The following is a 243,685-nucleotide window of genomic DNA, read 5'->3' as shown; positions in this document are numbered from 1 at the left end:
GTGTTGTTTGTTGTGGGAGGTTGCAGACAGTAGGTGTTTGTACAAACATATAGTTGTTTTTGTCTAGATACACTAGGTTTATTGGTCGGTGCCTCCTCTATTTGTTTTTGTGAAAAAATGTTTAGAGAAGCAGTAAAAGACATTTATAGTATGCCAAAATTGTCAAAGTACAGTATGTCGAAATAAGACAAAAAAGTCATAGTATAATAGTAAAGAGTAATTATATAGTGTATCGAAAATAGTCTTAGTATAGCATGCTGGAAAAAGTAAAAAAAAAAAAGTCATAGTATAATATGCTGACAAAATTTATAGAAATAGTATGTCGAAAAAGATAGTAAAAAAGTCGAAAATAGTCATTAAAAAGTCATAGTATAGCATGTCGAAAAAAGTAATTGTATAGCGAGTCCAAAAAAGTCATAGTATAGCATGTCGAAAAAAGTCACAGTATAGCATGTCGAAAAAAGTCACGGTATAGCATGTTGAAAAAAGTCATAGTATAGCATGTCGAAAAAAGTCACAGTATAACATGTCGAAAAAAGTCACAGTATAGCATGTCGAAAAAAGTCACAGTATAGCATGTTGAAAAAAGTCATTATATAGCATGTCAAAAAAAGTCGTAGAATATCCTTTAGAAAATGTTTTTAAAAAGTCATTAAAGAAGTCAGAGGAAAGCATGTCGAAAAAAGTCACAGTATAGCATGTCGAAAAAAGCCACAGCATAGCATGTCGAAAAAAGTCACAGTATAGCATGTCGAAAAAAGTCACAGCATAGCATGTCGAAAAAAGCCATAGTATAGCATGTCGAAAAAAGCCACAGTATAGCATGTCAAAAAAAGTCACAGTATAGCATGTCGAAAAGTCACAGTATAGCATGTCGAAAAGTCACAGTATAGCATGTCGAAAAGTCACAGTATAGCATGTCGAAAAAAGTCATAGTATAGCATGTCGAAAAAAGTAATTGTATAGCGAGTCCAAAAAAGTCATAGTATAGCATGTCGAAAAAAGTCACAGTATAGCATGTCGAAAAAAGTCACGGTATAGCATGTCGAAAAAAGTCACGGTATAGCATGTCGAAAAAAGTCACAGTATAGCATGTCGAAAAAAGTCACAGCATAGCATGTCGAAAAAAGTCACAGTATAGCATGTCGAAAAAAGTCACAGCATAGCATGTCGAAAAAAGTCATAGTATAGCATGTCGAAAAAAGTCATAGTATAGCATGTCGAAAAAAGTCACAGTATAGCATGTCGAAAAAAGTCATGGTATTGCATGTTGCAAATCCTAAGTAAGTGCATTGCTCAAGGACACATCACCATGCAACTAGCTGAGCCGGGGCTCGAACCACCAATTCTCTGATTGAAGGACGGCCCTGCTCTCCACTTATCCAAAGTCGACTTTGAAAAAAAGTCATTAAAGAAGTAATAGTTCAGCATATCGAAAAAAAGTAATAGAATATCTTGTAGAAAAAAATGAAAAAAGTCATTAAAGAAGTCATAGGAAAGCATGTCGAAAAAAGTCATAGTATAGCATGTTGAAAAAAGACATAGTATAGCATGTTGAAAAAAGTCATTACATAGCATGTCAAAAAGTCGTAGAATATCCTTTAGAAAATGTTTTTAAAAAGTCATTAAAGAAGTCAGAGGAAAGCATGTCGAAAAAGCCATAGTATAGCATGTCAAAAAAAGTCACAGCATAGCATGTCGAAAAAAGTCACAGCATAGCATGTCGAAAAAAGCCACAGCATAGCATGTCGAAAAAAGCCACAGCATAGCATGTCGAAAAAAGTCACAGTATAGCATGTCGAAAAAAGTCACAGCATAGCATGTCGAAAAAAGCCATAGTATAGCATGTCGAAAAAAGCCACAGTATAGCATGTCGAAAAAAGTCACAGTATAGCATGTCGAAAAAAGTCATAGTATAGCATGTCGAAAAAAGTAATTGTATAGCGAGTCCAAAAAAGTCATAGTATAGCATGTCGAAAAAAGTCACAGTATAGCATGTCGAAAAAAGTCACGGTATAGCATGTCGAAAAAAGTCACAGTATAGCATGTTGAAAAAAGTCACAGTATAGCATGTCGAAAAAAGTCACAGTATAGCATGTCGAAAAAAGTCACAGTATAGCATGTCAAAAAAAGTCACAGTATAGCATGTTGAAAAAAGTCATAGTATAGCATGTCGAAAAAAGTCATAGTATATAGCATGTCGAAAAAAGTCATAGTATAGCATGTCGAAAAAAGTCATAGTATAGCATGTCGAAAAAAGTCACAGCATAGCATGTCGAAAAAAGCCACAGCATAGCATGTCGAAAAAAGCCACAGCATAGCATGTCGAAAAAAGTCACAGTATAGCATGTCGAAAAAAGTCACAGCATAGCATGTCGAAAAAAGCCATAGTATAGCATGTCGAAAAAAGCCACAGTATAGCATGTCGAAAAAAGTCACAGTATAGCATGTCGAAAAAAGTCATAGTATAGCATGTCGAAAAAAGTAATTGTATAGCGAGTCCAAAAAAGTCATAGTATAGCATGTCGAAAAAAGTCACAGTAGAGCATGTCGAAAAAAGTCACGGTATAGCATGTCGAAAAAAGTCACAGTATAGCATGTTGAAAAAAGTCATAGTATAGCATGTCGAAAAAAGTCACAGTATAGCATGTCGAAAAAAGTCACGGTATAGCATGTCGAAAAAAGTCACAGTATAGCATGTTGAAAAAAGTCATAGTATAGCATGTCGAAAAAAGTCATATATATAGCATGTCGAAAAAAGTCACAGTATAGCATGTCGAAAAAAGTCATAGTATAGCATGTCGAAAAAAGTCATAGTATAGCATGTCGAAAAAAGTCACAGTATAGCATGTCGAAAAAAGTCATGGTATTGCATGTTGCAAATCCTAAGTAAGTGCATTGCTCAAGGACACATCACCATGCAACTAGCTGAGCCGGGGCTCGAACCACCAATTCTCTGATTGAAGGACGGCCCTGCTCTCCACTTATCCAAAGTCGACTTTGAAAAAAAGTCATTAAAGAAGTAATAGTTCAGCATATCGAAAAAAAGTAATAGAATATCTTGTAGAAAAAAATGAAAAAAGTCATTAAAGAAGTCATAGGAAAGCATGTCGAAAAAAGTCATAGTATAGCATGTTGAAAAAAGACATAGTATAGCATGTTGAAAAAAGTCATTACATAGCATGTCAAAAAGTCGTAGAATATCCTTTAGAAAATGTTTTTAAAAAGTCATTAAAGAAGTCAGAGGAAAGCATGTCGAAAAAGCCATAGTATAGCATGTCGAAAAAAGCCACAGCATAGCATGTCGAAAAAAGCCACAGCATAGCATGTCGAAAAAAGTCACAGTATAGCGTGTCGAAAAAAGTCACAGCATAGCATGTCGAAAAAAGCCATAGTATAGCATGTCGAAAAAAGCCACAGTATAGCATGTCAAAAAAAGTCACAGCATAGCATGTCGAAAAAAGTCACAGTATAGCATGTCGAAAAAAGTCACAGTATAGCATGTTGAAAAAAGTCATAGTATAGCATGTCGAAAAAAGTCATAGTATATAGCATGTCGAAAAAAGTCATTAAAGAAGTCATAGTATAGCTTGTCAAAAAAAGTCATAGTATAGCACGTCAAAAAAAGACATAGTATAGCATGTTGAAAAAAGTCATTATATAGCATGTCAAAAAAAGTCGTAGAATATCCTTTAGAAAATGTTTTTAAAAAGTCATTAAAGAAGTCAGAGGAAAGCATGTCGAAAAAAGTCATAGTATAGCATGTCGAAAAAAGTCACAGTATAGCATGTCGAAAAAAGTCACAGCATAGCATGTCGAAAAAAGTCATAGTATAGCATGTCGAAAAAAGTCACAGTATAGCATGTCGAAAAAAGTCACAGTATAGCATGTCGAAAAAAGTCACAGTATAGCATGTCGAAAAAAGTCATGGTATTGCATGTTGCAAATCCTAAGTAAGTGCATTGCTCAAGGACACATCACCATGCAACTAGCTGAGCCGGGGCTCGAACCACCAATTCTCTGATTGAAGGACGGCCCTGCTCTCCACTTATCCAAAGTCGACTTTGAAAAAAAGTCATTAAAGAAGTAATAGTTCAGCATATCGAAAAAAAGTAATAGAATATCTTGTAGAAAAAAATGAAAAAAGTCATTAAAGAAGTCATAGGAAAGCATGTTGAAAAAAGTCATAGTATAGCATGTTGAAAAAAGACATAGTATAGCATGTTGAAAAAAGACATAGTATAGCATGTTGAAAAAAGTCATTACATAGCATGTCAAAAAGTCGTAGAATATCCTTTAGAAAATGTTTTTAAAAAGTCATTAAAGAAGTCAGAGGAAAGCATGTCGAAAAAGCCATAGTATAGCATGTCAAAAAAAGTCACAGCATAGCATGTCGAAAAAAGTCACAGCATAGCATGTCGAAAAAAGTCACAGCATAGCATGTCGAAAAAAGCCACAGCATAGCATGTCGAAAAAAACCACAGCATAGCATGTCGAAAAAAGTCACAGTATAGCATGTCGAAAAAAGCCACAGCATAGCATGTCGAAAAAAGCCACAGCATAGCATGTCGAAAAAAGCCACAGCATAGCATGTCGAAAAAAGTCACAGCATAGCATGTCGAAAAAAGTCACAGCATAGCATGTCGAAAAAAGCCATAGTATAGCATGTCGAAAAAAGTAATTGTATAGCGAGTCCAAAAAAGTCATAGTATAGCATGTCGAAAAAAGTCACAGTATAGCATGTCGAAAAAAGTCACGGTATAGCATGTCGAAAAAAGTCACAGTATAGCATGTTGAAAAAAGTCATAGTATAGCATGTCGAAAAAAGTCACAGTATAGCATGTCGAAAAAAGTCACGGTATAGCATGTCGAAAAAAGTCACAGTATAGCATGTTGAAAAAAGTCATAGTATAGCATGTCGAAAAAAGTCATATATATAGCATGTCGAAAAAAGTCACAGTATAGCATGTCGAAAAAAGTCATAGTATAGCATGTCGAAAAAAGTCATAGTATAGCATGTCGAAAAAAGTCACAGTATAGCATGTCGAAAAAAGTCATGGTATTGCATGTTGCAAATCCTAAGTAAGTGCATTGCTCAAGGACACATCACCATGCAACTAGCTGAGCCGGGGCTCGAACCACCAATTCTCTGATTGAAGGACGGCCCTGCTCTCCACTTATCCAAAGTCGACTTTGAAAAAAAGTCATTAAAGAAGTAATAGTTCAGCATATCGAAAAAAAGTAATAGAATATCTTGTAGAAAAAAATGAAAAAAGTCATTAAAGAAGTCATAGGAAAGCATGTCGAAAAAAGTCATAGTATAGCATGTTGAAAAAAGACATAGTATAGCATGTTGAAAAAAGTCATTACATAGCATGTCAAAAAGTCGTAGAATATCCTTTAGAAAATGTTTTTAAAAAGTCATTAAAGAAGTCAGAGGAAAGCATGTCGAAAAAGCCATAGTATAGCATGTCGAAAAAAGCCACAGCATAGCATGTCGAAAAAAGCCACAGCATAGCATGTCGAAAAAAGTCACAGTATAGCGTGTCGAAAAAAGTCACAGCATAGCATGTCGAAAAAAGCCATAGTATAGCATGTCGAAAAAAGCCACAGTATAGCATGTCAAAAAAAGTCACAGCATAGCATGTCGAAAAAAGTCACAGTATAGCATGTCGAAAAAAGTCACAGTATAGCATGTTGAAAAAAGTCATAGTATAGCATGTCGAAAAAAGTCATAGTATATAGCATGTCGAAAAAAGTCATTAAAGAAGTCATAGTATAGCTTGTCAAAAAAAGTCATAGTATAGCACGTCAAAAAAAGACATAGTATAGCATGTTGAAAAAAGTCATTATATAGCATGTCAAAAAAAGTCGTAGAATATCCTTTAGAAAATGTTTTTAAAAAGTCATTAAAGAAGTCAGAGGAAAGCATGTCGAAAAAAGTCATAGTATAGCATGTCGAAAAAAGTCACAGTATAGCATGTCGAAAAAAGTCACAGCATAGCATGTCGAAAAAAGTCATAGTATAGCATGTCGAAAAAAGTCACAGTATAGCATGTCGAAAAAAGTCACAGTATAGCATGTCGAAAAAAGTCACAGTATAGCATGTCGAAAAAAGTCATGGTATTGCATGTTGCAAATCCTAAGTAAGTGCATTGCTCAAGGACACATCACCATGCAACTAGCTGAGCCGGGGCTCGAACCACCAATTCTCTGATTGAAGGACGGCCCTGCTCTCCACTTATCCAAAGTCGACTTTGAAAAAAAGTCATTAAAGAAGTAATAGTTCAGCATATCGAAAAAAAGTAATAGAATATCTTGTAGAAAAAAATGAAAAAAGTCATTAAAGAAGTCATAGGAAAGCATGTTGAAAAAAGTCATAGTATAGCATGTTGAAAAAAGACATAGTATAGCATGTTGAAAAAAGACATAGTATAGCATGTTGAAAAAAGTCATTACATAGCATGTCAAAAAGTCGTAGAATATCCTTTAGAAAATGTTTTTAAAAAGTCATTAAAGAAGTCAGAGGAAAGCATGTCGAAAAAGCCATAGTATAGCATGTCAAAAAAAGTCACAGCATAGCATGTCGAAAAAAGTCACAGCATAGCATGTCGAAAAAAGTCACAGCATAGCATGTCGAAAAAAGCCACAGCATAGCATGTCGAAAAAAACCACAGCATAGCATGTCGAAAAAAGTCACAGTATAGCATGTCGAAAAAAGCCACAGCATAGCATGTCGAAAAAAGCCACAGCATAGCATGTCGAAAAAAGCCACAGCATAGCATGTCGAAAAAAGTCACAGCATAGCATGTCGAAAAAAGTCACAGCATAGCATGTCGAAAAAAGCCATAGTATAGCATGTCGAAAAAAGCCACAGTATAGCATGTCAAAAAAAGTCACAGCATAGCATGTCGAAAAAAGTCACAGTATAGCATGTCGAAAAGTCACAGTATAGCATGTCGAAAAAAGTCATAGTATAGCATGTCGAAAAGTCACAGTATAGCATGTCGAAAAGTCACAGTATAGCATGTCGAAAAGTCACAGTATAGCATGTCGAAAAGTCACAGTATAGCATGTCGAAAAAAGTCATAGTATAGCATGTCGAAAAAAGTAATTGTATAGCGAGTCCAAAAAAGTCATAGTATAGCATGTCGAAAAAAGTCACAGTATAGCATGTCGAAAAAAGTCACGGTATAGCATGTCGAAAAAAGTCACAGTATAGCATGTTGAAAAAAGTCACAGTATAGCATGTCGAAAAAAGTCACAGTATAGCATGTCGAAAAAAGTCACAGCATAGCATGTCGAAAAAAGTCACAGTATAGCATGTCGAAAAAAGTCACAGCATAGCATGTCGAAAAAAGTCATAGTATAGCATGTCGAAAAAAGTCATAGTATAGCATGTCGAAAAAAGTCACAGTATAGCATGTCGAAGAAAGTCATGGTATTGCATGTTGCAAATCCTAAGTAAGTGCATTGCTCAAGGACACATCACCATGCAACTAGCTGAGCCGGGGCTCGAACCACCAATTCTCTGATTGAAGGACGGCCCTGCTCTCCACTTATCCAAAGTCGACTTTGAAAAAAAGTCATTAAAGAAGTAATAGTTCAGCATATCGAAAAAAGTAATAGAATATCTTGTAGAAAAAAATGAAAAAAGTCATTAAAGAAGTCATAGGAAAGCATGTCGAAAAAAGTCATAGTATAGCATGTTGAAAAAAGACATAGTATAGCATGTTGAAAAAAGTCATTACATAGCATGTCAAAAAGTCGTAGAATATCCTTTAGAAAATGTTTTTAAAAAGTCATTAAAGAAGTCAGAGGAAAGCATGTCGAAAAAGCCATAGTATAGCATGTCAAAAAAAGTCACAGCATAGCATGTCGAAAAAAGTCACAGCATAGCATGTCGAAAAAAGCCACAGCATAGCATGTCGAAAAAAGCCACAGCATAGCATGTCGAAAAAAGTCACAGTATAGCATGTCGAAAAAAGTCACAGCATAGCATGTCGAAAAAAGCCATAGTATAGCATGTCGAAAAAAGCCACAGTATAGCATGTCAAAAAAAGTCACAGCATAGCATGTCGAAAAAAGTCACAGTATAGCATGTCGAAAAAAGTCATAGTATAGCATGTCGAAAAAAGTAATTGTATAGCGAGTCCAAAAAAGTCACAGTATAGCATGTCGAAAAAAGTCACAGTATAGCATGTCGAAAAAAGTCACGGTATAGCATGTCGAAAAAAGTCACAGTATAGCATGTTGAAAAAAGTCACAGTATAGCATGTCGAAAAAAGTCACAGTATAGCATGTCGAAAAAAGTCACAGTATAGCATGTCGAAAAAAGTCACAGTATAGCATGTTGAAAAAAGTCATAGTATAGCATGTCGAAAAAAGTCATAGTATATAGCATGTCGAAAAAAGTCACAGTATAGCATGTCGAAAAAAGTCATAGTATAGCATGTCGAAAAAAGTCATAGTATAGCATGTCGAAAAAAGTCACAGTATAGCATGTCGAAAAAAGTCATGGTATTGCATGTTGCAAATCCTAAGTAAGTGCATTGCTCAAGGACACATCACCATGCAACTAGCTGAGCCGGGGCTCGAACCACCAATTCTCTGATTGAAGGACGGCCCTGCTCTCCACTTATCCAAAGTCGACTTTGAAAAAAAGTCATTAAAGAAGTAATAGTTCAGCATATCGAAAAAAAGTAATAGAATATCTTGTAGAAAAAAATGAAAAAAGTCATTAAAGAAGTCATAGGAAAGCATGTCGAAAAAAGTCATAGTATAGCATGTTGAAAAAAGACATAGTATAGCATGTTGAAAAAAGTCATTACATAGCATGTCAAAAAGTCGTAGAATATCCTTTAGAAAATGTTTTTAAAAAGTCATTAAAGAAGTCAGAGGAAAGCATGTCGAAAAAGCCATAGTATAGCATGTCAAAAAAAGTCACAGCATAGCATGTCGAAAAAAGTCACAGCATAGCATGTCGAAAAAAGCCACAGCATAGCATGTCGAAAAAAGCCACAGCATAGCATGTCGAAAAAAGTCACAGTATAGCATGTCGAAAAAAGTCACAGCATAGCATGTCGAAAAAAGCCATAGTATAGCATGTCGAAAAAAGCCACAGTATAGCATGTCAAAAAAAGTCACAGCATAGCATGTCGAAAAAAGTCACAGTATAGCATGTCGAAAAAAGTCATAGTATAGCATGTCGAAAAAAGTAATTGTATAGCGAGTCCAAAAAAGTCATAGTATAGCATGTCGAAAAAAGTCACAGTATAGCATGTCGAAAAAAGTCACGGTATAGCATGTCGAAAAAAGTCACAGTATAGCATGTTGAAAAAAGTCATAGTATAGCATGTCGAAAAAAGTCACAGTATAGCATGTCGAAAAAAGTCACAGTATAGCATGTCGAAAAAAGTCACAGTATAGCATGTTGAAAAAAGTCACAGTATAGCATGTCGAAAAAAGTCATAGTATAGCATGTCAAAAAAAGTCACAGTATAGCATGTCGAAAAAAGTCACAGTATAGCATGTTGAAAAAAGTCATAGTATAGCATGTCGAAAAAAGTCACAGTATAGCATGTCGAAAAAAGTCATAGTATAGCATGTCGAAAAAAGTCACAGCATAGCATGTCGAAAAAAGTCATAGTATAGCGTGTCGAAAAAAGTCTTAGTATTGCTTGTTGCAAATCCTAAGTCAGTGTATTGCTCAAGGACACATCAACATGCAACTAACTGAGCCGGGGCTCGAACCGCCAATCCTCTGATTGAAGGACGGCCCTGCTCTCCACTTATCCAAAGTCGACTTTGAAAAAAAGTCATTAAAGAAGTAATAGTTCAGCATATCGAAAAAAAGTAATAGAATATCTTGTAGAAAAAAATGAAAAAAGTCATTAAAGAAGTCATAGGAAAGCATGTCGAAAAAAGTCATAGTATAGCTTGTCAAAAAAAGTCATAGTATAGCACGTCGAAAAAAGACATAGTATAGCATGTTGAAAAAAGTAATTATATAGCATGTCAAAAAAAGTCGTAGAATATCCTTTAGAAAATGTTTTTAAAAAGTCATTAAAGAAGTCAGAGGAAAGCATGTCGAAAAAAGTCACAGTATAGCATGTCGAAAAAAGTCACAGTATAGCATGTCGAAAAAAGTCACAGCATAGCATGTCGAAAAAAGTCATAGTATAGCATGTCGAAAAAAGTCATAGTATAGCATGTCGAAAAAAGTCACAGCATAGCATGTCGAAAAAAGTCATGGTATTGCATGTTGCAAATCCTAAGTAAGTGCATTGCTCAAGGACACATCACCATGCAACTAGCTGAGCCGGGGCTCGAACCACCAACTCTCTGATTGAAGGACGGCCCTGCTCTCCACTTATCCAATGTCGACTTTGAAAAAAAGTCATTAAAGAAGTAATAGTTCAGCATATCGAAAAAAAGTAATAGAATATCTTGTAGAAAAAAATGAAAAAAGTCATTAAAGAAGTCATAGGAAAGCATGTCGAAAAAAGTCATAGTATAGCATGTTGAAAAAAGACATAGTATAGCATGTTGAAAAAAGTCATTACATAGCATGTCAAAAAGTCGTAGAATATCCTTTAGAAAATGTTTTTAAAAAGTCATTAAAGAAGTCAGAGGAAAGCATGTCGAAAAAGCCATAGTATAGCATGTCAAAAAAAGTCACAGCATAGCATGTCGAAAAAAGTCACAGTATAGCATGTCGAAAAAAGTCACAGCATAGCATGTCGAAAAAAGCCATAGTATAGCATGTCGAAAAAAGCCACAGTATAGCATGTCAAAAAAAGTCACAGCATTACATGTCGAAAAAAGTCACAGTATAGCATGTCGAAAAAAGTCACAGTATAGCATGTCGAAAAAAGTCATAGTATAGCATGTCGAAAAAAGTAATTGTATAGCGAGTCCAAAAAAGTCATAGTATAGCATGTCGAAAAAAGTCACAGTATAGCATGTCGAAAAAAGTCACGGTATAGCATGTCGAAAAAAGTCACAGTATAGCATGTTGAAAAAAGTCATAGTATAGCATGTCGAAAAAAGTCATAGTATATAGCATGTCGAAAAAAGTCATAGTATAGCATGTCGAAAAAAGTCATAGTATAGCATGTCGAAAAAAGTCACAGTATAGCATGTCGAAAAAAGTCATGGTATTGCATGTTGCAAATCCTAAGTAAGTGCATTGCTCAAGGACACATCACCATGCAACTAGCTGAGCCGGGGCTCGAACCACCAATTCTCTGATTGAAGGACGGCCCTGCTCTCCACTTATCCAAAGTCGACTTTGAAAAAAAGTCATTAAAGAAGTAATAGTTCAGCATATCGAAAAAAAGTAATAGAATATCTTGTAGAAAAAAATGAAAAAAGTCATTAAAGAAGTCATAGGAAAGCATGTCGAAAAAAGTCATAGTATAGCATGTTGAAAAAAGACATAGTATAGCATGTTGAAAAAAGTCATTACATAGCATGTCAAAAAGTCGTAGAATATCCTTTAGAAAATGTTTTTAAAAAGTCATTAAAGAAGTCAGAGGAAAGCATGTCGAAAAAGCCATAGTATAGCATGTCAAAAAAAGTCACAGCATAGCATGTCGAAAAAAGTCACAGCATAGCATGTCGAAAAAAGCCACAGCATAGCATGTCGAAAAAAGCCACAGCATAGCATGTCGAAAAAAGTCACAGTATAGCATGTCGAAAAAAGTCACAGCATAGCATGTCGAAAAAAGCCATAGTATAGCATGTCGAAAAAAGCCACAGTATAGCATGTCAAAAAAAGTCACAGCATAGCATGTCGAAAAAAGTCACAGTATAGCATGTCGAAAAAAGTCATAGTATAGCATGTCGAAAAAAGTAATTGTATAGCGAGTCCAAAAAAGTCATAGTATAGCATGTCGAAAAAAGTCACAGTATAGCATGTCGAAAAAAGTCACGGTATAGCATGTCGAAAAAAGTCACAGTATAGCATGTTGAAAAAAGTCACAGTATAGCATGTTGAAAAAAGTCACAGTATAGCATGTCGAAAAAAGTCATAGTATAGCATGTCGAAAAAAGTCACAGTATAGCATGTCGAAAAAAGTCACAGTATAGCATGTTGAAAAAAGTCATAGTATAGCATGTCGAAAAAAGTCACAGTATAGCATGTCGAAAAAAGTCATAGTATAGCATGTCTAAAAAAGGCACAGCATAGCATGTCGAAAAAAGTCATAGTACAGCGTGTCGAAAAAAGTCTTAGTATAGCATGTCGAAAAAAGTCATAGTATTGCTTGTTGCAAATCCTAAGTCAGTGTATTGCTCAAGGACACATCAACATGCAACTAACTGAGCCGGGGCTCAAACCACCAATCCTCTGATTGAAGGACGGCCCTGCTCTCCACTTATCCAAAGTCGACTTTGAAAAAAAGTCATTAAAGAAGTAATAGTTCAGCATATCGAAAAAAAGTAATAGAATATCTTGTAGAAAAAAATGAAAAAGGTCATTAAAGAAGTCATAGGAAAGCATGTCGAAAAAAGTCATAGTATAGCTTGTCAAAAAAAGTCATAGTATAGCACGTCGAAAAAAGACATAGTATAGCATGTTGAAAAAAGTCATTATATAGCATGTTGAAAAAAGTCATTATATAGCATGTCAAAAAAAGTCGTAGAATATCCTTTAGAAAATGTTTTTAAAAAGTCATTAAAGAAGTCAGAGGAAAGCATGTCGAAAAAAGTCACAGTATAGCATGTCGAAAAAAGTCACAGTATAGCATGTCGAAAAAAGTCACAGCATAGCATGTCGAAAAAAGTCATAGTATAGCATGTCGAAAAAAGTCATAGTATAGCATGTCGAAAAAAGTCACAGTATAGCATGTCGAAAAAAGTCATGGTATTGCATGTTGCAAATCCTAAGTAAGTGCATTGCTCAAGGACACATCACCATGCAACTAGCTGAGCCGGGGCTCGAACCACCAATTCTCTGATTGAAGGACGGCCCTGCTCTCCACTTATCCAATGTCGACTTTGAAAAAAAGTCATTAAAGAAGTAATAGTTCAGCATATTGAAAAAAAGTAATAGAATATCTTGTAGAAAAAAATGAAAAAAGTCATTAAAGAAGTCATAGGAAAGCATGTCGAAAAAAGTCATAGTATAGCATGTTGAAAAAAGACATAGTATAGCATGTTGAAAAAAGTCATTACATAGCATGTCAAAAAGTCGTAGAATATCCTTTAGAAAATGTTTTTAAAAAGTCATTAAAGAAGTCAGAGGAAAGCATGTCGAAAAAGCCATAGTATAGCATGTCAAAAAAAGTCACAGCATAGCATGTCGAAAAAAGTCACAGCATAGCATGTCGAAAAAAGCCACAGCATAGCATGTCGAAAAAAGCCACAGCATAGCATGTCGAAAAAAGTCACAGTATAGCATGTCGAAAAAAGTCACAGCATAGCATGTCGAAAAAAGCCATAGTATAGCATGTCGAAAAAAGCCACAGTATAGCATGTCAAAAAAAGTCACAGCATAGCATGTCGAAAAAAGTCACAGTATAGCATGTCGAAAAAAGTCATAGTATAGCATGTCGAAAAAAGTAATTGTATAGCGAGTCCAAAAAAGTCATAGTATAGCATGTCGAAAAAAGTCACAGTATAGCATGTCGAAAAAAGTCACGGTATAGCATGTCGAAAAAAGTCACAGTATAGCATGTTGAAAAAAGTCATAGTATAGCATGTCGAAAAAAGTCACAGTATAGCATGTCGAAAAAAGTCACAGTATAGCATGTCGAAAAAAGTCACAGTATAGCATGTTGAAAAAAGTCACAGTATAGCATGTTGAAAAAAGTCACAGTATAGCATGTCGAAAAAAGTCATAGTATAGCATGTCGAAAAAAGTCACAGTATAGCATGTCGAAAAAAGTCACAGTATAGCATGTTGAAAAAAGTCATAGTATAGCATGTCGAAAAAAGTCACAGTATAGCATGTCGAAAAAAGTCATAGTATAGCATGTCGAAAAAAGTCACAGCATAGCATGTCGAAAAAAGTCATAGTACAGCGTGTCGAAAAAAGTCTTAGTATAGCATGTCGAAAAAAGTCATAGTATTGCTTGTTGCAAATCCTAAGTCAGTGTATTGCTCAAGGACACATCAACATGCAACTAACTGAGCCGGGGCTCGAACCACCAATCCTCTGATTGAAGGACGGCCCTGCTCTCCACTTATCCAAAGTCGACTTTGAAAAAAAGTCATTAAAGAAGTAATAGTTCAGCATATCGAAAAAAAGTAATAGAATATCTTGTAGAAAAAAATGAAAAAAGTCATTAAAGAAGTCATAGGAAAGCATGTCGAAAAAAGTCATAGTATAGCACGTCGAAAAAAGACATAGTATAGCATGTTGAAAAAAGTCATTATATAGCATGTTGAAAAAAGTCATTATATAGCATGTCAAAAAAAGTCGTAGAATATCCTTTAGAAAATGTTTTTAAAAAGTCATTAAAGAAGTCAGAGGAAAGCATGTCGAAAAAAGTCACAGTATAGCATGTCGAAAAAAGTCACAGTATAGCATGTCGAAAAAAGTCACAGCATAGCATGTCGAAAAAAGTCATAGTATAGCATGTCGAAAAAAGTCATAGTATAGCATGTCGAAAAAAGTCACAGTATAGCATTCTCGAAAAAAGTCATGGTATTGCATGTTGCAAATCCTAAGTAAGTGCATTGCTCAAGGACACATCACCATGCAACTAGCTGAGCCGGGGCTCGAACCACCAATTCTCTGATTGAAGGACGGCCCTGCTCTCCACTTATCCAATGTCGACTTTGAAAAAAAGTCATTAAAGAAGTAATAGTTCAGCATATCGAAAAAAAGTAATAGAATATCTTGTAGAAAAAAATGAAAAAAGTCATTAAAGAAGTCATAGGAAAGCATGTCGAAAAAAGTCATAGTATAGCATGTTGAAAAAAGTCATTACATAGCATGTCAAAAAGTCGTAGAATATCCTTTAGAAAATGTTTTTAAAAAGTCATTAAAGAAGTCATAGGAAAGCATGTCGAAAAAAGTCACAGCATAGCATGTCGAAAAAAGCCACAGCATAGCATGTTGAAAAAAGCCACAGCATAGCATGTCGAAAAAAGTCACAGTATAGCATGTCGAAAAAAGTCACAGCATAGCATGTCGAAAAAAGCCATAGTATAGCATGTCGAAAAAAGCCACAGTATAGCATGTCAAAAAAAGTCACAGCATAGCATGTCGAAAAAAGTCACAGTATAGCATGTCGAAAAAAGTCATAGTATAGCATGTCGAAAAAAGTCACAGTATAGCATGTCGAAAAAAGTCACAGTATAGCATGTTGAAAAAAGTCACAGCATAGCATGTCGAAAAAAGTCACAGCATAGCATGTCGAAAAAAGTCACGGTATAGCATGTTGAAAAAAGTCATAGTATAGCATGTCGAAAAAAGTCACAGTATAGCATGTCGAAAAAAGTCACAGTATAGCATGTCGAAAAAAGTCACAGTATAGCATGTTGAAAAAAGTCATAGTATAGCATGTCGAAAAAAGTCATAGTATATAGCATGTCGAAAAAAGTCATTAAAGAAGTCATAGGAAAGCATGTCGAAAAAAGTCATAGTATAGCATGTCAAAAAAAGTCATAGTATAGCACGTCGAAAAAAGACATAGTATAGCATGTTGAAAAAAGTCATAGTATAGCATGTCGAAAAAAGTCACAGTATAGCATGTCGAAAAAAGTCACAGTATAGCATGTCGAAAAAAGTCACAGCATAGCATGTCGAAAAAAGTCACAGCATAGCATGTCGAAAAAAGTCACGGTATAGCATGTTGAAAAAAGTCATAGTATAGCATGTCGAAAAAAGTCACAGTATAGCATGTCGAAAAAAGTCACAGTATAGCATGTCGAAAAAAGTCACAGTATAGCATGTTGAAAAAAGTCATAGTATAGCATGTCGAAAAAAGTCATAGTATATAGCATGTCGAAAAAAGTCATTAAAGAAGTCATAGGAAAGCATGTCGAAAAAAGTCATAGTATAGCTTGTCAAAAAAAGTCATAGTATAGCACGTCGAAAAAAGACATAGTATAGCATGTTGAAAAAAGTCATTATATAGCATGTCAAAAAAAGTCGTAGAATATCCTTTAGAAAATGTTTTTAAAAAGTCATTAAAGAAGTCAGAGGAAAGCATGTCGAAAAAAGTCACAGTATAGCATGTCGAAAAAAGTCACAGTATAGCATGTCGAAAAAAGTCACAGCATAGCATGTCGAAAAAAGTCATAGTATAGCATGTCGAAAAAAGTCATAGTATAGCATGTCGAAAAAAGTCACAGTATAGCATGTCGAAAAAAGTCATGTTATTGCATGTTGCAAATCCTAAGTAAGTGCATTGCTCAAGGACACATCACCATGCAACTAGCTGAGCCGGGGCTTGAACCACCAATTCCCTGATTGAAGGACGGCCCTGCTCTCCACTTATCCAATGTCGACTTTGAAAAAAAGTCATTAAAGAAGTAATAGTTCAGCATATCGAAAAAAAGTAATAGAATATCTTGTAGAAAAAAATGAAAAAAGTCATTAAAGAAGTCATAGGAAAGCATGTCAAAAAAAGTCATAGTATAGCATGTTGAAAAAAGACATAGTATAGCATGTTGAAAAAAGACATAGTATAGCATGTTGAAAAAAGTCATTACATAGCATGTCAAAAAGTCGTAGAATATCCTTTAGAAAATGTTTTTAAAAAGTCATTAAAGAAGTCAGAGGAAAGCATGTCGAAAAAGCCATAGTATAGCATGTCAAAAAAAGTCACAGCATAGCATGTCGAAAAAAGTCACAGTATAGCATGTCGAAAAAAGTCACAGTATAGCATGTCGAAAAAAGCCATAGTATAGCATGTCGAAAAAAGTCATGGTATAGCATGTCGAAAAAAGCCACAGTATAGCATGTCGAAAAGTCACAGTATAGCATGTCGAAAAGTCACAGTATAGCATGTCGAAAAAAGCCACAGTATAGCATGTCGAAAAAAGTCACAGCATAGCATGTCGAAAAAAGTCACAGCATAGCATGTCGAAAAAAGTCACAGCATAGCATGTCGAAAAAAGTCACAGTATAGCATGTCGAAAAAAGTCATGTTATTGCATGTTGCAAATCCTAAGTAAGTGCATTGCTCAAGGACACATCACCATGCAACTAGCTGAGCCGGGGCTTGAACCACCAATTCCCTGATTGAAGGACGGCCCTGCTCTCCACTTATCCAATGTCGACTTTGAAAAAAAGTCATTAAAGAAGTAATAGTTCAGCATATCGAAAAAAAGTAATAGAATATCTTGTAGAAAAAAATGAAAAAAGTCATTAAAGAAGTCATAGGAAAGCATGTCAAAAAAAGTCATAGTATAGCATGTTGAAAAAAGACATAGTATAGCATGTTGAAAAAAGACATAGTATAGCATGTTGAAAAAAGTCATTACATAGCATGTCAAAAAGTCGTAGAATATCCTTTAGAAAATGTTTTTAAAAAGTCATTAAAGAAGTCAGAGGAAAGCATGTCGAAAAAGCCATAGTATAGCATGTCAAAAAAAGTCACAGCATAGCATGTCGAAAAAAGTCACAGTATAGCATGTCGAAAAAAGTCACAGTATAGCATGTCGAAAAAAGCCATAGTATAGCATGTCGAAAAAAGTCATGGTATAGCATGTCGAAAAAAGCCACAGTATAGCATGTCGAAAAGTCACAGTATAGCATGTCGAAAAGTCACAGTATAGCATGTCGAAAAAAGCCACAGTATAGCATGTCGAAAAAAGTCACAGCATAGCATGTCGAAAAAAGTCACAGCATAGCATGTCGAAAAAAGTCACAGCATAGCATGTCGAAAAAAGCCATAGTATAGCGTGTCGAAAAAAGTCACAGTATTGCATGTTGCAAATCCTAAGTAAGTGCATTGCTCAAGGACACATCAACATGCAACTAGCTGAGCCGGGGCTCAAACCACCAATTCTCTGATTGAAGGACAGCCCTGCTCTCCACTTATCCAAAGTCGACTTTGAAAAAAAGTCATTAAAGAAGTAATAGTTCAGCATATCGAAAAAAAGTAATAGAATATCCTGTAGAAAAAAATGAAAAAAGTCATTAAAGAAGTGATAGGAAAGCATGTCGAAAAAAACAATAGTATAGCATGTCCAAAAAAGTCATAGTATAGCATGTCCAAAAAAGTAATAGTATAGCATGTCCAAAAAAGTCTTAGTATATTCGTCGAAAAAAGTCATAGTATAGCATGTCCTAAATAGTCATTAGGCTATTAAAAAAAGGCAAATAGATGTATATGGAAGATTCTTCATCCATTCATCCACACGCTGACGAGGTTTACACTGAAGAGCTTTGGGGAGTCTGAAGCTCATCTAGACAAATGCAATTACTTCACTGCAATTCATTTATCAAAGCAAGTCATAATTCATGGCAAAGGGGGATACGTCTGGCTTTTGAATGGCTGTGATTGGTTATAGACACACACACACACACACACACACACACACACAGGAGACAATGAAAACTTTAATATTGTTGTTATTTTTTGACGTCTGTTGCAGGCTGTGAATTTCATCTTCCCAACACAGGTCTCCCTGACCTCAGCAGTATTCCTTTAAGAAGCTGAAAACACGAGACAAAAGCAAGATATTGTCCGATAAGAACCCTGGCACTCACTCGCTGTACAACTACACTACAAGTGCACTTCTGTCTCTTCTCAGAAACAAACTGAGCAGCACTTTGGTCAGTCATCTTATTTGGAATGTGATAACAGTTTATTTTTTTTTAAATGCAGTAACATAATCTGACCTCATCCAAGGAAGTGCCAACTCTGTGCAGATTCTTCACACTTACTGAAATGTCTCCATAATTACTATTCAAACTGGATGGGACAAGGTAATGCTGATTACAACATGTACTCGTGACTGTTCTCATCTCCATCCTCCTCAACTCAGCATTTAAACTTTGTCTCGCACAACTACATTCCCAGCAAAAAAAAAAAAAAAAAAAAAGATCAGCTTGTGTTAAGACCTTTAGCAAAACAGCAGTTCAAAAAAGGCAATCATTCTGTAAGGCAGAACTATATTTGGACAGTAACGCATTCATATTTAAGCACTTTTGAGCGTCACCAGTTTGCAGAATCGACTCGGCTCGACTCTTTTTATACACATGCGCCATGGTCTTCGTAAGAGATGATAAAAGCTGCCTGAAGGAGGAAAATGACAAAAGGTCTGAGGCATTTGAGAGAACGCAGTAAACCTCCCGACAACTCTCCGAGAATGCAAAAACATTTTAAGACTTTCCAAATGGTCTCAGTTAGTCAGACATAAGCCACGCTCCCTGCGTTGTGACGCATGACTCGGCACTTTACAGGTTAGAACAACGAGCGCATGTGAAATGTGAGCCAGACTGAGGAGTGTTAACAGTGAGGCCTGACCACATTATGTATGCAACAAGGTTGGTGTTCAATAGAATTTCATCTTATCCAAATCTTTTTAAATCTCTTAGTGAATCCATTTAACCTTCAACATTTGCAAGGAAAAAGTGAAACTCTGTTATCGGCTTTTGATCCTGGATTTTCGTTAGAGTGGTTCATCTTCTTTCGCTAACAAACAATCTTTGGCTGAGCACAGAAACCAGCTTACAGAGAGCACGATAATCAAAACAAGTCACATCGTTTTGGCAAGTAACTTATGGCGTTTACCATTTTCACCGGCGAAAGTGAAGGCAGCTCTTTCCTAACAAGCTGTGAGATAAAAGATTCAATAAGAGATTTGTTAGGCTCGGAGTGAATCCAGGTATTGTGTCAATGCGGAACCGGATCTGAAATGTAACTGGCTGTTGTCACCAAAACCCTAAATTAAAAAACTCAGACGTGGCACAAAAATGGCACTCGGAACATAATAGCCCTTTTTTCTGTAAACGGTTTACATGAACCTTGACCGACAGATGTAACAGATGTAAAACACAGACAAGGTCCTACGACGTGACTTTACCCCTAGAATAAATTAGCAGTCTGACATGGATTGGCTCTCTGCGCAGCAAAGTGAGGCGCTTTAAAGCTGAGTCCAAGCGAGGCATTAACAACGACCGAAACAAATGCCAGAAAAGAGATAAATATGAGACACGGAGGGAAGTCCTTTAAAGCTGCAGTCATTGTTATCACACAGTCTGCAGGCCTCTTTCGTGGCCGTCTAGCTGTATCTTAATCTTGTGCAGTTCCTCGATCTCCTGGTGGTGGCGCTCCGTCTTGTGGCGCACCAGAGAGCGATAGAAGTGAATGGTGAACACCACAAAAATCACCCCCACTGGGACCATGATGATGGTGGAGGCCAGGGCAGCCTGCCAACCGCTGTCCTGCCGCACAGTTGGGGGTGTTGCGGGCTTCGCCGCGGTGGTGGCCGTTGTGGCGCAGCAGGGGGTCAACTTTTGGCCCCCGCTGGAGTCTACAGGCAGGAATTTGATCCAGCAAAGGAGCACCACCTCTGCTAAAAACAGCAGGATGCCCAGGGCTGTGGAGAAGCCCCAGGCCAGCTCGATGTAGTAGTGCATGCGCTCGTGGGGCGACTCGCTGACGGAGTTGAGGTTGTGGATGTTGCTCACGGCCTCCACGTTGGGAAGGATGCAGGTGCTGATCAGCAGGGCGAAGAGGTGCACCGCCACCAGCACGGTGGTGCACACGCTGAAGGCAATGAGGAGCGCAGGAGGGTAATTGTACTGCATCTCCAGCTGCACCTCCACCATGGCCACCTATGTTTGAAAAGGGACATGGATAACCAGGTTACTATCTGTCCATGTGTACGCCACTATGGGATAAGGCTCACATCAAAACACTGTGCATGTAAGGAAACCTTTTCTAACCGAGTGCCCCGAAAGGAAACGTGGAAAGTAAAGATTACACTTTGTAGAAACCTGATTCAACATTCAGTAGTTCAAGAAGTTTCAATCTCACATTCTGGGTCAATGTTAGATGAAGTGTTCTGGATTTGCAACAGCTATCCCGCCTCTGTTCTCCATAGCAAAAGTGGCTGAGGCTCATGGGTATCGTAGTATTTAGAGCAATCTACCACACTAAAACGGACACAGAACATACAACAGCCACGAGCTGCGGGTGCTCAAATTTGAGTCAAAGTTGGTGCAATTTGGAAAAGTTCAATTAACTTTTAATAAACAAGCAAATGGCGCTCTGTGCAGCGGCGGCGGGGGGGGGGGCTTCACAGAGTCCAGCGTGTCGTCCGCAGCAGGTACCTTTACAGGCCACGGCTCAACGGATGCTGGATATGCTAACGATACAAACAAACTCTTCTTCACTTCCCTACAGTCAACAAGTGATGGGCACTACTAGGAGCCAAGAAATCGTTCCGAACAGGCACACGCTTTGAATGGCCACGCCCCAAACAGGCACCGGTCAATGTAATGATGATTTAACAGAAAATGAAATCCAGAACTAAATATATAAGCGTAACGGTTGCTGTTCAGCAGCACAAACAGGAAGTTCAAAACCAGTTCCTGCCCACAGCTGTGGTTGATTATCTATGTTTGTTTTTTAATATTTCTTGGTATTGAAAGGAATTGAAACCATGTGCTGCCAGGAAAGCAGCAAAGACACTTTTCATTGGATGAAGCATACAAAACAAGCAGTCCTTTAAGAGGCTGCGTTGCTCTGAGTGTGACTGACCATTGCGAAGCCGGAAAGCAGCGCAGAAGTCCTGCTGGAGGCCTTCAGCTTGGCCCGGCTCAGGTAGAGCTTCCTCCAGGACAGGGCCTGCACCGAGTGGTGGTTGGAGCTCACCAGCTCCAGGTAACTGCGCCGCACCCAGTCCCTGTAGTCCATTCCGCCGCCGCCGCCGCCCGGGCATCGCTCCGAGAGCCCCGGGGCCGGGGAACCCATCGGCACGTTCAGCTCACTGCTCATAGCACCTGGTGGGTAGAAACGGGAGACGGTCAACATAAGGAACAGCTGCAAATATAAAGCAGAACTGTCAACATTATGGGTTTCCTCTGAGCCATCAATCGCTCTCTGTTCACGTTCAACAACAAACTCCCACGTATTCAGGGAAACCAAAAATATTCAAATCGCTTACAGTAAACTTCTTTTGGAGGGGGGAGGGGGCATAACATCCGTCTGTCACAATAACGTGTGCTCAAACATGCTGTTGGTAAAGTCAGAAGAGTTGCCGAGAGCAGCGACTCTCACTGCATGTGTGTGAGTGGGAGCAGTAGGAGGAGAGAACTATTATGGGGAACGATAAAGTATGAGTACAAATGAAGGGAGTTTTAAAAATAGCAGGAACTGTACCGCCAGTTTATTTTCCCCTCACAATAATTTAGGACCAAGGAGAATAGAAAATATCGTTCAACATCAAATATTTTCGATAAAACGCCTTAAAGTTAGAAATCATACGTAAACCCCAATAACCGACCAAAAGAAAAGGTTTATATGTTGATCTATTATGAACTTGTTATCCTGTAGTTTATGCGTTGCGCTCTCTGCATTATTTTTGTAACATTACTGTGTATATGTTTAACTAATTGGCCCTCCTTTAATAAAGCATTAATTAACAGTCCCATGGTTTGATAAAAAGAATAAAACTGGGATCATAGAGGCTAACGGCAAAGAAAATGCAGACGTTTGTATTACTTTGCATCATTTTTTTTAACATCAATCCCACAAATCGGTCAGAATATCGGTCAAAATATTGTGATATTTGATTTTCTCCATATCGCCCAGCCCTAGATGAACACAAGGTTGTGACACATGGTGCATTGATTTAGTTGTTCTCATTGTCCATGCAAATGTGAGATTCTGTGACTCAAAATTGAGTCAAAGCTATTTTGATAATACTGAAGAAAAAAATAGATATTTGGCTCCAGCTTTCATCAGCCTTTCATATAAACTGCATGACCAAATGGACCAGACCTGCCCACTTGTATGTACCGCTGGTCTGTTTTTCATGGTTTACATCCCGTAGCTCCAATGAAGGGACATATTATTGAACAATAGACAATAGCGAGCTTTCAACTTTGAGGTAACAGTTTGAAGAGGGTCATTTCCTGTGCACAAAACAAGGTCCATAAATACAACCTGCCAGCCAGGAAGAACCTGGCTGGCCGGCAAAGAGCCCTGAAGTCAAGCCCAAAAAACACCTTTGAGGATAAACTGGAACACTGAAGATCTTATCACCCAACGTAAAATGTTGGACCTCACTGATGCTTCTTGGATCACAAAGGCAGCAAACAGTAACTACAGAGGCTGCTATATTAATACTCTATTAATGCCCACATCTTGGGAAAGATGAAATAAGCACAAGAATGGAATAAAGGTTCTACTGTCCACATACTTTTTGGCCACGAGCTACTGTATGTGTCTATACATGTCAGCTCATCTCTACTAACCACAGCACATGTATGCAAACACGACCCACTGGTCTTCCGAGTTTCTAGTAACAACTTGGCTATGAAGGTGACAGAGACAGCAAGCCAAACAGGGCAGATTTAATATACACGTCTGGTAGCTTGTTATTATTAGGGCAGCTTCCATAATAAACTCGAAGTATAAATGTAGCAGTTGGTCAAAATGCAGAGCTGTGAATCTAAATGCAAAAGTTTAAAGTGATGCACTGCGCCCCAAAAGATATAAGACGTAAGTTACACCACTGATCCAACTCGGGAGTGCTGGGGCACCGAGTCCTCCTGTGATCCCCTGGTGGTTTTTTTTTTTTTTTTTTTTGCAGGGGTAACACTTCAGCCCTCCGTGTATATTTAGAATCGCTGGTAACGTTAAGTTAGCAGGATCCGTTTACCGAGTTCAGCCTTTACAGAAAGCTAGTTTGTGGTTAATTTACTCCTCGTCTCGAGCAAGCCCGGCCGGAAGAGAAAACTTACATCAAAACATTAAAGTAAAAATATTCTGGTGCATGAAACCAACTCCACTTATCGTGGTTATAAGTAGTAACATTACTAAAAAGTGTAACACTATTGTTAACGGCAGACAGCGACTCCTGTAGCTTAGCAAATTTAGTGAGCTAACTAATCAACGGGATTGCTCATCAATTCTGTTGCGCAATTACGACTACTTTTTTTTTTTTCATCTTACCTGTCTGTCTACGTGCCTTTTGATTTATTCTAACTCCTAAACTCCAAGTCGGTCTTCTCTCCACACTGCACAAGACAATAAATTGACACCGTCTTCACCGCACCGTCTGTTTTGCTTGAACAACTTCCGCTTATCAACAACGTCTTCGTTCAGCCTCAAGCAGTCGAGCCACAGTCTAAACGTTCCTCAAACGCCGCCATATTTAACGTACCTGGGAGCTGGCTTTCCTCTCGCTGCTAGGTAAATTCGCCAGGCATCGGGTTTCTCTTTTTTTCTTCTTCCCCGGGATGTTTGCAGTGGAGACCCGAAGCAGGTGAGGATAACTACAGTCGTTAAAAGAACGTTTCCGGTTGGGCGTGTTGCATTTCAAAATAAAAGCACAAACGATTCACATTGAGAAAAAGTATCAAATATTGCAATGTAAAGACACTATTCACGCAGTGGTGGAATGCAACTACTCAAGAACTTTATTTAAGTACAATAAAGGCTTTTTTTTTAGGCTGCATTATTTAGTGTTGCAGCCACTCACATTGGACACTGCTTACAGCCCATTTCACTGTTAATGCAAAACACATGCAATTAAACCTCTTTGATCTGCAGCACACATACAAAAAAAAAACTTCTTACAAGCATACAAACCTCACATCACCACCAAAAACATAATGACCCGTATCATTACACACATATTACTTTGATAACAACTGTATTATGCCACAGTCGCTGCAGTTTTATCAAGCCGAGTGCCTCTCACTCTACATGTGTGCATGTTCGTCATGCACTGTACAACATTATTTCAGACATCTCCATTTCTGAAATTTGGATATATCCTATTTGTATAAAGGCTCCAGAGTCCATATTGATGCCAGACACTCTCCAAATGTCTATGGCTTGTGGTGCAACCTCTAGCCCTGCCTGAAGCTCTGAATAACCACTTCAACTTCACGCTGCAACATACTGTATCTATTGTTTTTTTTCTGTTATCAGCCATTATCTGACTACAATTGATTTAACGATACCACATACTCCACAAAGACATTTTATTTGCTGATCGTGGGCCTGTCTTTAACTCAGCTGAAAAATACTATTTCAAATGCAACTCTTAAAAAGAAGCTCTGTTCAATATGGTGTCGAAAACATCCTCAGGATAATACTGGCCATGCTCCCATACTCGTGATGATGACAATGGCAGGACTATTTCGTTTTGTATGAAAAGAATAGTGAGCTACCAATGTTTTAAGTGGAAATGAGCTGTAAGACCATATTACTACTATTCATGCAAAATGCAATAAAGGAAATGTTGGGCTTGTACATGTATGCCACTACATTCCTCAAATGATGGACTTCAGATGGAACAATAACAATGCATGTCGTGTCATTTTAGGGCAGCTATAGACACGAATCCTGCAAAAGAGCATTTAGAAAGAACAAAGACTAGTGACAATCAGAGCTTAATCTACCCCAGCACTGACCCTGACTCACTGGTATCATCTTGATCTTAGTATAATTGCATCTTTGATTTGTTGTAGTAAAGTATTACACAACAGATAGAAGGGGCTTAATGCGAATTTGGAAAGATTATGTGTACAATTGCCAACCGCACCCATGAAAATAACACTGAATTCCAGCACTTAAGATAAGACATGGGGGCGGGCAGATTGAGAGGTAAAACAAGCAATGTCACTGCTGCTGGCCATGCAAGGACCAAATCGGTGCATGAGGGAGAAAAAAATAAGCCAGTGGCAATAAAATCACTCATGACCTAATAATTATTACAAATTAAATGGCTTGGGGTCAGAAAACAGTTCTATATGTTAACAGATAAGCCTGAAAGTATTTGATATTTCTCTTAATGTCACTGAATCACATTAAAAGACCAAAACCAACAGCCCATTAGTTTGTCTCTCAATACTACTTAGCTCCCATGACCTGTCCATTAGTTGTGTACATCTTTAAAAATGGCTAACAAATACATTTCTATTTTTTAATTTCCATTTCTCACAACAGCTGGACAGTTTTATCAAATCTTATTCAAGCGAAAGCAGTCAATGATAATGGAGTACACAGAGTATTTAAAACATTTATTGAGTATCATCACAGAGTACAAGTGACAAAGCAGCGTGAAATCAGCAGTCAGAATTGGCTCCATGTTGCTGGCCTGAACATCCTCATTCAGAGGATTCATTTGTGATACTGCATTGCATCTGGGACACCAGAAAAAAAAAAAAAAAAAAAAGGATTTCCTCTCTTGTCCCTTGTCTTTCCTTTCAGAGGGCTTACATAGTTTACACAAAAATCTGTGGAGCAAAGTGCTGTCCAACAGGACACTGTCAAACCTAAACAAAGACGAGTTTCCACAGACTGATGGTTAGAGTGCACAGATCTACTGCGATCAGCACATCTGAGCGTGGAGCAGAACGCCCTGCCCTTACTATATTTATGCTTCATAGTTACTGTGGATATATTTCTTTCTAGCTTCACCTACAAGTAAAATTTCCGCAGCTTGGGTTTTGGAAAAATACAAAGTAATATAAAACACATATTTTAAAAAAAGCATTTGTTACTGTGGAGTACAAATCTAGTGTTTTTCTTTTAAAGCCCTGTTTAAAGGCCTAATTGTGCGTTCACACTGCTTAGCAACACAATAAATCCTACCAATCAAGTGACAATATTGAGTGACAACTGTTCAGTTGTCGCCAGCATTTAAATTGAACAAGTTTGCCAGCCACTAAAACATATCCAGAGTGCCAATCAGAGTTTCAAGCTTCTCTGTTTTGTTTATTGATGACATCTTATTTTTTCAGCAGCTTGGGCTCACAAATAACTTTACGAGGAGAAGCTGATTACAGCGATATTAACCTTTACAGTTCTCTCTGCAGTTGTTCGTAAAAAGAGTCACTGCGTACTATCAGAAGTGGCCATGACAGAAGGTGGGTGGAGTGGGTTGCTAAGAGGATGTATTCATAGTCGAAGACATGTTGGACACAGAAGGTCTAAAAACATGATTTCAGAAGTTAAATGATGTCTGACGGGGCGGTGGAGAAAAACAATTACAGTGAGTTGCTACCATATGGGCCTTTTCTGCAAAACCTGCTGCTACTTCAAGGCCATTATGATTTTTTTTAAGTATACTTAAAAAGTACACTAACAGTGTATTGTATTTTTTAGCACACTGGGGGTTTCTGATGGTGCTGAGCAGGCAGAAGGCACACACTGAAGCTGCTGAGAAGAATACAGAGGATTCATGATCATGTCGAGACCTTTGAAGCCTGTGGAGGGTTTCTCCAGCAAGCAACAACCCCGCCTCATCCTCCATCTACCCCTAAAAAGTGCTTACAGTTTGCTATGTTAAACCATCAATGATATGCATGTGCAATGCTAAACCGGCGGATAAAATGAAATACATGATTTGGCTCGTTGAAAACTACACGCTGTCTCGACCCCAAAGTCTGTCAGCACAGAATGAATCATCGGCCAAGTCGCTTGCAGGGTCGGACGCACGGTTCAGGGAGGTTGTTGGGGGGGGGATTCATTCGGGACTTTATTTAACGCTGACTATCGAGGTGCTGTGGATGGACTCGATGACAGCGGCCAGGCGACTGCACAGGTCGTGGGCCTGGTTGACATGGACTTTGGGTGGGTCTTTAAGAACTACTGTCTCAGCTGAACCGTCCAGAACCCGGGGCAGAAACTCACCCAGCTTCACCTGCAATGAGTCTGAAAACAAAAGGAAGAGCAGTAACAATGTTTGTTTTTCTGCCATTTTGGTTTAACGTTTGTTAGTGTTAGTATCGGTGTATAAAAGGCATGGACTCTTCTGGTGCTTATCACTTTAATACGCATCCTCTGTAGGCACAGCAGACGACGGATGTACCTCGCTAACGTTTTTTTTAGTGTATAGATCAAAGCAATGAGACATAACGTGTTGATTGGTGGGCTTTACCGGCGCTGATGAGCAGATTCTGTGTGTGAACAGAGTGAGTGCTCCAGTTCAGCGTGCGCCGCACTGTACTTTGGAGTCACTTGTCTGTCTTCCTGTGTGGTCCAGTTTGTGATTCTGATACTAGAAAGTAAGAGACGATTGCTTGTTTGTCGTGTTTGTATCTCGTACGTTTAACGGCCATATGTGCCCAGTGGGATGAGGGATATTTACAGTATTGTCACAATGCTCAGGCTGTAATTGACTGGAGGAAGTATTAAGTAATATAAGCAGTACTGTTTATATCTTCGTAAAGAGTTAAGTTCATTGAGGAGGAAATGTCCGTTGTATGTGGTCGCCATAATGTAGTACTGTTGTTTAACCACAGGGTGTCGCCATCGCACTTGTGACCTTGGTCTATGTGAAGCTCCTGACTTTTTCTTAGGAGTAATGGGCTCATTGATATGTAACCCTAGCTTACTGTTTCTGTTAGACTAATTATTGCAAGGTTTATTGATATATATTTATGTTTGAATGTGACGATTTAGTACTATATATATATATATATATATATATATATATATATATATATATATATATATATATATACAGTGCTGTGAAAAAGTATTTGCCCCCTTCCTGGTTTCTTATTGTTTTGCATATTTGTCACACTTAAATGTTTCAGATCATCAAACAAATTTTAATATTAGACAAAGATAACCTGAGTAAATACAAAATGCAGTTTTTAAATGATGATTTCATTTATTAAGGGAGAAAAGCTATCCAAACCTACTTGGCCCTATGTGAAAAAGTAATGGCCTCCCCTTGATAAATCATGAATCAACTGTGATTTTTTGGAAAGCTGAGTTCAATTTCACTAGCCACACCCAGGCCTGATTACTGCCAGACCTGTTGAATCAAGAAGTCACTTAAATAGAACCTGTCTGACAAAGTGAAGTCGGCTAAAAGATCTCAAAAAGCAACACATCATGCCTCCATCTAAAGAAATTCAAGAACAGATGAGAAACAAAGTAATTGACATGCATCAGTCTGGAAAGACCCCAGAACAACATCTCAAGAACTGCAGGCCTCACTCGCCTCAGTTAAGATCAGTGTTCATGACTCAACAATAAGAAAGTGACTGGGCACAAATAGCACCCATGGGAGAGTTCCAAGGCGAAAGCCACTGCTGACCAAAAAGAACACAAAGGCTCGTCTCACATTTGCCAAAAAACATCTTGATGATCCCCGAGACTTTTGGGCAAATATTCTGTGGACTGACGAGACAAAAGTTGAACTTTTTGGAAGGTGTGCGTCCCGTTACATCTGACGTAAAACTGACACAGCATTTCATAAAAACAACATCATACCAACAGTCACACATGGTGGTGGTGGTGTGATGGTCTGGGGCTGCTTTGCAGCTTCAGGACCTGGACAACTTTCCATAATTGATGGAACCATGAATTCTGCTCTCTACCAGATAATCCTGAAGGAGAATGTCCGGCCATCAGTTCGTGACCTCAAGCTCAAGCACACTTGGGTTATGCAGCAGGACAATGATCCGAAACACACCAGCAAGTCCACCTCTGAATGGCTCAAAAAAAGCAAAATGAAGGTTTTGGAGTGGCCTAGTCAAAGTCTGGACTTAAATCTGATTGAGATGCTGTGGCGTGAGCTTAAACAAGCTGTTTATGCTCAAAAACCATCAAATGTGGCTGAATTAAAACAATTCTGCAAATAACAGTGGGCCAAAATTCTTCCACAGCGACATGAAAGACTCATTGTCAGTTATCGCAAACGCTGGATTGCAATTGTTGCTGCCAAGGGTAACAAAACCAGTTATTAGGATTAGGGGGCAATTACTTTTTCACACAGGGCCAAGTAGGTTTGGATAGCTTTTCTCCCTTAATAAATTAAATCATCATTTAAAAACTGCATTTTGTATTTACTCGGGTTATTTTTGTCTAATATCAAAATTAGTTTGATGATCTGACACATTTAAGTGTGACAAATATGCAAAACAATATCAAACCAGGAAGGGGGCAAATACTTTTTCACAGCACTGTATATATCACATTTCTTAGACTGATGACAATACTGACTGCTAAACTACGCAAATAAATACTGCTGGTACACAGTACAGTTCAGAGAAGAAATGACATCATTCCTGTGTCCCGATCATGTTGTAATAAGAGCTACCAATGTGTCGATTCAACTGATCTTACCATCCATGTCCTGGCCCAGGCAGCAGCACCAGTGGCTGCGGATGCTCTCCATGGCGACCCGGTCTTCCTGGGATAAAGCCGAGTCTCGGCTCATGAGGTGAAGGCAGGGGATGACGGCCTCGTCCATGATGGCGACGCCCTCCTCCACGTTGGTCTCCTCACCGCTGCAAAACAGCTGGGATGCGCTTTCATTCAATGCCTGCATGGAGGAGGAGGAGGAGGAGGAGGAGGAGGAGGAGGAGGAGGAGGAGGAGGAAGAGGAAGAGGAAGAGGAGGAGGAGGAGGAGGAGGAGGAGGAGAGAGTGAAAGTTATTGTCACAAGGTTTTCCTCTGTATTTACCGTACTATGTTGTGTGTTTGATCAGTTTGCATAAGAACATTGCATAATCAGATGAGTTGCCTGATATTGAGTAGATATTATGGTCACGTGTTGGTGCCTCTTGATACAGTACATTTGCAAGTTAATGATCAAAACCTGATATTCTCAATCACCTTAATTCTTCTATGAATAAAGAGTTTGCATTAATACTACATAGGTGGATAGATACTGCATGATTACATAACATGAGATATGGAGAGCGAAAACAATCTCACCACAAGGTTCAGTAAGTAGCTGTTCTGAAATTATCACGAAATATGTTCGTCAACAACCTTTCTGCCCATGACTAAGACGAGAGGATGACGAGGAGACACCGACCTCAGTAAACACTGTGACCACATCAACATGTGGTATTTTTTACCTTCATTCTTCTCTTTCCCTCTGTCACTCTCTTTCTCTCTCTCTCAAACACACTCACACTGCACTCCTTGGCAGTGGCGCTCAGTCTATGCTCAGTCTTCAGTTCTGACAATTGGGCTACTATAATGTTTGGGTCGGGTTTAGTGGTTCATTAATGCTTTTTTTAGCATATCGGGCAGTGCAGATTGGCTGTGATAATGAGCACAGTAAGGAGGACTCGGAGCAGCAAAGTTACATCCCTAATCAAGCATGAGATAATGAGAAACTAAAATTACAATTTTGATTAAAATTACAAAATTATTGGTTTTAGCTAAACTAGATTGACTGAAATGCTCAATATAATGTTATGACTAAAAAAGGTCATTTGACACAGAAAAGTTGCTTAAAAATGAAGAGAGAAAACATTTTGACTAAAAGTAATTACAAAAAAAAAGTTGATTGAAATGTAATTTGTTTGTAGACTAAAACTGGACAAAACGTTTTGAGTTGTTGTGGACTAAAACTATGAGGAATAAAAATGACTAAAATGTGACTCAAACTGATAAGCATTCTCGTCTTAACAGTAAGAACAGGACTAAACGCTGGCATGACAGCTGGAGTTCACGCCATCTGATCCAGAACAGATACTAAATAGGATTTGAGGTGAGGTTTTTATCTCAACTTCTGGTTCCAGGGTCAATGATGAACTTTGAACTTCATCGTCATTTTTTCAAATGTAACAAAACAAAAATGCCCGCATTGCTGACAGCATTGTATGAACTACTGAGACTGTAAGTAGGACACTAAGCCAAGCGCTTCTTATCTAAAACTTTTGTCCTGTTAGTGATACAGTCTAAATATAGCAATGTTGGTCTGTTTGTCCTCCAGTCTGTTTGTTCCAGAACAAGATATGTCAGTAACTTTTGGCCAGATTTCATGAAATGTCACATGGACACCGATAGTTTCCAGAGGACGACTGCTATGATTCTGATCACTCCTGAAATTTCCCATAATGCAGCAGGCCAAAATTTCGAACTGTATACAAGAAATGTCAAATTACAGGAGCAGACTGACATCAAAGTTACATTTTCATATTGCAACTTTTATTCAAACAACCTCTTTATTGTTATTCTAACCTTTATGAAAAAGGATTGAGCTCAGTGATGTCATGCTTCACAATAATGTACTGCAGTCACACACGCGCACACACACACACACACACACACACACACACACACATGCACGCCTTACTCACAGTCAGGCATTTCCTCCTGTAAACCGCAATAAGAGACTTGTCCACGCCACGTTTCTCTCCATTCTTCAGCAGGGTGGCGTTGGTCTCGTACGCATGAGCCAGGAAGATCAGCGCCTCCCGCATCCTGCAGCACACACACACACCCACACACACACACACACACACACACACACACACACACACACACACACACACACACAAGGCAATGGTCATCATGTCATTGTCTGCAACATATTGATCTGACCCGACACATGCTGTCCAGGCCGTGTAGCGGTGGTTTACATTCGACACCCACCTCCCATGCTGGTAGTGCTCCAGTCCAGTCAGCTGGTAGACAAACACCGTTCTGAACAGCCTGTAGTCATCATGCCACTGCTGTGAAAGAGCACACAGGACAAAAGAACAATTACTCCATCTGTTATTTGCGCTGTTTTCTAAATTTTCTGATCACGTTTCTGTCACTCAGCGAGGCAGTCATTTATTCCATTTCACTCCTCTCTTAAAGGACAAGGCTGGCGATATTCTACATTTTTATTACTGTCAATAAATATAAGGACAATAAAGCAACAGATGTATGCTTTTAATAAGTGATATATCGGATGTTAAGTTTGTAATATATTCAAGTGAGTCAACCTTTGGCCCAATAGTTATGACGTTGTACTGAACAGATGCCTGTCCCTCATTTTCTGTCTCTAACGTATATACCATAATATCCCTGCTGTTTCAGTTCATTGCCATATGTAGCAAGGTTGATCTGACGATATTTTTTTTAACAAATGTCTGTCTCAAATTCACATTTACTGTCTATGTCTACATATCGATGATTGGTATACTTTCCCTGAACTTAAAGCAATCAAAGACGGCAGCAGAGACAGAATAATTTCCAGCGAAATTATTACAAAAATGGGACAGAGAAATCCCCAAAAAACAGTGTATCTGTCAATGTCCAAAAAGGCAGCGGTCAGCCCACCAAGTACTCATCCATGTCCATGTCCTCTGGCTTGATGAGGCGCAGCTTGGTTCGAGCTTCCCTCTTGATGCTGATGGCCCTGCATGAACAGAAAGGACATCATGGATGCTTTTAATTTACAAAAGGATTGGTACAGGAATGTTCACACTGAGATGCAGTTCTCTGCTCTGGACATTAGATGGCGCTATAAGCATGCTGAATGCTCTCTATTGTATTTCTAAGTCTTATGACGTGCTGCTGCTCTGAGTGAAGCCATATTTCACCTCATTTACTCACCTACTTCTGCTATGTGTAAACATTGTAAACAACCAGATAGAAAACTCTCGAACATTATATGTTTTCAAATCAATTCATCACGGCTCCCAATGCTTTCAGCCTCATAACTTGTTTATATATAATATAACAGAAAAGAAGGTCTGTACCGAATGTCTTTTTTTAACATTCGAAGCCTCTATTGCGGTTTCTGAATAAAGATTTGGATGTCTGTAGTAGTGTTTTATGTCATCATCACCCGCTGTTAGACCTCCCAGTTAATGGGAGTGCGTGCCTTCCTTTATGTGCGGCGAGTGGGAGAGCAAAGAGTTCTTTGACAGCAGTGAATATGTTGTTTTTGAAAGGCTTAACACCAACAAATACGGATTGAAGTCGACTATTTTGTCACATAAAAACATGTTGTGAATTTTAGAAATTATTACGTCTATCTTTTTAAAAGAAGAAATGTTTGACTCTTGGAGTTAACGTCTCTCTGGAGTTATCAGAAATGTTTGTATCACACGAGTCAGAAACAATCCTACTAATTCAACAAATACTTTAATACTAATAATATTTGTGTTGCCTGATTTTATCTGCAACTAGGCCGAAATATTGGACTTAAACAGAATGAGTAGACATGCAAAAAAAGAAGAAGCTGTGCACCATGAAAAGTTTGAATGTCCAACAGATGTTTCTCCTTGATTTTGGGGTTTGTCATCCTCTTTCTTTTATAATGTCAGCTCATCCCAGATTGTGACAGTAGCTTATCTGTATTCTCATGTTTTGAAAAGTTGACCCAATGTAATAGACTAATGTCTGAGACTCATCAATGAGCCATTTGTCTGCGTCTGTGTGCACCTTTCATCGAAGTTCAGGTTGCGGTCGGTAAACTGCTCCAACAGCGTTCTCTCAATGATGCGATTGGGTGCCTTGTTCTGAAAGAAGTAGACCAGAGCGTGCTGCAGACGAGCATCCTCCTGGGGTGTGGTCTCCTCCTGGGAGAGCTCAAACAAGCGGGAATACTCCTCGTGGAAGGCCTGAGGGAACAGATGGATCAATTTGCCAATATGCTCACGGTGAGCAAACTATAAAAAGGTAGATGGATGGATTTAAATTGATGCAACGTAACAGTGACTGATCGACCTCTGAATGAATCATACAGCAAGAGAACAGAGTTAAAACATTCTTCATTTATAATGGGTTACTAAAGTAGGAAATCTCATCAGCAATACTTATAAACAAGTAAATTGTTTTGACTTTGGCCTTCAAGTAACAACCCAAGTATCTCCTCATGAGAGGAGAGCAAATATATTTTGTATTCACTAAGACCCTGGTACACTATTTGCAATGTTTTCTGTGTTTCTGAGTATTTTCTGTGCCGTCATTAATTTGTGAGGGATTTTGGATTTTAAGAGTCCAAAATGCTCAAAGACGAGGTTAAAAGGCTCATCTTGTTATTGGCGTTGACCTTCTTCCATCTGGAATAGTTTGTATAATATCTGCTCTTCTTTAGGGGCCTTTTGATCCTCTTATTAGCACTGCTTATTGTTATTCAATACAGTATATGTTCTGTTGTGTGCTGATGAATGAATTAACTTGAAGACAACAGGTCCCTCATTACATCTGAATGTTTTTGTGTTCTTAATTCTAATAAATATGTGGGAAAGAAATAACTATTCAAAACTATATAGAGAGAAAAGATTCCTCCTAAATGTGAAGGAAGCAGTTCAATGTAGCAATGTGGCAAAACTATTTCAGAAAACATGATTATTGAATTATTTTGTGAAATTGAAATTTGATGTGAGACGCAACAATCTCCAATACACCTACGTACCTTGATGAGGCCAGCCTCAGGGCCTTCCTTATCGAACGTTTGCCTGGCCTTGGCTATGGCTAGAATGACGCCCTGCATAGCTGGAGTCAGCATCATCTAGGAGATGAGGAGGAAGATGAGAATATAACACCAGCTGGGCGGCAAACCGTTTGAGAATGAAAGCTGCTCACGATGTCAGTGTAAAGACCCTGAACTGTTTAGGGCTGAACCACATGTCCACATTCTGGGATGTTATATTTTTGCTCAAATCAGACTCTGGTGGTGGTCGTGTTAGAGATGGGAAACAGCCTTAAAAGTAAGAAATTAAAACTGGAAAAACAGCAACATTTAGACAAAAAGCTGTGGTATTTTTTAAAGTTTTTAATTGATGAACTACCTATAAGGAGGTGTCATAAATGTAACATCAGATCTGAAACAGTAAACCTCGTGGCAAGTTGACATCTTAAGTCTGAGGTAATATATAATAATGTATTAAAGGAGTAAAAAAAAAACCATAGCTGCATCCCAGAAGACTCGGAATAGACAAATCCTTTCTTCTATTGCATTTATTTATCCATTATAACACATTCTTACCTCTTCATTGTATCCATCAGCATCAGCTCTGACCATGATCTTGCCCACGTTGGGGATCTCCACTTCGGAGACCTCGTTCTCAGTCGGTCGCTGTCTGGCCGGGACCTCCTGCTCCTCCCCCCCCTCCTCCTCCTCCTCCTCCTCCTCCTCCTCCTCCTCCTCCTCCTCCTCCTCCTCCTGCTTTGCTTCATGTTCAGGTGCCTCTCTGGAAGCCTCTGGCTCGCTTTCAGCTTGAGTGCCAAGGCCTGCTGCCTGTGTGTCCTCCTTCTTCACATGGAGGTCAGATGGTGTCGGGTTACTAAGCTCTGCTTCAGGGCCAGAAGTCTGACAGAGAAAGATTCAACACAACGCACATTACTATGGCTTCCATCCATACATTATCCGCTAATCCTCTTCAGGGCTTTGCATAGTGTGCCTCCGTGTAGAAATGCACCCACCCTCATCTACACATCTGTATGCATTATAAACACCTGTGACGCAAAGTCTGGAAAAGGTCATGTGTTTCTATTTTAATGGTGAACAGGTGAACAAATTGGCTGAGGGAGTGTGTGAAATTGAAAATAGCTCCTTGTATCCAGTGAAAGGTTGATCTTATTATATAACGTCAGGTGGGTCAGCAGACAGTCTGCAGCTGAATACATTTAGAAATACACTTAGGGAGGAATATTCATTTGCATGTGATAAATCAACGTGTCAAATGGAGCTCCCGATATGTCGACAGGACACAAGTGGTAATGAAGCGGTTTGAAGATACCAGTTTATTGCATGCCATCTAATGGAACACCTCACAATACATCTTACATTTATGAGGCTTATAATACTTTTTTTGTTGACAGAAGTGCTGATTCATTCAATGGTGTAAATAGGGCCATTGTAAGTAAAAAAATAATAATAATAATTATGGATGGACTATGCAAGGTTGGATCAACCTCATCAAACCACAGACACGCTGCTTACTATGCATAATGCTTGCAGTGGATTATGTAATCAAACTGTACTTTGTAATCAGATTCAGCAACAATTGTGATTTAAGCCCAGAATCACCATATTATCAGCATACACAGATTTGATTTGATCCGATTTTTTGTTGTATATTGTGAGTTTGTTCTTGTAATTTAACAACTTTAATCTAGAAATTCAGAGTTTTTCTCAGATTATTACCCCCCTCCTCTGGTTTCGTAATTGAGCTTTTTCTTTTTTTCTTCTCTTTATCCTAAAATAGCCCCAATACACTGTTTTCAATTCAACTCTATGCTCACTTTTCAATCTGCGTGGCCTGGTTGTATTGAACTACACTGGTGTTTCTAAATATTTTCCGGAAACTAAAAGTGATAAAGTGTAAATTATATGATATGCCTCTGAACAAGCTACCGACTGTCAAACAAACCCGCCGATAGCAGTAATCACTCCTAACCTTTAGTTTATCTGTGCATTACTCTACACCCTGCCTGGCATTAAGCCTGGACTTCCATTGCTATGCTAAGTGGTAAAATGATATCCTTGACCCAGATGTACACACTTTATTTTTGTGGCCTAGAATTACTGACCCATATTCTACAGGGGCCAGAGCGGAACTTGCCCAGGGGAGTCACAGATTTGCCCACCTGACACTGAAGCTCTCTCTCGGCTGAGGTGCAGCCCAGGCTGGGCCCCGTGGTGTCAGTGACTGCCGCACTGCTGGTGTCGTCTGGCTGGCAGCCGGGGCTCTGGGGTAATGGTGGTGGCGTTAACTCAGATTCTTTTGGGGGTCAAAAAAAGAGACAGGAGAGAGACTGTGAGAGCACACACGTGGCTGATTAAATGTACTGTTCAGCAGTCAGTTTTACTCGTACAGTGGCTATAAAAGCCTTGCCCCATTCCCTTTTCTCTAGCCACCACTACAGACCTTCAGGCTTCTCTCTGGGATCCGGCTCTGGGTCTTTCGCTGCTTCTGTGTCTGGCTCTGGCTCTGAAGAAGCTCCCTGCTCCAGCTCCTCAGTGGTCGGTCCTGACTGGGGTGCTGGCTCAACTGGTGTTTGGTGTACATTGACTGGACTGGGGTTTGGGGGCTCTGCAGAGGCTGTAGACTCTCCCTGTGGGGTGGCGGTCTGGCAGAACTGCTCCTCCCATTCACTGAGCTCCTGCTGGAACCAGCGGTTGTCTTCATGGACGTAGCGTCTGAGGACGGATGGCAGGGAGTCCATGCCATGCAGCACCTGGCCTGTCTCATCATCTGTGTCTTCTAGGTGGACGTGGAGAAGTGTCATTAATAGACTTACACAACAAAATCCACGTACTCACAGTCAGTACTTAAGAAAAGTACAGTAGAATTAGTTAATTGCTATTATACAAGATGGCATTTTTCCATAAGCTACTGTTAATAATACATAATTAGTTAATTTGTGTTACAGACAGGGACTGAGATTTTACTGTTATAGTTTCTAACATAATGGAATAGCCTGCCTTTAAACATGAGGTTAGCTGAGTCAGAGCTACATTAAAAATATGTAAATATTCTTTTAACTGGTGATATCTATGCAGTGTATCCAAATCATATAACTGAAAACCACACAGAGACGTACCTGTGATAAGGCTGGGTAACCTGTCATCGATGTACATCAGGCAGTAGGCACTGGCGTTGGTCATTCCACCAAATGAGTCTCGCTCCAGCTCCTCCCACGATGACTCGGTGATGCTTACATCATTGTACTTCATCCAGCGCTTGTTGGCATGGTCATAAATGTAGGCCCAGTAATGGCCTGCTGATGCCTGGCCTTCATGGACGAGCACTGCATGGAGTCTGTAGGGTGCCTAAATATTAGGACAGTGGGAGACAGCATTGAATCACCACTGTATGAAACACCTACAGCATCGGGATCAAATAGTAGACTACTGAGATGTGACTGTGCAGCTCTGTGTTCACTGCAGTATAACATTCATCAGATCCGTTTGTATCTTATTTGTATTCTGTTGACTTGTTTACGTGACATTATTTTCTGTTCCTCCACAGAGATCAATACAGTTTCATCTAATCTCAGTCAATGCACTTTCTGCAGCTCCAGTTGTAAAACATGTGATTGAATTGCTGTTTGCCAGAGTGAATTAGGTGAGTGTAAGTCTTACCTGGCAGAGACAGTTGTCTGTGTACATGCCCTCCAGCATCTGAGTGAGCCTGTCAATACTGGCCTTTAGCTCTGACACACGTACACACAAAAACAAAAAAAACAGGAAGAAACCACAGAAATTAAGTACACATATAGCAAAGAGGAAATTCACTTATTTTAGGTTTTTTATTTCTATAACCCAATATTTGCCTCATAAAAGGACAAGTTTGGGAGAGCAGGGATTGACAATTGACATATAATCTATTTCCTGGGAAAAGCAGCTCTGTGCCAGTGAAGTGGTATTTTCTCAATGCGCACTAATTCCTCGCTTGCTATTTATATTTAAATACCAGGTATTTTGGTACGACCAAGTGGAAGAGGGAATGCAGTGGAGGTTGCGTCTTTGGCAAGTCAACGGCTCACTGTAACTTCAGTGTCGACCACTTTCTGCACCATCTGTTACCAGTCAGTCATGTTGTCCACCTGGAGTCCCCCTGAGCTCTCTGCAGCATTTGCGCATCTTTCAGCTCATTGTTTTGGTTTGACAGCACAACTTTCCTATTTTAATTAACACTCACTGCTCTTATCAACCACCGTTTCCAATAACGGCGGGCACTTCACTACCGACAGACAACGTTAACAACCAACTAGTGACCATAGCGGAGCATTTCGCAGCTAAAGAGCCAAAAACAGAGCCCATACTGCTAAGATAGCTAAAGAACATCAAGACTATATTCTCTTTATTAAAAGCAATGTTAGCGTGTACACTGTAGCAGAAGCATACCATTTATGTCATTCTCTACTTCTGTCCTCCAACGCTGCAGGCAGGTCTTAACAAAGTGCAGCTCTTCTTCGGTGACGCTGTGCGGGGCTGGGTGTGGTGGGCAGTCAACCGGGAGTCTGCACTGGGTGAAGGGCTTGTATATGGGGGTCCGCTGACAACTGGAAACACTGGAACCCTCCAATGAATCTGTGTCTTCTGGTTCACTGGGAAATGAGAATGAGAACGTTTCGGTGTAATGTAAGTTTCGTAAAGAAGGAACTTTGTCTGTTTATGCCGTGCTAGTAAAAGTCTGTCAACGTCATTATATTCAGGGGTTATTGCCTTTGGCTCGTACAGTTCTCTGGTCCTCTGTGTACTCAACCTGTTGTCTTTGGAGATGACTTCACTAAGGGGGTGGCTTGCAGGAGTCGGAGAAGCTGGTCTCAGATCTTCAGCCGGGGAAACACTTGTGGGCTTGGTGGTAGCGAACTCCAGCACAAACTGCAGCATGTCAGCCAGAGGATACTTGGTAGGTCCAGAGCCATAGTTTTTGTAGCTGTTAATAAAGACAGCACACGATTTGTACAAGATTTGTTCCCAAAAAATGGAGAGGTTTAAAAGTCATATCTCAGCTTTAAAAGATAAATTACCACTCGAGTTTCTGTTGAAGGGCTGCTAGTTGTTCCTTGAGTTTTTTCACTTCTCCTCTCCTCTCATGGGTCTGTTCTATGTTTTTGTGAAGATATCTGTACACAGAAAAATCAGGCAATCCCCAAAATTGATCAGTACCCGTGTGAAAGATGTGTTGTAACATCTGAACAGACAAGCAACAACCTTTGTAATACATTTGTAATACACCGAGCTCTCTGATGGCTTAAGTTTGTGAGATAATCCTAGTGAAAAGTGGTGCAGGCATGTGTCCTTTAAAGTTATCCCCCCCCGCCTCCTGTGGAAGCTCCTTTTCCCCCCGTAGAAACAAGGGAAACTGTAGGAATGTGCATGTCTACTGAGTTATCTGTACAAAACTCACCTGTCCATATGAATGATTTGTGGGAACTCCAGTTTCTTGTGTATCTTTTCAGGACGACCCAGCTGGGTGTTGAATTCAAATCTAGACAGTTCAAATGTCAAGACCGGTGGTAACTTTTTGAACCATCTCTGCAACCAAGAGAAAATATGATCAGATAAGCATTAGAAAAAAAAACCACATACGTAGAAATTCTCCTGTTAGTCGGGTGTTGAAATTGTTTACCTCACGGCCAGATGTGACGGTGTGATCTGAATGTAGAGACTCGATCTCTCTCTCAACCATAGCACCTTCCAGGCATTCATCCAGGTTATTGAAGCCGTTGACTTGCAGGGGGTACTGGCCAAACTGCTCGATATTACACAACGTCTTACCTAAGCAGAGTCACAGAGATGTGAGTGAGTGAGAACAGAAGTCATATTGATGTCACTGTGACAAAAACTAATATAAAACTCATACCCTCATGTCTTCTTTCTGTCACAAAGGTACCATAGAAAAGCTGGACCATGGGGTTTTTCTGTTTGTCTTCTACCTTACTGAAAGCAAAACATGATATTATATTAATGGTATGCAGCACACAAAGAGAGAATAATGTGGATGACATCAACGTATAACTTACTCATTGGCAGCCAGCTGAAATGCATCCTCTAGCCAGTCAAGCAGTTTGTGGGAAAACTCACTGACATCCTGAAATGAAGACAAAAGATAAGATAAGCTGTGAAGTTGTGATAGTAAAGGATTAAGTCAGGGTCGAAGAATTAATAAAGTCACATGAGTTGATCCTTGATCTTGGAAACAGTATCTTGACCAAAAAAAAAATGTCCTAAGGGCTTCAACCTCATCTCAACATCTGGCTAAGAAAATTGCCCACTTCTCACCTGCGCACTCTGGAAAGGCAGTTAAGACACAGGGCCTCCCATCACCAGACGCAGCCTGTCTACACTTTAAGCTGTCCTGAAGTTAAGTGCTGTACCTGTTGGGCCTCGGTGGTCCTGAAGGCGTCTCGCAGTAACTCCACCGCAGCAGAAGGATCCACAAACCTGCGGGTGGAGCCCACCATGAGAGCAAATAGACAGCGCAGCTCCTGCATGAAAGCTATGTTCCTCTTGTCCTGTTAACACAAGTTCAGAGTCAAACTTCACCCCTGTTACACTAACACATGGTGGCTATGTTCATATTAACAGAAAAATCTCCACAGTTTGATCACCTCTCATTTTATGTGCATGAATTAGACATTTTTGACATTAAATTATGCAAACAAAGGTGTCTCCTGTGAAAATGTAACCAACTGCTGTGCGTGGCGTTTACTCACAGAATGGCTCTTACACTTCTCCAGTATTCGCTCAGACAGATGGTAGCTGAGAACCAGCCTCCTGAACACGGGCAGATGGAACAGTGACTGCAACAAGACAACAAAACAAGCACCGGTTGAGGTCAGATGTCGGAGATTACCAGCTGGCAAATCATGATAACAGTGATCATGCATTGCAGTGGTGGTATAACTTAGAAAGATGATGGAAGAAACTTGTTCCTTGAACAACACAGACTACTGTACCCCATGTCAATGATAATTAGCTAGTTAGCATTTGCGCCTTACATTGATACGTTTCACCATATGGCAGTTTTAATAGATTTAAATGACAGTAAAATGAGAAATTACCAATAAGTAAAAAAAGTGGTTTTCTGACTTTAATGAAGCTTCTTAAGATGCTCCAAACCTTCTACAAATGGGAAGGACACACTCATTATTCTGCAATCTCTTCAATGATGTTACGATGCCTTCGGGAGAAACCTGTTAAGCTTCACCAGGATTTACTATAATTTCAGTTTTCAGATGGTTTTGGGAAACAAGACGCACGGGAATTTTGCTCTCACGTTGAGGTAAAAAGCATGACAGTAGGTAGTGGGGTTAGATTGTAAGCATAAACTCAGCCTTGATGTTGGGCTAACAACAGCATTTCACTGGTTGTTTATAGCACAACTTCTTATCAAAAAAGTCTTTTAGTTAATCAGATTGATTCTTCAATGAGGAGCAAATTTAATAAAATCATAGTTTATATTATTATAAAATAAAACATGTCCTTAACCTAGTGTATTACTCTTATACTAGTAACTGTTGGAGAACATATTTTGAAAAAATCAATCCTGAATTTTATGGTATTTTTATTTAATTTCACACATAATGCTCAGGCACACAAACCATGTCAATTTGTTATGAGCTGCTTCTGTTACTCGTGATAAACTAAATACATTAATAGCAGTCAGATACTCTTATGCGTCACGTGTGGTGGTGAGTGAAGCTACTGAGCACTTATGAATATCTTGATATATAAATTTCCATTTAAGTAGGAAATTCAATTATGGCTTATCTCCATTTTACTGTAATGTATAGCACAAAGGATAACAGAGGGAATATGAGCTGACAACTGAATGATGTGGTCACTCAGCCTCAATCTGATAGCATAATTACTTTTTAAAGGGAGACTGCTTTATCAAGAGTCGGGGCTTTGTTGAATCTACAACAACCAGTTCAATTGTAACAAACGGTATCGACACCAGAAAAAAAACAAAAACAAAAGGCTATCATTTCAACACCATTTGTATTCAAACAACACTGCCTCATTTCCCAATTTCTATTCCCAGATAATAAACCCTGTCCTTTGGTGGTTTGACTTCTAAATCGATGTAGAGGCATATCTGAGTTCAACAAAGACAAACAATCAGTGTCTCCTCTCTGTCCATTCCAGGCTTATACTAGGATGTCCATTGCTCGCTCCATCATCACATCACTCGCTATTAAATTATCCACACAGCCTGTGCATCTCAATGGGGGCTCCAGTTTCTGCCGAACGACCTGATTCAGTTTGGAATGGAGTTGTAATAGAATTAGCAGCACAGAGAAATCTTCTCATTTTGCAGAAATATCCCCACACCTTTTTCCTTTCTTCCTGATGTTTATAATAACTCTATTAGCATTAGTCGGTGAAAAGACGGGACTGAAAAGTGAGGCTTATAGTTATGCAATAAAAATGCAGGAGGCTGTGCTTTATGGTGAATAATGCACACTTGATTGCATTTCAGTGGAATTGTACCTTGTATGATTTTATATGACAAATAAAATTGACTGGTTGAACGAGTCTGTGCTCCAGTTTGTTCAGAGAATGAAATTCTAGTATTATTCAATCAGCAGGTATCAGTACTGTCTACGCCAGACATGTCAAACTCAAGGCCCGCGGGCCGAATCCGGCGCGCCACGTCGTTTTATGTGACCCACGGATCCGCCAGCGAAAAAATTAATAAAAAGAAAATGTAAAAAAATATTAAAAGCTAGACTTGAAAATATAAATATCACCATGGACGAAATTATGAGATAGAAAGTCGAAAATATGAGATAAAAAGTCATAATTATGAGATAGCATGTTGTCTGTGTGCCGACATTAAAACTATCACAACAGGGGGACAGGAGAGGCAACGGGCCGTAAAGCAGTTTTCCAACAAGTGATTGAGTTGAAAAAGATCGACAAATAATCCCAAAATGTCCACGAAGAGAAAAATGTATGCAGAGGGAAGAACATTTAATGAAAGATGGGAAAGCGAATACATGTTTGTGCTTCAAGGAGGAAACCCGGTCTGTCTTCTGTGCTATGAGGCGGCGTCGTGATGAAGAAATATAATTAACGTCGGCATTTTGACACCAAACACGGAGCTAAATTTAGCCTCCAAGAAAAACATAAAACTGTCCAAGATTTAAAAGGCAGACTGCGATCGCAGCAGAATATATTTACAAAAGTTACAGCCCAGTGCATGATTAAAGGTCTGTGAGCAGGTGAGCTCCGACCAGATACAGACTTTTACAAATGTCACTTTGTGAAGAAACACCATCGCAGACCGAGCTCAGGAACTAGCAGGACATCTAACAACACAGCTAGCCGAAGAGACAAGCTGGTACTTGTCTTTTTCATTAGCTGTTGATGAAAGCACAGACAACACGGATAATAATGTTTGATGATATTTGTCTTTGTTATTTTCTTTAAAAGTTTGATCTTTGATAGAGTAATGTGGGATTCTTAAATTAAAAGGATTTATGTTATAATAACAGGAATGTGCTTAAATATAATTTTACATTTATATAACTGCATGTACAGTCTTTTTACACTTGAATAAACAATAATCAAATGCAGAGACAGTTATTTAACAATATGTTAGGGAGTAGTTGCAGTGAAAATGAGTTTGACACCCCTGGTCTACGCTCACCACCTGGCTTGTTAGCTGAACTGGTTGTACTACAAGACACTTTAAGGAGTCAGCTGTTTGTTTGTTTTTCCGGTAGGTACAAACAAAACAGTTTTACACAGTTGTTCACGGTGCACCTGGCTAACCAAGCTAGCTAAATGGTGCTAACGTAGCGTTTGTTTTGCTAACGAGACCTGCCCTCATCGAGCCTCGATCTTCCCCAGGTCCACCCTCTCGCCCAAATATGGTCACTTCTGGTTCGGAAAAAAACAAGACAGCGACGGACGGAGCCGCTCACTTTGAGCTTCACTTTGGCTCTTCACAAACCTTTGGGTGACGTCACGGAGACTTCGTCCACATTTTACACAGTCTATGGATGCGACACCTCTGACAGACTAAAAATAGATATCTTGGAAGGGAAACTAAATAAGGGCAAAATAAATGTTTGTTCAGCCAAGTGCAAGAGCTATTTTAGGTTTTAGCAGCAAAAGGATAGGAGACACTGTTAGAACAGGACACTAGTGCGCTTTACAGACTATATGCTATGTGTTTGCTGTATTATAAATATGTATCCCATAGTACAGGGCACTACTACTGTTATGTACAGAGGTTGGAGAAAACAAAAAGAAACCATGTGCTACTGTATCGATGTGTTTTAAAACAAAGTACATCCACATCACTTTGATGTTATTCTCACCTGGATGACGGCGCTGAACCAGCAGGTGTTGCCAACATTGCGAATGCCCACGGGCCAGTCGTCCTGACGGATCCAGTCTGCCGGGCTGCACATCTCACTCTGGGCTTCACATCTCTTCCTCTTCATTCTCGCTGCATTCTCCTCTACACTGGCCTCCAGAGCCCTGCAGTACATCAAATTACCCATTTCAAAGCACTGAACTGACAACTGTATTAAACACAGGTTGACTTAGTTAAGACTCCCTGTCCTGTGCAGAGGTTGAATAAAAAGACGAAATCTCTCAGGAAAAAAAAAGTGTCGCGAGACGGAGACAAATGCCTGCAAAATGATTAGCATGCTGATGTTTAGCAGGTGAGGATTATCATGAATACCATTTCTATTTTAGCACAAAACACGAAGTACAGCTGATAAGAATGTCATGAGTTATGCAGGTATTTGGTCATTAACCAAAGTATGATGGTTGCACTAGACAAAAAATCTGGGGTTCACATAAGTCATTATTATTCATTGTGTGTACATTATTAATGACTGCGTCAAATCATTTGTGCCAATGGATGATCAAAAACTTAGATCTGCATGTGTGACTTGATGAAAAGTCAGCTGATCATCAATAACAAGCTTATGAATGTCTGTACAAAATGTTATTACGGTATTGAGATATTTCTGTCTTTGCCAAAAGTGGTGGAGCGTCACTGCAAACCCCAGAACCACTCCGCTAGTGTGGCTAAAAAGTAAATGCATCTATTTTAAGCTTTAGAGCCCATTTGTTTCAACCTCTGATCGACAAGGCTTCAGGTTGATTTATACACATCCAGACAATATGAAACAGCTGAGTCTTTCATATTCCCTTTAGTTCAACTCTGTTGTTTCCAGTGGAAAATCTACTGTCTCCATTTTCATACTTCAAGTCAGTGGTAAAAAAAAAAGAAGAAAAGAAATCACAGTCCTCAGTAACAAAGAAGCATTGCATGAAAAGCCGGCTCTCTTGTACCTATTAAATTCTCTCTCCTCTTCCTGGGCATTGTGGGACTCCTGCAGGCTGAGTTCTATGGCCGTCTGCAGTTCATCTTTAGGGAGTCCTGACAAAACAGACAGCAGCGTGTCAGCAAGATGCCACAATTCTAGTAAAAACAGTTTCAATAGGGCAGAACAGGTTACAGAGCTCTCCATCAAATACGTCCTCTTCTGTGCTGTTGATTAACTCTGCCCTGCCTTGTTTACATTCTGGAGAACATCTGTAAAGGAAGGTTTGACCCTCAGATATCAGAATCAGAAAGACAGCGTTCTGAAAGACAATTGGAAAATCACAGCCAGTTTATATGTCGCCTGGTGTTTGAGGGTATTAAAATATGAAGGATTTGGAACTACTTTACAACTGTATGAGGGTGTTTATATACAACTCATCCGTTAAAAATGATATAAGGATTTAAGTAAGTCAAAATGGTAGGTGTGGTCGCTTTGAGAGACGGGTGGGTTTGCTGCTAGCTGTCTGCTATTACCCGGACCCGCCTCAGCTCCACCGACGAGCGACCTCTTGGCCCACTTTTAGAGTTAGGCTATCTTTTTCAGCCTCTTTAACACACAAATGAACACGTGAATGTTTCAGATTCCATATCTCAAAAAGGCCCATAAATCATCCTAACAAGTAAATGTAGTCAGAACGCTGATTAAAACCCTTTGTCCCACTGTACCTTTCTGGCCCTCCCAGGCCTCCGCAGAGGTCCCCAACTCCTGTGGTTCTCCAGGATCCTGAACCTCTGCAGACTGGGTTGTCAGCAGTCCAACAGCATTTCCAATGTCCCCCTGACTGGCCTTAAAGAGAGAGGAAAAAGAAAAGATAAGGCCCGACATTCTAGATATTATTAATCTGCAGAAGATGTAGCAACACAATACATCACAAGAGCAAAATAAGCAAATATGAAATGCATGCAAATACAAATATAGCAACCACTGAGTAATTAAAACAATACAAGCACGTACTTAGATACAGTTAACTAGCTTAATTAAGGGAACACAGCACCCTTTTTGTGTTGGAAACCAGCAGTAGACAAACATTTCTAATTTTGTATAGAACTGTGAGAGCATGTGCCCCTCCCAAACCTGTGAGCTCCTGCTGTTTCTCTGTCTGCCCCTGGTGCAACAGGTTGGATGATGCCTGCACAACAGTCAGCCAGACTGTTTATTGTACTGCTTGTCAATTATCACTTTTATGAGGCTCCTATTAACTCAAGCTCCTAGGGATTTTTTCATTTGCAGTTGTGTTTCAAAACATAAGCGGTGTGCTGGGGTGGAAACTAGGCGCCCAGGGGGTGCTTTTAATGTAATCAAAGAGTGTTCCTTTAACATTAATTACACAATAACAGCAAGGGCTATGTTTTTTTTTAGCCAACTAGCAGTACGGCTCTAGGGATGGATTCCCATGACATTTTGAATAGACTTTCATGCTCCCCACAGGATGGTTTGTAATAACACATCTCTTAACACGCTTACTCTCGTAACATAATAAACACTGATGGTCACCAAAGACCCTGTTCTCTCACACCGTCCTCGGGCTAATGTTTACATTTAATACACCGCAACTGCTAAGGCTCAAACAGTAACTTGAACTTGGGAATTTGGCTGTAACATCATTTCTGAAATGTCCCCCATGTCATAGGGGGGGTTGAGGATAAGTGTGATTACTGTCAACTAAATTAAACTAAAGAGGAGTTGGATAGTAATCAGTTAGTTATCTTAGTCATAAGTAAGCTTATTTAGCTCAACAGATCTAACAAAAATGCCTTTTGGTCAACTGGAATCTGTGTAATGAAACAGTTGCCTATGTCTCATTATGTGCTTTGATTAAGTTACACAGAAAGGCCATTCACTTGCTTGCATTGTAGCAAAATAACCTCATAGTACACACAAGGGAGCCTCCATCCATTGTCTCCTAAAAGCTGACGATGAGTTCTTAGGGCTTACATTCAAAGCTCTGTAGAGGATCTGAGGGTCCTGGATGCCGGTAATCTCCCTCAGCTGGTTGATCAGGATTTTGCTCTGCTGAGTGAAAGGATTGGACAAAAAGGAAACAATCGTCAAGCTTGAGATACTTGAAGCGTTCCAGCCAACAAGTCCTCTGCGGTACTCACATAGTTTGGGTTACTGATGGACTAGCATTTGACTCCCATTTGAGGCTGACCAAATGGACAAAACAGGGCCACAAGTGGGCTATCCCCTTGCGGTAACAAGCAGATGTCCAACTTTTTGCCCAAGAAAGTCCCACTTGCAGTCCACCTTGTCCCACATGCTATTCTTGGGAACACCTGAGGATATGCGTGGGCCTCTTTAATAGCCTATGACCCAGTGTGCAGACACACATGGGGTCTATATGGAGCTGAAGGACAAACGTCCAAATGCCAACATCGTCATGCCTATATGAGGTCCACACGTCGGCTGGGTCATGACAATGGCTTAATGAAACAGAGCCAAAACTCAGAGGCTTCAGTGAGCAGCATTGAACGATTAGCGTGACATTGGAAAATATGCTTAGTCGCTTTCTTACCAAGAGCTAGATGAGAGGATTGATGATGGACCGATTCCTCTAGGAAGACACTAGTTTCAGCCAAGAAATGGTCAAGCACATAACCCTCTCATAAAATGGTAAATTGTCATTTTTACACTTCAGAGATGCTGGTAGGCGGACCGAGCTGTTTCCCCCAGTTTCCAACCAGGCTTAGCTAACTGGCTACTCGTGGTAGCTTAATATTTACTGCACTGACAAATACATGTTTTTTTCCAATTTGTTGAACTATTCCTTTTAGTGAAACTTATTTAAAACTTGAAAAGGCTCTTTTTTTAAACTCTGAATGGTCTTTTTGTGTTTTACAAGGGTGAGGGTGACACGTTGAATAATCTATATCAGCCAACCGTTTCCTTTAAACTAAACTCAAACACTATAATAAACGCTACCTAACATGGCAACATCCCATCATCCGCCATTGTACAGGTCATCGACATTTGTAAACACAAAAGCCGTCATATAGACATGAAGTATTGAAAAGTAATAACATAAGCCTGCTGAGTGAGCGGCGCTATATAAAGCCCGCAAACCCAACAGCAGGTGGACATGTCAGGGTATCTCTCTCACACACACACACACGCACGCACGCACGCACGCACACACACACACACACACACACACACACACACACACACACACACACACACACACACTCACACTCACAGAGGATGCCAAGAGCAGGCTGACCAGACTTATATGGAGCCCCGGGGCTATCTGAGACCCTCTTAGTTAGCCTCTATTTTAGGTTACTGACATGGATAGCACAGGCTTCTGTTTATCATTCCACTCACCATGCCACCAGATCAGAGTGACTAAGGCACTGGGTCTCTCCTTCTCTCTCACACACACACCTCCTATGTCAATACCAAATAGAAAAATGAGGCAAACAAAGAGTATAACGACACCACAGGAGTTCTACTGTACGTAAACCCTAACTTTTAGTACCTAACATCATTAGAAGCTTGGCTCAGTGACTGTCTGCTGGAATGGGTTAATTAGAAAGGCAGAGGGATAGAGCTGAAGGCTGCTTGAATGGGTACAGAGCCAAATACTGATGAAAGTGTTACACTCCAGAATAATGTGGTTATTTAATGGAATATGACACTGATAAATCATGTGTCCTATGAGACTAGAAACTGAGAACATCAAACATAAAATGTCATTTGTTTGTCATATTGGTGTGTCATATTTAAACCAAATGCCAGTAATTTAGCAAGCAAATACGCAGCTTAAAAAAACAAAAAACGTTATAAATATATAAAATGAAGAACATAAACGCTATCTTGCTGATCAGCCACATTGTAATTAATTTCCAAAGTTTAAATTTGACTAAAATACGAGCTTCTGGGTGTGTTTTCTTTCTTTTCTAAATATTATGTTAATATTTTTAATTTTGTTTTCTACCTAGTGTTTAAATAAAGACGATGTTAAAAGTAACTTTTAAAATCCAGATTTTTAGTACAGGTTTGGCCTTCGCACATCATTGGGGTTAGTGTTAACGTTAGTTCCTCGTGCATTCCGATGCAAATGTCACTTTGTTATGCTGGTCCCGTCATCCTTTGCGCTCACCGAGTTCGCTGAGTTCTCTCCATCTTCAGTCTGTTCACCTCTCATTGCAAATGGAAAAAAAAAGACGTGGATTTCTTCCTGTTTTCACCAAACGCGTTCAAGCCCCGACTCCGAGTCAAACCACCTCCATCTGTCACAATCGCTGAGAGCGACCAGCTGCGCGCGCGCGCTCACCTGATAGGGCATGCGCGTGGGCGAGAGCGATCGCTAAAGCACGCGCCCTCTCTTACACAATTAACGTGACGGGACAGTTCTTAATCTAATGCAGTACTTCCAGTGTCTGTGACAGACGTCCTTAATACCCGGATGATTTGTAATGGGATATAACTATTTAACTCAATAACTGCCCACTTGTACTTTGAGTATTTTCATTTCATCCTACTTACTACACTCCAATTCACTCCATTTTACTCCACTACATTTATTTATCAAATCTAGTAAGGCCTACCTATCAATATTAATTGTAACTCAAGGCAGCAGTATTAAAAGTAATAACTCAAATGAACCCCACCTTTACCAGCTGCAACATTAAGGTGATGAACACATAAATGCATCATTAGTTATACTCCAATAATAATGAGTACTTTTGGTACTTTTAGTATATTTTGCTGCTAATACTTCTTTACTTTTACTGAAGTAAGATGTTGAATGCAGTTCATATGTCTTCTGCATTATTACCCTCACTTTTGGAAGCTCTGTGATCTTGATTTTGAATAAAAGTGTCGTAAAGGAAGTTAAGGGAGAACTGTAAATACGAGAAACTTCACAAGAAGGAAAGGAGATGGAACAACTAGTTAATTGGAAGTTCGCATCAATGACATCCTCCATTTGGTGTGTTCAGCTGGGTTAAAACACCTTTAAAATAACAGATACCTAAGTGTTTATGCTCCTCTGTAATGAAGCAATACACAGGCACTAAACAACCCTTCAGGGAGTCATTATTACATGTATCACCTTACCCGGGCAGTGGAAAATCAATACCAGCGCCACCAAAATGTCTGCACTACCCTGTTCATTGTTCTTCCCCTACACCGAGTACCGCTACTCTTGAAACTGTGGATATTTGTTGTGAACAGAGGAGATGTTTGGATGTGACATCTGGAAGGCTGATTTCTGTTAACTTGATGTCTCTCATTTGGCTGACTCTGTTGCTCTCAGGTAAGCTGCTCTTTTTTGGCAAAAGATTCAAAATTAATGAGGTATTCACTTGTAAGTTAAGAAATAACCTGCATGGTTTTGTTGCAACCATTTCTGCTTTGTAAAATGTCCCATCAAAATAAAGCTGGCTATAAAGTTTTTAGATATTTTGAACAAATTAGTTTTTTTAGTGTGGCAGCTCTATGACTCATTGCTTATTTTACTTATATTTGGTCCGTTCTCTCACTGATTCATATGCAGTAATTTCTCAATTTTCAAACCTTACTGTCAAATTTCATGTGAAACATTGTAAACGAATACATATTATTTTATAAAAAGTTTTAGAACTGTAAAGCTATACTGACTTAAAAAAGCATAAACGTAATTTCCATTACGTCTGTCAAATGTAAAAATATGATAAACTTTCAATCAATACACCCCACATTTACCACCAGTATGCACTGTAACGTATTAAATGGAGCAACTGATGGACTAATTGGCTAAGAGACACCGAGACCCAGTTTTGTGCTTTATCACTAAACAAATTAGCAATTAATCAAATTACCACAGCCACATTGCCGCACAGTGAACCTGGAGCTGGTCTGGGAGCCCTTGGCCACGCTTTGCCCAGGTGGTTATCTAGCTTTGTCTTCCAGCTCATCTGGCTGAATGTGTGCCGGAGAAGCCAAAGAGATCAGCTCTGAACCAGCTGACCAGGACCCTCCTCAGGAAATATGACTGCGGAGTTCGACCTGTTCACAACTGGACCAGTCCTACCACTATCTACATAGACCTCATCCTGCAGTCCGTCCTTGATGTGGTATGCATACTGTGAAAGCTCTCTGCTATGATCACAGTGCTGCTAAAATTCTGTTTGTTTTTACTCCACCGGTTAGAGATCCGATATAAATCAAACTCCAGTAGCCTCAATTTAAACTTATCTATTATGTATCATTAAGGTTTTCTCCTTTCTGCAGGATGGAAAGACCCAGAGCTTAACTACCAGTATTTGGCAAAGACAGGTGGGTGGCGTCTCAGTTTCCGTTTGACTTATTGTAAAGCTTTAAGAAACAAGTCTTTTCCTTAAAAAACACATTTTAAAAATGAAAACAGCTGTAATTATTTACCTCCTCAGTGACCGACTTCTACCTTAATCTTTAAACACCTTATGCAACACAGTGGGTTTTTATTTAAACATTTCTTGACTATATGCTGCAAATCTTGTGAATTTACAATAATAAAAAGGCAGTAAAGTTTAATTTTTGCTTAAAATTATTTAGCAAATACTTGATTTTTTGTTGAAATACCTAAATTATATAAGTTTAACATCCAAAAATCATCTACTTTCAGATCTGGACAGATGAGTTCCTGGTTTGGGACCCAGAGGAGTTTGATGGCATCAACGAGATCTCACTGTCATCTGATGCCATTTGGATTCCCGATGTTATCGTTAGTGAATTGTAAGAAATTACTGAAAGGATTCCTTCAAACATATTTTAGTCTCAGTCTACAGTGTCCTTCAGTATAACCAAGGTCTAAAGGAATGTGTTTCACAACCTTTCAAGTAGTTATTTACCTCCATTGATTCCAGTTAACTAAAACATTCCACTTGCAGAGACCCTGGTTCTAATGCCCAACCCTAAGCTTTGAACCCTTAAAATGAAAGCAAATATGAGTAGAATTTAAAAATGCCATACTTGCTTCCCATAGAGATTTAAAAAATGATATCTACAAGTTGATAAATAACAGACACTCATAACATATATAAACTAAAATTGCCGTCTTGCAGCTATATGCCTCTTTCAACCAGTGTAGTTGCAGTTTAAATTCATGACCATCTCTGTCCAAAATGTCATCACTTCATAATTTCCTCCTATAAGGTATTTGTGTGAAATTTACATTCACTGCAAATGAATTATTGAGTTATGGCCAAAAGTGTGTTTTATGAGGTCACAGTGACATTTTCCCACCAAATTCTAATCAGTCTAATCAGTTGAGTTTGTGTCAGATTTAAAGACATTCTCTCCAGGCATTGCTGACATATTGAGTTCACGAGGATGAAATGGACGGGCGGACAGCCTGAAAACATAATGCCTTCAACCACGGGAAAAAAAAAAAAAAAAAAAACACACTACAGAATGCATTGAAAAATATTCAGCAATAATGTTATGTTATGTTGTCGGCATGATTTATGTAAATGGTGTAAAACATGCAAAAAACACATTCTGGTCTCAGGACATGGCTAACTATTGGACTTTGTATAATCGTTCCTCTTATTGATATTGTCCTCTCCGCTTCTGTCCAACGTATTTGTGATAATTATAATTCACTTCTCATTAAATCTGATAGGAAGTAAACTTGAATTCCACAGAGGCCACACACATGTGATCATCCATAGCACTTGGCCCTCCAAATGGCCACTACAGCCTGACCGGTCTATGTCCTGTTGTCCCCCCCTCTCCTCCATGTGTGTTCCCAGTGTGGACGAGGGGAAGTCCCTGCCGATCCCCTACGTATACGTCAACTCCTCTGGTTCGGTGAAGTACTACCGACCCATGCAGGTGGTGCTGGCCTGCAGCCTGGAGATGTACGCCTTTCCGTTCGACAAGCAAAACTGCAGCCTCACCTTCCGCAGCTGGCTTCACTCAGGTGTGTCTCCTGCCTGAGATCAGGTGGTGCTCTGTAAGCCAATTCAGTTGAATTTGTATTTGCAGAGTAGAGATTTACACCTGCGCTACCCATGAGGAATATGGTGCAACTACCTGATCTTAGAACCTCCCAAACCTTAGGGGAGATAGAAAAAACACTTCTCAGTGTCAACTTAATAGCTTTTTCCAGAGCTTTCAACAGAGTCTTCATCAGGGAATGGAGCTCTCTCAGTTGTATAATCAAGGGCCCACTAGTAGCCTTCCAGTAAGACTACCCTATATGCCTGGTTGTTCAGCACCTTCAACACTCTTAAAGGGTAGGTTTTTATATCATTCTGTAGCTTCCCACTGGTGTTCCGTATTGAAATCTGAATATAATTTTGGCCAAAGTACATAATTTCCCAAGCCCTTCACAAATGGCTGTCTGACAGCAAGTTAAAGTGATGAAAATATTCTAAATATAGCATGCACTTTAACTGATACTGACATTTTTTAGGTGGCAAAAAAAAGCCACTTTACCTCGCCCCTCAGAAAGCCCTTTCCAACTTAATGAAATAGATGCAATTTCCAATTCACCTTGTTTGCATGTTATTGGCCAGGGTAGGGAAAACCGAAGTACCAGGAAGAAATCCATACAAACACACAACCTGTGTGCTGATGGGATAAAAGATATTTACCGCTTTCCTTCTTATCCTTCATTATCCTCTTGTAGTGAAGGAAATAGACCTGGCGCTGTGGAGGAGTGCAGAGGCCATTGCTAATGACAAGAGGGAGTTTATGAATGACGGAGAATGGGAACTGTTGTCCATTCCTTCAAGATACTGGCAAATCCACCAAGACGACACCGACTACGCCCACATCCAGTTCAACGTATGTGCCTCAGTGTCTCAATCATGCACATTCAGCACATTAACGCAGAGGGAATGGATTTGAATAAGGGGGTTAAAGTAATGTCAGAGAGTGTGTCTGCACCGTGATTGCTTATCGATGGTGAGCTTTAAACTGTAGCCGCTCTGTGGGTTGTCCCCCCCCCCCCCCCCCCTCCTCCTCCACGCTGTGCGGCGGAATTGTAAAGTGTAAAGCAATTGGCCGCGACCTTCATGGATCGGGCTCGTGGGCTAATGCCAAATGATGGGACGGAGGCTGTTTGTGGCAAGTAAAGAGACAGATAGAGAGGGAGGCTGATAGACAGGGGAGGGTGAGCAACCATAATGAGACTGTCTCAGTGGCTGCCTGATCAATGGACTTCTTGTTAGTGGTGAGGGAAATGGCCCCATTGCCCATTGCAGGTGGAGAGCAGGGATGGCTGCTATTTATTCAGCTGAAAGAGCAAAAGGCTGTCTGATAATGGAGCAGTTCATGGCTCACTGGGATATTGTTACATTGTGGCAGTTCCCCTGCTAAAGGTAGACATGTCATATGAAAGGGGTTTCTGATGGAAAATGCTTTTGTTCCATTCCAGATCTTACATTTTTTTTTTTTTGAACTGAACTCAAGAAAGAGCTGTTTGAAGAAAGATCAAAACTAAGACAAATGAAAGCAATACGATCTGCATGGCTAGACACAACTAGAGGGAACACTAGATTTGAATAAATAATATTATTTCTGCTAGTGTCTTATCAGATTACTGCCTCTTTGTCCTCATCTTTCATTCAGGTGTTGATCCGCCGGCGCCCCCTGCTGTATGTGGTGGGTCTGCTCATCCCAAGCATCTTCCTCATGCTGGTGGATGTGATCAGCTTCTACCTGCCTCTAAGCAGCGGCACCCGCATAGCCTTTAAGATCAGCATACTCCTGGGCTACACCCTCTTCCGAGTCAACCTGACAGATGAACTGCCTGCCACAGCGGTCAATACTCCACTCATAGGTGTTGTTTGCTGCTTAGATCATTTCAGTTTAACCCTTATATTCATTTCGCTTTGTTTTAGACCCAATTGTGTCTGCTTGGTATACATTGTACAACATTAAATGGACAGTACATTTTTTCCTGCTTCTGTAAATTGTTCAAATTCCAAAATGCCGTGATCTAGCTATTGTGCAACAAACTTTTCTGTTTTCCCTCCCATCTCCACCCAGGCGTGTTCTTCGCCGTGTGCATGGCCATGCTGATGCTCAGCCTGATCAAGTCTATTCTGGTGGTGAAGCTGCTCCACCACAGTGAGAAGGAGGTCAGGCAAATGTCAGTGTCTGCCTGCCTGCTGGACAAGTACGGCTCAGCTGCTCATGGCTTCACAGAGAGCGCTTTAACCTCCATTAGGACGCTCGATCACATCAACTCCTCCGGAGGTAAGCTACGAGCTCAAAGACGTTTGATGTTGCAGAAGTCCCGCTGACACAGTGATAGCACAGTGTGATTTTGCTTAATGCTTCACCAAATCAAAAGGTCTGTTTGCAAAAAAAAAAAAAAAACACAGTTTGAAGCGTGAAAGAACACAGCCGAGGCATTTTAGAAAGTTTAAACTCTAAAAATTCAAAATGCATGGGAAACAGGAATGTGTTGACTTCCATTTTTCCTACTTGGAATAATTTTAAACTTCAATATGAAGGCAAAATAAATAATACCGCAGTCTTGGAACTGTTTGGTCACGGGAAGCGGTGCAACCACAGTTCTGTTCTTCATATTATGAAATCATCTTAAACTCGTATACTTTAACTTGGGGAGACTTTACGAAAGTATTTGTAAGACTCTTAAAAAGAGTTGCAAATTCAGAGTGGTTGTGCAATTATTTATCTGTCTCTGGTATTTAAATTCCATCTGAAAGCCTTCCATTAATGATAAAGAGGGGGGAGAGCTGTTCTTCGCCCAGTCTGGTGAAACAGTCTGTACCAAACTAAGCCTTTTGGAAAGGATCACAATACTGATGTCAGGAATATTAATATTGTCCCATAATGATTGCTTTCAATTGTACAAATGTAATTAGAGAACCTGCCTGCATCTGTATTCATTGTTGACATTTCAAACCAGATTATGAGTTTGAACCCTCACTGGAGGAAGATCTGCTGTCCCTGAATGAGATCCAGGATGCTCCATCTGGGCTGGAGTGGCTTCTCCAGGAGCTGGTTTCCCTCCACCTGGCTTTATCCCAGGAGGACAGTGAGTCTTCGGTTCAGGCTGAATGGCTGGCCCTTTGCTCGAAGCTCGACTGCTTCCTGTTCCGCTTCTACCTCTTGGTTCTGGCCTCGTATGCCGGTACGCTGCTGATGCTCTGGGCCAGTTGGAGCTTTGCCTGACTGCATTATCAGAGACTTAGTGATTATTTGAATACTGTGAAAGAACTTCTTGCTTATGATGCCAACTTTACTTTAGTCTGTTGGAGAAGCATAGGTATGTTTTTAATGCAAAGAAAGGGATGCAGAATTATTATTGCAGACAAGTGTATTTTGGTCATAATTAACTTCCCTTCCACAAAAGTTATTCATTAGATAGAACAGTATACACTTTATATTGTGTGCCAATATTTAACCAATGCCTTTAAAATATACTGTATCATTACAATTAAGCTCTTATTTGTGTGTGTTTAGTAGCAGTGGTAATTTTGCGCTAATCAAAAGAGAAGGTGTAAGAAACACAAGCAATCCGAATATCGATCAGGTTGTAAACAAACGGTTTATCCAGAATATAAATGAAGTTCAGGCAGAGCACCTAGGATGCACATGCATTTTGTAACTACCATCGCATCATATTAATACAAGTATTAGGAGGCCTTTATGAACCATGTCTATTACTCTTCTGATTCTCTAATGCAAACGTTGATTGTTGTGCAACTCCCTCCAACACCCCAACTTCCTTCTCATGTCATTGAACATTCAAGATTGATGATTACAGTAGGTCAAAGTTGAAGCATGAAATCCACCTGTAAACTATGATGAATGTGTACAACGGATAATTTGGGTAATCAATTTACTGTTTGCCTTTAATTTATCTTTTAAATATACGTTTGGCATGTCTTATCTGATCATGTTTCGTGTCTTCTCACCTTTTTTTTGCAGTGTCATCATGTTCCCAAATCTCAGCTATTGACTGTAACCAATACTGATTGCCAAAACTACAACAATAAAATGCAAGTTGTCTGAAAATAGACCTATCCTTTATATATACATACTGTTCGCTTAACCTCCAGATATTGCATTGCCGCTGTAGCGCAACATTATAGTTTGAGACATGATTGTTTCGCATCAGTTATCATGAATTCCCGACAGTGAAGATTGACTCAAAGATACCGTATAATAAAGCAGCTCTCTGGAGAAAATCCTCAGTGCCGGTGTGATGTTATGATACTGTATTCACACTTTAATCTCCATCCCACTGCCACAAAATAGATCAATAAAACCCATTCAGAGCTCAGCTGCTGTGTCTCCATTCCCTGTTGGTTTCCTAATAGTCATGACTAGAATATCAAAAGTGCGTCATAGCAAACTTGCCGGCGGAAAGATCCATATTAATGCAATTGTCACAGTATCTGCGAACCTCTTCTTCAGGTGGATCTGGTTACATGATGTTGTGCAACTAAGCTGAAGATAAATGTTTAGTCAGTACTTACTTGTTACTGTCTGTATTAGGTAACAAATGGCTGTATATTAAGTTCAAAGCTTGGTGTATCTACATTGTTGTGAATATGACTTTCATCTCAATATGACTGCATCTGTTCTTTTGAAATAAAATAACATCCCTTAAGTGTATCGTTTTGTGAAGATAATGCATAACAGAAGTGACAATAAAAGCCTCAAAGTCAAACCAACCAGAAACCTGCCTATTCATATTTCTGATTTACACCATGTCATGAGATATCGGTCTATATAAACATCTTTGGAAGACAGCTATGAGCCCTCAGAGGCTGCAGTGTTCATGTTCATGTTAATTGCACTGTGGGAAGCTGAAAAAAGTAGGCCACCAAATACATCTGTATGAAAATTTTGGCATCGGAGCTTTACAGACGGAATGGACGGTATACGGAGGATGATTCTCAGATCTTCTGGGATGTTTCTGTACATTCAGCCAGGCACAAGCAAATCCAAAGAAAGCATGGTCAGGTGTAAAACAACCCTCTAGATAAACAAGAGCACATTCCCTCATACTGGTATCCTCTGATAGTGAGTAAAACACTGTAAAAAAACTGCTGCCATTACTCGAATGAACATGCAAACTTTCCATTTTCATTTGATATGAATGGAAATGGAAGCTGACCACAAACCAGGTCTTAACCTCACTGATGCTGATGTTGTTCAGGCATCTACATACTTTTTGCCGTGTTGTGTTTTTGTCAGTGGAGTTTTTTTATTCAAATGTTGTTGGCGAGCACACAACTGGCAAACTAAATCTCATTTGCTTAAATCATTTCCTTTCAATAATGGCAACCTTGAAAGCCTTCAATATTTGGGATCTCAGCATTAAGTAAAGTAAAGCAGTCAACTACGGCCACGGTAGGTTTCATGAGATAGAGGACATTAAACGCTGGAACTTTGCTGTCAGTAAGTTAGTTGATACTCTTGCCTAACAGTCTCTTAATTGTGCTAAATCACTATAACATACTGGCCTGATGTTGGCATACTACTTAATTAGATGATCACTCAGACGTGACATACGATCCGGTCACTAGCTCTCATTTCTGCAGTCTTTCAGCTCCATTTATCTCTGAGAGCGGGTGCTTTATTGAACACGGAGGAGTGGCGTCAGCTCAGATGGCTACACCCTTATGAGCTGAGTGACACTAACAAGGTTTTGAAAGTGGATGTGAGCGAAGCGATGGATAAAGTGGATGGATATGGAGGATATGGGTGTGAAGCATCCCGTGGCCTTCCATCAGAGCGGCAGTCAGACTTCCACAGCGGGGGAAGAAAACACAGGTGAACTGGCACCATGCGACCGTCATCAGCCTGGACAGCACTCATTTTCCTTCTTATTCACGGAGCATCAAGAGCCTGCACAGGTACAGCAGCTTCTGTTTTACTACAATATATGACTTCAAATACTTGACTGTTGGCCTGTCATGACAAAGTCCCTTAACTCTTACTTGCCAGGACAATTGGAGTCATTACGCCCTTTTAATGTCTGAGGAAAGGTGTATATTAATATATATATATATTATTTTGACTGTGTGGTCTGACTGCAATATTAGAGGTAATTGCTCAAATATTACTCACATATTTTGGAAAAATTGTTTGAATCATGGTTTACAAGACGGAATCATTTTAGTTAATTTTGGGAAAATGATCTTGGTATTAGATATGGCATTGTTATATTAAAACCAAGATGTTGTGAATGTCCAATTTTCCTTAGTGTCCTCCAATTAATGCAACGGTGTGAAAAAAACACAATTCAGAAAGGCATCACAGTTTATCAAAACTAAAAAAAATGATCTTTCACCACATTTAAGAAAATAAATTTGATTTAAAAACAGCAACAGAATGCATAATAGTAATAACAATAATATGCTATCTATGTTTTTCTATTTTTGTTTTGTCATTGTGATGTATTTTTTTTAAACCAGCTAGAAACTGTTACTAAATATGCAGGAATAGGAAGTTGTGTCTGTTTTTCCTGTTCATCTTTCATCTACGAACTGCTTGATTTCATATGAATGCAGCATTAATACGAATTTAGCGATTCCTCTTATGAAATTATTTTATGGTTCTTAACTTTTGATTAACTTTTTTTTTCATGCACCTCTCTCGCTGACAATATGAGATAAACACTATGTTTGACTTCTTCATGTCAGTGCACATAACATGATTCATATTTTATACGTTTTCAGTGAAGAAACTGGGCAGCAGCCCAGGAAGATTTGCCAACGCCACATTAGTGCGGCTATCTGAGTTTTTGAGTGCGGGTTATAAGAAGGGAGTGAGACCAGTGAAAGACTGGAGGACGTCCACCATAGTGGCCATAGACCTCATGGTTTACTCCATCCTCAATGTGGTGAGTTACACACTTCCTGAATGTTACACTAACCTGTGAACTACTGTGCAGTTTTATGTATATCATCTACTGTGCATATCGTGACTCCTTTAATTATGGTTCTATATCGAATCCAGCATTTTAGTCCGTATATCGGCACAATATCCAACAATTAAGTGTTTGTAATCAGAGCATATTCTTGAACTATTCATTTGAAGCTTTATTAAAAAACAATCCGACTGACAAGTAGGTGTTACATTTAAATGTTACTTAAATATGCAATCAGCACAATATAAAATAAATTTGTGTAGTAAAATACAATTTTTAAATTATTTTTCTAAAACTCGGATGTCTTCTATTCCACTACAGGATGAGAAGAACCAGGTGTTAACAACGTATGTATGGTACAGACAGGTAAGACAAAGACAAAAGACATATTATTTACTGCATTATTACACTATCAAATATTTGATCCATTAAACCACTTTCTTATAATTATAATAGCAAACTCAACGTAATTTCTGATTACATTTGTAAATTTGTATGGTTTTAACTGTGCGATATTTCTGTATCTTATTCCTCTTTGAAACCAGTTTTACCTTTGGCCCGATGTCTTTACAGTCTACATATAACATCTGTTAGTGAGACATTATTGTTTTGTGTGTTTACACTCTATCCTGCAAAAATCCACATCTAATATTCACTAATTTAGCTTCTTCCTGTCGACAAATCTTTAGTCATGGACGGATGAATTCCTGGTGTGGAACCCAGAAGACTTTGATGAAGTCAAACAGGTTTCTATACCTACTGCTAATGTGTGGGTGCCTGACATCCTCATCAATGAGTTGTAAGAACTGCTTCTGTTGACACCATCACTTCTGCTCCTTCTGTTATTCTATCGGCATAGAATGTTGACATGTTTGTCTCTGACTTGCAGCGTAGATGTGGGGAAGTCTCCAGACATACCTTATGTCTACGTGACACATGACGGACTGGTGCGCAACTACAAGCCCATCCAGGTGGTCACAGCCTGCACTCTCAACATCTACAACTTTCCATTTGATGTCCAGAAATGCAGCCTCACCTTCCAGAGCTGGCTACATACCAGTAAGACACTCATCGCTCTCTTCAGCCTCATTTACAATGTGGTTGAACATTGATTTTGGTTTAAAGCATCAACACTACAAGCTTTCAGGGAATGCCAAACATTATCAGTTGGTTTTAACAGAGTCTTTGGTTAAATTCTGCATACAGAAATAAAAATCATATTCAGGATCTGCATTTGCTTGTTTAATGTAAGATATATTTGGTTTCTTAAAGCCACAAAACGTGCTTTTTAAGGAGGTTTGAGGTTTTGGTTTCTTAGAAAAAGGTCTCCAACTGGATAATAATGATTGAAGATGGATTTCAGTTGCCGGTGTACAATGCAATAACTCCAATTAGGTATTGTCAGCTTCGTTTTAACTTCAAAATGAGCACAGAATGTAACTGACTTCCTTTAGAAACATATATACATGAATGACTTAAACCTGCATTACAGGACGATCACAGCTCATTACAACTTGGGTAACGTTTTCATAGCTTTGTTCATCAGTTCCCTCATTTGTATCAGTACTGATAACATTGTATTCACCAACTTAATTGCGGAAATCTGGGAACTCAATCACTAAAAAGACGAGGCAAGAAACAAAAGCAGTCAGAAGATCACACAGGTTGTACGCAAACCTCCAGGTTAGCCAAACTTATTAAGAAGAGAAAACACAGGAGAACGTGAAATTATTCCCCAAACTTTCTATTGTAAACATCCACCACAGTTTACAGACTAACTTCCTGGTTCAGCTTTGATCTACTGTACTTGACTAAAACAGAAACTACAACAATAAAAGCCATGTTGTAATAAATCAAAACACACTTCAAGCAGCCTGCAACAAAAATATCTATGCCAACTCCACATGAATTTTATCCATGGAGGAATTACTTTGAAAAAATGATTTCAGACTTATTCAAACAATATAATAGCAGTCTCTTCTTGAATATAGATACTAAAACCCTTTACCAAACTAAAACTATGATATATTAGCCATATACTATTAACTCATAGTTAAGATTTCAAACATCTTTGGAGTATTTACAGGTAACTTCACATTAGCCACATCCATCTGCAGCCCTCTCAGTGACACAAATAATCCGCCATTATGCTACTTTTGATTTAATTCTGGCAAAATGGTGAAAAATAGAGATGCACCGATATCATGACGATACTGACTCAAATAGCTCGATTGGATATGGGTGATAATGGGGCCGATCTATTCAATTCAATTATATTCTGTTTACATCCGTTTGTAGTTTATAAGCTACATACTTTATATACTGGAATTTAATTCCTGTGTAACTTTTGACCAATTTGTTTCCACATTAAACAGGTTTACACAAGCAACTGTTTTTTAATCAAATTGCTGATTAATCATTTTAATTAAAAATAACAATTCACACTTTTACAAAGTTAGGATAGCAATGTTTAAATCAAGCCTGCTGTTGCCTTACACATGTAAGAACGATCCCTGTCCCTTCCACACAGTGAGGCATACATTCCTAGTGAAAAATATTCACTGGCATCAGAAAACAACAGCCGACTCCGTCTTCAACTCTTCTCATTAAGACTTGAGTGAAACAACCGCTCTGTTCTGTGCATCTGTGAACTCTCCCCCGCTGTGACATGCGCTGGGAGAACAGAGTGGAGGGCGAAAGGTAACTTGTTGCCATGGCCGTTTCACGCTGCTCCCGACATTGTGTTCGATCTGTAGTTGATGACATCAACATCACCCTGATGCGAAGCCCCGAGGAGCTCAGGGAGGACAAGAGCGTCTTCATGAACCAAGGAGAGTGGGAGCTGCTCCACATACTGTCCAACTACAAGATCTTCAGTGTCGACAATGACGACTATTATGCTGAGATGAAGTTCCATGTAAGTACTTGAAATAATGATCTTAAGATGTGTGTGTGTGAGTGTGTGTGTGTGTGTGTGTGTGTGTGTGTGTGTGTGTGTGTGTGTTATATGTGAAGCATAAATGTGGGGTGTTGCATCGTGTGTCAAAGGTTTTGTATTTAGGTTTTAACCTCAGGACATGCCAGTCTGCTGTTATTAGACATTCATTATGATCTTTTTCTTTCTCTTTCTTAACTGAAACAATTTTCCAAATTATAAATGCAACAAATCAAGTCCAGTCTTAAAAATAATAACATGTTCAATTGTTTCCCTTTAATTAAATGGAGGAGCACACACACATTTTTGTGCGCTCGCAAAGCCCGCCCTGCTGGAAGGTTTCTATGTGTATGCCAGCACCAGGGCTCTTGAGGCCTAAATACATAGCTACAGTTAATTCGTGCACAATAATGAGCAGGTGACATGTCTGTCTAGCTTGCATATGTGGCGTCTCAAGATTTAGGAAATATACTTTTATTGAATATAAAGTAACTTGCAACACCACAATGTCAAACAGTATTAATGTATTTAAATGTAACGGCATTTTGAAATATAAAATAACATTTCTTTATGGGAACCCTATCCAAATAATATGTAATGTTAATATCTCTGCGATGGAATCTGTCAATTGTCTTAGAGATCGACAGCTTTCATGCGTGACGGTGACCTGGTTTACGTGCTTTACTCACAGGGGTGTGACTTGACCTTGGTATAAAGCCAAAATAATATAACCTTAGTTTCTGAAAAGATAAGTAGGAGCCCTCTCCTCTCCTCTCCTCTCCTCTGCTCTGTTCGCTCCCCTCTTGTAAAAAAAAAAAAAAAAGGAATATCAAGGAAACACTGTTATCCCAATACACTCAAAGTCACTGACTTAAAATAAACCTATACTGAGCAGTTAGCATCGTTACCCTGCTAGCTTAGCGGCTAACTGCTATGTGATTTCACTCAGCTAGCGTTGATCACATAATTCAGGTGCGTGCAAACAAACACACGAACACTAACATTCAGACTAACTAACTGAAATTGTTGAGAGCAAAGTGGGTGTTTGTGACTTAACCTACATTTACTTACACATTTACTTGACCGGGAACCTCGTTTTGCTTCGCTCGTTTGCGTTCTGGCGCGCCCGCTCTGTTTCGCTTCCTCATCTTCTGCCAATCACAACAGGGATTACTGAACGACCACTAATAATCACCAATAAAAGTCCAAACTATATATTCCGTTTTTTTATTTTATTTTATTTAACCTCAAATATTCACCTGTGGTATTATCCACTATTTTATTTAAATTTGTTTTTTTACGGTTTAGTTTGTATGGATTAAACCAACACGATACGACATGTTAATTATCAACATACGTAGGACAGAGTTAGCTTTTTTCCCGTTTTTTTTTTAATGCTATGCTAAGCTAACCATGTCCTGCCTTCTTTTACAACAGACATTTTGACTTGACACAAACCTACATTTCCCAGGTTGTGATCCGGCGGCGGCCGTTGTTCTACACTGTGAACCTGCTGCTGCCCAGCATCTTCTTGATGGTGATGGACATTGTGGGTTTCTATCTGCCACCAGACAGTGGAGAGAGGGTTTCCTTCAAGATCACCTTGCTGCTGGGCTACTCTGTCTTCCTCATCATTGTATCTGACACTCTGCCTGCCACTGCCATAGGAACCCCTCTGATAGGTGACCGGGATGTACTGCTTATCAGCAGTTTGAATTCAGAACATGATTTCTGCAAGGAATGTCAGCGTATTTTAAAATATCTAATTTTACCTCTAAATTAATGTGAAAATGAAAAAAAAAAAGTACTCTGGAAGTCATGCAGAGACAGATTGGTGAGGGCAAAACAAGTTCTGAGAGTGCACTCAGGTTAAATTCAAGCACTAATTTCAGGATTTTGGAGGGCTGGAGACTATCGCAGCATGAATTAGGTGGAAGGCAGAGACACATCCTCATAAAAGTTACCGTATAGGTCTTTAACAGTATAACACTACCAATCATGCTCAATCCAACTGATTATTGGAGGAAGCCCAGGTTAAAGCACATGCAAACTCCAAGATAAAATCTCTAAAAATAGCCTGGGCTCCAACCTGCAACCTACCGAAACGCAGTAATTTAGATATGTAAAGTATGGAGCATTATTCTACTGCTATCTGCTTTTATGGAATATCTGTGAGGGGATCATCATCAAACACCTTGTCTCATTTGACCTGTGCTCTAGGTGTGTACTTCGTGGTCTGCATGGCCCTGCTGGTGATCAGCCTGACAGAAACCGTCCTGATTGTGCGCCTGGTCCACAAGCAGGACCTGCAGCCCCCCGTGCCCCACTGGGTGAAGTACTTGGTGCTGGAAAGAGCTCCGGTCCTCTTCTGCATCCACAAGAAGCACAGCCTCTGCCCCACACTGTCCTCCCAGGGCACCGACCTGGAGCACTACAAGGACAACAACTATGGGACTGGTAAGGTGCAGGTGAACGCATGTGCAGTAGCCTACAACAGTGGTTTTCACTCTTGTGCCATTAAGCGCAACTGTATTCAGATTTGTAATCTAATCAATAAAACCTAGAGGTCAATGTTTGAGCAATAAAAAAACTACAAAATGAAGTAATATGAAGCCTGTCGTTGTCTCATCCTGCAGCCCAGTGCCCCCTCCACCACACCTGTGAGATAGGCCGAAGGCTCAGCCACCACGACAGAGAAGGCAGGCTGATCGGACTGGGTCTGCCCCCATCCAGGGACCCCACCCCGCCTGTCATGGACAACATCCTGCACGAAGTGACAGCGATACGCCACTTCCTGGAGAAGAGGGACAGGTGCCGGGAAGTTGCCAAGGAGTGGCTGCAGGTTGGCTACGTGTTGGACGTGCTGCTCTTCAGAGTTTACTTGGTGGCCGTGGTGGCCTACAGCATCACACTGGGCACGCTGTGGTCGGTGTGGCAGGTCGCCTGAGTCTCGTCCCTGTACTGCTGTGGACACAAGCTCAGTGGGGAGAGCACTGAATTCAACAGGCCAGTTATTGGCTCTATGCCCTGTGTAGCTCAGTGGATACAGGGAGGCACTCGCATAGCAATGAAACAGGGAAAGGATTCCTGTAGTTGGGATCTATGTACAAAGGTCAAGCAACCAACTATCCCTACAAATATTATCATTATTATCATCATTTCAGGTTTGACCAGAGAGCTTTTGTGTGTGCAATATGAGCCTGCCCAAGGCTTTTTGAGATGCCCAAGCAGAAATGCCCCCACACGCTTATAGATTGAATTATTGTTCAACATTATGAAGGATTAACAAGGATGACAGTAGTGGTAACACTATAAGCAAAGGTGAATATACCATTAATTAAAAAAACCACATCAACAAATATATTAACCTGGCAAAATGTAGAGTTTCTTGTTCATATAAAGTGCATATATATATATATATAAAAACACTATTTATTTACTTAAATCCACAAGAGCATCATATACTTGTTCCAGGCCTTTTTGGTGGCGAAGGAGTCGTATAAACCACTTACATGAGTTTTGTCTGGTTGTGTTTGAAAGTCTTGAAAGAAAAGGTTTTGGGGTATAATCAGCCATTTAAAAACAAACATGGAATATTGCCACGGTATTTAGTGCCTTTGAAAGCCGAGTAAAACCTGAGCAGAAACGAGAAAATGTGGTCAAACCTGGAAATATCCAGCATCAACGATACAGTTTAAGAATAAAATATGGAGTAAGAGGCAGTGTTGTTGAGCAGCAGGACATTTGTACATTTTAAAGTTGTAATATTGCTGTTATTGCAGTGTAAAATATCTACATAAATAAATAAATAAGGTATGTATTTACATTGAATTTAGTAAAGTAATAAATGCATATGACCTGTTTTGCACTACATAGGAAACATCTGACTGCATGGCCTTGAATGTAGAAATGATTTAGATAGATATACATATTCACATTATAAGCATATTATTTGTTTATTTGGTAAATCATAAGTCTGTAAGTAAAACGGTGGAAACTTGTAGCGCTTCAAATACGTCAAAATAATGTTTAACGTTAACGTGTCACCTCATGTAATAAAATCTGTCTAAAAAATATTGTAATGTTGAACAGGATTTCTGTAACTCACGGCTTGGATAACAGTGTTTCAACAACAGATGTTTGCAGTGGTTTTCTCTAATTATGTTGCAAAAAAAAATCATTTACCACCTTCACCTCACTTTTAATGAAAGACTGCGTGGGTCATAATTATAGAAATAAAAAAGTACATGAATCAGAGCCAATAAATTGTTGTTAAAACGCACGTCATTATTATGAAATTCTATTTCATCATTCTTATGTAAAAAATGATTCACTGCTTACCCTTAAGTGACATTTATTTTCTGTGCAAACACAATATTATGTATGAAATGGAAACAAATTTGGAAACTGAATTTTGAATTCATAATTGCAAACAGGAAATAAGAAATAGCTCAAATACAACCATGTGATATGATTGTCTGACCCATGTGATGTTAAATTACTAAATTGATCACGTAAAATAACTGATTGTAATTCATTGTTTATTCCGTGACTTCAGTTGTCTAAATATTCATTTCGACACAAATAGCACAATAATGCTCTGCTTATTATTTGCAACAAACCTGCTAAAAACGTAGAAATACCACTGTGCACATTGATACGAGTTAACTCCTGCAGTTCACCACAGCAGCCAGAGGATGGCACCATGCACACCAGTATCAGTTTCCCTCAGCAGCCGTAAAATGTTATAGTTTTGTTTTATTTCAACACAGGGATAGTGTCAAAGAATGTTAACATGGCTTAACAATAAGTCAGTTAAATTTAATGATACTAATAATAATATAGCCCATGGAGCAAGATGAAAACAAAATGTGAAAGAGAAAAAAAAAACGGTGTGAATGAATGAAGATAATTCACAAGTGCAGCCCTTTTCGTCCATATTGTCCAACCACATCTGCCTCAATTGAATTTTGCAATATCTCATGAATTTAGTTGCTATAATGTTTTAAATCCTCCTGTCGGATATCATGCAGCACCTGTGTTCAAATTAGTGTGTCAGTCAAAGATCTGAAGCCAGAGACGAATGAGTCCAAACATCCCATTTTAAACTGGACTTAAATCTCTTGTTTGCAAGAACATTTCCACAGAGTGCGGGTGCATGTTACAGGAATTAATACAACAATGCAGAAGGCACAATAAACCACGTAACCTGAGAGATCCTCTAGTTTAGAGTCAAGTCAAATCCGGTTTGTATTTGTACCGTTCAATAAAGAGCCCAGTCATGCTCTGTGAGGAGAGGGAGTCGACTGAAAAATAAAGTTGCTAATGCCAGAATAGCCCTGGGAGGCTGTTTTTGTAACAATAACAAATCTGTGTATATGTATTCAAACCACCATGACCAGACCTCAAATTAGTTATATAAATAAAATAAATAAATTAGGTTTAATAATGTCTGGTTTTAAGAATATTTAAAAACCTACATAAAAAAATAGGAACTCCAGGAACACCACTTAACCTAAACAATCCAGCCTTTAGATATGTGGGTCAAAGATCAGTGTTGAAACCTCATGCTGCAACACAAAGGCTCTACACTGTTCATATTACCATCCTGACAAACCATTCACCATCCCCTGCCCTTTCCTTCCTAATACCCCTAAACAAGATCAAAGTCACACTAAAGCAACAAGTCCAACAGAACCATTCACAATGACTTTTTTGTCCTCTCATTTCCTGTTTTTCTTTTCTGTCAAAGTCAAAAAAAAGAAGTTAAAATAGACGTATAAATAAATAACCGCAGAGCTGCCATGTGTTTTGGGCCAAATACTTGGGAGTCAGTTCATAAGTGGAGAGGGAAAGTGGAGAGCTGCCTCATTAGTTTCCAATACACTGAAGTCCAGATCTGATCCTGTGTGCCAAAGAGAGCAAATGAGCAAACATAGTGGTATTATTGGGACACTTCTTGATGAGACGTTTGTTTGTTGGACACACAGACAGGCTTGTCTCCTCGAGCTTCATTTGGGATGAAATCACAGCAACCAGATGACAATGGCAATGTTTTCCTCACTCTACACAAATTAAAGGAGCACACAGTTTTTTTTAGTGTGCATGTTTTTAGCAGATCATCAAATATCGAATGAAACATTACTTCCAAAGCACGTACGGTATATTATGTGTCATGTGCGAATGCCAACACATTATCACCCCAATGCGTCAGATACCGCAGCTTGGTCAGTGTTCCTTAAGTCAGTTTAAGGCGTGTCTTGGATGGATGTTGCAAGCGCCATCCATCCATGTTGCAAGTCTTATACACAGAGTTTCTTAGAGCTGGTTGTGTCAGATGCAGAGAGGAGCACTGAACAAGCTCCGGTATTTGACGCATTGGGACTGAGAACCGGTTTTGAATGCAGACTCAAACAGGAAGAGTTTGAAAGAAATGCAGTGGTGTGAGAGTACGTCATTGTCAGGAAAGGATTTAAAAAAAAAAAAAATGTTTTTTTCCATACTGCCACAAATGGTGTGAATGCAGCATTCAAACCATATAAACATTTTAAAGCTTGTATATGACTTGTGCTATAGAACAGATCGCTAAACTCAAATCCTCTGAGAATCAATATTTTTTTCCGCCCATCCATCAGCCTTTGTGTTTATAGGGTTCATTGTCTGCGGAGCGTCTGGAGAGTTTGGCCTGATGGTGTCTGGAGAAAAATGCCAGGTCACAATAATCCTTATGAATCATCCTCTGGGACTATTCAGACCAAATAGCATCGCACTCTCGCAATACTTTATTAATCTAATGCTGTCTCCTAAAATTGTTTATATACTACTAATTTGCAATAGCAAATTAGATTGGAGAGAAACCTTACGCCACCCATATTGAGAATGAACAGTCTTGCATTATGTGTTAAATATGTTTTTTCCTTTCAATAACTGTTAGCTGTTTCCACCTTAGCTTAACTTACACTGGAGCAAGATAAAGCGTCATTCAACACCCATTTCGTACGTCAAAATGTTCGCTGTTTGGATATGAAATTGAGCAAAGGTGCAAACTGATACGTTTGATCAACTGCCAAAAAGCAATGAAATCACAACAAGGGAGGTGAACATGAGCGACAACCTGCCACAAAAAGACTCATCTAAAACCTTGTTCAGGTCGATCTGTCACCAAGCGAAAGCTGAACAGCTTTGTGTCTCGACTCGCTTCCTCTATAACGACAATGACGCCCGTGTGACAAGAGAGGTTCTCACATACGCACGCCCTGCATATCTGATGACAGAAATTGTGACCTCTATGGCACAAGAGGCGGAACAGACAAAAGGCAGTCGGGCTTGAAGTGCTGCGGTAGTTACCATTAGCACATCACAGCCAGGTGGTGAGTGCGAAGCCACACAGCTGAATGCGTTTCCACTGTGAACATTTGTGAAAGCATACAACAGGCTGCTGAGGGCGAGTGGTGGCATTCAGTCAGGTGCTGCGGTTTGAAATAGTTAAACAGAAAAAAAGGATTATTCAAATGAATGCATTTAACGTTTCTTTTATCAGTTCATGTTCTTAGCAGGATTGTAATCTTATCAGGCATGATGCCACCCACAACACAACCAGAATATACAGTAGAGCTAAACTACATTAAGCAGGCAGACAGCTTGGTGAGTTTATTTTTTTTTTGGCAAGATTGTATACAACGTCTTCTACAATGACTTGGAGCAGATTGCCTGCATACATCGCTGCTTGTTCTTGAGTTTGAATTAAGTGTTTTTTAAGACGCCTTGCAGCCCATCGGCGTCTCGTCAGTGGGTTAGCCAATTGTGAGTTGAATGGAATTTTGTTTTGTTTGTGCTGCACACAGCAATGACAAATTACATTTCATTTTTGTTTTTAAGATTTAGTAAAATTGGCAGAACCAACCCTTTAAAATGAAGGTTTGTTGTTTTAATCTTTGGAGCTTTTTTTTGTTTTTTTTTTATTGCTGAGGGTGTTTTTGCAATGCACCTCCTGGACCTCACCTGTCAGTACCTGAATGAGCGGGCTCCATTTGGCCTGACTGACATGTTGTATAGCAGCAGGGGCAAAGGAGGTTACAGTAAACTGCCTGCAGGTATTGTGTTGAATTCCTATCAGACGGCTATAAGCTGTAGGATCACCCCTTGTTGAGCATGAGTTTCAAACAACAACGTATTTAATATGTGAAATCACTACGTGTCAGGCTGTATAAGCAGCCCTTTTTTTAGTGCATGCTGCTGTTGAATTAATCTGTGGCAAACCTGCAAGCACAAAACAAAACACAATATAATAACTTCTCAGTTTGATTCAAGACCTGCTTTTACCAGTCGCTATTATTGTTGCTTATTAACCGACATGCTACAATCTATTTTTCTGCCATAATTAGTTGTTTTGCAAACAATGCTTGTTCAGCACAGGCATACTGCAAGACCAGCAAACAAAATAAATAAATACACAGATTTAGCTTTTCCTGCAACCTTACCAGTAGTGAACTTAAATAGGTAAAAACATATCAAAAACCTTTAAGCTCAAATAAAATTGTAAAGTTTGTCCTGAAGGGAATGTTATGGGGTCATTACAGTCAAGGGGAATCTTGCTATTGGGAGCATGAATGTGCTCAATAAACTTCAGCTGAGCAGCAAAGTCATTATTTACGAGTCTTTATTATACAAATATCAATTTTTATGCTTTTTTGGCTTCAATGTAAGTTCATTTTAAATGACTGTACAGGTGCTGTATGTACCGTAAATGTAAGTGCTAGAGAATACTCATTTTTAGTTTCTCTTTCATATAACTAATATGCTAATAAATAAATGTATATATATATATATATATACACATCTGTGTGTGTTTGTGCTCTCCTGCATGCACTAGCATTCGTTTCATAACTGTGGCAACAATAATATTCAGACCTGAATCTGGATATTGGTTTCTGTGGTTTGTATAGTTTGTTATGGATTTCAAAGAAGTCTTTCAGTGTACAAATATTATTGGTGTTGCATCGGTATTCTTCAATTGTTAAAGAAATGCAACTAAGGCTTACTTAATGTGACCAAGTTGTATCTACAAATAGGGAGACAAGAAGGTCCAAAAAGGCCCAGAACAAACAGGAGATTTAAAAAAAGGTTGAGGAGAACGTAGAAAATATTAATGTAGCAACCTGTCACATAGTAATTATACATATGCTTCACCCTGCTGCACCAACCGATTTCTGTTTCTGTTTCATGAACAGTAGCAATAACATCGATGCCTGAAGGAATGAACCTGATGCATTCGAGATGAAAGAAAATGAATGAGAAAATAAGGCAAGTGTAACCAGGGTAGTAAACAAACGGAGAATACAAGGACCCAACAACTCCACTCTGGGAAATTTCACCCAGAATACTAAACCCCCCAAATACACAAGTTCTTGGATAAAGAGAAGCAGCAGAGACGTACGTTTCAAGTAATGGAAACATGGATTCTTTTTATAATAATTGACATTTAGTCTACATTTAAAAATTGCAACAACCACGTTAAATAGATGTATTCGATGCAGTTTAAATAGTAAAAACATGTATGGCGCTTACCTTAGAGGGCTTTCACATCAGGGACCCGGGTCCAGATCAGAGTACACTTGACCCCAAATTGCAGTTTGTCTGATTAGGGTGAATACGACCATGCACACATTTCTGCTTCACGTTCTGACATGCCGAAGACAAATTGATAAAATTGTCAAATCTGATAATTAGTCGCAGGCTTACAAATGAGACATTAACCCAATTATGATATTCTTCTTGGAATGGAATCATAAATGGGGAAAAGCCCCAGGGAACGTAATGCTGTGCAGTATATAGCCTTGATACGGGACAACAGAGGTCATGTACTAGCCAGTAAAGACGTTGTGGTCTTCTGATCTCCACAAATCAGTGGATTGTTCATGTTCCGACAAAATTAGCCCAAAATCAGGGCTGGATTAACCCACTAAGGGCCTTGGGGCAAAACTGAGCCGTGTGTCCTTTAACAAGACTACTTCTAATGGTCCGTTGCTCTTAAAGGCTGTACATTTTGAATTTGAACAGGTCCTCATAGTTTGAATATTACTTTTTTTTTTTTCCATGTCCGAACGAATTCAAATCATCATTCAATTGGGATTTCTAGACCATACACACCTGGACTTGGAGCCGATTCCCTGACCGCTTATTAGCCAACAAAGTTCATAATTATGTTTTTGGGGGAGTGGGTTTGGAGGGAGCGACAGGCTGTTTGTAATGCAAACTTGGTGACTTTCTGACTCGTTTTAGGCCACTTTTAGAGCTTGTTCTGCTTGCTACTTTCACTGAGGCTCGGTTTTTCTGATGGATACATTCAAAATCTAGCTTACTATTGCTGACGTCTGCACAATAACTATAATGCAATGCATATTATAGTAACTGACCTTTTAAGACGGAGGGCTTATTTGTCATTTTGAGGTTCTTAACTGTAAAAATGACAGCTTAGTCCAACAGTGTAAGGTTATACAATGTTGCTGTGTTTTGGGCTCACTGGACTTAAATTACTTAAGATATTGTAATCCATCTCAATGAAGTGTATTTTTGAAGTTGCAGCAAACGTGCCGGATATTATTAAAGAGCAGATCAAACACTCGCTGCTACAAAGTGATTCATTTGTGTCAGATCCTAATGTCACCTTCTGTTCTTTAAAGAATTCAGGAAAAACAAATAGCGAGCCAGAAACAGGGCTACGACAGACAACATGAAGTCCATTTTTTATTTTTTTCTAACCGCAGATTGAAAGTATACAACTGAACATCATGGTTTGATTTTTATTATGAGACTCATAAATAAAAATACAAAAAATTTCCACTACAAAAAACAATCTACTGTTAGTAGGATGTAAAAAAAAAATCTTTATATTTTCACTATCAAAGGCACAACATTGACTTTAGTGACAACATGGAGAAGAGAACCTGCAGCATTAAATCTTTTATTTTCCTTTTTATTTTTTTTTCACACTCCATCAGAGAACACTGAAATGTTACAAAGAGAGGTGTCTGATTCTACATGGAAAAACAAAACAAAAAAGAACAACCTCTATATCAACAGACGGTGGCTATAGATTGGTGGCACAGCTCAACAGGAAACGTACTGCCACGGAAAAAAATAGCACGTTGTCGCTGGAAAAGACAAAGGACCTTTGCAAAGCTCTAATGCAAATTTCAAAAAAAATTATACAACTGACAACAATAAGAGAACAAAATAAAGAAAATAAAAAATAATAATTGGGCACCTTCTAAGATTAGGCTAAGATTAGGTGCTGAGGTAGACAAAAACTATAATTCAAATCATAATAAAAACACTATTTTCTTAATACAGAGCAACTTGACTGGCACTTGTGCTGTCACAACAATGGAGGAGAGAAGTAGCACAGACAAGCCAGGGAAAGACAGAGAGAGAAAAGCTTCGTTACATAAAAAGCTTTGTTATGCTTGGTCCGACAGGGCAATTGGTCCTCAGTGCTAATATAAAAAAATACAATGTCTTGGTGCTTTGTTACTCAAAACAGTTTTTAGTCTAGACCTCGATGGCACATGCATTGCAACACTGCATGAAATGGCTACTTTGTTCTAGAAACACCACACCAAAACACAGAGTGCCAGCTCCAGGGATGCCATGAATCCTCTCTGACAAAATTTAACATCCCCTTCTCAATGCATTTTTGTAGAAAAGAAAAGAGTACTTTTAAAAAAAAAAAACTGAAGCAAAGCAGAAGGGGAATACCCTAGTGCCAACCTACCCAAATGGAGGTTTTCTTTCTTTTACTTTTATGCTTTCAAGAGAAGTACAAAGTTCTCATCAGCAAACCTGTTGCTGACAAAAAAAAGAGAGAATAGAATGGACACTGAGTGGAGAACCAGTCCTGGGCTTAGTTTGCTTGCAGAAAAACAATTTCATGGAGCAGATTTTGTCCCGACAGTCTTTGCGAGTCTCACAGCCGGTCTGGTTTCCGGTAAATTTGTTTACGTGTCGCTAAATAAATGCTTTTGGGTGCCAAAACACAGCGTACGGCCTGAGAAAGTAATAGAATGCAGAATCGCAGTTGCTATTTCAATAACATTTAAGGGTTTATTGCAGTCCTTGAAAAGGATGCCCTGTTCTATTCAGAATAAAAATTAAAAAAAAAAAAAAATCAGGTCATTTTTTGAGTGTCATGACATCCCTAGGGTGCTGGAGACACCATTTTTATTTTCTTCTGAAAATACGGAAACTAAGCAGATATAGATGGATATTTTTGTTGAACAAATTCCATTTTTAGGCACAAAGATAGTACAGAAACATCGGAGGAACACTGAGGGAAGAACTATATCGATGCCAATGTATATATATATTTTTTCCAACATAGAGAAAAAAAGTGGCATAGAGTATCATTGTATTTTGTATCTGATCTGAAATTAGTGCATTTTTCCACTAATACACACGCACGCACGCACGCACGCACACACATAGTTACACACTCTTTCACCCGCACGAAAAAGTAGAAAACATTCAGAGGACGATGATAGGAATAACGTGACTGATCAGGTCTTGCATTGTGGTGGTTCAGACTGAGCCGTGACTGGGTATATTATAGTGGGTGGATATTATATGAGGGTGAAAAAGCCCCTCAGCTCACAGTGTTTGAGAATAAGATGGCAAGACACCACGGGACATGCCATCCCTTCTTCTTTTTCTTTTTCAAATACAAAAAACAAAAGACAGGTTGACAGTCAAGTTTGATTGAAAAGTTGTAAATGACAAGTACTAATTGGTCGGTTTGGCAGCGCCTCCCTGCCGTCCCGTATTTTATAATCCTTTTTTTTTCTTTTTTTTTTTTTTTTTACTTCGTCACATACAGACACACTCGTAAAATTTGTGGCGGATAGATCTAGTCCTTCACCTACAATGCAATTGACATCCAGAAAGCAACACTTATTATTACAATATGTTCACACACATGTTTTTTTGTCCAACAATATCAAAGAGGAGCAAGGCAAAAATGATTCACACCCAGAGAGAGAAAAAAACAGGTAAAAAAAAAAAAAAGAAATACAAATATTTGTGCCCTGCTGTAACCCTCCACAAATGGAAAAAGGACCGACACTGAATACAAAAATATCACAATTTTTAATATCAAATTGCCTCTGTTGGCTCTTGTTCAGGAATACGCTCATTTCTCAAGAGAGCTTGTCAGCTGAGACAATCTCTATTTTTAACCTTCTGGTTTTTCTTTTTTGATTACCACTTGCAGTTCCAATTGTCCATCGCACTCTGCATCACTGCAAATATGACCTGTCCTGGGCGGTTCAGCGTTTTTTGATGAACCTTCTTTTTTTTTTTTTTTCACATTACAAAACTACACTTCTATTCACATATTTTCAAGTTTTAATTCTTGTTTTTAAACCCTCTTAACAGCAATAGTACTTCCTCTTATCTGCCGCATCCCTCTTACTCATCACTTAAGGCTTCAAAATTGCTTTTTATTTTTCTCTGCTCTTCTGTGGTTGGAGGTGCAGGGGGGGAGACTATAAGAGGAGAATAAACATCCATTTGAATTACTTTCCAAATCCTATCAACCTCTACTTTTGTTATCTCTTAAGCTTTTATATACATTTTGCTTAAAAACACAGACAATCATAAATCAACTTTTGAAGAAAAAAAAAAAAAAAAAAGAAGCATGAGATGAAGTAGCAATGATCAAATAATGCAAAACACAAACACAAAAAAAAATGTGCTTTTGCCAAAAAATGAAAACAACTTAGAGGTAGCTTTTATAACAAACGACCAAACCTTCCGTCTCTTTAACAAGCGGGGTTAATAATACCAAGTTTGGTAACAAGTAATGCACAAAGAAATACACAACATGAGAAAAACAAAAAGAAAAATCTCTTCACCGTGGCACTTAATTTTTCTGCGTACACATTGCTTCATCATGTCGTGCAATGCATCTTTTCGACGTACACTCATGAACACACACAAAAGTGTACAAATGAAACAAAAAGGGAAAAATTAAAATACACAAGCAACATGAGGTCACAAAACGAAGTAATTCAAGTACGATGTGTTGAGCTCAAACTCAAGGTCAATAGTAAGAACAACAGCAACAACAGCAACAACATCAACAACAACAACAACAGGAGACGAGAGAGACGAAGCGCAGGGACAAAACCACAGAGAAAGAGTTGATTTATTCCGTCGTCTTACTGGTCGCCCCCTAAGCTGCTGGGCAGTGTCTCGTCCTATCAGTGATTTTCCCCCTTTTCCACTGGCTATTTGGATAGGTGATCACCCCGGTAACGCTGTGACATGCAGTGATGCTCATTAAAGCCTTCGGTTCAACCATAATACCTGCGGCTGCGTCAGTCATTCAGGTCTAATGCTGCGTTTCAGAGACGTCGGAAATTCCCACCTTCTTCTCAACAAAAAAAAAAAAGAAGCCTTTCAGCTACGGGTTGTATACGCATAGCTTCTTTCAAGATGCAGTTATGTCAATATTGGGAATATATGCACCATTTAAACAAAATGTCTGTGGTGAAACTACAGGAAAGGACAATCAGACAAAGCAAGACTCGCCTTTAGGTCCTGATTTCTCTACTCCAGTGGGGCATATTCTCAAAAAAAAGAATCCACCCGCTTTGCCCAGTTCGTAATTCCGCCTTTTATCACATTAAAGTTGGAATTTGAAGATCACAAGACCTCACGGGCTTGATAATGTGATCTGTTCCAGCCCTTCTGTCAGATCATTTTGTCTAATCTTATCACAACACCTGACGGTGAACATATTCATTTTTTAAAATAGCACTTACAGCTGCGAGCTAATGCATGCTGCAAGGGGAACCGCATCTGAAAATTTGAACCAGCGGAAGGCGTGGGGAGCAATAACAACCTCCAAGGTGGGAATTACAGGTTTCTGACTTCCATTGAAAGGCGGCATTAACCTGCTATGTATTTTGACACCAGCCTAGTGCGAACCCGGCTCATTCACATTCATGTTTTGATACCATATAACAGTCTTCAACCTGCCGCCACACCACCGTTGTCAAACGTAAAGGTGTGCAGCTAAGGCATTCCCAGCTCTTCTTCAACATTCACAACGAGCAGTCGAAGTCACAGGACTCCCACGGAAAGCAGCCTTTTCCCATTTTGTTTTCCATCACTGTGGTGAATGGACAGATCTGTTGTGGAGTTACAAAGTGTTACTGTTTATGTGTCAGTTTGTGTAGTTCATCATTAGTGTGAGATAATGATAGTCGTCTGGTTAAATGTACATGGATATAAGCGGTCCAGTTATCTATTGCCGAGTAGGTGGATATGCTGGGTTTAATGTGGCATACTTTAATAGCCAGTTATGATTTCATGGAAAAAAAAAGTATAACTTGCAGACATCAAACAGAGACTGTTGTCGTAATTTGCTTTACCTGTGCAATCAAGCCATGATAAACTATAATGCGGAGCTAAAAAAATATAGAAGATTGAAAAGTGAAGTCGGCTCTCTGGGGAGAACCGCTGGTCGGTGACTCGGAGAACCACGGGGCGGTGACTCGACCGTCTCCGGCCCTCATCTGAGCGAGATGCAGAACCAGGAAGACTGCTGAGAAAACCGGGGAGACTTCCAACAAGAAAGCAGCACAAGCATCCCCCCCCCCCCCCCCCCCCCCCCCCCCGGTTTGCAGTATTTTAGTGCTCCCATTCATCCAGTTCAACTGTTTCATCTACTGCATACGCCTACCGGCTCCGCTGCAGATTCTCAGGGGCTATCTCACTGCCACCGCTGGGATCGGAGGGATCTCGTGTATGAACAGGGTTATGCCGGCAGATTTCTGTGAAAACGGGGACGATCTGTGTCTACATGCGCAGGTAGAAATGACAGGAAGTTGCAAAACGGATAAATCTCCCATTGGGGATGGAAAGGATTAGGAGCATTTTTTGCCCAAAGCAGTTTATTCAAACTCTGCAGTTTGTTTGGGGAGGTGAAACTGCTGGAAAATATGTCTCAGTCCTCCTCCAAGATAACTTTTGTTGTGATTCATAACTGCCATAGGAATTTGGCTTCTGAAAGCCAGTAGTTCAGTAGTTTTCCAATACTTGGAAAGCAAACCATGACATGATGAACTGGGGCCTAAGTTGATGCTCGTATTCGCATATTGTTCATGCGATCCAAACTAGTATGACTAAGCAGGGCGAAGGCAAACAAACCATATCAAAATGGAACAAAAAAAAAATAAAAAAATCCCCAAAATGGAGTGATGGCAAGCATGTGCAGGTTCAGATAGCCCTTGAGAATCTGCTTTCTCACTCGCAGCAGCATCCAAAAAGTCACTTCCTTGCAGTTCGCTCTCGTTTTATGGCGCTGCCCGAAATGACCTGAAACAATAACACAGTTGCAGATGTAGTGAATGACCCGGTGAATCCGAACTATGGTGGAGAATCTCTCCCCGTGTCCAAGTCTTCCTCTTCTTAGCACTTTTGTCCCACTATCACCACCCTCTAACCCCGTTGATCAGGCGCCGCCTTTGCATGAAAAGTAAAAAGAGAAAACAAACCCTCTTGCTTTCGGGTCTCTTGCAGTTGACATTCCTAAATCATCAACACTCCACAGCCTCCTTATCCGCTCAATTACATTCCCCTTACCTCTCAACCCCGCCCCCCACCCTCACACGTACCCTCCCTCTCTCTTCGTTTACTCTCCCGGCCTCAGACATAGCAAAGGTACAGGTAGGTCTTCTCTATGCGCCAGTCTGGGGGGACGTCTTCGGGCTTGTGGCCTTTCATGTGCTTCTGCATGGCTGACAGGCTGGGGCAGTAATCCAGGCAGATGGTGCATTGGTAGGGTGAGGCGCCGTTGTGGGTGCGCAGGTGCTTGATCATGGCCGAGTAGTCCCTGGATCGCTGGTGGCAAAGCTTGCACTCGAATGGCTTCTCACCTAAGGATGATAAGGGCGGGGTGGAAGACAACAATTATGTTAGCCAAAGTGCAATTCAGTGACAGTATTATGCCATCGTTAAAACGTTGTGATGTGCCTCTTCATCAGGAAACAAATGCATTTGATATCAAAATCAATTGAAAGTCAAGGAAAGGATGTATTAGTCTGTGAAGTGTTCTGATAAACACAGCACCGTTTGTCATTCACACCCCAAAACTTTTCACATTATTTAAATGCAATGTGAAAATTCACTCATTTCTACCAACACTGATAAAGTCCTTGCTGTTCCTCAAATGGTGAACTGGAAGAAGAGGCGTGGTAAAAAACGCATCATTATGAAGGACCCGTACCGGCAATGTAATATAATAGTTTGCTTAAAAGCATATTGTGGATCTTCTATGCCTTGATAGCCAAATTGCTGTGGCCATTTGCAGTATAATTACAACTTTAGCTCTTGTTTTTGTGGTTTTGCTCATCACTCCTGTCAGTTATGATAATGTGTTCAGTGAGGGGTGATTGCAGAAGGGTACACACATCACTACAACAGAGTCTGTGGGGGCAAGAAACATGAGCAAACGATCAAACAAACCAACAGTTTAGCCAGATTTTCCAAACCTCTATTTTTGGAGGTAAAAGTGGGTTCCAAAATGCTGGCAACAACCCCTTATTGCACAGAAAAACTATGTGCAAGTATCATAAGTATGGTGCACTTCAGTTTTCTCAGTCAAACCGGCTAACCTGTTTGTTGTCTGACTGTCAGACTTCTTTTCAGTAATTGTAGTAATTAACTCAGTGACTGATGCTTTTATTGCTGATAGGAATGCTGGCCAAAGCTACATAAATAAGAACCACTGTGTAATAAAACCGGAAAATCCTTTAATGGAAAAATGTTGTCTACATGTATACTGACAGTTAAGACTGCAGCATATGAAGCCTGTTGTGAAAGTAAAAAAAAAACAAAAAACCTCTCTATGGCAGGCCTTTAGGAGAGAAGGATGTCCCATTACTACAAATTTAGAGATCACAGATTTCCCCCTGCTGGCCCACAAGAAATCCGGATGTTGTTATGATAATTGGACTGTGCACATAGTAAGTGACAAGCCAAAACCCAAGAGTGAAATCCCAAACTGTCTCCTTAACAGCAGTGTGCAGCAGTAAAAGACCACACTAACTCTTTTAGGTCATTCCAACTGCCCCCAATAATGGGCACAATTCAAAAGAGAAAGAAGAATAAAAGCATGAACAGTAGTGGCTTGTTCACCTCTGAGAGACAGTATCAACACAGTGCCAGTCAGGTCCATTAAACTACCCCTCGAGCAGCTAACAAATGATCTTCTAATTACTCTGGTGGTTGGGGCGATACAAATCCTTTGTGTTCAGTTGTTGTCAATTCTGCCTTTATTAAAAAGACACCAATGTACTGGGATTTTGGAACCGTGCAAGGCTTTTTTTCCCCACATCATGCCGTGCAACAGAAGAGAACGAAAAAGAGATGTCCTGCTATTAAATATAATGTGTAACTATCAAATGTGGCAGCCGCTGCTTCTAAGACCATGCAGAGAATATCCTTAGCTCGTCTTTTGAAAAACCATCAAAAGACAACATTGGAATGCAGATGACGTCTATGCAAATACATAATTATATCATGTTCATGTAAACTTCCAAGTCCAAATGTCTGAGCATTTCAACTGCTTCTCAAGGTCTGAGATTCACTTTAATCTAGAGTTCTTGTGTTTCTTGCTCTGTCTGACTTCGTTGTAACAATGTCAGCATGTTGCCAGATCTCACTAATTGAGCTGCTGCTAACCCGTCAAACTGTCAGAGCTACCATGGAGCCCACACTGTCACTAACAGCACTCCTTGCATAAATATAATCAGAATTTTGGGAAAACAAAAAAGCGCAGCAGAGAGAAGCAGACAGAAGGGTCTACAATATGAGTTTGAAGGATACATCCATAGTGTTAAACTGATTCAGCAGCAAAAACAGCTTAAAAAGATAAAGATAGAAGCAATCACCTCATTACATTCGTTCTTGTGGTACTCCTTGTAGGCATTTTTTCCACTGTTTTTAAAAAGCCAAAAGCAGCATTTGGATACATCTTGTATACCTTCAGCACTGTACTAATGCTAGCTCCACAGGTTTTTACGTAGAAACGTACAATTTGATAGACCATGACTAGCTCAAAATCCACAAAACCAGCCTGAAAATAGAGAACATCTTAGTCGATTGCATGAGTGTCTATACAGAATCGGATAGTTGTCGGACCCTGGTCAGAACCGGCCAATGCTATGCTATGAATCGCCAGTCTGAGTCGGAGGTTAGGACTTAGCGAAGGGTTAATTAATTTGCTGACTATAATGGTACCATAGCTGCTAGACGTGAAGGTAAATACAGTGGAAAATGGCACCCAGTAGAGTGCATATATTCACCAAGTGTGGCAATAAACGGCAATATCAAAACAGGAAATAAAAGATGTTTTGAGAAAGTGTTAGTCACCTCAACCACTAGAAGTCCTTTGGACAAGCAGCCATGAATGAGCCCCAAAATATTTTGCAGTATGGTGCAATGCGAGATAAGCCATGGCCAGACACAGATATGCACACACTCACACAAGACCAATCTCATTATCTCCTGGCAGAGATAATAATTACAACTGAATCGTAATAAATTAGTTAAGTTTTAATTGTGACAATACTGAAACAGACTGGGATATGAACTAAAGATAAGATCTAAATGGGCAAAAATAACAAAAATGTTTGATGTTTAAATGTCTGCCATTTCTTTTACAACCCACATTTAACCAATCTGGTACATTACACAAAATACAGCTCGATCCATGGAGAAATCCTGAAGGTGTCATAAATCAAAGTGTGGGGCCGCTCTCTTGCTGTGGGGGCTGCTTATATTCAAGAAGCACATTTCAATTCAGCAACAGCAGCCATCCTAAATGTGCTAATGATTTGAGTGATGGCAGGGAATAATCCACCAGTGCTCATGCCGGCAGACGCAAATTAGACATGTAAATGCTGACCTTTACCAATGGCATTTGAAATGAGCTGTCGGATGTGATCTAGCCCAGCGCTCGCTGTCACCCTTCAGCTGGAGCCTCGCACATGTGTGCTGGCAAAAAAAACGGGTGGCCTCATGCCTACGCCGCTTGTTCTGCCTGTCCTTTTGGAGCCCTGGTTAACCTTGACCTCCGTGGGGGTTAGGGTTCCTGCGTCATTCGGCCAATAAGCACAAATACAGTGTTGCAGGTCGTCACGTGTTGTTCCGCAGCAGTGTGGACACCTGCGTTATGTTGATATCGATAACCAGACTGTAAACACGGTCGCCTCAAATAACTAGCTAATAATGAATTGCAAATGGGGCCCAGGTATTGATCCGCCATTGGCATTTGGGATGTGTGGAAAGAAGGGGGCGGTCGCGGTGGGGTGGGGTGGGGTGGGGTGGGTGGGGTGGGGTTTAGGTTGCCAATGTCGATGATTCATCAAGCAGCTCCCTTTTGTGCGATGTGGCCTTTGACTGTGAGCTTGTCACTTGCTCTTGTTATCTGCTGTTGCTCTCCGGCTTAACGCAAAGCCCCCTCCCCCATACAAAAGGGGAAAGGGTGGATGGGGGGGAGCCAATTATTGGACAGGCTGCCTTGATAGTGTGGCTTAACAGCTGGCTTATTGAATGGGAGATGGGAGTGTGCTGCTGCTGCTGCTGCATGTGTGTGTGTGTGTGTGTGTGTGTGTGTGTGTGTGTGTGTGTGTGTTCGAGAAAAAGAGATGGTGAGGAAGCATAAAGCTTTGGCTGTGTGCCATCCTGGTGAGCACTCATGATATCCTCACTCAGTCTGCTACGTAGCGTGCACTCATTCTCCAGGGCGACCAGCTTATCACTGTGTCAACATCTTTATGGGGCTCTAAATATACTGGGATCAATACAAAGTCTTCGGAGACATTCATCTACTGTATCACAGCAACAAAGATATTCATCTGGTCTGGGCCTTGCAACTCGGATTTCCTACAACAGGGTCCTTTCACAGGCACCAAAAGCTGCATCGATATATTTCAACACCGTCTTATTATGAGCGGCAATGGGATATAATGTTGCACTCACTTCAAATTAGGGAAAAAGTGGAAGAGTGGGATGACGTCTCACTGATACAATTTCGAAAGTGTTTATGATATTGTATATATCTTAAACAAAATGTGTTCAAATGGTCACAGAACTAGTTCAAGTTGTTAGCTTAGCGTAAAAACTGAAAGCAGAGGAAAACAGCTGCCAACCCCTCTAAAGCTCGCTAATCAACATTGAATCTTGCTTGTTTGATGAAGGGTTGGTATTTTAGAGGGAGTTAGTATCCTGGGTAACGGTCTTGGCAAACAAAAGGCACAGCTTCCCAGTACTTTTGTTTTGTCACAGTGAGGTTGCCAGGTTTGATCCCATTGTGCCTGCACAGAGACCAAAACTTCTGCTCACAGAACCATATCTGGCAACCTGTGCTATAGCTTTAGATGCTGCAAGAGATGCTCTGGGCAAGAAGGATAAACCATTGCAAATCAAGAAATAGTTCCAGCACATAAATCCCACAAACGGTTCCCAAATCCTTTGATCATCAACATAAATTAAATGCAGCGTCTTTCTGTTCAAACAGCCTCTTTGTCAGCTGGACCTATTTTGATCACAGTACCTGTGTGCACACGGTAGTGGGTTTCCAGCTGGTGCTTGAGGCTGAACTTCTTCCCACAGCCGTTACATTCATAGGGCTTCTCCCCGGTGTGGATGCGCTTGTGGCCCTTCAGCGTGCTCTCATCTCGGAAGCAGCTCCCGCAGAACTCGCACTCATATGGATGGTCCCCTGCTGAAATGTGGAGAGACAGAAGCAAAGCTGACATCATCTGCACACAAGGTCTTTGTTGAGAAAAAAAAGGCAGTAGAACAACACTTCTTGAGCATTTGTGAAAATACAGACTGAAGGACAGGATTAACAGACTTGAGTATGAGGGCCAAAAACATTAAGCTTTGATTACGCGCACAACTGTTTTGGTGGGTTTATGCACAACGGCAGAACAATAGGTGTTTATGCTCTAATGGATGCCCACTTAACAGCCTTAATACCAGCAGAAAACGTAACCCATCTGTTGTCTTCTCTACAAATCACCTGCACTGTTGTTTGCTTTGTGTAAAATAATCGTAGCCTGTCATGGCTGTTCATGATGTGTTATTGACCCAACTGCTACTCTCACAATACATTAACGGATAACCTGACTGACGTATATATATGTGACTATATAGCTAATATACCTAATTACTCTATTTTAGATTATTTTCATCTCCTGTTTTGACTGAAATCTAATTTATGTTTGTCTTTTTTATACTGCGTCGTGTTTCTTTTCCATCTTTTCTTAATGCCTTTTTGTTTTATGGAAAGCACTTTGAATTCCCTTATTGCTGAAAGGTGCTATACAAATAAACTCGTCTAGCCTTTAATTCAAGAACTCACAAACACGTTGATTCCTTCACTCCCTCAAGGCAGATGGTTGTTTAATGAAGGCTGTCAAAAATGCAAGGATTTAAGTACATTTGGACGTGGCAGCCAATCACCGTCCTCTTTCTGTTTTGGTTTGAATATTGCAGCAGGCTAACGGGAGGAAGAAAAAGGGGCGTTGGGTTGTTTCATGTACTTAATTTAGATCACCATCTTGCTCTAAATGAAAAACATCACAGCTCACAAGACCCAGAGAACTCATTCATCCCTCTGATATGCCAGCTCTCTGACTGAAACGCTAAGTGCTGCAGATACAATGTTTAAAACATTCATATTTCGACCCCAGGCCCGCAGTGTGCAGGAGATCAAATGGACAAAAATAGGAAGCACTGAATTTGGCATCAACGTGTGTAGTGTTGCAGATTGGAGCGCTAAACCTGTCAAAATGTTGGCACAACCTTGTTCACTGTCATGCGAACAATGTAAGTTTATTGGTCACTTGCTGCCAAGTTTATTTTTACTTCTGAAACTTTACTGTTGTACGACGGCGTATTAATGCAGGGCCATTGTAGATAAAGAAATTAAGAAATATGGAGCAGGAGGAGGGGGAAACACTCCAGGGAGAGACTAAAGAGATTCAGGTAGAAATTACTCCACTGTATCTCTACATAGAAAATAGTTGTTTGCTGCTAAATTAATGTTCTGAATGTAAAATACAGCTCCTTTAATAGACATCTTCAATAATACACGAAACATTTAGGGCAACTTTTTGGTCACGGTTAAATGAGAAGAACTGAAACTGAAAAATGAAGTTGTCGACCCATTCATCGGCCTTTCCATACCTTTAACTTCAATGTATTGCCCCACTGTCAGCACAGCATGCAATCCATTTCTATTCATGGCTCCTCTGTCTAATGCCTTCACACTGGGTAAATGTACTCTCAAGTTGTATTTACAGAGCACCACATTTCTGTTCTGAGACATTAGACTTATTCCAGACGCCACGCTGGCAGTGGATGTACAGTATGTGTGCCTTTAGAAATGTAAATGACAACAGGCTTTGCATTTTCCTCCTCAGGCTGCCAGAGCACAGGTCCCCACGGGGCAGCAGTAATGGCTATTCAGATGTCAATAATCAGGGATATTATGATTTGCAGGAGGCCCTCCCCAGCTGTCCAAAGACTAATTGTATTCCTGTTTGATGAGGAACTGTTCCTTGCATCATTTGCCCCCCCCCCCCCCAGTTACACTCACTCTCTGGCCAAGTAATGCTGTGGATGTTTAGTAATGTATTTCACACCACCGCTGCAGGTTTAAGTCACCATCAATGACCTATGCCTTTCATTATCTGCCTGTCCGAGCAGCAACGTGCCAGGGAATAAATTGCATTTCTCGTTATGTGCCGCCGCCGCCGCTACCCTGCTGTTGAGAGACAATTTCACTTCCATCTTGCATATTTTATTTCGTGCCTGTATACAGCATGTACGGGTTTATTTGGTTTATTTAGGAGGAGAGACTGACAGAGGGATGAAAGAGGGATGATAGATGGACACCCCTTAAATGCTGATACCATTTTAGGTGTGCTATACTTTCATGGAAGAAACGTTTTCTGTGCCTTGTGATGTTGAACGCCTTCCCATTAAAGGGAGGCTTTGATGGGGATGGAGGTGTGTGTGTGTGTGTGTGTGTATGTGAGTGGGGGGGGGCAGGGTTAAAACTGAGACAGGGATGGAGCAGGGGATGTGGGTGTATATGGCGGCGGCGTTGGGAGCTGGGTAAAATCGATAAAAGTGACAGTCTTTATTTGTCTGCGTGAAGTTATCAGTGGCTCCCGCTGTAAGACATTGTGCTCTTTCTAGCGTTTCAACCACAGCAGAGATCACAATCCATCACGGAGCTCGGTGGGCTCGCACGACGCTGCAAGAATAATAATTGAGCTCAGATTCACCTGCCTTTAATTAGGGCCTCCGATCAGAGCGGCGAGTGGGATGCTAATACTCAGAGGAAGCCTATGTTATTTACGCTTAATGTCCTGTTGCTGCGCCAGCGTCTGCTGTTAGCAAACTTCATCAAAAATCGGGAATTAGTAGGAAAGAGCTTACTGGTTTTTTCCAGGTTTCAATACAAGGTTGTTGTTTTTCTTAACTTAAAAGAATATACCAGTGTATATGCAACATATGTACTCTTTACATTAGCGCTGACGTGTTTCTTTCATCTCAGAAGGCTACTAAAATCAACTTCCACAGCCTTTAAACAGTAGGTTGAAAAAAGCCTCTAATTGTCTTACACGTCACTTCATTTTGACGTTATTGCTCGGATTTCTGTTGAAAATGTAAGTTCTGATAAATGTAGGAAGCCATTCGGAAATAACATGGAAATTATATCCACTTGAACTCACTCATCCCAGCTTCTGTAGTTATTAAGTCTTTCAACCTTATCTTTCTGACAAAGTACTGACTTATAGGTTATGTATTTAGATCAAATATTTCTAAGTCCAAGCCCACTGTTCAGCTTCCAAAAAGAAAAACTAAATATTCCTCACTACCATTGACAGAACTATGCTAATTGTATGAGGCTGTCACCCATAAAAACTGGATGCTGCATTTGCTTGTTTAGAATAACGGTGCTCAGTCTTGTAAAATGCAGAGTGGTTGCTGTCAAGGCTCCAGCATCCTGCGGTAGCATATCATGCACGTTATCTCCTGTAGCCACTCGGGGCCGCCAAAGTGCAAAGATGCGCCGGAGAGCTCTGAATGAAACAGACACAATTCTATAATCACATTGTGAGGAGGGCCAGACAGGACTTCATTTTGTCAGGATATTCTCACGGGGGCTGGAGAATAATGGGGACATGTCCTCTGTCCATCCAAAATCTGCCACTATTACTTCCTCCCTCCGTCTGTCCTCCTCTCATCCCTACTCTTCCTCCCCTCCTTGCCTTCCTTTCCCATCCTATCTCTCCTCTCACTCTCCGGTGTGACCACATGGCAGAGAGGCCGCAGATGAGGACTCAGCACAGTGAGGTGGAACCACAGCATGGTGAGTGGACCCGTGGGTGCCCCCGAGCGCCACCACCTGCGTCTCCTGACCCCTCCCCATGCACCTCCGCCTCTACATTTACACCCCCTCCTCCCCGTCGCCCCCTTTGACACCCAAAAGGCCTGCCGAGGGTGCCTGTGCCCATGGGCACCCGGGGCGTGTTCATTATATACGGTAAGAGGCTGTAAATCACTGGGCTCCATCACTGCCAGGACCAGAACTGTCGCTCTCTAAATTCAATTCAGTCCTCCCTCTCTCTCTCTCTCTCTCTCTCTCTCTCTGGCTATAGCGCTATCAAATACAGCTGCGAACACAAAACACCCCGCCACAGCAGACAGCAAATTGGCTCCGAGTTAAGAAAAAAAAAAACACACACACAGACACTTACACACAGACAGTGCACAACAACGGAATATTAATGAAGGCCTGGTCTGTAAAGAGAGAGCGCGTGTGTCTGTGTGCGGGGTGTTAGGAGAGGGGAATAGCACAGCTGCCATGGCCGCCACTGTTATAAGCCCACATTGTGTGTTTGTGCGGGAGTGCTTGAACCTATACTGTAGTGCTCATACATGCAATAAAGATATACAAACACAATAAAGGGGCAACATGGAGCAGAGTGTGTGCAATATCCTGGCATGTGAAGAGAAAGGTGACGAAACTGCAGGTGGAAGGAGGAAAACGAGGAAAAAGGAAGACGCATTGAGGGAGAGCGGGAGAGATGGCATGATTAAGATGCTGAAATAAACACCATTAAATTCGGGTTTTTTTTTTTCTTCCTTTTCTCCCCCTTCCTCGTCCTAAATGGTGATCCAGTGTCGGAGCCCGCACCAGCAAGGCTGCTTTCAATAGATAAGCCAGCAGACAGGTAAAATGAAGCACACATAATGCATGTCCATAAAAGTGCTTTTTGCTTTTGTCGTTTGATACAAGAACGGTGATTCAACCAATAACCGCGAGCTAGAAAGCTTTCTATGCTAGATGAGCTGCCACACTCTCACCATTAAAATTAGGGCGAATACGGAATTGAGATCTTGGTATTTATGAGGAAATGTTGCCAACATTTATTCCTGTTTCCAGGAAAAATACCTGTGTGAACCTGTGACTTCTTGCACGTGTGCGTCTATACGTTCACGTGCAAGAAGACTTCAAATACACTGACCTTGAATTGCAATTATTACGGCACTATAACTCCATCCAGTTTTATTCTGAGTCATTCTTTACATTTATTTTTAATGCCACAATGGCTGCCTTTAAAAAAAAAGTCTTCATATTCATATTATTGTGTACTTTTTTATGCTTTGCCAACATTGTTTTTTCTTTTTTTCATGCCAATAAAGCAACATCGAATGGAATTGAATTGAGAATGAAGCAAAACGAAAATCTGTAAAGGAAAACTTTGCGGATGGTTCAACAGGTGGCGGAATCAGATCTGAATGAGATAACACTAGTTTTAACAATAAACAGTATAATACTGTCGTGGCCCAGACCGCTGGAACGACTCGTCAAAATGGCTGCACATGAAGGAGCTTCCTTCTCGGTCACTGCATGCTGTAATAACTTCCGGTCATGGGTTTTGCTTCTCAGGCTATAGTGAGGTACCTCTGAGTGGTGGAGCTTGTTGGAGCTGTACGCAGGTTGAGAGGAAGATTAGAGGACAATATTCGGGATGGAAAAAAAGCACTGACAAATACTTTTAGGAAAAAAAGTATTTGACATAGGGTTAACATTCTCCAAAAAAGACAATATAATGGAGCATCAATAGTAAAAGGTGCAAATATATCATTTGAAACCAATAAAAAAAATGGTAAAAAAGATGATTTATTAGATATAATTGTTGTGGTAGTAGTTTGTTATTACAGAAAGTGAAATATTGTTTTGGCGGAACAGTCCCTGATTTTATTGTGTCCTCCACACGTCCACACCTACACCCTTATTAATTATACTTTGTTTGTATTTTGGATGCATGTTGGACGCTTGAAAGTACAACAAATGTATAACAAAAACCCGTGGGATGGATATGGACAGGCGTCCACATTGGACGGACTTTGTTGGATGAGGGTAGTGCACGGGTGTCTCTGTATAAAGGTAGGCAATGGTATAAGGCCGGTTCTCTGAGGTGGATACCCCGTCTCACTCGGCCTGTTTTTAAACACTATTTTCGCCTTGTTAAACAGCAAAGTGTGAATGAGATTATTAACATCAAAGTGTAAATGTAGAGGAACACCATGCTTGTCTTTTTTTTTCTTTTTTTTTTAAGGGTAAATTAGGACCTATTTCTGGCTCCCATTATGGCTGTGTGAGTGGCTGACTTTATAATCCCCTGACAAAAGGCTCCGCATCATATTTAAACGATTGCTTTCGCGGCTGGCTCATTGTGATTTAACACACGGCCACAGTGGGATGCGGTTCAAAGTGGCATGAGGCTGCAAAGTCTCATCTGCAGCTCCAGGAGACGAGCTGGGGTGACATTTGCGTCGCCCGGGTGGGCAGGTGGATCAGAGACGCTGCTTTTGTCCTCTCCAATGTCTGGCAGACAGAGCAGATGTGTGCATTGCTACTGTACAGACGGCTCAAGCAGCCCCTCCCTCCCCCCTCTCCCCCCCTTCACCATCACACACTAATGGTGTATTCGCCTGACTTGTAAATAGGGCCGACTGCTCTCATCTCACTCCTTTCGTTTCAAATATTTATCCGTGAGCCGGTGAGCTAAATCGGCTCTGACAGTGAGACTGTTATTTAAGGTCGCAGACAGGCGGCTGGGTGAGAGAGAGAGAGAGAGAGGGAGAGAGAGAGAGGGAGAGAGGGTGAGAGCGAGAAGAAAAAAAACATCCATCCCTCGCCGCTGAAATGGGATTCATTTCCATGTGTTCATATTCTGTCATGGTTACGTTTTTTTTTTTTTTTTTTTTTTCTTTTTTTCACTCTGAATAGCAGCATCCGTCAGGCTACCTCTGCTCCCTCGCAACAATGTATTAGTATCCTGGCCTCGCCTCAGTAGAGAGCCGGCACAGAGAATTACTGGAGTGGACTGAAAAAAAAACAAAAACAACAACAACAAAAAAAATACTCTCTGTAAATAAGCTGCGTCTGACTGCTGCAGAATTCATTTTGGGTTGACCTGAATTAATGCTGTTTATTCAGCTGAGCTAGAGGAGCAATGCAACTGGGTAGGGATAACATCATTCACTCCCATTTCCTAAAATAACATGGCTTTTCACTTGTAATATACTGTAAGCTATATTTGTCCACGGCCATCCTGGTCGTGGGCAAGATTCTTGAAGGTGCATTCCCGTTATTACTACTGCTATTTTATAACACACCAGGGTGGGAGGTGGTAATATGGGACAATAAATCCTGTGAAAATGTGTGCTCAACATTTGTATAAAAGAAAAAGCACATCCAAGATTTAAGGCTTTCTGTGTGACTAGTTAGATATTTGCATGGGGAAGTTTCTCAGAAATGTTATTAATTGATGTGAACTATCTCGTGAAAATTCCATGTTCTCATATCATGTCCATTTATCACACGTGAAATGAGCGAGATTTTTTTGCCGTGTTCCACATGTAATAAACATGTGCTTTTAAGAGTGCGTTTCAACTGATCCTCTTCAACACATGACCTCATTATCAGGCAATAAAGCAGGTCACACCGTAAGCTCTTTATCATGTCAGTTGATATTGTGTATGAGTGGAGCATATTCCCATATACCCAAACAAAGCTAAAATTAATCATTATACCAAAATCCTACTGCTGCACAGTGACCCTGGGACAGATGGTGATCTAGCCTTGCTATTATGCAATATAATGATAATAACATGTCATAATATTGAGACTGTCTCTAACCACCAGGTTGGTATTCATTACGTGGAGGTCATCAAAAATATTTACAGCTTAAAAAACACGGTTTAGTGCTGATTTTCCTCTGAAATGTTACCGAAAACCCTGGAGTGGCTCCTCTACTAAAGCTCCACTCAGACATTAATGTCCTTTCAAATTGTTTCAATGATTAAAAATGTCAAAAATAAAATCTTTAAAAATGGCACTGATCCCCGCGACTTAACACTCAATTTTTCTGTTTTGATTTCAAATCCTTGATGTCAATATGAATCCTCACTGCGCGGTCCGCTCTGCTTTATTAGTAGAAGAAACGGAATATATTCAAGTGCGCTCTTTTGAGAATAAAGGGCAGACCAGACATAAATGGTGACGCAAGTTCACTGCAAATTCTTATTCGAGCAAGACCATCAGAGTCGACTTATTCCCTGACCAGAGATGCTGCTGCAGCATTGCACTGGTGCACCTGAGGCGCCGATGTAAATTGGGTTGGACCAGGAGGGATGAATTATTAGTAGATGTGGCAGGAGCTAGAAAGCATGGCGAATTAAAGGCACAGTCTGTAGGACTCAGGGGCATCTAGTGTTGTGGTTGCAGATTGCAACCAACTGAGCAGCCCTCTGCTCACTCCTCCCTTTCCAAGACTGGAGCGAAGTACGTCTGACGGCGGCTGGCGGTGCCATTGTTTTGCACTTGGTGGCTGACTTTACCGCAGATTTTACAAGTGTGTCAGAGAACTACGGTGGCCTTCAGGTCACATAAAAAAAGTGCAAGGCTCTCTTTAGTGAGAGGGCATAAGCAAGTGTGTTTATCCATTCTGGGCTACTGCAGAAAAGATGGCGGTGCAACACGGCGGACTCTGTGAAGAGCACCCGCTCCCTATGTAGATACAAGCGTATCTACATAGGGATCTGATTCTTAATTTTTGGTTAATACACTCCAGAAAACATAGTTATGAATATTATATTAATTTCCTGCCAATATATCCCCTGAAATGCTACACACTGGCACTTTTAAAGGATGTTTTTTATGACCTAATGCACTATAGTTACTCTAGTAAGTTCTCCAAATGTAGTCAATATTTCATTGGATTATCATGGCTTTGGGGGAGCTGAGCTTGATGGCGGGACTCTTGATGTGTCAGTCAGTCTGTCTTCCAACTAAAATCATTTCCCAGAATGAGCCGGAGAAAGTGTTGAAAATGAATAGACGGATACACACCGTGGAGCACGCCAACGCTTCGCTTCATACCACCGGTGAACTTAAGGCCCCATCGCCGAAGTGAAGATGGTTTAGTGAGTGCTTCCACTGACCTGTGTGTGAGCGTATGTGGCGCTTGAGTGCAGTGTGGCTGGGGAAAGTCCGGTTGCATTCACTGCAAATGTAGCTGCGAACGCCGGCGTGGACTTCCATGTGCTGCTGCAGCGCCGGCTGGGTCTGGAAACGCTTCCCGCAAAGCAGGCAGAAGATGGCCATGTCGGACCCTGCAGAGCAAAAGACACAATATGTTGAGTTGCTGGTGAGTTTTATTACAGGTAAAAAAAAAACCAAGAAAACACTGTGGAGCTAGACAGCTTCACGGTAGATCCACAGCGACAACCAATGGCCGCTTCGCTCAAACAAATCACGCTAAAAGGTTGCACATGCACACGGTGATTAAGACGCAGGATAAGCAACAACTCAGGTGTGATTTTTATGGGCTCAGGCATGTAACATTTTACCAACTTAGCCTTCATAGGCTTACATGAAGCAAACTGTATTTATAGGATTAAAGGTGCAAACAGAACTCGAGTTTCAGAGCGGCTGTGTAGAAGATAAAGATCTCCTATGCAATACTTCAATCGAATCTTGACTCTAGCGAGCACTGTGCATTTTTCTCCAGCAGAGATAAAGAGCGCACAGTTGCAAGCGCGCAAACACACACAAAAAAAAAATCACAAACAGGAACAGACACACACACACACACACACACACACACACACAGCTGCACGCTCCCTTGAACACACTCCCTTCACACTTTTTCAATTACCAGACTGGGGAAAACTCTGGGGAAGGACTGAGTGTTTGGAGCTCAGTTTCTATTTCATCAGTCAATAACACATCTTTGGGGCAAAGCTGACACTAATTTAAAAATCTATGAAGAGCAGCCCGCCTCATGTTCATAACCACTGGAGGAGGAGGAGGGCCCACGACAGCCTCCGCGCCAGATCAATCACTGTCTCTGCTGCTCTACACGCTAAAGAACAGGGATGGAGGGAAGATGCACCGCTGGAGGATGATGGCGATAGGAGGAAGGGTAGAGAAGAGCTGCAGGATTGCAGGTAAAGATAAGAGATTCAGTTTGTAGTAAAGGAGGCTAATGTACAAATCCAAGAGGGGGAAAAAAAAAACACATCTAATTTTGGTGCATGTAGGGGAGAGAAATAAATATTGACAAACCTTCCCTTTCCGACTTAAGCTCTGTCTCTACGTTTCATTTTCTGTTGTACAGGAGAGAAAGCCAGTGTGTCTGCAGGAGTGTAGAGCTTTCATTAGATCCTTGTTGAACACTCATGACTGAAAGCCTGAGACACTAATCTGTCAGCCCTACAGGTGAGTAGGATTCGGCCTTTTCTCTAGACTCACCATCAGGGCAGATTTCCCTCTTTTACACAAGATGTATTAAATTGTATTTGGCAGATTGACAGAAAATTTGCTGAGCACATTTCAGGCTACCTTGAGCATAAACCGCTCTGGTCTAATGGCACCGCAGAGTTTCCTCCAGCTCCACTCTCACGACAAACTTCATACATCACCCAAAAATGTCAACAGTAAACATGTCAAACCTTTTTTTTTTTTTGCCAAATGTTCATACTGCATGTGTCTTCAAAATGCACACTCATTTTATATCTAGATTTTCTTTTCAACGATTTTGAAGACGCAGTAGGTGGTGCTCTGTGTGTTTCAGTTGTGGTAAATGCCAGTGTTCATGCTAACAAGTTCTTACCCTACTTTTTTTCAAAGTAAACTGGGAACATAAACTCCACCGTGATCATAATAGCGAGTGTAAAACCTTTCAGTGACTGGATGTAGATTCAACTGTGTAAATGCAAACTAGTTCATACATGCTACTAGTGCTAAGCTAGTTTTCTCCTGTGTTGTTTTTTCCTCGCCAGTCTCTTTTCTCCTCCTCTCTGCTTTTATCAATGAAGAGACAATTGACTGGGGTCGATTGCTGCTGGAATCCCTCTAGGACTCCAGGTACTTAAGTGGCTTTTGATTGACAGGCATGCCCCCTATTCACTTCTATTCTCTCTCTACCTCTCTCTCTCTCTCTCTCTCTCTCTATATATATTGGTGTATCGTGTGTCTTAGGTTTGGCTAAGTGGACTACCATAAGCAGACGACTACCTTCTCTGGGCCGCGGACAAAACAATTCACGGTCACAATAAAGACGAGAAGTAACGCGCCATTATTGCTGTTGTTTGGAGAGGTCGGGAAAGAAAATGGCCCGAGTGGTCTGCAGAATAAGTGAAAATGATAGTGAGGGAGGAGGGGGGGTGGGGGGGTGGAGAGAGACTTTGGTCAAAGATGGGGAATTAGAGTGGGAAAAAAAAAAAGCTTTTGGAATGTAAAAGGTTATCGGACCTTTGACCTAAGGTCTAGGCTAAGGCGTGGACATGGTGGAAATATGAAACCTAGATGAACACACACACACACACACACACACACACACACACACACACACACACACACACACACACACACACACACACACACACACACACACACACACACACACACACACACACACTTTACTTTGAAGTCAGTGCAGTTACAGTGGCGAGTCACATTATGTTGAATGCCATATGACACGTGTCAGAAATTATGTGTCAACTTTTAAAGGAGTTTGTTTTCAAAGCAACACGAGACACCTAAGAGAGTCAATGTGACACACACAGACAAAAGTGCACCAAAAAGAACAAAGGTGATAAGTAGAAACGGGAATTGATCCACATTTAAACATGCTACTTTATACCCTAGAACCTAATACATCTACTTCAAAAATGACAACATCTACAATACAGCCACTGCTTGTTGAGCTTTGAAGAGCTGCTTTTTATGGCAGTGCTGCCATTAAGAAAGCATATGCATTTAATAGCAAACCATAAAGGTATATTTCCTGATGTAAGGAGGACAGGAGACCGTGAAGGTGGACAATAACTACACGGCTTAAGAGCTCTTTCATCTGTATGCCTCGATCTTGCTTTTTATCAATAGAAAAATCCTCCATAGCTTATCCAGCAGATAAAAGCATCATTGAATTGGAGGGGACATAATGCTGTATCTCCATCTCATTCATCACTCAAAAGATCTGGATGGTGGCTGTCTTCAAGTAGATGTTGAGTAGCCAACTCTCAATTGCAAAGGTGGACCACTACAAGGACCTGAGTAAGAAAAACCTTGCCTTAAAACATGTCGCTTGGGTAATAAAGCTCCAGACTTGAGAGGAAACAGATCTGTGTTCATGCCTTTCAACAATGTGGGAAAGCTGCACTTGTTGCTTGCCATCATTTCCCCTTCTTGCAAACTGCAAACCACAATTTAAGTGCAGTGCGAACCCTGATTAGTATTAGACCAAATTAAGTGCTACACACTATACAGTCAGTGCAGGGAATAACGTGTGTGTGTGTGTGTGTGTGTGTGTGTGTTGCAGGATAGTGAGTAAAGGTGTTGTCGGCCGCTGATAGATGAAGAGAGCAGTGGAGAGATAAAAAAGGAAGGAGAAGTGGGAGAAAAGTAGTTGACCCGGGAGGTCCATTACAGTGTAAAATTGAGTCAGCCCAAAGTGACACCTGAAAGGAGGAGCCGGAGGAGCCGGCAGAGTGGTGGTGGTGGTGGTGGGGGTGGGGGGGTTCTTAGTCTCAGTCCTGTTTGGCTGTTTTGGAATAATTTACCTGCTCTAACCAGCCTCTCTCTCCTTCTCCCGCCATCTATTTATAAAGGCTCGGGCAGCTTGTGGCTGTTTGTGTGTGCGGCCGCGGCAGTGCCGGCAGTATCTTAATGGGCCTGGAGTGGCAGGGCTGCTGTTATTTAAGTGGAGGATGGACAGAGCCCGGTAATGGAGAGGAATACTCCCCGATGGGAGGTGACATTGGCCGGATGGGCACAGAGCAGAGAAATGGGGTAGAGGCTGGCCACGGAGGTAGGCACTTTTACTGATTCTGATGTGCAGCAGGGTAAACAAGCAACCGGCCACCTCGAAAGAAAAGTCTGAGAGAGAGAGAGTCTTAAAAGATCCCAGTTAATGGCCTCAAGCTATAATACATACTATACTTAATTTCCAAAAGAAACCCCCTTTTGTTACCACAAGTGATACCAAACCATCCAGGATTAAAATATTGAAGAGCTGAATCATATAGAAGTAGCTTAAGATTTAAGGTAATTCAATTCTTTACAAGAACTAATAGGTAATTTTACTGCGAGTCTTGATAGTGATTTTGAAAATCATCGCTTCATTAAAAGGATACTTCGCGAGAAGTTGAGCAGTAAAACCAAAACCCTCCCTCAGACACCTAAAGGTGATGCAACTGATGCCTATTTCTTGCTTCAGACTCCCTGAAAACCTTAGTTGAACTTCTGAAAACCAATATTGCTCACTTTCAATGTCTGTAGACACACACCCAAAATTGACTTCATATTTTCTTCACGTAGCTTTCAAGCTGAACAAGCGCCTGTCATGTTTGACTTTAACAACTCAAAGACATGTTTCAGGATGAGCGTCACAGTCCTTACTTGCTTCAAATCCATCCTTAAGGCTTGTGTTTCGCCGACTGCAGTCGAGACAGTTAAATGCGTCCCGACTGTGGCCTGCAATGCAGCGTGCTGAACGGAGGACCTGCCAGAGTTAATGAGGCAGTGAGCAGCGGGACCTCAGCACAAGGTGTTCAATCACAGGCCATTACCACAGCCCCCAACCTCTGTTACTGCTTGCTCTTGTCAATAGCAATCTATAATAGGCTATAGTTTATCTATAGAGAGGGTGACTAAATGTGGGCTCCTGTATCCTAAAACGCCCGCATTCATTGTAGGTGTCTAGGTTCGATCTCAACGTGAGGCCTAATAACAGAAACGTGATCTCAAAGTCACCACAACATGATTTACGATGGCTTCATGTGTTGCTGCCTTCAAGTGATGCTTATCTTTAAACGTCAAATTAAAACCTACCTACCAGGCCTTTGATTAAGAGCGTTTGAAGAATGTTCAATTCACTTATTTTATTGTATTTAAGTTGTAAAGTGTAATTGCTATTTTAATAATCACTTATTTTATTGTATTTAACTTTATTTTATATTGTTGTTATTACTGCACTTGTCATTTCAAGCTGCTTTACTACCATTACTGTTATATCTTTTAATTGTAATATATTACATCTTTAACATTTTATCGTCTTGCAGGTATTGGTGTTAAATTGTTAAATTGCTTTATTGTTTTTGTCTTTTCTGTTTTCACGGTCCTCACTTATTCTGTCATATTTTCGGGTAGTCAGTCATCTGTCATCACTTTTTGCACTAACCTGTATGTAAGGTGCTATTGGAAAAAAACTTTGATTGGTGTGAGCTTATGAGAGTTTCATAAACACTATTCATCGTGAGCGTGAGTGTCATTTACCTAAACAAATCGATTCAGGCTTCAAGGTCCACTTAGGAGCTTTCAACAGGTGGTTGAAAGCTCTTGGAAATTTTTTTTTTTTTTTTTGTCAAAATAAATAGTTCATGTTACGTCTAAGTGACGTAACATGAACTAAGTGACCTGAACGGATACTTCATATTTATATAAATTGAAAATACCTCAGAAGGAAATAGACCAATTTGTTCCCTTCTTTCCTTGGACTATTCTTGCTTTACACCAGCAAACACAGGCTTCAACAACCAGTCACAACAACATCCGTCCAACCAGAGGCTCTGCTAGCTGCCACCATCACCACAAACACCAGTCACAACAGCCCTGCCTGTGTTGGCAGAGGAGGGTGTGGGAAAAGAAAGCAGAGGTGACGCTCCTGCTGCTCTTTAGCTCCGTCTAGACAACAAGTGTTTGTTGCTACTCTCATCTGCAATCAGGCTTCATCGTACATCAGTTTCACCGCCGTTCTGAAAAGGTTGCAGAGCACCTTTCTTTTTTTTTTCTTTTTTACCTTCGCCTCCATGGGGTGTTACCGGAGAAATGGATCTTGTCATGAGCGAACAAATAAATGCCTTCTATAATTTACTCTCGTATGGATCTGAAAAGGTCCCCGGTGAAATGTTATAGTGCGTCCCTGACCAACTGTTGTCTGGCATATCGCTTGGCTAGCAGGACCCCCTGCGGGCAACTGTTGCTGCCTGTAACACTGCGAGGAAAGCCAACAGTCCGGTCACCATACAGTTCTAACTCAAACCCCCACAACCACCACCGTCTTGCAAACAAATGCACATGGACCTTGACCACGACTAACAACTGCTCCCACAAAACAAACATGGACGCACAGTAACATTGCCACACAGCGTGTGGCAATTTCTTTTTTTTTTTACAAGCCTTTGGTCAAATTGAAAAGGAGTTCAAGAGGTTCAAAATGAATTCTTTTGCAGATGGTCACTATGTCAGAATCGGCGATCGCGATCCTGAAAGTTTCAGATGGAGCAAAGGGTTTCATTTTGAATGTGTTCTCAGGAGAACTAAAAATACCTTGCGCTGTAATGGGAACTAATTTCTCTGACTAATTGCTGAAAAATTACTAATTTCTGCTAATTTCTAGCTTTCCACAACATGTGCGATTTCCTCATTATACTATGATCAAAGTAGTTTTGCCAACTCTCACTCTCACTGCCTTCTTAGCCATCGAAACGCACCGTTTGACACAAAGCATGTTCCAACGGTCACTTCAGCAGATGATCTAGAGAACCAATTTATTTTTAGAACTGGAGAGAAAGATGGCCAGGACATCACAATGTACAAGCAATACAATTTTAGGACTTTAATTCTGAATAACTCACGTACATTTGGATTGACTGAGCAGTTAAACTACCACATGGTGCTAGATTGAGGACTGCCAACAGAGAAATGAGGAAATAGGCATACTGTTAAAGTAGTTTACATAACATGCATTGCATCTAAATTACATCACTTCACACAACCTGGGCAAGTCATCTCCTGTTTGCCAAATGCAAACTGTTACTAATGGTTTAATTTGAGGCAAGTAAACAGTCTTGTAGGGCTGAAACGAATCCTCTAGGAACTTGATTACTAAAAATACTCAATACAAATTCTTTGCACGAGCGCAGATCAAATTTAACAACAAATCTGTGTTGAAATCTAGTTAGAGTTAGCTGTTAGCAGCCAGTGGGCAGCACGGTCCTGCTTGGATAAATAACACCGTAACAGCTAAGGTTAATGGAGGTTACACAGTTACATTATGATGCATTCAAGATCAACTCGGTAAAATGGATTATTGAGCAAAGGTAAATTATAACGGTATCTTGATGTGTTCAAATGTAATCTTTCAAAATGGAGTTGCTTGAGATACTTGAGAATAAAAAAAGGTGTTTGAAGGAGGTGTTTTTACTCAGCAGGCGATTGTGATCTCTCTCACTTCCTAACACTAGCGCTAAGCGACCTGTAATACATAATTAAGTGCATAATTAATGCACTAAATGGGTTAGTTTTGACAGATATTATTGCATGCAATTTAAGCATTTAAAATGTAGATTTTTCTAAAAAGGAAACCAATTAATTGTTCCGTCTAAATCTCTCTTTTGCATATTTACTATTACTATTTTTTCTATCAGATAACTCGATTAATCGACAGAATAATTGTTAAAATACTCGATTACTGGCATGTCTATGAGCCTTCTGTAAACATTAATACTGAAACACTATCAACATTCAGAGTGGATTTTTTAGTATTGCTAAAATCATATGGAACTGGGGCACACTGTACTATATCTTTGTAAGTTCAATGAAACACAACACAACAAGTCGATGTTTTATACAGTAAACTATCTGGACAAAATCACATTAGCACACTGATTACCATAAATCCAGTAGTGACTTCAGTGCTTTACTGAATAAAAATCAGCTCAAAGAGCCAATAACTCTTCACATTATGTATACAGGAAAAAAAACAACAAGAAATCAAATAAAAGGCAATCTCTCTATAAGGAAATGCAACAAACCCTGCCCTGCTGTGTCTTGTTTTGTTCCGTCCCTGCCTCCCAGTACCATCGGGCAGTGATAATTCACGTCGGGCTCGCTGCAGCGCTGACATTGTAAGATGAACTGCTCCCAGCTAGATTAATGCCACCAGATGCCAGGCGAGATGCCATATTAATTACCCAGAGATAATGTCAGCACAACCATATGGCAGCTCAACTGGCCATTTAGTTGACAGGGAGAGGTCTTTATAGCGGTGCAAATTTCCTCATCTGCACACCATCGCAGCCCCACCATATTCTCTCCCTACTGTAGCAACTGGAGCACTTCACTGCTATTTTCACATGATAACTTGGATTATTGTAGTGTGAACTCACGATCTGTAGGATGTTATGATGCAGTGGATAGTAATAAGTTATCAGGGAGCCTGCAACAGTAAAATGTTTTTTTTAACTATTTATGCAAAATGATGCGCAGACCTCCTCCAAGGCTGTTTTCATAAGTGATAAATAATGCCTGAATCCACAGAGTGATTCGGATCCGCTCCAAACTTTAATGGGTTCTTCCTTGACCTATGCTACACCCTTCTACTAAGTTTTGTGAAAATTGGGCAAGTGATATTTCAGTAAACCTGCTGACAAACAAACAAAGTGAACCGAAAACATGAACCCCCTTGGCGGAGGTAAATACTGTCTGTGTAGCCAAAGCTTGATACACAGTAGCTGATTTCTCTGTTCCATAGAGCTCCATTGTTGTCCAAAAACTGTTAGGGCTATTGGACATGTAGTTTATTTTCAGTTAATCCCACATACACCTTTCCGCTGCCTTACGTGCTCGCCAGAACATCGAATACGTATTCATCTGCAGATGGAAACAGTCCCCATCAATTGTACTATTTACTCCAGTTTGAGTAATGTTTGCTGAAAACTACAGTTCCCATCAATTTAAGGAAAGTACAAAGGCTTGTTCAGCAATGAAACTGTATGTTTGTGACCCATTTTTAAAGAATTGCATCTTCGGCAGCAGCAAATAGGCTTGGGGCTAGGAGCCGCAGACAGGGAAGTCAGGAAGCATTGAGAGAACACCTTTTAAAGGGCTTCGCTGACAACAACAAAGATGCAGAGTAAAACCTGTACAAAATATACGGCAACTAACATCCAATGTCTTTCAGTTAGCCGTACGGCACATGTATGTAGAGAAAGGAAAATCTGTATTCTTATAACGCATCTTTAAAACGCATCCCATCCACCTTCAACAACCTTAAAAGGAAGCTCAAACCCCTTCCCCCACACTACTGCAGTGGATATAAATTCTGAAATGTCAGTAGAATTTATTTACCAGCATGTGTTTGCTTTTTTCCTCACCGCCATGCTGACTGTAAAGATCATAAACGATGCAAGCTGGGAATTAATGTCAACGTGAGAAACCCCACAAAACCCCCGCAAAGCCCTTTATCGTGATTTACAGTTGCACCGCCGGCCCCTTATTGTTGTGGACCTGCGGATCATTTACAACGACGGACCATGCACGCCATCCAATCCACCCACCCTCCCACCACCGTCACCCCCGACATCCTCTCCTCACCCACCACCACCACCACCACCGGAGCACCCACCCACCCCACCCCACCCTCCCCTCCAATCCCCACAAATCCGATTTAATCAGACAACTTGTGCAGTGTGGCTCGGAGTAAGAAAAAGGATAATTAGTAAACAGAGGAGCTACTCGCCAGGCTTCATTGGCATTCGCACCGGGTTACTGTGTCGCATTTAAAATGCAGTCTGATGAAGTCTACAGAATCAAACCATTTGTTACTCCTATTGAGGAGGCTTCGGGCTACTGGCAATTAAATTGGAATTAGCGCAGGGGAATGAGATACGGCAGATTCATACCAAGGAGAGGAGGGAGGGAGGGAGGGAGGGAGGGAAAAGGAAACAGAGAGAGTTCTCTGTCTGGACCTGGCTCCACTTTACAGTGGGTCAAATCGGGAAGTGATTTGGTTTCCTTTACTTTTGTTTACTTCCTGCAACACTTCAGTTATCATTTTTATAACCAAAACCCTCCATCCAGCTCCCGACCGAGCCAAGCGTTGCTTTATCAAAACAAAAAGAAAACACACACACACACACACACACACACACACACACACACACACACACACACACACACACACACACACACACACACACACACACACGTAAGTAAATGGGTGGCTTTGAGTGTCCATAAAATCTGAGGGCTTTAACTTGGTAATGAGTATAAATATGCAGAATAAAAACAAACATGTGACTGTGCTTAAGTGCAAAAGAGAGAGGAGGAAACAAAGAGATGCCATTTGCTCTGCCACAGCCGACTGGGCACAGTGGAGCTCAGCATGGAGAGGGCGCTGGTCCACTGGCAGAGGGAGGAAGAGAAAGGAAGAAGGGATAGATGGATGGATGGATGGATGGCTGGATGAAGGAGGGGAGGGAGAAGGGGGGGGGGAGATAAATGAAGTGGAAATGAGAGGGAACAGCTCCTGTGCTACAGCTGGCCTCCCTAACTCTCAGCCAGCCTGGCCATGACAACTGGCTTGCTCTTCCTCTGCCAGCCGGGGAGGGGCCCCGTTTCAACAGGAGGGGCCCGGCCTGGGATGAACAACTGGTAAAGGGCCAGAGTGGTGGATCTGACTCAAAATACAAAAAAAGATGTGACAATGCAGGCTATAATCATGGGGACATGTTCACACCAAAAAAAAAAAACAATGATATTGAGCTAGAATGTGGGAAATGTAGAATCAAAGAATTTTGGAGGTTGACCCACAACATCGGCTTGTGCTGCATCAATTCTGAACATGTTTTTGTCACTTATGTAACCAAACTTTACGTAAGTGAAATGTAAAATCAAAGAAGTGCCCTTTTAAATACAACATGCATTGTATTCCGCACTAACACATCCTATGATATGCAGTTAGTATATGTATATGAAAGTAGATGCAGTTGCAAGTACTGTGCATGCTTTTTAATGCCTATGCAGAATGATACGGTGCGTATGTTCTCAGTTATATGACAATATGTACTGTGAGCACCAATGTCACCAAGACTAATACCTGTACACTTAATAACGGTGGTTAACAGAGCATCACTGACTCGGTGCTAAATTAAAATTGAATTGTCATTGTGATCTTTCTAAAATTACAAAAAGCCAAATGAAATGTGCTTTTAGAGAGGAAAAAATAGTAAGCGAGATGATCGTTATGAAGTGCGTGTCTGCGTGTGCGTTTGTGACCACATAAATGCACATATGCACTCAAACGCTTCATTCTCAAGGTTAAATACAAAGATGTTGTTCAAGCGAAGTCCATTACTGCAGGAAACCAATGAAAATAAATGACATGATTCAGTGGGAGGTTCGAGTATCCCACGGAGAAATTTGCGCAGCTCGGTCATTTGTTTCCCCGGTTTTCTCCACATAAAATGCTCAATTGTGTGTTTACAGATGAAGCACCGCGTTTGAGTGCAGTCCTATTTTTCTCTTTCACAGGAAATGGAGACATTTTCACTCTAAATATATCAGTGAATCTGCCGGCTGACGTAAATCCCTGTCACCGAGATTAATGATCTCGAACATGAAAAGAAAAAATAACATCCTTTCAGACCTCATTCTCAAAACGTGATTTACTGGGTACATCAATAAGGGCTTATACAAATGTAAACTGTGTACATTAGCAAAAAGATCTCAGCTTTGATAGCTTCCCACCGAAAGGAGAAAATGTCTTAGACCTGCAGTCTAATATAGGTGTTCTTTAGAGTTGAAGACGTATATGTTAAGATGAAGAGGAAGTGTCCAGAAAAAAAAAAATGTCATCTCACATTGGCTGTGGGTTTGACATCTGTATGAGTTAATCACCGGAAGCCAACTTTCTGCGGTGCTGATGGAGAACACTGTTTTAACACGGATCACTAAAAAGTCCTCTATTTTGTTCCCTTGTTACCACCTCTAGATAAGAAGTAAGCGTAGCTGGTTTATTTCAAACATCGTGAAGATGTACATAAAGATAACATAAACCCACACCCACCAAATAGAATGCAGACAGGAAAACATATTTTTCGTTGAACAACATGGAAATATATATATATATATATATATATATATGCACACACACACACACACACACACACACACACACACACAGGAGATTTTTTTAAATTATCAGTTATAGGTAGAAAAAAATGTGGAAAGCCGGAAACATGTTAGGTTGATGGACGACTATCATATCCTATTCCATTCAGTTCTAGAAGTCAAATAAATGAGAAGCTACAAAAGCTATTTCACAGAAGAACTTATGCGCATTAAAAAAAGCACCAGCTTTGACTTCATACGTCTACAACTCATTATTTCATAACAGATATTTCCAAAATGTTTTTGGATTCTATTCAGTTCTTCTGCCATCGAACGAGAAAAGGTAGGCTTCTTCTGATCATTTCTAATAATAAAGGTATTTATTTAAGGAATGTTATGAATTTGTGCAGCGGGGGACAACCAAATTATATTTAGGGCCCAAAATAGATGTTGATCCAGAGCTTCTGAATCGTTTTCAGTTACATTCCGGCACCTCTACCAATATGCTGCCATGTTTCTACCTTAGCACAGAACGGACAAAACAAACACGGGCTCCTCATAGGGCCATTTGCGTTTTTCGCGTTGGCCACCGTGGTTCTACTAAGCTTGGCACACGGAAGAAGTTTAAGTTCAATCTTCAACTTCACGGCTAGATGCCACCAAATCCTACACACTGCGCCTCCAAGTAGGGATTTTTTCTTCTTTTAAAGTGACGTTTGCCATTCACAGGACACTTTCTACTTCAAATACAACGGGGTTTGTGGGCTAGACAGACTGGGAGTGACTAACCCAGCACCAGCCAAACCCTGTCAACCTCCCGTCACCCCCACCTTTACCCCCTGTCCTGCAATGGAATTCCAAATCTCTCCCTGCCTTCCCAGGATTTATTCTTCTCACTGGCCATCTGGACAGTGGGGGCAGACAATGTAAAAGGAAAAGGGGACTGGGGGGGGGGGGGGGAGTTGCAAACCCACATTAGTCACAGGCTCTTAGGTCCTTCGGCCCTTACACACACACACACACACACACACACACACACACACACACACACACACACACACACACACACACACACACACACACACACACACACACACACACACAAAAAGGCTGAAGCCAAATGACCCCAGCTCCCCCTCACTTTTTTTCCCCTCACTGTGGCTGCTGACATCGTCTTTCCTGCTGGACAAAAGGCTTTTAGCACCTCACTCTACTGTCCTAACCACAACACACACACACACACACACACACACACACACACACACACACACACACACACACACACACTCAGCACCCTCCATCCCTTCTAACACAGACACGCTGGACAGGATGGGGTGTTTGTTTTGTTTTCTCAGACGGCTTGGGAAGAAGGGAAGGGAAGGGAGGGGTGGGAGAAAAACGGACCAAGGATGAGGGGTGTTGGGGCTGGGAGAAGGAGGCTATCTGGGGTGTGTGACTTTAAAAAGAAGAGCAAATCATACGTGAATGCTCCAGGAAAAGCATAGCCAAATCGCTCCTGAATGATAAAGGTATTAGGTACAATGGGGAAGGCATGCTTTTCGGTCGGCTTAATGTAGTTACCGTAGGGCTTTTGTTGGGTAGTAGCGGAGGATGAGTACAGGGGTGGAGGTCTGACAGAAAAGTCACAGTACACTACAAGCCTCCATTGTTGTCGGGGTTTGCATTTAACACACATACAGGAGGCTTTTGCTCCAGAAGAAACACTGTGAGAATAGCGCGGCGAGCAAATGAAGGCCGCGCCCCTTCTTGTACTGAAAAACAGTCGTGGACACAACGCGAGGAAGCGGCGGGGCCTTGACATCGCAGCGCTGCACAGTCCATTCTCAGACATGACCAGGAGTTGGAAAAACAACAACACAAATGGGAAAAAAACCCAACAACCTGACACCTGAGTTCATGTCGATGAGATGCTGCATAAAAGAGCAACAGCATGGAATTTAAAAAACAAACACTCCAATTGTGAACCGTATCACCGCGAACCGAACATTTAGCAGTAAAAGAAAGCATAACGCCACGAACAACAGCAGCGCATTATAAGCTTCTATTCACGGTCTGATTTCGACAGTGAAAGTGAACAACAGATTGCACTCAAGATGAGAAATGTAGGCCCTCAGACAGACTTTGAATAGACAGACTCTGTGTAATAAGTGAGATGGGAGAGCTAAATTAGTTAGCAGTAAGCAGCAGTGAATTAAATAGTAATATAAGCATCAGCGAGGGATTCTCAGGTCGGTGGTGAGAATTCAGAATTTTGAGAGAGAACATACAGAAATACACTTCAGTAATTTTTTGATTTTCGGTCTGTAATAAATAAACCAATGACTAGGATGTACAGACCATTAAGACTAAACAAAAGCAGCGGGTTATTTTGGAAAGAGTTGCGCAGTTATACACATTAAATTCTGATTGTGATGTTTTTAGAGAAAACTAAAATCTGAAAGTTAGTCAAGAAAAGCTTATTTCCACGAAATGACTATTTTAGAATTCTGACTTTAAAAGGAACACAGCTCAGGCAAAAACATTGTTTTGTTGAACATGCACTGGTCAATCTTAAGATTATGGGCTGTTTTGCTTCATAAATGGGTTATTTCAGTCTACTACAGAGAGAACAGTTGGGTGCTTATTTTACCACTTTGTCTATTTGCGTCTGTAGATTTCTTCTAAGCATTAGAAATTCATTGCATATTAAACATAACATCTCAGTAATCTGACATAAAAAAATAAAAAGTGTCTTAATGAAAGTCAGCTGTGTTAACATTTATGGAATTTGACAATACAGATCTTTAAAAAAAAAAATCATTCCTAAAAGAGATATCCAAAATTCCCTCTCTTAAAACTTTGACTAATATGCCATCAAAATGAAACAAGAATTTTTAACCCGGCTTTATCCACTGTTGTGGAAATTGATCCAAATAAGCACATATTTAATAAGATAATGCTGCACATGCATATTTAAACATACATTTTTTAGAAAACTTGTAATGCAAAAAATAATTGTCTTTATGTAATCAACTGGGGAAGTTTCATTTTTTCCATTATTAAGCTCAGATGCATGCTTTATGTACTGATGGGTGAAGGTCGACTGCATGTAGGAACACATTTACAGGAAACCTTACAGTGGTTCCAGAGGACTGTTCATATCTCTCATTTAATGCTCTGCAACTAGATATTTTACATAGAGCTTGAAATGACCTGCCAACACACCGATAACAGAGTCAAAATAAACTCAATCAAACACTTATCGTCTTCTGCATGCAGTCAGCTGCAGCAACAATATTAGTATTGTGTTTACTATAAAGGCAGTATGTTGAAATGGTTGCAGTGTTTCATCATCTGGGTTATTTCAAGGAAGCCATTTTGGGTGTACTGGGAAATTGAAAAGTGGACATTTCAGTAATTTGGGCTGGTGATTCAAATAAAGTGAGAAAAAAAAAAGAAGACTAAATTTAATTAGATTTAATAAATAGGTTCAGGCAAGTTAATTACAAATTACACCAGTGCGTGTTTTAAACACAAAAGTCTAAAACAAAACAAAAACCTAATGATTCATATCATTTTTAAAAGGGCCCATTTGTGTGAAACATCTGGTCGATAACATTCACTTACTGTGATGCATGTGTGTGAAGTTAAATTGGTGATTATAGGTGTTAAAAAGGCGTTCAGGTGGGTTTACTACATCCCGCTGGAGACTAAATCTAAAAAACTGAGCAATTTAGAATATCCATTAATTTCTTCATTTTATGTGTCCATTTCCATCGAACAACACGTTTACATTTGCTTCAAGTGCTTTTAAAGCCATTTCCAAAACACGTGGTGAATAGATGCAATAAAGGGGAGTTCAGGCAGCTGTGACCTTGGAGCCAAACTGCGAGCGGCCGACATGACTTTGTGGGTTGGAAGAAAAGCCTTTATTTATAGATCAGCTGTGTGTCGATCAAACTCCATCGAGGGGAAAACGGCAGCCGTCGGAGAAGACGACGAGGAGGAGGAGGAGTGAAAGTGCGTGTGTGTAAGAGTTGCTGGGAGGGTTGCTTTTTGAAGAACTAATACAGTGGTGTGCCTCAATCTCACTTAATTCCATTTAAAGGAAATTGATTTGGAGGTTGGGGGGGGGGGGAGTGCACGGGGTTGCTCTCTCTCTCTCTCTTTCTCCATTACAATTGTGATGAAGTCTTGGCCTTGTTTCATTCATTTGCGTGCTTTGGTGGCGCAACGATACAGCAGTGTGCAGCTGTTGCGCTATGATATACAATAATAAGGGAACACTTTAATGATCCCCGCAGGGGAAGTTGCTCAACGCGGCAACAAGTGGCAGGAAAAAAATGGAACATAAATATTAAAACAGAATATAAATAAGGATTACGGTCGACCGGGGTTATGCAGCATAAATACATGCAACTGCTAGTAGCAGCACTGGAAGACGCATGAGAACTACGGGAGGAGGATGGAGAACAGGATTCTGTGCCGCAGAACAACTCCCACTCGCTTCTACGCAAGTCACCTAAATACCTGCATCGCACTAATCTCGTTTCAAATGTTTTTAATAGCACAACAAAAATAAATATCTGGAGAATGTTAAAATGATTCATCTTCAAGCACGAAATTCAATACATTTATAATTGTGGCTCATCTTACAAAAGTACTTTGTTATGACACTGAGTGCAAGAAAAACATTGCATACTGTCACTTTCTTGTTATGTATTAAATATTGAATCCAAGTTTAATAAAAAGGCGATGAAACTCTCACCCTAAGTGTATCTACTCATGTTTAACTCCGCCACCAGAGGTTTCAGTTGGGATTTGTAACACAGACGAGATTTAAAACATGTGGACAGGATCCAAAAAGAGTATATCTCGTCTTAGATCAGCTTAAGTGTGTGTTTTTGTTCTTTCTGCTGCACATCCCTTATTGCTTTAATGACCCAGTAAATCCAGCATTTTCCTCTTATTCCCTTTTTTAGTTTTCAACATTCTCATTTAATCATGAATATCAGGGACAAATATTGCTTTCCTTTTAATAGTTTAGGGGAATATTGTATCATAATCTTAATTTCATTCATATTTCAGTGAATTACATGGCAGGACTTGATTAATATAAAACGTGGACATGACCCAAAACAAATCTTTTTAAGAACATTTTTTTTTACATCCCTTTATTGCTGCAATGGCCCATGCGCCTGATATATTCATGGCATTGGATATTACTGTTTCATCATCTATACTTTATTCATATCAAAGTGAATTGCGAGACAAGAGTATCAAGAAAAAAACAAATCTATTAATATATAAGGTATGCTGTGTGTTACCATTACGATATGTTTCTATTAGCTAGAAAGTTACTGCCTAAGCTCCCCGAACAATTCAAGTTTGAACTGATGACTCCAATCAGACTACTGAGAGGAGAACAAACTTGACATGCACACATTAACACATGCTCATCCATTCCCCACACAAAGCCAATATTCCATGTGACAAAGAGAGAGGAGAAGAAAATAATCTGAATTGTGGCTTTGATTCAATTCCTATCTTCATCTTTTTCACCAGGGAACTCCACTTATCACAATATCACTGGGCAGCTTGTAGATTTAGTCATTTTGCTGCGTGCACGCTCAGGCAGATGAGAGCAGAGGAGCTTCATGTATTCCTCATTTGTACAGGAAAATCAAAGGCAGCTGAGGAACACGGCGAGGCTCAAAAGCTCCTCAGACGGAAAGGGAGAGGAGAGAAAAACAAGCGCTTTGAGTGCCAGGACTGTTAACAACCACCTGTATGCGCCCACCTGTGGTTTCTAAAATAGCTCACGCAAAGAGCCGGTACCCAGGAGGAATTAAAACTAATCCTAAAATAATCTTTGAAGACTTTGGACGATATTCACTCAAAGCATACAGATGTATAACTCTCATGTAGATTCATTTGCCATTCGCCACGAGCGACTACAAATTCAGACTGCAATCCAAAATGCTGCCAAATTCCGTTGGGCTGAACTGAATATTCTTACTCACTATGATCAAATTGGGATTCACTGAAGGCAGAAATGAAATCATTACTAAAAGACCATCATCTTAAGCCTCCATCTCGGGGGAGAAGTGAGAAGCCTGCTGCCCCAGATTGCCTAAAAATGCAGATAAGAAACGATCCTGCACCAGAAATTGGTCCTGCAGGACTATTACATTGGAGAGATTAGTGGAAGATAATCATATAATGGCAACGATAGCACCGATCGCAACAAAACGACCCCATAAAGTCACCTCTGAATAAAGAACAGGCGATACAGATGAGTGGGAATAAAGCTGTAAAGTGCTTGTGCAGGGCAGCATGTGCGAGGCAGCTGTATGCCGGGCTCAGTGGGGCCTCAGGCCAGCAGGGGGCGCTCCTCTGTCTCCACACACTCTCACTGGTTCCCACTGGAGAGCCAGAGCAACAGGGAAGGAGAGAAGTCCTCATATGACCTTCCAGTTCACAGGAGTTTGCCTCCAGAAAAAGAAAAAAAAAAAAGCCTCTTATATGGTGTATGGTAAGACTTAACAGCCTCGGTGTGTCCACCGCTGAGACAGTTAATGGCTGAGGATGGAGATTAGAAAGTAGTTTAGAGGGTCAGGTGTTTGTTACTGAGCACTGGGGGTCACTGAGGGTGAAATGCTGTTTCACTAACATGCCGTTCTAGTGTGGCCACAGTCTGAGGAGTAAAGTCTTGTTGAATTCAGATGCAACACAACAGTCATCCTAACAAGAGGAGAAGCCTCCAAATCAGCCTGGAGGACTTGTTTTATTCTTTTTAATCACAGTCATTTCTGTCAGGATTAATCTGGAAATGAGTATCCTGAAACAAGATGGCGCATGACTGCCAAAGAAAGAACTTCATCATGGAAAATTCTTTAAAAAAAAAAAAAAACTACCCAAAAACATTTCAATGAAACACTGTTTGAACTCATTCCAATGGCAGAATTTTACTAAAATAGGCTTGATTAGTTATTATAAGACTGAATTGCTGGTTAATGTTAATAATGTAGCGAATGGTTGGCAGGTCAGGCTGTGCCTTTAAAACTGTCTTTTTGTTCTGCATTTAGTTTTGCTTGATGCAGTTTTCTATCGTACATTTTTTTTTTTAATTGAAACATTTTCAAACATATCTACAGGTATTCTACCAAAAACAAAACCAGCTGAAGGACGACAAACAAAAAGTTAAAGTTAAACGGTTCCACAAAGAACTCCCAACACATTTCAGAGTTCACCGAATGGTCCTTCATTAACTCTTTATGGTGTCTTCTAAATGACAAGGTTCATAAAGGAAATCCTGCAACAGGGAAACTCTTCAAGCCGAGTTAAAGTAACAATCATGAAGTGGATGAGAATGGCATTATTCTAGTATTTCCTCACTGTCAACAGATTTCATGAACAGACCAGTGTTCCTAAACACGTCCAACTTTTAAAAACAGCTCTTGAATATAACTTGATGTTTGACTTTTAGAAAAGGCCGGATCATTTTTTAACAAAAGTTACTCAATATTTCTTTTAGCCGCAGATTGATACATTTTTGAGTATGTGGGATAGACTCTAGAGAGTGTATGTGTGTGTGTGTGTGTGAATAACGTACATCAGAGTTGGCTACACAGCCAATACTTCTCTTTTGAAGCAGAAAGATTCTGTGATGAGCCTTTTACTTGTTCCGTGAGAATCATTAAGAATCATTAAGGGTCGTAATGAAAGACATTGTGAGATTTGTGCTTCGTGGAAAACAAAGTGTAACTTGTTGTAGACGTCTCCTTCCCACAGTGTCTTCCTTATCTCCTTATGCCGACACTTTGTGTCTGCTCCATCATCTCTATCTTTAGCTCTTCCTCCCTTCCTCTACCTCTCTGTCTCTAGGCCATATTTCTCCGTGGACAGAGCCCAGGAAATTATAGTTTGGTGTGGGAGGGAGAGACCACTAGCTCTGTAACCCGGACTTGCTGCTATAAATCCACCACTTTTTTCTTTTGTTGGTGGCGGTGAGGGGGGCGGGGAGGGGTATTCTCCCACCTTGACCCCATCGCCTCCTCGGTACATCTGGCCCGCAAACAAGCGGGCTGACAAAAACGCACAAACTCGACAGTCAGCGACACACACCAGACACAAACACAACCTCCTGCTCACACACTTGGGAGCGCAGAAACGGAGCCAGCATCTCTAACTCCATACATGTGACTGAGCAATGCCACGCAGCCACAATGGGCCGATCTGTCCGTGGAGACAACGCACCCTCGTCAAATTTCATTAAATGAGCGCAAAATCTGGAAACGCTGATCATGTGTTGTTGACAGAAATGATGTGAACGTTACATTCTTCCATCACTAATTAGATAATGCACATTTAACACTAGACACTCAGAGTGACTAACAGTCTCAAGTTAAACTGCTTCTTGCGGTAAAAAGTAAGTAAATTAAAGAGCAATGTTACGTGGATGCCAAGAAGATTTAATTCCTAATAGAAAACATTTCAAAACAGAGAAGACGCACAAAAAAAGGAAGAGACTTAATCTTTGTCCAAGAAGAAAAGTGAAGGTGATTTGTCCTAAAGATAAACCCCAGAGGCATCCTTGATTTTTTACAGATGATGACGAATCCTTTATGTGAACTATGTTGGTAGAAATCTAATACACACACACACACACACACACACACACACACACACACACACACACACACACATCAGTGATCGCTGGACAATGGACACCTCTGGCTGACGATATGCGTCAACAGAGACAGATACATTGGTGTTGTCCCCTCTGTTCTCTTTAATTTCAGATGTGTGTATTGTATTTTTACAAGCAAATTAATTTTTTTTTATCAAAGCAGATTTAGTGACTGGTATTTCTTAGCTGTATTTAAGGCTTTTAAAGGGCCTTGAAACAAGACAAACTGCGTCATGTTATATTTGGATTAATGGTTGCACCTCAGATGAAAGGTTGCATTTCACTCCATTTCTTCTACATGCATGCCTGTCTTCATCTTTATTTGTTTCAGAGCTGCTGCTGCTGCTGCTGCTGTAGACTGGTCCCCGCTATTCCTCTGAGAGTTTGATTCAAAGTGAGTTCTTAAAGTTCAAACAAAACCCACTTCTTTACATGTGCTGGAATGGAGATTCAGATATGTACAAAAAAAAAGACCCTGCATGTCGCTATTGGAGAGGAACAAAGGCTATGGTCTTCACTGAGTCAAAGAACTGCATTTTGAGATGTTTAAAAGATGGACTTTCTCTTCTTCTTTTTTTTCCCCTTTTCCCTCCGTTTCTACCCTGTATAAGATTCCTGGCCTTTCACCTGACCCCAGGCCTTAGCCATGGGTGTTGGGGGAGCTGGTTGATTGCAGTGGTGGGGGTTAAAGTGTAATCCTGGTCCTGTGACCACAAAGGCTTGGCCCCTGAGGGCCAAGGACCAGCCACATTTTCTGAATTGCAATGTTATCCCTCAGCAAACCCTTCGGACTGACTACATATCAAAGGATTACATTTGCAGGGCTCTCTTCTCTGCTCTGGTGTTTAAGGATGTCCACAAAGCCCAATGTCTTCGCTCAATCCGTTATGTCTGTTTTTTTGATCGTGCGGGGGCAGAGGATTAAAAAAAACACAACTCCAACTTTCTAGAGTCCAACTTGTCAACAGCACCAGATAGAGCAGAATGAGCTTTGTTTTCATTACATCAGGGCCTCGGTCCAACCAGTCTCACATCAATCTATTAACAAGAGTAATTGCCACATAGCATCATTACAACCGACACATATTTTAAACTATTGAGATGCTGATATCTGGCTGCTAGTGTACCGCTAATTGCTTGCTTAAGTAATCCATTAAGGAGTGTTTCTACAACAGCTTGCATGCTCCATTATCATTAGTTTTATTCTGAGGAAACCTTAACAAACCCTTTTTAACAGCACCGCGGCTTGGCCCTGAGCGCCTCTTTGCATTTAAACCTAAAGAATTTGCTTTTCTTTTTTTTTTTTTTATAAAAAGGAGCAACTTCAGAAGATAGAGAGAACTGAAGCGAAAGAGAGAAAAGGTTTAATTGACGCCTCCCCCATTTTCCCATGGTAAAGACAAGAGGGAGGAGGGACTGGGGAGAGAAGGGGGGGGGGGGGGTATGTGTGACACTACTCTCCTGGTGTTGCGACTGTACAAAAGGAAGCAGATTTGCAGAGGAGGTGACCCCTAACCTCTAAAGCTGCAGAAAGGGTCCTCGGTGGCCCCAGCACCACCCAATCAATCACCTCCCAGAGCCTGCTGGTCAGCCGGACTGTAAGGGGACACCGCAGTCGGACCAGTGGACCCTCCCCCCAAACATTCCTTGGTAGGACTTTAAGGGGGGGGGGGGGGGGGGGGGGGGGGTGAAGAAATGAAAAGCCGAGCTGGTCAAGATTTTTAAGTAAAAAATATACTCGTTCCATTCAGTCAAACTCACTTCACTTAATCCTCTTTCGGCCAAATTAAATTTGGGTGTCAGGACTCTCCACTAATCTAAAATTGTCAGTAAACAAGCGCTCCATCCACAGAGACCAAGAGGTGCCAACAATACTTCAACACGTTCACCATGCTGACCTGCAGCCACGGCTCATCATTTTCTTTTTCACTAATTTTCAGAAATAGTCAAAGTATTTGCAATGATTTTCAAAAATTGTTGAATTTCCTGCTGCCAAAAAACAACCTCCAATATAAGGAATATTTAATTAAAAAAAAAAACCTCACTGGAGAAAGTACCCGGTGTTTGCTCTAAACAAATATTTTAGACTGAATACCAGTCATTTCATTATTCAAAATAAATACGGACACAGTTTTTAACATAAGAATGTGGACTAGTTTAATTTTGTATTTATTATAATGACACGAGGCAAGTTTACTCAAACAACCCCACTGTTAAAACACTTTTTATTCAATCTTTGTAAATCTGAGAGTATAAACATAGTGTGATACTGTAGCCTCAGTACCTAGTTTAATTCACATAGAGGTATATAATGGACTTTTGGAAAATATTATATATGCATTTAGGTATCTATTTATATACATATGCATGTACTGTATGTATATTGATACATTTTTTTAAATAAATACCCTTAAGTAATATAATGGAGTTGCTTTGACATGCAGCATCTTTATCTGCCTGGGCTTGACCAGCACCTCACTACGTTACACTGCTGTGCAGAAGATCTGTCATTTTCTCTTACGAAGTAATACTGTTGCGCCAAAGCTGTAAAAAAATGGTCAAGGTCAGTGTACAGCGAACAGCTGGCTGCTGACTTACGAGTGTGTCGCTGACACCACGGAGACTTTTGGCATGTTTGCTTGTGAATAAATACATAATTAAATGCTAAATTCATTTTCAAGAGACCGTTTAAATATTAAGAGCCAGGGGAGCAGGAATGAAGGGCAGCAAGGTGGACAGTGATCAGTGACTTACACCGGGGAAGTGTTTTTAATGCTCTTCAATAAGTCTCTGCCTTTACGCCACTTTTAAACACAGCTTCACATGAAATCGTTGATATTCAACCGCAACTCACTGTATGTTGCATAATGCACAATATTCGACTCTCGTCTGCTTCAGCCAAGATTCTCATAATGCTGTTTAGAAATGATGATAGGAAAGCTGACACACTCTGTACTTCTTTCTCATCAAGGCTTGCATCATATTTCCAGTGACTTTGAAAACAAAACAAACTCAAGCTTTCTGAGCAGGAATCTTTGGCCTCCATTCACGGACAAGTCAGACTGTAAACAAAGGCTTTTTCTGTTAGATAAGAGTCACGCATCTTGTTGAACCAGTTAAAAACAGACCAAACGGACATTAATTATAAATGACCCGTGAGCTTTGATCGGATATAAAGATGACATTGATGGCTATCGACACATCACGCAGTGCTTGTATTTAAATCTCTCTCTCTGCTGGTTAGTTTCACGTTGATATTTAAATAGTCATGTGTCATCTGCGTTTTGCTCGCCAAGGGAAGTTTAGCAGCCACTTGTGTTTTATTCACTAGAAGTTTCCCTTGTTATTTGAAAAGCATTGGTTCCTGGCAGCAGCTTTCTGACAACCTGAAACACATCTGTTTATGGCAGCTGCAAGCAGGAATGGTCTTAGAGAGTTCGCAGGTCATTACATCTGTATAGCCTTTGCTACTCAATATGGAACTCGACATTATGATAAAAAGCCGACTAATGTGCAGCGCAGGACGCTGGAGTCTACAGCAGCTGCGATCAAAGCCTTGCAGGTCATAGCAGCAGCGTTTGGAAGACAGAATGCCGTCTAATCGGGTGAACTGCTGATTCCCTCAGAACACCACACCTCTCATGCACAGGACTCATTGTCACTACGAGCGAATCACCAAAGAAGTAGTGAAACATGAAGGTCCAGTGACTCAGTCAGAAAACATCAGACACGTGTGCTTTTACTCCATCTTTCCATGAACAAATTAACACTCACGGGATGCTTGTTTTCGTTTCTTTTTTTTCCCTCACTCGCTGAGCTTATCTAGTATTCACTAGTGTTTTTTTTATTTTTTATGGCTGGTTGCAAAGGCCTGACCAGGTGCCATCTATCAAAACAATCTGCTCTCAGGGGGAAACCTGCTATTAACTGATAAGAGTCTGCCCTCCGTGGGTGTAATGGGTCCCACTTGAGTTTCTTTTCGTATTGTCCTAACAGGCCACCTCCAAGACAAACGCAACCCAATGACTGCTCTCCGTTTCACTCCTCTCCGTCTAAAAGCACAGCAACTGCTTCACACCGCCGTACGGTCTTCAACAGCCAAATGCATCAGGGCCAGCTCAAGTGAGAGACTTCATTCCTTCCCAGCCAAGAAATGACACCACAGTGGAGGTATTAAGATCAGCTCTGTGCACCGGGCAAAAAGGGGAATAATGTTGACGAATATTCAGGAATAATTGTTATCTCATTATGTAATCATTAATATGTTATGCAAATTCATTTGAAATCACAAACACTGGTTTGCATTGTTCAGCAACGCGTGTTAATCTGCAGAAAATTCCTTTAGTTGAATTAAATACAGTGCTGAATGTAACTGGATATTTGAAAAAACAACAACGTTTTAGCCTATTTACCAGAAGTGTTAAAACATCTTTTATTTTGGAATGTGTTTTTTCTTACCTCCCAGTCAGCCACTGACTTAAGAATGCATTGCCGTTTGACAATTATTTTTTCAGTTGCAAACAGTAAAACTAGACATGAGTTTCAGTGCAAAGTATTGAATTGTCTTGGGAATATTTGCAAGATGATTTTCATTCTGCACTGAAATCAATGTGTAAACCAATTGCTGCCTGGGAGAGAGAAAAAACAGTTTGCTGGAATTAAAAAAAGGTGTAGCATGTTGCAAGCAAGTGGATATTTGTAGCTGATGGGCTGAAACATGCAAATAGGTGGATCCTTCAGGGTTGACTTTAAGCTCAACACAACCCCTAAAGATGGTTATCGTACAATAGCCCACAGAACACCGAAACCCGTTTAAAAAAAAAAACGTCAGTAAAGTGTAAAGTAAAGTGCAAGATTAAAAACATGTAAAACCAAGACGTTCCACTGGGAAGAGGAAATCTGGCATGCAGCCATGCTTCTCTCCTGGTTTTCCTGAAATAAACCACTGGAACAAACACATTATAATTAAGGTCCACCAGCAAGGGAATTCCTATTTAACTCTTAAGTGTAATGTCGCTTCTATTTGTTCATATGGGCTGCCGTTTCAAAATCATTGGACAACACACAACCTAGAATTGTAACATTACATTGCCTCTTTGTGTGTGAAGTGACCAAAGCTGTTTTCTTATTTGTGGCTGGTGAGCAGTTCATTTCTCTTACAGAGAGATGAAGTCAGCTCATCAACTGGGAGCCGAAATCACATTCAAATGGAACAATAATTAATTAGGTCTAAATGTCATTTTAATAATTGGGATAGTCCAGGATTCTCTTGTTTTATCTTAATCCTTTTCTTCTGCCTCAAGACAGAGGCAGAGGCAGTCGTGGCAGCATGTACATACAGGAATCCTCCTACTGTCTCCCTCGGATGAGCAAAGCTATCTTACTTTAGAAGTGAGCAGCAGTGACTTAAAAAAAAAAAAAAAGGGGAACCCCTTTCTTCCCGTTTAGGCAGTTCTATCCATCGAAGCCTGCTACGGGAAGGCTGCCAAAATGACCCATCAAAGATTGACGAGGGTTAAGCTCCCATAATCAATATGACACTGCTAAGTGCCCTTTGATTGAGCTGCACGCAGTGTAAAAGGACATTTCTGTGTGCCCGGCTGCTCTTGCCACAAAGAAATGCAGCATTTGTCCAAAGCTAAACGGTCTTCTGAATGTCATTGTCACGGGTACATTAACTTTTATATGAGTCTGAGAGACAGACTTAGAGTGAGGATGAACGGCCATTTTCATTAGCGTGGCTGCTCGGTGCCATTAAAGGGTGCCGTCAGACGGACAGGGACAGAAAAGGTTTGCTCGGGGGCTGCACGGAGAGCAAAGGCTGGAGATTTCATTCCTTCTCTTCACATGTACCACGAGGAGCTGGATTGGTAAAGGGAGTGGCTAAATTTGCCGGTGTGAAACCTCGTGTCACTAGGCAACTGGATCTGATGGCTCCTTTGTTTGGGGTGAAAGGTTGGAAGCACTCGTACTAATCTCCTTGCTTCACAATTAAGGAACACAGGAGAGCTGCTCGAACCTCTTCCCGCTCTCAAACAACAACAACAAAAAGAAAAGGATTGAAAGGCTCCTCTATTGTCCCTCCTCCTCAGTCCCTACTCCCCCCCACCCCCCCTCCTCTCCTTCCACGCTAATCGAAAGGTATTTGCACTGTAAATTAAAAGGGCCCTCGCGCGTTGCTGTTTTAACACCGACGCGCTCTCCTAAGATGTCCACAAACAGCTCCAATCTAATTACAGAGGGAGATTTACTTCAAATAACACTGTGGACAAAAGAACCCTGGCTATTGTTGACGTGGGGCCAGTGTTCCACATCTCTTTCTCTCTTTCACTCTCTTGGGCGAATCCCTTTATATTCAAAGTCCTCGCCTTGCCAAGGTTAAAATGGAACGGGGTATCTGAAAGTAGGGAACCTCCTGACAAAAGAGGCCTTTTTATTCCCCGGATGGCAAAGGCCTTCGCAGATTTCCACCAGTCTGTCTGTTTCCTTATCTATCCCTTTTCTTTTTTTTTTTTTAACCAGGCAGATCTTGAACAAAGCCGCAGCGGCTGACATGCAAATGTAACGGGGGAGAATAGCGGCATCTAAGGATTTGAGATTGTCCGACAACGGGACGTGCTCGCTGGGGTTGCATTGTGACGTGCGGCTGAGACACATCCTCAGGGTCGAAACAGGGAGGCAGGGGATGCTGGATATTGGCTGGCCAGATTTGCAGTGTGTCCTGCTGACTTCCATTTTATGGCCCGTGAATCGCAGAGCCCTCTGGGAGTCTATAATCCGCCCACCCCCCCCCCACTGCCCACACCACATCATTTTATTGGTCTCTCTGGATGTGTGGCTGCTGTCCCTGGTTTACAATGATCCATCCATGTGGGGATTCTCCTGCAGCCAGACTGTTGCACCACTACGGACATCCCAATTTGCTACTGGATCCCACCCACCTATTTCCCCCTTATAAGAATACTACCTCCCTCCCTGACACGCTGTTGTCCCATGGTTTCCTGCGGTGATGCATCAATGCGACTGTGCCCACCATGACACTAAGCCTCGGCACTGAGGCTCTGCAGTGCAGAGGCCCAGTTGGGTATTTCTCAATGAATGAAGCTGGGTGCAGAGGAACGTAGCAGTGCCAACTCTCATTCACACATTTTATCTCATTTACACACAAACCACACAACCTTTATTCACATGGGCCACTGTGCATAACACTTATGGCCGTGGCGGATGATTACTACAGGGTGTTGGTCACACCGAAGCCGTGCACAGTATCCATCAGCCAAACGGAGGATCTTCCTCCGCCTGGAAAAACTCATTTAGATCTTATCTGGGGAAAAATTTGTTTGCTGAGGGAGAGGGAGGAGGTTAGTAGCAAGAGAAGTGACTGTAGTCTAGCTGGTGCCGCTTGATTTAATTTAGCCACCGATAGTGTCTCTGACCACTTGTACTCTTCTTATTTTGGAAGGTGAGTGAGAGTGAGTGCCAAGGAGGGGGAGATGGAGGGAGGCAGAGAGAAAGAGGTATTTGTTTACAGAGATGGAGGTATAAGAAACGGTGGGGTTTTAAATGATCATGTTACAAACGCCTCAACAGTAAATAGATATTATTTGGCATAACGACCTGTGACAATATAGAGCTAAAATGTAAGCTGAGCACATTCTCAGTCATTGACCCCACAGAAACCACTTTCTAGTATCACTGTCTTAAATAATATTGACTATGATATAATGCAGCGATTGTCCAACATTAAATCAATCGACTACAATTTTGATGATCAATTAAGTGTCAATTTTAGAAGTCAGTTATCCAGCAGAAATATTGCAAAAAAAATATATATCGAGTCCTTTTGACAAAATGTTACTGGGCTAGTGGAAATTGTAATTTTCATCTGACTTTTCACATTTTATTTTATGTTAAACTACGGAGGGCAGTGACTAAAACAGACACAAAAACATTCACACCCGAAGGGTTGAGTGTTATCTAGACTTAACATGGAGCATAGCTATGTACTCTGTGGTGTTTTGCCTGTTTGTTTGGTGCGAACAGAAGAAGACGCTCATCTCTGTGGGTCTCTGTACGTGTTTGGGTTTGGCAAGGTAAACGTGGCACCTGATACCAGCTGTGACCCAGAACACCCTGTGTGAGTTCTCTGGCGTGGCCGGCAAAGACAGGCAGACAGACAGACAGACAGACACACAGACAGACAGACAATCTGCCTCCGACCATGGACAGCTTGCTCAATTATGAGTGGGATGCTGAAACGACGAGCGTTAGCCTGGTGCTAATCAGCATTTTGACTCACCAGATGACACAGACAGCAAAAGCAACGTGCTAACACTTTGTGATCAAAAGTCATAATGCTAATGCACATCTGGCCTTCAGCGACGAGCTGCGTCGAGCTCAAATGCCTCATAAACATGGCTATTTTATCTTTTTATGGTGATGATTTTATTCATTTAGAGTTAGGAGTGAGCAGTAGGTTGAATCAAATTCACACTTTCAGGTTCCAGGTACGTTGTTGTGTGTGTGTGTGTGTGTGTGTGTGTGTGTATCAGCAACATGTGTGTAGAACAGCCTTCCTGGGCTGGAAGAATATTTGCTTTGCTTATCGCCGCCCTAATGCTCACTGACAACTTAATAACATCACAATTAACTAAATGCTAAACAGATGCCAGTGCTGGACTAATGTGATTGAGACAATCGGCACTTTTGACGTGACCCCTGTGTAGCGCTGCCATTGGCCTAATTTGCTTGAGTGACATGACTGGACTGTGTGTGTTTTGTGTGTGTGTGTGTGTGTGTGTGTTTGCATTTGAGGTAACTGATTGCAATGCCACCGGCGAACAATTTACAAGGAACAAAACGACGAGGGAGAAAAGAGGTAACGCAACTGAAAAGAGATTCTTTATTCTGACCATTTTAACCTTGTTGTACCCCCCCCCCTTTTCTCTTTTGCTTTTTCTGTCTCTCCTCTTATCCTCCCTCCCTTTCTGCCGCTTTCTCTCCAGCCAAACTATTTCTGGCTTGAGAAAAGAAAGTGTTTACTCTGCGGCAGAGGCCTGCTGGAATCACGCTGTGTTCCCACTGGCTAAACCCACTATTGCCACTCCATGGTTTGCATATTTTCCCTGTATTACAAGACTTTAAAAAAAGGACAGAGGGAGATAAAGAGAGAAAGAAAGAAAGAAAGAGAAAGGAGTGCGAGAGCTGCATCCCCCTCCTATTATATGTGGATTTTCTCTGGAATTGCCATGTGTATGCGTGTGTGTGTGTGTGTGTGTGTGTGTGTGTGTGTGTGTGTGTGTGTGTGTGTGTGTGTACATGGAGATGATTCATGTATAAACAGGAACACCAGGAACAGTCTGACAACAAATTCTTCCGAGGCCTGTGGACTCCAAACTCATTCCTACGCGGGTCACATGGGAGATGCAGTCCACCGTCGTTTCCACTCGACAGCTCATGTTGAATAAGAGGAACTGCTCGTACTGAACGTGGCCTTAGTTTGACGGGTGAATGTGCAGATTTCAGTGAAAATTAAAAAGTGTGCACTTGTGGATACACACTTTGCAGTTGTAGAGCCTGCAGAGCCTGCAAGATGCATGAATCACTGATAGTGAAATCTGCATTTGTTTAAATCACCAGCCAGACTAAAAAACAAACCAAAAGAAAGTAATTTCACTTCAATTTATTGCTTACTTTCTTCTTTGCTTGTGAGCCACTGTCTCTTTGAGCATATTCTGACCTTTTGCTTCTTCTGCACCAAGCTACAGTTTAATCAAGTAGAATGTGAGTGTGGTGAGCTTTACCAATAAAATACAAGAGCTATAAATTATGGCGGGGACCAAAACAATCTAATGAAAAAAAAAGAAATGAGGATAGCTGGCAGAATGATAGAGATAAAGACAGAATGAGAAAAAAAAAAACTGCAGCTCAGAGCTCAGAAGTGTCTTGTGCAGCCCGACGGGGAGAGGCTGTACTGGGAATGCAAATTCAAAATGACACATTGGAGTTGGCTGTGTTTAAATGAGCATAACAGTTTCCCAATATGACATTTTGGAGTGGGACAAAATCCACATTAAAACAGTGTTGAAAACAGTGAAGAGCTGATATGACAAAGAGGAAATGTCAGCAGTAACGGACAACTACGGCTTTTCTGTCCAAAAACGTTGACTTCTGTTTAAGTAACGTGTCCTTTGCTAACGAAATGTTCCGAGATGTATTATACAGAATGCATTCATGACTATCCATATTAAACAATAACCAGCACCTTGAACTGTACTGCTCCTGTCAACAGCAGAGCTCACATCACGAGTTGGAGCACTAAACAAAAATATACAAGCTTCATTAATAGATAAAATCTCCTTTTTCTGGCCCTTGAATTGAAAGTCAATCCTACAAATCCAACAGCTAAGTTTGACTGAAAAAAACTGCTTTTGATAAAAGCCTGACCCGTGTGCCACCATACGATCCCAGAGGATAAGGAGGGAATGCCCCTAAGGCATGTCAGCCATGTCATTTTGCATTTTGAACAAAACACTTTTTAAAAAGTCTGAGCGCACTGTCATGTTTTGGCATTTGAGAAAAATACATCACATGAAATCACATCTCCTCTTGCAGTAGAATTGCTATTCTACCTTAGAGGTTCTACCTTTTACATTCATCCTAGAAAATATTGGATGAATGTGGGAAAAAATCTGAATTCAGATAACCATTCAGGCCATGACACAAAGTACAAAAGTTCTGAATCGGGGCTGCTATTAATAAAACTGCTGCAACAGACATAAGCTTTCCAGTCACAGAAATCCATGACATTCAAACTTTCCTAGACAGTATTTCAAAATAAATTTGCGGTTTGCAGCGGTCTCATATCAGTATGCACATTACATTACATTCTGCTTCCTGCCAGTCACGTGACATCCGCATGATGAAATGGAGGTCTCCACCAAGAAATCCTCCCTATAAGCATGTCGCTTTACATGTTTTGTTTGTCTGGAAGGCTGCTAACTGTGCAACGCTAGGACTTAAAATAAATGGTCCAAGTCTCATTGCATACATTGCATAACAACTGGAGGACATGGGACAGAGACGGTAGTAAATGGGCTACAACTCTTAATGAGAGCAGTGTTTTTCTTTAAGAATGGGAGCTCCATGAAAGCCAGACAGACTGTGCTCTTTTGCTTTGAGGTGAGGTGAGTCCCAGTGTACAGAGATTGTGGGACTGATGCTATGCCATCCAATTTGGGAAAATATATGACAAAAATTAGCTGTCAGTAGATGTGACGTGACTGAATACAGGCATTCCTGGGTCTATTTGTGTGTGTTATTTGCCACAGATGGCACAAGTTCAGTCGTGAAGCTGTCGTTATTCCCCCCCCCCCCCCCCCCCCACACACACACACACACACACACACACACACACACACATGCAAAAGAGCTTGTCTATTAGGAATAACGACAGCTTCAGGAATGCCTCAGCGGCCTCCAAACTATCCTGTGGTTTTGGATGAACACTCGCTATATTTCCCACCTACAGTTTGAAAGCCGTTGAATAACATAAGAGAGGTGTGTGCTAAACCAAGGGCAGCCCTGTTTAAAACAAAGAGCGGACAGGCAAACTGTGAAAGAGACAGAGGTTGAGTCAGACTGCAGCTGATCAGGCCAACAGAAGAGATGCCACAATAGTTCCCATTCAAAGCAGCAAGAAACAGCCACAGTTTCAGAGGCCAAATATTGTCATCAGAGAACATTAGCCAAGGGCTGAAACGCTGCCAAGAGGCAGGCGGAGATCAAATCTGGCTTTGATGGCCAACAGTAACCCCATGCTCCCACCACCCGCCCTCTCTGATGTTTTGCGTCTTGGGTACTGTACACACAGACATTTCTGTATAAATAAATCCATGTTTGTTAAGCTTTCTAGCTCAGACTGATTTAACACAGTACTGTCCAGTGGAGCTGCTTTTGTATCAGATGTGGTTTCTTTTGTTTTGTCAATCTCTGTATTTTCTGCTGAGATAACATTATTTACATGTTCCTCACGTATAAAAAAGGGCCATAGCTAAGAAAAAAATAGAATTTAAGTCTAAAACCCTGCTAAAACTACACCACATGGTACAAAAGTGTTGGGACTGAATGAACAACTGTAACAATTGAGCTATTCTGAGAGCTTAAAGGCTTCAACAAGCAAAGGATGCAAGGATATAAAAGGGACTAAATACAGGAAAGTCCAGTCAAAATGGTTCATCCTCATATGACCATGACATTTTTCTGAAAATGTCTTTGCAATGTGCCCATTAGATATACATTATCCTGTATGACTGTTGACATTTTAGCTTGATAGTGGTGCCAGAGGAATAGCATGTATGAAATTAAGGATTTCATCCTCTGGGGAGCATGAATGTGTTCTGTACGTTTTGACTGACACAAGATATTCAGAGTTCATGTGTCAGGGTAGGTCACCAAAATAATTAGAAATCAACCTTGGGGACCATGAAAGTCCATAGCAAATTTAATGGTAACTTATTTGGCCAGTGGTTGAGAAATGTTGTTCTGAACCAAAATGACTGAATTACTGAATTACTTGGGAGAAAGTAAATTGGTTAGGTCCAAAAAAACTCTTGCGATGCATGTCAAAATGGGGCAAAAAATATCTATGACCCACAGTTCCAATTTCCAAAATGTCATATTCAAAATAGATTTCCTAGCAAGCCATGGCTGGAGAGATTCACTGAATGGATACAAAATAGACTCTTACAGTAAAACAAGGAGGGCGCTTTAGATGTTACACGTTACACTTCATATTCTGATGACGTGCTGCATCGAAGCAGATCTGACAAATTCATATGAAGTCTCTGCAAAGTTAAGAGTGAGAGACACAGAAAGGGAGTTGTTTGTTTACCTTACTTTCAATCTCGTCTCATCAGTCACTCCCCTGCTGGAAAGAGACCAACCAGCTAAATGCGGTCAACCTTCAGCTCACTATTGATTTTGAGAGTCACTGTAGTGACAGCAATCAGTGAGTCCAATATTGGGGGATGTCATAATATAGGTGTACAGTAGCTTAAAGTGAACAGACACAGATGAACTGAAAATCATATGGTGCAGTGAAAGTGCCTTGTCATATTTCACCAAAGCCCATTTTTCAGACTCTGATCCCTCAGAGGGGCTCAACACATGGATGATTACTATACTATTACTGCTGCTGCTGCGCCAGTTGTCTGGCAGGAAGACACGTCTGGCTCTGGCTGCGTTCACTGCCCCCCACCCCCCACCCTTCGTTCCAGACTGGAATGCCTATATTTAGAGTGCTCCTTTCCGCTGTTATGGCTGTTGGATCATTAGCCTCATTTAACCCTTCTTTACCTCCATAGAGCTGATTGGCTGAGGGCATGCCCCTCAGGAGTAACCCCCATATCCTGACTACACAGCCCCACCTTTCCCTCTCAAATGTTGGGGAGGAGTGAGAGGGGGGGGGGCATGAGTGGATGCAAAGAAATAGTGGAGCCACGCAATGGGAGCTGCTACTGGGAGCCTAAGGGTCACGGCTTCAGATGAAGGACACTACACAAGATGATGATAATGATGATGTGTGGCTATTTTGGGGATCAGGTTCTGGCTTGAATGTGCCCTCTTTTCTCCCATCTCATTTTGTTTGACATGCTGGAGCTAGAGGATAACTGCGTGGATCGGTTAGTGGTTGCCCCCTATGACCTTTCCTCTGATGGGCTATAGTTAAAAAAAATAAAATAAATCTAAATCTGCTGGGCAATAGGGCCATGGGAGTGATCAAGCATGTGCATGCTCCCCAGAGGATGAACTGTTTCTATTTTGGACTCCCCATGGGCTATCCTCCAGTGTCCTAAACTCTTCATGAAAAATAAATGGCCTCACTACCATCAGATTTGCTGTGGACATGCATCGTAGCCAGAGGGTGAATCCTATTGAACTTGCAGATCCTGTGGCTTTTCTTATAGCACCACTCTATAGCAGAATTTACACTCTGCTCATAGTGCAGTAAAATGGAACAGGCTGACTACCAAAATGTTTTAACAACACTGCTTCAGCATTGCACAGTGTAATCACCACTGCACAATGCAATTGACTTTTACAGAGTATTCCAGATCCACAGTAACAATAGTCTACACTAGTATAGACTGCTGTTGTCGTTGATGCTGTAATCTGGTATTCAGTATATTGCAAACTAATACATTTCCGACATACAAACTACCTATATCTGTCGTGTGTTACATTATGGGACAGTATTATCCATCAACATCATATCAGCAGCAGTATGGGAGCATGTTTACGCAACTGAGAGGCACCTCTTGATGATCTTAATGTTGGCTGTAGAGTCAAAATCTGATCCACAGAGAAGGATAAATGCAACCAAAGGACTCACAAACACACAAACAGAATACTCCAACACAAACGCTCGCGCCAAGCACGCCATCTTGGTAACAAAGTGGTGGAAATCTGAGACAACCCTTTCCCCCAAATTAAAGAGTTCATCACCAGTAGTGAAACTGTTCTGGGCCATCACACATCTGCTGAAGGGAGATTTACTTCTTCCTATTTACATCTTGGCACCTAGATCGTCCTCATCTTCCCATCTTCATAGCTGAGCACTGATAAACAACATCGGCCTGCCAAGTTTTCCCGGTTTGTTGATTACTGTTGGGTCTGTCTTGATTTAGGGCGAGTGGGACTAATCCAAGATGATGTGATCTATCTATCTGTCAATCCATGGCTCCAGTTAGCCAGAGAGGGCTGAATGAGCCTCTACACACCACCGCAACACAACATGCATGCTGATTTGTGCAAATGTACAAACAAATTGGAAGCGTGAATGGGACCTGATGATTCAATGTGAATTACATTTTTCTCAAATTCTCTCTGAATTTTATCTACTTACAGTACTTAGTTACTTAGACATTTTCTGGCCCACCAAAACATGTGTTTTAATTGAAATAGGATATCTACAGCCTCTCAAACAAAGTGGAGCCTGTCTCTACAAATTCAACAAATGTAAACACGCAGATGTAGCAGAGGAGCTAATTTCTTGATGTTTATGTCTCTGGTTTCAAGATGATATGTCTGGCTGTGTGTGTGTGTTCATACCGGTGTGGATCTGCCGATGAGCCTCCAGGGATTCCTCCGTTTGGAACTGGGCACCACACTGGTCACAAACTATGGCCTTCTCACCAGCTGCACAAAAACAAGAAACAAGAGCGTGGAGGCTTATTACACATTCACAAACACGCAGCACATTTGGAAAAGCTGTATGAAATGGAGAAAATAGGGCATCTTAAAGTTGGAGATGAATTCATTTCATTAAAAAATGAACTTGAAACTATCTAGTTTAAGCTAAAGAATGCAACCATAACACACTCTGCAGGGTACCCATACTCCAATATGTCTTGTTTTGAACACAACTTCTAAGACATAAAGTGTATGTATGAATATGCAAATAGTGGCAGGAGGTGTCATCTCCAGTAATAGAAATAATCAGATATTTTATTTTGACAGGTCATGCGACACACAGAGCAAGAATGCACATTATTCTCTAGCTCTACTCTTTTGCAAGTTTAACCTCCAAATCTATGGATATTTAAAACAAACACTCTTCATGCCAATATATACTTCAGACCCAAATGAACATGATTAGTGTGTGCACACATTGTGTCGGCTTAATATGCAAGGATGATATGTTCCTGCTCTTAATTCAATGCCATAAAGTTATTGTTTAGTACTCTCCCACTTTTGTTTGCACCACACTTTGTGTGTAGCCCTTGTACTACTGTATGATCTGGTTTGTCATGTTCACCTTTATGAATGTGTACAACCTTGTACAACAACAAAAGGAGAGACAGGAGCCTGGCATGCACAAATACAGTACAGGGTTCTGCTGAAGGACACATCAGATCAGGCCCAGGCAAACGACTTTTTATGGCTTGGCAACAAGCACTGTACATGCCATACACATCACACATCAAATAGACACGTGCGCACACACACACACACACACACAAACACATTTAACATCTGGATATTGTGTGTGTTCAAAACATGGGTGGATGTGTGCGGGTGTGCGCGTCTGTTTCCAGTGCAAGCACAGAGCGATCTCTCCCGACCAGACCTTGATTTGTTCTTGGCACGTCCTCCTGGGTTACGACACCTCCAGAGAGAGAACGAGAACACAATGAAAACAGGAAGCCAATTCTTAGATGACAGAAAAAAAAAAGTCAAGGAGAGATGACTTGTGTGGTTTTGCAACCGCAGTGACATTAGGGAACGGCCTGTACTGTAATAAGCCCTACCAAAAGGAGAAATGACCCAGACCGTACATGACAGAGTGTGCCTGCCAGTACAGCTCTTATGCAACAAGTTATGCAAAAGACGGTAGGCTGCACAAGTGAGCGTGACTAGATCATAAGTCACTGCAATGCAACCTTTAAAACCAGCACACCTTAGATTCGTCTGTGATATCGCAAGATTTATTTCCATTTAACAGCTTTAGACTGAGCTGGTGAGCAATGTCCTTTTTAATTGGCTGCATATTCAAGAGGCATAATTTGTAGTGTGAGCGTATGGCGTGCCAGTGTCAAATGCACAGATGAGCATATGGCGGAATTAGCTGGCAAAAGCAGCCACTTAACCTTTGGAGAACAAGACATGTAGTGGAGATGTAGACAGAATCCCCCAACACACCCACTGATGTCCCTAATTTGCATTAATCACATAGCCCCTCTGTTGCTTCTTTAACTCCCTGATTCATCATTGTTGAATAAACTGTAATTATAATTTTTTTTTTTTGCATGCTGCTGTTACTCTGCTAAACTGCATGGGGATCCTTCCATCATATTGATTTGAGCTCATTGATTGCCCTTGCAGTGGCAATTTTAGGACTATTCAAGTGCAATCCACTCCATCATGTGCTACTCAGACTAATATCAGTGCTCAATACACATTTATGTGTAGATATACTTTCTTTTTTTTCTTTTTTTTTTTTTAAAGCCCATATTGGGTTTTTAGCCCATTAATACTGTCATCTATGAAAATGAATCTGCAATTACTTGAAACTTGAAAATAAGCAGTCAGAAGTAAGTTTCATGTGAAGCAAGTTTCAAATTACTATTTCCCTTCCTTTATTGCCACCACTGAGGTGCCCCTGAGCAAGGTACTTAACCCAGCTGCCCCAGGTGGGCTCCTCAGTGGCCAACAGATCACAAACTGTGATTGTACTGGGCTGCTTCCAGGTGTGAATGTGTATAACTGTGTGAGTGTGTCACTAAGTGTTCCTGGAAAAGCGCATTTATGCTCAGAAGATCTACTCTGGTTAAAACAGCAGCAAAAAAATGGACACCAATGGCTGCCTGCAAGGTAAGGGAAAAACACATTCACAACTATGGTTTGCAGTATTGTAAAATATATGTGATTTGTAATAAAGTAGCTTAACACTAGCATGGCTACTGCAAGTGATGCCTCACAGACAGCGGTGCAACACTATAACCAGTCTTCTGGGGGGCCAAGGCGCGTGTGCTATAAGGGCCAGGGCTAGGATTTTAGTGCAGGGCATGCCCCTGCTTGTGGCACAAGGACATAAATTGTCAGGAAATGCCTGCATGGTGCCTTGCTTCAAGGAGAATGGAGTTGTGTGGGGTCACCGTGGGGCAAATGGGGGAGGAACCCAGGGTACACACAGCCAGGCAGCCACCCAGCCAGATGCCCGTCACTCTAGTTAGCCAACTAAGTGCTAACAGGGGGCCCTCTGCTTGGTTACAGCCGCCATCAGCCATTTTCACTGCCAAATTAAAGTGATAAATCTTGAGGCCCCTTTGATCGCAGGAGGGTGAACTTGTTAGTTAGGAGACACGGGGTAACCGGGACAGGGGACACACACACCAGACATCAGCTGTAACTCTTATCTTACGTGTGTTTTAATAATCCCTGGACATTTAAACTGCAGTCTACTCAGGGGCCCACACAGAAGTACACTCTAAAGGCACTTTATTTCAAAATTGAAATAAACCTGATCTTTAAATTTGATTTAGTGAGATTTTCCTTTGCACAAAACAAATATTAAATATCGGCACATCCCTCCCGTTCATCAGGAACCACAGGTATGAATGAAGGCTCAAAAGATAATGTGAAGTAAAAAAAACAACAACTGAACAATCACAAAAAAAAAAGACCAAATAGAAACAACAAGGAATCTCCAAATGGTAGTCGACTCTGTTAGTGGGCAGTCTTGTGTCACATTGCCACAGATTGAGCCCTAAGCTGACATAATAAAAGTTGCACAACCCATGCTGAGTTAGTGTGTGTGTGTGTGTGTGTGTGTGTGTGTGTGTGTGTGTGTGTGTGTGTGTGTGTGTGTGTGTGTGTGTGTGTGTGTGTGTGTGTGCATGTTGGGAGGTGGGGATGGGGTGGTGATCAGGTGCCACATGCCACTGAAGCCGCTTCCCTTTTCGCTTCCCTCTCTGAAATATTGCACAACTGTTGTTGCAGCGCAGTGTGGCTCAGTTATTTCATAAAGGGCTGTAAACGAGAACAAGGCTCCCTGCCAATCAAGTAAACTTCCTGCAAAGCCTTGCAGCAAAGAGCAATATAACCGCCCCGCGAAGATACTGTAAACTTGATCTGTCTTTTCAGGCCCTGCGTCCCCTGAAAAAGAAACCTTTCATTCATATGGCACCACATTGTTAACTTTTCAAAAGCACTAACCCCTCAGTTTGTTGTGCTGATTTTTAAAGTTGGATTAGCTAGTGCTGCTGTTGATGCCAGATTTGACTGTAGCTGTAAGTGTATGCCAAGAAGTGAAAAGTTCACATCCGGTGGCTTTGCTTCCTGAAAGGACAACTTGTGCAATTTTACATCAACTTGGTTTTTCAAATGTTTACATTAGTGTTGTTCTTCTTTTAAGAGTGCTTAGTTCTTTGCAGAAGTAAACATAGCAAGCAGGCCCTGCTAAGTATATGGAAATGAGCTTTTCAAGTTATCAAAGTCTAAAATCACAAGTAACGCAGCCAAGAGAAGAACGGCTTGAGTCAGCCTGTTGCAATCATGGGACACGTGTCCCCATCTCACGCTAAAACAATGTCACAATGCTATCATTAACCTTTTTTTGTTCGACTTGTAAATCTCTTTGTTACTCTGTGCTCTATAAATAAAACCGGTGACTACTGTTGGGTCTAGTTGACTCTAGGTACTCGCACCACTTCCTTGGCATTAAGCAAGAGTGTTTCACTTAAAGTTAGCTTCCCTTAACACAGGCAACATTTCACCACGTAGACGTGATGAGGTTTGTGGATTAGCCCACTGAGCGGGCCTCACGGGAAAGTGATGGTGCATTCCCTGGCCTGTAATTTCCCCTGACATACTAAGTGCTCGTTCTCCCATTTCCCTAAATAATGTGGTGTGCAATGGTGCATTGTCCTATTTGCTGTTACACTCATTGCATGTGTGCATGGAATCTGAATGTGAAAATGCAAACCATCGTCAGCGTTGTGACGCAGAGAGACGGGGACAAGGGGTGAAAAGTAACCTCAGTGCCCATTTGGGGGTTTGTGGGTGTGATAAGTGCGTTTGGGTGCAACAACACCCACAGTATCAGCACTCACATCACCCAGCTCGGCTATGTGATCTCATAATGCCGCCATTCAGAAGCTCTCCTCATTCAAAAGAACATGTCAGACACAGAGAAAGGCCCTGTTTGTTTGGGGTGATAGTCCTGCTTTTCTGTGCCTCCTGCGGAAGACTAAATATTTTTTCGTGCGACAGTGTTCCCACACTCACAGACGTGACACTTGTTGTTCCAACCTACTTTCTTTCTCAGGTAGAGCATATATGCTAAGTTCGCAACAGATGTCCCCCCGTGGGGATTGCAGTCTAAACAGAATCTTTTATCAAAGACAATCGCAGAATTAAACATAAGAGTTAGAGAGCCCGTCTTTGCTCAAAGCGACACACAGAAAGTAGGCCACCGTGTTGATAGGAGGCATTTCAAACATTTCATCCTGCACAGGAGATAAAGAAAAAACTTCTCTTTCCTCTTTAACCACTGCTGGCCATTTTATAGTCTGATGATGCTGTCAATCTTCTCATTAAATTATCTCGTTTCTCCAGCTAAACACGCATTATCAGCAAAGTCATGCAAATACCTTCTGTTTACTGCAAAATAGTCATCACATGCCCACTTGCATGAGATGGCATGACACTATTTAGCATCCATTACACACTAAAAACAAAACCCTGTCTAAGAGCTTCCACATTGAGTAAAGGTTCAACAACAGCTCTCCACTGTTCCTAGAAAATAAGCCTGCTGTAATACATAAAATGCTGAATTCAACATGGTCATGACCTCTGGTGCGTACGGGATAAAATGCTAACTGTCTTTATTTCTATACTGTAGGCAACCTAGGGAATTTAGCTTTTCTTTCTTATAATAAAATGCATCAGCACCATTTGGTGACAATCAGCTGATCTGGTCAGAATGTTGAGGATCAACCAAGATAGCCACATGCTAAGTTTACTCTCTTGTGGACTGAAGCTTGATCATAAACTGTCACAGCGCACGTTTCTGGCTGCAACAGGCTGACAAGAAAATAAGTTTCCTTGAGATCATTTAGATATTTTTAATGAGTTTTGTATTTTGCATAAAAAGGCTTGAAATGTATCGAGCTTAACTTTCCTGAGGAGCTGTGATGGGAATTTAACGGTGCACATTTTAAATTGAAGCAAGGTTAAATCGGAGATTATATTCTCCTATGGTCTGTTAGAATGAAGTAGGAAAAACTGTCCCATGTCAGATTTCCACCGCCACACATGTCCTGGAAAATACACAGACCTGAAAAAAAAGTTACTTCATTTTACAACAACATGCAAGAGTTAAGTCTAACATTAAAAAACAAGTCGTGGATGAGTGAAATTGTGATTGCATGGGCGGATGGAAAGGTTAACTTGACGTGAGAAAGCTTCAGTTCAGTTTGTTTTCCACTCCAATTCCTGTGCAGCCTCGGTTCTAGCAGGGCAGGACACAGTTTACTGTATTGCCAGATATTTCTGGAGGAAGTGGCTGAACGATCTGTTCTCAGGAGTCAGGGAGGCTAAATGGGAAATTAAATTACAGTGTATCTGTCGATGGCCGACCAATATCACACTCAGTGGTTTTTAAGAGTGTAAACAGGGCAGGAGAGAGAGAGGCAGACAGACAGATTAGGGAGAGAGAACGTGTGCATGTGTGTGTGTGTGTGTGTGTGTGTGTGTGTGTGTGTGTGTGTGTGCGTGCATGTGTATGTGTGACGGAGGGAGGGAGGCAGACAAGCGCAGTCACCAACAAAAACATAGCCTGGCTGTTCACTGAGCCTACATAAATGGCTTACGTAAGACAGTACTCTCAGTACCAAAAAACTGCAAAAAAATCCATAAACACACACAGACACGCATCCCCCCCCCCCCCCCCGAGCACATTCACACACGTCGGTTTCACTACATCTACGAGGACTTCTATTCATTCTCATAACCATGAAAAATAACTTCCACTGTTACCGCCACACTCATGTAAAGATTGAGCTTTACCCTAAAAAGTTAAGCAATGGGCAAAACGACATTTAAAAGGCATCAAAAAGATGTTTATTCCCATCTGAAACTCAATCTGGTTCATATACAAATAGCAAAACAAGTACACACACATTCGCAGGAACACACACAGACGCAGTATGCTGTCAGAACAATGAGTACAGACACCATGCGCTCTCTCTCTCTCTCTCTCTCTCTCTCTCTCTCTCTCTCTCTCTCTCTCTCTCTCATTCCCCTCTCCTTCCCTCTCTCTCTCTCTCTCTACCTTCAGGGTTATAACGAGTCGTGCTGTACAGTTTTATTTACACCAGCCCCTTATCAGTGGTACAGCAGCACAGAGACTGCCAGTTGGAGAGGACAGGCCACGGTACTGCCTGTACCCTGTAGTGGAGTAGGTGTGTACCGCCATGCTCCCAGCACGTTTTTATCAAGGCTCAGAGAAGACTGGGCCCGCGCCAGGCTGCCTCTCAGAATAATAAAACACACACACACACACACACACACACACACACACACACACACACACACACACACACACACACACACACACACACACACACACACACACACACACACACACACACACACACACACACACACAGGATGAGTTTGCAATAAGTCACCGCAACTACAGGCACATTATTACACAAGTCTTGCAGCACAATCAAGAGGGTTTCCATTTAGGGATGTAATGGGGTAAATCCACCTTCAGTCATTTAATCACCTTTTTATATACAGGAATCGAGTTTTTAGCAAATGCATTTTTAGCTGACATAAATCTTAATGTGTACCAGGAAGCATGTGACAGATGGCAACATGCAGGAGGTGGCTTAGATCAACATCTGACGCGATCACGACAGCATTCTCATAATATATCTTGGAAGAATATAGATTTCATAATATAACACAGGGCAAGTTAGCTATCTAAAGAAAGTGTCTCAGAATTTTTAAATGTTGCCGCAGCAAGACAATTTACACAATGTTTAAATATCTGTTGATATATATGAAAATAAAGCGACAAAGAATAATTCATCTGAAAAGTTTACCATACAACTGCTTTTTGGTCGTCTGTTTGTAGCCAATGCAACGTAATTATCCGACTTTTATTGGGTAAATATCAAATGTATGTAATTAAAATATATCAGATTTGATAATTTGCTACAAAACTGAAGTGACATTAAACTGGTCGTCATCCTGACAGCAATAGGTCCACCAGGAATGTTAACATCTCGGCGTCTAGAGGTTTAGGCTATTGCTACAAGCAATACCCCTAACCTACCACTATAACGCAACAGATACGCCCTCATTTGAATCTATGCAGTTCACTGTGTAGCGCTTCATATTGACCGGATAACCCCAATATATGTGCTGAAGTAATTATCCCCATCCTGATGAAAATACCTTTGTATACCTATGTGCGTGTATAAGCGGATACACCTGTGTGTGCGGTGCACTTGAGTGTCTCTGTTTAAGGGATTCAAAATATAATTTTATATATATATATATATATATATATATATGTATACATATGTATATAAAAAAAAAAAAGAAAGAAAGAAAAAAAAAAAGCGCATTTCCCAAAACATATATATATATATATATATATATATATATATATATATATATATAATATATATATATATATATATATATATATATAATATAGCTCTCTTTTACCAACATAAGAACACACGCTTGGTTCAGTTTGTCATACACTAAGCGATAGTTTACACACACACACACACACACACACACACACACACACACACACACACACACACACACACACACTTACATGCAGTTGTCCTACTTAGGAGTGTAAATCAAGAGAGAAGCAATTTGTAATCGGTATCAGAAACAAGAGACTGAAGCTGTTGTTGATCACTTGAGGCTCCTACTGACCTGTTAAGAGTAGCGAGGAGTCTGCAGTCAATGATAAAAAGTTAACAAAACATGTTGTCGATGTTTTCAAAAAATGGGAAGTCATAAATGAGCGCAATAAATACAAGGCTGATGCATCCAGTTGTACAGTTGTGGTTAAAAGTTTACATACACTTGTAAAGAACATAATGTCATGGCTCTCTTGAGTTTCCCCGTTATTTCTACAACTCTGATTTTTCTCTGATAGAGTGATTGGAACAGATACTTCTTTGTCACAAAAAACGTTCATGAAGTTTGGTTCTTTCATGACTTTATTATGGGTTAACAGAAAAAGTGATCAAATCTGCTGGGTCAAAAATATACATACAGCAGTGCTAATATTTGGTTACATGTCCCTTGGCCATTTTCACTTCAATTAGGCGCTTTTGGTAGCCATCCACAAGCTTCTGGCAAGCTTCTCGTTGAATCTTTGACCACTCCTCTTGACAGAATTGGTGCAGTTCAGTTAAATTTGATAGCTTTCTGACATGGACTTGTTTCTTCAGCATTGTCCACATGTTCTCAATGGGATTTTAAGTCAGGACTTTGGGAAGGCCATTCTAAAACCCTAATTCTAGCCTGATTTAGCCATTCCATTACCACTTTTGATGTGCGTTTGGGGTCATTGTCCTGTTGGAACACCCAACTGCGCCCAAGACCCAACCTTCGGGCTGATGATTTTAGGTTATCTTGAAGAATTTGAAGGTAATCCTCCTCCTTCATTATCCCATTTACTCTCTGTAAAGCACCAGTTCCATTGGCAGCAAAACAGCCCCACAGCATAATACTACCACCACCGTGCTTGACGGTAGGCATGGTGTTCTTGGGGTTAAAGGCCTCACCTTTTCTCCTCCAAACATATTGCTGGGCATTGTGGCCAAACAGCTTGATTTTTGTTTCGTCTGACCACAGAACTTTCCTCCAGAAGGTCTTATCTTTGTCCATGTGATCAGCAGCAAACTTCAGTCGAGCCTTAAGGTGCCGCTTTTGGAGCAAGGGCTTCCTTCTTGCACGGCAGACTCTCAGTCCATGGAGATGCAAAACACGCTTGACTGTGGACACTGACACCTGTGTTCCAGCAGCTTCTAATTCTTGGCAGATCTGCTTTTTGGTGGTTCTCGGTTGACTCTTCACCCTCCTGACCAATTTTCTCTCAGCAGCAGGTGATAGCTTGCGTTTTCTTCCTGATCGTGGCAGTGACAAAACAGTGCCATGCACTTTATACTTACAAACAATTGTTTGCACTGTTGCTCTTGGGACCTGCAGCTGCTTTGAAATGGCTCCAAGTGACTTTCCTGACTTGTTCAAGTCAATGATTCGCTTTTTCAGATCCATGCTGAGCTCCTTTGACTTTCCCATTGTAGCGTTTGTGGGTGTTTGTATCCAATGAGCCCTATTTAAATGGCCTTAGAGAAGTCACCAGCTGTAGTCACTCATAATCACTCACAAGAAGTTAAGAGGCCATGCTATGAAGCTCATTTCATTGACACAACTTTCTAAGTCACCAAAATTGCTAATTCATGTTGCTGTATGTATATTTTTGACCCAGCAGATTTTGTCACTTTTTCTGTTAACCCATAATAAAGTCATGAAAGAACCAAACTTCATGAATGTTTTTTGTGACAAAGAAGTATCTGTTCCAATCACTCTATCAGAGAAAAATCAGAGTTGTAGAAATAACTGGAAACTCAAGAGAGCCATGACATTATGTTCTTTACAAGTGTATGTAAACTTTTGACCACAACTGTATGTGAGATGTCGTGGACAGGCAAGCGGATGCACATGTGCACAAACACACACAACTGAATACATGATCTCCTGGCGGAGATAACAAAGTAGCTGAATTGGATTTGTTAAACGGTTTCCCTTTTGTTTTTAAAGATGGCCACCATGTGAGTAACATAACTGATTTAGCCTTGGTTGATCTAAGCTCTACAGATGTTAATAGAAATGGATGAGAACGGAGGAGGCAGCAGCATTTTAGTAGAACCTCACAGGACAATTACAACCAAAGTGTACGAGGCAGACAAAAAGTAGCTGCACATGAAACACAGATAATGTATTATGTAGATGATATTGCAGTAACTATAAAACACGCGCTAGATCTAACAAATGTCGGTCAGACACAGACTCACACGAGCAGAAATTACTTTATGGTGTGAGCAAACACAGCGGCGTAGATAAGAGGACATAATCTTGCCGTTCTGTGAGGGGGTGGGTGGGGGGGTGGTAGACGAGCCATCAAAAGCACAGGAACACGTTTGCTCCCGATGATATTGTTATCGACGGAGAGGAAAAAGAAATCAAAGGGAAGTGAGAGAGCACGCGGAAGAGGGAGGGAGAGAAAAAGGAGGAAACAGATGAAGACAGAGAATATTCAGGTCGCATTTGACAGCTTTACGGTCTGTTGCGCCGAATGGGATGTCTAGGGACGTGGCAAAGCAGACAAATATTGACTTGCAGAGCATTCGCACACACACACACACACACACACACACACACACACACACACACACACACACACACACACACACACACACACACACACACACACACACACACACACACACACACACAGAGAGGGAAAACACACAATACACTTCCACATGAAGCCTCTAAATTTAGCCCCCCCACTTCAAAATGGATGAGCTCACATTGCAACATCAGTCACTCTTGTTTTTTTGCCCAGCTCAACCTCTTAATCCTTTTTGCCTGCAAACCAATTTGTTTGTCCAGTAGGTCACGGACAGTTTCCTGACCTGACTGTTCCCTGTTCTTTTGTACTGTTTATTTCTCCCTCTCCTTTGCCTTACTTTCTCTGAACGACAAAGCCATTTCCAGAGCTTTTGCCCCCTGGGAGATCGAGGGCATCTTAGTCCACACATCCACCCCTACTCCTCCTCCTCCTCCTCCTCCTCCTCCCTCCTTTCCTGCACTCCCTTCCTCTCGTCTACCTCTCTCTCTCCTGTCCTCCTTACTTTATAACTGTCTTGACGTCAGAGAAAGCTGGTTTTAAGTGTACACTGAACACAAACACACATGCATCATTTAAAACCATTTCGTTAGCTTCCTAAACCGCCATAACTTCTTGTTTTTTTTAGATATGTACAATCAGATTACTGTCAATGGGACATTGGGTAGCATGAGACTTTGGAGACAACTGGTGAAATAAAGATAACAGTGTCTTATCATCTCTCAAAACAAATGTTTATCAGAGACCTTATCGTGATGTGACTTTAAAAAAAAAAAAAAAAAGGTCCAGGTTAATGTCTGCTGGAGTAGAGGATGGATCGCCATGACAGTGTTTGAAGTTAATCATCATCCCCAGAGGATGAATACTAATACATTTGGTCCCTTTACTTTCCCTCTAGGGACTCCATAAAGGTTGACATTTTTGGTTTTGAGGGAAATGTCTTGAATCTTTTGGATCGATTGTCAAGTTTTACAGGAGGATAAATTGTAATAACTCTGATGATTCAATGACTTTCATTTAGTACCATCATCAGGTCATTATAAGTTTAATTTGGCCATATTTTCAACCAAAACCATTGGACTCACTGCAGAGAAACCAGGTCATGGGGACATAGCTAGATTATTATTATTTTTTTTAAATAGTACAAAAGATCTAACATGAGCCAGTTTTAAAGGAAAAGTGTATTGTTGTCCGATGGCTTTTGTTTGAGATTCTCCATGGCCAGCGACACTAAACCATCAAGCAGTCGGCTCCCTTTGTCTGTAAAATGAAAATGAAAATATAATGCTATCATAACTACTAGGTATGATGGCGATATAAAGAAAATGAGGTTGTAAAACACAACCATATATGCCCTGCCTAGCTGTCCAGTAACAGCAATTACCCTGCCATTGCCAGACGCACACCAAGTGTTTCAGAACTCCCCCACCCTGTCCAAACCCTGGCCTCCCCTCCTCCCTGGTTGTCCCTAGAGGTGAAAGGTGCCATGTGTTTTCAGCTTTGCCTTCAAACTCCCCCCCCCCCCGTTTTCCAAAAGAGATGAGAAAATGAGGCTTTGACATATATCCGTGTGCTCCTGCAGGCCACAGACACAAGGATATCTTCAGGGCCTTTGTTGGATGTGTGTATTTGTGTGCGCATGTGGGTATATGGATGTGTGTGAAGAAGTGCAAGGAAGGAAACAAGAGCTGGATGCATAGAGGAACCACCCGGGGCTCTCCTGGTGTGAAGAGGCAGGAAGTAAGTTAGGCTCCTCTAAAATGCCAAAGTGGACCATTTCTCACAAGCCTCGGGGCCTGGTATTAATAGATCCTGGTTGGACAGGGGTGGGTGGGCTTCTGGTGAAATATACATCGACATGCGTGACCTGCTGCAGTTTGAGTCTACCAAAGTCTATTAAAAAAAGGCCTTGATCAGATTAAGCTGAACTTTAGATTAACCTGATTTTCAGTCTAGATAAATAAATAAATGAATCTAAATAAATTAAATGAGTGCTTGGGAATGCCGTGTGCAACTTGTAGCTTTGAAGACTTCACTACCCAGAAATAATCTAAAGTGACAATGGGAAATACACACAGCACTCCGGTTTGCCAACCGAAGCTTGTGATGCAACACTTAAAAAATATGAACTACTCAGAAGGAATTCAAGCCGGCAATGACGTGCAGGGAGTGTTTGGTAGCCAAAATATGAGTTACTTTTAAAACATGAGATGGACTGCTAGTGAAATGTAAACAGTAAGTTGATGTGGTTGTGCAAGTTGAGTTTTTTTCTACAGCCAAAGAACCGTCATTGTTTTGAATGCAGTGGCTTTGCATTTTCAAAATTTGTCTGACAAGGAACTGCGACAGTTACAACACATCCTCCAACCTAAATAGAAAAATCTGCATCTCATTGCAGACATGCGATGGCATGACAGGACTGTGTATGCAAACATAATGTGCTGCATCTGGGCTACCTTTGGGTGGTCAGTACACACCAATTAAAGAGTGCTCCACCTATTTAGCATTGCAAGTCTATAACTTTTTCCACTAAAGATTGATAGTTTAGGAAAAAAAACATCAAAGTTGATGTAGCAGAAACAAAGATATTGGCTTTTTTTTTAGCCGTTAGTCCGGTTGGCGAATCTGGTGTGCTAGATTTGGCTAACTTAGCCTCAAGCAGTTAGCCTCAAGCAGAAGCTAACTGATTAAATGACATCACTTGAGTCAGTGTCGGCACAGTTTATCAGATTTTGTGCAGCTCCCTCTTGAGCCACTAAAGGGTTTCTGCAACTTTTCTCACATAAACTTTCCAAGACTTCTAAAGAGCCTTTGATGTATAAATCCAGTGGAGTTCCCTTTCAGTGCACACATTTTGATTTCACTTTTGAGTATAAGTTATCATGCAACAATTATGAATGACATCAGTTTCCATGCCTGTTATCAGAATTCAATCTGGAGGTCAGAGTGCTCTGAACGACCTGACATTCAGTTCGAGATCAATCTATTGAGCAACTAGTAATACAGTGGGGCAGTAAGTTAATGTGTAATCTGCTCACAGAAGAGCAACCAGAAGAATGACAAACATGATACGATGTCTGACTGACAACAGCATTTTCAGATAACACAAGCCAAGCGAGGTCACTGCGTTTTCAACAGTATTATCTCCAAAGTGCGGTGGTAAAAGCTGCTGCAACATCTTTCAAACCCTGACATTTTTATCCGGTTTTATTTTAATTCTTCTTGGGGAGCTCATATCTAAGCTTTGTTTATTTCTTCATCAGCTAGGGAATGTTCCTGTTTCTACTGACTAAAATAAAAAACACAGCTCCTTTACTCACAAGTAGTTTTCCAAAACAATTCGACACGAAACAGAGCCCTCTCGAAACACACCCCTCAAATAATCACACAGCAGTTCTGGATCTGTACTGCAATGCACACTGTGTTGACGAAGTGTTAGCAGTAAACACATTTTTAAGAAATGCTTGGAAAAGACTGATATTTGCAGATCGTAGCATGCTCTGCATAATAATAATAATAATATGCATAAAGCCCTGCTAGTGGCACCTTAAGGGAGCAATGCTCATTTCAACAGAACAAACATTAGTGAACAATTTTACTATTCAAGCATTAGAGGTAAGACCAAGGAGTCACCGCATTCAAGAGGGTTTATCATCTTGAGAGCATGAATGTGCCCAGTAAATTACATACGAAATGTGAATGACCATTTTTGAGATACCTCATCATGGACCAGCGTGTCCATCACTAATTCATATAATCCAAAAGATCCTCTAAACTTAACAACAATACAGGTCATTTGTCATGGTTTTCCAATACGAACCATGAAAAGTTTCTGATCTGGTGTTCCTATCGTCAGATGACAACAAAATATGTAATTTGGTTGTGCCTTTCAAAACCGCATATAACTCATGCGAGAGTTTTCTTTTAAACCACATTTGTGGTTAAGGATCGGTTAAGTTTAGGCAAGTTAAACTACTTGGTTTAGTCCAGAAAAAGACTGTGGTCATGTTTTAAATAAACCAACGTTGACTGGTGGTAGGAAAACAGACTGGAAGTCAAACACTTTTTACACCCAACCATCCCCCCCGAGCTCTGGCACGCTACGTCAACCTTGGCATTACTTTCATGGCCACAAGAGGTCGCTTGTCAGGACCAGTACTTTGTTTTTGACCAAAGAACAAGTGCTATCTGTTTTAGGACCGTCTTGCTTCATCCTCTGGGGACCAAGAATATCCATACCCGATTTTATTATAAGCTAGTAGTTGACAAACCTTCCCCTGGAACAAAGTGTTGGACAGACAAACATCTTTAGCTTAAAGCCACACCGCAAGCAAGGCAGAATGCTGCATTTTCGTACAATGTTGGCTTTATTCTACGTGTGCTGGGAAGAGCGACAGACAGACATGAGACGCTGACCAGCAGTTGAACCCTTACCCCTGTGACCAAAGACTGTTGCCCAGCCAGCTGCTGGGAATCCAGCAATTGACATCCTCTTTACAGTGTTGTAAATTCATTTATAGTTCAAGAGGGGAAGGGATGAGATGGCAGCTGGATCGGAGCAGGAAAACTCATTTTTGCTGTCGTTTGCTGTCTGGGGGGGTGCAGGTGGTGGGCTGAGGTTTAAGGTGGCTGCGCCGAATCGAGACACAGAAGTAATGCTTGTCGTCCTTTTTATTTATTTTTATCTGCAGTAGCAGGCGAAAAAATGACTGCAAATCAGTGCTTGGAGAATGAAACCCAATCCAAAAGTCAAGGAAGTCCATGGAAATGTTACCAGTGTAACAGGAGACACAGAGGTCCTGCTCATTAAAAACCTGCATGGTGGACACACAGTGCATTCACCAAGTTCCATGTTAGCGTAAGCATTCTTGTCAGATGCTTAGGTAACTATTGTGTACCGCATTATACAACCTTTCACTGTCCTTCTGTCCACTCATCTCCCCTCTGCCTTTGTTCTCTTTTTTTGTATACAGTGAACCAAAATGGCCACATGAGCTGAGAAGTCATGGCAGGAGTTTGTGGATGCCCACACTATACACACTCTCCCTCTCTTTCCCCAGCTCAATAACCTGTAAAGACTTAGTGTTTAGGGCCCATTATTTCCTGCTTTCAAGTCACACATTGTCAAAGGCAATGCTGAGTTTATTAAGGCAGGAGTCACAGGGCCTGAGTGAAAAGCAGGGAATACCGTGATCATCTGGGTAGTTAAACTGTGACAAAGAAAAAAGGAGGGAAATGTGTGAAGTGGCAGAAAAATACTCTGAATTCTAAACTGGAAGTCGTCAGGGATTTAATACCTTTGGTGCAAAATCTGGAAACGCTGCAACATAAAAGAAGTGTGAACTTTTTTTTTTCTGAAATCATCAGTTAAGTGTCCCTACTGTGTCTGCATGTTCCCATGTCAGGGTGTGAAGATGCGTTATCGATACAATGACCAAAAACACAACTAGAACTTTGTTAAACTTTTGTTGATGGGAGTCAGTTCGACTCAGGAAAGAGGCCAAGCTGAGCCAACAGAAACAACAGGGTGCATGGCTGAGAGTGCAGATGATAGGATATCCAAATGGCTAAACAACAGGAAATGCTTGAAACATGCAGTTTCTTTTTTCTTTTTTTTTTACTGCACTCAGGTGCATTGATTTACATACTTGTTTATTTTGTTTGATTCCAAAATCCTTTCTTCCATGCTATTAAATCTTCCACATAAAAACATAATAACAGCAGACTTCAAACGGGCAAATCGGATAAATTAGGGAAATCTCCCAACAAGAGCTATTTAGGAGAATAAACTTACCTCAAATACCATAGGACATGTAGCCGTCAAGCCTGTGCTATCTGCCAAATGACACCATACAGAGGTTACTAACGCTTTTCCATTAAGTCATCTGTTTTTCCGCAAATGGGGTGTCAGAGTGAGGATATTATTTGGAGGGTAAAGTCAGATAAAGATGAGGAAAATCCCCCCCAATGTTCAGAATCTGTCCAGACCCTCAGCAGAGATGACATTGAGATCCAATTAGTTATCATTTATGAGAGCCTGTGCTCAGCTTTCTGGCTGCCTTCATCAGCTGCTTTCATTTTGAGCTACAATAAAGTTGAAATACATTGCTCAAGGCATGCATACTGCATTATGCATGGACACACATAGTCCTAAATAAAGAACAGACAAGGAGAAACTGATTTTCACACATTCTGTTAACTGTAGTAAAAAGTCAGAATTCTAAGGTATTGAATATTGCTATTAACCAAATTTGAAATCGGTTTCTTTAGAAAGTTTGGTCATTATATACCTGAAAGCCAGTTAAAAAAAAAAAATCTTCCTTCAGACCCATCCCTTTCTGCACGGGACTCCTCACAGCTCTGGATATAGATACAGCAGAAGTGATACTGTAGAGGCAATGACAGCTCTTGGCAGGCAGCCAAAAGTAGGGAAGTACGTCTGTGTGTGTGTGTGTGTGTGTGTGTGTGTGTGTGTGTGTGTGTGTGTGTGTGTGTGTGTGTGTGTGTGTGTGTGTGTGTTTAGAGGTGGTGGTGGTGGGGGGATACAATCAGCTGAGGCAGAAATAGGCCAAATGGTGAATGTACGGTTCAAAGGGTTCGCCTGTCCTCTAGTTGCTCTCTGAGAAGGCCTGTTTTTCACCATATTTTCCTGCTGTTTATTATCGGGTTATCAGGGAAATTATTTGCCATTTCATATCATCCATTTCCTTATTGTGTATTTTATTAATTCTGTGCATTGTGGAGTGTCAATTGAATCTAAGATGCTGAATTGCGAGTTAAACAATGTATTATATTCACTTAACCAAGCACAAATTGTCTGATGACTTATAACTAGTGATCAATTCTGTTGAATATGTTTGGACATTTAGGATTTATTCCTTGAAATTATTCATGCAATGTTCATACAAACAAAGCTATGTCTGCATACATTTCAAACATTTGGATTCTGAAAAACCACCACAAAAAAAAAATCGATCAAACATGCAGTTACTTAACCACCAGTTAAGATTCACTCAGTTTAGTGTCATCTCCTAAAGCTCTAACATTGGCAAAGATGAAACTTTAATGATCTGTGTTAAACTGTGCCACAGGCAGCAAATATGACAAGGCGGAGACACTTTCCACTACGTTTTTTTTTAGCTCGATCTGGGTTTTGACGTTCAAGGAGTCGATTTATTCAACCAAACTGATGGAAACATCATGGATATTACATGGGATGTTACGCAACATTTGAAACGCATGTGTAAATCTTAAAGTGAGTGACAGTTTGACAGAAACATCTGTATTGCCGCTGTGTGCTGCCGTCATGCTGGGTGCACTCATTGTGTCTTTGCATGTCTTTCACTTTAACCCACAGAGATGTGTTTTGCATGTTTAGTGGACACCTCATGTGGCAAAGGCTCTCTTAGAAACTTCCACTGTATATTTACTCACAACTCCCTTTTAAACCAGTTAATCAAGCAAACTGGTTATGTGTCAATTCAAACTGTACAGGCACGATAACATTGTTAAAGGATACAGGATAATACTGTCATACGCCACACGGACTGCCTGAGGCATACAGTCAGTTAACCAACAGGACTGACGGTGCTATGATATTACTGTGTCATGCTTACTAGAGATGTTCCGATAACATTTTTTACTTCCTCAAACCGATTCCGATACCTGAACTTGTCGGACGACACCAAGTACCAATTCGATACCAGTGCGGTAAAAACAAAAAAAAAGTTAAACAAAGTCAGAAATAAACTTTCTCGGCAAACCCCCCCCCCAAAAAAACCAGTTTGAACGCATCAGATTTTAACTCAATGCAACGTCCGTTAACGTTAGCTGTTATCTCTGTTATTTAGCCAAGCAGTACTGCTGACAGCTAACGTTAACTAGCTCTCCTTCTGTCGATTTCAACACGGACTTGTCGTTCACCGTGTAGCATTATCAGGAAAAAAAATGCACAAGAGTGTTTAGCCACAGGTGTGTAGTACTAATTTGCATAGTATGTGCAGAACCGATTGGGGAGCATGTACGCATCGGGTAGCGAGTGATACGTCTTGTTGTTGTTCCTGTGTAGTTTTAAATGAGCGGGTAAATTATATGACGACGTGATATCGGGTGCATTGCCTTGCATACTCGCCAATACCCGATCCAGCATTTTTATGGTGTAGGCCCATCGGACACACACTAATTAAAACTGTAACCTTCCTTTTGTGTGATCATCAAACGTTGTGTAGTTGATGTGACGCAATATGCAGTGAGGTAGGGTGCCCCCCTAAAAAGACCTAGCTAGGATCACAGAGATGTTCCGTTAACTAGTTTATCCAACATCCAACTTAACTTGCAAAATAGCCTTAAAAACCAACATGAAATGGAATCGTGATAAGAACGTGAATCGTGAATCCTGCTTTTAAAAAATTTGCGTTGTTTTTGTCATATAGTGGATGACAATAAGTATGCCTCCTGCATGTAAACAAATATCTTATAATCAAAATCATCATTAAATCAAACGGTACATGTGTGGTGCAGCCGGAAAGTATAGACTCTTTCAGAAACTGTCCGCCAGATAGTCAGCTAATAGTTGCAAATCAATACCCCTAACCTCTGGGGGGGGGGGGCATCCAAAAAGCCTTTTTACCCCTGGATTGAAGTGCCTTTCCCTCTGACCAGCCATATTAGTATTCCATGGCCACTTGCTTGTTTTCAACAGTTATAACACAATATCCATGCTTTGCTTTTATGTCGCACCTCCCAGTGGAATTAGTAGCATAAAAGCAATCCTTGTGTGTCCTGGCTACTTCCAGATGGCTTTGGGAGTGCTTTTATCTTCTCCCTCTGCCTCGCTCGCTCTGTCTCCTTTCACTTTCCCTTGCTTTCTTTCTCCCCCCCCCCCCCCCCCCCCTCACATGAAAGTGCCGTTGGCAGATCTTTGCTTAGCCGGGTTCATTCTCTCTTCATCCGAAAATATAAAAGTTTCAAAGAGCATTTCATGAGGGAGCTCTTCCATAAATGGGATTCATAGCTTTCTAATCTGCGCTGCGAAATTGATCTAAAAAGTTTCCCAGAGCTATTGGCCAACTTACATAATGCAATAAAAGGTCGTGCCTGAGAGAATATTTACTTTTATTACCATTTGTGCCACAAACAATCCACCCCAATCCCCCTGTTTTCCCACTTGGGACTGTATAACAGAAACTAGATCCTTTGGAAAAAAAAAAGCCATTATGACATTTCATTCAATTCACACACATCGTTTAGAATGCTAGAGCAAATGTGGAACAAACTGTCAAAAAGATTGAGTCAAAGCCTTATTTCATTAAATAATATAAGAGTTGGCAACATAAAGATTATGCTGTACCAGGAAAAGAACATCAATAATTATTCATTTACCTGGTGTAGTTAAGATATACAGAAAAAAAAGCATGTGTATGGCCTTTTATTTAAAGAGGGAATACCAGCGAGTAAATACAGCCTTGATTTGAAGCCCTGGGCATCAGCAGACCAATAATCCAACAGAGAAGCGACTAGTTAGGACATGAACACTGAAGCAACTGTCTATACTCATGTACAACCTGCCTAATTACACACACTGTCATGACACAATGAAAGAGCTGTCAAATTTGAATGGCTGACTTCCATTCCTGCCGATGTCAGTGCATACCAGGGGCTCATTACAGACGCTGCTACAACTGGTAGTGAAAATCTAATAGCCAGCACCAATGTATGACACACTGTTGTATCATTACCGGAACAATGTTTTAGTGTTGGGCATAATGCTGGAGAAATCTGAGGCATTTCTGAAACAGGAACAGTGGTTTTACTTTCTTTTTTCTTTTTGTTCACGGCTCCTGTCACACTCCGTCTGTCTCGTAGAATAAGTCTCGCTTAACTTCCAGGTGCGACTCCATGTCCAGCTCGTGAGTGGATGATGATAACAATACACAAGGAGGATCGTCCGAGGACGCTCTGATTTGATGTGGCAGGAAGTGTTCAGCAGGCTGACAGCTACAGGAGCTTCAGCTGCGCTCACAGCGGACCGGACAGTTTACGAGACACTTTGACTTCAGCAATCTAGACACCCTGCGCAACTGTGTAGCCGCTATAAAAAAGGACTGGATGTCACTCAACTCGCTTCAAATAAATTCTGTCAAAACTGAGTTTCTCATAATTGCCCCAAATAATACTACACATGGCCTCAACCCCGCCTACATCTCCGAGCAACCGATCCCTTACACCACCGAGCATCCACTTTAGGTCTCCCAACCAAAACCTGTTTTTAATGGCTTTTAACCCGTGCCAAACGTCTTAGCATCCAGACTGTGGATTGCTTGGAATTTGTGTTTTCTCTACTGATTACGTTTGCTTTTGACGTATCACAAATCAATTTAAAATGGGTCCATGGAAGTACGCGTAGGGAGGAAGTTGGAGTGGTGGATGGGTAAAAAAAAATTAGGGCTTTCACTCAAGAAGCTGCCGTTCTACTGTCTGGAGCAAATACTTTTATTGCCCGAACATAACCAAGAAGCAGCATTGTTGCCTACACCTAACAAAGCAGTTATGTAGCTGTTTGGTTTCAATTCACAACGATAACCACATGTTTCAAACCGTTTTAAACGGCAACCGTTTTCCCTGAAATGTCAGTAAGTTTAGTTGTATGGGAACGTTATTTTGTAGGAGACAGGGTTGTAAAAATGGTGCTATATAAATACAGATTTACTTACATGACACATGATATCAGCACACAAGACAAAAAAAAAAGTCTGTGGTACTGAAACAGCCCATCACTACTGTGTGAGAATTAATCGATGCGGAGGGAAGCCGTGTTGGGCAGAATTTTCTTACAATAAGCAATTTACAACGCAATTACCTCTAGACACCCTGACAACATCACATAACAGTGAAGACACTACTGTTCATAATGAACCGTAATGTGAATAGTCACACACCGAGATACTCTCTGCTCAGGTTGAAAGAGGAGGGTGGAGCAAAAGTATGCTGGGAATTGTGTGACGTTAATAAACACCATGTGCTACTATTGACGAAGGTGTAACTGGATCCAACCTAACAGGTACGACTTAACAAAAACACACACGCCCACACAGTGCCTAGATCAGGTGACCATGTTCTGGAATTCATAATTTAATTTCCTTGACATTCATTCTTTTTTTTTCAGATCTATTTCCGACCTCACACTTGATACTATTCGGATATTGAGTCCTGCAGAGTTTAGCTGTAACTATAGAGTTATAGAGACCAACACTTTTCATGGCCATCGCATCAGAAATGTGTTGGTTGTGTCATTACGGTCCATCGACACACAGACAACAAACTCTGCATGTAAAGCAGCTCAGTGTTATTCTGAAAGCTGTCCCGGATAAATGTAGCACCAGCTAGTTTCTGCACTGTGTGTGTGTGTGTGTGTGTGTGTGTGTGTGTGTGTGTGTGTGTGTGTGTGTGTGTGTGTGCGAGCGCGCATGTCATTGGTTTTAGAGTCAAGCTCAAAAGACGCACGCCCGTGCACACACGCGCACAAGGCAACACAAATCCATACTAGCCACAGGCTCCTCTCCAATCTATTTTCTGCTCAGCTGGTTTTAAATGAAGTTATTATGACTCATTAAAATGCCCACAAGCTTGTGGAAGTCGGCCAATTACGATTTAAATTTAGCCTCCTGCTCTCACAACCTTATCTCCCCCCTGTACTACCCACCTCTCATCACAGCCGCTGCTTTTTTTCTCTTGTATTTTGGGAGGGGGGTGTTTGCAATGCATTCAGAAACCCTCTCTTTCTCTTTCTCTTTCTCTCTCTCTCTCTCTCTCTCTCGCACACACACACACACACACACACACACACACACACACATACACACACACACACGCACACGCACATGCACACGCACTGAAAGACAGCACACACACTTTTACGTGCATGTAAGGCCTAGTTTGACATGACAGGCAAGAAGTGCGATACAGAACTTCACTGATCCATGTGAATATCTTCGCAATTACATATCAAAGGCAAACACAGGAAAACAAGAATACAACTCAAACAGGGCTTATATCAACATGTGCTCTCCAGACACACATAGCAGCACCTCCTCCGAATGTGGCGAATACCACTAATTGCTATACAGAACACAGAGCACAACTGGACCTTGCCAGAACCCACTCTCACATGCACGCTTTTTAGTCTTTTATACAGCTGAACTTTTCCTTGGTAAACTGTGGTTTCCTTTTTATTTTTCTAAAACTCAACCACACCGTGGTGTATTTGCAGATACATGTCCTTGTTCTTTTTTGCCAATGCATTAAAAAGGCCAGAAGGGTGTCACTGTCACGTTTATACACTATTCTGCTGTTTCTATTTCTCTGGTAACTAAGAGAATACGTCTTAGCAGCGGGAATATGGTTACAATCACGATGATGATGATGATTATGTCAGTGCATGGCGATTGCCTAAAACCAAAGACTTATTGGACCCTGATTAGCGATCAGCTCTGTCATTCTGACACCTTTAGACAATTTGAAGGATCCTTTGCCCCCCCAAAAAATAAATAAGAACACCCCCAGAACACATGGAGACAGTTCCATCTGATTCTGCTTTAACCCACCTTTGAGCAATGCTCACTATCCAGCCAGGGAGCGCCACCTAAACACGACCTGATTTACAAACAAACGTCTGCTGCCAAATGCATTTTTTCCCTCCTTTCAAGTTAATGGAGTGTGTGCGTGTAGCTTACCCCATGTTTGTGTGCAATTGAGAGTGTGTGTATGTGTGTGTGTTTGATTCGTGTCTACACATGTGTGTGCATTCTACAGTATCATTCAAATTTCCAGGAGAGCAAATTAATTGGCAGCCTTTTCCAATAATTGACTTTTACCACAAACACACACTTACTCAGTCACATGCATCAGGCACACACAGCGAGAGCTCTCTCTCTCTCTCTCTCTCTCTCTCTCTCTCTCTCTCTCTCTCTCTCTCTCTCTCTCTCTCTCTCTCTCTCTCTCTCTCTCTCTCTCTCTCTCTCTCCTCTCTCTCTCTCTCTCTCTCTCTCTCTCTCTCTCTCTCTCTCTCTCTCTGACACGCACACGCTGCTCGCTGACAACAAAGCTGCTGGGAGGAGGGAGGGATGATGAAGCGAATCCAAAATTCAATCGACTGTGTTCTTGTTTTGAGCAGAAGGCACAAAGTGTACTGTACAGTGAGAGGCCATAAAACTCTCACTCTCCACCAAAAAAAAGAAGAAAAAAAAACCCCAGCCTTTGGTAGACACACAGACGTTTCAGCAATCACCCTCCATCAAAACACTTTGTCTCGCATACAAAAATAAGACTTGGCATCAGAGCAGAATACCAAATCAGGCCCATTAAGGGAGCACAGGGGCACTCGCTACTTAGCAACCAAAAGGATTTAAAGCTGCAATATCCCTGTAATAAAAGGAATAAGATCAAGTCCTCGTGTTTTTTCTTCTTGTCTGAAAATAGAGAGGGTTGAAAAGTCAACTTTGAGCTTCTCTGTCTAACTTTTTGATTGACAGGCTTTAGGAGCAACCAATACCACAGTAATTTGATTATAAACTAATCTGCAGGAGGGGTTTGTTTGACAAAAGGTGATTACTCCTGGGATTATTTTATTAGCAGCATTTGTGCTCGAGGGACGGATTCATCTCTTCAACACCTTGTGAGACTTCAGCTTGCACAAACTATTCTAAATTGTGTTTTTTTTTTTATTGTAGAGGTTATGCTAAGTACATGATTAAAAGTATATTTGTTAGTGGTTCTATGGATTTTGAGCATTGACCCAAGTAGACACACAGAGATTCCACCACCATAAAAAGGCTAAAGAATGTATGTATTTCCGCCATGCTGCTCTGTGACTACCTCCGCAACCAGTTTAACAGCCAGACAACTTTGTGTGTCGTCCCCCCCCCCCCATTCCGTGCTATGGCCTATTGTGAATTGGGTCGCGATGGTTTCTTATTTGTGAGTTTGGTAAACACTGCTCGAGTGAGCCTGAATGTGAATATTTCAAAACCCATTAGATTGTTGTTTATCTTGTGCACAGAGAGCCAAAGTCCTTGTTAGCTGCTGTTCCACTAGCTTGCGTAACTCAATGCAATGGCTTGTAATGAGTTTCTTAAATCGTCTTTGAAATGTGTCAAATAGCTGGACAGATGGACGGGCCAGCCGACATTGCCGTCCTTAGCTTGAAAATGTCTCGCATACATCAGCACCCATGAATGCCATTTAATGGCCAACTATGATTGGTTCTGCTCTGCGGAGACATGTTAGAAAACTAGTATTAGTCAGCGAGACATTCTTTGCCTGTAAGTGACATATTTCTCAGTAGCGCAAATACCCACACACGTCTCTCCCAGGAAAGCAGTCACCGGCATCAGGTAGAACCATGCCAAGTAAAATGACATATAAGGCAACCGGCCATCGAGTCCGAATGTGCCTCCAGACACAGATCTGTCAGCCAGAGACTCTATCACCCAAAGGGTCATCATTCACATACTGTGCGGCCTGGCTATTTTTATGTTTTATTCCTTTAGAAACACTGCTTTTCCAAGAAGCCCGCGGCACAGGTACACCGAGTTCTGGCAAAGGAGGTCAGCTGTTCAGAGTAACGCGTTTCCATTGAAGTCATATTTGCTCAGGACAGCGGCCTAACAAGTCCGTCCCCCCACCCTCCCCCGTCTCTGTTAGGGAAATAAAAACTATCAGCCTGATGTGACAGTATTATAAGTTGACCCCTGCGTTTTGTCACCTCTCACTTGACTGTCCCCGACTTGCCCTTCTCTCATGTAATATAACCCAGCTGAGATTTGTCCAGCTGCATAATCCCAGTGGCGTTTGGAACAGTAAATCAACAGGTCAGGGGAAGTATTACAAGAAGTGCAGGGCAAGGGGGAGCTTTAAGTTGCAGAGGGAGTAATGTTATGCTACTAAAGCATGAGCTACTGCTGTTCATCCACTCCGTCTGTCATTCTGTGTTAATGTACGGAAACGGCAGAAACGTACTGTATGTGTGGTGTGTGTGTGTGTGTGTGTGTGTGTGTGTGTGTGTGTGAGTGCGTGTGAGTGAATGTGTGTGTGAGTGCAGGACAGAACATCAGCTGTGGTAAAAAATGTACAAGTAAACCGCTTAACACTTTTTCTGAACTATACTTCTTTTCCTACTACTTGCTTTTAATAGCACCCCCCACCCCTCCCTCCCTCCCTCCCTCCCTCCCTCCCTCTCTGAGTCTCTTGTCTCCCTTCTCACTCATGCATACACACACAGACACACAGACACACAGACACACAGACACACACACACACACACACCCACATTTAGGAATTTGTGGCCTGGAAGGCAGTCAAGTTTCATTAATTTCTGGGTTTGGGTACAGTACAGTGTGTTCCTGGACTCACATCTGCGAGCGATCATAAATGCTGGAATGCTGGCAGAACATCCAGACCTGCAGGCACAAATATGTCGTCATCACTGTGAGGGAAGAACCGGCGCGACGCCAGAACAGCCGACCAGCCGACAGCCAAACAGCCAAACAAACGCCACGGAGATGGAAACACAGACAAAGAGCAATTGGAAAGCAGCCTTCCCGCCTCGCTGTGCTCATATCCAAATTCTTTGCATTTTTCCTCATCTAAGTGCTCTGGACATTTTACGTGGGCATTTTACTCCCACACTCAGACTGGAATCAGATTGGGATGAGATTGGAACAAAGCTTGTAATTTCACAGAGCCAAGATGAACATCTGGTCAGGGGACAGAAGGAAAACTAGACTTTTGGCTAACTTTTAGCACGTTTACAATAATGTTACATAACGTGTAGCGATCAAGTCAAATGCACTAACAATTAGATGTTACTCAGGTGCACAGATACATACAGTAGTCAGTATGTTTTCTGTATATAATATACTTTTGTCTCTTTACAGTCCATTTGATTATTTGGGCATCTATTATTTCACAAAAAAATTCTGAGATTATCTATCATTGCCTCCACACGGCTCTCAACATGGCGACGACTGAGCTGGCTGCTCACAGCTAAAGCTAAACAACGGCAACAACCATATCGGCTGATCCTTTCACTCAGACATTTCATTCTCTGCACAGGACGCCATTACTCCACTATATCTTTACAGTAAAGAGTTGTTAACTGCTATATTGATGCTGCAACATTTGCATTAAGCGCCTTAAAGTAATCTATCCCCTCTTTTCTGTTTTAGCATGAAAAACTAAAAGAGATCAACAAAAAGGGAACGTGATGCTTTGCTACCAACAGATGTTCCTAAAAGATGAATTCCCTTCAGGGCTGGTCAGAAACACTATTCTAAACTGCAAACCTCACTCTGGAAATACACTGCACTGGCTGACTAATGCACAAACCAAACACAGGCATACCAAACTGATGAAGCCTGCGTGACACACTGTCAGACTGTGCTAGCATATGACCCGAAAATCCAGGGGATTATCTTGTTAAGTCATGCTTCCATCAATAATTCCCTTGGTTAGCAGTTACATCCCTCATAAGGGTCTGGCTGCAGATCTGTCAAAGAGTAACTGGATTGTTAAACTTTGTTAAAATGAATCACAGTAATTCATCTAAAGTGCAGTTTAGATAGATAGATAGATAGATAGATAGATAGATAGATAGATAGATAGAGATAGATAGATAGATAGATAGATAGATAGATAGATAGATAGATAGATAGATAGATAGATAGATAGATAGATAGATAGAAACTTTATTGATCCCGCGAGGGGAAATTATTTCATTACAAGCAGCAATAGGTTCCAGAGCAGCAATAGGTTCCAGGTATAAAAATCTTATTATATATAAAGAAAAAAGAAAAAGAAAAATACAAGAGAAATACACGTTTACCTTAGGATTGGGCTTATATGTCCTGTTATAACATTAATACTTGCATGTATTGTTTGCAGAGTATCAACTTTTTTTTTTTCCATTCAACAAGACTTTTTCAAAAATAACATACAGCCGAAAATAAGAAGTATTTCTTGAATATAACTACGCAATCAATGCCAAATTCCGGTACTTGACACTTTAAATATCGATGAATTAGAAGTTTAAATTGAGAATTAACACCTAAGAATCTAAACCAAAGATCACGCTATAATGTCTCAGCTTTGCAGAACACTGTGACAAATCCTCAGATGCTAGTGGAACAGCAACTCGGCAAAACATGTTTGTGTTAAGAAGGTCAATCAGCTGGTCGTAGTGCATCTGAAGTTATGTAAATGTTACCTGAAAGTCTTTTGGTTGCATCATTCAACACAAAAGAAGGGTGAAGTAAAAGAAACAGGCAGGTGAATTAAGGCAATCCACAATGCTCCGTATTTAATACTCTTTTGGTTCCCACTTACCAGGCGACACATTACGGAGACCATCGCTCCATTCATATATCATCACAATGTGCCCTTGAGCAACACACTTAACCCGCGACTGCTGGTTAAATAAAGATGGATTTCTTTTTAATGTAGCTTAAAAAAAAGAAGAAAAAAAAAAGAAAAGTGCTCCAGGTCTGACACACATACTCAGCTGGCTAATCCAGGAAATCTGTACTATGTCTACATACTGTAAACATAGGATTAAAACTCTTAAGCTATAAAAGGCAGTGAGATGAAAAGTTGGTGGTAACATAGAGGGCGATACGGTTGTTCAGGGAGACTTATTGGTAATCTTATTACACTGCAGCAGCTCACTCTGAAAACAAACTGTGAATCATATCAGTCTGGTCTGGTCTTGTTTGAGGAGCCTCTAAGCACACACACACACACACACACACACACACACACACAATGATTTGTGAACAGATTATTTTGGGTACGGCGATAGAATACAGTTTGACTGATACTATATTATAACTACACTGTTTTGTAAACTGTTTGGAACAGGTGGTGGAGAGGAGGACACTGAAGAAACTACTATCCATATCTAACCAGGACCACCCTCTCCACCACCTACTGCAGGGACAGCGGAGCACTTTCTCCAACAGACTGATCCAGCTCCACTGTCATAAGGACAGGTACAGGAGAACATTCCTGCCTACTGCTATAAGACTGTATAACAAATCACCTCGGGCCAAATCAAATCGTTAAACCTCTGCACTACTGTTTATTTAGTTGATTTAATATTATTCTGTTCTATTCACTGTGTATATAGTGTGCATTTTTTATATAACATCTTTACTATATTATAACTGTATATATTGTGACGTGTATCTTTCTTGTATTTTTCTTTTTATATAATATTAAGATTTTTTTTTACCTGTGACCTATTGCTGCTCTGTAACCTATTGCTGCTTGTAACAAAATAATTTCCCCTCGCGGGATCAATAAAGTTAGTATCTATCTATCTATCTATCTATCTATCTGTAAGTACGTATACCAAAGACACCTTAAATTACTTAACTTTTTTTTTTTACATGATTTTTTACAAACCATTTCCAAGATTTAATTAAGACACCAAAAGGCAAAAATGCACTTCTCATGCACTGGTCAATTTTGATATTTTGGACTATTTTGCTTCATAACATGTCTTCTTTCAGACAAGTGGAAATAAACCATCCAACACACATATCTGGGTGTTTATTTTGTCAATTTGCAACTGTAGATGTCTCCTAAATTCACCAGTTTGAATATAACATGTAAGATAACTTTTAATACACAAAAACCTATTTAACTTTAGTTAAAAAGGTATTGGATTTTACAATACATATCTTTAAAAGGAAATTTTCTAAGAATGAGTTTTTTCCTCATTCTGTGAGCCAGAAATCTCCACTTCTGTAGCACACTAAACTTTGTTCATATATAATTCAAAGCATGTTATCAATTAAGTTAAGAGACAGTCTTTGACACTATGCTCCAGATGCATTTTGCTGAACACAAAAAGTATTGAGGTCCAGAACTCAGAGTCCAGAATTACTCTTAATATTCTGGGACTTCATTGTGGTTTAACTGCTGTTTCAGGACTGGAATCAAGTACAATTTTAGGTGAAACATGAAGTATTTGGATTATTGTCCATCACCAGTGTAAACGGGCTGCTATCATTTGAAGAAAAACAACGTGTAACGACCTCAAAATGCACCCCAAAGGGGCTGAGTCACAGGTCTAACCCCCATCTGCAGGCTTTGGCTCAGCAAACACTGTCAAACACTAAACGTCAGGTGGAGATTAAAAAACAACAACAACAGCAACGTGATGAGAGGACCGAGACAGAACGAGACGAGAGGGAAAAAAATAAAAATAGCTGGCACAAGGTAGACTGTACATACTGTACCCTCAGTGGTGGCAGGAAGCCCAGACTGGCGAAGCGCCAAGTCCTCCGTACAACAAGCACAGAGAGACAGACAGACAGACAGACAGACAGACAGACAGACAGACAGACAGACAGACAGACAGAGAGAGTGAGAGACAGAGTGGAAAGCAGAGAGGAGGGAGGAGGCAGCAGCAGCGGCGGCGGCGTCTGAAACGCTCCACATCCACGACACGCTGCGCATATCAAGAAGCCTCTCCACTCTCTCGCTTCATCTCCCCAATATTCTGTCTTCTCTGAAGCGAGCTGAAGGATGATGGCGGCAACGGTGGAGGTGGAGGGGGGAGGGGAGGAGGAACTGAGGTTGAGGGTTTTGGGACTCGGCGAAGTGTCATCATTACAGAGAGACACGATAAAAATCGAGACGCGGCGTCAGCCCGAGAAAAGCCTTGAAAGTCAAACGGTGGAGGTGGAGGTGGAGGAGGGGGGGGGGAAGAAAAAAGAACAAAAAGTGCAACAACAAAAAAAGACAACAAGAACTATCAAAGAAGCTTTGCCTCAGCGCTGTCTCTTCCCTAACCGTCGCCCGTCTTGACAGAAGCGCTTGTCTCGCCTTTTACGCCAGACCAAAGCGGCTATGAATCAACACTGATGTGTGTAACAGTACAGGTTGATGTCGTGCGTCAACACAACCCCGCTTGGAAAGAGTGAAAAGAAAAAAAAAAAAAAATAAAAAGAGAACGAAAGAAAAAAAGTTTGTGCACTTGCTGCCTCTGGAGCTAAAAATACACCGGCCACATCTTCCGCTTGGTTGCCTTTCTCAAGGTGGAGAATGTGGTTCTTCCTCGAGTTCTCAGTGTTCTCTTTTTCCATTTGATCTCCTATCAACAGAGTTTTCACCTTATATAAATGGGTACGCGCTGCGAGTTATCATTAACCTGTTGATAGCGGAGATTTTGAAATGATCTACTTTCTGTTGAAAAACTACCCGGATAATAATTACCTCAGTGTGGTCTGAGCTAACACAAGCACCACCTGGAAAGACTGTGTGTGTGTGTGTATATATATATATATATATATATATATATATATATATATATATGTTCTAGATTTTATCATCAATTTCACACCTGTCAAACTTTATTAACAGAAGTTATGACTCATGAACCTGTCACCTTTTTCCTTCCATGTCCCTTTCCTCTACGGGAAACTAAACCACGGACGTCCCTCAACATTAAACATAAAACTCAAAATATGAAACTTCTTCTTCGAGCTTTTAGTCCTTGACTCTTTTTTTATCACTTTAGAGTAAGTAGTGAGTATAAACTTTGTGCTTGTTGGCTGTTACATGGTCACCTATACCATTACCCCAAGTGTATGTTTGCATTCGTACAAATGAGGTGATCAAAACAGTTTGGTAATTCATAACCAGAGGAGAAATATAATTTGCAACATGATATACAAATTTACATATGTTTTGCTATAAATGTGTACGTACAAAATATCAGAGGCCGGTTGTAGCCTAATTTTTCAGAATTTGTTAAAAGCTGCTTCTATCATTCTTCCAATTCTTTACTCTACTACTATCCAAAACTCACAATAACATCAACATCCATTAGAATAGGGTTGGTACTGATTAATAATGGTATTCAGTAATACTATCAAAACAATAAAGTGGTAAAACACCAAATAGACGTTTAGGCTTGCTGTTAACTTAGATCCATGTCAGTAGCCAGAGCATGCAGCTCTTCAAGGCTCATCTCCACTGGAGCATGCAGAGAGCTGCGCGCACACGCACACGCACACACACACACACACACACACACGTCAGGACGAGGCAACGTGTATCAGGATTACCTCGACTCACCCTCCGCTTCCACTTTGTCATAACTCCTGACTTAAAGACAACGTTTGCAAATGAGTCGTACGCGATGATGTTGCATTAAATAGGAGCCAGCTCCAGGTCTGAGGCTTAAGGGCTGGCGCACATCGCGGGCCACACACACACACACACACACACACACACACACACACACACACACACACACACACACACACACACACACACACACACACACACACACACACACACACACACACACACACACACACACACACACACCGATGTGAGACACATTCTGCAAAACACTCTGTATCCATTATGTTCCTGTGACAGAGCTCCCTTCTCTCTCTCTCTCTCTGCTTTGACAACTGAGTGAGAAGGGGCGCGTGCATTTGCAGCAGGGACTGTGGAAATGGGGCGTAATTCTAAAATAAACAGCGAATATTTCCTCAGAGCAACTTTTGTTTTTGACGTGCTGAGTCGTGTGTTGAGACAATTCTCTGGCACAGCGGGAATTTGTCATTCATCTTTGTCACAACAGAGCAGGAGTGTCAGCATCCATCTCAGTCATTGTTTAAGTTTTGGTGAGATACGAACAAACAAATGATCCTGGCAATTATCGTTTTCTGCCTACGGTAAAGGGGGGGGGGGGGGGGGGGGGGGTATCCCCCACCACTGACAACAACAATGCCAAGTAGACAATTCAGACCACTTACTGTGTTTCATTGGAAAACATTCGGGGTACTGAACAGAGGGCTCAACTTCTGGGCCAAAGTCAACACATGGATTTGGGGTTGTGTGTGTGTGTGCGTGTATATGTGTGTGCGTGTGTGTTTGTGTGCAGAAGGGGTTTCCTCAGAGGTCCCATGGCTTTTACAGTGTCTCAATAAACCATCTGCACTTAGGGCCTTAGGAATGAGGAGCTCTTTGCTGCCTATAAAAGACGGCCCATGCCATTAAAACAGTGCTGCGCTAAGTAGGCTCAGAGCACAGGGACTGCTGGGACGTGTGTGTGTGTGTGTGTGTGTGTATGTGTGTGTGTGTGTGTGTGTGTGTGTGTGTGTGTGTGTGTGTGTGTGTGTGTGTGTGTTTGGGGGCGGGTGTAATAGTGTCAAACTGGACCAATCAATGTGTCTTGTGTTCGGACTTGGACTGCCTGTAAGACCTCTAATGTCACAGAGGTGCAGGGTGACAGGATGATGATGTGCAGGCACCTCTTTAGTTAAGTTTCCCAGAGCTGCTGAGCTTTATTGGGCTAGACTAAACTCAAGAGTGTTTTCATCCATAATTCATGAGTTATTTTCCACATTGACATGTTTAAAGCTTTTATATTTAAAATAGGACCGCAGCTATTGATTATTTTAGGGGTTAAACAATGACTTTTAGTCATTGATTTACTCGAGTTTCTCGAGGAATTGTTTCAGCCCTAATTTATAGTGCGGTGAAACATGTGTAAGGGAAGTAATCATTTTTATTCAGCTCTCAACAACTGCAACATCCAGTGTAAATACATACATCATGTTAAAATCTAATATCAATACTGATTGTGTTACGCAATCTTGTCATAGCAAATAAATCAATTTGAATCTGTGAATGGTTGTAAACCACATTTAAGTCAGCCCTTGCTTCAGGGTACAAGAGTAGAAATCTGGAAGAAAAGCAGATTTTCTCCCTTCAAAAGGACCGTGCTGATGTTTTTGGATGTTTAGCGCATTTATTTGGAATCACATATACTTAGCTTCTGCTATTTCATTCAGTAGTGAAACTCTGCATATAATCTTTAAATGTAATAGCAGTAATGAAAAAGAAGAAGAAGCTTTTCCCCCACAATCAGCAGTAAAACCTGCAATGAAAACAGGACGTACTGCGAGCTGAACAGTGATCATAGAGCGGGGTTGTGGTTTTTTTTTTTTATAGGTTGGTTTGATTTCTTTACCTGAATGAGACAGCAAATGCATCCGTAGACGGAGGCTGTCCAGGAAGCTCTTTCCACACAGCTCACAGCCGTAGGTCTTCATTCCACTGTGCATCTTCCTGTTGACAAAGAGCAGAACGAACATTTTAAGGTCTGGATTCCGGTAAAAAAAAAAATATACAGTTTTGAACAGACAAAGCTTAATGTGCATGATGCTTGTATCCCTAACAAACTGGCTTTTTATTACATTTTTCTACTTTACATTTTTAAATTTAACTAATGACTTTCAGCACAACAAAGAAATATCCTTTTGCGACTCCATCAGTCACAACGTCAGCACATCACTATAACCATCAGTGTAACAAGCCGTCCAACTACAACACCTTGTTTTCGGCAGGGAGTGCCAGACCATGACTTGGTGCTGTAAATCTCAAGATGCTATTCAAGCAGAGGCATTATCAACCACCTACATCTCAAGTGCTGCAGATGGGTACGGAGCCATAAAGTGAAATAGAATGATTTATTCAGACAAACACACAAGGCAGCTACTTAAGTGTTATGAACCATTAATGGGTCAGTTTTTGACTACTGCTCTCTAATCTATAAGGTGATGTATAGCTTAAAGCAAAATGTGATCTGCAATGACTTGCCCTTTTTACGAAATAGACAGAGTCATTAGGCTGAAAGCGCACAAGGTCAGACAAGACTAAGGTTCAATATTTGATTATGTGGTAAAGGCCTTGAAGGTTAGGTTAGTAAATAACATCTGACAACACAAAGTCTAGCCCCACGACTCTCTCTGTTACGAAATCCTCAAAGACCCCACGGCTCAGTACAAAGCATATCATTCTTGAGAGATATCTGAAAGTGCTCTAAAGCAATTAAGGTGACACGAATTGCCAAACAACTGCCACAGTGCCTTAAGCCTCCCGAGAACTTCAAATACTTCGCCTTGAGTAAGGTTCACAAAAGGCACACACCCACAATACCAATGATTGTTTGTCAGGTTGGTGCAGTTTCAGATTTGGTACATTAATCTTCCAAAACTGTTGCTCTTTCTCACAGAGAGGCTCCTTTTTTGATAATGATGCTGTGGTCAGTTTGAATCAAGACGGTAGAAAAACGCTGAATTAATAATAAGGTTTTAGTTTGACTGGCATGTTTCTGGATACAGAATTCAAAGTAAAGCGAGAGAGGAAACGATAATACCCAGGTTACGTTTTGGCCAAACAGAACTAAACAATACAATATTTAATATAGATAAAAATAAAACAAGCATTTAGTAAAATGTAAAAAAAAAAAAAAGAAGAAACTTTGGAACATGTTATTTTTTACTGTCCAAAGTGTGATGCTCAGAGAAAAATCTTAAACGGTGTTAGAAAGAACATTCAGAGCATATATATTGTGTCCACACGGCTCTCAACGTGGCGACGGCTGAGCAGGTGGCTAGGAGCTAACAGTGCTAACCGGGCTAACGGTGAAAACTACAGCATCGGTGCTGACAGAACTGACTGTGCCTGAGGGGGAACCGGAGGGTTCAATATAACTTGATAGATATAATATAACTGTGTTTAGTTTTTGTTCACATTTTCTCTTATTTTATGCATTGTTAATATTAGTGAAGTAGTGTCCCAACCCACACTCCATATAAAAACATACCAGTTGGGGTTGTTAACGCACCATACTGTTGTTTGCCATCAGCCATAAAGCATCAATAAAAATACAAATAATTGTTGTGGATTTGCATATTGTTAAACACGATAATGCTAATTAGCAGGGGACAAGTGCTGGATACTATAGTCGGGTGAGTGAGTACATGCTTCTGACAGGCAAATCAAGACCACGTCAAGCAGGAGGATTTCATAGTCTCCGTCGACGCGTCAGGTGGCGCAGTGATCAGCCAAGTGCGTTCTTGGGGAAACAATGCCCTTGATAAGAGATCTGCTCAACTTGGGCGAGATGACAGCCATCCATCTTAGCGCCTCTCAACAAAGCCGCAGAGGAGGAGGTGGTGCCACTCTCCCAAAACATGACTGATTGATGTCAGATGTCGAATGCAAATTGATTTACAGCTCTTTTGTGCCTCGAGAGGGGTAGGGAGAGACAGAGTGGAGATGAGACCGAGACAGACGTAGAGAGATGATAGCGGGTCTTATGGCGGTGGCTGCAGGAGTTATTAAGCAATGAAATCTGGTTTGACTTTAGTGGCTATTAATTGCTGCAAAACATCCTTGAAACCTGACAGAAAGAGCAGTTAAAAAAAAACTAAAAAAAACGGAGGTGTGGAAAAAAATGCAGTGGGGTTGAAGAAGTCGTGATAGCCATTTTAGTGGTTCGAATTTGTGGAGAGACCCTGGAAACTAAAGGCAGAATGACAGCCCTCTGGCAAGCAGCGAGTGATTAAACGGCCCTATAAATGCCAAATGCACCCAGAAGGGAAAGAAGACACTTGAAAAGCCAAAAACAGGGAGAGAAAGTGACACAGAGAGACAGGAATGACACAACTGAGAATGGAAATGATACTCTTACATTACACGATATCAGTCTGTGATGGTACACTCAGTCCAGGAGTTATATCTATGATGCGATGTACTTTAATGAAAGTTTTCTACTTTTCCCAGAATGCCTTTGCAGCACGGAAATATGAATTTTGTAGCGTTCAACCGAAAGCAGACACGCGGGCATAACAATGAGGCATCGATGCATCATCAGACCGTTGTGGGTTATTCATATAGTTCGACAAATCCATAGCAATCGACTTACAGCTGCATTGCATCCTGGTCTATTGAGGCATCCCTCGTGATCGGTGCGATGTGATTTTTGACGACAGAAATTCACTAACAAAAAACAAAATGGACAAAGGAATGCAACTGGATTTTCTTTCTTTTTTTTTTCCTATCAGGATCACAGGTGATGTACTCACACACTTCCACTCCAATGAGGGGAAAACACACGCGAGCGGTAAACCACAGCACAACACACAGAGCACAAAGCCTTTCAAAGGCCTTTTGTGTCCCTCCTCAATCTGACCATTGTGCCCCCCAGACAGAGCACTGATAAGGTATGGATGGACTTATTAAGGCCACCAGAAGTGGAAGCAATGCCATGTATTTTCACCGTAAATGTAGTGTTGATGAGCAAGGTGCAGTGTGTATGTCCGTAACTGCAAAAGCTAGCCACTACCCACTGAAACAGCACATTACTTGATGTTCAACAGAATGGTAACAGCACCTGTTCCAGCAATTCAGTCTATCAAAGGGAAGGTTTAGGACTAAGCTTGTCCTATTGAAACCCTAATGGCACCCTTCCTTATGCCATTTGACTGTATTTAGTCAATAGGGAATGAAGCTTCTTTTCACAAGTGCAGGTTTCAAGTGCAATTTCTTTATGAAAAGTGATGTCCAAATTGTATTGCAGTGGGATAAAGCTGTTTGAAGGGGGAAGGGGGGGACAGTTTGGCCAAGCACTGGCTTGTATCCGGCATACTAGGCTTCCAGATTAGATTCATGCCAGACCCGTGACGAATAAAGCACCAAACTCAGGTTAAGTACAATGGTCCAGTTTCTGGCTCCTGGCAATGGTTATGAGCAAACGCAAGTGCAGCTAACGGGGTGTGATTCTCTAAGCAAATCACGCCAAAGTACACACAATGAGTAGCCAAATTTAACTGTAACTGGCCCCAAAGGATCAAATGTGAGCCCGTCGTCTGGCCTGGTGACAGAGTGTAAGCAACCCCACCACTTATGAAACATAGTTAATAAACGGATAAAAGGTGAACACACATACACAGAACTACGACATGCTCTGTGTGCCTAAGCAGAGCTAATATACTATAATTCAGCTCCAACAATATTTAATGACATATAAAAGGATACTGAAATATATTGTCCCAGTTCAGTGATTTAGCTCGGCTAGACACACAAACACACGCACACACACACTCTCAAATCCCATCGTAACTGTCTGCTTTCATGTTGTGCTTCTGAAATAGATGATGAGAGGTGTGTGTGTGTGTGTGTGTGTGTGTGTGTGTGTGGTGGGTGGGAGGCAGGGGAGGGAGGGAGGGAGGGAGGGTGATTTGAAACAGACTGACTGCAGCCATTAAGGAAGTTCACATAAAACTCTCTCAGGCCATTTACTCAGTTAATAATCGACTTTGTCCAACAGTCACTTTTGACAACGGCAATAAATTTAAAATTTATGTCAACAAAACATATGCTGATCACCTCGTGCGGTGTGCTTCCTCGTAAAATCCAGCCAAACCGAGGGCTGTCTGAATGCAAGTGTGTGTGTGTTTGAAATGTGAGCCGATTACAGGCCTGGGTTATTGAGCCGTAACAGCTTGCCTCGTGTAATTCAGAACTTTTTTCCCCATTTTGCCGCTGGACTTGGCTGGCCATATATCATAACCAGCACTGCATTTGGAGAAATAAAGACCCAAGGTACCCACCTGCTCTTCTACAATACGTGTATTATAAGACCGTTAGAAAAGTCTGCGGTGATCTACCGATACCACACACTGCAACAAATAAAACAACCTTCGTGGTCCTTTGACTCATCCAGACTCCATATGATTGGGCTTTGACAGAGGCAGTGGAACTACCGTCAAACGTCATTGCAAATCAAGACTAAACTTTAGAGCTTTGGTTGAAGAGCCTGTAACATGGTCGTATAACTGACTACAGCGTTGACGCGGCGCCCCATTCATTCCTATGAAACTCGCTCGGTGCACTAGCCTTTCCTTTAACTCAGGCTCCCAGCCGTCGGCCCAGCCTCGCTCACAGGCTCGTTGACATGAACGGAGGAAGGAAAATTCAGATTTGGCTCATGGTGCATTTTACAATAAAGGAAAGTTGATATACCTAAACAAAGCAAAATCATCTGCCGAGTTAGAGACCATCTGAATCCCAACGTCTACGGGGGAAAGTCGGACCTGATGGACCCGTATTGTAATTCCCCCATTTGGCCACTACTTTGCCTCAAATCGTGGCGCTCTTCCTGGTGGCTTGGCCCCTACACTGGAAATGAAAGAAAATTGCTTCTAGAACATAAAAAAAAAAAAAGTATCAGCATGGGCAGGACTAATATACCACAGTCACGTCTATCGTTGGCTCACTTTCCGTCACCAGTTTAGCATTACAAATGCAGCACAGCACGAGTCTTTTCTCTCTTTTTGATGTACACGAAATTAAGCCAACAGCACATTACAAAATCTGGTGAATCAGTGTAAATATCAATCATAGCAATGTGCTTTCCTTTGCTGTGACTAGAGAATGTGGATTTAAGGGCTGGCTGGTTAGCTGGCTTGCTTGCTATTTCCACCATGCTTTCATGCTACAGTTACAGAACATTAAAAGCACCACAGGAACTGCTGGGCTTGTCCTAGTTGCTTTAACATGTAGCCAAACTGAATCCATAACACTTTAAAGTATGTATATTTGTTTTCAGCTGTGTAAAAGTAGTTTGGGGGTCTAGATACTCTTTAAATCAAGTGACTCTGCTTGACACTAATGCTGGTATTCTCTCCCAGCTCACGTCGCTATTTTATATAATCAAACTATTTAACAAAGAAGAACAGCCGAGCAGTGCCATGCCCCATGAATTGCTCTAATTTCTCATTGCTAGCCTAAAATCTATTTCTTCCTCAGCAGCCTTGAGTGTTGTTCTCTAACCTCATCTATCCTTTCATCTTTTATTTTTCCATTTTTTTCCTCCATCCTCCGTTTGTGAAGGGAGCGGTAAAACAACCTGAAACGACGTTGGTGAATGAAAGCTTTGGAGAGTGAGGAATGGTTGGGGTTACGATAGAGAGAAGAAAACACTAAAAGATTAAGGGAGGCAATTGATACGAGGTGGTAAATTGAAGAAAGGCTGTGTGGTGTGTGTGTGTGTGTGTGTGTGTGTGTGTGTGTGTGTGTGTGTGTGTGTGTGTGTGTGTGTGTGTGTGTGTGGCTGTTTGTTCATTAGTTCTGTTGGTCAGAGGAAAAGAACTGATAATTGGGGAAAGAACGGCCTGTGAAAAGAGCTCGGACCTAAGTAGCAAAGGGGTGGTGGGCATCTTGTGAGCATCTGAGACATTTGGTGATAATTTAAAGAGTTGTCAAGGATATTGACTTGCAACCCTGTTTGTATCTCACATTAGCTATTAGATTAGCATTAAAAGACAAACACTTTTGAACCTATACTCTTAACCGTTGCCGTTTCTCTCCAAAATGGATCCTGTGTTTCTTTCTCAGAAGTTGGCCTACGCGGCATTAGGGATGGGCTATTTGCTAGGATAACCACAGCACCCCCTTAGCACCCCCTAAGAAATGTCTGTGGTGTTTTCATCATTTTGAATACCTTAGAATACCTATGTTTTATCGAGTGTGTTCGTGACGGTCGAAAGCATTCACGCACATGAGTTTCTGACGGGGGATTATCGGCGGGACGGGAGGACAGAAAAAGTCACGGAGCGCATCAAAAACTCCACAGAGCCTGGAGCACATTTCAGCAGGGCATGTGAGCAGAGTGAGGCGGGGAGAACTTCCGCTCCTCGCTCGCGGAGCTGTTCGTTCCCTCTGCTCTCCGGCTCTAAAGCCGCTCCGCTCAATCACGCTCCGCTGTAAACTTCCATTCAGACCGCTCGCTACAACAAACAAAAAAAAAAAAAAAGGTTTTCAACATCACCCTAAAAATGATCTTCAAACAAAATGCTCAATTTAAATTAAGCGATTCATCAGATTAAATGTCAGTCTTTTTTATGAAATCAACTTTCCTTAATTAATAGAAGTCGTCAGTTTTGTTTGATTTCTGAAAGACCGCCCCGCTAATGCAGGTGCGTCCTTTTCACTTTGGTTTTGTGACAATAGTAAAAAATTGTGTCTGTTGCATACTTCAAGTGTATTGGCAGCGTAGCACTGTAAGCTATGCTAAGTGTGTGTCAGCTCTAAGCTATTATTAAGCTGTGGTAATGTGCCATTACTGCTGATTTTATTTATTTATTTCAACTGACAGATTGTTATTTGCCAAAATGTAAATGCAGCTGTCAACATTGTGGTTCTCGAACAGCACCAGGTGCAAACACACAAAACACAAAATTTATACTGTAGAACTGACTATTAACAATCTGTTCTATTCATACACTATCTGTATTTAATAATGTATGCACACTGATTCCAATAAATATTCAAGATACAGACGGGGCTACAATTTCAAGCTAGCATAAGTACAAAGACAGGAGCTGGTAACAATCACCCGGCGTAATTGCAAGGCAGTAACAGAGCATGTAACGTGATGTTAATAGCAAACACAGGTCAATGAGCACTGCACTGCAAACACAGGTCAATAAAAAAAGACTTGAGTTTTAAAAATTATCCACGGTATAATTGGGATAATGCCCTCTAGAAGTAAGAGCCCAACCAATGGTACATCAATTTGGGGATAAAAGCACAGGGTGGAAAAAAGGAGCATTGCCGCACACACAACTCCCTGTCGTGGTGAACAAAGGCAAAATGATGCACGAGGCGATTCAGTGACACTTTGGTGACTGATCCTAATGTGGCCGTAAGTGGCGCAGTGTGCCGCCGCCACCTCTTATTTTGGTTTTCTGACAGAGGGAGAAGGAGAGGAGGAGCTAGGGACTTTTGTCAACATGAATTTCCAGTCCATTAGTGGGCTGACCATGTCACACGGACAAACGTGGTGGGAGAAGTAAGAGGCTGAGAGGGGAAATAGAGGCGGCGGTGGTGCTCAATGAAACAAAAAGGATCACCAGTAAGAAAATAAAAGAAAGATCATATCAAGATGGAACTAAATTACAGCCCATGTTTAGAAATAATACAAAAATGTAAAATGATGGGGAAAACGTGGCATGTCATCTATTTGTTGAAGCCCTCCAAAGCTCAGCGACCTACACATATCTTGGGGCAGCATGTGTGGCTTTCAACATTTACATGGGTCCATTTTGTAGCAGTCTGGAGAGGCAGGTGAAAGAAAAGCTCCCTTTCTGTCATTTTATCCCTGCTTTTAAGCCTCCCCAATTCCATTGCCCTCCCACCCCCACCCCACCCCTTTTGTCTTTGCTCAATCAAAATGTATCAGGCAGGCTGCCGTAACACCGGTCGGCGTGGGCTGTTTATCCCGAGTCCTCCCGCACATATCAATGACTTGGCCCCCGTTGTCCCCTGGCGGGGAGACGTTCATATAAATTCAAGCCACACACGCAAACGGCGAGGCACTCGTGTTGAGCATAGATGAGTAGCAGGGCACGAGGAAAAGAGGAGAAACAGAAGGGTGGTGAGGGAGAGCGCAACTGCCTTTCATCCTGACTGTGTTATTTATAATATCACCAACATTGCCACCCCCAAATTTGCCCTGAGGGCGTCGAGGAAAAAAAAGAAGCTAAATCACGTTGAGCAAATTAACAGTAAACATGTTTCCTTGCTTTATTGACACAGTCCCTTGCTCAGCCAATCAGGAGCATACACTGTATATCACCTGCAATGGTGATCTCAACCTTTGGCGGTAGAGAGATATATATATATATATATATATATATATATATATATATATATCTCTCTCTATCTCACTTTCTCTCAACTTTTCGTCAATATCTGATCAGTGCGGCTTTGATACCGTGTGCAATTTTGACAGCTGGCTGAAAGCAGTTAGATTGATGATATCTGCAAGTTTCATTAAAATCCAATCAGTCATGTCTGAGTTAGTCCACAAGAAGTGTCCCAACTTACAGCGCTAATTAATGTATTGCACAAACTCCTAATGGCGTTACATGTAGCTTCGAGGTGCATTTTGTGTCTCTGAAGACCACATTACCAATAAACCCTTTTTGCTTTCAGTCGCAAAACATGTGTCCCTTCTCCCTGCTACTCGTTTTAAAGAACAACATGCTGAATGAGATCTGAGATGAAGATTCTGACCCGAGTAGGCTTCTGTCAGGCTGAAGCAATGAAGCAATAATGCCATGTACCGAGTAAAGTTTGTATTTAATATACCCATGTCGAAATAAGATTCAACTTAAAGCAGCGCTGCTCTGATAGCGATACAAGTATCGTAAAAGCCTCAAATTCAGTTTAACATGCTGGATAAGGTGTCGGTGATTGTGCAAGTCTCTGCACCGATCCTATATCACGTTGGCATATCATTTATCAAGTCATTCACACTCCACAGGAACAACAACAACAACATGTGCACTTGCTACCTAATCCTTACACCCGGCCCGATTGGTACTGCACATGTGCAACTCTCAACAGAGATGAGAAAGAAGCAAGATGGCTCAGTGTTTAGTTACTTCCACCATCAGCAACGACTGCTGCGTCCAAAAACCCTCAACACCTTTTAGACACGGAAGGCATTCATAGATGATGACTTTTTGTCATTTAGACACAAGTTACATTAATGTTCCATATGACTTCTTTCAAACGTGACGGGGCTGAAAAAGCCACAAGATGGAGAAGTGGCAGCGCTGCAGGACAGTGGTGAATTGAATACGAGGTGAGGAAAGTGTCGTCAGACTACATCAGCGATGGCATTTAAGAAGCTATTTTGCAAGCGAAGCCTCAATTAATGACCATCGTGAGCGCAAGAGATGCTACACCGCTTCTGAGAGTGAATCCCCTAATAAAGGGTGTCAACTTACTCCTAATTGTAAAGTTATAAACGACTGACGGAGCACAAGAGAGAATGACAACAAATGATGCGGTCTATATGTCTTACATGCTCACAAGTTGAGCGTGAAGAATTTTGTTCCTATATTGATCATTTAATTTATGCTGCTTTATTTGATCCAACCCAAGAAGAATCTCCTTAAAATTAAATAAATGTGGGTTTCAGAAATGATAACAGTGTAAGGTGAGTCTCTAGAGTTCAGAACGTCCTATCACTGAGATGTTTTCCTAAGGTTAACATTGAACCTTCATGCTCAGAACCAAACAGCTGTTGGACCTGTTTCACTGTGAGGATCCAGCTCAGAATGCAGTGCAGAGGCCGCGAGAGCTGCAGCTCTTCTCAGCTTTGCTCATCTTAAGTTTAATCAAGTCTTTGTATCAATGCAGTAGAAACAGCTTTTGTGTCACCGCTTTGTTGTTACAGTCACGAGCAAAGAAGAAAAGTATCTATTTACATTTGCACCAATTATCACCACCCAAGCAAGATTGCTACCTTAACACTTTTGGCTAGAAGAGCCTGGCTTCTCAGGTAATAGAAGGGGAATAAGGCAAGGAACTTTTAATTGTGCTTCCCGGGCCGTAAGTCACTATTTCAAGCTAATCCTGGTTAGATACCCGGATTCCCCCAAAGCTTAGAAGGTAGGATTCACTCTCTAAAACCCTCAGCGTTGCTCGAGAAGCCATTTCAACCTCTCTGCTACAGTTCCACTCAGTGTGAAGTGCTTTCCCCTTTTGACAAATTCCTTTTATTCAGTGAGAGGCGACAATGAAGAAAGAATATGACCCAGAGGTTGCAGTTCAAATCCCCAAACTGGCAGGAGCAAATTTGACTAGAGAAAAAAATATCAAAAGACCCCCTTGGCAAAACACAGAAACCTCAAATTCAAAGGGTGTTGTATTCAAACTGCTCAGCTACCTACTTAAGAACAAATCGTTCAAAGAGAGCAGTTCCTGTATAAGTTAACTAAACTGAATCACAAGATCGAATAACTAGGAAAAGGAAAGAAAAACAATTCAGAACTGCTGGAGGAGTGCTAAGATGGTTATCAGCTTGTAAAACATGGACCCCATGAAGGAACATTTCCATATTCTTATCTTAACTTTACAGTGTTCCAAGTCAGATTCCAAGTCAGATTCAGCAAACGCTCCGAACCAGAGATATCCGTGTCAAGACCAGCGTAAACATGAAGAACGCAACCTGTGCGTAAAAGAACACATCCAGGAGAATTATCTAACTAACGGCCCGATAATTCCACATATGGCTCCTATCTCATATGACCTATACTGAAATCCTACTTTCGGAGATCCATAAAGGAAAGTCTATAACAGTGTCAGCAGTGGAATTAAAGGCCCTGCTAAAGCCAAGGAATGGGGGAAAAATAACGAGTGCTGTTAATGCCATGTCACCTGAGGGTCGCATTGTCTGTGAAATACATTTTTAAAAATGGTTTGGATATAAAAAAAAAAAAAAACGTCTGCAACGGGAGAGGGTGAAATAATTGAAGTTGATTTGCAGACGTTCCTATTGATATTGTAATGTAATACAATAGAATCAATGACAAATGTAAATGAATGGTGTTAAGGCTATAATGTTTTTATTCACTATATAAATATACTATTAATTTATTCAAACAGGATCGTGTCAACATGATTCTGAAGTGTAATTAATATCGGATTTTCAAGCTCAAAGTTGCTTCAAAGTAATGAAATATTCAATGTATTAGTGAAGCAACTTGGATAACAGCAGACTAATTGCACATGACTCCTATGACAGCTCTGGATCACTTGTATATTGTGTTCACACCTCAATAGAAAATTAAAAATACATGAAAATTGGTGAATGGGGCCAAGTTCTCATAAATCACTCCTACGAGCCACTCAAGAACGTACGAGTGGTTCTTGCATAGAGAAAACAAGAGACATGGAAGTTGAATAATTTGACCTTTAAAAGCACCGTCGCTTTAATTAATGACCCCCAAAACAACCGTGGAAAAACAATGCAGCAGACGAATGGTTAGTCACCAGTGTGACTCTGGTGTGTCACGATGTGCCGGTGCTGGCCTGCACACAGGTGGGGAGCGAGTATATGTGCAGCTCCCTGCAGTCCCCCCCCCCCCCCCTCCCCCCCCGCCCCGGGTTATTACTATAAATGACAGTGTGCTCTTAGTCAACCAGCCCGGTTAAATAAGGATTAGAGGGATAAGGAGAAAATAACTCCACACTTTTAAGGGCAGCAAACGGTGTTTGCAAAGTCTGCAACCAAAAGTGGAAGCTCGGCTTTTGCCTGAGAATAATTTGACATCCCCAGTTCCAGTCCCCCCCCCCCCCCCCCCCCCCCTTGTGTGATCACTCTTTTTTTTCCTCATTTTAACTAGACCTAAAGACACTTTCAGTGAAGTGTTGGAACGGTGGGAACAAAGACTAAGGAGAGCGTGTAAGATCACACGTATAAAGTATTTCTGTTAAAGCCCATCTCTGAGACAAACACCAGCCCTGCTGCTCCCTCTCCCCCCCCCCGCCTCTCTTTTGGTTTGTGCATCAAAAGATCCTGCCATCTGAAAATAGCACGTCAACATTTCTCTTTCGTCTTGTTGTTTCTTTCTATTTTTTTTTTCCATTCTCGACAATGTTGCCAGTTTGCTAGATTCCTTGTTTTGCCTCTGCTCCTGCTTTCTTGATCTGTGAGAGGTTACATCGCATCGAGTGAGACGTTTGGCTCATGCGCGTGTGTGTGTGTGTGTGTGTGTGTGTGTGTGTCTCTCTCTCTGTGCGTGTGTGTGAGTGCAGTAGCAGAGCTTTGGTGGTCTATAAAAAGCAGCCAGACGAAGTCTTCCCTCTCTCCTCATGCATTATGCATCGGCATCACCTTCCATCAAGTGACAGAAAAACCTCAAAGATGTCTAACTTTAGCTTCCATTCTGAAAGCTAAACAGAGGAGGCGAGATGTGTTATTTTGACTGCCACAGTCGAGCTAAGCACCTGTTACATCAATAAAAGCTGCATTTCGCAACCAGAACGACGCCGACAACCTGTGTGATGGCACAGCACTCACAAAATAAAGAGCGGTTGAATGCAGATAGAAGCAGGGAGTGCCTGAGTGGAGGAAGAGTTCAAATACGATGAGATGACACCGGATCAAACTTTGACCTTGAGGAGAGGTTTCGTCTTTGCTGTGGCATTTAATGGCAAACGCAGAATCCTAAAGGCTCGATGTGAAAACAGCGTCACAAACATTTCTACGAGACGGGCACGGTGGGTGTGACAATGTTTATAAGAAACTTCTTTTAAATCGGTAAATACTTAATTAGGGCAAACGGGAGCTTATTGCATCTTACCGTCACGTAGACAAAGTTAGTTCATTTCAAAACCCACGTGTGCTGTTCAGTGCTTCATGCAGGCGAGTTCTGGTTTAGCTTCTCTCTGTGGGTCACTATGACAGGTCACTGGCCATGTTTAGTCCAGGCCTTTCATGAGAAAGTATCCTAACTCACAGTGTCACCGACTATCATTTTTCTATTTCCTCTTGCATTATTTTATTCTGGCCGTAAAGTAAATGAAAAAAAACAACCGAGCAATTTATATGGAATGACTTCCAAATAACATTTCAAAGATCTACACATCTGTAATTTTTGGCATTCTGAAAGCCTTATAGTCACAGATCTGACACACAGAGACTCATGTGCTGTAAAAAAATCAAGGGTAGAGTACAAACATGAGGAATATTATAAATAAGTAGGCTATATATATATATATACACACGTAAATATACACATTTGCAGAAGTGACAGACCCATGACATGCGATTGCTACATAATATAATTATGACTGCAACTGCTGACCAGATGTTGCTTATCTCAGGAAATACTGGCCAACTGTCAACATTTCATGGAGGGCAGTGTCCCAACTTCATAGCGCTGCTCAGTGTAAACACTCTTGTTTACCTGGAAACGGGAGAGGGACCTCGTGATCGTATTTTTCGTAGCCAGCGCGAGCCAGAGTCGACCGGTTGACGGTGCGATTATTTTGGTGTTTGGACACAGCTCTCAAGCTATTATGCAATGCCTCTGGGATTGATTCACTGTACTCCTCGAAAAATGCCGGACGGATCACATTCTTGGAGAAAAAAAAGAAGATAGCGGCAGGCCAGTGTGCAAGCGCGTCTCAGAGAGAGTCTGTCTCTCCGTTCAAAATAACACGGGTGAGATTATTAGCAGGGATGACTGCATCTATGCTGGAAATAAGAGTGCGGAAAAAAAAGAAGAAAAAGATACCATTGCAGGGACTTATTGACACTAGAGATGGCCACAGGCAGGTTGTTTTGACGTGTCTGACCTCGGGAACTGTGTGTGTGTGTGTGTGTGTGTGTGTGTGTGTGTGTGTGTGTGTGTGTGTGTGTGTGTGTGGAGGCTTGGGGAGGTTCAGGTGGCGGCGGTGGCGCTAGGCCATCTGCACTGTCATTCACCGCACGTCCGCCTTCCAAGAGTTGCACAGCAGCACCCACGGGCATCCCAAACAGCCCCAGCCGGAGCTCTGCGGGGCTGCAGTAAACAAGTCGCTCTCATCTCAAAGAGAGAGAGAGAAAGTGTGTGTGTGTGTGTGTGTGTGTGTGTGTGTGTGTGTGTGTGTGTGTGTGTGTCAGGGTGAGAGTGTGTGATACTCCGGTATGTTCCTGTACAGGTGTTTTTGTTTGTTTTTTACCTGGCCACGGCACACAGCGCGTTATGTACCAGCCCCGCCTCCTAAAAACGATGCTCATACTAAAGTTGCATTGTGTAATACGTTTTTGAGAGAAACGTATTTTGTCGTTGGTTTGCTTTTTGACGTATCACAAATAAAGTTTCAATTGAGTCTGCCGTAGAGAGATGGTCAGACTGTTTGACCTGTTCACGTCCTGTGGAAACCAAGTACTTTTGTTGTATAGACATAACCAAGTAGTTTTGTAGCGTTTTTTTGTATTTGTTTCGTTTTACGGTTTGTAACCACAATGTTACAAACCGTTTAAAACTGCGACAGTAAACAGTAATCCCTGAGGAAATATGTTGCCCTTGAACCTAATTTGAGAGAGAAGTTTAGTTGTAAGGGAACGTCATTTTGTAGGAGACAGGTTTGTAAATGGTCTTTTTTTTTTTAAGATGATTAATGTCAATTCATTTTCTGGGGGGGGGGGGGGGGGGGGGATTTTGACCTGGCTTATACATGTTGTATACTCAATTATGAATCCCTTTATAAGTAAATGTTTTGTAGTCTATAGTCCTACATCAATTGCATAAACAACATCTATTCCGGGATTCCAACTAAACTTCCCTTTCATAAAATAGAATAAAGTCTTACTCTTATGGGAAACAAAACTGTATTAAATATGACTTGCGACAGAGTAAGCTAACTCAAAGGAAGCAGGAAGATAATGAAGCATGACAATTGCTCCTATTTCTGGCAGTCCCCTGATATTCCCTGGAGGTTCCTAAACCTGACTTTTTGGATCCATTGGTGTATATTATGTAACCGCAGCTCGCTCTGTTCTTATTTATACCTGAAGTCTCTTCTTTGCCGCTGTCAAAAGGCAGCATCTTTCATGCCTCGTCGTATCTGACCTAAAACGTGTCGTTAACCACGGATAAACATATTGCCTCTGACTGCCACATCCTATATTAGTACCTTCATCTCTGCACAGCGCACTATTAAAAAGGGAGAAAACTTCAGCGAGTGAGTATGACAGCTGAACAGCAGCCAGTGAATGGAGTGGGCGGTCTGTGCCAAGAATTTCCGTCGGCTTGAATCAGTGCTTTTGCCCGCAGAGTGGAGGGTCATGTGAGAGTTTGGGTTTGTGTGTGTGTGAAATATATCTGATAACAGAAAGATCTGTGGGGGGGGGGTTTCTCCCCTTTTTTAATTCCACTAGTGCCGTTTTGTGCTGCCTAGTGGCAGCCCAGTTAATGATGTTGGTTTAATGCAGAAAGTAGAGAAGAAGATTGAGTATTACTTATGCATCAGGTACACTGTGCAATTCCAAAAGGCAAATGTGAGAAGTTTTAATGCTGCCAGGCACTAAATTTAAGACCAATTTAAAAACAAAGCTGTGACAAGCAACCTTTTTTTTTTTCTAAAGTTGTTAAAAAATGAGCAGAATAAGAAAAAGAGCAGCAGCAGGTGAATGATAAGGAGTACGATGTGCTGCTGGGTTTAGTGAAGGAATAGGATGCATTTTATTCTTTGTAAGTACAATGCATTCTGTACGGGAACTTGGGTGGAAAAACACAATTTGACAACAGGATTTAACATAGTAATTGTTTTTTTTATGAGAAGCACCCCAGGCAAAAACATTGTTTTTTCATGCACTGGTCAATTTTGATTCTTTTAGACTAGTGTTAAGAAAACATCCAAAAATACACTTTTACGCATTTAATTTACTATATTTTTGTCTATTTGCATCTGTAGATCTGTAGACTAAAGTTAGCATTAGATAACGCCTCAGTGAGATTGCTTATGGATGTTAACAGTATTTTCAGATTTATGGAGTAATAAAAAAAAAGAATCCCTCTTAAAACATTTGACTTTAATATGTCAACAAAAAAATGTTCAACCTGGCTTTTATCTCATTTTTTGTTTGCGAATTAGCAAGATAATGCCCCATTGCATATTTAAACATACAATTTCAGAAAAGTTATAGTGCAAAAATGAATTGTCTGAATGCAAGTAATCACTTGGGGAAGTGTCATGTTCGTATCTATTAGTTAATTGTTTTACCCTATTCACCTGGGGTGGCTCCACCTGAAACCTGGAGTGATTTTAACACAGTATAAGAACCTTGCAACACATTGCATTGACTCAATGTCACTGCTATGGATATAGAGGTAGAGGGGACCATGAGACAAGAGCTCCAACAAGAAGCGAGGGAGGGAGGGGAAATATACTGTGTGAGGGAAAGGATAAAATATGTGCTGACAGCTTTTTGGCCAGAGGGCTAGAACACTGAAATAGTAGCGTCTGGGTGTCAGGCTGGGGTCGCTCCCTTCACTCGAGAGCAGACTTTACCCGACCCCGGCTAAGGAAACATCACACACCACTACAGTCAACTGATAATGTAGTATCTGACAGATAATGTACTAACTTGTCCAAACGTGACACTAATGCATCTTGGAATGGGTCAACACTGAATGGGAAGACTTCTCAATAGAATAAAACCATCGTTTCTTTTGCATCAAGCAGGAATTGTTTCTTTATGAAGAAATACGGAAAATACTGTAAAAGAAACCCTAATCGAATTAGTGCATTTCAGCTCTTACATAACGCTACGTTTGGGAACAACTTGGGAAGTAGTAATATTGGATTATGTAATCATTTTGACAATGTATTATTCAGCCGTCTGCCGCAGTGACTTTGTGCGGTGGTTTGGACTGGCGGTGAGAGGAGGGTGGGCGTACCTTTTCTTTACAACTGGTTAGAGAAAGTATAAAGAAAAAAAAAATGTGTGCGTGTGTGTCTCTCTCTCTCTCTCTCTCTCTCTCTCTCTCTCTCTCTCTCTCTCTCTCTCTCTCTCTCTCTCTCTCTCTCTCTCTCTCTCTCTCTCTCTCTCTCTAACTACTAGGGGCAGGTGATGAAGCTAAAAAAAAACTCAAGAGTATATGTAATCAAATATTATCATAAAAGTAGTTCTGCTCAAAGTGTGCACAATGGCCTGAGCACAAGGTGTTTTTCAGTTCACTAAAATCCCTCAAATTCCTAGAATAAAAGATACTGAGAACATGACCTCGGTGTACTTGTTGTTAGCTGCAGCCAAAGTGATTACAGGACATCATTTGCAATGTAGGGGAGGCTGGGAAAATAAAAAAAAATAAAAAAAATAAAAGATATTGCTCTTGAAAAACACACCAAACAGCCCGTCAGACAATGCACAAAGGAAAGACTATACGCAATCCTACCAAAGATTTTCAAGGTGCTCATATAGCGTAAGCTGTCTGTCACATTAATTAAAAAAAAAAAAAAAAAGTCACGCAATTTAACAGAAACTTTGTCATACTTAAAAGGCCAACATTTGAAAAAGATGGTGGCCAACTATGTCTCAGTATAGCATAGAAAGAGACGACAGGAAACGGCATCTTTCAGGAAATATACGTGGATGATTTTGTTGTTTATGCTGTCATGAAATCCAAACTGTGGCTTTAAGAGGTACGAGAAGACAACACGCACACAACCACAACCACACAACCACACACACACACACACACACACACACACACACACACACACACGCTAACCACTTCTTTTACAAAGAAAACTATCCCTTTCTCTTACAGAACAGCAAATCAAACAGCTGCTCAGAAAATGTCCCAACCTACTTCAACAGAGCGGGCATCTTAGCGTGTCTCATGGTTGGTTAAATATTTGCCAGCTGGGGTGCTTTTCTCTGCTGTGTGTGTGTGTGTGTGTGTGTGTGTGTGTGTGTGTGTGTGTGTGTGTGTGTGTGCTTGGCCTGCTTGTCATGAAAAGCACAGTTCAGGTGCTGAATCAATCATACATGTAGATAGAATCCAATAAGCACGGAGCGAGACTGCAGCTGGGGTCTACGGAGACAAGGGACAGAGAGCGAGCAGCGATGCCCACGTTGGCAGAGCTCGCTCGATCACCCCGTCTCAGCAGATGCCATGTTACAGAGAGGGTAATTAATAGCCCAGTGGGGCCTGGGTGAGAATCGCCAAGACACCCTCTTGCACACACGTACACACGCACACAAAATAATAATGTCTCCATTTGCCCCCCGGAGCAGCTTTGCGCCAACTAGCCTTCACCTCATTATGCCAATCAAATCGACCAGGGGGGGGGGGGGGGTGTGGAGGGTGGGGGGGGGGGGGGCGTGGAGGGGAGGGAACAAGCTGTCCTTTCTCATTTGGCCACACTCACTTCCACAGTCCATGTGTTCATTATAGAGAAAGATTTGATCTTAATAACAACGTCACCACTCTGAGCTGTCAGGAAACGGCCAAAGCGCTGCGGTTGTTCTCCGTCCGATTGTACCTCGGTTTGGTAACAAGCCACTCACCACCACTCCTCTTCCAAGAAGCTAAAAATGTTGGATTTATCAGCTGCCAGTACTGAGCCACACACCCTGAGCTGCAGCTGGGTTTTCACAGTTCACTTTGCCTTTTTCCCTCGAATCTGTGCAGGGTAAACTATTTACAGTCTGGGTGCCAGAACACTACTTTAAAATAATAACAGGGATTTAGGTGGAAACAAATGCACAACTGAAACTGTCTCATGTCAACTTAATCTTTACTTTCAGCGCAAAAGTAAAAGTGTTTGTGGGACAGAAGTATTTTCAGGATATGTGTCCCGCTGAACTTTAAAGGGGACATATCAGGAAAAACCTTTTCGGTGCTTGTACGCATTCAGCTAATACAATTTGCCTCCGCTTCCTATACGGCTTGAAATCTACTTTTGCAAATGTGCACCATTTTTAAATCATGTTAACCTGCATCATTAAAGCAGGTTAACATGTTGTAAAAGAAACCCAAAACCCAAGTATGAGCTGTAAGATGAGCACGATACGTCTCCATTCAAAACCTGTTGTAAAAATACATTTAACTGACTTCTATCTGTGGGCATGAATGTTAATGTAGCTTCACGTCAGCTGGATATTTAAATAGGTAAACAATAGCTGTTGCAAATTTACCAAACAAAAAAAAATATCAGTTATGAGTCTTCAAGCTTGTCTACGTTTTTCTTCCTCTGAATGGCCACAAATCATCGGGCCTCATGCAAGAACAACTCCTTCAACAGGCCTGTACGAGATCTTGGAGGACGAATTTACAAACATAATTAGTTCTTTATTTTAGGAGAACTTGCCGCATTCACCAATTTTCTCATATTTTGTATTTTCTTTCTCCACTACGACAAAAAAAGTAATAGAAAGTTAAAGGTGCAAGATACGAGATTGGGAGCATTGCCTCTCAACAGCTCTCAACGTGGCAAAGGCGAGCTGGCGGCTCACAACTAACGGTGCTAAAAGGCGCTAACAGCGCATATAACGGCAAAAGTCGGTCGGGACGGCATCATCAGCTGTAACCGCCGTATGAGAGCAGTGCTGAGCAACAAATAGTGCACGCTCACATGCACTAAAAGCACATGCGTGTGGCCGGCCGGGCTATGTTAACACTGAGGGAGAGAGAGAGAGACTCTGTTATTGTTTATTTTGTTTAATGTACAACATATACAGCATGAGGTTTAATGAATGCAGCTTAAAACTTTCCATTTTTATTCTGTTTGAATTAACAGGCTGTCTAAATAAATGTGATACGCCCTTGCTTAACAGTAATGATCTGTAATGTTTCCTATAATTGCACGTCTGACTTTCTCCCCTCAATGGCCGGTGATACAACAACAATGAATCACCGTATAGCTATTGCAAGCTTTGACATTTGCTATACTGTTTCTCCTTATCTGGCTTTCAGGCCGTGATTACTTTTATTTTCATCCATTTTATTTGTACAATTTGTTGGCGTGGTTAGGTTCAGCAAGGATAACCAACATGGCTGAAGAGGCTTTTTTATCCTCCCAGAACATTCAAGTAAATGAATTACTGGCTACACCTTTGAATGAAACTGGAGGGCAAACTATTTTCTTCTATTTTTCCCCTTGGAATTACGCGAGCGCTTTACATTTGCCCCTCGACGTTCACCATCACCACATCAGACTAACCACCCTGACCTGCCGTCTTCAGGCAGCAGCGGAGGTATAAGGAGATGTACTTAGTGGCAGCACAGCCTCTGCAGAGGGTCTTCTTTGGTGTCAGGACAGTGTTTAAAACCGTTTCGGTAAACAGCATCGGTCCATTTCTTCCCCTGTAGCCTCATTGAAATCAGCTTCTTAACAAACACATCTCCATCCTCTTATTTTGTCGCTGACCCGCTCCTCCACCCAACACCCCCCCCCCCCCTTCCTCGCTCACACCCACTGCCACCGCCAAACTTCCCCCCCGTGTGTTACCTGAGACAAGCAATTTACCTTTTTTGTTGTTTGCCTGACCTAGAGAAAACAATTTCAGAGGGGTCTTCCTGCGCTCTTAACAGCCCTTCGTTTGAACAGGTAAAGGCGACTGGCTTGCCACAATGGCTTTTTTTTCCCCCCTCCTAGAAGATGAATTGGCGAGCTGTCAGCTTCAGACAGGCAGAGTAGCAGTGTTTCTGTAATGGGACACTGGAAGTGTCTTTGATTAATGGAAGAGCCATACTGAGCTGTTAGCGAACCCGCCGTGGCCCAGCGAGAGCGATTGAGCGGCGGATACATGCCGACAGATGTGCGAGGGAGCGCGGGCCTCGATACCAGCAGAGAAGGAAGAAGAGGAGGAGGGGAGGATAGAAAACAGTAGTCTACCTGGCTTGCAGCCATTTTTAACTTGAAGCCTATTTTCCCCATCTTCTTTCATCATACAGATTGATTTGGACCTGAATTTTGTCAATGGCTTCACTACAGAGCTGCAAAGATATGCAATGAGAGAGTTAAACATACAAACAAAAGCATACATTTCTCATAAGGAGCCATTAAATGTTATAACAGCGCCTGTTCTCAAAGAAGAGTTGATCAGGGAGAAATTATTATCAAAACTGTTCAGCCATACGCAGCCACTGTTTGCAAGGATGCAAATTTGAGTTGATTTCATTCTTTTCGGCAGAGAGCTACTGAAAGCAGCCCTGCAAAGCCACAAAGCTGCAGTCAGGGGACACCAGACGTCCTCGGAACTTTTGGAGAAACCCTTTAAGCCTAGTCAAAAGAAGACGGATTTTTAACTGCAGCAGGGACACGGGCATCACATGTCGCTGACTCTGTGCTGCTGTTGTCTCTACATCTATTCTGGCAAGAGAAATCTCAGCCGAGAGCGCGATGTTTCCTTTCTTCTCATCTCAAAATACATTTTGCTCAGTCTCTCATTTACACTTTCTCGCCTTTTGGCTCTAGTTGATAAACAAATCTAAAAAAGGAGACCTATCCTGATGTAGAAAACACAACAAAATATTTTTTGAATCCCCTGCTACTTACCTGAAACCCATCAGTGCCGGGAGAAGAGGCACATTAGAGCACAGAGTTGTACTGTAAACAGGCAGTGTCTAATTCCTCCCAGTGCAAATATGTCAGAATAAACACTTATCTTTGAGAACAGCCGAGTAGACTTATGTGGATTCTTTTTTTCTTCCCCCTCACAAAAAGATAGCAAAATATAAATACTTTTTACGCATTTTAAATGTTCACTGATAAAAATGGAACAAAACCATCCATCCGTGACGACCGCTGTTTACAAGACAGCTGGAACAGAGGCTTCCAGGCTGCGCTCTCGCTGCTTTTTGTTTGGAAAAATGCATGTTTATTGGAATTGTGGCATTGCTGTGTTTTAAATGGAAGGAACAACATTTTACAAGGTAATTAGTCAGGCTATAATCCCACACACACACACACACACACACACACACACACACACACACACACACACACACACACACACACACACACACACACACACACACACACACACACAGAGAGAGAACACTGCATCCTAATACTATCATGACAAACCACTTTTGTCACTTTAAATTCTGCCAAAATGCGTCATGCAGAAACCTCCTTGAGAAGGATGGAAATACTTCTGAGGAAAAAGACAAAAAAAAGAAAAAAAAATCTCCTGATAAATACAACAACCAGAACCTGCATGTTGAGGTAGCATGACAGGTTTTCAAGGTTTCCATGACAAATGAAAGTGACAAGTTTTCTTCAATTCCTCTTCCTGCTGCAATCTCATTATCGGCTCCAACAGGGATTGGAGGGATTTTAGGTGAGGGCCGTGATGGGGGTTGGGGATGGGTGTTTATGTTGGCCCTTGTTTTCAGGGTTGGAAACCGTCCCGAGGGAGCGCATTCCTCATCCAAAGCACGACTAAAGGTATGTGAACCATCTGGACAAAGCCATAAGCCACAATGGCCCTACACAGGCCCGTCCATGTGGTCCGACGGCCAGTCAGCGCTCTCACACTGTCGTCTTTTTCATTCCCCCGGCGCTGGAGGCATGGAGCTAGATATCCATCGGCTCCACTATGGGCCAGCCATCACTTCCACTGTGTGTGTGTGTGTGTGTGTGTGTGTGTGTGTGTTCCACGTTTCCTTCCTCCTGGCTCAGCCAGGGTGAACAGGGTCATTTGTGAGGCCCACTGTGATGCCCGCACGACTGTGTGGACGTAAAGAATGCTGCCTAAGGTCAACTTATCATTAGCTGAATGTCCAATGAGACAATTGTTTCCTCATTCGCCTGTTTATCACCATTTCAAATCATCATATGACTCCGGCACGCAAAAATGGCATGCATACCCGCAATGAATGCACAAGTGATAAACGAAAGGCAAGCTCACCAAATTATATTACAAAATGCTGATTTTAGCTGACTTCTTTAGTCCACAACTACATATGAACAAGTCCGACCTGTACAGGAAATTACACTGACATGGGATTTTGGAAGCCAATTAAAATGCTCAGTTCACCCAAAGTACATAAAATAAAATACTTTGTCAATTCCATCTAGTTCTGCGGAGAGTTTTGGTTTATGTTGGCTGTTTTGGAGATACCGGTCTCTCAAGGTGGATCCAGAAATTTCACAGACAAATATCTAAAAAAACGTACCTCTTCACCGGTGCCGTAAAATTGACCATTTCCATGCCATTAAATAACAAAGATTCACTGTGCCTAGCAGACTTTTGTTGGAGTCAGGGTGGAAAAGCCTAAGAAACAGTTCTGTGACTGTAAAGCTCTCCACTGAAATCCATATTATCAAATGCCTTGAGGGATGAGCAGTGCTATAGAGCAGGGTGTCCTGCTACACACTCACACAATAGGGGCACCTTGGCATACATTACTGCCTTTGCATACTTTAAAAGCAAACTCACCAAACTAATTGAAACAAAAAGACTGATATATTTAATAAAAGATCAAAATGAAAGAATCATACACCATGTTTAAGCAGCTAAAGATGTAAGAAGCTAAAAATATGCTGGCATGATCCTTTCACCCCATGTATTGGTGTAACACGGGTCGGTCACCTTTGTATTTGTTATATTTATATTTTTCTTATATTATATTTCTCTCCCATAATCTGGACATTGCAATTATACATGACTAAATACTAAACAAGATGGCTGCCAACCTTATGAAATTCATTGAATCTGAATTCATTAACCCGACCAACCTTCCGACAATTTTGCCCATCAACAAATACTACAAAGAAGGCAACACGTACAAGCCAATCAGAGGCAGAGAGGGGCGGGTCTTCGGAGATTGCGGATGGGGGAAATAAAATAAAAATCAATCAAACTACTAAATAACAGGCTGCACAACTGCCAATGTTGGCATGCAGATGAGAGGACACTTCAATATTTCCCAAAAAACTCTCCTGCACACTTATCGCCACAGGTTGCCTACCCCTGGTCGAAAACTACGGATTCACATGAAAAGCCAGCCTCCCCAGGCCATAAATTCAGACGCTGGCAGAGTAATCATCATCACTGGGTCCAGTCTGATTGTCGGTTCCACAGAGGACCGCTTCAGATGGCTGGATGAGTGCTGCTCTGGAGCCGAGTGGCCTGCTTAGATGGAGAGTAGAGATGGAGCATCGGGGCAGCAGCAGCACGGCAGCTGCGTCTAATAAAGAAACTGAATTTGATAATCAGCTGAGACAGTCAATTTGCTAATAAGGGATTCTAATTAATGAATCAATGTGCATTTGGTGGGAGCAGGCGCTATTGTCAAGAGCGGTCAAGTGCAGTTTGCTGTGCCTCTCTTTCTCCCCTGCTCATTGCTTAACACATAAGTTGATTTCAATTTCATTTGGCACTCTGTAAATTCTCTCACTGCAGAGGGAGAGGGGAGGACAGTTAAGTCTGAGGGAGCACAGAGGAATCTGGGTGTGTGCAAAAGGATGTGCAGCATTACTGCGCCGACAATAGACTTTCTTTGCAGATCTTTTGACACTCGACAGGGTTCAGGCGCAAAATGTAATATTAACTAGCTGTGAATACTGTGGACCAAACACGATTTTCCTTATTTGAACTGCAGTCCTACAAACTCTTGAGATAAATAAGCTGAGCTTGAGCTTTTATAGAACACAGACTTGCAGTGCATCTTGAAGCAATAATTGACAACACACTTAGCAGCTCCAGTCATGCTACCAAAGCATGTGTTTGAAATGGCAAATGTGCTCCAACCAGTCACTTTCAGTCAGCGGAGGAAAGTTACTAAGTATATTTACTCAAGTACAACATTTAAGTACAATTTATTTGTATTTCACAGAATATTAATGTGGGACATATTTAAATGTTATACCTGCAAGTCCACTATCTGTTAAACTCAATAAATGTATTTATTTACTCGTTTTATTTTATTATCTATTCATTTACAAAGTTATACTTCAAAAGTAACCACTCCCAAGTACATAAAGTAACGAAACTCTGGACATTATCACAAATAATGTAAATAAATATAATGCTAGCCTGCTGAAAAAAAGAAATGCGCTAGCTGTTAGTGTACCTTCCATAGCAACGGCCTAGGTATGTGCAGCCAGCCCAAGAGTGCCTATTTCACTGTGAACATTATGATACATTAAAACAATTTCAATTGGAATGGGGTCTGTCTTGTACTTTTTCTTTTGTTAATAACTTTTTGAAAATGAGACGTTTACTTGTAATGGATACATTTTGCTACTGTGGTCGGCCTATTGCAAGTTTGTTCCCCAAAAAATGAGATATTTCCATCAGCTTGTCAATGACAATGACTCTCCTGCCTTAAATTGTCCTTATGACTGAACAAACTATGTTTTAATTGCTCTCCTCACCCGACTTTCCAGTGTTAACAAGTGTTGATTGGCTTCCTCTGAGCTCTGACAGTGCTGATTTTAACACGTTTTGACTTCAATGAACACCAGCACTTTTGCTGTACAGTCCAGTAATCTTTGTGTGTGTGTATGTTCAGGTTGCCGTGAAAGTTCCTTATGGTGAAGGCAGTAGTGCCCTCTAGGCGGAAACAAAAACCTCCCCCCACCTATGCAGAGAGCAAATGGTTTTAACGTGGTCAGAGAGAGAGAGAGAGAGAGAGAGAGAGAGAGAGAGAGAGAGAGAGAGGAGAGAGAGAGAGAGAGAGAGAGATGAACTCTTGTTTTTTTCAGTCCTATGCAGGACCTTAAAAGACCCCCAGCCCCTCACATATGTTTCAGACAAAAGGGTGGGGAAAAAAAAGGAATTTATGCAAGTAGTGCCTGGCTGACCCCTACTCCTTAGATATAGTGTGGTTAGAAAAAATGTACACAAAGACAAAGTGTAGAAAAAGATGGTTCAAGATGTTTTCAGTAAACGGTCCAGATGAGTAGTCAGATACATCGTTAGCATTTGTGTATTTAGTACAAAAGAATGTATGTTTCGAAACTCTTATTGGGACAAACACCAGACGGACAACAAAGTGCTGCAGAGCTGGAAGGGGAAGGAATTTATAGAGGGGTGGGGGTTATCGTGCTGGTTTTGGTGGGTGGGAAGGAGCCGAGCGGTGCTTGGGATCAGAGGTCAGCTGCTTGCACTCAACAGCTGTCCTAAAAGCAGTATAGATAAGGGCTGAAAGCATCCTGTGTGTGTGTGTGTGTGTATATATATGTGTGCCGTGTGTGACTAATAACAGCCTCTGGGCGAATAGATACAGTAAAGCTTGACCGACTGGAATCTTATTGCACCACTTTTCAACAAATGTCCAACAGGCTGAACACTTCTTAAACTTTGACTGAAGTCCAGAGAAAAGGAGTAGATTACTCCACCAAGGGGGGGGTTGGGGGGAGGGAGAGGGGAGGTCAAGGCTTGACCGGTAGGCCGGGTCATTCATCAACTGCTAATGGGCAGAGCTTTATGCTGTCATGATGAATGACCTTTGCCCAAGAAGGAAAAGACGCAAAGCTTGACCGCGAGACAATGGCATCGGCAAAGGCATCAATTCCAAACATGTCAATCGAGTTCTGAGGGAAGCTGGTCTGTGTGTGTGTGTGTGTGTGTGTGTGTGTGTGATGAGCGCCCTTCTTAAAATGTTTGTGTATCAGCTCAGGGCGACTGCTTATCTCCAGCTCTAAGAGGACAAGCAGAGGTGAGGTGCAGGCCAGCAGCTTCCAGTGAGGGGACAGGTGGTGACAACGGTCTTGTTTGGGCCTGTTTTGGCTAGTTGGGTATTGCCTCTGATCCCACCCCGGGCTTCACCACTCCAACCTCCTCTACCACATCGTAATTGTATTGGACGCCGTTCACGACGAGGAGCTTGTCAAATCCATCTGTCTTTAGGCCAGTAATGGGTAGTTGCAACGCTGTATGCCGCTAAGTTTAACTACATTTCCCAGTAAAGGTCAGGTAGCGCAGCCACTCTCAAAATCCTATGAATCAAGTGATATAAACAAAATAGGTCCAGCACAACTGAAATGTTGCTCTGCCACCAAACCGATTCTGCACCTGCTTAGATATATAAACTTCCAATGAAGAGTCACTTGCAACTCCACAAGCTTTCTGCTATGTGTTTATTTCATTTTCCTATTTGCTATGTACAGTTTTTGAGAAACTGTTCGGAGGTTTTCCAGTAGCCTCCGCTGTCTAACAGGAGAGTGTGTATTTTCTATCTTCCCTGGATCTCATAACTGTAATTACTGTCTGCAGGTAATGAGTCCCTGTGAGAGGAGGATCTCTCAAAAATCGAATGATAAAAGCAGAGCTGATGAGAGTATAGCTGCACTGATAAATCTGCTCGATTTGATAAAGACTTATTTGAAGAGATAAAAGCAGAACCACTATTTAAGAACCTTTTATCTTTCTTTCTTTTTCATCAAATCCTTTGTGTTAACTTGATTCTATAAAACATGAAGAGGCAAATCAATCTATTCAGTTATTTCATCAGCTTTCAATATTTCATAATTGTTAGTTTCCTTGACGACTAGACCTCATTTGACGAGACAAATATCATGTTGTTAACAAATCAACAGTTTAGCTGATGAAAGGTGCCAAATTTGATATTCAGAGCCTGAATATATCAGCAAACAACTATTTGCTTTATAAAGATAGAGTGGAGTAATGTCTACCCGAGCAGAGAATGAAATCGTGCTGCAATCAGAGCTTCTCTCTGCTTTGTTGACATAGCCTGAGCGCTAGCCTTTTAGTGCATGTTCGTGCATGTGAGCGTGCCCCACTGGTTAGCTGGCGGCTGCTGCTGCTCTGCACTCATACGACGGTGATAAAAGCATCCTGACCGGCGTCGGCGTCGTCGTGGAAGCGTAGCACCCACCCTCCGGTTCCCCCTCAGGTAAACATTGTTGCTCTGTCAGCGCTTTTGCCGTAGTTTGCGCCGTTTGCGCTGTTGGCACCGCCAGCTCAGCCATCGCCATGTTGGCAGCCAATAGAAACGCTCCAAACCTCGTATTCAGCACCTTTAAGTGCAGTAGTTGAAGCAGACAGATGGTCTGTAAACTGTAATGGATATTTACATCATCTTGTTATTAATTTCACCGTTTGCCAATATTTTATCTTTCAAGTATTGTTCACAATTTTCTGTGCCAGAATTTTGTGAGTCTCAAGATCCCTTACGAGATTTCTTTGTGAGCAATGATCAACAGTTACAAAAAACAGTTAAAGTTGAGTTAAAGGTTAAGGTTAAGAACAAACCGCAATGCTCAAGAGCCAAGTTGAAATAACACAGAATTGTGTTTTGCAACTTAGTTAAAACTTTTAACGTAAGTTAAGTAGTTTTTAATAAATGGTGAAAAAAACAACAACATCACAGCGGGATATATATATATATATATATATATATATATATATATATATATATATATATATATATATAAATAAAGTGTCAAACTCCCTCCCAGTTCCTTTATAAAAGGTGCCCAGTGCACTTGAGTAAACTCAATGATGAACAAAGTGCCTGTGCTAACAATAAAACAGGCTCATGTGAGTGATTCGGAAAAGCCTATCCAGCTCCTCTTCCTCCATGTCACTATCACTTCCTCATTTTGAGGTCTGCACTCATTTCAGCAGATGCTGAATAAGTTCAAATACCGCACGCCTGTGTTACTGTTGCAGGAAGTAGCTGCTTTTACACACACACACACACACACACACACACACACACACACACACACACACACGTGCATACATAGACTCTGTAACCTTCCTTTGTCAAATGTCCCTTCTGTGGTGTTCTCAGACCAGTCGGCTCCATTATTCAAAGCGATGCAAAAAGGAATTGATTACAAAAGAGGATTAATTCTGCACAGTCCCCCAAAAGGCTGTAAAATCAAACAGCCCCGCATGGCCATGTGGATCCCGTCACCTTATCATTTTATTAAAATGATGCCGGATGCATTTTTCCTCTGTGTGATCAGAGAGCGGGCGTTGCGTTTGACTGAGCAGGGCTTTTGGCGGGCAGTCCACCTCTCTGATGTGTTTTAATAAACACAACCTTGATTGTTCCCTGGTGTTATTTTGAAGCATGGAACTGAGCCTTCGTTTCAATAGTTTCTGGACTCATTCCTGTTGGCAACCTCGCAGTGCTCCATACAAAGTCAGTGCAGGGACTGGCTGTGTCAGACAAAACACGCCGTTTCTAATTAGCTTTGTTTAAAAAAAAAAAAAAAAAAAAAAGGTGGGAGAATCTGAATAAGGGAACATGCGCCTCAATTGGTTGATTCAGAATCAAGGCGCAGCGATGTCGACTGGCTACCTGATCTGATTAAAGTAGTTCTTTATCTTTAAAAACTTTTTTCTGAAGCCGAAAATGCTACTTCATGCAAACTTAACAGGCAACATTTTTTGGAGAAACTCTTAACAAAAGGAACCAATCGGAATTTCAATGAAAAACAAACAAAACGTATAAGACACAAGGCTTTCCCGCTACATTGACGGTAAACCTGTTCTATTCCTTCCTTCCCTGCCAATACATTAGGGTTGTATAGTTTAAGAAATGTCCGAGTGATACAGATAGTCACTCATACATAGATGATAACCGGTCCTAAGTGGCGGGACTGCGTTGTCGTGGAAGCTTAACGTCCACCCTCCGGTTCCTCCCAAGTCAAAACTGTTAACTCTGTCAGCAATGTTGCCGTTGTCAGCTCTGTTCGCACCATTAGCTGCTAGCTGAGGGCTAAGACATCTCCGTGTTCAGAGCCGTGTGCAGGCAAGCAATTCCCGGCAGAATGGGCTGCAGCGGCTGCGGTAGCGGGCCAATCACACGTAGGAAGAGCAAAGAAGGCTTGATGCCATTTTTCTGTCCGAATACTTTCTGCTGAATCTCGATAGCTTTGCTGGCATCAGATCACTCTTGATTGGTTATTTTTCCCTCCATGAAATCAGACCGATGCATGCCTAGGAGTTAGATTTGTGGAAGATAATCACTCATTAAATCGCTACTGCAATTTGTCACCATTTGGCCCGACTTTCGCATGACAACTTTTCGGTGCTATAGCACATAAAAGAAGCCTCCTGGTATATGAAATCCAGACAGGCAGCCGCCATGCTGCTGTACAGAGCTACTCTTGCCTAAAGCCAGTCACAGGTATCACTTGTAGGCGGACAGAGGATTCTGTACCGCTGAGATGAATATCAAGACAGGTGCCGGTGACTGCACTGTATATTTCCCCCTTTGCTAACGCTTCCCTCCCTCGCTCATCATTCCTCTGTCACCTCACTGAAAGGTTGGTGTCTTTCTCTCTGAGGGTGTTTGTTCAGATGTGGGCAGCCAGGACACTGTGGCATGCCTGGGGCTTACCAATGAGATTAGACGGTGACAGTGACACGGCGGTGGGGCCAAATGATCTCCAAAACCGCAGGCGGGGGCTGGGAAAGGGATGTTCTCAGCCGCACACATGAGTCACCGAGGCCCTGTTTGCTCTCCTGAGCTGCTGTTCTGCTCTCGTGTTTGTTTTTGGCGAAATCCCCGGCTTGCTTGTTTTAAATAGAGACAGTGAGATGTAAAGGGCTGATCTCATTAGTTCACAATTGTTTTGGGAAATACACCATCACACATCGTCAAATTAGGCGATAGGAGAATAAAAAGCCATGTAGCACTCACCAACTGATAGATAATGATGTGAAGTGGTGGAGTAGCTTAAAAAAAAAAAATGATCCGGTCATCTGAATCAGAGACGCCAAAAGTGCTGGATTTATTAGCTCATACAGCATGAAGTCACAAACAGCCTAGTTACAGCTGGGTTGGCCCCGTTTGCGTTCGCCTTATTTGACTGCCGTTGGATGTAATACTAAAGTGGATGAAGTTGTAGCGGGAAGGCATTGGTGGGATGAGAGGATTAGGTCTGTTGAATAATTCTTAGTTCGATATTTTGTGATAAAAACAGAACCATTTCTGACTTAAGGCTGTTGTATAATGCACTAATGCATAAAAAAAAAAAAAAAAAGTTTGAACATGTTTTTATTTTTCAAACTATGTTATCGGGGGAAAAAAAAAAAAGAAACAAGTATTGCTTCGGTGTCAGGTATCATATTGGCAACAATATTGGACATTTTCAACATCGATAAACATCGTGGACGCAAAGATGACAAATACAGTGCAGCAACAGGTGCTGAACTGTAAAGATGGACACAAACCTGAGTAGATCTGCTAAACCTACCGCACATTACGCCAACAGCTGCAAGATCTGGCATTGCCACATGTTTTGAATGTTGCTATGTAGTAATACTGACCATGCAAAGGAGCAAAACCACAAATGAATCCGTTAGATGAGTTGATGAACTGCTGCTCGATCTTGAATGCATGCACTTGCTGCTGGCTGAGTCATGTTTTCTGCAGCAACATTATATTTTTCTTTTAGAATCGGATAATTTGCACAGCGAGTACATGGTTTTAATTGCTTGCTTAAGTTATAATGCATTGAGGCAGATTGGCTGCATTGCTACCTGGCAAAAAGTAATGTGAAGAATAATACAGTTGATTCATTGCTGTCTATTAAGATTAGGGGTCTCTAAACACGTTAGGAGTCTAGTTGCTGAATTATCTTGCTCTGGACAAAAGTTTTGGACAGATGAACAAACGGACCTGTAGCAGAAACACACAGGGAACCTGAGCATTAGCTCTTTAGCTTTGAAAAAAAAATACAAGCTTTGCCACCGTAGCTGCTGAAGGAGTTCCTTTGGTTGTGAAAAAGCAGTGTCAAGAACATATTTAGCGTCAAGTGTTAACAAATGTAATTTCACTGTGATGCTTAATACCGAGCGCTCCCCTTCAGCAAGAATGATTTTCTACAAGGTCAGAAGCTCAAACACTCGAAAGCCCCTATTCAAAAGATTTAGAACAGCTTCTGACATTTTTTTTGTATGACAGATGAAGGATGTTTGTCTTTTCTGAGGCCTTGACTGGAGGACTTGATGTTACCCTCCTCTTAGTCATCCATGTTACTCCACTATTGGATAATCATTAAGTAATTGAAGTGTTTTTTCCCATCAGTGCTTTGCATTCAAGGCTATCTTTTTTTTAAAGAACAATTACAAAACACCGTTAATCACGTCGAAAAAGAGACAAACACGTCTGCGCTGCTGCTGCCTGCGGTACAGTAGGTAGAGCTTCTACAGCTGGGATGGCAATACAGCCTGCGGGCCAACTGCGGCTAAGCTAATAAGGCTCGAGCATATTTCTATATAATAATATCATTCTAATAAATGCACTGTATTGCACATACTAGTTTAAAAAACTATGTCAACTACACTCTCCCTGGCTTATCTGTATTACATCTAATTATTAGACTAAGCTTTACATTTTATGTTTGCGTATTAATCTTTTAAGAGGGCCGTGAACTAAAACCAATATTTGTTCGTTTACATTTTTACATAAATGCACATAAGTGGGCACTTTAAAACAGATTATATTTAAGAGGAGCAGATACAGAAACACTTTTTTGTAATATGTAGGCACACTAATAAAGTAGTGTAATGTCAAAGCGTTAAACTGTTTCATAGTGCTGTATAGATATTTTAATAGGAAATGGATTTTCCATGGCCCATGGGGTTTTCTGTTCTAAAAACACAGATTTTCTTGTAGTGTAACTGGTTGAAAACTACCAATTCCCTAATGTTTAGCCTGTGACTATTTTTTCTGTATATGGCCCACAATCAAAAAAAAGGTCACCCCTGATCTACAGTACTTACAACCTCTGCATAGCGGTAATAAAAGAGCCGCTGGGAATACATGTGACCAGCTGCTAATGACATGATAAATAATTCACGTAGTGTGGACCCAGTCACACAGCCCTACAAATCAAGTGGGCACTTGATTTTTGGGAATGCTCATGTTTTTGGGACGTATATGCTTGGTCACAAGCCACAAACAACTGCAGCCTGTCACCCTGATATTGGTTATTAGGCTGATTATATTGTAATCATCATCATCATCATCGGTCACTGTTCGCCTCCATGACTTTTTAAATTAATTAACACGTAAGAAAAGCATTTTTGCCTTTCAAACTTCACAAAATCAACAGGTTTTCTAAACTTTTCACACGCCTCTCTGAATGCAATCCCACACACTGTCTCATCTGCTCTGCCAAGTGAAGCTGACGATTCCCTATGTTTTTTTGCCAAAATAAATCATCTTGGAATATTTGACGTTTTTTGGCATGAAGGAGGTCATATTTAAGGTTTCATCCAAAATGTGATTCTTGCCGGTGTAGAAAAGCCTCTGCAACATAAAAAAAAAAAAAAACTAAAACCCAGGCTGATGAAATTCAAAGTCATACACATACATGCAAGCATCCGCACCCTCAAGACGCTAGGAAACATGATCAACTAATAGTGAAAAAAACACTTATAGTGATCACAGATACATCAACAATATGAATCAATACGTTTGGGACAAAATCATTCCTTTACAAATGCCATTTAAATAATGTGCTTATTGTAATCAAATATTGATATATGTTGAACTACAGTAAGCTATATTTCATATACAACACTGTACTATAGCTTACTGTATTCAAAGTACAGTAATTTAATTACAACAGTACTGTAATTTGAAAGCGTTTGAAATAGCTGTACTGTATTTTGAAAGTCAATAAAATAAAAAAGAATTGTCTGTAATAATCATCCGCTTATAGTGATCAATTTGACCCAGACAGATGTGAACACTATGAGAGGTTTCCACTGTATTACTATAACTCTTTAACGTGTACAAAATGAAAATAATGAAATTAAACAATGAAATATCCTGTATCATGTCACCCAGGACTGGTCGACGGGGGGGTTAAAGGGAACACTAGACAAGCAACTGATTCATGATGATAAACGTGTCTCAGTTCATCCGGTGTCTGTCACCTCACATCATCTAAAGACCGATCAACAGGTTAACCTGTGATGAAGGACGATTCTGTTCACTACATGTCGGCAGCAAACGGCACTTATTACAGGAGAATTATTACACAGCAGCGGGAACTGAAGCTGTCCACGTCAGCAGCGGATGGAGATTTGAAGTGCATGGTCATCGGGATTACAGCTGGCACACCATGTCCAGTATGTTTACCATAGAATAACAGTGCAGAGCTCCAACACTGCATTGTTGCTACAAGAGGATAAAGTTCATTCTTTCTTATCGTGACTGTAATTCTTGATAGCCATGCACACATCTGTCAGCGGCTACATTTCCATGAAGGATTATCTGAGCGGCCGGCAGACACACTACTGCTGCTGCTGCTGCTGCTGCTGCTGCTGCTGCTGTTGTTGTGGAGTTTATTTAAAAAGGAGCAAGAAGAAATGTGTCCTCTGATGGATTATTTGGCAGCGTGCAAACGTGGCAACTGAAGTATGAGATGCCATATTCTGAGGAGAGCAGGTAGAGCTGATGAGTCTCAGTGAGCACATGCTGTCCTAGAAAAGCAAAGAGCGTTTGAGTGTTTCAGCTTTTCTTGTCACAACATGGCCAAACCCTCATTATGCGCGTCTCTAAATCGTAAATCTGAATGAAATAAAAGTAAAGGATGAAGGTTACTTTGTGATTACAACTACATGAGTTATCTGAAGCATTTGGAATGACAATCTCTCTGGCAATAAATAAGTATAAAAGGGACATTTTGGAAGGAATATAGCCATTTTTTATTTCGTCAAAAGGACCCCTGGATGCATTTTTATGTCTCTGAATGCAGTTTGATGATATGGGAACAGTAACCTTGGCTCAGTCAAAGCCTCGAGGATAAGGCATCAGCTCCTTTTAAAAGCAGAGACATAACTTGAACACTTCTGAAAGGAGCTGCTACTACTTCTTTGAAGAGCTGCCGAGCCTCAAAGAATTTCATCAGTCTTGGCTTCAGTGGATCATTTTATTTCACATTATGGCCTGAACATTGGATCACACCTAAACTGACATTATATCAACAGATTACAAAAAGTCTTGGGTTGGCAGTACAGCGATCTGGAGTCATTGCTCCTTTGTGTATTACTGGCATCCTGCAATGTGCTGCAGGTGCTAAATGCATAACACTTCTTCAGCTTGTGTGGATGGAAATCATTCTTTAGCCAATTTGAGTTGTTGTTACTGTATTAACATAGCTAGTGGCAACAATATGAATACAATCTGGGTCCTAGCCTGGATCTTATAAATGCTGAGAACGAAAGTCCAAAGTCAACCTCAACACGCTTTCTTTGACTAAAGCCACCAAAAACAGACTGACAAGTGAATGTTTTTGATTATGTTTTTAAAAAGAAAATTATTTAAATATACATATATTATAAATGGTATCATATTATAAAGCCAAATCCCTTACATTTTTACATTAAAACGTAATTAATTTGCCCATTAATAAGGAGGTAAATACAATATTTTTGATCGATTGCAATATACTTGGATATTTTTTCATGGAATATCTCCACATTCTCCAAGTAAAAAAATACAAACAATTTAAATAAATGCATATGTAATGCTCTCAATTTAGCAGCAAAAAAAACAAAACAAAAAAACAAAACAATCCAGATTATCCGTTAAAAAAAGAAAAAACGATGAAACACAGGTGAGCTACTTCTGTTCTCGTGGGCTGAAACCTTACATAAATATATGGAACCTTAGCTGATGACAGCAGACACAAAACATAAAGCAGCAAAGAAGAAGGTCAAGGTGAGAAGATATGCATACATGCATGCAAACAGAACCAACTAGCCCCAGTATAAATGGATGAATGAAAATAAAGTGAAACAGTATTTACACACACACACACACACACACACACACACACACACACACACTGTAAATGCGTTCTCTACTATTCCTGTTTATTTTAACTAGCATCTTTAAGAGCTCACTGAATGAATTAACAGACAGTAAACAAGGTATTTTTGGACGAGAACCTCCTCTCCCAATAAAAACATTACCAGTCTTTTCCATGGATGGTAATGGCTTTTATGAAGACTTCGTGTGCGTGATCAGAGTTCTTGCAAGACTCACATGACATTAAAACAGAGACCACAAGTCCCATGATCTGCCCTCGGCTCAGAACCAGGAAAAGTGAATGTTTGTCATTACAATATGAAATAAAAGTACTTTCTAAATCTAACATTTTAGTGTTATATGACCTATACTGTGTGTCATAGTCAAAGGTCTAGATGGTTCCACTGTTAAGTCCAGGCTGAATGTGCACAACGGTTGAAAGATGGCCGTGTCCCTACTGCACCAGTCAACTAGCATTAATACGGTCATTCTGAGACAAAAGGGTATAATATATAGTAAGAATCTATCTCTAAGTGGACCTTTGCCGGAGGTTATTTTGTCAAACAAGGCCTGTGTTTTACCCATTCTGTGCCTGAAAGTGGTGGTTCAATACAAAGCTGACTCCTCCTCAGATGAACAAAACATCAACCCCTCAGATTCATATCAAATTATGAACATCTTTACAATCGAGTTGACTGTTGTAAAAATGGCATCAATTGGCCCTAATGGTAATTTTCTTTCTTCCAATTCCCCTCTAGACACATTGAACTGACTCAGTAAGATTGAGAAAAATACAGTGGCGTAAAATTCATTTGTATCTTGTAAAAACAATCACATCCCCTCACTTATGACAATCAGACATAGGGCAAAAGCATCAATGTTCTTGGGTAAATTCCAATTACATTCTCACATGATCCTTGAAATAACAATGACTTACCAGGTTATCGTGTTTGTTTGTGTTTGTCCTACTGTCTTCCTTCGCCATTTCAATATATTTGGAGAGACATTTGTTTTCTGCTAGTGCCGCAGAAATTCAATAAAAAACTAATTTGGTGGAATGAAAGTGAAGGAAAAAATGGATGCCAGGATGTCTATCTGTATCTGTATTTTTGCACAGATTGAGAAAATGCTTCTGGCATCTGGCAACCGCACATGGAAACTGACACAAATATGAAGACTTAAACTGAACTGACAATGCAGAGGAACAAGCTTTGGACGTTTACCTGAAGAAAAAAAAAAACTTCATATTCCCTACCAGGTCCTATCCTGAAATTAGACAAGTGGAACTTAGATGATAAAGAAACACACACATTTCCACACCAATACGCCGTAGCTAAATGCTAGAATACATTATATCCACACAAGCGTCCGCAAACACAAAGCAGACAGAGTATGTGCTTTGTCTCTCATAATGTCACAACAGATAACGGTCCAACACCTTCCCAACAATGCTTCCTCTGGACCAATAAAATCATAAAACGCCTCTCAGGCTGCTTCCCTCTTTTTCAGTGTCTCTTTGAACTCGGGCGACGCTGAATGCAGCCAAGGAGACGGCAGACGTGACAGTGTTAACAGCAACAGTCTGGTGCTAGACACCACTTTACACCCGTACTGCAATTCACAGTTCAAAGTGCAAGCCTGAAAGAAAATATTTTAGAATGATGGGAAGGATTACCGATACATGTGCGGAATACAAAAGGGCGATTTGGCGCTTCATCGTGCCTGACGGGGTTAGCAACAAAATGGCGGCGTACGGCATGTGTGGGAAGGTCTCGCCAAGGCGCGAGCTACATAGTGAGCACTTGTCAGTCTTCTTGCGGGAGTAAAAGCGAAACCAATGCCGTCGCTGAATGGCGAGACAAAAATCGAAAGCGCGGCAAGAAAAAGGGAGGGTGGTGTTTTCAAAACAAGCTTGAATGGATGCACATTTACAGTAACACAAAGAAATAAAGGAAGCCCTTTGAAGAGGAGAGCTGTGTATTACCAAAGGACTGGGCAGAGAAACCAGCAATTTTGCGATTCTTCTTTTGAAGGTTTTCTTCTGTTTGGGGTGGAGTGTTGGGGGGTTTGTGGCGCACTGGCAGCTGAGGCAATCTGGGTCTCAAGCACATCTAAGGTTGGGCAATTAGTTCCAGTGCCACTATTAATGTGCTGAAGGGGCGCGCTCTGCGGGGGGTTGAGGGCTCGGCTCAAAGGGCTTCGGTCCTTGCTGGGAGGAGGGGGGGGGGGGGGGGGGGGGGGGGGGGGGGGGTGAATATGGCCAACAAAGGTGGGGGTCAGGACCTCAGGGCCATGTGAAAGCTGTACCATGTCCACTGACCTCTGAGCGCTGGTACAGAACCTGCCGACACACTGGCCGTCGTGCCATTTCTACTGTTCACTGCAGAGACAATGTCAGCCCATGTGTCAAAAATGAAGAGACGCGGGTAATTGACAAACTGAAGCTAGGTTCATATAAGCGGGTCGATACTGGCCTTGAATTGTATTACTTATAATTTAATTATATATGTATTATAGTATTTAATAAAGGCCTCATTAATGGAGCAGTTAATGAGGCTCCTCCCTTACCACAAGTACATAAAGACGGGACTTATTTGGACTCTTTGCCTCATTTCATTGTTCAGTAACTATTTCTGCAATTTAATTCATTTAGAGTTAAGTGTCAAAAGCTGTTAAAGAGCATGACATTCTGGGGATCATACATGTATTTAAATAGTATTTTATGTTAGAAAAATAAGATACAATTTAAAGAAAGTAGGAGACCCCCAAAGCACACTCATACGGAAGGTATAGATTTCCCTGACAACGATATTTTTCATGACACTATAGAAACAGCTGATTTATACTGTAGAGATCATCACCATTGTGCAAATGAACTTCCCCACCCTCATCAGAACACTCCTTGCCGTTGATTATTGCCAGTATGGATTTATGTGTTGATAATTGTTTTCAAGTGATTAATCACTTAATCTATAAATTGCCATAAAGACACCCATACTCATCTGTTCCCAGAGCCCAAGTTGACATTTTTAAATGTCTTGCTTTTTCCGAAAATGAAAAGATTTCAAATTTACGATGGCATAAAACAAAAAGCAGCAGTTTGACATTTTCCTTGATAGCAAAAGGTTGGTTGATTATCAAATATTCTGTTGATAGACTAGGCAATTCCTCAACTACGCTAAATGACAATAACAAACAAACTTGTTGATTTACTTCTTATTCATTTTTCTGTCTCCTTTTTTCAACAGGAGGATATTTCAATTCAACTCCGATGTCAGTGAACTATACATCGACCACAACGTTGGTCCAAGGCGGAGGCAAATCAAACGCCACACTGCATATTCTCTTCGTACGGCCTTCTTCTGGCCTACATTGTACCTTGACACCCACATCTCTCTCCTGGGCTTTGGATCTCCTCCGTAATATGTCAAGGGTACAGAAAGCAAGACATAAGCAGAGTAAATGTAATGCCGGCAAGCCCTTTTCGTCCTGCAGCTGTGCTCCATGATCCCATACGGTTTTACCTTTTACATGTTATTTTCCTCTTTCGAGGTGAAAAATGTCAGAGGGACTTTGTCCACCGACTCAGTTACAGACGGATTACTGAGCACAGTAGCGGGTGATTAATACCTGCTGCAGAGCTCTGTTGTGTTTGAAACATAGCTGTACGGGGCCAACATAATATTACCCAACTGCCTTTTATAGGGATGATGAGAATAAATTACTTCTTAGTCCACAACAAATAGATAATGAATGGATGGAAGCTAAAAACAGAAAAAAAAAAAAAATTGCTGTGTAGTTATGTGGGTTCTTTTTTTTCCAGGATGAAAGACTTGACAATAACAATTATTATTTTCGTTTTTTAAAGCGAAATTCCTTAATTCGTAACATCAAACCTTCAACTCTCCAACCTCTTATTACACTTAAGTCATGGTTCCCATCAAACACAATCCTCTAAATACTTTGTGTGCGTCTTCCAGAAGCATTTCATTTTTTTCTTTTCATTCTTTATTTTTTTGTTACACTGGTAAATAGGAGTAGTAGTTTAATTAATAGTTTATTTCTGACCAAATGTTCTGGAAAACAAGATGAATATTCAAGTATATCTAATTCTAAAAATGACATATTCTGTTGTGTGGCCTTGAAACACAATAGCAATACATTGTATTTCACAAGCGGCAATATGAATCTGTAATTTAATTAGTAACTATCGATGTAAAAAGTGCAACATTTCCAAGAAGTACTCAAGTAAATTACCTCAATATTGAACTTGTGAAAATGATGTTCCACCACAGACTACATCTCTGAACAAAAAAGTAAGGAAGAGGTCAAGACAACTCTTTCCTGCTCTTCCTTCATTTTTGGAAGAAAACGTTTTTTAAGATGACAAAACCGTTGCCTTTCTCTTTGTCTCCTGATTGGTCAATGGGGGCGGCGTCTGCCAGATTCAAACCCTCTGCTGCTGCGGTTTGGCAGGTTTGGCCGAAGCGCTGACCACTAGAGTTTGACAGGAGCCTTTGTGTTCTCTCAGGACAATAGGGGTGAGAGGTGGGGGGTCAAACCAAACTGCCGCAAACCCGCTTCATCTGTAAAGTTCTCGCCTAATGCCCTTTAACCCCTCTTGTCATTGTCAGAGTAAAAATAATAAAATCGGTTCCGGCAAATGAATGCCTGAGAGAATGCTGTCCTTATTGTACGTCCCTGCTGGCTTTCCCCTCCGTGCTGGCCTTCTAATATGGAAGGTTGACACTAAGATTATGGCAAGATTATGCTCAAGTCTTCTGGCAGATGGTACCAGTTCTGGCCCTTGGCAACTTCCCGTTTCTTAATTAAAGGCAACAAACAGGAATTGGGTTGCTAATGGATCGTGTGGGATTAAGCTTAATAAATGTACTTGACAGCAACTGTTTCAGTGTAGAGGTGAAAGTGTTCGTATACTCCAGTCTGTTCGGAGACCATTTGGGTTTTGGATTATTACTGACCATTGAGTATTGTATGTCATGTGAGAATGAAGATGACCTACCTAACTGACTCTGAAGCATTGGGTTATAGCAAGTAGCTGTGAACCTTTTTTTCTTCTTTCAGTGTGTACGTTTCTTTTGCTCCAATAGTGGATTGAGTTCTGTGCTTTGCTTATGTAGGTCAGAGTCACGTCAGGACAATTGAAGCCAGCATGCAGTCATTTGGGATGGTGTTGAATTTTCACTTTTCTGAGCGACACCCTGACAAAAGAGCACCTATTGACTTCTCCTGCCATCGCTCCGTGTGTTGGTATAGGTGCAGCAGGTTCTCCAACTTAATTAACCCTGTTTTTTCCTCCCCCAACTATGTTGTTTCATTTCCAAATCCTCATCGAGACTTGAAAGACCGCAGTTTTCCATTTGCAAGAGTCGCAGTTTTAGGTAAAAATATAAATTTTGCCGGTTTTAATGAAAACTTTCCCCAGCATTTCCTCAGCGGTTGGGCCGGTTGTAGTGCCAATACGTTAGCTGCAGTTTGGTACCAGTATTAAATGGCATCAATACGTTTTCAACGCTTCGAGAAAGTACGTAAAATATATTTACAAATTCAAATTATAACAGTAGAATTAAGATTAGATTTTTTTTGCACAAACCTTTCAGCCCTCAGTACATTTTCTTAAATCACATCACAGAAAAAGTCCGTGTGGAAGTCATCACCGCCGCCTTTTCCGTCTGAAGCCAACCCCCCTTTCTACCTTTTCTTTTCCCCCAATGAAGCAGCAACACCCCCCCCCCCCCGAACGCCAAGACAAAAGTCAGGTCTGTAACCCCTGTGGACCCACCCCCCGTGCTCTTTGACCTATAGTGGAGGCCTGGCTGAGCACAAACAGTGGTCGTCCCCTGAAGCCCTCCCACCACCTCCACCTCCACCATAGGCTCCTGTTTCACTCAGGCAATGAAAGGGCCTACTGTAAATAACGGGGGCCTGGCTGACCCCGGCGTTTATCTGGGCCTGAGACCCCTGCATCCATCCTACTGTAACAGAGCCCACGGCTCACAATAGACTCTCTCATGGGTGTTAGACTATGGGTTCTCTCCCCTCTGTGCCCACTCAGAATGGGGATTAGAAAGAAAAAAAAAAAAAAAAAAAAAGAAGGGCCCCTGTCAGGTCCTCCGAGGGGGTCAACCCCCTCCAAACCAGCATCACAACCCCATCCCACAGACACTTTAGCCTTTGTCCCTGTGTGGGACTTGGGAGCAGGGAAGGATAGAGGGAATGTGGAGGTGGGGCTAAAGCCTGAGACCAATCACTCTGACAAAATGCTGGATCAAACTCACGGCTCCAAACACCACCAAAGCTCACTCTGTGCTGAAGCCACTAAGACATTTCCACTCTAATTCAACTGTGTGCTTTTTCTCTGGATCGACCTGCATCAGTTTGAGGATAACACTTGATTTTCTAAAATAACTGTGAACATTTAATATTTAGGATGTGGCGGGCCTACATATTAATATGTATATATAATGTATGTATATAATATATATATTATACATATATAATGTGTATATATATATATATATATATATATATATATATATATATATATATATATATATATATATATATATAACATAGGGCTATGTGTAATAATCTATTTTTCCTCCAGGTCCCTCAGGTGGGCTGACTCGGGGCTACCAACTGTCCCGGGATCTAAACTTAAACTCGGGGGTGACACCGCGCCTTTCATGTTGCAGCCCTAAAACTGTGGAGCATTCCTTTCCCGATCTGATCCGTCTCCTCCATTCACTCCTTTAAGTGTAGGCTCAAACACAATTTTACTCTGTAGCGTTTGAATCTCCCCGATTTGACTGATATTTGACTGTTTATTTATGCCTATGAACGGTGTACATTAATGTTTAGATTTTAGCTACCTTCTCTGGTCTGTACATGGCTTTGGTGAACATGATTTGTTTTTAAATGTGCTTTATACAAAAATTTGATTGGTTGATGAGTAAATACAAAAATTTGATAATATTTCAAGTAATTTATTGAAGAAAAATACCAAAGAGAAATTGTATGAACTTGGGCGTTTATGACATTTTACAGACTAATTGAAAATGATTGTTAGTTGTAGCCTTGGTTTAATTCATTTTAGGGACTCTTGCTGATTTAAGAAGTAATATGAAGAAGGCTGAAAAAAAAAAAAAAAAAAAAAAAAAAAAAAGTCAAGTTAGGTGATGGTGTTGAAATGTCTTCACAGCCTCAGAGAAAGAGAGAGAAGGAGGGAGAGAGACCCAGAGAGATAGAGAAGAAGGTTTCAGGTCAGAGGCTAAGTGAAATATATCCCCACTCTGAGGCATGCAAGAGAGAGGATGCAGGAAGCTGAGGGCCAGAGATAAGGGCACAGACGTGGGCGATAAGCACCCAAACACCTGTTAGGGAAGCTCCAGCTCCTCGGCTCAGACCAACACTCACAGGAGGCAATAAAATACAAGCAGGGAAGGGGAAGGAGAGGAAAAAGACAGTACATGGACAAAACCATCAGAGAGAGAACTGCCGCTGTAATCTGCTTTTCTTTTCCGAAAAAAGGTAAGAGCAGGGAGTTTTGAAACCAGAGAGGATGTCTGGGTGCCGCTGCTCCTGTGACCAGGGATAAAACCCCATCCTGTTTTACACCATGCTTAATGGCATATGGTGGGAGCCTACAGCATCATTTGTAAGGTCAGCGGCTAGACAGGAGTGGCAGAAATGATGCTGTTTGAGTCATGACATGTCAGAGCCACCCGCTTCAGTGATCAGTCCAGGAAATGGAATGGCTTTTTTTTTTTTTTTTTTTACTATCCCACTCTCGCCTTTCGGGGCCCAGGGACAAACAGACAAACACAAAACAATCTGGAAGCGGTCAAGAGAGACCTTGGAGACGGCTGACAGTCTGGCAGTAAACAAGAAAGAGAGGATTCATGATGTGTCAGGAGAGAAATTCATGGGCTGATTATGGCAGGAACACTGTCCAACCAATCAAAAAGGTGTCAAATCATCAGCGACCATCCGGAAATTATGACGCCAATTAGGGTGACACTGATATTGTCTTAATATGACGTCTTCCAGTCGACGGTCAATGCGATGAGTCCGATGTCACGGTAAACACCTATACCAATATGATGTCGCATTTTATCACACAAATGACATTTATGGGAATACGATTTGATGTATATTTATGTGATGGGGTTTTTTTTTTTGGCTGATTTGAATGTTTTTGACTAAATTTGATGTTTAATTAAAATATGAATAATACATTTAATGGTAATTAAATCAAAATGAAGCTACGGTGAACAAAATAAAATAAAATGTGATATTTTGCAATTGAGATAACTCTATTAAAATATATGTATATATTTATCATGAAAAAAAACACTGTCTGTTTTTGTAGGGTACGATGGGAAAACTGTGTTGTTTTTGATTTTGTGCGGGACACTGGCCATGAGAGTACAATGGATGACTAGAACAATATGAACAATGGAGAATAGTTATTATAGAACTGGTCAATACTGCATTGTCTCCGAAAAACCCGCAAATTGAATTAGCTGCGATTTTTAACTCCACGCAAGGACTATTTCACATGTTGGAGCAACAATGGAAATATCCGCTTCTTTTTCAGAATGAGCCTTCGTATCAGTTAAATATCAGAAGCACTTCGAAACTGGTGAAGAAGTGCTGTGCAAACACAGAAATACGCTGGTATGATTTTGTAAATACACCTCTAATGATTTACGCATTTCTTCTCAGACTCGCACTCAGTTTTTCAGACATTCTTGCTCTTCAGGCAGACAAATCTCCCTTCAATTGAATTCAACCCCCACCTCGCATGCAGCCTGTGTGAGGGGGCCAGGCTATCCATCATCAGCTCTCTCCCTCTGGTAATCTCTCTGGGCGTCTTCGGTCAGCAGATACATAAATCAATTATGGTTTTAAGCTTTATGCCATGATTTACCCAACTGATCCCTCCTGGATTACAGCGGAGCTTAAAACGTGTCGGTCGGCGCTAAAGCTTCAAGTCGCCTTGACATTCATTGCACTCCTGCCACGACGCTCGCCAGGCAGCACGTCACATGCCACAAGTATAGGTCTGACAGCAGTTTGAATCTGCTGACAGGCAGACAGGCTGCTTCGTGACACCGAAATGACGTTCTTGTCTGGCAATATAATTTGGATTGCTTTGTGTCGTAACCAATGCAACATGTACATGTCAACAGTTCAGGGCGTGAAGTGACATGATGTGGCATTTAGGGGTGACAATCAATAATTGTGAAAATGGAATGAATAAATGCATAATAAACGAATTAATTACAAATAAGGTGCTATTGGCCTGCTAGTTGCTAAGTAGCATGAAAATGTACTCCATGCGCTGCCTCTGAAATAACTTTTGACTATTTCCTTCAAAAAATATTTTGATAATTGTGAAGTTTTCAAATAATTGCATACTATAACATATACTGAGAAAAGCTATATTTTAAATAAATTGGTCAACGTGTTCGTATTTACCCTATGAAAACATAAAACAAGTTGGTACCTACTTCATTTAAAGCTGATAAACCTACTTTTAAGCAGATAAAAACATGTTTTTTTTTGCCAATCAGCAATTCTTGTTGGAGTAAGTCTGAATGTGATTTAAGGGCCAGTTATTTTAGTCAAGTAGGCTTAGTCAGTTTGCCTGAGAGTTTTCATCATAAAAGTAAAAAATGTTACTTTACAATTATTGCACCAATTCATGCATGGTCTTTTTCGTGCTGCCAATAGTTTTCCCACTGCATTAATGTTTGTCCAAAACTGCTCGTGAACCAGGTTGGCTTCTTTTCAGCACTTCAACAGCAGCATTATAACCAACTCTACGTGTGCATTACCAGTAACTAGGCTACGATAGGAGCTGTATTTTAATTTCCATTTATCCGTTTTGGAGACCCTCCCAGCTTGTGAGCAGACAGCTAGCACAAACCTGAAATTCACCTGTTGAGCAATCATGCTTCCTTGGGCTCCGAAGAGGTTGATTAAAAGCCTGCATGATGCTGTTCTGGCCTCAGTTTCCTACCTGAGAGCTCCTTTGTGACAGGTGATGGTGGAGAGAATGGGGGGCAATTTTTATGACCAGCTTCTTAGCGTGCTGGTATCACTCCATTGGGGCCCCTTGCCAATCTCTGGCAAACCATTCAAGTGGCAACAAAGAGGCTAATTAGAAGCTCTCTCGCTGGAAGCCCGCGGAGGGCTCTGGTTTGATACTTCCCAGGGAGGCTAGGGGGCCTCTGAGGTGGCGGTGGCAGCTTTTTCACACACACACACACACACACACACACACACACACACACACACACACACACACACAGGACATTTGTGAGCACACTTGGGTTGGCCCTTTGGCTCTAGCACATTTGCTCATTGTGGCCGTCCTCCTTACGGTCTGCCAGAGCAATAGAATCAGAGAGGGGGAACCGACACATCTTTCATGTGGCGGGGACCCAGAGAGGGGATGCTAATGGGATATCGATGGGATTAGAACCCAGAGCGTTCAGGTCCACGAGAACAGAGGCAGAGCTCTATGAACTAGAACTAAAACCCACTCAGCTTTAAGGCCAGATCATTCTAATTCTATTGACTTTTTCTTTTTTTAATGGGAAAGTTGACAATGATGCATACACCTTAATACAGTAAGAAAGTCTGCCAAGAAAAGAAGGTCTGAAAGTCTAATAAAAGGTTCCCAGGATTGAAAAAAAAGAATGCCGGTAAATCATTCTCCCTGCTGAAATCCACTCGCTGTGCATTTACAGAGAAACGGTGGCACAACCTCTTCCCCTGCCAACACTCACAGCAGCTACTGGGAGCAGCGATAGACATCAGGAAGTTAAGGCCGATAACACATTTGCATGTCACCTGATAACTGGCTGTAATTAGTACTCCCCATGAGCCCCCCCCCCCCCCCCCCCCCCCCCCCCCACCACCACAGCCCCTCACAACATGACCAAAAAAAAAAAAAAAAAAACTCTCACAATGACACACACAAGGCCAACTTCCAGTACAGTATGTTATCCTTATCCCTCCCTACAGACCCCAAGGCCCCCACAGGGACAAAAGATAGGGGCCTCAGTGTGTTCGTTTCATAGCAGCTCCTGCCAGACCGCATCAGCAAAGGCCACGTCTGCCGAGCGCTGTTAGCCACACAGAGGCAGCTGGTCGCACCAAGTCAAGCTGCTAACTTTTATTATACAAGCACCTCCCTCCACCCTTATCTCAGGGAGGGAGGCGATCTAATCAGCCTACAGATTAGATCGCCTCCCTCCATTGCCATAGCCACTGTCTAGATATTACACTGCTCCCCCCCCCCCCCTTCCCTTTCCTTCCTTTTTCTATTGGTGGTGCCCTTCTTTTTTCCCCTCCATCCCCCTATTCCAAAAAAAGCCCCTCAATTCCTTCTAAAAAAGCAGCTCCACCAGATTTAAGACGATGACTCGCACCTGACGACACTGCCAAGACGGCACGACAATAAAATGCTTGATCTGTACGCAGGTGTGTGAGAGTGTGTGTGTGTGTGTGTGTGTGTGTGTGTGTGTGTGTGTGTGTGTGTGTGTGTGTGTGTGTGTGTGTGTGTAGTCCATTCCACATGATGTAGCCCCCTGTGTTAAGTCTTTAATCGATGCATCTCCCTATCCTGACAGTGAGGACAGAGCCCAGATCTGAGATCAGAGCGATGGCGGTGTAAATCTTTACGGTTCAACCAGAGCCTTTTAAAGCCTGTCTATAATTGGGCCTCAGCCAGCAGCTGCCTCAGCTGTGGCCATCACCGTGGGCCCAGTCAAAGCGCCAGTTCCTCGGGGGCATGAACAAAACACCGCACCTCCAATAAGGGCAAAAAAAAAAAAAGAAGCACCTGTGCGAGGATAAAAAGGCAGGCGATGTGGCAGCCAGGCTTGAATAAGCCCTCCGCTGTTGTCTGTGGTTGAGGTATTTCTTGGAGAAGTGTTTTCGTTGAGTGAGGCTTTCTGTGCCGTTGGATTATTACACCAACATGTACTGTACGTCTGAGTGCAAGCCGGGGAGACTTAGCTCACTGAGTGATTTCAAATAGAGGGTAATCCACTGCCATGTAATGGATGCTTTGTTGACGGGCTTCTTTCAGGAGGCAGGAAAATGCTTGCACAGTTTTAGGAGGTTAGGATCATAAGCTTGAAACTGCTTTAGTTTTAGTTATTGTAGGATCAAAAAGGTGGAGGTACTGTATACAGCGAGCAGGACTGGGACATTGGGCGCATTTGTAAATAGTCACTCTGGGCCTCACAGCGCTCTCATTTAAGTGTAGGGCGTCAGATCATTTTTCCGAACTGCTGGCACATTTCCTTTTTCCCTTACAGATAAGGATGCGCCAATCATAGTCATTCAGTCCCGATACCAATAGCAATATATTGACTTGGGTATCAGCCGATACTGTGTACCAATCCCATAAATAATAAGTTGTATGCCAAGTGAATGGGATTTTAACAACATGTGACGAATAAATACGTAGGTGTAAATTAACCGTAATAGTTATTCATTATAAAAATAATAAAATCACACACCAGCAATCTAAACAGGAATTAAAATTCCAGCATAGAGCATATAAAATATATCCGTCTCAGTGCATCCCTACTAACAGAAGCAATTTCTGAAAATGAGCACAAGAAACCATCCAACAACAACATTCTGATTCTCCAACACATGCGCGGTCATACATTTTGGATGCACAGAGGTCTGACCGAATTTAAGTCAAACAGACCTGAGCGCTCTGATGCTCAGCTATTGAGCCTTCCTTTGAGCTAGACAGGGGTCCATGCTAAACGTAACATAAAAAGGGTAAAAGGGGGAAATAATAGAGATAGAAATGTTGCCGTAAGTTGATCATAAGAGTTGCACATCTAGTGAATGAGTTGGACATCGATGCCGTTTGATGACGGTAGCAGCTACTGTGATCACAAAATGGGTTCAGCAGCGCAACGGAGGTTTTAAAACCACGAGCACGACCATCAAAAGTCCATTCATTCACTACAGATCCCAACAGAAAACACAGCTGATGTATGGACTCTCTGCAAATCCAATCTAAATCGAACTCTGGTAGTCGGACGGAGCCACAGAACCAAACGTTTGGGCAAAGAGGGCGGAGTCTGGGTGGAACTGAAGGAGGAGGAGGAAGTGGAAACCAGCACAACTGGTTGTGAAAGACACCTGTCGATCAAGCAAACTTCTCTTTAGGCTTTAGCATCACCTGAGTGGAGAGATGATTCTCAATATTGCTTAAAAGATTTTCTCTATGAAACTCAGAGCATTAATATACAAAACAACTAGTTGCTATGTTAACATGAAGTGGAGTAATGTCTACCTGAGCAGAGGAAGAAGTTGCTCTCCCTCTGTGCGTGGCAATTCAAAAAAAACGTATGCAAATACAGATTATTTCAAACCAGCATCTACCAACCATTTGTTGCACTTTGTCTTAAGCCACTTTCACAACTACCGGTCATCAGAGCGGCCATTTGAACCCAACTACCTGGTTGCTCATGGCGTGAATGTATAGGAAGAAAGCAGTGGTTAATGGTTGATAGTGGCTAAAGCACACAAGTGTCAGTGTGCTTGTAAACCTTCCGCTGGCCTCACCTCAGCGTGCAGGCTATATGTGTGTGTGTGTGTGTGTGTGTGTGTGCATACATCGTTATCACCTGCAACAAACGCTATGGGCCGCTATCTGGGCTCAATCTGCTCTTGGTTTACTGAGGAGGAGTGCCAAGGGTTATCTGTCCCACTCTGATATGCACAGATAAGGGCCTTAGGCCCACTGTTTAAACACCTGGGGCCCGGGGTATTAGAGCGCCCTCCGTACCCCTTTGCCACAAAAGAAGAGGAAATGGAGGAGTGAGCGCTGGCTGCTGCTGCTGCTGCTGCTGCTGCTGCTGAGGGGAATGTGTGTAAAAAGTAATGATGCGAGTGTGTGCGCGTGCGGAGGTTAAGGCAGGGGTGATTATTTCCACCACTCCCACTTCATACCCCAATCCGTCCATCAATGCAAAAAAAAAATAACTAGGAACACAGAGAGGAGAAACAGGGGCTCATTGACTTATGTTCATGTACACCCCCCCAAACACATAACAAAAAACCTGACTGTATTATGAAAAGCCAGAGTTAAAGCATTGATGGTAATCAGTAATGTTTAACAGCTATATGCTGGAAAAGCTCTCCTTCAAAATAGGCTCTTTTTTCACTTATGCGATGTACATTACAGCGAGGGTCAGTCATTTGCATGAGAATGGACGATTAAGTGAAAGAGATAAACCCAAGGCTAGTTCCCGTGAATTGGATGCTGTGTTTGGAATACCAAGCAGTGGAGGGTTCTTTCTTCTTTACCCCGCCACGGCCGAATTAGCCCCCTGCATCATGCATTTATTTTCCCAATAATCACTCAGGCCCTTCCTGTTTTGATTATTTTCTCGGTGCAAGGGTTACTAAAATATTGCTGTAATCCTGTCTCCCTGAAGCAGCAACAACAGTCACCCTGGGCTCTCTTTTAGAAATACATCTAGGGCTTGTCAGTGGGGAGGGTGGCGGGGTGGACTACTGGGGGAAAGATGGGGGGGGGGTTGTCATGGTGAGATGGGGATTACTCACACCTATAATGTATTGCCTTTTATTAAGCTTTATACATTTCTTTGGAAGATGATTTAAAGATATAGGGCTGTATATCACTTGACAGTTCCCTGTACTTTTGCCAAGAGTTTCATTACTCATAACAGAAAAACCTTGACACCTCAATTTAGAATGCCAAAGTTCTCTATTATAAAACACAAGCAGCCGTACAACAACTTGACCTAGATAAAATGGTCCAAAATTAGCTAAATGTTGATTTCATTGTGGAGATATGAAAGAAAAGAACAAATCTGACCAGTCGTTAAATGACGTTATATTGATGATTGGTGCTTGATTTTGATTTTGATCTGTACAAAAAAAGTGTTGAGTTTGCGATACCAAACCCTGCCTCAAGGTAGCATCTCTTAGGGTTGTGCAATATGGCGATATTAGTTTAAAACGTTGCCACGACCTGCCTTTACAGAGAGATAGTTGGTATTGTGCTACCTTGTGCATTCTATTAGTTGCAGATCTATGGCCTCAGTGTCTGCCCTGCATACAGCAGCGCAGCTGCTATATAAATAATTGCAATGCGATTGATCTAATTAATGCCAATGTGAAGAGCGGTTCATATGGATTTCAAAAAGAAACTGATACATATTTAAAGAAACTTTAAAGTGTTAAACAGAAATTGTTGTTCTTTTATCTTGTATGGCTAGTTTTAAATGAATTTGGTTTACTTAAAAACAAACTGTGATCGTTGTGGCTTGTGATCCTGCCTGCAGTATCGCCCACCCTTTGCATCTGCTGTGCTGTGCTGTGCTTACACATCTTATCGGCATACATTTCTATATCCCATAGGTGACTCCTCACACACCACTTGCGGAGCCAATATACAATGTATTCAGTCTGGGTGGGGTGTTTTTTTTTTTTTTTTTAAAGATACAATCCAGGGCACAGAGGAATGAAAGGGAGCAGAGACTAAATTTATACAGGAAGTGGGCACTTTCTGGTTCGTTCATTTTAACATAGACGCACACACACAGACACCTCACACCAACGACCTGTGCCACATCTGGAAATAATTACACTCGTGTTTGACTTGACCTGCCTGCACCAAAGTCAACTCTGCCAACTTTTTTTTATGCGTTTGTTGCAGAGGTAGCAGTGACCCTGACACAGTGGCTGTGGGGAAATGATGTGTAATTAGTCAGAGGGAACACGACTCCGCTCGTCTGAAATAAAACATCTTGTATTCACATCAAAAGAATCGGGCAGCTTGACAGGCTGTACACAGAAAGAAAAAAAAACAAAAAAACACTGACTTGATATGCTATCAAATGACCCACATTGGAATTTGTGAGGACACGAGGAGCGTCTGAATTATCAAGCATCTCAGGGTAGCACAGCAGACCTTTCATGTGCGGACGGCAAAGCAGACAGCGGATGATGCAATGTTTGATTTCTACACTTCAGGAGGCTGTCAGGACAGCGCGTACAATATTAAACAGTGTCGTGTCGGTGTATCAACCCGTCTAAATTAACCCATTAGTATGCTATGGGGAGAGGCGGGAAGATCAATGCATGAAACGGTTTGGAAATCTCCTTTGATACAAGATTTCCCGGCTTGAGCGAATTGATGAAATTCCTCTTGAAACACAGGCAACCATTTCACACGTCAGACTTTTCTCAAGACGGAGACTAATGTGGCCTGTCCTTTAACGCAGTGAGACTACAATGCTGCACCACACACAGAAGCTATAGTGCATGGTAAAGCTTTTGTTAGAGCCTGCTTAGGAAGAACTGATCATAAAAGCAGCACAACATTCCCTTCTATAGTTTGTTTTTAAAAGATGCGTAGTATCAGTCTACGCAGACGCATCCCTCTTATTCACTGAATAATAGGCACTTTTCATGAAGGCCACACATTTATACACTTTCAAATGTAACTGCCAACATCAAAACAAAAAAAAACTACTAAGTATCTGACTCCACCACATGTTCAAAATGGAATAAACAACAAACACTGCACAACAGTTGGTGTAAGGTTGCAAACAAGGACACTTCTCTTTGGAGTAAAAGCCATTCTGTAATACTCTTAAGTCAACATTGAGAGCGATTTAAAAACCGAGAAGCTTGAACTGAATCAGCTTTTAGCCGTTCATACCAAGGGAATGGCTCAAGTATGAGGGGACGGAGGATGGGATTCAAATCCTCAGGTGAACTTTAACCACTGTGCATTCCTAATGATTTAAACAAACATACAGGGTGAGAAGATGGCCTTCATGTCACAAAAAGGCCTCCGGTCACACAAAACACACAAAAAGTGATGCCAATACATTCCACGAGGCGCTCGTACTCCGACTGGGCTGACACAATTTCATAATATGAACTATGCAATGAAACGCAGTTTTGAGTTGCAGATGAGTATTTTAAGTGCAGTTGCCTTGATGTATTTATATACATCGACTGAAAAAGCGCCGCACTGATTTACTGCCACTCCCTTGTCCTAGAACTACCTCCTTGTCTAAGAGCCCAGGTTCAGCACTCATTTCCTGAGCTGACCGTCTACTCTAATTATCAAGCTAATAAGGGCCCCCCTTGTGCAGTTATGGGAAAGGGGAGGTTAGTCGGGTCCAGGATGAGGGGGTACCACTTTGGTAAGTGTGTGTGATAGCTGCCGCCCACATCTCGGAAGGCGTGACTAATGGTCTTAGACAATATAACGGCAGCAGTCACCTGGGCAGTTATTGAAGCAGTGGACCTCTGGGCCTGAGCCACACAGTCCTACGGTTTGTGTTCGTCAAAGGATGTCACCTACTCATATTTCATATGAGCGTGGATGGGTTACTGATTTTGTTACTTGTCCTAATCCCTGACATAGAAAATGAATGGTTTTATTTTAAGGCAGAAGAAAACTTAACTACTTTCCCCTATTCCCTAAAAATGTCCCAAGTCAAAAACAGGTGACTTGACAGGGGGGTAAGCCTTTTAATTTAGTCCCTGTTCCCCAAAGCAATCATGTTGATTGACATTAGACTTTCACTTTCTGCTGGATACAATGCAAACTACCAAAGCAATCTTGTATACCACCATGTGATTCGTTGAAAAAAAAAAAAAAAAAAAAAAGGCTGAAAAGGACCATACATTTCAAGACCAAAACAACTAGCAAGCAGCTACTCAAAAGAAAACGTGGCTTACCTGTGCTGCTCCACAGCTTCGTTATCTGGTAGTTCTGCACCGCAAACATTGCAACGTTCGTGCTGGTTCCTGCCGTCTGGTTTCATGCCCACAGCCAGCTCCCCGAGTTTGCTGAAGAATTCCCTCTGGATGAAGCTCTGAGGCAGGAGTCCCCCGTAGGCACTGAAGTCCATAGACATTGCCAGGGCTGGGGACATGGGGAGATTGGAGGCCATGGATGCCGCCATGGATGCCGGCATGGACATGAAGGCATCTGATTTATGATTTGCAGGTAGGGAGTACAGCGAGGCAAGATGCTTCTCCGTCATCCCAGCCATTGCTTCCAGCCCCATCTGGCTGACATCAACTTGAGGGTCGCCCATGACTTCATCGCGGACGTAATGTAGCTCGCGGGCACTGGTGATTACGCTGCTCCTGGTTGGTGTTCCTGGACCGTCTCGGTTCCTGTCCTCCCCACTTCGTTCTCCATTGCTGGAGGCACTGGACTCCATGTTCGGAGGGCTGTCGTGGCCGTTGCCACCCATGTCCACTTGCATCATTTCCGTCTTGATCTCAGTCATCAGGGGGTGGGAGTTGCCGTGGAGAACTTGCTCAGCCCCAAAGCCCTGCTGGAGCAGAGACTGACCGATGCTCATCAGGCTGTCCACAGCAGCTTTGGTGGGACTTAGGGTGGAGACACCGAAGGAGGTGGAGACAGAAGGACTCTGGTCCACCATGCCCGTCATGATGGCGACTTGCTGGGCACCTGTCAGATAGGGAGTCTGCATGGAATGCTTTTTGGAGTTCTTGGCTCCATTGTGGCCTTTGCGCTCATCATCCTCCTCTGTGCTCCCATCATTAAGGTTGACCTCTGTGTCATTGTCATCTGAGGACTGGATGGTTTCCAAGATCTTGAGGCATTGCTCTTCCAGGTATTCAATCTCCAGGATCTCTGCTGCATACAGAAGGTCATCCAAGTCCTCCACCTTGGCCTGGAGCGTGGCAGTGTAGGCGTACTCCAAAATCTGCTGAAAAGTCTTTGGTGAAAGAAAGTCCAGGGTGTAATGCTGACTGCTGCGATGGAAGAGGATCTCAAACATTTTGCTTGTGCAGGCTAGCACAGTCCGGTGAGCGTGGAACTCCTGGCTGTCTACCATGATGACCACGTCACACAGAGTCCCGGCCAGACGCATCTGGTTGGCCTTCTGCAGCAGGGCAGTGGGGTGGTTGGGGTTCTGGAGCTGTATCATACCCATTTTAGACAAATCCATTATGTCGAGGCAATCCACGAGGCCGACTCATGAGGCTCGCCTTCCCCGTTCAGCAGTGTTTTTAGCTATCTTTGTAAACACGATGAAACCTGGATGGAGAAACAGAATGAAAAAGAAAAATCAGTTCTGATAAATTCTGAAGCAACGGCACAAAAATGTTACGCAGAACAAATCCAATAGTATTTCAGCTCTAAAATCCAAAGACTGAATGAATTAATGTTCTTTTTTTAATTAAATGCAAATTGTCATCCTTCACTTAAGTATACAAAGCAAAGTAAATAATTACATTTTAAAAATAAATGTCATGAAATTGTCAATACATGCATTTCATGTCTACCGCTATTTATTTTGTAAGTGAGAAGTCAGTGTTGTTTCAAATTGCAAACATCCTGCAGGGATGGTAAACACTCTGTGCAGTCAAAATCAGCGGAGAGCATTGACTGTAGACTTCTGAAGAGAGACAATTTGTGAGCCGTCCGACAGGCTCACCCTGCATACCAATCAGTCCAACATATGTTACGTTAAAAAGAGGTTTTCATTTGGTTATCTGATGGGGATGAACACACGGTTAAACAAGTGTGAATTGTGGTTTTTCCACTGCTCACAAAGACCATCAGCGGCCTTTTCTGAAATTAAATAGCATCTTACTCAGTATTCCCGTCACAGACAGGAGCAGAGAGCAGCGGCCAGAAATGGATGGAAAGGAAAGCAAAGCAGAACAAGGCGAAAGAAAACAACGCCGCAGCACCAAACACCCGGATCTGCTCTCACTCGCCGACGTTGAATATCCAAATTAATGAGTGCATTACTCTTTGTATGCAAGTTAACAGGGCAACATGTTGCTTCACCTCGTATCTACAGCACACTCAGACCAACACGAAAATAACGAAAAGGGTTCAAATTCAATAGCCTCACCACTACGTGCTTTACATGAATGATCGTCACTGTGACTCCTATGTTAACACGATCATTAAGACATACACTGAAACAATGCGCTCTTCATTGTGACAATTAAATAAACAGTCTTGCCACTGCATATATACGTTGAATGAATGGCTACCAGCTAAGTGTCTCCATTGACCCACATCCTGGATGAGGTCATTGACGTCCAATCTACTCAATTTATTCAACATATGACAAATAATACGACACATTTTCACAAAGTTGTGGTGATCTTTTTTTTTTTTTTCCCTCCGGTGATTAAAATTTTAATTTCAAGTTTCAAAAGCTTGATTTACATTTTAAGAATCTTCAATTTCATTTTCAAAGAAGCTTAATTTTCTTTTCAAAACTGGGGACTAAAAAGAGAAGTTTTTGAGCACTTCTCCTTCCTCCCCGCCTCAGAACAATACTCACTCACACACAGACAAAAAAAAAAAAAAAAAGAAGAGGTAATATCAACAGCCTTCTAGCCAGACTCTCTTGTTTTCTTTTTTAAAAACAGTAGGTCTAATTCCAGATATGCAAGCTCCCAAATCACAGAAGCCTAAATCTAGAACATGCAGGAGATACATGGAGCTGGCAGCTATCGTTTGTGATGAGGGTCGTGGAAAATACACAAGTCTTGTTGGCTTTTGGGACACAAGACACTTCGTTTTTTCGGCACATTGATATAATCGATATAGGAGGTGGGTAATGATGAAACCACAGGTTCTCATCTAGCGGAGCTCAGCCTCTCAGTCAACAGAGGTCATGTTTAAAACCCGACATTATCTTTATTACAGGTATGCCAATAGCTCCGATTTATGGCCACGTAAATGATCAATGCTTGTTGCGCTCTGTGGGGCTTTCGACCAAGCCGTGGCTTCAGCGGGACACAATGCAAAGTTGCCGTTTTTTTTTTGGGGGGGGGGGCGGAGACTTTATCGCGTCTGTTGGCTCTCTATTAATAAAAGGACGGGGCTACGTGCGTCTAGACGGCGTTAATATTCGCCAGCCGTAGCAGACAAATTATACAGCGCGTTATGCATTATGCAAAACACCACGCACTACATTAACTACATTAAGCCGGGAGGGCTGGAGCACGACGTGGATCGCTGACAATCACCACATCGGGCCGACTTCACAGAAAAGGCACCACAATCAATCTGATCACGAGTCGTCTGCCACAGCGCGCCGTGGCGACCCAGCCACAACAAGAATAAACAGCGTTCAATATTCCAGACCACGAGCCACACTGACAGACGCAAATGTGGAGAAAGCAAAATGCTACAGCGTCTCTATGGAGTAATGGGGGGGGGGGGCGATCAGAGACATTGAGCGTGCTAAAAAGTATACACGAGACAGACAGCTGCCAGAATCTCACAGCGATTCCAGCCAGCTCTCCTCAGACCGACGCACAGGTGGACTTTGTTTGTGGCAGAATGAAACACTCAAACGCTGTCTCTTTACAGTTGATGAGAAGGAGGAATGATCTAGAGAGAGATGCCTGAAGGGTGAAGAAGGGGAGGAAAAAAAAAAAGAGTGAAAGGGGGGAAGAGAGAGATCAGACAGTCTCGATAACAAATCAATTTGCCATTGCCTCTGTTACCAGTTCCCCCACCTCACACAGTATGCCGCGCGTGCTCCTGCGAATCGATTATTGGTCACCAATCAAACGTCTAGTTGCCCGTCAATCAATTGTAGCGTGACTTGTGCGGTGGCTGGATTTGGGCTTGTTTCGAGTAAAAAAAAGACCAGTGTCCCCAGTCCTCCTCGTGATGTCATCACGGCTAAATGAGCCACACTGGTGCGACTGGAGACACAAGGACGGGCAAGAGTGTCGCTGTCTCGAAAAAATGCACAATTTCCATCAAAAACGCGATTTCTCCAGTAAAGTCACATGGAGCGGGGCGTCATATGTTGTCTGGCTCCCGGTGAAACAGCCAGACCTCACGTCCTCTAGCTGCGATCTCCAGCATACTAAACCAGACCGCGGGGGGGGGAAGGGGGGGGGGGGGGGGTTACGTCAACCTTAACATCTCTACAATAGACGACCGTGCGTTAATGCAAACTTTAACACCTTGCGGCGCAATCAGGAAAACACTTGTTTTCATCCAGCGCTCCGGTGCGCAGATCCAACTTGCGTGCCAAACTCGCGTTTGCTGTTAACTTCAGCGAGAGGTTGAACGGGGACAAGCAAAACGAACCCCCTGCGCTATAAATGCATCCAAATATCCACATGGTGAATGAAAGTACACAGAGAATACAGTGGTAGACGCATGCAGAGTAGCGGGTCTGGCACTTGTCGCCGGGAAACTGCAGCTGCGTTTCGCCCGGATTGGTACTCACCTAAGTTGCACGTTTTGATTCCGTATAGTGTGAAGGGGGAGTGGGGCTACAGCATAGTAAGGCAGTTCGCAGTACCCGCTCTCTCAACACGCACTAACTCCTTTCTTCCCTCGCCTTAGCAAATCAACACGGCGCTGACGTCAACGCAGCCAGTCAGCCAGACGAGCAGCAGGCAGGCGGGCGGCCGGCTCTGCGCTCCAGCCACACAAACGCTAAGAAAGTGAGACACCTAGGGGGCTGTCTCGTGTCAAACGGCTGTGTTACAGTATGGCAGCGAAAGGTGAGCGACGATGCCCTCCCTCCAGCTGTTTGGATGCGCATACAGCCTACAGTTGTTCTCAAACTCCCGCCAGGGGCACACTTAATGGTTTTGGCGGCCCTATAGGACAAGTCAATAAGTGTATCCTACTCCTGAAGCCCCCTCAATGAAACTATACTCGAGTCTATATGTGTGGCAGCAGAGGACAGCAAAGGTGAACGCAACGCAGCTGATCCGTCCTCTGTGACGAGATTCATCTGGAAGGGTCTTTAAAAAAATGATACTATTCATTATTTAGAATATTTAAAAAATACGGTATTACTATCGTAAGTCAAAAAATGTGTATTGTTGAAAGATAATACCACTCCAAGTTCTTGCATCTCAACAGGTTCAAATCTCCAGATGCTACAAGTGTTCACAATAATGTATTAAAGCTGAAGGAACGATACAGACTAACGTTCAACGAAGGTCGTCGGGCTGCAGATTCATCATTCCTCAGTGGGGATCGTGTGTGGAAACACACAGTTTGTTTTAAGTTGTTTGCAATATATTACAAGGAAAAACACATGGCAAAAAATCTGAAGCCAAGTCTATTATTGAGCTCTGGAATTCGATTTTTTGAAAGAAATAATCTAGCGATGGATTTAAAAAAAAAAAAATCAAACGTCATTAGCAGAAGCAGTCTAGTTTTAAGATACCGACACTAATTTGAAGAAAGGCCATGAAACTAAAGAAAGTGCAGAGGGAACTAGTGGCACTTCTTTTCTTGTCTCATAAAAAAATGTCCATAATGATCGATATGGTGAACGGCTCTCAGGCGAACGGTTTGGCAGTGCATTAACCACCCTTAATTGTTTCTTAGCGTAGCTTTAATTTTCCTCTTGCTTTTTTCTTGTCTGTTGACCAATAACCAGGATGCAGTGGATGGTACACCTCATTATTGTTTGGCCTGACATACCTCTTGGAGTCTTTTATGGTAAAAGCATACTTTAGAGCTTCTCTGAAAATAAACTTGATTGATACGTTGCCTTTAATGATGACCACTGACTGCGGGCGATCTCTTACCAATGGTTTCATTTCACAATATTTTAATTCTATTGTGTTCCCTTTAAGTGCTCCTATAGTGAGCTCTTACTTTGTCTTTGTTCCCAAAGTCACAGATACAAATCGTCCCACATTTAAGCGCTTTGTTTGTCTCGGTTTGATTTGAAAACCATGACTGAAGCAGGAGGAGGAAGAGGAGAATATGAGCACAATGTGTATGTCAATTTATATCGTTGTTCTTCATTTGTATGGACATTTATGTTTCCTTTTGACTTCGTTGATCCCCCAAACCTTTATGTAAAGCCTCTGACACGTCAAAGATTTCAGTTATCCAGTGAAATATCTCAACATTCACAGGATGGACCGTCACATAATATCTGTGTTAGATGATGTATCCTAATCATTGTGTTGATCCCCTGACGTTTTTTTTGTATTGCGCCCACCAGCAGGTTGACATTTCTGGTTTGGAGTTTGGAGAGAGTTTTGTTTTGAAAAAAAGAATATTTAGTCACCTTCCAGTCTCAGGCTCACGTCAACACTTCACAGACTGAGAAGTGTATCTGATAAACTAGAAGCAACGGGCGAGTCGGGTCGGAGCAGACCATGTGAGGCAGGCTGGGGTCGTCCAGCGTCTGCAACAGATCACTCAAGGTGCTCCATTAATCAGCAGCGGTTGACAGCACACTCTGGTTTGTGGCGGTGTGCTGAGGAGGAAGCATTAGCATTATCATCAATATTAACAAATGGCAATAGGTCTCTCGTAGCCAAGGGATAAAGTTTGGTTAACAGTGTTCAAGAGTTGCCCACTGACTGTCAAAACAACCGACGACAGCCAAATACTTTGGCTTGACATTACACAGCAGCGCAGTTCTACTTGAAAGTCTTCACGGCTACAACAAAGCTTCTTTAATAAATCCTTTCAGACACAGCCATTAACGTTTGCATTGGTTTTCTGGATTCAAGGCATTGCACATTTTAATTTCTGGACTAGTTTGTTGTGAGTTTTCCCAGAGGCTGAAGTGGCTGGGTTCCTGTGACAGTCACTGTCATGCGCCAACTCATGGACTATTAACCTCCCAGTATGCTTTAAAAGAAGTGATTGTCAGATTGTCAAACACTGCATGAAACCCAAAACACTTACTTCTGTTGCCTAAACCTAACCAAGTAGTTTTGTTGTACAAGTAAACCTAATCATTGGATTTTTTTTTTTTTGTTGAAGAGACTGTATACAGGTAATGGGACCAAAGCTGTGTGTTTCTTGTGAACATGGAAGTTTGTTTTAAATATGAATCCCTGACATGTTGCACATTGACTCTGAAGGGCTATCTAGAGCATCATGGAAACCCCTTTTTTGATTGGCCAGGGGGTCGGACGTATGACAGTGAGGGAGGGTTTAAACTTCTCTCTTAAATTCATTTGTAGGAATTATCGCATCGAGAATACAAAGACACGTAAAAGACGTGTTTATCTCCATTCTTGGAGAGAGTTTGGGGAGGTGCTGGGATGCAGCAAGACGGCAGGATTTTCACTCCGCCACTGAGTGTGGCCATTCTAGGTGTAAACACTTTTACCTTTAGGTGTGGTCAGACCACATGGCTTACGACTTTGCTCGTTTGAAGCACACTGAGACCTTGAGTTATGCTCCTGCTAATGACACTTTTCACCTCTCTACAAGTCAGATAGTTGAAATGTCTAGGCACGTCTAGAACATTCATTTCACTTATTTAGTTTTTCAGTACAAAAGGCACAAAAGCATATTAAATTCAGCAGTTTTATGTCGGTTCTTCACATCGTATGTTCGATTCGATCCTTTGTTATGAATGTACTGTTAGAGCATTTGCGTGTTTGTATACACTGTAGAAGAATAGGAATGTGATGTACATTTTAACATCATCCATTTTGACCCTTGAACGGTACACGTTGACAGGCTGCCATCTTGGTTCCACAAATTTGAAATTGAGGTCAGTCGGAGAACGAGCTGTTGGTGGGCGGTTTGGGAAGAACGTGCAGGAGGCTGAGAGGCTGCGACTCGGGTCAAAAGCCAGTTATTATATCTCCTTAATGGAGCAATTCTTCTCAAAATTGTCAGAAAAACTCACACTTGGAAAATAATTGTTAATTTTCTTGTATTGAAGTGTGAAATATAGATTTTTTCAGAGCCCTAAATGTGTAAAAAAGACGGCCAATGTATTGCTTATACAATACAATCCTAATAATGTATTGTTATATTTGTATCTATTTCCTTTTTGCCACTGCTGCGTTGACCTACTTTGCCCCATTCAAACCATTAAAGGGTCATTTGATCTAGTCCATCCCCTTAATAATCTGTATTATAGTAACTTTTACAAAACCAAGGATGTTGGTGCCTGACTGAAAAAAAGTCAAAGCACAATTCAATTAGAGGACAATGCAATCCATTCTGGTAAAGAAATGAGTTAATGTGTTTAAAGCTTTTTAAAACAACACAAACGAACATGTCCTTAGCAAAAAAATACTACAAATCAAAACTCTGCCTTCCTATTGAGTTTCATTTCAAAACAGCAACAGGTCTCGGTTCTTGCACCAGGTTGTAAGTAGTCACACAATTTATAGCTGTTTCAAAATGGAAAGCATAGGTTTGAAGGGGGCTTTCAGGGAAAGCTCATTTCCTTTAAAATACAGTGGTGCTCTGGGAATTTTTAGATTCATCCGGGCACGGATCACAGAGTGCTTCATTACCTTTGAGCTGCGTGCTGTGCAGGCTTACCCAGGGATAAAGAAAAAGGCACTCCCTTAATCTGGCAATAATCCACCGTTTTACTGAGTGAAAGGAAGATGAGGGCTAAATTATAAAAAAAAAAAAAAAAAAAAAAAAACAGATCATTACTGCACTTTAAAATAATACCAAGAGTTAGAGAAAGACGGGCCGTCCGGAGGAAGTTTTGGTTTGTAGCTGAGGTTAGAAATGTGACCATCAACTGCCGGAGATTCTACAGTGGGTTGAATGTGCTTCCATTGTGTTCCCACAGCTTTATTTATTTTTTTGTGGAGGAAGAGGTTGATCAGCTATAAAGAAAAGCCAAGATGAATTCTATATTCCCATTTAAAAGTAAAGGACTGTGGACATGCAAAAGTACTACTATTATTATTAGCATTGGCAAAAGAATAGTGTTGAATTTATAACTTATATCTTTATTGGTGAAGCTTTGCTGACAACAGTCACCTTCCCACTCACTTTTTAGGTTTGTTCATTTTTTTTCTCATCCAAAGGATACTTTGAAAATATGAAAAGGTCTGATTTAATATCAACTCAATAACTTTATTTAGTTTCACTTTATTAACTTTCATGCTAAAAATAATTGGAGCAACCAGAATGATCAAACTAAACTAAATTTAGCAGATTTGTCCTGGAGATGCTGATGGAACATTACAGACTTGACGAGTCACTAAAATGTGTGATGACTTATAATTTCATCATTTGATACAAAATGTAAAAACATTTCAAGCAGTAACGTATATTCAGTGTACCACATGAAAGGAGTATTGTCTTATTACTTTCATCCAGAAACACAGCAGTGAGCCTCAACATTGCACTGGGTGACATGTTCATTACCATGATCAGAGGCACTGCTGCCTTGAATGCTCACTATATCATCAAATTTATATTAATGCGCCGCTGAAAATAGTCCCCAACAAGTGCAATATTTGCACGTTCTAGTAGTGTTCGCTAAAAGCTCCAGTACCCAGTTGTTTTAGAAAAGAATTGAGCGTTTATTTACAATAAAACTATATGTATCATATTTTTAAAGATATAGATCTTCAGGAGGAAGACGCTCAGGGCTAAAAGCCACAGACATGATGTTGGACAGAGACGGACTAACGTAACGTTGGTTACGGTGTTTTCCTAAGAACTTTTTTACAATACAAAAAATATACAATAACACAAGAATAATCTTTGAAATTTTTGTGAGGTTTTCTGATTTTGTCGATAATCTTTGGCTCGTCTTACTCTAACGAAGTTATTCTCAAACCATTTATTTAATATATTATTTGAATTACCGTAGTTTTTTTCCCTGAGTTATTTATTTGTGCTCATAGTGAAGCACAATGTAACATTTGAAAAGGTTCGGTTGGAAGATGTTTGACACGGAGAAGGAATTTGTAGTTTCATTCTTGTGGAAGTTGTAGTTGGTTGACCGAGCAAACCTGGAACATTTCTGCTCTAATGAAGAAAAGTATTTCAGGTTAACATACATTTGGCTCTGCTGACCAGACTCCCCATTGTCTGTATCCTGTGTAGGCATGGCGCTTGGAGGAGGTGTGTGTGTGTGTGTGTGTGCGTGCGTGCGTGAGTGTGTGTGTGTGTGTGGGGGGGGGGGGGTGTATAGGCCCCACACAGTGGACCTTTGTGAAACTCTGCCCATGCAGCCCATCTGAATGGACTCTTTTTACACTTGTGTAAACCTGGGGGCGTCTCCGGGACCGAGGCCACGCCTCTCTGACCCCTGACCCTCACCTCTGACCTTTTCTGGATTTGGTGGGGAAGTACTTTCTGCTCGCCATGTGGTCATGAGCAAAGCCAAAAATCACAGTTAGGATCTTAGTTTAACCCCCAACCTCTCAAATACATAACTGCAAATAAAAAGTGTACATGAAAGTTCAAGCGGTTGATAGCAAAGTTTAACAAGATCCTTTTTTTTTTTTTTTTTTTTTTTTAATATATATGAAGATTAATGGATACAATGTCTGCAAAATCTAAAGAAAGTTTAGGTGAGGATGACAAATGTCTGACATAAATTTCAAACAAAACACAAAATCCATTATCCAACTAAAGCCAGTTTCATTCAAACCTTTTTGACCCCTGAATGACCAAGCTCTGTGTGGTTACCAAGTTACAGGTTCGCCTACTTACACACACACACACACACACACACACACACACACACACACACTGAGTAACCTGGGTGAAATGGCTATGTTGACCTAGGTGTTTTATTTACCAAGTGCCTGTTTACTTCTTCATTCCAAGCCGTCAGCTGCACCCTCAGAGGACAAACTACAGCGCTTAAGAGAATCCTCTGGATCAATACTCCTCTTGTCTTGAATGGTAAAGGAATGGCAGCCCAACAGACTGGGCTTGTGTGGTCAGTTTCAGGTGAAGAGTACCTTGACCTAACACTCCGCAATCATTTCTTAACCAAGCGACGATCATTACAATGAGGCCAGTGAAAGGAGAAAAAAAAGAAGATGATTGAGAATGAATGAATTGAGAGGCAGAGAGCACTTTTCACCTCAAAAAGCGATAAAAACTAAAATCATGATACATATTGAGGTTAGACCAATATGTTTGTTTTCCTTTGGGCAGTGTATCCTTCTCTTGGGGTTCTACAAAAAGCATCGACAACTTGTACTCGAACCCAAGAAAACAAAGTATTTCCTAAACAACTCAATCTGGGCACACACCCTTAAGGCAGAATTGGGACAGACCCAAATGATCAGGGCGAAGTGGTGAGTTCACGATGTAAATTAAGGTTTGCTGAATTAGTTTATCAGTATGAGCAGCATCACCATGGATTGACCTATAATCTATTGCCCATAGCCTCGTGCACGCTCATCAATTTACAATGTGAATTTAAAGCTGCGTTGGCATGAATGAATCTTTGAATGAACACATGTCAACGGGAGAACAATTTGGCACACAGGTTACTTCAGATGAAGACGCTGCATGTGAGCATTCAAGCAACAGTATTTGAAGAAGGAGACAAAATTTACCAATTTACGGAGCATCGATTGCATGCGCTCGTAAATCAATGTACTAAGCAATCAAAGTATGCATCATAAAATAGGATTACCATTGAAGACTCACCATGAACAGGCCACACTGATTTTTTTTTTTTCCCACTGTGACCTTCCTGGAAGGAAGACCTGAACTAATCTGGTTCTGGAAACTGCAGTGCCCCCTGGGGACTTTCTGGGGTCTTACATACTTCATCCAAGTGCTTGAGAGGGTTCAATCAGTGAGTGCAGTGAAAACATCAATTTTTAGAATCTCAGAAAGTGGATATCTGGATTCAGCTAAACTCAAAAATGTAGCAGCTCAAAGCCAAATACAAGTGACTTCATTTCTTTTGACTTTCGGCCATTTATACATGAAAATAGTGGCTGTGCCGTTGTGATATCCAGCCATGTTATTGAATACATGTATGGCAATGCAAGCAGCAATGTTGCTGATACAACAACAAAAAAAGCCTTTGGTTCTGGACATAGATTTGCATGTGACAGAGCTTGTATTTTCACTCCTGAGCGGAGATCATTCTGAGCAAAGCAACATAATAAGAGGAATAGAAGCATTAGATGGGACAAGGCAGGCAGAGGGCGGACAAAACATCTTTTCTCTCGGAGCTTCATGTATTTCTCTGGACGTCTGTATCTGTGAGTAGTCCATTGCCTACTCATCTCTTTTTCACTATATTTTTTTTACATTTGCTAAATGAACTCCGATAAGGCTAATTGTAAAAGAAAAAGACGATCGGAGTTAATTAAAAGAGAGCTATTGTTTAGTGATCGTTTTAATTTCATCTCTCACATATGAATTTCTAATTAAATTCTCAGTTCATTAACGCAGCTTCAAGGCCTGACTCTGTTCTGGTTGAGACAGGTGATACACAGTGATACACAGTCTGGCACAAACCTGCTCAGACAAACACAAAACCCCACATGGACTTTGATGGGGTAATTTTCTCATTAATTATTAACCCATTTGAACCCATTTAGACTCTTCCACCAATGTGAGCTGATCTCCTTGGTTGAAGAAATCACAACGGAAAAGTGTGAGAGGAGAGAGCCCCAGTTACAGTCTGACAGGAGATCAATTCTCTCCCATGCCTCAGGTGGTTCTTATTGTACAGTGAGAGTGGATGAGGCAGACATTGACCAAATAAATCAGGGGGATTTCACTGTACAGCGAACCGACTCTTTCCTCGGGGAATCCAGATTCCACGGGCTTCACATTTGTTCAAGCCTGTGGGAAGTACGTGGGCCTTTATAGATGTGGTCTATAAGGAAAAGGGTTAAAGAAGCAAAACTAAATTTGATGAGTCAGTGTCCAATAAGCAGTCAAGACTTATCAATATAAACTACATCTAATAATCTTTTGATTACACATCTTCGGGCATTTCTTTTTCTTTTGAACAGTGTAGAAAGACATTAAATCTATAGTAGCTGTTTCTTTGGTCACCCGGGGGCAGTGGAAACACGTACTGAACACAATACTGACATATCATCAAATACATTTAAACTTGTTTGCAAACCTTTGCTTATTTACACATCCAGAAGTTACTGCGCAATAGACTCATTCATTTGGAGTTGGGTTTCCGGTCACTTTACTGATGTAAGTTAATCACTTTTCTCTGCAGGTTCACAACGAGTAATCCCCATCACATTTTCATCATCATCATCATTAGATACATTGTTATTATGAAAATATCCATACATTATAATCCCATAAGATTTAAAACCTGGTTGATCGTTACTGGTCGTAAAGGTAGATGTGTTTTAATCAAAAAGGGCTCAATTCAAGCACATGTTTCAACCACTGTTTGTGGAAATCAGTCGCCAACCTCCGGTTCTGTCGAGTGAAGCCAATGCTAAAGTGTCTTACAACTCGCATTCTCTCTACTGACCAGCAGGGGCGACACCTAAGGTTGAAAAAATAAGTCTGATTGTATGGAAGTCTATTAGAAAATGATCCTACTTCTTACTTGATTTATTCCCTCAGTAAACATCGTAAAGTTGAGTTTATGGCCTCAATCGCTATAGTTTCAAGTCTTCTTCAATACAGCATGATAATCATTTAGTAAAGTGGATTATGCTTTAGGGCGGGCTTGTTGTGATTGACAGGTGGCTGTCGCTACCAGAGCCGCAAACAGTGTTCAGCAAGATAATCTTCACAAATTAATGAATTCCACATTTACGATTTTTCACCAGAAGTAAAAAACTAACGTAATGCGATACATGAACTACACCATGGTCACGTGACTTCATATTACAACCACTAAGCTGATGGCGGACTAGTGTTCGTCACGATGACGAATAGTCGTCTTCATTTAGCCACTTGTGAGCCGCCGCCTTTCTCAAACCAATAAAAGCCTTAAATATTAGCCTCAAACATATTATAAATTATTATAAAGAATAAAACATTAAAATCTCTTAAGCTTGCGTTTTCTGCAGACATCTAACCTAAAACCCATTCATAAAACCCACTGACTTCGAGACAAGGGAACCGGAAGTGCAACAGATTATAATTTTCAGGGTTTATTTCAGGGTTTCAAGATTCTTTCCTGCAGCGCTCTATTGTCGTCTTTTTTATTCTCTAATGAAGCGGAAACAATGTGTAACCCCATTAAATGTTTGCCATAATTACTGAAACTGCAGTAACCATACAGTCAAGATATTTGTTGAATACTTGGAGAGAACTAAAAGGGCAGAAGAAAAAAACCTTTTACACATAGACACACACAAACACCTCCATTTCTTCCCAGTGTCACTGTGTGAATTTGTTTGTTTACCTGTGTTCAATTGCCCTCGGTTTGATTCCCTCCATCCTTTCTTGAAGGGCTGCTTAATAGCCTCTTTCCTTTCAAAGGAGATTGCATGGACATCTTGGAAGGGCCAAAAAGCCCAGAGATAGACTAGTTTAGTAGGAAGTCTGTGTACTTAAATTAATCTCACATCACTGTAATGAGTGAGGGAAGAGCTCAATGGTGAAATGGTGGGTGAAGAAATAAATGCGGAAAGATGGGCTGTAAGGAGAAAAGAGAAAAGGAAAAAGATTAAAATGCATGTTCAATGATTGGTATAATGTTGTATTAGATTCAGTGTAATGCTTTATAGACAATATGCAAGTCTCTTAATCCATTACATCTCCCAGTAATACTACATACTGTAACTCTAGGACACTTAATAATATCCCGGAGGTGCAGTGAGCACAGTGGATTCACAGTTATGTGGATCAAAGGAAAGCAGCAAAGGAACTGAACAAATTCATCATCTCAGATGTTATTTGGTAAAGGAAAATTAATTCTTCAAAAGAATAAAAGGGATGTTTAGATCAGCCTCCTCCTCATGAGTCCACTGTGCTGCCCAGCTTACTCTGTCTTTTCTTCCCACTGAAGTCTACTGTCACCCAAGACCCTGTGGTGAAAGAGACCGGAGGCTTTTCCTGCCTCTTGGACACTGTGCATGGAGAGGTGACCCAGTTAACACAGACACAGAAATCCCTTTTGAAATGGGGAATTCCACTGTTCCAAAAATGTGATCAATAGAGGAATATATTTGCTTGTCCTTCCTTGACAAATGTGGTGCAATCGCAGTCAGGTTGTACCGATACAACAATCGCAGGACTTTCACCCAGGAGACTCCTGTTCATGTCTCCTGGTTGTCAGCATTTAATTACTTTACCTTCGTTTTTGTGGCGTAACGTCTATTTTACCAGTGATGCTCGCGTGACAAACAAACTTTACTTTAACCAAAAACCACAATCTTTTACGAAGCCTAGCCAAGTACTTTTGTTGTGAAAGTAAACCTACATTGGAAGTTTATTTTGAAAAGCGACTAGGTGGAAACTTGACAAGCAGTCCCTTACATGTCCAAAACTGACGCTAGAAGGATTACCGAGAGCGTCATATTGTCACGTCATCACACTCCCGGAACATTTACTCTGAGCTTTTAATAGTGAAGCAGATGGGTATACTTTGGAGTTACTTGGTTGGTGAAGAGCCTGGTGTATCTGTATCAAGCGCTGAGGAGCGTGATAAAGAGTCAGTATTTGAAGCAATGAGCTACAGTTTCGGGGGTCTTGGTACTGTATGGTGCATGCCGGCTCACTGACACACTGTCATGACTTAGCTGGGACACTTGCTCAGCGTTTAATTAATGTATGTCCACCTCGAAAAGAAACAAAAATAAAAATAAAAACCTCTCCTCCCTTCTTCACCCATTTCTTCGTCTTTTTCCCATCAAACAGCACACAACACACACACACACACACACACACACACACACACACACACACACACACACACACGTACACAAAATGTAAGAATCCCGCTGTCTAGAGCAGAATTCAAAACCTTTCCTCTTCCTGCTGATTATTCCAGCACAATGGTCATTTACATGTAAAATTCTCAACGTATCTTGTTTAACCTAAACTTTCACAAAGTGGGTGCATTTTTTTTTTTTTTTTTGCATTTGTTAAATTAAAGGCATGTTAAAACTCTGATTCCCATTGTGCTGGATGGAGGCAGTCAAGCTGCTGTGTCCATAGTGCTAAACCAGTGGACCGATGGCAAACGACACAGTAATCACCTTACAGTGTTCCGGGGGAAAAAGAAGGCCTGCTCACCACAGGGAAGCTCCGTCCTCACAGCTAATCCTTTAGCATATCTCTTTCTTTCTCCCTCTTCTCTCTTCTTGTTTCCAATATATGTGCTGGAATCATTTAGGATAACCTTGATTATTTATTCTTTAACCCAATTTGACTTGAAACCACTCCATCAAACTCCCATAACCCTTCCCTTATATCTTATTCAAGGTGCGGTGTCAGAGTATGGATGGTTTAAAGTCTCAAAACAAATCAGGATTTCACGAGAACCGTGTCTGGTCTATCTCGACCAGAGGGAAGACACCTCAGGCAAAATCATTGTTTTTTTCATGCACTGGTCAATTTTGAGATTTCGGGCTATTTTGCTTCCTTATCATGTCTTCTTACTAGTGGAAAGAAAACATCCAAAACACACATTTAGATGTTTATTTTACTACACCTTCTCTATTTGCATCTGTAGATTTCTCCTAAATCAAGCAAAAGATGATGCCTCATTTGCATGTTTAAAGATAACATTTCAGAAAACTTGTAATACAAAAAAGAAACGTCTTAATGTAAGTAATCAACAGGGGACGTTTCATGGTGGCATCTATTAGTTACAGTTTTTTACCCTATTCATCTATAGTGTCCAGCAATATGGATGGAGTTTTACAATTCATATCTTTAAAGGCCTTTTCCTCAAAATGCGTTTTTTCCTACCTCAGTAGCACTCACATACACAAACCTTTCCCGTCTGAAAGGTTTTTAGAGAAGGGTTTGTTCATATGTTGTTCACAGCCTGATTTTTAAAACTTGTTATTCCTAAATAAAAATGGTGGACATGGTGTTTCCTGCCCGCTCACACTTCATTGAAGCAATATCGCTCCATTGTAAGATCGTAACAAACAAAAAATGTTATTTTAACTTCTTGAAATTATGGACAACATCACGGGAAATTGGACCAAAGTTGTAATAACTGATCCTACAGCTCACTCGCATCAGATTATAACACAAAAATGTATAATAGTACTATAATATGAAACAAAAAAAACAACAAAAAAAGTAGTAAGGAATAATAGCTGATGTTGGGGTAAACTTATAGAGCTCACTCAGAATAGTATATAAAGCATTGAAGAGGTAGACAAAAGAATGTTTCTGCTTGAATTCAATTTAGCAGCTTTTGTCACGCTATTCAAGTAGTCTGGCAATCAGCACTTGGATATGTGAGTTTATTTTCAAAGCAACATCAGACAACAGAGCAACAAAGAGGACATCATCTGAGCTCAAATTGCAGCTGCATTAATCAACAAAGTGTCTAAACAACTCAATGTCAAGAGGGAGAGCTTTGAACAAACCCTTGTAGTCAATGTGAAATCCAGACAAAATGCTTCAGTGGAGCCACAGAAGTCAGAGGTTGAACCTGATCGACAGAGATATGACGAAACAACAGTAGCTCACAAATGCTGCCAAATGGCATGCGACTTCCTATGACCCATCTTTGTAGCAGTGTGTGTAATGATGAGTTGAAAGTCATTATAACAAAGTAAGTCATTTCATATCTTCATACTTTTTCAAACCCATTCATTCCTACGTGTCATCGCTATTGAGCACACATTTGGAGAAAAGGAAGGGGACAATGCACATTAGGATCAGTGGCAACAAGTGGTGAAGCAAATGTGGAAGTGAGTGCCTGAGGCCGTGATCACACAGGCCAGAGGTGCCACAACATCTGAAAACAGCTCTGACACAGTGCATTTCTTCAGTCCCTGGGACCCAGGTCCAGCTGTGGCCCCCTGAGCCATACCAGGTCAGAGCCTTGAGCCCCCTGGAGCTGTTTGGGTCCCAGTGTGGCATCACGACGGGGCCTTGAGCCAAAAAGAATTACGCTATCTTAACATCTATGCTGGGCTAAAAGAAGACAGAGGACCATTGTCAGGTTATGGTGTTAAAGCTGATGTGTCGCTGTGTAACATATCCTCAAACAACTGTTTGTATGATGTCTTACGAAAAGTTATTTCTCATTTTTTGCGTGTTCTCTTACGAATGTTCAGCAACAGGAACGTTCAGTGCGCCTGAGCCTCTGCATTGCAGAAGCTGTTTAGGTTTTTCAGTGCATTGCTTCAGGTGCATTCGCATCGGCAAACTACAAGCTGCCACTACAACATAACAGTGTGAAAGGCCCTTGCTGGAGCCAGCGTTTGGTTTGTCCGTTCTGGGCTACCGTAGAAACATGGCGGTGCAACATGGCCAACCTTATCTCACAGAAATACGTGGAATTACCACAACCTCTTAACGGTGCATAACGTGGTGGAGACGCGTCATTTTAAAATTGTACGTGTCGGCACCACAGAAAGAATGCTTATGGAAAGTCAATTTGTACAAACAGTGAGAAGGACTGGAGAAGGAGGGGAGGTGCATGGGTCAAACACCACCAAGACCAATGTTTGAGACCGGAGTTAGTGTCCCAAAGTGTTGTTGAGTTATTGTGAAGGTACGTTAGTGACGTTACTTAGTTTAGACAAAAAAAATAATTCGAGGCCCAATGATGCAGAAGTTTTGTTTTCAAAGTTTTGTTTTTGTTCTTTTTCTTCTATTGATGATCAACAGCCTGCGATACTTTTCAGGTATTCCGTGGCTCATTAAAGCAAAAAAAAAAAAAAAACAGAAAAAGAGAATCAAACATTGAGCTTTTTATCCTGATGCTAGACTAAAAAGTCATCTGAGGAAACCTGCCACCCTGAGAAAAACCCAAAAAACAAACAATAACATAAATCAACCAACACCTTGTCAAGTCAGGCAGTGGTGTCGAGAAGGAGGCAGGGCAATGATTGCAGTCGTTTCATGTGTGTACCTGTTGTGTCAGCCGCCTCTGCCGCCCTTCATCCTCTGTCTGTCTGTTCTGTGGCCAGAGGACGAGAGTGGGCAACAATACTGCCAGCTGCGGCCACAAGCTGTGAGCAAAAGCCATTCATTTAAGAGGAGTTTTTGTTCAGCTTAAGAAGTGAAGTGGGAAGTTATTTCTTTGAAGAAGCCCCCCTTCTGAAGATTTGCTGATCAAAAACCAAATGTTCTGTAATTTGCCGGAACTCCAGTTGCACTTCTTTGAAAGGTCCAGTGCAATAAGAGAACGCTGAGACAGAAAATAAAAATGGGCAGTCGGGGTTTCTGTAAAACATATGTGAATGCAATAAGTATTTACAAAATGTGAATTTTCTATGATCTGGACAATACATTTCCTCATTGACTACTTCGATATAAGTATAATTTTTCTGTTCTTTTGTGTAAATAAAAGTGTATTCTGCTAATCTGTCAGTTGTGGTTACTCTGTAAAGACGAGTACGTCTTGACGGTGTCTTTCCACTGTAAACCAAAGCACAAAAACACAGCAGTAATTATTGCTTTAGAAGAAGTTCAACCAATGAAAAAAAAGCGAAAAAGAAAGAAAGAATATCCTACTGTACGTTATCACTTTCATGTTTTTCCTCAAACCTTGGGAGTGATGTGTCAATCTTTGACACGAAGTACAAATGTATTAATATAGCTCAATTCAGCACAAGGCAGCTGTGTCATTTTCTTTTGTTTTGTTCTCATAAACATTTGAGACATCAATTATTAATGGAATGTTTCCCCCTTTACCCATTTATAGCCCTTTATGTATTCCCCTCCTATTCAGACACACCAAATATATGACTGAATATAAATAATATGTGTTTGTGCAGCTGTTCATTGATTTACACCAGAAATGGGCTGGAGTGGTTCTACATCAGAGATGGTTGTAAAAGCTCTAAACTGCCTCATTTCTGTGTTAAATTGTGTTCTCATATGAATAATACTCATCTATATATATATATATATATATATATATATATATATATGTTCTGTATGAGTTAAGCTGCTCCTCAAATATAATATTAGATTCTAACCATATTACTAGATTAATTGAATATAAAGCATCTCTGTCTTTAAGTCTAAAAACTCCTCTATCTGTTGTGGGAATTACAAGGTGTTTACTTAAATATGCATCTTATTTAAAGAAATCCTCAAGCAAATTTTCACTTTTTAATTTTTTTTGTACTTATTACAAGTAATTATAATAACAGAAATATATCTTCAAATTTGCTAGGAGAACTCAATTTGAGCAACATTTCACTGGTCTTAGGAAGTGTTATATATTTAACCCTATAATGCTCAAAAGTAGTATTTTCTAGATATTCAAGCTGCACTGTCTTTGAGACATGTTAGACAGTTAGACAAATATCCATGGTAATGTTTTTGCTTTTGCATTGTAGTAATAGTGATAATAATAATGATAATATCACAGGCAGATCGGCCCTTTATTTACATTTTGGTGAATCTGCACAATCTCCACCAAACGTCATGCTGCACTAGTTACTAGCTGTGTCCAATTGCACCATGGGTACAGAATACTGGAGAATGTTCAGATCTGTTCAGAGCACATAGTCTGTCTGTTAAACACTGAAGTAAACAAATCTAGTCATTTAAAAACATATTAAAAAAAAATTAAAAAAAATCATACAATTTATAGTCTTTGCTTTTTTTGTTTCTAACATTTTGCAATATTCTTATGATAATGCATTACAATCTTTGTTTTTTGTATATATTTGTTTTGTCTATGAAATATTATATCCCATTTCATCCTCTCACAAGGACATCTAGAAAACAGAGCTCTGTGTCCGTCCAAAATATTTTTGGTCGATGCAGAATGACAAACTTCAGGTCAGAACAGTTTCTTCTTAAATTGAAGACCAGATAAAAACATGTGGATGATGACACTCTGCGACTACATAAAGTTGAGACAGAAGGGGGGGGGGGGGGGGAGAAAAAGATTGTGCGAGGAAAAAGATATTTGGCATCATTGCCACAGCAGGAAGTAAGAGCTGTGTGTACTGTGTGTGCGCCATGATGTAACACTGATGTGATTTAAAGGTTGGGAAGCGGAGATGAAGCAGAGTGTTCTGGATAGGAATGCATGGCTGGCTGGCTCTTTGCTGAGGCAAAAGCGAAAAAATGGACAAGACAGGAGCTGCCTGGAAATGAGAAGGCTGAAACGTGGCTCCGCATGAAAAAACAAATATTCTTCAGCAATCTGAAAGAAAAAAACAACAACACACACACACACACACACAAAGACAAAAAAAGACAAAAAAAGAGAGAGGGAATGTGCGGTGCAAACATCTGCTTATGTGTGTATTTCAAAACAAACTGCAGCTCAGCCTCAGGTATATTCAGCCTGCACTCTAATCTTCTCAACAAAGATGACCTTGATGGGAAGTGTGGCCTTCTGTTTCATCAAATCAATTCAGCTTCACTGAATACATTTGACTGTTTACACCAGTTTACAAGCTTTCACTTGGCACAAAGTACTACCAACACTGTTTTTTGTAGAATATCATCATGGTGCAAATTCTCCCCAGGCAGACGAAGAGAACACTTTGTACCGAAAACCTCAACAGACAGGACTGCAGCAGCCAGTACAGGGAGTGATTTACTGTTTATTCTGCATTGACAGAAATAAAGTTGTTTTTTTTTTTTTGTTAATTTGAAAAATCCACATACATGGCTTTTAAACACATTTAGGTTGTTACATGTGCACAATACATTTTCAAATCCTCTTGGTGAAATTTTAAAGACATTTTTAAGCAAATATTTTCATTAAAAAATGTTTAAAAGCAGGGACGCATATTCATGTAGTGATACGGCCCGATACTTTAGTCACTACGGGCTGCTGGTTGATCCGAAATGATATCCAATCTTAACCAATTCTTTATTACAACATGTTTATTTCGTGAACTCACCAGATCCTTTGTGTTAGAATAAATACAGCCATGCGATGTTGTCCGACCACAGTCAAAAACTGCTTCTCTCCAAATCTGCAACACCTGCAATTACTGGCATGAACTTACATTTCCTGTGGCCAGCCTCTATCATACACACACCACCTAGTGCACGGAGCCATATTACACTTAAACACAAATAAAATGCATGGCTACCAACATTAACATGCAGGCAAAAACTGCTTCACCTTTATGTATTAACTGACACAAGTGATGTGAGAGTGCCACATGAAAAAAACAGAAGAGGTTGAAAAAGAAAAAGGGTTTTATTCACATGACGTTTTGTAACTGTGGGTTACTGTCAACAATACCTCAGCCTAAAAAAAACTGTGCAATTTAAAAAAATTCTAAAAATATTGCATTTGATTAAAATAAGTCTGATTCCTTTATTTAGCTACAGTATTTTTTTTTCTGTCAGCCTGGGCAATAAGAATTGAGCTGCCCACTATGCATTCTGTTATAGTGATAGATGCTCCTGATATCTCTATATGGCTGTTGACTCACTCCCTCAACGCTCTGATGGTCCATCTCGGGAAGTTCCTCAAGTTCCTGAAGGGAAGTCAGTGAGGAAATGTCGAAACGACGATTGAAACAAGGAACTTAGTTGTCACGAGACTGATACTTATTGCAAACCACTTGACCATCTCTGGCATATTAATAATCTTCAGGTCTTCACGCGTTACGTTGTGTGATCCTATCACATGATAATATGGAGTTTTAAGATGACTGACTGCTTGTGTCTCTTGTCCTGTTGGGACATCATTTTAGCAACTTCCTTATGTTAGATCAATCTCAGCAATAAACTTACTAATGATGGTCAAACAATCCAATCCATAGAGATAATACCTAAATTGTAGTCACCCGAAATTCTCCTTAAAAATACCAGCTTACTGTAACAATGAAAACATTTTAGTATAAAGATGTACAGATCTTCCATAATTACACTAGAAACCTAATCTATATGAACAGAGCATACATTCATATGCAGAATCTGTAGCCAACGGGAAGAGATCTTGGTACCGGAAGCGCTCCGGTTAATTTAGTAGTATCAGCGTTGACCAATCAAATCTGATGCAGGTAAACAGTCTTGGAGAGAGAAAAAACAAAACAAATTCGAAATACAATGTCGGAACCCAGCGGCTATTGTCTTGTGAGGATTTATCTTTTAATTGGTTTAAAATGAGCTTGTAAACTCGCTACTTGTGAAACAAATCTGGTCGGACACGTCGTCTCTCATCTCCGGCTCCAGTCTCACGTCTCAAGTTGCTGATCGGACCGTAAACAATAAGCAGTGCGCAGAAAATGAAGTCTCGGCCCAGATACCAGCATGGCTACACCGGAACCCCAGAAGTATAGAGCCTTTGCCCCCAGAGGATTATCCGTCACCAGACCAACAACTGAGATTGCTAGAAACTAGACGTGGCAACGTGCTCAGGTATCAGCTATCGGGTGCTGTCTCCAAGATATCGCATTAGATATTAAAGGTGCTATGCACACAGTTTATACGGTAGTTCATAAGAAAGTAAAAAAAAAAAATGGCTGCCACTCTGACCATCCTGCTACGTTGATTTGAATGGGAATGTCTGTTCTACTCCTATCCTATTTCTATGCCCCATCCGCTTTTTGGGGGGGGATTTTCTGCCTCCAAACACAAACGTCCATCCAGAAAAGTGGTGCGTGATGTGACACATGCTGTGTCCATGGTTGTCACAGACTGCAGTTACGGTTTGTTTGATTGGATCAACCTGGCTGATGATTTAAAGCTTCAAATGTGGCACCTTTGATCATGACAAAAGGTTGACAAAAAGCTGTATAAATGGCACAAGCTTTTTTTTACTAATTAACTCATTACCACACATTGAGTAACGTCCCCTCTAACCAAGAGATAGGTGAGGTGTGTACCAAACAGCTTAACATTCGCTACAGGCTGTGTGTGTGTGTGTGTGTGTGTGTGTGTGTGTGTGTGTGACTGCAGAAGTAAATGAGTGCTCCGACAGGTAATATCCACAAGGCTCTCTGCCTTTAGCTATCTGTGTGTAGGATCAATCCCAGGCCATAGAGGACCACACTGGACCATTGTTGTAGTATGGGGGAGGGATGGCGCCCCTGAAAAGGACCCTAATCTGGGGTGTGCAAAGTTGGGCTTAATGGTGGCAGTGAAATGAAGTCTGCAGCAGACGGGAGGAGGAACGGCATGAAGCTTTGAGGGCGACGTCTAAATGGCAATTCAGACACAGAGTCTGATCATTTATATTTAGTATACGACTCTTGGGTTCCTTTGAACCATTAACCAAAAACACAGGTGTGCATGTATATTCACATATTTAAGTATGTTTCAGCAGTAAAAGAGAAAAAGCACTTCGGTGCTGTGGAAGTATTTTTCAGAATGCTTAATTATTGATGCATTTGAATGCTCATGTGATTTAGACACCATCTCTATAGGAACAGCATCATATCTTATACATGTAATGTGACCGTTACAAAGAGATTAGTGTCTCCAAGTCGGCAAAATAAATGACCTCGAAGGAATACAAGTTAAATCCTCCGCCTGAAATGTGGTGGAATTTGAGAATTTGTAAACTCAAATAGACCAGCATTCGTCTCGCCTCCTCATTACCGAATGAATCATCATCCGGTCTTATTAGTCATTTGGATAAACACAGATCCAAAGTGACACTTCGCGGTGCTCTCGAGACTTTTCTAATCACTGCAAGTGTTTGCATGTAAATAAATATAAAACGGAGTTCAGTCGTGTAACCTTCATTTGCGGTGAGTCATGTTCTTAATTTAGAGACATTTCAACCGACGTCTGATTGGCGTTCCCCGTAGAACATGTGGGCGTTGCTGTTAAATTGAGTTAGTCTGCCACCTTTTGGACAAATCAGAGCATTTCGGGGGATTAATGAAAACTGTACATGAGGTTTGTAAAAGCTCGAGATCGAGCGCAAACAAGATTTCCACAGAATTCAGTGCATCCCAGTGAGGATCCATGTGATTATGGTTGTTATTAACTCAGTACTGAATAACATCCAATGATGCTTAAAGCATTCTGGTACATTCTCTGAATTTGATCATTTCCAGTTAATTCACAGTGAAATTATGATGAATTCATTATCAATAGTATTTTTAATGATGACAGAAAGTTGTATCATGTAAATCATACAAAACATGCGAGTCCTGTGATTTAGCTGTTGAACAGCGTTGGCCGTCACTGCATGTCAGGAACATGCTGCCCTCTAGTGGTCGAGATGCACAGCTGCACGGTACGCAGATGGATAAACATGAAATAGTCTTTGTGATT

General features: G+C 41.1%; 5 protein-coding genes across 8 annotated transcripts; 2 read left to right on the top strand and 3 right to left on the bottom strand.

The window, feature by feature from the left end:
• Nucleotides 1-18,510: 18,510 nt before the first annotated feature.
• On the bottom strand, nucleotides 18,511-24,394 carry orai2 (ORAI calcium release-activated calcium modulator 2). Of its 2 annotated transcripts, none has more exons than XM_068715656.1 (3): nucleotides 24,304-24,394; nucleotides 21,675-21,916; nucleotides 18,511-20,746 (listed from the first exon to the last, which is right to left on the bottom strand). In XM_068715656.1, exons 2-3 carry the CDS (start codon nucleotides 21,909-21,911, stop codon nucleotides 20,159-20,161), a joined length of 825 nt encoding a protein of 274 aa, XP_068571757.1. In that variant the 5' UTR covers nucleotides 21,912-21,916; nucleotides 24,304-24,394; the 3' UTR covers nucleotides 18,511-20,158. The 2 variants fall into 2 exon arrangements, with proteins under 2 accessions (XP_068571757.1, XP_068571758.1); XM_068715657.1 differs by lacking the exon at nucleotides 24,304-24,394 and adding an exon at nucleotides 24,093-24,282.
• A 1,761-nt stretch (nucleotides 24,395-26,155) lies between these two features.
• usp28 (ubiquitin specific peptidase 28) lies at nucleotides 26,156-50,897 on the bottom strand. 3 transcript variants are annotated; one of them, XM_068715653.1, is made up of 26 exons: nucleotides 50,767-50,897; nucleotides 48,600-48,677; nucleotides 47,330-47,450; nucleotides 46,630-46,717; nucleotides 45,639-45,801; nucleotides 42,021-42,107; nucleotides 41,682-41,819; nucleotides 41,328-41,395; nucleotides 41,168-41,244; nucleotides 40,934-41,082; nucleotides 40,712-40,839; nucleotides 40,332-40,427; nucleotides 40,064-40,237; nucleotides 39,703-39,905; nucleotides 38,938-39,008; nucleotides 38,397-38,625; nucleotides 37,721-38,056; nucleotides 37,440-37,573; nucleotides 35,836-36,159; nucleotides 35,263-35,358; nucleotides 34,287-34,465; nucleotides 33,177-33,255; nucleotides 32,502-32,581; nucleotides 32,207-32,330; nucleotides 30,234-30,432; nucleotides 26,156-27,806 (listed from the first exon to the last, which is right to left on the bottom strand). In XM_068715653.1, exons 1-26 carry the CDS (start codon nucleotides 50,809-50,811, stop codon nucleotides 27,631-27,633), a joined length of 3,642 nt encoding a protein of 1,213 aa, XP_068571754.1. In that variant the 5' UTR covers nucleotides 50,812-50,897; the 3' UTR covers nucleotides 26,156-27,630. The 3 variants fall into 3 exon arrangements, with proteins under 3 accessions (XP_068571754.1, XP_068571756.1, XP_068571755.1); XM_068715655.1 differs by having other exon boundaries at nucleotides 37,721-38,053; XM_068715654.1 differs by having other exon boundaries at nucleotides 48,600-48,674.
• A 993-nt stretch (nucleotides 50,898-51,890) lies between these two features.
• Nucleotides 51,891-57,782, top strand: LOC137876663 (5-hydroxytryptamine receptor 3B-like). Its single transcript, XM_068716437.1, has 9 exons — nucleotides 51,891-51,924; nucleotides 52,560-52,723; nucleotides 52,881-52,925; nucleotides 53,254-53,363; nucleotides 54,383-54,552; nucleotides 55,264-55,421; nucleotides 56,208-56,418; nucleotides 56,628-56,837; nucleotides 57,517-57,782. Exons 1-9 carry the CDS (start codon nucleotides 51,891-51,893, stop codon nucleotides 57,780-57,782), a joined length of 1,368 nt encoding a protein of 455 aa, XP_068572538.1.
• A 2,626-nt stretch (nucleotides 57,783-60,408) lies between these two features.
• Nucleotides 60,409-67,376, top strand: htr3a (5-hydroxytryptamine (serotonin) receptor 3A). The gene is made up of 9 exons (XM_068716435.1): nucleotides 60,409-60,478; nucleotides 61,304-61,467; nucleotides 61,816-61,860; nucleotides 62,184-62,293; nucleotides 62,384-62,553; nucleotides 64,251-64,411; nucleotides 65,901-66,111; nucleotides 66,650-66,886; nucleotides 67,066-67,376. Exons 1-9 carry the CDS (start codon nucleotides 60,409-60,411, stop codon nucleotides 67,374-67,376), a joined length of 1,479 nt encoding a protein of 492 aa, XP_068572536.1.
• Nucleotides 67,377-80,113: 12,737 nt separating this feature from the next.
• On the bottom strand, nucleotides 80,114-222,986 carry zbtb16a (zinc finger and BTB domain containing 16a). Its single transcript, XM_068716434.1, has 7 exons — nucleotides 222,888-222,986; nucleotides 218,368-219,706; nucleotides 164,694-164,791; nucleotides 130,792-130,878; nucleotides 95,033-95,203; nucleotides 86,049-86,219; nucleotides 80,114-81,366 (listed from the first exon to the last, which is right to left on the bottom strand). Exons 2-7 carry the CDS (start codon nucleotides 219,615-219,617, stop codon nucleotides 81,137-81,139), a joined length of 2,007 nt encoding a protein of 668 aa, XP_068572535.1. The 5' UTR covers nucleotides 219,618-219,706; nucleotides 222,888-222,986; the 3' UTR covers nucleotides 80,114-81,136.
• Nucleotides 222,987-243,685: the final 20,699 nt, after the last annotated feature.

This window comes from Cebidichthys violaceus, unplaced genomic scaffold (genome assembly GCF_023349555.1).
Source record: "Cebidichthys violaceus isolate CVI_PGR_0920_01 unplaced genomic scaffold, fCebVio1.0.p SCAF_20, whole genome shotgun sequence".
NCBI classification, from domain to species: Eukaryota; Metazoa; Chordata; class Actinopteri; order Perciformes; family Stichaeidae; genus Cebidichthys; species Cebidichthys violaceus.
The sequence above is the reverse complement of the archived record's forward strand: the minus strand, read 5'-3'. Positions and strand labels throughout refer to the sequence as shown.

Coding starts and splice junctions, on each gene's coding strand:
- LOC137876663 (XM_068716437.1), top strand. CDS start 51,891: ATGTCTCTCATTTGGCTGACTCTGTTGCTCTCAG. Junction 55,422..56,207: donor ACGCCCACATCCAGTTCAAC/GTATGTGCCTCA, acceptor TCTTTCATTCAG/GTGTTGATCCGCCGGCGCCC. Junction 56,419..56,627: donor GGTCAATACTCCACTCATAG/GTGTTGTTTGCT, acceptor ATCTCCACCCAG/GCGTGTTCTTCGCCGTGTGC.
- htr3a (XM_068716435.1), top strand. CDS start 60,409: ATGCGACCGTCATCAGCCTGGACAGCACTCATTTTCCTTCTTATTCAC. Junction 64,412..65,900: donor ATGCTGAGATGAAGTTCCAT/GTAAGTACTTGA, acceptor TACATTTCCCAG/GTTGTGATCCGGCGGCGGCC. Junction 66,887..67,065: donor GGACAACAACTATGGGACTG/GTAAGGTGCAGG, acceptor CTCATCCTGCAG/CCCAGTGCCCCCTCCACCAC.
- usp28 (XM_068715653.1), bottom strand. CDS start 50,811: ATGAGAGGTGAACAGACTGAAGATGGAGAGAACTCAGCGAACTCG. Junction 42,108..45,638: donor GGTTCAGCGCCGTCATCCAG/GTGAGAATAACA, acceptor GTCTTGTTGCAG/TCACTGTTCCATCTGCCCGT. Junction 40,238..40,331: donor CTTCAACAGAAACTCGAGTG/GTAATTTATCTT, acceptor CTTTATTAACAG/CTACAAAAACTATGGCTCTG.
- orai2 (XM_068715656.1), bottom strand. CDS start 21,911: ATGAGCAGTGAGCTGAACGTGCCGATGGGTTCCCCGGCCCCGGGGCTC. Junction 20,747..21,674: donor TGCTTTCCGGCTTCGCAATG/GTCAGTCACACT, acceptor TTTCAAACATAG/GTGGCCATGGTGGAGGTGCA.
- zbtb16a (XM_068716434.1), bottom strand. CDS start 219,617: ATGGATTTGTCTAAAATGGGTATGATACAGCTCCAGAACCCCAACCAC. Junction 86,220..95,032: donor CCACATACGCTCACACACAG/GTCAGTGGAAGC, acceptor TCCACATTTCAG/CAGGGGACCATCCATATGAG. Junction 81,367..86,048: donor CCACTACCGTGTGCACACAG/GTACTGTGATCA, acceptor TATCATCCTTAG/GTGAGAAGCCATTCGAGTGC.